General features: G+C 36.9%; 4 protein-coding genes across 14 annotated transcripts; all 4 read right to left on the reverse strand.

The window, feature by feature from the left end:
- Window positions 1-12,336: 12,336 nt before the first annotated feature.
- On the reverse strand, window positions 12,337-73,515 carry LOC127791361 (protein ENHANCED DOWNY MILDEW 2-like). Of its 7 annotated transcripts, none has more exons than XM_052321181.1 (20): window positions 72,944-73,515; window positions 69,869-70,300; window positions 69,685-69,781; window positions 68,322-68,393; window positions 68,064-68,239; window positions 66,133-66,229; window positions 65,928-66,026; window positions 51,149-51,396; window positions 50,950-51,039; window positions 50,367-50,864; window positions 50,100-50,244; window positions 49,916-50,017; window positions 35,191-35,283; window positions 24,142-24,183; window positions 17,924-18,034; window positions 14,655-14,726; window positions 14,436-14,554; window positions 14,295-14,358; window positions 13,636-14,201; window positions 12,337-13,605 (listed from the first exon to the last, which is right to left on the reverse strand). In XM_052321181.1, the coding sequence occupies exons 2-20, from the start codon at window positions 70,276-70,278 to the stop codon at window positions 12,681-12,683; spliced, it is 4,026 nt and encodes a 1,341-aa protein (XP_052177141.1). In that variant the 5' UTR covers window positions 70,279-70,300; window positions 72,944-73,515; the 3' UTR covers window positions 12,337-12,680. The 7 variants fall into 7 exon arrangements, with proteins under 7 accessions (XP_052177141.1, XP_052177145.1, XP_052177144.1 ...); XM_052321185.1 differs by having other exon boundaries at window positions 12,337-13,185; window positions 13,339-14,201; XM_052321184.1 differs by having other exon boundaries at window positions 12,337-13,239; window positions 13,339-14,201.
- A 13,977-nt stretch (window positions 73,516-87,492) lies between these two features.
- LOC127792426 (protein ENHANCED DOWNY MILDEW 2-like) lies at window positions 87,493-221,582 on the reverse strand. Its single transcript, XM_052322910.1, has 18 exons — window positions 221,477-221,582; window positions 218,828-219,261; window positions 218,641-218,737; window positions 202,342-202,398; window positions 202,136-202,251; window positions 186,917-187,013; window positions 186,711-186,809; window positions 184,778-185,025; window positions 184,580-184,666; window positions 184,009-184,500; window positions 183,721-183,868; window positions 183,518-183,619; window positions 137,461-137,502; window positions 92,819-92,929; window positions 88,983-89,054; window positions 88,760-88,878; window positions 88,627-88,690; window positions 87,493-88,525 (listed from the first exon to the last, which is right to left on the reverse strand). Exons 2-18 carry the CDS (start codon window positions 219,235-219,237, stop codon window positions 87,710-87,712), a joined length of 3,177 nt encoding a protein of 1,058 aa, XP_052178870.1. The 5' UTR covers window positions 219,238-219,261; window positions 221,477-221,582; the 3' UTR covers window positions 87,493-87,709.
- A 3,871-nt stretch (window positions 221,583-225,453) lies between these two features.
- LOC127791784 (fimbrin-1-like) lies at window positions 225,454-234,895 on the reverse strand. Of its 5 annotated transcripts, XM_052321830.1 has the most exons (16): window positions 234,736-234,895; window positions 234,586-234,670; window positions 234,313-234,490; window positions 233,989-234,159; window positions 233,331-233,569; window positions 233,062-233,233; window positions 232,928-232,966; window positions 232,664-232,732; window positions 232,449-232,565; window positions 231,843-232,054; window positions 231,250-231,405; window positions 229,131-229,330; window positions 227,585-227,742; window positions 227,405-227,501; window positions 226,734-226,825; window positions 225,454-226,305 (listed from the first exon to the last, which is right to left on the reverse strand). In XM_052321830.1, exons 3-16 carry the CDS (start codon window positions 234,397-234,399, stop codon window positions 225,847-225,849), a joined length of 2,268 nt encoding a protein of 755 aa, XP_052177790.1. In that variant the 5' UTR covers window positions 234,400-234,490; window positions 234,586-234,670; window positions 234,736-234,895; the 3' UTR covers window positions 225,454-225,846. The 5 variants fall into 5 exon arrangements, with proteins under 5 accessions (XP_052177790.1, XP_052177789.1, XP_052177791.1 ...); XM_052321829.1 differs by lacking the exon at window positions 234,586-234,670; XM_052321831.1 differs by lacking the exon at window positions 234,586-234,670 and having other exon boundaries at window positions 234,313-234,585.
- Window positions 234,896-250,661: 15,766 nt separating this feature from the next.
- On the reverse strand, window positions 250,662-253,224 carry LOC127792295 (rho GDP-dissociation inhibitor 1-like). Its single transcript, XM_052322747.1, has 5 exons — window positions 253,033-253,224; window positions 252,880-252,946; window positions 251,536-251,754; window positions 251,330-251,454; window positions 250,662-250,736 (listed from the first exon to the last, which is right to left on the reverse strand). The coding sequence occupies exons 1-5, from the start codon at window positions 253,204-253,206 to the stop codon at window positions 250,662-250,664; spliced, it is 660 nt and encodes a 219-aa protein (XP_052178707.1). The 5' UTR covers window positions 253,207-253,224.
- Window positions 253,225-281,174: the final 27,950 nt, after the last annotated feature.

Below are 281,174 nucleotides of genomic sequence, written 5' to 3' on the forward strand. Positions count from 1 at the left end.
AGTCATGCTCTTCGTCATGTCTGGCGGCTTTTGAGAGACCAGATTGTTTCTCCCCATTGAGTGTTTGCTTGTTTGCTTCTGGATGCTGGTTATTGTATTGCTCGAGTCTTATGTTGGTTTATGCTTTTGTGTCTAGAAGCTGATTTTGTTTTTTCTTGTCACTGATATTTATATCTTTTGTCTTTTCCTTCTTTTGTTGTTATTTTTGTTAAAATATAAAAATAATAGAAGAAGAAAATCAGAACTTGAAGAAAGATAATTCTTCTTATTGAAATGAAAGCTTGCATTAAAGCTCACACTACACTAAATGATAGAAATGAAGTCCTATTTATATAGGACTTGAATACATAGCATTAACCAAATAAATTTGAAAAGCTATAAATAAAACTTTAAATACAGGATGTTTTGCATTCCAAAAATGAATGCCAAACTTCAGTTACAAATGGAAAATATAATAGAAAATATAATAATGGAGACATAAATAAAAAAAATAGAAAATTAAACCAACTTTAATTAAAGAAAAATATCACAAATCTCAACACTCCTTCTTGAGATTTTTCTTTATTAAGCCCAACTTATAGCGTAAAAATTCAAATTGACCACACGGTAAAGCTTTTGTGAGGATGTCAGCAAGCTGAAATTCTGAATTGCAATGAGTGAGCTTGATCTTGCCTTCTTTCTCTGCTTCCCTCAACAAATGAAATTTGAATTTAATGTGTTTCGTTTTACCATGTTGTACTGGATTGGAAGCGATAGCAATAGCATATTTGTTATCACAAAACAATTATGTAGGCTCTTTTTGTTCATATCCTAAATCACCAAGCAATTTGCGAAGCCATATTGTTTGATTTGCAGCACCTGCTACTGAAATATATTCAGCTTCAGCGGTGGATTGAGCCATAACTTCTTGCTTCTTTGAGTTCCAAGAAAAAAAACCCAATGCCAAGAGAAAAAATATAACTAGAAGTGCTTTTAGAGTCATCAACACAACCAACCCAATCACTATCAGCATATCCAATCAATTTCAAGTCACCAATGGACTCAAACCAAATTCCAAAATCAAGAGTACCCTTTAAGTATCTAAGCACCCTTTTAGCAATACCAAAATGAACTTCACTAGGAGAATTCTTGTATCTTGAGAGCATACTTGCAGCAAACATTAAATCCAGCCTGGATGCCGTCAAATATAGCAAACTTCCTACCAAACTTCTAAAAATTGTAGGATTTGAGAGTTTCTCACCATCATTCTTAGAGACTTTTAAATTCAAGGCTAGAGGAGTGGAAACTGCTTTGCATGTGTCCATCTTGAATTTCTTCAAAATGTCTTGGGCATACTTCTTTTGAGAAATGAAAATACCCTTTTCTTCTTGATGAATCTCCATGCCAAGAAAATAGTGCATGTAACCTAGATCTAACATCTCAAACATCTTTTCCATCTCAACTTTAAATTTTTGTAGCATTTGATGATCATTCCCAGTTACAAGCATATCATCAACATAAAGAGAAAGAATGAGTTGCTTAGAATTATCACCAACCTTCACATAGAGAGTAGTTTCACTTATACTCCTCCTGAATCCTTGATGAATCAAGTAAGCATCAATTTTACTGTACCAAGCTCGTGGTGCTTGCTTCAGACCATAGAGAGCTTTTTTCAAACGATACACTTTGTCTTCTTTGTTGGAAATAACGGGGTTAATATATCAAAAATTCAATACTCCAAGGCACGTAACGACGCTATCTTTTAAGAGATGTTTCTCCTTGTGTCTATATTGTCACGAATGGGTTTAGAGAAAATCTCTCTCAGGATAAAATGGAGTTCTACGTTTGATTCAAACCGTGACAAGTTTGATCAAGCCAAAGAGAAATTTGGTTATAGGAAATCTGATGATGCCGAATGAATGAATGGGATATGAGACGTTCTCTAAAAAATTGTAATGACAGAAGTAAACAGATTATATATAGAGGATAGATGTCTGTTTTGAAGAGGTGTATCTCTCCAATCATAAAAATAAATGTGTTTGGTTAATTCGAAACATCACAACCTTTAAACATAACCTATTAGTAATTAATTAATTACTAACCAATCCTCATATTTAAATTTTGTTTACCTTTCAGGGGCATTGCCCCTGAGCCCCAACGGACTGCAAGTCATATACAAACACAAACATGGAAATAAATATGAAAAAATATCTAACATATCTCCCCTATTTTTTCAGTATTTATTTTAGAAAAAGAATGACGAGTGTGCAACGGCTGCGTCACCTAAGTGATTGCCTATGTACCCTTTCGGGATCAAGCCACCGTAGTTCGTGCAATGCAAATGTAGAGGCATCATCCCAGGAAATCGTACATAAATGAAAGTAGCTTTTGACTTTGAACTTTCACTTAATGTAAGCAACTCAAAGTTTAGTCCAGGTGCTATGGTGAACGAACCTTGAACCAAGGACCCTTACATGACTTAACCGGAGTCACCACACATACTATTCCCCTAATAAGTTTCTCTTTATTCCAACGCATTAATGGCCTTGCGTAATATCCCAATTTTCATGAGTGCTTTAGAGACGGTCTAAATCTCATAGAAAGCGGCCTGACTTTCTCACTCAAATAGGTAAGTTCGTATAAAGTGTTTCTACTATTCACTTTTTCTAACAAATGAACTTATTAAGGAATAAAATCCAACCTCTATCATGCAGAACTTCATACACTAGAGATTTTATGAATGGGACCTAACTAAGACTCTAGCATCTCACCTAAGTTAGACTTTAACTTGTTTGTACCCTTTGAACTTTGTTTATATTTTCAAAACATATGTAGGGTTCCCATTAAAACTAACTCCATTTACATAGACCTTAGTCCCATTCCTTTCAATGTTTTCGCAATCATATCTCGAGTTGTCCTTTCGTCAAAGGATCTGCTAGGTTATTCTTTAACTCTACATAGTCAATTGTAACCACTCCTTGCTTGAGCAATCCTCGTAGTGACTGATGTTTAAGACTTAAATGTCTTTTTTTACCATTATAAGTCTTGCTTGCTGCTTTGTATAAAGTAGCTTTACTATCACAATAAATCATCATAGCTGGAGATGGTTTTATCCATAGAGGAATATCAATCAATAAGTCTCTTAACCATTCAACTTCCTTAGATGCATCAGTCGAGGCAATAAATTTTGCCAACATAGTCGAATCTAAAGCACAACTTTGTTTCTTAGAACACCTCCTAAGGTAAATATCCATCCTATTGTGGATTTAGAGTTCGACTCTATATTATTCCAACTAGCATCACTGTATCCTTCGAGTATAGCAGGGTATCCTCTATAGTGTAACCCATAGTCTATTGTCCCTTTCAAGTATCTTAGAACCCTTGAAATTGCACTCTAATGTTCTTTACCTGGATTACTAGTCAATTGGCACAAAATTCCAACTGCGTATGCAATATCTGGTCTTGTGCAATGTATAGCATACATAAGACTTCCTATTACACTAGCATATTGCAGTTGATCATAACATCTGTCAGTATTTTTCATTAGCTTGATACTAGGATCTACTGGAGTAGAGACGAGCTTATAATCCATATGACCATATCTTTTAAGAATCTTTTCAATATAATGAGATTGATTCAGTGATATAATTCCACCTTATCTCATTATTTTGATCCCTAAGATTACATTTGCTTCGCTCATATCCTTCATATCAAAGTTAGCCTCTAACAATTTCTTAGATTCACTTATAGATTCTAGGTTAGGACCGAATATAAGCATGTCATCCACATACAAGCAAATAAGGACGCATGCTCCATTCTTATAGGTAAAATAAATACACTTATCTGCCTCATTAACATTGAATCCATTAGACAATATAACGTTGTTGAACTTTTCGTGCCATTGCATTGGGGCTTGTTTTAGACCATAAAGAGATTTGACTAATTTGCAAACCTTATTTTCTTGTCCACGTAATATAAAACCCTCTGGTTGCTCCATATATATCTCTTCTTCTAAATCACCATTTAGGAAAACTGTTTTTACATCCATTTGATGAATAATCAAATTGTGAATAGAAGCTAGAGACAACAACACATGGATAGATGATATCCTAGCTACTGGAGCATAAGTGTCAAAGTAATCTATGACATGACGTTGTTTGTATCATTTCGCTACTAACCGAGCTTTATACTTATTTATAGAACCATCTGCATTTAATTTCTTCTTGAAAATCCATTTCGAACCTATTGGTTTGGAACCTCTAGGTAAGTCAACCAACTCCCATGTTTGGTTTGACATAATAGATCTCATTTCATCATTGATTGCGTCTTTCCAAAAAATAGCATCTTGAGAAGAAATGGCCTCTGAGTATGTGACAGGATCAGTACTATTATCATTAATAGTTAACTTAGTTTTGTGTGTAATGGTTTGTACTTTACCTTCCAATAAATATGTCACAAAATCAAGACCAAAAGATTTCTCTTTCCTTTGTCTCTTACTTCGTCTAGGTTCTATTTCTGAAATTGATTAATCAAGAGGTTTTTTGAGGACTCTCTTGGAAGGACTAGAGACAATAGCATCTTTTTTATGCACGGAGGAAGATTTATACAAATATTAAAAAAATTCTGCATCAATAGATTCAATAATGTCATAGGAATCTAATTTTAGAAACCTATATGCAGAACTATTCCTTGCATACCCTGTAAACACACATTTATAAGTTTTATTTCCTAACTTAGTAATCTCAGGATTTGGTTTTCTCACATATGCGAAACATCCCCATACCTTAAGATGACTTAGATTAGTCTTCCGATTATACCAAAATTCAAATGGGGTTTTACTAAATCTTTTCATAACAACTCTGTTTAGAATATTACAGGCACTTTAGAGCGCCTCACCCCACCAAAAATCTGGTAATCCAGAACTAATAAGCATGCAATTCGCCATCTCAATTAAAGTCCTATTTTTCCTTTCTGCTACTCCGTTCAATTCTGGAGAATATGACTGAGTAAATTTGTGAATTATACCGTTTTCTTCACAAAATTTTGATAATTCTGCCACTTGGTATTCACCTCCTCTGTCAGAACGTAGGACTTTAATTTTTCGATTTAGTTGATTTTCCCCTTCTGCTTTATGGATTAAAAATTTGCTCAACACTTCATCCTTACTTTTCAGTAAGTATACATAGAAAAATTTTGAGAAATCATCTATAAAGGTTACAAAATATTTATTTCCTCCACGTGAAACTTTACTATGTAGATCAGATACATCCAAATGTATAAGACCAAGTAATTCAGATGTCCTCACAACAGATTTGTGTGGTTTACACGAGATCTTCCCTTGTGCACATATTTCACATTTTTTAACATCTTCCAAATTACATTTAGAGATAATTCCTAAGTTGTGCATGTTCCTTATAGACTTATAATTTATATGTCCTAATCTAGCATGCCATAAAGGTAAAGAGTCAACAACAGATTCAAAGTTATATTTTATTATATTTATCTTGAACATGCCATTACAAGAGTAGCCTTTTCCAACAAATACATTATTTTTAGACAGAATAAGGTTATCTGATTCAATAACAAGTTTGAAGCCGGCCTTATTAAGGCGATCCCTAGAAATCAGATTCTTGGTCATTTCTGGTATATGAAGAACTTTTTCTAATGTTAAGTTCTTTCTTGAAGTGAACTTCAATTCCATTGTTCCAATACCAATCCCTTTGGCACGTACATTATTACCCATTTTGACCTATCTTCCATCACTGCATTCTTGGTAAGTTTTGAATTGAGTTTTATCATTGCTTACATGAACTGTTGCACCCGTATCTAACCACCACCCTTCTTCAACCCCAATTGAGTTGGCATCTTCCACCACAGCAACAAAGTTTGGATCATTATTGTTAGTCACATTAACATGATCCAACTTTCCCTTTCCTTTCTTTTTCTCATCTTTAATTCAATGACGACAATCTCGAGCGAAATGACCAGGTTTCTTGCAATAGAAGCATTCGCCTTTAAACCTTTTCTTATTAGAAGTTTCTGCATGATCTTCCTTTTGAAAAGAGCCCTTTGGTTTTTTCCCAACCTTCTGGTTTCCATGAACTAGGTTTGCTTTTCCTGCTTCCTGATCATTTTTTTCCCTTTTACGAGAGTCTTCCTCAATACGCAGATGACGCATGAGGGATTCCACAGTGTGATGGGTTTCATCATGTTTCAGTTTCTTTTTATATCCATTCCAAGAATAAGGCAGTTTATCACTTATGGCTCCAACTTGAAATGCTTCAGGCAACACAATCTCAGCATTTTTCATATTAGTAACAATAAGTTGTAATTCATGGACTTGAGTAAGAATAGATTTACCATATGTCATTTTGAAGTCGAGATAATTACCGATCAAGAACCTCTGGTTACTTGTCTCGTCAATGCGATACTTGTTTTCTAATGCCACCCATAGTTCTTTAGCCGTGTCTATTGTTCTATGTGCGCTATAAACACTATTTGAAAGCCCATTAAGGATGTGACCGCGACACAGGAAATCATCATCTTTTCATTTCTTCCTTTGCTCCTGTAATTCCTGTTTGTATTCATCTGAATCTTCATCTCCATCTTTTGGAATCGATGTGAGATCTTCACTCAATATGTAGGACAATTTTATGGCTGTCAAGAAAAACAAAACTTTCTCTTACCAGTGTGTGAAGTTATATCCATCAAAGTGATCGAGGCGAATCAAGTCCTGATTCATGACTTGAATGGAAGGTGCCACGGATTCATTCAATGTTAAATCTCTGAACGAAGACATCTCTTAAAACTATTGGAAATAATAGGGTTAATATATCAAAGATTCAATGACTCCAAGGCACGTAACGACGCTATCTTTTAAGAGATGTTTCTCCCCGTGTCTATATTGTTACTAATGGGTTTAGAGAAAATCTCTCTCAAGATACAATGGAGTTCTACGTTTGATTCAAACTGTGACAAGTTTGATCAAGCCGAAGAGAAATTTGGTTATAGGAAATCTGATGATGCCAAATGAATGAATGGGATATGAGATGTTCTCTAAAAAATTGTAATGGCAGAAGTAAACAGATTATATACAGAGGATAGATGTCTGTTTGGAAGAGGTGTATCTCTCCAATCATAAAAATAAAGGTGTGTCTGGTTAATTCGAAACATCACAACCTTTAGACATAATTTGTTAGAAATTAATTAATTACTAACCAATCCTCATATTTAAATTTTTTTTACCTTTCGGGGGCATTGCCCCCGAGCCCTAACAGATTGCAAGTCATATACAAACACAAACATGGAAATAAATATGAAAAAATATTTAACATTCTTTGCCTTCTTCTATGAACCCTTCAGGTTGGCTTACATAGATCTCCTCTTCAAGATCACCATTCAAAAAGGCTGATTTGACATCCAAGTGGAATATTTTCCACCCCAACTGTGCAGCTAAAGCAATAATCAACCTTATGGTGTCATGTCGTGCAACCGGCGCAAATGTGTCTCCATAATCAACTCCAGGATGTTGTGCATACCCTTTTACCACCAATCTCGCTTTGTATTATCAGGGCTCGAATACGAAACCTGGGAGTTCAAAGAGAAATACCTCAGCACATTCTTCCTTTGCCAGTTGATCTATGCCCTGGGGACTTGTTTTGTAAATTTTGGCCCTTCTAGACATACACTTGAACTGGATGCCGACTTGTAGATTTTGAATAGGACCTGCCACGTGAGTCCGTTTAATATCCAAATTATCTGTTATTTACAGTGCATATCAATTAACAAAATTTAAACTCATGACATTTTAATAATAACTAATTCTCGATACAACTTTACCACTATAAAACTCATTTTATTTGAACTTTGCCTAAAACATTAAAAAGGAAATTGTGATTGTCGCACGCTACAAAATGAACTTTTATTTAATATTTTTCTTTTATTTTTTGTGTATGTGTGTAGGACATGATACCCATCTAGTATTATATATCAATGTTCCATTTTAACCATTAAATTTTATTTGATAATAATAAAAATTGTAAACCATCGCAGTGCCAACTCATAGTGGCCTATGCTTAGGGCCCCAAAAAATGTGGGCCCCCCACAAATGAGAAAAGCAGACAAGCAAGAAAAATTTAGTTTAATTTGGTAAAAATTGTATCAAACAATGTATTTCTCACATCGATAGAAGTTGCATCAAATAGTGCTGGCGCTCCTAGCGCGCGAATGGCATTCGCGAGACTTCAAAAGTCATGATTAGTTAAAATATATGCAATTACAATAGGAAATTATTTTAGCGTTTATATAAAAAGATTAGATGATACTTGATATGCTCGCAAAAATCAATAAAGAGACTATGGGTCTAGTCCATAAATAAGAATTAAAATCGCCCAAAAAAATGAAAGCAAAAAAAAACCTCCTTCCAACGTCAAATTGAGAGGCTCTCGGTTGTGGGAGCCATGATGGTGCAACCGAGAGGCTCTCGGTTCTCTTGCTTAGGCCCCCCTCTTTGTTTAAGCTTAGGTAGCTGAGACGCTCCCGGCCTCTCTTGCAAAAATCAAGAGCTTCTTGGTTTATTTTCTAAGGGTGGCCACTTTGGTGACCACCACCAAGACTTTCTTGGTTTTGAATTGAGAGACTCTCAGTTCAAGGGGTGGCCAAAGTGGCAATATCAAGAGGCACTCGTTTTTACCAAGATACTCTTGGTTTAAGTTTTCTTCAAAATCTCGAGTGGAATATGCTGAGAATATTCCATCCAGAAAACCTCAGATGGCTGTCATGTGTTTTTCACTCTCTCCTCTATAAATAGGCGGCTTGCCTCTTCATTAGAAAGATTCATTTTTGGACAATGACTCTATTTTGCTCTCAAGAATTCCAAGGTCCAGTTGATTTTTTAGGCCCAGTTAGTTCTCAAGGGCTAATCAATTCTTTAGCCCAGTCGGTTCTTAAGGCCTAGTGGATTTTTAAGGCCCAATCGATTCTTAAGGGTCGGCTAGTTCTTTAGGCCTAGTCAGTTCTCAGGGCCAGTCGATTTTCAGGGCCACTCAATTATTGGGACCTAATCGGTTATTTCAACAGTACTATTCAAGAGAGAGTTACTATTCACCAACAACTATTCATCAGCATAAACATAAGCATCTATGCACATATCGATAATGTCCTGCATATTATCTGCGACATGCATTGGACGTATTTATTGGAACATTGTCTGAATTGGCTGTCGGAGGGCCCGCGTGGGGGTTTCCCCTGCGTGGCCTTCTAATTGTCGTTGTGCCTGTAGGTTAAATCCTGGACTGCTTGTCTTTAGCTTTGGAATACCAACCTATTGAATACCTTCTCAGGGTCCCACATCACCTGTCGCTTGAAAACCCTTACAAGCACCTTGTATAAGAGATTCTGGAGACAATCACAGGCCCGTGTCTTATTGAATTCCAACTTTGACCCAATCCAGATCCGTTGAACCCTCATTGATGATATCCTGAACCCTTGACATCGGTGGATGCTTTTACTCCAGAGAGGCTTATGATTTTTTTCGTCCGAAAAGGCATAATGTGCGATGGGCCTCGGTGGTTTGGAACACTTGCCTTGTTCCTAAACAGGCTTTATTTTGTGGCTGTGTGCCAAAAAAAAGATGTTAACAAGGTTAACTATATTTTCTGGATATTGATCGTCACTATCCTCTTTGTAATGTTGTAGAGGAATCAATTGGCCATCTCTTCTTTCAATGTCCCATAAGCTCTATGATATGGAGCCATGTTCGTGCTTGACTGGGTATACCCTGGGTTATGTCGTCAATTTCCAGCGGCATCAAGTGGATAAATCGAGAAGCTAGAGGAAAGTCCTGACATAGTGCAGTTAAGCGTATAGGTTTGGCTGCTACGGTTTACCATATTTGGACTGCTAGGAACCGAATGGTTTTTGAAGATTTGAAGCCGAATGCTGAATCAATTATTCACAGGATTAAAACATTTGTATACAGGACTATTTTTTCTATGTATCCTTATGTTCTAGTCCAGTAGGATTCTCTTGCTCAAGGCCATTTGATTGGGTCTTATCCCTTGTTTCTCGGGTATGCCCGGTGTATATTATATATTTTGATCTTTATACATATTTATATTTTGATCGGAAAAAAAAATTGCACTTACCCCTTCTCAAGTTTGCTAAAATTATATATAGGCTATAATATTTGAAAAACTTTTCAAAATTGCCCATCTCAAAGTTTGCACACATTACACATAGCTATAATATTTGATTTTTTTAAAAGAAAAATTTGTCCTCTATTAGTATATATTATATATTGGTTAATTATACGAAAGAACAAATGTTATGAGTAACTAAAAAGAGAAAACGAAATGAATAATTAATGATCTTTGAATTATATATATATTGTAATATTTATTTTCAATTAAAGTTAATCAAACTCATCTTGAAACTTTTTCCGTTGGTTGATGTAGGCCTCGAAGATTAGGTTTAGCTAATCTTTTGCACTCTCACGCAGAGGGATTAATTTGTCCCGCTCATCCCATTGGGGTGGAACAAATTAATAAGTAAAGGGTATTATAATAGCTTTAAAGTTGAGGTTGAGAGCAATTGAACTATTGAAACATAAAAATAATACCCTTAACAACTCTAATTACACCCAAACTCAAACTCAAACTCAAACTCAAGTCCAAATCGAATCGACAATTGTAATTATACCTTTGCATTATACAGATCCTAACTCACACGTGATGTGATTGAAATTATAATTCAAGTCTGATTTTAAAATTAGGGTTTAATTTGGGGTAAACTTAAACTCTTTTAATAATACATAAAAAAACCCTAATACTTCATCTCCAATTTTAATTTTCTATACAAAATTTTGAAAAATGCATTTGTTCCTTCCTGACCAGAGGAGGACGATCGGAGGCAGGGTGCAAGATCCAGCGACAGGTCCGTTCGAGGTATGGCTGGCACCCGCAAACACTTCGACAGTCGAGTGAGTAAGCGTAAAATGAGGTAGTGTATTAGTAGGTCAGAGATGAGAATATACCTTGATTCTGAAGAGAGGTAGTTAATATAGAATGAGGATATGTCCTCTTGCATGCATGAGTTGTGCGTTTGCAAGTGATGGGATTGGTTATTCGACGCCGATGGAGGTTCCCAAGTGATAGCATGGTGACGAAGGGACCCTTATTAATGTACATGTGATCTGTCATTAATGAGAAAGGGATCTAAAACCCCTACACGGATATCTAGTGAGAGTCGCAATGATGCCGTGGCAGACTGGCGCTAGGCTAAGGTTGGATCCAGAATGGATACCATATTGAACCTAAGGAGAGAGCCGAGATTAGATCTGAAGAGAGGGTCAAGATTGGGTCTCAGGAGAGGCCTGAGATTGGGCCTAAGAAGAAGACCGGGATTGGGCCTGGATGGTCTAACATTCAATTACTAAATATGAAAAACTACTCTCCTAACTTTAGAATTAAAATAAACAAAAAAAATATTTCAGGTGATATGTGAATGTGTTTTCAATGTTAATAGCATTTAAAATATGAATAATAATAATATTATTATTATAATAAAATTAAAATACTGTTAATATTCAATTTCCTAAATGGGAAAACAAAAAATCCAATTTTTCAAACTTTTATGTTTGAATTAAATTTGAAAAATTATTCAAAGTTGTTTTTCAATTTTTTCTCACTAATTTTAACCCAATTAAAATGGGGTCTTTCAAATTCTTCCTCACTTAAAGTAAAAATATGAATTTTAAAATTTATTAATAGTAATATTATAGTCTAAAAATATCAATAAAAACTAAATTCTATTAATTTTTGTAATATCAAAATATTAATATTATAAATATCAAAAATATTGATAAATTGTAAATTCATCAATAAGAAATAGTTAACAATATTAATATTATTAAACTTCTAAAACTTAGCAATGGTTACACAAATCCAAGACCTTAAAAAGAATCAACATCCTCTTCTAAATATTTAGGGTTAGGGATGTTTAATTAGTCCTGTCCAGATTAGATCGAAATCAAAATTAATAAAAAATTCAAACTGAATAAAGGTAATAGACCAAATTGATCTAATTAATATATAACAATGTATGTATTTACATATATTTCTCTATTTATTTAGTCTTTGATCCAAAAAGGAAGACTGAACTAAAATCAAATGGAAAGTTGAACACCCCTATGAATATCTATCCAAACTCAATTAAGAATCTACACTATCATCTTCAGCTTTATTTTTCAAGAACTCAAAAGTTAAAATAGATTTCATTTTTCTTTTGTGGTTGTTTTGCAACTATTTCACTTTTAAATCTTCACATGGGGAGTCATTATTGGTTGATTCATTGTCAACTTGAATGAAAAGTAAAAAATTCTTACATTCACCACACAAAGAATAGACTATAGAATAGAGATACCCTTTTTGAGTATGGTGAGGACAATTCAAATCCTCATATTTAACTTCTCAAACAAAGGGTTTTTACTTTTAGTAATGCCATCTCAAAAACCCTAATTGACCAAATTCAAGATGGATATACAAAAGCTGATCAAAAACCCTAATTGACCAAAAAAAGTTGCCAGCCATGTAATTACATTACATTACATTATGGTCTTCCAGGAGAAAATAAAATGGCAGAAGAAAGGGTCATCAAGAGCCACCCACCATTCACTATCCCATGCAATCTCTCCACTAACTAATTTACTCGTTAAGCCAGCCTGATGAGTTGTGCGGTGAGAAGTGGCGATAAGGAGCAGGCGCAAAGCTGAATGGAGGCGGAAGAGGATCGACCATAAGATTTCTACCAGCTGGAGGCGGCTCATGCCCTGAAGTGTTCATCCTTGCATGGTTAAGCTCATCCAGTCGTGGTGCATATCGCTGAATAGCAGATGTGCTGGTCCGGTTGTAAGATGAGTCCACTGTTGAACCCGGTAACTGAAGACTTTGGCCTGCCACGAAGCTGCTTCTTCGACTGTAGGTCTCAGGAGTTTGTTGCCCATAAAGTCGAACTTGTGATCTTTCCCTGTCTTCCATTTCACCAAGATATGACCTATAGCCATAGCCATGATTGCTTGCTTCCCCCTTCTGGGGGCTGGCAAACTGTTCCTCTGAGTTCTTGACCCCAAAACTAGAACCAGGAGTTACTGCCCTTGACCATCTCTCGGTAAAACCTGAATATGGCACCTCACTGTTCAATCCATACCTCCTTGATATATCATCATCGCCCGAATATGGCTTCTCACTGTTCAATCCATACCTCCTTGCTATATCACTGCCTGAATATGGCTTCTCACTGTTCAATCCATACCTCCTTGCTATATCACTGCCTGAATATGGCTCCTCACTGTTCAATCCATACCTCGATATATCATCGCCTGAGTATGGTTCCTCACTGTTCAATCCGTATCTCCTTGCTAAATCATCACCTTGAACTCCGCCATATCCTGCTGTTTCGTAATGTGAACGCGACCCAGCTACAGACTTGTCAAAACGTTGATTCTGTTCCTTGGCAACCTCCTTATGTGAGGATACCTCTACACGTTTGGATGAATGATCACCTGATCTGCTATCCTCCTTGTGTGAGGAAATCTCTAGAGGCTTGGATGAACGAACATCAACTGATTTGCCCTTCAGAGGGGAACCATCAACTGATTTTCCCTTCAGAGGGGAACCAGTTACCTCGGAAGGGGATGGGTGAGGCATTCCCTCATGCGTCTCAATCATCCATGAACCTCGCCTCTTCTCTTTCCTTTTTTGTGATTTCTCATTCAATCTTATCCCGTGTTCCCCTTTCCCTTCACCTCGCTGCCTCTTCTTCAAACCCACATTCAATTGATTTGCCCCAAGGCTATGGTTTTCTTGGACTTGTCTGACACCATTATCATGAGAGGGACGTAAATCTTGTCCTCCAGAGACACGTGCTCTTTCTTGGAGCTGTTTACATACTTCATCTTGAACTGGAGGATGATCATCAATTGACATGGAAGTTTGACCCTTAGGATCATGATCTTTCACTCCACAATCAGAAACCAGCAGTTGGTTGTTATGATCTTCCGAATGTGACCGTTCTCTTACCTTGGACAAGTGTCCATGCTTTTGAGCAATTGTCCTGTGTTTATCAGTCCAATCAGGCCGACTCCAAAGGTAGACCGGTGGTGGATTTACATTCCAATCCTCCATTTGGTTGTCATTTACATCAACAGATCCAGGTAAATAGAAGGACTGAATGAATAAAAAAAGTGTGTAAGCTAACAATCCTCACTTTGCAACACACAATTCCTAATGCACTAGTAAACACAGAACAAAGCTACATACCTTTCCAGAAAGCAACTCATCATCCTCCCAAAGCAGATCATAAGGATTCCTTTTTTTATCCAACCTGGTACACGGGGAGGGAGCATGTTAGAGAGCGAGAGAGGGAGAGAGATGAAAGTAGCACGTATACAAGAAGAGTACCTTTCTGTCTCTTTCGGAACGATTAAGATAAGGAGCTTTGGCTTAAACTTTAATGCCCTGTCAATGAACTTATTTGCAAGGGAAGCATTTACTCCGAAAGGAGGATTTAGTCCCATGATCTACACAGCATACACTAATAAAGGTTAGGCCGAGAGGACTTTTGTAGTTTTAGGACATTAAGTATCACGAATAACAATAAAAAGTACATATTGTTCTCACCAATTGTGATCCGGCCGGCAATTCTTTTGGATCTACAGTCATCCAATCCCTCTTCTCAAAATTAAAGTCATTCTGTCAAGAAAGAATGGCACCAACACCAAAATCAATAGAAAACCAGGGGGTGGAAGGACTACAGCAACATACATTAAAAAAAGATTAACCAACCCTAGAAATCCCCAAATCTACTTACTTAAGGTTAAAAGGATTTGCATCAGCCATCATATTATACCAACATTTGGAGAAGAAAGGAACTGGAGTATTTATATACAAGTTATTAAGGATTTGTATCATCAATCAAACACGTATGTTAGAACTTGAGGAGATATTGGGACTTTCGAATTACAATTGGATCACAACTAGGTATACCCCACTTCTCTTGTGATAGATGAACTCATAAAGCATGTCGAAGAAGTGCCTTATTGTAAACTATTCTCTTAGTGGATGAGACAAAAGAAGCGAATAACAAACTTAAATTATGGAAAAATGCCTTAGTATCCAAAGGCCCTAGGTTAAATAGGGCAAAAACTCAATAAGAAATCTGAGAGAGCTGTTAAGTTTCAGTTTTTTTTATGTTCAATTTTCATTCTCTGTTAAAAACATAAAAACTGAGCATATTGTTTGATAAGACATTGCTTAATGTATTTCTTGTTGGATTAGCCTGGTCCATTAAGTTACGGGTTGGTCTAAATTGGGCTAAGCGAGCCCATTTGACATCTCTGGTGAGGAGCAAATCATTAGTAGTTGTTAAGCATCCATATCAGTGAAACATTGAGTGAAATTGAAAACTGAAAATGAAAGCAAGTTTTTGTTCAAAATTTTGAAAACTTTTGAACAAAAATAGGTAACCAAACAGAATTTTCTGTTTTTATTTACAGAATTTTAGAAACAAAAACAAAAAACTGAAAACAAAAGTGCAATCAAACAGACCTGAAGAATGTCAGTTCAGTAAAATTAGAGCTCTAGTTGTGTAGATGATATCATTGTGAGTAGGAGATCAAGTTATCCCAATAAAAGATTAATTTTAAAATATTGGATTAATTATTTAAACATTGCCAGCTTGCACAGTCATCAATAAAAATTTATTTAAAAACATAAAACTAAATTCTTGAAAGTGATTTTTTTTTTTTGGGGGGGGGGGGGGTAGACAAATGCAGTTTTCATTTGAAATTTTCTATTGCTTTTTACTTGCATGTCCATAGCATAGGTCAGCCCTCCAGTTTAACATGTAGAAATACATGTACTTAGAGATCAAGTAAAAAGTATGGTCCTTAGATCATACATTTTAAAAGTTGCTACGTTGCCACAAACATATCCATATCAAGATTCAAAAGAGGCATTTGCTTTTATGAATACAACAACAACAACATACCCAGCCTTTATCTCATTATGTGGGGTCGGCTACATGAATTCTAGACTTCTATGTATTTCTGTCTTTTGTCATATCTTCATTTAGATCCATACACTTCATATCAAACTTTAATGTCTTTTCCAAAGTCTTCTTGAGTCTGCCTCTATCTTTTTTTTTGACTAATTGTTCAATTTCATCAACTCTCCTCACAGGAGCGTCTCTTAGTTTCCTTCTCACATGACCAAACCATCTTAGTCTATTCTCTCTCATCTTCTCCTTGATTGTCAGTACTCCTACCTTATTACGAATAACTTCATTCTTAATTTTATCCTTTCTTGTATGGCCGCACATCCATCTTAACATCCTCATCTCCGCTACACTCGTCTTTTGCTCATGCTGGTATTTGACTGCCCAATATTCTGAGCCATACAACAAGACTAGTCTTATAACTGTCCTATAGAATTTTCCTTTCAGTTTTAATGGAATTTTACCATCATATAACACTCCCGATACATTTTTCCATTTTAGCCCGTCTACCTTAATTCTATGTGCGACATCCTCGTGAATTTCTCCATCTTTTTGAATCATTGATCCCAAATATCGAAAATGGTCTTTTCTTTGTAAGATTTGATCTTCCAATTTTATTATAATATCATCTACTCTTGCATTCTTACTAAATTTATATTCCATATATTATGTTTTCTTTCTACTTAATTTAAATCCCTTAGATTCTAAATTGTTTCTCCACAACTCAAGCTTAGTGTTCACTCATTCTTTTGTTCAAACTTAGTGTTCACTCATTCTTTTGTTTCATCCACCAATATTATGTCGTCTGCAAATAGCATACATCATGGCGCCTCTATCTGAATATCTTTAGTGAGTTCATCCATTACTAGAGCAAATAAGTATGGACTTAGTGCAGAACCTTGATGCAGTCTTATTCTAGTTGTAAACGGTTCAATATACCCTCTGCATGTTCTGACCCTTGTCTCTACACCGTGATACATGTCCTTAAGAGCTTGTATATAGGCTATTCTAACTCATTTCTTCTCTAAAACCCTCCATAAAACTTCTCTAGGGACCCTATCATAGGCCTTTTCTAGATTTATAAACACCATATGTAGGTCCTTTTGATGATCCTGATACCTTTCCATTAGGCGCCTCAATAGGTATATAGCTTCCATTGTTGACCTACCAGGCATGAAACCAAACTGATTTTCCGAGACCTTTGTTTCTTTTCTGAGCTTCTGCTCTATTACTCTCTCCCAGAGTTTCATGGTATAGCTCATTAACTTAATTCCTTTGTAATTTTCACAGTTTTAAACATCTCCTTTGTTCTTGTATATAGGAACCAAAGTACTCTTTCTCCACTCATCTGGCATCCTTTTTGATTTAAGGATCACGTTAAATAATTGCGTTAGCCAGGAGATGCCCTTTTCTCCCATGCATTTCCATGCTTCTATTAGTATATTATCTGGTCCCACCGCCTTATGATTTTTCATCTTTTTTAATGCTTGCCTTATTTCATTTAAACTTATGCGTCGATAAAATGTATAGCTCACGTTCCCTTCGGAGTTACTAAGATGTCCCAACCTAACTCTTGTGTCGCCACCATCATTGAATAATTTTGTGAAATACTCATTCCATCTCTCTTTAATCGCTCCCTCATTCACTAATACATTTTGATTTTCATCTTTTATGCATTTCACTTGATTTAAATCTCGTGTTTTTCTTTCTCTTGCTTTAGCTAATTTATATATATCCCTTTCTCCATCTTTTGTATTAAGTCGTTTATAAAAAATGTGAATAAACAACATAAGAAAATAAAAATTAAAAGAGAAGGAAAAAAAAAGAACCAAAAGCAACAAAACCTTGTGTGCTTATACTGAAGACCTGAATGACTAGACAAGCTGTACTTTACCTTTGGTTGTAAGATATCATAGTTCTTAAATGAGCACGTCTTCCCTGTATCATCAAGCTTTTTCTTCATGAGCCAACTGAAATCATTAGCTCCACAACAGAAGTCAACTATCTGTTCAAAAGCAAACAATTAGATATCCAAATTCAGAAGTTACAATGGGAGTGGGAAAAACTACTAATACAACCCATTGTTTTCTCATCATCAACAGTTTAAGCCAACATATTCTACAGAAGACTCCTGCAGTACTATTTCTGAATTTAAAGTAGAATTCTACAGTACCATGTACGAAATTCTCTTGATGATTTTCATTGTTGACTAAACCCATTCTCTCCCAAGAAGAAAAAGAAAGGAATACAAATTCACCACAGCAGTCCAATATATATAATGGAAATCAGTGCGGAGTGCAATAATAGACTGCAACTTGTCAAGAGCCAACTCAACTAACAAATCCAAACATCTGATTTTGATATTTTCAATAAATATTACTTCATCCAAATACCAAACATATAAGAATAAGCAATTCAAAAAATAAAATAAAATAAAAAAGAACCTACCATGCATATAAAAAAATTGCATTAAAGCAGAGAAGAAAAGTTTTGGACAGTGGCCCCCTTGGGTTACATATATTTTCATTTATGGATGGGGTATCCAGATATGATGCGATGACCTGAAGCTTGGGGTAAGAAATCTGGCCCCTGCAGAAGGTGACGCCAGGGCGATGGGTGACTGGCCTAAGTATGGACCTTAGGCATGGAAATTGATATAGGACTCAAGAAATCCTGGGAAGGCCAAGGGTGAAGGCCCGTTTGAAATTCATTGTTCATTCCAACAAAATGAATGATGTTTGACAGCCCACTTTCCATTTCAAAACCGAAAACACATTCCTCCAAAAAATGAAAAAAGTGCAAAAGGTTTTAACCTGTTTTCACTTCCAGAAATTTTCATTTCATTAGAAACAACCAAAACTGAAAAAGTAGAGAGAGAAAGGAGAATTGAGAGAAAACTGAAAGAAAGACTGTTCTATTGATCGTGAAATCAGATCTCAACTGATACAAGGAGGTTTGTTGAGTTTAATACTACTTAAAAGAAACTCTAATCAACTGTCTCTAACAGCTGGCAGTAACAAACTAAGCAAGTGGATGTTGTTTGTTATAACAGAGAAAACAAATTAATCTAACGGAGAGCTGAGAACAAAACTGTTGAAAAACAACACTACACTATTTTCTCTTCTTTTCTTCTCCTCTTATTTGTACATAGCAAGAACTAGGATTATCCTTAACAAAAACATCCAACCCCCTCCCTCCCATCTTCCTCTCATTGGCCGCTCTCCACTGTTGGCCACCGAAGTGATCGTCCTCTAGTCAGTCAGCACCATCCAGCACTGTCCATTATTGTGACTTGTCATTGTCGTCGTCATCCTCTCTCTCTCTCGCTCTCTCTCTCTACACACACACACACACACTGTTGGGTACAACACCACTAGATCTGCCCCCGCCTCCCCCCTCTCTCTCTCTCTGCAAAGAAAGAACATGATGAAGAAAATGAATCACAACGGGATTTCTGATTTATTTTTTATTTTTTCAAATTTCCAGAATATTTGCTAATCTATTTTTTGGATTTTTGTGCATACTATCATATTTTTTGAGAAAAAAATTGAACACAGATTTTGAAAATCAAACAGCATGTTCAGTTTTTCTTTTCATTTTCTTGACAACTGATAACAAAATCAAAGATCATCTTTAGCTTCTACTTTTCCTAACTGAAATGAAAATTTCCCACAGCATTTTCAAACAGCCGCTACAGGCCAGTTTGATACACGGATTAAATGGTGGTAAGAATCTATTTTTTTGATTTTTGGAATTTTGCTCTTTTTATTTTATTTTATTTTTTGAATCATCTGAAACTTCCGAATTCTGTTGAGTTTATTTTATTTTATTTTTAAATTTCTGATATTTTTTTTAATTTTCTTTGAAATTTTATCCAAAATTTCAGTACTTTTTGTGGGTCTAAAATAATTAAAGATTTAATTCTATCATATTTTTTAATTCTATCATTACTCCGCTAGGGGATATTATCCACTGCCGGTCCCAAGCCCGGATAAAGGAGGAGGGTTGCGTTAGGTAGCCGACAGCCAGCGTAAAACCTAGTCGGATCCAAATATGAATTCTAGACAAACTATCTGTTGGGATGTAACCCACATAGAAGTCTAGAATTCATGTAGCCAACCCCACATAGTGGGATAACGGCCGGATATGTTGTATATTTTTTAAGAAAAAAGTGTGCACAGATTCTGAAAATCAAACATCATTTTCAGTACTTCTTTTCATTTTCAGTTTCTATTTTTCCTAACTGAAATGAAAAATTAAACAAATGAATGGAACAAAAAGCAAGAAATGAAAATTTCCCATGACATTTTCAAAACAGCTCCTAATGGCCCATTTGGGACACAGATTAAATGGTGGTATTTATCACCTAACAAGGTTATACCTTGTCTGGGAAAACATATCAGGTGGTATTACACAAGGCTGGAATAATTTTATCCCAATCCCACCTCCCCCATGGGATAAATTAATCCCACTTCAATGGGATTAATTTTTGCCAAGATGGAATTTTGCCCCTCAAGTATATGAGCTCTCCCTCTATCATTTCCTCTTTTCCAAAACCCTTGCCAGCCTCTCTCCCTTTCATATTCAGTCTCTCTGTCTACTCTTTGCCATCCCCTTGCTCCGGTTCCAAGATCCCTGCTGGACTGAGAATAACGCATCTCTCAGGTAGCCATTGTGCATGTATTCATAAGCAATCCATTTGAGAAGAATCGAGCATGGCAATGAGATAAGGATACTGAGTAGCTTCACCTTTCCTTCAAAAACTTCTTGAGGAAGTTGACAGGTTGAATTACAGAATTGATCGCACAGATTTTCAAACTTTTGAGAGCATTATGCCTGCATCTATTCTCTTCAAAAACTTTCTTTGTTTTCAAACATTTCAGGACTGCCTTGCAGTTCCTGTTCTTTGTTTCTTTCTTTTCCTGAAGAGTATTATTTTCTTGTATCACTGTTTGGTAGAGATGTCGTTCTAATCATGTAATGGTATCTGGTAATGTTCGTTCTTTTGATTAGGCTCAACCACTGTGGTGTGATTGATCCTTCCTCTAGTACACATCTGCCAATTTCATTCTCAGCCACTTGAAGAATTCATTGGTCTCTGAACTTTTACTTTGCCCCAAATACCTGTCCAATTTTGGGGTCTCTGGTACCTTCTTTGTTGCTGGAAATCAATGCCGATCCTTCTGTGTTATACTCATTTAGCATAGCCCCCCTTTCAATTTTCTTCACTTCTCACAATGGCAAACACTTCATTTAAAGTAGGAAGCTTATCCCTTCCAAGAACCTGTATTCTAACCTGATCAAACTCAGGATTTAGACCTGCCAGAAACTCAACTATGCGGTCTCTTTCAACAAATTCATCTAAGGTAGCAGCATCCTCTTTACATACCATTTTTATGGCTTGGTAATGATCAAGCTCTAGCCACAATCCCCTCATTTTATTATAGTATTCAGTAACTGTGGACTGACCTAGTTTAATGGAGCTGATCTTTGTTTTAATCTCAAAGATCACCGAGGCATCTTTCACCTTGGAGTAGGTTTGTCTCACCGTCCCCTATATTTCCTTTGTTGTTCCAAGAAACATATAATTCTTGCTGACTTCCAGCTGCATTGCATTCCAAAGCCAAGACATGATGAGGGAATCCTCAACATCCCAGGCTGCAAAATTCAGATCTGAGTCCTGAGGAGCAGTCCCCGTTAGGTGACTGATCTTACCTCTTCCTTTAAGAAAGGTCTTGATGAGTTGTTCCCACTGGAGGTAATTCCTACCATCTAGCCAGTAGGATTGATGCAAGTTAGGCAGGTCCCCAGTTCTGATAGGGTGATCAATAGGTAGAGATTCGCCTATTGTCACGGTTGGTATTGCCTCAGAAGTCTGTCATCGTGACTGATTTAATGATAATGGGCAATGAAGGCTCTCTTGACTGCAGAAGAAGAAATAGTGCATGGACTGCAATTTAAGGGCTAGGATTGAATCAGGCCAGAATCAATGGCTCTGATGCCATGTAGAAACATAATATTTCTTCATTTATTATTCATCCGTGAGGTATGAATATAAAATATACAAGAACTCCAAAAAAATCTCCTAAACTTTAGGACTAGATTACACCCCTACTCTCTAGGATTTTGATTACATTTACTCTTATCCAGTAGATTACAACAACAAATAAGAGTATATATCTATCTACTTATCTTGACTTATCTTCTTGGCTTGGAGTTTGAATGGCTCCTTATCTCACAGCACTATGCACATGTACTTGCACACGTACTTCAATAGTCCTATGCACACTTAAACACTTCAACAATTCTAGACATAGGGTAAGCAATCTCACAAGTACACTAGTTTGGAGGTGGAAGTGACAAATCCAGGCAACATTGTTCCCCTGGTCGACAAACATAATGTATGGGTATGTGGCCAACTACCTGCTCAGAAAGGTGTAGCTTTTGGCATGTCTTCAACCTATGAAGCCACAACTCCACTACATGGGCTATATGGTGTCTCCAAAGATTGCAGACAGATTGTAGGACATAAACCAATCAACACTGAATTTTGGGGAAGAAACATCTCTTTTTATCTTGTAGTACCTCTCTCACAATGACTAGCCTAGGCAATGGGTGTAGGTCACCCCCCCCCCCCCCCCCCCAACATCTCTTTAAAGAGGTGATTGGGGTCCTCAACTGAACTCTTGATTCCAGACTCCACTCCATAAATCCTTGACAGGCCCTAGCAGATGAGACGGTCTATGGGCTTTGTCTAGGACATGGGCACTCTAGGTACAATGGCCAAAGCAGATCACCACGGAACTCCACTGGGTATGTCAAATGGGTTGGGCAGCCCATGGATGGCCTGCACTTGGCATGGCCTGTCACACTAATGGTGGTCAGGCCTAGCCTGGTATGTGGGTCGTGCCATACCCAGGGACCTTGGCCTGTGGCCCGATCAAGGGCTCGACCCAAGCCCAACATGTTTAATTTATTTTTATAAATTTATTGATATTTTTAAATTTTTTGAGCCCAAATTTTTAAAGAATGTCTAAATGTGTAATTGAATTTTATTCAAAGTTCAAACGGATCAAACTGAATAATTATTTGAAAATTTTAAATATTTACATAAATACTAAATGTTTAATGCATAATATAAATATTTTAAAATAGAAATATTTTATTCAAAGTTCAATGCATAATATTAATATAAATATTTTAGGGATGCATATTTGAAAATTTTAAATATATACATAAATACTAAATATATATAAATATTTAAATCTCAAATAAGATAAAAATGTGAAAGTTTAACATATAAGAGATGAAATTTTGAAATAGAAATAAATGTTTAATGCATAATATAAAAATGAATAGGAATGACCTTTAAAATTTTAAATTTGAATATCTAAAAAATAAAAAAGGGGCCACCTTGGTCCAGCACAGACAGTGCTAGGCCAGCCGCCGAGCTGACTCATTTGACATCCCTAGTCTCAAATGAGGGGAAATACCAAGGAGGTATTCCAAGGAGAAATATAAATTATAGGAGAACTATCAATGAAATGTTGAGAGTACCTCTAGAGAGCTAAGGAGATATGCTCAAGCCAAGATTGAGGTACCGTGGCATTCCTCATGGCTAATGCAATCCCATTGGAGAGAGTCTTGAAGAAGGAAGTGCAAGTGCAAGTACCTTGTGAATCAACTCACATAGCTAACTTGTTAAATGCAGGCAAAAGGTAGGAGATTCAGCCATGCCGCATGGAGGATCAATTATTGTATCCAGAGCAGCGTGGAGCCACATAGGACCTCCCTTGGCTTACCATTTTGTGTATCCACATGCTATTATTAAAGAGTACAAAATACTGATCATAAATAATTTCTTTCAAGCTTTCACGTTTGTATTTTTTTTTTATGAAAAAACGGCATCTGACGTACTCATATCAGAAAGGATGGGTCAGACCACATTCCATCATAAAAGCCCCACAAACCACAAGGGTCAATTAAGTGGTCTTTCAAATATGGGTGACTAAAATAGATGGGAGTTATAATGACATCTAATATTAAGAGAATAAAGTAATCAATTGCAGAGGGGGGAGAGAGAGAGAGAGAGAGGAGAGCCAAAAATCTTACCGTATCACCATCCCGTACATAGAAATGGAGCACATCGACAATCTGCACATTAGAAAATTACATTTCCAAGTTTTCAGAATTCATGTGATCACTCATAAAAATCATCTACACTCAGCATGCCAATGATCATCCACAACAGGCAGAATTTAGACACGGATACAAGGAAACATGTAAATATCACATGGGAAGTGAAGCAATAATTCATCACCACGTGCTTCAAGACAATAACCCAAAATAACTAACAAACCGAGATCTCAGAAGTTTCTGTTCCTAACATTATGATGTTTTCTCACTTATGCTAAAAGCTTAATTTCAATAAGGGAAAAGAAAAGTCATTAAAACAGATTTTCATATTTTCCATTAAAAATTACAACTTTCAATACCCCTCAAATTTAACTGATGATGTTTTCAGGCCTCTTCAGAAGCAAAATACTTACAAGGTTAGAATTGATACATAGTGATACATGCTAAAGGGACGAAACTATGGGTCCATTTGGTTATGTCCCCAGAAAATATTTTCTAGTTCAGAAACCAAAAGCATTTGAAGACACATCTAATTAACTACAATTAGACCTGTTTAAGAAAATTGTTCTGAAAGCACACTATTTAGGGGAAATGTTATTTGTGGACCTAAAAAGTGTTATGACTCAAAAATTGAAAACTCATGCAAAACATCTTAGATGTTTTTCATATTTTCAGTTTTTGAAACAAAAAAAAATCAGATTTGTTCGCTCCACTTGGAGTTATAATTAAAATTTTAAAAATTGCAAGGGCCAAGTCTCAGATGTGACGATTAAATGGCCTCAACATACATCATAAAGGTACTAAAGAACAGGGAAATGAAATCAAGAAAGAAAAAAAAGAGTAACAAAATTTGTGTTGCTCCCAAGCCATCTTCCGCACTGGCATCTAGCGACTAGAAAGAAACATTCTGATAACTTGATTCCACAAGTCAACCAGTATATCAGGAACAAAATACTAAGGTTTTAAGTAAGCTATTGAGCATTACTTTTCATGTTCAAAGGTTTTAACTTTCATGCCACCTGGAAATACAACAGAGTTGCATTGTGTCATGCTAACTGTTTTGAACAGCCCACATACTAAAGAAACAACGTGAATGGTGATTGCCATGGCAAAGTAGGGTTCAATCATCTTTAGTGTATGATGGAGACAAGTTATAAGTATATATTAGAATTTCACTTAATTAGGAATTTTGTAGAATTGCAAAATTTCTTCATGTTCTGATTGAAGTTCCCTCCAATTCTGATTTCCATATTATACCATTATGTAGATATACAAATAACAGGTAAAGTAGAATGTTTTTGAGGAATTTTTCTCTCTACTTCTTCCTTTATATTCTCCCATCAGAATTCCTTTCACTTGTATCTCTTCCTGTTTTCTTCTCTAGAAATCTCTGCTCTCAGCTAATGCTCCCTTCTCTCTACTTTCTCTATTCTTCTGGCTCTGCATCAATTTTGCCTATTCTTTCTAGCTTTTTTCTTCTCTTTTCAGGTCCTATATCAATATTGTAGCCTCAGATGCTACTGAAATGAATAAGCCACATGGTTTAATTAATCTAGCCATATTTTCTTCTCTATTCTCCCTCCCTCCCTCCCTCCCTCACTGAGTTCAACTCCCCACATCGATCAAGACCTCAAAGACAAGGAAGAACTCAATGTCAATGAGGATGAACACATTGCTGCCACCACACAGACACACACACCCCTTCAACCCAGCAGCATTGTTGTTGGGCTCCAGTTCAAAAACCCAGCATTGCCACTGGGTTCCAAAAGGAAACCTGGTAATGGCAATGCCTCTAGGTTTCTGTTCGGAACCCAACCATTTGCGGTTGGGTTATGTGTGTGTGTGTGAGCATGCCTGCGCGAGCATGTGTGAGAGAGTATTTTTGACGCAGCATGTAGCGCGTGTGTGAAAAAACACATCAAAATTAACCTTTGAAAGAACAAACCTCAATGGCCGAAGCTTGGCTTTCAAGAAAATACAAAAACAAGACTGTTTTGCTAAGAAAACCCAAATAGGTTGCTGAAATTTGTATTAAGAAAACTTGATTACAACTCCTAACTTCTAGGTATATTTATAGTGTTTGGCTAATCCAAATCCATCTAATATTTGTAATTAAAATCTAACTAAAATCTTAATAAAAATAAATTCTAAATAAAAGTCAATTAAAATCCTAATAGAAATAAATCCTAAATAAAATTTAACTAGAATCCTAATAAAAATAAAACCCTAATCAAACATGAAGTAGAATTCTAAATCAAGTAGAAACATGAAGTAGAATCCTAAATCAAGTAGAATCCTAAAACATATGAAGTATTAAAATATTATTCTGGTGCTACTGTTCTGATTTGGTTGGGTCGGGTCTTAATTGGTGACCGCATCAATTTTGGTCATTTTAAGAAATATAATGGTGTTAATCAAATGATGGGGGAAAATGTTACACTATTAGGTCTCTGTTATTTCTCAAAATACATGGGTGGTTAGTGCCTTTTTTCCAAACTTGAAGGGGGTTGCATGAAATTTACTTTATTTTTGTTGAAGAATATTGAGAACGAAGAATGAGGATTCAAAAGTCAAAAATGATGGTCTCTTATCCTATGGCCAAAATTAAGAAATTAGGATAAAGAGATAAGAAGGAGATTAGAATAAAGAGATAAGAATCAAGAGATGAAGTTAGTTGGAGATTAAAATCAAGTGATAAACTTTGTTGAACCTACTGTAACAGATGTACCCTATCTTCTTGTTTTTCCAAAAAATTCTTTCCTATCTTTTAGGAGATATTGTAGGGTATTTCTTGTATAAATACCCCATTTGAGAGATCAAAAAATCAAGTTTCAAGCTTGCCTTCATCAAGTAGGTCTCTTCCTAATCTAGTAAACTATTTCAAAGTTTCTCAAATAAAGGTTTTTTTCTGTTTGTTCATGGTATCAGAGCAATAGCTGAATTCAAGTTAGTCTCTCCTCCATTGCTCTTCCATCATGTCTGATATTGCAACTGAGTCCAACCCCACCTCCCAAACCTCTCGGCCACCTGCAGACAATCACCCTATCCAAATCACTACCATTCGACTCAATGGTGATAATTTCCTGCGGTGGTCACAATCAGTTCGGATGTATATCTGGGGGTAGGGAAAGAGAGGATATATCACGGGAGATATCCAGAAACCTGATGAGAAGAGTCCTACTTTCTCTACTTGGGATGCTGAAAATTCAATGGTCATGACCTAGCTAGTGAATTCAATGGTTGAAGATATTAGTGCTAATTATATGTGGTATTCAATGAAGGAGCTATGGGATAATGTCACACAGATGTACTCCGATCTAGGTAATCAATCACAGGTCTATAAGTTGGCATTGAACCTTGCAGACATTTGTCAAGGTGAGGATACGGTTACAAAATATTTTGATTCTCTTAAACGGATTTGGCAAGATTTTGATCTATTCAATGATTATGAATGACAAATAGTATCAGAGCGGTCGTTCTTCGGCTGTGGTTCATGCAATTTTGGTTGTTGATTCCGACAACTCTAGCCGAAATTGATTGAGCTAAGATTTGTGGACTCCAACAAATTCGACAAAGACAGTGATTTCAATGGTGAATTTTGGTGTGAGTGAGATTCAGATTTGAAGCAGAGTTGGTAGATCGCGACAGAGGTAGACGATTATAGAAGTGATCCTTGTGTCGAAATCCGGGTGACTTGAAAGCTGCGAAATCAATGGCAAGCCAGCTAATTTCCACAAATCGCAGCGGTGAGTCGCAAAGTAGATCCGAGTTTTGAAGATGAAGCGGCTGTTGATTATTGGTTGTGAAATTTAGCAAGCGAGGGTTGCGCCCAAGTCGATTAACATGTTAGTGTCAGAGCAGAAGGTGATTCCGTTCAGAGTTCTGTGGGTGTGGCTGCTTGATCGAAAGGCACGATGGTGCTGCAATTTTGGGTTAAGAAGCAATTTTGATCGTACGGGTGAAGCGAGTTGCCCACCTTGATCGGAAAGGGATTCCGACCATTCTAGAAGAGTTAACCTAGAGAGAACCGGGCCCATAACCGGCGACTGAAGCAACGAGAATCAGTTCTCATCAATCGACTTTCTAGGAGGGTGAAGCAGTCCGACGATATAAGTCGCAATTGTCGTGGACTTAGGCGACTCAAGCAGGAGAGTTTAAAGGAAGTACGCAATTGAGGCAGCGAGACTTGAGGCGATTCCATTGGTCCAATGGTTGATGATTGGGTAGCAGCTACACCGGTGATCTTGAATTCACTTTTAGTGAGAAGGAAGGCGTGCATGTGAACAAGGAAGCCGATCAATCTCGGTCGTCATGATTTTGAGGGTGAAATACGACCTGTGATTTCGATTGGGCTTCCAGATCTGGTCGTTGCATAGGCAGTCAGAACGGAAGGTGATTCCAGTGTGCAATTCTGACTATTCTGGTGAAGTTTGGCGTTCAAGACAGAGAAGCAACTAGGTGATTTTCGGTTGAATCTTGGAATTAATTCTAACGCAAGAGGAGGAGAGTGTCGGCTGAAATAGAGGGTGAGAAATTGAAGGCAGTGGAGTCTTGAGAGGCAATCATTTATCCTAGGTGCTTGCTTAGAAGCAGATAGTGAAGGAAGATGAGGGATTCAATGTACAAGACTTTTACTCCTTGGTCTTTGCAATGTTCTGTTGGTGAGAAGTCGAACATGGGGAGCAATTCATACATGAGACAAATGGAGTCTCAATGGCAACAGAAGAAGGCTACATTTTCAACTGGAAACAACAGAAAACATGAGAAGGGGATCAACCAATTGGACAAGGAAACAAAAAGTGTGGTACATGATACGAGCGAGGAATTTGGTGGGATGTTGCAGGAGTTTGCAATGATACTAACTAAGAAATATCATTACAGCTTTCCTGTAGACTATTTCGAGGATTATCACGGAAGTTTTAACAAAGAGGAATTTCTTAAAATAGAGCAGCCGAAAGAGAAGTCGAGATGGCGGGAAACGACTTCATTGCCTATCTCTAATATGGAGTGGAAGAAGTATACCAGTTTTAGTAGAACTATCAAGGAGGAATGCAACATCAGTGATGAAATTGGTGTTGAATGGCATTATTCAAAGAGAATTTGTGATGAACAGATTGATAGGGCAGCAAAGGCAAAGGGACAACCTAAAATTGTTGAAAGAGAAGTTCACAAAGAGGGAAATTCCAGCAAACACAAGGAAGGAGTTGCCGAATTATTTTCATGTAATCAGGAGATTTCAACTGAAACTTCAGCCAATATTAAGGAAGTTAGTGCTGTAAATGAAGCGAACAAGTCAATGAAAACCTAGGATTCCGAAGATAAAAAAGATTGGACGAGGAGATTGGGGTAGACCACACTTTACAAAAGCAAGAAACTGATGATCCCAGTGATGCACAGCCTAATCTAGCTATAAATCATGTTAGGGAAGAAGGTCGAGATGGAGGCCAGGTGTCAATCATTGAGAAATTATTGGCTGGAATTGAAGTTGCAGCAGCTCCTAATGCTAATGCTCATAGACAGCCTTGGTATGAGCATCCAAGGCAAGCCTACAATCCTCCATTACTGCATTTTGAGGATGTTGTTGATATTTTTGCAACAAAGCATGGCTGTGGGTTGAATGGGAATATAGTAAAGGCAACTAAGGATGAAGGTCTGCCACTCTTACTTGTATTGGAAGGTAAAGAACTACTAACGGCAGTCACGAACATGGTCAGTCCTTTCTTTAGACTCAAAGTTTCAGCTGCTAATTATATCGGTCTGAGTGTGGCTGATTATGTTCTTAAAGTGGAGACCAATCTTGATTGGACAGCTATTGTAAAAGGTGATTGTAGTGGGCTTGAACTCGATTAGATTGCTTCTATTGAAGCTCTGGGCCAAATTATGCTTTGAATTGATCTTGGAAACCTAAGAATGAAGAAGAAGAGGCCTAGAAGGAGAAATAAAGAAAGAGGAATTAAACAGATACAGAAAGTGGGCATTGGATGAAGAAACAATAGCTCGGTTGTAATAAGTTTCTTGAGGACAATAAACCTTTCAAGGTGGAGAAATTGTCATGACCCTAAAAGCAATAAATGGGGATTATTATAATAAGATATAATAGTTTGTTAGGGATATTTTGCAATTTGTTAGGAGCACATGGGTGCTGTTAGAAATTAGTTAAACAGCTAGCTATGCCTACAAAAAGGCCAATTGTAAGAGGAGAGGATGATGTTGTGAATTGATAATTGAATAGTATGATTTTCCTTCCTCTAAATTCTCTCTCTCTCTCTCTCGATCTTTCCCTCCCTCACTTTCTGTTCTTCCCTATTCTTCTTCTAAATTCTCCCTTCATTCTTCCAATTTCCAATCCAAACCTAGGCTAAACCCTAGGTTCATGACAGGTGTGACAGACTCGTAACCTTCTTTCTCAAATCTGATGCATGCAACCACTAGTCTTCTCTCTCAAATCCAACCCGACCTAATAGCATTCTCAGATTTGATGCAACGTGCTTGCGCATGACTCTCAATCTTCTCCTTGGTTGCAATGTTGTTGTGTTCACCTCTCAGTATTCTTTCTAGTTGTGGTATTGCACTCTCAGTTCATTTTTTAGGGTTTCTTTGAGTTGCTTCTTTTGCTATTTGGTTTTGTCCTATTGTTATTCTCCTCCTAGTCAAAACTCTATCCAATCTACTTGTTATCTGACATCATGTTTACAACTAGAATACCTCTAGTGTTGTCACTGCTCCTATATCAAATAGCTCCAATATTTCTAATCTTGCTTTTTTAGGAACCTCGGTTGAAAAATTGACTAGTGTCGAAGTTCAAAAATTATGTCTTGGTCTGCATTTATTGGATTAAGTTTTATGGGATAGGTCCAAGAAATGCATGTAACCTAAAAAGTTTGATACATCCTGCTGTTGATTAGGCTCCATGGAAGAAAATTGATGCGCAGCTTTGTAGTATATTTCAATAGCCTGTTGATCATAAACGAATTAATATTTTTCAGCCCTACAAAACTTGAAATACTTTTTTTGGCACAGAAAGGAAAACTCTACACCAATCGTATCTCTTGTTTCTATATTGTGGTTGATAACATTGTGAATTTGAAGACTCTTAAACAGATTCAGGTCTTTATGAAAGAATTCAAGGAAGCAATGCCTATTACTACTATGTCTGATGAACAATAGGACTCAATGAGACAAATTCTTTATTGTACTTGTGCTATCAACACTTGGATCTTAAGCCCTTTTGCCAACAAATTTTGGCTAGAGAGACTATTCCTTCTATGGATGATGTCTTATCTTGATTGTTGCAAGTGTCCTCAACCTTCACTACCCTAGTTGAGTCTGTTTCCATTGCTTATTTTGTATTGACTTCTCAAACTAGGGGCAGAAAAAGTCGATGGGTAATTGCAATGGTGAAGGGTGTGGTTCCCACCCACAATGCAACTATTAGGGCTAGCCCTAAGATTTTAGGGGCCCTAAGCGAAAGTTTATGTGGGGCCCTCTACATTTAAAAATAAAATTACATGTAACGAATACGAATAAAAGTTTTTTACTATATAAAAGCATTCAAAGTTAACACAATAATAATAGTTTAAAATTCACAATATTTCACTTTAAATTTACTCTTTTAGCATTTTTAGATGAAAAATCAACAATTACAATCAATTTGTTCCAACATATGTTTTTCATAGACACCATTGCCAATCCATTCAACCTTTCTTGTGACATTGTTGACCAAAGGTAAGATTTTATCAATTTCAACTTTGAGAAACTTCGTTCTACAGAGGCAATTATAATTGGGTATGGTCAAAAGTATTATATACGTTGTCCACACATTTGGAAAACAACAATCCATCGTCTTCATGTAGTCTAACACTTCAATTGCCTTCTTGGTCTCTTCTTGCAAACATCTCACAACTTCAAGCTCAGAGAATACCCTAAACCCTAAAACAACAATCCATCGTCTTCATGTAGTCTAACACTTCAATTGCCTTCTTGGTTTCTTCTAGCAAACATCTCACAACTTCAAGCTCAGAGAATAACTCTTGTCCATCAGTATCCGTTTTGTGCCTCAATTTATGATAATGGTTCTAATATGAAAGGAAAGCATAAAGGTGTACAGAAAAGAGTATTAGAAGTAAATCCAAGGGCTTTTTACACTCCGTGTGGTTGTCATACTCTTAATCTTGCACTATGTGATATGGCAAATTCCTGCATAAAGGTCAAATCTTTTTTTTGGAATTGTGCAATGCTTATATATATTGTTTTCATCTTCTACAAAGCGATGGAAAGTTTTGCAAGATAATGTGGAAGGCCTAACACTTAAGCCACTATCACAAGCACGTTGGGAAAGTCGAGTTGAAATTATTAAAGCAATAAGATTCCAAACTTCACAAATAAAAGTAGCTTTAACTCACTTGATGGAAGCATGTGATGACCCTAAGGCATTTCGAGATGCTAAAAGTCTATTACATGACATTATGGATTTTGAGTTCTTGTTTGACATGGTTATTTGGTATAATATATTGTCTGCTATTAATAGAGTAAGCAAAATATTGCAAAGTAACAATATGGTCATTGATATTGCTATAAGTCACTTGAAAGCACTCATTTCTTTTGTTGAAACCTAAAGAGAAACTGAATCTGACATGATTATTGCTATTCAAATGGAAATTGAACCTACTTTTCAAGAAAAACGTATTATTTATAGAAAGAAGCAATTTGATGAAAATGTCAATGATGAGATAACACATTCAGCTGAAGAATCTTTTAGAGTTGATTATTTCTTATATGTAGTTAATCAAGCTCTTTCTTTGCTTAAGTGTAGGTTTGAACAACTTCAAGAATATGAAAATGTTTTTGGATTTCTATTTGATTTGAAAAAATTATATTCTACAGATGATAATTGTTTAAAGAGATCATGTGATAAGCTAGAAGAATTTTTGAGGCACAAAACGGATACTGATGGACAAGAGTTATTCTCTGAGCTTGAAGTTGTGAGATGTTTGCCAGAAGAGACCAAGAAGGCAATTGAAGTGTTAAGACTACATGAAGACGATGGATTGTTGTTTTCCAAATGTGTGGACAACATATAGAATACTTTTGACCATACCCAATTACAATTGCCTCTACAGAACGAAGTTTCTCAAAGTTGAAATTGATAAAATCTTACCTTTGGTCAACAATGTCACAAGAAATGTTGAATGGATTGGCAATGGTGTCTATGAAAAGCATATGTTGGAACAAATCGATTGTGAGATAGAAGTTGTGAGATGTTTGCCACAAGAGACCAAGAAGGCAATTGAAGTGTTAGACTACATGAAGACGATGGATTGTTGTTTTTCGAATGTGTGGATCGCATATAGAATACTTCTAACCATATCAGTTATAGTTGCCTCTGCAGAACGAAGTTTCTCAAAGTTGAAGTTGATTAAATCTTACCTTCGGTCAACAATTTTATAAGAAAGGTTGAATGGATTGGCAATGATGTCTATTGAAAAACATATGTTGGAACAAATTGATTGTAATAGTTTAAGTGTTGATTTTTCATCTAAATATGCTAGAAGAGTAAATTTAAAGTGAAATATTGTGAATTTTAAACTATTATTGTGGTAACTTTGAATGTTTTTATATAGTAAAAAAAATTTATTCGTATTCGTTACATGTAATTTTATTTTTAAATATAGAGGACTCCATATAAACTTTCGCTTAGGGCCCCTAAAATCTCAGGGCCAACCCTACTTGGTCACAACAAACCTCTTATGAATGGTGATTTTCAAGAGGAAGTGTACATGGAGCAATCATCTAAATTTGTTGCTCAAGGGTAGTTTAGTTTAGTGTGTTGTTTATGCAAGTCACTATACCGTTTGAAACTGTCTTCACATGCTTGGTTTGAAACAGATGTTTTCCATCATCATACTTCAAAACATTATTGTATCTATTTGATTAAATATGTGGATTACATAGCCATTATTGGGGATAATCAGGGGAAATTGATTAATCAAAACATCTGTTTCATCATTTTTCAACCAAGAATTAGGGCAGATTGAAATACTTTCTGTGAATAGAAGTAACTAAGTCAAAGGAGTATTTCATAGGGGAAATATGCTTTAGTCAGACTACAAGAAAATAGAATGTTAGGATCCAAACCTATTGATACTCCTATGGATCCCAACATCAAACTTCTACTAAGATAGGGGGAGTTGTTATCAAATCCTGGCAGATATCAGAAACTTGTTGGAAAATTAAACTACCTCACGGTAACTTGACTTGATATTTCCACTTGTGCGAGAGTTGTTAGCCAGTTTCTAGATTCACCATGTGATAGTCATTGGGATGCTATGGTTTGGAAATGGAGCACCAAGCAAAGGTCTATTATATACTGACAAAGGACATTCTCAAATTGTTGGCTACACAGATGTGGCAGGCTGCAGGCTTTCCTTCAACAAGCACTTAAACTTATGGATGTTGTATTCTTGCCAGTGTAATCTAATCTCTTGGAAAAATAAGAAGCGTAGTGTAATTGCAAGGTCAAGTGCAGAAGCTGAATAATAGCTCTAGCTTTAGCATTTGTGATGCAACTCATGTGAAAACCAGGTAGCCTCACACATTTCTTCTAATCCACTCTTTCATGAGGGTACCGAACACACAGAAATTGGCCATCACTATTTTAGAGAAAAGATACTTTAAAGGAAATATAACTACTACTTTTGTTAACTCAAATGATTAGTTAGCTGACACGTTTACCAAATCAATAAGCTTCAAGCATATTATAAATATGCTCCAGCTTGAGCATGAGTGTTAGCATATAGTGGATATAATTGTATTAGTATGTGGATGTTTATGTAAATTTATGTACTCATGTATTCTTCTAGATATATAACATATTCAGTAGCGTATAGTCATATGGACTTGCACTTTCTACAAGAATCTCAGATTAATGAGTTGTTGGAAACAATTCTTAGTTAGCTCTACTGTACGAGAAGAGTTATCTATCAGCATGTAAATGTTTGCACAAAAGGATCAAACGCAATGACTAACCTCTTTCAACTTGTCCACTTTTGTAAAATGTCGTCCAAAGGACGTATAACGCATGCCATAGAGAAATGGTGCAAGGTACACTTTTAGCTTGCTCTGTGACAAATTAACAAAATAAAATCCATATAAGATATCAAATATCAATAAGCATATGCCAAAGATGATATGGCTTATTTAGAACCTTGTGCATGCTGATGCAAATAACTATAGTGCAGGAAATACGCCAGGGAAGTCTTTTGCAGCTATTAACACTCATGAAAGTTGGGAGAGTTTCAATAATCTACTTCCATAAACTAGTGCAACAAATGTAATACTTACAACATATGAGGACCTGTTCTCTCAAAAATTTGCATCCAGTCACAACACTTGAACTATGTTCTAGGAAGGGTAGCCAACAAATAGAGAGGTTGCTTTCATGATTTGGGACCGCAAACTCCATTATATTCCCAAATGTATGCATGCCAGATAGGACATGCACTTTACATGTTTGATCAAAACGTTCGCATACATCTTACACTTTGGGAAAAAAGTTTGAAATCGACATGTCTAAGTCTACTATTACATTTGTTTAGCTTTATGAGTGGAATCATATCTCATTAATATTATATCCAAGCAATACTTGTTTCACCATCTCATTGCATAATATTCTGGAATAAGATGATAGTATTGTCTAGCAATGTACTCAAATTAATGAAAATTTGAGAAAATATGATATTTTTATATCTTATCCATGTTAAGAGGTTTGAAAACTTCTTTAGTATTAAAGGGGAGCTTATCCAAGTATATAATATGGGTACAGGTGTCAGGCGTCTCATACTGTTAGCCTTGTCATTTGAAGTGGACTATTAGATCTCTGATCTGACATTGAATTCTCACAAATCAGGTGTGATAAGAGAGAATTCAGTAAGGAAATGGAAGAAACAGAAAGGGAAATGAGAGAGAGACATAGGGAGAGAGGGAGAGAGAGAACAGTGAGGGAGAAATCCAAATTAATTCGATTGAATTTCTAGATGCCTCTGGGCGGATGGGATCAGCCCTTTATATACTGAATTCCCGCGCCTGAAATCCAGCCAAAACTGAAAAGAGTACAATTGCATATAGCCTTCTCTAGGTACAAGTCACATCATCTATAACTACCCTCATGTGTAAGTCACCCAAGCCGTTATAACATGACAAATTCCCCTGTGCTTGAAAATTTTCTTGTTCTCAAGAAATGCTTAGTAGGTTGGTAGCTTGTGGAAATTGCCTGAGTAGATCAGGCAAATATTCCTAGGTATAATTATCATGGTGAAGATCGGACCACTATACCAATATGTGTATGATAGGGGCTCCCTGTTTGTATATGACCCTCCAGTCCAATATAGTGCTCGGCACTGCAATAACATCTTCTTCCTTAGTGATTTGGGGTAAAATAGGGTTCACCAACTGTGTTTCCACTGATCTCTTGAGCAAAGAGACATGGAAGACAGGATGAATCTATGAATCATCTGGTAACTGAAGTTTATAAGCCACAATTCCCACCTTAGCTAGTATAGGAAACAATTTGTAGTACCTTGGACTCAACTTGGGGTCCTGCCCTTGTGCGATAGCCTTAAGATGGGCTGGCCAGTTTTTCAGATAGACTTCCTCCCCTACAGTGAACTCCCTTTCACTTCTTCTTCGTTCTGCAAATTGCTTCATGCAATTTTGAGCCATGGCCAACTCTTTCTTTAGTTGATGTAGGACTCATTGCCTCTGCTCTAGGTAAGACTCCACTGTAGCTATTGTAGTATCCTCTCCCACTACGGGAAGTAGTGGGGGTTTGTAGCTAGATAAAGCTTCAAATAGGGACCTTCTGAGCAAACTATGGTGGCTGGAATTATACCACCATTATGCAAGTGATATATACTTGTGCCAACTCTTGGGGTCCAAGAAGCATAGGCATCGTAGGTAATTCTCTAGTCTCTACACACTGGTTCACCCTCTCTATCTGCCCATCCGTTTGGGGATGATAGGCTATGGACATTTTGAGTTTAACTCCCAGTGATCACATCACCTCCTGCTAAAACAAGCAGGTAAATCTCTATCAGAGATTATAGATTGGGGAATCCCATGTAACTTCACCACTTGATCCAAAAAAATTCTTGCCACTGGGCAAGTGAGGCTTAAGAAATGTGCAAACTTTGTGAATCGATCTATCACAACCATGATACAATCCTTGCCCTCAAATCTAGGCAGCCCATCTATAAAATCCATTGTCATGCTATCGCACACCTGTGCAGGTAAAGCCAGGGGTTGCAACAAACTCGGGGAAGCCACAATCTCATATTTGCACCTCCTACATGTGTCACAAGCCATTACAAAGTCTATCAATAACTTCTTGAGTTGGGGCCAATAGAAAAATTGTTTCACCTTATAATATGTGTTTTGGATTCCCGAGTGTTCCCCCAAGGGGGATTCATGGAGTGAGTGCAGTATTTTCTTCTTAAGTGGCTCACAGTTCCCAATCATCAACCTTCCATGATATCGAATCACCCCTTTGGTGAGTGTGTACCCTGGCTTCCCATTGGAGTCCAATATCAGTTGTTCCAATAACTCCTTAATTTTCTCATCTCCTTTATAACTAGTCACCACCTCTTGATACCAATCAAGAGTTATGACTGTAATAGCGGCTAAGGATCCTTCTTCATGGCATTTGGACAGAGCATCAACTGTCATATTCTCTCTTCCCTTCTTATATTGTATGATGTAATCCAAGCCAATTAGTTTAGCCATTCCTTTCCTTTGTAAGTGGGTATGAAGCCTCTGTTGTAACAAGAATTTTAGACTCTCATGATTCGTTCTAATTATGAATTAACTCCCCTCCAGGTAGTGCCCCCTTTTCTCCACAGCCATTAAGACAACCAATATCTCTTTCTTATAGATACTCAATCCCAAGTGTATGGGGGATAAGGCTTGGCTAAGGTATGCCAAAGGCCTTCCCTCTTGCATCAGAATCGCCCCAACCCAATGCTACAAACATCGATCTCCAAGATGAAGGGTTTACCAAAATCCGGCAATCCCATCACTGGTGCCTTGCTCATAGCCTCCTTTAATTGTATAAAAGTTGTTTTTGCTTCAGGACGCCATTTAAACCCATCCTTCTTCAACAATTCCGTCAAAGGCTTGCTTATGATTCCATAATGTTTCACAAACCTCTTGTAGTATCCAGTCAGCCCCAAAAATCCTCTCAATGCCTTTATGTTAGTAGGTCTCGGCTATGCCACTATTGCTGCCACTTTCCTTGGGTTGGTGCTCACCCCTGCACCAGAAATAACATGCCCAAGGTATTCCACTTGCCCTTGATTGAAGGCACATTTCGACCTCTTAATATACAATTGGTTAGACATGAGAATCTCGAATGTAGCCCTTTGGTGATCTAGGTGTTGGTTAAAGGTTCGACAGTATGTGAGTATGTCATCAAAGAAAACCAAGATAAATTAGCGTAGGAATGGCTCAAAGACTCGGTTCATTAAGGATTGAAATGTGGCAAGGGCATTGGTGAGCCCGAATGGCATCACCAAGAACTCGTAATGGCCATGATGGGTTCTGAAAGCAGTTTTGGGGATGTCATCTAATTTCATTTGAATCTGATGATAGCTTGAACGTAGGTCTAGCTCGGAGAAAATTGTAGCATTCGTTAGCTCATCTTGCAAATCTTCAATGATTGGTATGGGAAACTTGTCTTTGATGGTCAAGGCGTTGAGTTAACGATAGTCAATGCAGAAACGCCATGATGTGTTCTTTTTCTTGACAAGTAGGACAGGGGATGCATAGGGGCTTTGACTGGTGTCACAACCCAAGGGCACCATTGTAATTAGTAGTTGGGTATGATTGTAATTAAGAGTTCGATATGATGGTAATTAGGACCCAAGTTATACATGGCCACTTGGGTACTAATAGCAGAGAGTTAGTTACTTAGAAGAACTCTCTACATTGTAATCGAGCAACCTATAAAATCTCGAGATGATGGGGATCATGCGAGGATTATTCCACATTTTTTCACTCTCTTTTACAAATTTCTCTCTCTCTCTCTCAAATTCTCTCGGTTCTTCTCTTTTGCCAATTCTAATTGCTCTTCCTCCATTTCAGAAGAGTCCACTGTCAAATCTCATATTTGATAACTGAGTCTATTTAAGGATTTGGCAGCATTTCCTTAACCATCTTTTCAATCTTTGTCTTTCGGTTTGAGGATAACGGTAAGATCTAACGTTAATGGGCTCTGAGTTGGGTTTAAGGTAGATGGAATGATTGAAAGATCGCTTAGGTGGTAGGGAGTTAGGTTCTTCAAAGTGATCCTCAAATTTAGCCAAGAGTATATTAAGCAGGTGTAATTGGTGTACCTCCAAGTTGTTCCAAGTTTGAGTGTTGATGGCTAGTTGTAACTTCCCTTCCTGCCCCATACTCTCCTCTATCACCTCCATAATAGTTTGAATGGAGAATAGTTGGGTAACTTGGGCCCATTTTGTCACGACCCTAAGGGTAGTTAGGGAATAAAGCTTACATTGTATGTTAGTTAGGAGCTATAAGGCGGGAAGTTGGCCATAACCAACTATGGTTATTCTATTAGGAATTGATTGTATAACTACTGTTCGTGTAGAGCAGAAGGTATCGAATAGAAGAAGTATTTTCAGTATTCCCTCTCTCTTGTTCTCTCTCTTTGTTGTTAATTACCAACCGAGTCAAGCCCAATCCTCAGGTCCTGACATTATGGTATCAGAGCCGGTCGAACCGACTGTGGGTGATTGGAGGCCTGCGACGGGCGAAGGCAGACAGATTGGAACGAATGGCCGAAGGAACACGAACACGACAGATGGAAGCGCGGATGGAGGCGATGGAGTTCGAGGTGCACCAGACTCAAGAGGCGATGACTCAAACGCGAGAGGAATTGGTCGCGATGAAGGACGAGATAAAAGGGGATTCAGAAAGAACCCGTGAGGCTTTGGAACAATACGAGCAGAGACCGAACAACGTCTTGGGCATCTTATCGTCCTTGACGCAATTCCGATTGTCACCGAAGTTTCCTCCTAGGGGAAATTCAGAACCTTTACTGTCAACCCAGGATCATGCACCTAATCGAGACCAGCTAAGGGCTGAGGAGTCGAGGTCAAATCAAGAAACTCAGGTGCGAACCCCTCCATATAATTCTCATAACCATACCCCTAGCCCACGATTAGAAATCCCTATGTTTGAAGGAACTAAGCCTAGGTGGTGGGTGAGGCGTTGTGAGAGATTCTTCTAGTTGTATAAGGTATCAGAGGAGCAAAAGGTTACGAAGGCCACAGCCTATCTAAACGATACGGCTGATTGTTGGTACCAAGGGTGGGCCCAAGATCACGATCAGGAAGGGAATTGGGGTGTTTTTGTGGAAAAGCTATGCACAAGATTTGGGGAAAGAAGTATGGGGGATGTAATTGAAGAGTTCAGTAAACTAAGACAAGAAGGGTCAGTGGTGGAATACCAAACAAGGTTTGAGGAATTGAGAGCCATTCCGTGCTTGGCTCAACTGGGGTTAACGGAGCAATACCTAGTCTCGACCTTTATTAGAGGATTGAGGGATGAGCTTCACCCAATGGTGAAGATGATGATGCCAGCGACTGTAAGTCAAGCAGTGGAAAAAGCGAGGCTCCAGGAGTTAACATTGGAAGCAATTTTCAAGAAACACAAGGTGCCCCTGAGACCAGGATTGGGAAATGGCCAATCGGGTGGGGGTAATTTCAAGACCATGACTCCCTTAGTGACTTAAGGAACACCTAAAGGGGCCTACAATCCTCATGGGCCTAAGAATACGGTTATGGAACAAAGGCGATAGCTAGGGCTCTACTTCAAGCGTGGGGACAAGTATAGCTTTGAGCACCAATGTAAGAAACAGATAATGCAAATGGAAGGGGATCAAGAAGAAGAAGAAGCAGTGATGGAGGAAGAAGAGGGGAGTCCAGAGGAATTACAAGATGAGGAAGGGGGCAAGATTTCGTTTCATGCCTTAAAAGGCAGCCCCATGGGGCAAATTATTAAAGTAAAAGGTCATGTGGGGAAAACAAGACTAATGGTGTTGATTGACAGTAGGAGCACCCACAATTTTATTAGTGAAACTACAGCCAAAAGTTTGAAATGGCCCTTAACAGCAACTACTCCCTTATCTGTAACAGTGGCTAATGGTAGTAGGATATTCAGCCATTACAAATGCAGAGGGTTCAAATGGGTGATGCAGGATCAAGATTTTGTGGCTGACCTCAGAGTTTTGGAGCTGGGAGGATGCGATATAGTCCTCGGGGTTGACTGGATGAAGACGGTTAGTCCCTTAACTTTAGATTTCAATAAGTTGGAGGTGACTGGGGAGGTGGAAGGTAGGAGGCTTACCTTGTTGGGCAGCCTGGAGCAAGGTGAATGCAGACTGATTAAGGGCAGCAAGCTACACAAGATGATGCTCACTAAAACAAGACAGATAGCACAACTATACTCTATACAAGTTGTGGCAGTGCAAGAGGACGACAAGCCCATAATGGTCAACAGCTAGCGAATCAGACCATTGAAGCTCAAATGTCTAAGAAGGTACATAATTCAGATACCTTGGGCCTACTTTTGATGGATTTTAAGGACTTATTTGATGAGCCCCATTCCTTACCACCCCAATGTTCTTTGGATCATTCCATTCCTTTGAAACCACATTCAGACCCTATTAATATTAGACCTTACAGATACTCTCCCATCCAAAAAATCTGAAATAGAAAAACAAGTCAATTCTATGTTGAAAACCTCTATAATTCGTCCCAGCCAAAGCCCATATGCCTCTCCTGTACTTCTTGTTAAGAAGAAAGATGGTACATGGAGATTTTGTATTGATTATAGGCAACTTAACTCTCACACTGTCAAAAATAAGTTCCCTATACCCTTAATTGAAGATTTACTAGATGAACTCTATGGGACCAAGGTCTTTTCCAAACTGGATCTCAAATCTGGTTACCACCAAATCCGAATGGAACCTAATGACATCCACAAAATTGCTTTAAGGACACACCAAGGGCTGTACGAATTTACTGTCATGCCCTTTGGGTTAACTAATGCACCCACTACTTTCCAATCTTTAATGAACCAACTCTTCTAGCCCTATTTGAGGAAGTTCATCCTTGTTTTTTTCGATGACATCCTCATTTATAGCCCTGATTTGACACAACATGTTGCTCACCTTAACCTTACTTTTGAAATCCTTAGGATTCATCAATTGTATGTCAAGTTATCTAAATGTGCCTTTGCTGAAACTGAATGTTGGAATAATCCCCAGCTCCGAATCACTCAATCACACTCTAAAATCACAACCGAAACACTCCCTGAATCACTCACTCGAAACACACACAAGATTTTCGGTAAATCAGAGAACAGATCAACAACTATACAATCAAGAACACCAAGAATTTTATCCTGGTTCGGCCTTTTGCAAGACCTACATCCAGACTACCCTTAGGCGCTTTTATCTTCACTATCTTGAATGAACTTGGAAAGGATTACACGCACTAATCTATCTCTCCAGCCTTATACACAGAACTGCTGAGAGTTTTCCCTACCAAACTACAAAGATATACCCTCTAAGTATTTCGGTATAAACCAACGCATACTCCTCTCTTTCTCTCTTCCCAAGACAGAATAAAAGCATACATCTAAAGCTAACACCCGACCTCTATTTATACAACATAGAGGCAGTAACAGAATGCTATCAAAAACAATCTATCGGCAGTTACAACTAACTGACCGATTAACAAACTTGCTAACTAACCATTCTAGAAACAAACCTTCTAGAATAAAACAAGTGATATACAAAAACCTTAACAGCAGAAAGACAAAACCGACTCCCTCAAGATATACAAGCTAATCTAATACAAGTGATTTACAACACTGAAGTGGAGTATTTGGGCCATATTGTGTCGAAAAAGGGAGTAAGGACAGATCCAGCTAAAGTGGCTACCATGGTGGAGTGGCCAAGACCAACAACTGTAAAAGAATTGAGGGGATTCTTAGGGTTGACAGGGTATTACAGAAAGTTTATTCGGAACTATGGGATAATAAGCAAACCCCTAACTGAATTACTTAAGAAATATGCTTTTCGATGGAACCCTAAAGTTGAAACTGCTTTTGTTCAGCTTAAAAGGGCTATGACTAAGGCCCCAGTGCTGGCATTGCCAGATTTTACTACAGGTTTTGCAGTGGAGACGGATGCTTGTGACAAGGGAATAGGAGCTGTACTGATGCAAGGAGAGCGACCAGTGGCATTCATTAGCCACGCTTTAGCTCCAAAACACCTAGGATTGAGTGTCTATGATAAAGAACTACTAGCGGTATTGGCAGCAGTAGAGAGATGGCAACATTACTTGGAAGGGTTTCTGTTTGTGATAAAAACAGACCAACAAAGCCTTAAATTTTTGTCACAGCAACGATTGCACGCACAATTACAGCGAAAAGGCATCTCCAAACTGATGGGGTTAGATTTTACAATTCAATATCGGAAGGGTAGAGAAAACGTGGTGGTGGATGCATTGTCAAGGAGGGATGAGAAGGGCACTTGTCATGCAATATCTATTGTTCTGCCTATGTGGATTCAAGAGTTGATACGAAGTTATGACACCACATAATGGATTAAGGAGAGGGTGGCCCAATTAGCAGTGCAACTAGTAGGACAGCAAGGAAATCCTAAGGGATATACTTTAACTAAGGGGGTGCTTCGTTACAAAGGCAGATTGGTGGTTGGAGAGGACCAAACGCTTAAAGAGCAGATTATGAAGGCCTTACATTGCTCACCAATAGGGGGACATTTGAGAGTAAGGGTCACCTATCAAAAGGTGAAGCAGCTCTTCTTTTGGTCAAGATTGAAACGAGATGTGTTACAATTAGTGCTGTCATATGAGATCTGTCAGTAGTGTAAACATGAACAGGTCCCTTACCCTGGGTTGTTGTAGCCCTTAGCAATTCCGAAGCAAGCATGGGAGGAAATATCAATGGATTTCGTGGAGGGCTTACCTAGATCAGAGGGGAAGGATGTGATACTAGTGATAGTAGACCGGCTGACTAAATTCGGCCATTTTATCAGCTTAGCTCACCCATTTACAGCAGCAAAGGTGTCGCGAGTCTTCCTAGATTCGGTGGTCAAGATCCATGGGGTGCCCAAATCCATCGTATATGACCAGGATACCATTTTTACCAGTCGCTTTGGCAGGAATTATTCAAAAAATTGGGTGCCAGGTTGCATATGTCAACTGCATACCATCCCCAAACAGACGGACAAATGGAGCGGGTAAATCAGTGTGTCAAAGCCTATTTGCGTTGCATGTGTTTCACAAAACCTAGGAGCTGGAATAAGTGGTTAGGCCTAGCTCAATGGTGGTACAATTCTAGTTACCATAGTACCATTAAGAGGAGTCCTTTTGAGGCCATGTTTGGGTACAAACCATCCCTCCTACCTGCAATTTTAGGCCCTAATCCTACTATGGCAGCAGTGGGCGAGTATTTCTCAAAAAGGCAGTCGCTAATAACTATTCTAAGGAAGGAGTTAGCCACTGCCCAGAATCATATGAAGCATTGTATAAAGCAGGTGGCAGATAAAAGAAGGACTGAAAGATCGTTTGAAGTGGGAGAGCAGGTCTATCTGAAGGTCAAACGTTTCCTCCAATAGCCTTACACCACAATTCTAGCTTCCAAGCTGAGCCCTAAGTATTTTGGACCATTTCCTATTGTGGCCAAGGTGGGAACAGTGGCTTACCAGTTGCAGCTTCCAAAAGGAGTGCAAGTTCATCCTATTATCCATGTTTCATTACTCAAGCCAGTTAAAGGGCCCCTAGCCAATGTCAGCACAGAATTACCTCCAATAGCCTAGCAGCTGGAAGAGGAGGTGGAGCCTCGCGCCATTGTTGAGAGACGGATCATATACCGAGGCAGTTTACCTATTACACAAGTACTAGTTCAGTGGACTAATCGGCCACCAGAGCATACTACTTGGGAAAATTTACTAGAATTGTTGCAGCAGTTTCCTAGGGCTGCCGAACTATTATAATTCTTGAGGACTAGAATTGATTGAAGGGAAGGGCAATTGTCACGACCCTAAGGGTAGTTAGGGAATAAAGCTTACATTGTATGTTAGTTAGGAGCTATACGGCGGGAAGCTGGCCATAACCAATTATGGTTATTCTGTTAGGGATTGATTGTATAACTACTGTTCGTGTAGAGCAGAAGGTATCGAATAGAAGAAGTTTTTTCAGTATTCCCTCTCTTGTTCTCTCTCTTTGCTATTAATTACCAACCGAGTTGGGCCCAATCCTCGGGTCCTAACACATTTGTTCTTGACCATTTTTTGAAGTTTCTTCCCCATGAACATCTTACAAGTTCCGATCTCCCTGTTGCCAGTAAGTGTCAGCTTCTTACCTTCCTTCTCAAAAGTCACTTCTATCCTGTTGAAATCAAAACTTATTGGACTCATGTGTTTCATCCAATCCACCCCCCAGCACTACATCACAACCCCCTAGTTTAAGAAGCCTTAGGTAGCCTCAAACAACTCCCCTTGCATCTCCCCGCAAAAACTTGCACAAGCTGAATTACTCAACACCCTATTGCCATTAGCCACAGTGATTGTCAATGGTTGGGTTCTCATGAGTCTACAATTTAATTTCTTAGCCATATTTTCATCCAAGAAACTGTGGGTACTCTCACTATCAATCAAAATTATAAGGCTACAATCTTGTACCTTCCCTTCAACCTTGGCAAATTTATTGTTGGCTAACCCTTTGAGAGCATGTAGGGAGATCTCCCCATTGTCCTCCCCCTCCAATTCCATCGATTCTTCTATTTCCTCCTCCTCTACCACAATTCCATCCTCCCCTTCAAGCAAGAGCAATTGCCTCTTGCATTGGTGTCCAGGGAAGTACCGGTCTCCAAATTTGAAACACAGCTCTGCCTGTTGTTCGATCATCCTTCCACCCTGCACTATTGTAGGGTTAGCAAGGGTGGGAATCATCACCGTTTTTATCCTTGGTTCACCCTGATCATTTCCTTCCATACCCCTTATTCGCTTGTGACGTAGTACCAATGATCATTCCCCTCGACTGCTATCTCAGCTGCTTGTTCCACCGTTCCAAGTTGTAGCATCTTCACCATGGGTCTAAGTTCCTCACTCAATCCGCTCACGAAGCTGGAAACAAAGTATGCTTCAGAGAGGTGTGGGTTAAGATTGAGCATAAGGAACTTTAGCTCCTCAAACCGAACTTGGTATGATTGTACTCCCCCTTCTTGCTTAAGTTTGTTAAATTCTTCTACTACATCCATCCTATTTCTGTCCCCAAATCTTTCTCACAACTTATTTGCAAATTCTTCCCATGGACACTCCCCCTTTACCTTCGACCAACCTTGATACTAGGCATCCCCGGTATCATTAAAATAAGCAGCTGCCAGAGCCAACCAGTGTGTTTCTGGCACATTATACCAATTAAACATCCGTCCACACCTCCTCACCCACCATCATGGATTAACCCCATCAAACATAAGGATCTCTAATTTAGGAATCAAAAACCTCGGCTGATTTGGAATAGCCAGTCCCTTATGCCATCGTTCCACCACATTCTCCTCTACTTCTGCTAGATCCACCTCAATTTCTGAGGAGCGAGCATTCGCATTACCTACCCCATGTCTGGTTAAGATTGGTTATGCCCTCTCTCTAGGAGGAAAATCAAGGGAGATTCTTACTTAATTCTGTCGAGTAAACATCACTATGAAACTCTGGAGCTGATCTCAAATCTGGGTTCCTACCTCCTCTTTGATATGTGAGATCGCTCCATCCAATCTTCTTTCCAAGCCTTCCATGGAATTATCCATTTTCCTATCCATCGCCATGATTGCCACATGGTTCCTAGTTGATCTGATCTCCAACAATTCCACTTGAGCTTGTAGATTCGAGATAGTTGAATTGAACTGTTGTAATTGTGACTCCAAATTCTTCATTTGTGTCCCCTCCGCCATGGAAATTCCACCAAATTCTCATTAGCTAGGGTCGAGCTCTAATACTAATTTGTCAAATCTTTGATCTGACACTGAATTCTCACTGATCGAGTGTGAATCGAGAGAATTTAGTAAGGAAAAGGGAGAAACAAAGAGGGAAATGGGGGGGGGGGAATCTAGATTAATTTGATTGAATTTCCAAATGCCTCTAGGCAGATGGGATCATCCCTTTATATACTGAATCCCTACATCCCAAATCCTGCCAAAACTAAAAAGAGTACAATTGCATAAGCCTTCTCTAGGTACAAGTCACATCATTTATAACTACCCTCACTAGTAAGTCACCCAAGCCGTTATGACGTGACATGGACATGGGTGCATAAGGGGAAACAATAGAGTCCATATAACATAGGAATGGGTCCAAGGGTCCAATAGTTCCAAGGATTAAGGTTGATCTTCAAGATCATTAATCACAACATTTCTATTTTTTCCTAGATAAGGCCAAGATCTAATTGTGTTCATCGTTATCCTAGACAAAGCAAAATCCCAAGACCCTCCCACTTTTGTGACCTATAAATTCTTCGTTTAAGCTCTTATTATATAGATCATCAAAATAGAAGCAGATTCACAATGCACAAACAGCATTCTACCACAAGTTTTTCCCTACCCATCTCTCTCTACATTGCTTCATTCTTTCACCCAATCTGTATCATCCTCTCTACTGCTTAGTATATCTTTGATCACCTTCCTAACAATCCACGCAGGTAGTTTTAATTATGCAATTGTAAAGTCTCTTGAAAATTAAAAGAAGTTTTCTTGGATGGCTACAAGATCAACTTTGTTGTAAGGCTATACAAGAAAAAGGCAGGAAAAAAAAAAGAGATCATCCACAATAATGTGATGCCTATGAAGATATTATGTAAGAGATGCAATTAAAATGATATTAAACATATGAAAAGAAAACCAAGAGACACCTATGTCTAGAGTGGATGGAGGGAAAGAAAACTGTGACAAAAGAGATAGAAAGATAATTTTTCTTTTTAAAAAAAAAAAGGAGAAAAACCCTTAGACGACATGGGAAATAATGGCCTTACAAACTATTTTGGCCATGTATAGAGATGATTTAAGAGCTAGGCTCTATATGGCCAACCCCACCAAGTGAGATTAAGGCATGTGTGATGGTGGTGGTGATTATGTTTCAGTTAGTTTAAAACTGAAAATATTTCACAAATGTTTTGGAAACATGAGAAAAATGGTTAAAAATTTTGAAGAAAGTACAAAATGAATTAGAAACAAAAACTGATATTTGCATCAGATTAGCAATTCAATATTTGAAGATTTTTATGGTATATACATCTTTCTACATATAGGTTACAATTAAATAATTTGAAAGTAACTTTAACTCGAGATAAATTAACTAAATGAACCACAGAACCTAGATATTTAAATAGGAATAAGATTCCAACAAAAAAGAAATCACAAAGATAAGAATACTGAAGAAATCATTTGAAAACAAATGCTATAAAATTTCAATGTTGGGGAGGTACTTAGTGAATGGCTAATTTTTTTCCTTCTACACCACCAACATTAAGAATAAAATTCAACAACAATCTCAAGCATTAATCCCACTAGGTGGGATCAGCTAATAATAAAATTCAATGGAGGATAAAGAATATTAAAAACTTGAAGTCAAAAGTTACACTATTAATTATGCAAAGAGTTCAACCAAAAAAACCCTAGATGGTAAATAATAGCGGGGAGGGAAATAAAAGGAAAGAAAATTTGATGATAACATTTATATAGAAAAGGTACCTAACAAAGAATGAGCATATATAATTCCAAAATCTATGTATTTAATATTTCCTCTATTTACATATCTTCAAACTTTCTAATACTTATCTTAAATTTTTTATTGATTATTAAATATATTATCTTAATGAAAATAAATAAATAAAAGTAATTGTCCTCAAATAATGGAAACATGTCATGGAATCAATGATTCATAATGTTCTTTTGATGTGTTTCAAAATGTTTCACTGGGAACATTGGAATTTCAATAGTTTTGTGCTCTTACAAAAGAAAACCTTTTTGGTGAAAACAACATAAAATTATTCCTTACAATCTACAAGCCTCAGATAGCAACGGAGCTTGCTCCAAGGCCAATCTTTAATAATAAAATAATCCACTAAAATATAATATAGGTGTGGACTCCATAATTAATAGTCTTCCATACATAAAATATAAGATTATCACATGGAAGATCATTGATGGCATTCATTACAACTACCAAGGAAAAAGACCAACAGCATATAGAAGATAGTTCTATGTTCTCTACTACAGAATAAACTAGGAAGACATTCCAGCCACAGGAGGCAGTGCAATGGACTGTCAAACACCCATCATTTCCTTATATAGGACCTGAAATAGAGGTATCAACATTCCATTTACAACATGATTTCATGCAGAACTGTACGTAGACACTAAAAAGATGGGTTCAATGTAAAACATAGAATCTTTGTCAAATAACAAATCAACACAACTTTGAATGGGCAAAAAGGGGAAAACTTGGCCCTAAAAAAGACAGGAACGGTCAAAACAGAGGTAAAATTTAAATGAGTGATAAGAACTTTGACCGCAGTAATAAGATATCCACACTACATTCCATGCCTAAGTTAACAGTAAATTCGAAAAGGACTGGTTTAAAATCAAGGAGGACAAAAGAACAAATGGTAATCACCTTCCACCTAGTTATTTGGTGCAGAACCCTAGGTTCACACACGACTCTTGCGTCTTCAACACTTCCGCCTCCTTCTAGCTTCTGTAAAGCTGCGCGAAGAGCCTACACATGCACAAAGGAATTTTCATAAAAAAATGCCACCATAACCACCATATAGAATAGCCACACACAAAAAAGAGGATACCTCAACAGAGCCCTCCACTTTTCCCAAGGTCAACTTTTCAAACATATACTTCAATGAGTAACTATGAGTTGTTGGTACTTTGTGCCCTTTCATTATTGCCTCCAGTGATATTGAGGATGTAGCATCTTTCATCAAATGTAATATTCTGCATATTATGAAATAAATGTCACAAACAAAAGAATCACAATTGCATTTCCATTTCCAATCAAGCAACGAAACTAACAAACACCTACTATTAAATCCCAGATAGACAACTGTATCAGTTACCTCTTTTTAGAAACATCATCTAGCTGTAGTGAAGTACTTATCTCCTTTGCCGCAGGTTTACCAGTGCTGGTTTGCTTATTTTCAATATCTGAAGCATCCTCATTCCTAGAATTTATCAAGGCAAATAACCTATCTCCCAAAGAGGTCCTACTCTCATCTTTGGTGGATTTAAAGACTTTTTTAGAGGCAATGTTATTCAAAGGCTTTCTAGTTGCATCGACCAATTTTTGTTTTTTTGAAGAATTAGATCCTGTCAATCTTTTCAGTTTCGTGTTGGAAGAATCACCCACTTCAGTAGTTGGAGATGAATCAACCCCTTTCTGTAATTTCACGAGACCTCTCTTCCTGGGGATGTCTTCTGGGAGCAGACTCCTATCCTTTTGAAGAACTTTCTCCAAGCTTTGCTGTGATTTTTGTTTCTTCTTTTTTTGTCCATCATATGGGAATTTTATATGGTTTCTGATTGGAGTTCCAATTTCATCATCAATCTCATGCTCTCTGGTAAAAGCAAAAAGCACAATGAATCGTTTGGAAAGGTAATGACTAGAAAATCAATCACAGCTGGTAGTGTAAGAACACCTACAAGCAGTATATTAATATACGATCAGGAATAAGATCTTCCCAAGCCCTTTGTATGATGTCCTCGTCTTCGTGATCTTCAAAAGCAATCTCTCTTGCTCAAAGTAAACCAAACATCAACAACAAGACACCAATAGTTAAATTTAGTAGCACAGTCTCATGAAAACAACAAACAGCAAAATGAGGACACAAATAAAAGGTACCTAGGCAAGCATTTTTTATGGTATGACTTGGGACAACGCCTGCATACAGCAAATTGGAACTCAGCATCCTCCTTATTTTCACCCTGTTTGCAGACAATGCATTTGTGGATAGGGCAAGCAAAAGATTCCCCAGCAACAATCTTCTTCTGAAGCACTTCTGCCTCAGCAGGATTCTCACGATGGAGCAGTTTTGCAACACAATGTGGATGGTAAAAACGGCCACAGGTTGCAGAAACACATTGAAAGACCTAACAAGGATTTAGGAAGTAAAAATTCAAGCAGCTACAATAGAAAGATAATAATTATTCAAACTAGAGAGGGCATACCAACCAACAGAATTGGCTCTAGAAATATAAAGCACCTACACTATAAAATTGACAGTTCTTCAGTTAAAAAAAAGCATCAAGTATGCAGCCTGCATGCATCAATGTAGCAAATAAAGCTATGGAAGCTTTGGAATTCAAGGTACTCACAAGCTAAATAAAAAAGAGAAGACATTGATGGGATACAAATCCCATATGCCATCTGCATAGAGATTCAGAAAATAACATTTCAAACCAAGGACACTATTACCCCAACAAAAGAACTAAGGTTTTGCCACACAAAGAATCTACATTAAGAACAACAGAACTACCAAAAGCCCACGGTCCATTTCATATTTCATCAATTCTAGCACCACTACAGCAATGCATTAGCTGAACCACCTTAACAAGAAAACATTAACTGAACAACAGGAACACCCAACATGCAAGTAGGCAACTCAGCAGCCAACAAACAACAGACTAGGTTAGCAAAGGAAAAAAAAAAAAACAAGTAAACACTGGACTAGAGGATAACTAGTATCCTACTATCTCCTCATCCCATGAGGTCGAACATAACTATTTTTTCATGAGGTGGAGTTCAAACAAGAAAACAAGGGTTCAGTTACAATGAAATGATTAGCAGGGTGGGATAAACACATAATTCTCCAGATTAAACAAAACCAGATACATGCTTCGTTACTGTTTGATGTTGGATAGGAGCAACCAAAATTTAAGTCACCATAGATGGCAGATGAGATTGGACTGTAGGAGAGGCTAACTGAATGCGGATTGAAATGGCTATGTCTATTAGGAATATGACAAAATGGTTCCAAGAGAAAGGTTCCATTAGGTAGCAAACAGCTACCATAAAACTTGATAGATCAAGCAAACATGAATTTTAACCAAATTAAAAAGCGTTGGGGTATAGCTTTCATTGTGACACGCTACACTACCCGTATAGTGACAAATGAGCTAGAGTCAATTCATCAATGCTCAGATATAGTGTTAAATATGCAAGGGTTCTCACATTTTCAAGAACAGATGTAAATAAAGAAATTAGTCAAAGATCAAAGGATTTAAAAATTGGATCATGAAATATTTAGACCTTAATAGAAAATTCTAAGGAAGTGGTGGGCGTGATGATTAGGAGAAAAAAGTAATGTTATGTGCCTCCAAAAGATGAGATGTGTTGGACAGAAGGCTAAAATATTGACAAAATCTAGATATAAACTTTGGCACTCAACAAAGGATTGAGCAAATAATGAAGTGAGGATTATTATGGATAAGACTTTAAATGATGGGATAGCAGATGTGAGCAGAATAGAAAATAGGATTATAGTAAAGTTGTTCAACGAGAAGTGACATAGGACAAAGAAGTAGATGATTATGGGAAATACTAAATTAGATTGGAAAAATAAGATTTACGAATTAGCATTATTTATTTTGTTTCATTTTTTTTTTTTTTTTTGAAATATGTGAGCTCAATTATATTAATGAAAGTATAGAAGATGTACATCAAAACTCGAAACAAGAGAGTTCCTAACAAAGTTAAGCCGACCAACCCCCCCCCCCAACACACACACACACACAAGCCATTAGGGGACAACGACAACCCAAACTTGACACTAAGCCAACAAGCCGAGGAGAGGGAGAAGAACCTAGCGGCCCAAAGCAGAGGCTGACATGATAACCTGATCCACTGAGTAAGGGAAAGAAGGCTCCACAGCCTTCATAATTTCTTTTGTTTATCTTTTAGTTAATCCTTTAGTTATCAAGTTCCATTAGAATCCTAATTAGATTGGGATTACATCTATTGGAATCCTAATTAAAGTAGGATTATATCTGTTAGTAGCTTATATTAGTTGTTCTAGATTGTAACTAAGAGAAGACTCTGATAATATTGATTTGAGAATTGAGCTGAGTTTTTTTTTTTTTTGTTCTGGCGTTCTTCATCTTGGTCCTGCATCAATTGGTATCAAAGCTATCTTTCTATTAATCGGGCTATTGGTTGAGTGTAAGATTTAACCCTTTTTGTAAATTTAATATTCACATGGTGAATTTTGTTCCTCCTCCAGTGGATGTAGGCAATTTGCTGAATCCCGTTATTTCTTTGTGTTTCTAATAGTGATCCTGTTAAGGCGTGTTACACAATTTATTCCGCATTAAATGGTAACAGATCTGATTAAGTCGTATCAGAGCTAATGTACCTAACAATTGGTATAAGAGCTTGTTCCATGACAGAGCTCGCTCCATTACACAGAATTTTGTATTCAAAATTTTTTTCTATTTGTTGGAGAATCTTTTGGGTTTTGATTCATCAAAAAATATTTTCTAATTTCACCGACCTGTTCTCACCCATCTCCCATTCCATTTGATCAAGTTTGAGCAAACTCTCACAGATAAGCTCTCAAATTGCTTTTGTTTATTGCATTAGAATTGATTTACATGATTGATTTCTCCACGAGTAATTCAATTTGAATTGATCATCAATTTGAATGCCATGTGCGTACCAATCAACTTGAAGCAAGCCACTCAACCAGAAATCAAGAAAGTTTGTGCAACACCATGCAGCAAGCAAACTCCAACACAGTCGGCGCTGGTTTTGAAGAAGGGAGGGAGATTGACATCCATGGCGGAGAATTCCCTTTGACTGCAAGCCTCACACCACCTCTGCCACTGTTGTTCTCCATTGAAGAACGTAACCATCTCTCTCAACCATAGGTCATGGACTGCCACTCTGCTTGTTGGAGGAGCTTGCCGCAGATTAAGGGTGAAGGAGGTTTGACTTTTTTTTTTTTTTTCTGGGAGGGGGGGTGTGGCAGAGTTTTATTTTGGGTGACTTTGGTAGAAATTTGGGAGATCTAAGTCTGCAAGCAGCACTTAACTTTGCAAGAAAAATTGAGGACAAACCTGGCTACACCACTATGAAGAAGCTCAACACAAAGCTCACAGTTCAGGTTGAAGATGAACACAATGTCACAACCTGATTTGTGACAAGCTGGTTTTAGCTCCAAAGAAGAATAGGAACAGAACAAGAAGGATAGAAGAACGAATTGTAGAGGGAAAATAGAGAGAAATAGGGAGGAAATGAGATGTAGAAGGAAATTCAGATTCTATTGCTTGGTGCCTTCTCCAAAGAACCTTGGAGAGATATATACTAGCCGGAGGTAGGGTAAGTCTGCCATAGCAGATTCCTTCCCTCATGCAGTTACAACCAACCTTTTTGTCCTATTCGCTCCTTGCATGTGGGGCCTAAAACTAACTCATAACAGAAAAATACAGCTAGATACTAAGTGTTACAGCAATAAGAAATAATAGGATATTCGGCTACTAAAAAATTTAAAAAAACCTCCGAGCAAGCTGGTTCATCTCGTGACAATTCTCCCCCCCTTAACAGATTTCTTGTTCTCAAGAGAACAAGAAATCTTGAGTAAGCTGGCAGATCTAGGGAACTTCTTAAGCAAATCTGGGAAATATTCCCATGAGTTGTTTTCTGTTGAGCCTCCCTTCCATTTGATTAACACTTGAATGAGTGGCACTCCTTGGTGGTAAATTACTCTGCTGTCCAGCACAGCCTCTGGCTCTTCCACCTTATTTCCTTCCTTTGGCAATGCGGGCAGTGTTGGGTTCACCCGTTCAGTACCCACTGCCCTGTGGGTGTATGTGTATCTTACTGTGGGTGTATGTGAGATTCTTCAGGGAGTTGTAACCAATAGGCCAGCTTACCCACCTTAGCCAATACAGTGAAGAGCCCATAGTATCAGGGGCTAAGCTTAGACACTTGCGCCCGCGTGATTGACTTCAAGTGGGCATGCTTCAGCCTCAAATAAACTTCTCCCCCACAGTAAGTTCTCTCTTGCTTCTCTTTCGATCAGCCACCTGCTTCATTCTGTTTTGTGCGGACGCCAATTCTTGTTTTAGCTGTCGTAGGACTTCTCTCCTTCGTTGTAAATATTCCTCGACCGAGGCTGTAGTGGTGTGATCTCCCATAGCTAGTAGGAGGGGTGGTTTATATCCAAAGAGGGCTTCAAACGGAGACATTTTGAGTGAAGAGTGGTGGTTAGAGTTATACCACCACTATGCTAAGGCTAGCCACCTATGCCATTCCTTAGGTTGTAGGATACACATACATCTCAAGTATGTTTCCAAACTCTGGTTTACTCTTTCAATTTGCCCACATGATTGAGGGTGGTAAGCTGTTAACATACCCAATTTAATTCCCATAGCCTTCATTAGCTCCTACCACAAGAGGCATGTAAAAATCTTGTCTCGGTCCGAAATTATCGTCTTAGGAACACTATGCAATGCCACCACCTGGTCTAAGAAAACCCTGGCCACTTCCTTGGCCACGTAAGGATGAGCAAGGCCTATAAAATGGGCAACCTTGGTTAGCCTATCAACGATTACCAGAATGCTATCCCTCCCTTCTGACCTCGGAAACCCCTCCACGAAATCCATTGAGATGCTCGACCAAGCCTATTCAGGTATGGGTAGCGGTTGCAGTAGTCCCGAGTAAGCTACATTTTCATACTTGCATCTCTTGCAAGTGTCACAGGCCATCACAAACTCCTTCACTTCTGACTTTAGTCTCGGCCAATGGAAGAGTTGTTTCACTCGAAAGTATGTGTTTTGAATTCCCGAGTGTCCCCCTATCGGTGATTCATGTAGTGCTTGTAGAATCTTTCTCTTGAGGCTAGCACTATTGCCAATAACAATTCTACCTTGATACCTTAGTAATCCGTCCACTAAGGTGTACCCTTCTTGTTCCTGGGAGCCTACTGCCAATCTTTCTAACACCTATGCCACAATGTCATCCCCTTCAAAACTGCTTATCACTTCCATGCACCAATCTGGAATTACAGCTATCATAGCTGCATTGCTTCCTTCCTCATGACACCTTGAAAGCGCATCAGCTGTCTTGTTATCCTTACCCTTCATGTACTGAATTGAGTAGTCCAAACCCATTAACTTGGCCATCCCTTTCTTCTGTAGCTAAGTTTGGAGCTTCTGTTGTAATAAAAATTTCAAACTTTCATGATCGGTTTTGATCACAAATCTACCTCCTTCTAGGTAGTGCCTCCACCGATCCACCACCATCAGCACAGCTATGAACTCCTTCTCATATATACTGAGCCCTTGATGTTTAGGGCTCAAGACCTGACTTAGGAATGCCAATGGCCTTCCTTCCTGCACCAGCATCGCCCCAACTCCAGTCCCACTAGCATCCGTTTCTAGCACAAAAGATTTTGTGAAATCTGGCAGTCCCAATACCGGCACCCTACTCATGGCCTCCTTTAGCCTCTAAAAGGCCTCTTCTGCCTTAGTATCCCAACCGAATCCCCCCTTCTTCAATAAATCAGTTAGGGGTTTGCTAATGTTTCCATAGTTTTGCACAAACCGGCGGTAGTACCCGGTTAAACCTAGGAATCCCCTCAGGGCCCTAACCGAGGCCGGCCTTAGCCAATTTATCATAGCTTCTATCTCCCTCGGATCAGTGCTAACTCCTTCCTTTGATATAATATGCCCCAATACTCTATTTGTCTTTGACCAAATGCACACTTAGATTTCTTAATGAAGAGTTGATTAAATCTGAGAATATTAAGGGTAGTTCTAAGATGGTTCAAGTGTTGCTCAAAGATAGGACTATAGACAAGTATATCATCAAAGAATACAAGTATAAATTTTCGAAGATGTGGTCCAAAAATTCTGTTTATGAGGGATTGAAAAGTAGCTGGGGCATTAATGAGCCTAAATGGCATCACCAAGAATTCAAAGTGCCCATGGTGGGTCCTAAAGGCTGTTTTATAGACATCTTTGGGATTCATCCTAATTTGGTGATATCCCGAACGCAAATCCAGTTTAGAAAAGTATTGGGCATGATGAAGTTCGTCCAAGAGGTGCTCTATCAAGGCTATGGGGAATTTATCTTTGATGGTCATGGCATTAAGTTGGCAGTAGTCTACACAAAATCGCTATGATTCATCCTTTTTTTTAACTAAGAGTATGGGTGAGGCAAATGGACTTTAGCTAGGTCGAATCATGGCTTGTTGAAGCATGTCCCTAACCATCTTTTCTATCTCATTTTTTTGAATTGGGGGGTATCAATAGGACCTAGTGTTGACGGGTTCCACGTTAGGTTTAAGGTGGATGGAATAGTCAAATAATCTGGTTGGGGGCAGAGATTTGGGTTCCACAAAAAGATTCCCATATTCTATCAACAGTTCATTAATAGTTTCTAAGTAATGTACCTGGTCTGGACCTCCCTGTGGTGTGCTGACAGACAGGCCAATCTCGTTTTGATCCTCCAACCCCCTCCTCTATGGCCATCATCGAGAAGAATGGTGCCAGTTGATTCCATCTTCCTTTGAACACTCTTTGTAGCCGTTTTCCCGAAATCATTTTGCAAGTTCCAGCATCCTTTTCACCCAATAAGGTCATCCTCCTTCCCTCCTTCTCGAAGGATACTTCCATTTTGTTAAAATCGAAACTGATGGGGCTCACCCCCTTCATCCAATCTATCCCAAGAACTACATCGCAACTTCCCAGCTGCAGCAATCTTAAATCTGCCTCAAACTTTTCTCCTTGCATTTCCCAACAAAAACCGTTACACGATGACCTACTCAACACCTTTTGGTCGTTTGCTACTGTTACACTCAAGGGAAGTGTCCCTGCCAACTAACAATTCAACCTTCTGGCCGTGCTTTCATCAAGAAAGTTGTGGGTACTCCCACTATCAATCAAGATCATGAGGTTACCCTATTTGGCTTGTCCCTCCACCTTGATGATTTTGTTGTTAACCACTCCTTTCAAGGCGTAAATGGAAATCTCCCCATTATCTTCCTCTTCAAGGTCCTCGCAACCTCCATCACCCCTTCTTCCTAGTTATCATCCCCTTCTAGTAGTAGGATCTGTCTTTTACATTAGTGCCCAGCGTGGTATTTATCCCCACAACGGAAGCAGAGGCCAGCTAATCCCCTATGTTCTCTCAATTGATCTCCATATGGCGGTGAGCCGGTGCCTACTCCACCTCTACTCCCATGGCTTACCTTCACTGGCTCTCTAGCGTAACCCCTTCCCCCCGAGTTAGAGGCCCCCGCAACCATTCCTCTTGTTTGTTGCCTCTATTTTTTTAATAGCGCCTCCACTGCTAACTCCTGTAGGCGGGCACTCTCTGCTGCTTGTTCCACCGTTTGAGGCCTCAATACTTTGACAATCGGTCTCAGCTCCTCGTTGAGCGCACTTAGATAGCTGGACACAAAGTATGTCTCGGATAGGTGGGGGTTATGCTAAATCATGAGAGACCTTAGCTCCTCGAATCGCACCTGATATGACTCCACACTTCCGGTCTGTTTGAGTTTGTTGAATTCCTCTATGACATCCACCGTGCTCCTCTCTCCGAACCTTTCACACATTTTCTCCGAGAATTCCACCCAAGTACAATCCCTTCTCTGCCTTATGTACCCTTGATATCAGGCATCAACCACCTCATTGAAGTAAGCAGATGCCAGTGACAATCTCTGCTCGATGGGAATGTTATACTAATCGAACATTCTCTCACATTTTTGTAGCCACCATCTGGGATTCACTCCGTCGAATGTGGGAATGTCTACCCGAGGCATGGGAAATCCTAGTTAGTGGATGTTACCCAGGCCATTCTGTTCCCTGTGGAGTAATCTTTCCAGCTCGTCCTCAGGTTCAACCCCTATCTCCACAGCACCTTGTCCACTAGCTTCTCGATTCCCTTGAAGAATTGGTTCTGTTCTCTCCCTAGGAGGAAATTCGGGAGATATACTTAGTTGATTCTGGCGACCGAACATTAACATAAAATGCTGCATTTAGGCAACCAGATCCTCTCGCACTCGTATTATGGAGCCTTCAAGTCTACGCTCCAGTCCTTCCATGGAACTCTCTACCTTCCGATCCATTGCCACAATCACTTCGTGACTCTAGTTAGCTCCTAACTCCAATTGCTCTATCTGGTTATGGGTGTCGAACATAGTCGAGCTGAACTATTGTACTTGTGACTCCAATGCCTTCATTCGAGTACCTTCCGCCATCGTCTTAATCCTAACTCGGCCGAGGATGGTGGCTCTGATACCAATTTGTCACAACCTAATTTGTGACAAGCTGGTTTTAGCTCCGAAGAAGAATAGGAACAGTACAAGAAGGATAGAAGAACGAATTGAAGAGGGAGAATAGAGAGAAATAGGGAGAAAATGAGATGTATAAGGAAATTCAGATTCTATTGCTTGATGCCTTCTCCAGAGAACCTTGGAGAAGATATATACTAGCCGGAGGTAGGGTAAGTTTGCCATAGCAGATTCCTTCCCTCATGCGGTTACAACCAACCTTTTTGTCCTATTCGCCCCTTGCATGTGGGGCCTAAAACTAACTCATAACAAAAAAATACAGCTAGATACTAAGTGTTACAGCAATAAGAAATAATAGGATATTCGGCTACTAAGGAATTAAAAAAAACCTCCGAGCAAGCTGGTTCATCTCGTGGCACACAATTACTCTTTGTCAACTTAAGTTAGCTGAGGGCAAATGGAGGTCCAGGGAACTATTGCAAGTTAGCAGAAAAGCTGTCGAATCAACGACGACCATTGTAACTGTAAATGTTGGTCCTTAGCCCCACCGCCACCAATGGGACCACGGCCGCCAAGAGACTACCTTGAAATGTTGTTGAGCAATGTTTGAAGGCTTTCCACAAAGCACTATCAACCAGGCAATTGACTCATGTTGGAGTCCCAGAACCAACTGATTTCGCGCATTGTCAGATCATTGATCTGACCGAGGGAATTCTCGTCTGTTTAGAGGAGAATTAGTTAGGAATTATAGATGGGAGAAAGGGAATTGAAGAATTAGGAAGGAAGAACGAAGAGGGAGAGGGAAAGTGAGAGAGAAATTAAGAGGGAAATTGAGAGAAAAGGCAATTCAAATGTTATTCAATGCCTTTCAAATGAGCCAGGACTCTGCTTTTAAAGAGTTCCACAGCTTAAAAAAGAAACGCCACAAACAGTTACAAGCATTACAACTTGCTTCGCCTAACTACCTCCCCAATTACTATCTTACCCTTACAATATCCTCCTTATTACAGTCTAGTAGTTTAATTACATGACAATTACCCCCCCCCCCCCCCCGAATGATTTCTTGTCCTCAAGAAATAGGCAATAGGTTGGTCGAGCTGGGGAACTACCTTAGAAGATTTGGAAGATACTCCCAAATGGTGTTATCCGGATGAAGGGTGGACCATTGCACCAACACTTAGGTTAAGGGGATTCCTTGTTGATAGAGGATCGCTTATCCAAGATGGCTATTGGGGATACTGCAGGTTCTTTATCTTCTGTCATAGGGAAGGCTTGGCTTGTCACATTATTTCCGACAAATTTTTTGAGTAATGAGACATGGAACACTGGGTGTATATGTGTTCCCTCAGGTAGTTGTAGCCAGTAGGCGACCTTCCCTATCCTGGCAGTGATTGGATAGGGCCCATAGAACTTAGGACTTAGCTTGGAAACCGGTTGCCTCAATAATGACTTGAGGTGAGCAAGGTTGAGTTTCAAGTACACATGTTCTCCTTGTTCAAACTCCCAATCAATTCGTCTTCGATCTGCCAGTTGTTTCATTCAATTATGAGTTTTGGCTAGCTCAGTTTTGAGAGCCTACAGGTTGTGTTGTCGATGGTGTAGGTAATCATCCACTGCTACCACTACAACCAGTCCCTTAACTGCCAGTAGCAAGTTAGGTTTGTACCCATATAATGCTTCAAAAGGGGTCATGTTGATAGAGCTATGGTGGCTTGAGTTATACCACCATTGGGCCAATGCAAGCCATTTGTGCCATTCCTTGGGCCTTAGGAAATAGAAACATCTCAGGTACATTTCTAGGCATTGGTTAACTCTTTTTGATTGGCCATCCGTTTCCGGATGGTAGGCCGTAGACATTTGGAGCTTGGACCCTAAGGATTTCATAAGTGTTTGTCAAAAAAGACTGGTGAACACCTTATCTCTGTCGGATATAATGGAGTATGGCATGGAACTGACCATTGTCATGACCCCAAGGATATGATTGTAATTGGGGGAAATCCATAGTGTATAAGTTGTAGAGCTAATTGAAGAAGTTTAGAGCTTAGGTGGGAATAATTAACTCTTGTATAAACAGTTAGCAAGACTGTTAGAGTAGTTAGTTGGTTGTATTTTCTGTTATTTCCTTCAATTGTAAGCCTATAAAGAGGCTGGCATAGTTAGAGAAAGATATGATTTGAATAACAATTGAATTCCATTTCCCTCTCTCAATTCTCCTAGCTTTCCCTCGGTTTTCTCTCTTCTCCCACCATTCTTTCTGTTCTCCTCTTCTTTACCTCCTTTTCTACTCTTTCTTCCTCTAATTCTTACCAATTTACTTCCTAAACCCTAGCCAAACCCTAGGGTCGTAACAACCACTTTATCCACAAAGAGTCTGGCTACTTCTTGGGCAAAAAATGGATAGGAAAAGGCCTAAGAAATGGCTAAATTTCATGAGCCGCTCCATCACTAACAAAATACAATCTTTACCTTCAGACCTAGGTAAGCCCTCTACAAAGTCCATGGTAATGTCAGCACATGCTTGAGTGGGTACTCCAAGGGGTTGCAGGAGTCTAGGGCGTGCAATAGTTTTGTGTTTGCATTGTTTGAATATATCACAATTAAGGACAAACTCCATGACAAATTCCTTCAAGTTAGGCCAGTAGAATACCTACTTCACATTCCTGTAGGTATTCTGGATGCCCGAGTGCCCCCCAATAGGTGACTCATGTAAAGTTTGGAGTATTCTCTTCCTTAGTGGTTCACACTCTCTAATCACCAACCGGCCCTGGTGTCTAAGTAGTCCACTGGTCATAGTATACCTTGGTCTGATGTTTCCATCTATATTCTATACTCAGTTGCTCCACTAGTTGTCTTATCCACTCCCCCATTTCATAACTAACAACCACTTCTTGACACTAGTCTAGTACCACTGTAGTGATGGCTACGTTTGATCCTTCTTCAAAGCATCGTGAGAGGGCATCAGCTGCCACGTTTTCCTTTTCCCTCCTAAATTGGATCACATAATTGAGACCCATCAACTTGGCCATCCCTTTTCTTTGAAGGTGTGTATGCAGCCGTTGTTGAAGGAGGAACTTAAGGCTCTCATGATCCATTTTAATTATAAATTGGCCTCCTTCTAAGTAGTGCCTCCACTTCTCAATTGCCATAAGTACTGCTAATAACTCTTTGTCGTAGATGCTGGGGCCTTGGTGTCTTGGGGCTAATGCTTGACTTAGAAAGGCTAATGGCCTGCCATCTTGAACTAGGACCACTCCTACCCTTGTGCTACTAGCACCTGTCTCCAAAATAAACAACTTGTTAAAATCAAGAAGTCCTAAGATAGAGACCTCACTTACTGCCTACTTCAGCTGTTCAAAAGCTCTATCAGCCTTCTCATCCCATTTGAACCCATCTTTCTTCAACAATTCGGTGAGGGGCTTGCTTATTACTCTGTAATTCCTCACAAAACGTTTGTAGTATCCGGTTAAACCCAAGAAGCCTCTCAGGGCCTTGACATTAGTGGGTCTCAACCAAGCAGTCATTGTAGCTATTTTCTTTGGATCGGTGCTGACTCCAGCATTCGAAATGATATGCCCCAAGTACTCTATTTGTTGTTGGGCAAAGGCACATTTGGATCTCTTGATGTGATTGAATTGAAGGACTTGAAATGCAGCCCTAAGGTGGTCTAGGTGTTTAGAAAATGTAGGGCTATAGATCAAAATATCATCAAAAAAATACCAGCACAAACTTTCTGTGATATGGTTCAAATATGTGGTTCATTAAGGCTTGGAATGTGCTGGAGCATTGGTCAATCTGAAGGGTATGACTGTGAATTCATAGTGGCCATGGTGGGTTTTGAAGGTCATTTTTTGGATGTCATTTGGATTCATCCGGATCTGATGATAACCGGATCTTAAATCAAGTTTGGAAAAGATTGTGGCATATTTAAGTTCGTCTAATAGATCTTCAATAATGGGGATGGGAAATTTATCTTTGATAGTGATGGTATTAAGCTGACAGTAATCAACTATGTTGCACGAAAATGGCTCATAGGAGCTGTTTCACCGTTTCGAAAACGTTTCTTATTCATGTTTTGGACCCTATTTATGCTTATTGTTTTAGAAGAATGTCTATTTCCACATTTCCGTTTTCTATCGGAAAAGTTTCCCGTTTTTGTTTCCATGCAACCTAGGTAATCAATGCAAAAGCGTCAGATACCATCTTTCCTTTTAACTAAAAGGGCAGGTGATGCAAAAGGCCTCTTGCTGGGTCTAATGATAGAATTGGCTAGCATATCTTTCACCATTTTCTCAATTTCGAATTTGAGTTTTGGTGGGTATCGATAGGATCTAATATTAATAGGTGCTGAGTTGGGTTGAAGGTTTATAGAATGATCAAAGGGTCTGGTAGGAGGTAGTTCCCTAGGTTCTGCAAATAAGTCCTGGAATTCAATCAACAATATATCTAATAATTACAATTCATGTACCTGCCATGGTGATGGCTTCTAACTGTTGTTAGTCATTATGCATTGTCCTCCTAACCCTTCCTGGTTTTCTTCTTCTTTGCGGGCCTCAATCGAGAATAGCTAGGCTAGTTGGGCTATTTTGTACTTGAACAACTTCTAAAGTTTCTTGCCCTTAATCATCTTACAGATTCCATTCTCCACATTTCCCTACAAGGTTACTCTCCAGCCTTCCTTCTCCAATTTCACCTCCATTTTGTTGAAATCAAAACTAATTGGACTCACTCCTTTCATCCAATCGACCCCCAGAACCATGTGGCACCCCCCCAAGTTTTAGCAATCTCAAATTAGCCATAAAGGCTCCCCCTGCATCATCCAACAAAACCCCAAGCAGGCCAACCGACTTAGGACCTTACTTCCGTTAGCAACTATCACCGAGAGGGGTTGAGTGTTGGATAGTTCACAATTCAACTTCCTGGCGATTCCCTCATCAATGAAACTGTGGGTACTCCCACTATCAACTAGCACCATGAGAGTGCTATCTTGAGACTTTCCCTCCACCTTAATGATCGTGTTGCCTGCCATTCCCTTAATTGCATGTAGCGAAATAACCCTATTGTCTTCTTCTTCTAACTCCCCAACTATGGCTATTGTGTCTCTTTCTGCATCTTCATCAATCTCCCCACCTTCCAACAAGAGAAGTTGTCTCTTGCACTGGTATCCCAGAATGTATTTATCTCCACACCAGTAGCATAATCCTACTGGCCTCCGATGTTCCCACTGCCTAACTCCTTGCTGCCCTGGGAGAGGGTTTGCTAGAAATTTAGATCTCATCTCAGAATATAGGTTTTATTTTTGGTTGCCTGTGACAGCACACCAAAAGGATAGTCGTCGGATGGGGTTTGCCTTCCTCCAACACCACTACTGGTGAAAAGTAGGTCATCAGTGCGTGACAAGTTCAGCAAACCTCCGGCTACCATCTTCTAGGCTCACCTCTCTCTGATTTACGCGATTATGCTTTCATAATGGAAAAAATACAGATTCTCCAATGACAAATCAAGCTAAAACCTTTTGAAAACTTAAAAAAAAAAAAAAATTTACAAAGGCATGCACCTTTCTCCTCATGGAGAGTGCCTCGCCTTAGCTATAATACAAATGTAGGGGTGAAAGAGAAGCAAGGGCAAACAAGCAGACAGAGTCTCCAAGCAATGAAGAGGCTTCTAAGATATCTGGACCGAAATAAGAGTTGCATATTAGTTGTGACAACTCGCGTATAGACAAGGTGATAGTTAGCAACTTTAATACTCTCCTGGTTAATTCCTCTGCTTACTTCGCCTTCTTAATCTCTACCTCCCTTCTCTAATCAAGCTCGACTAATCAAATAGATGCTGATCACTGGCCTTATCAGTGAGAACCACACGTATCATTGGCGTTCTCATTGAAAGAACATAGGGCTGTGATCTATACCAATTGTTCACTTTTGATCACACAATTTCATATCTACAGAATGGAAGAAGCTATCAGATCTAAGGTTGCTGAAATAGTAAACAAATGAACAAAATTATCATGTACAAAAGGAACAAGGTAGAAAATCTAGAATATACTAACTCATGCAAACAGATTAGGGTCATCATTAGAAAGCCAACAGGGTAAGGCACCATGGAAATGAACTTACTTATTACAAATCCTCGCCCTTAATTACCTTACTGGAAATGGCAGGAAAATGTGACATAGCATAACTACTAAACATGTTGATAAGGTACATTTCTCTATGTCAGAATACCTATTGAAAATTGTCTAAGAAAATTCTTTGGAATGTTACTCCTAAGAAACTAACTCTCGTTGAATGTAGGTCTTTTACAAAACTAAATTAACTAATATTAACCAACTGCATTCTTTTAAACTCACAACGGGAAACAAACAAACACTTTTCAGAAAATTCTTACCTCTGCACCAGATAATTTATCAGAAGAGCCTAGTTCCCCACAAGCAAAGCACTGGTGCTGCTTGTATTGACAATTCTGACAGAAAAAGCTCTGTATAGCCTGCAAAACACATGCATGAACTTAAAAACTACCTCAGAGACTATCATACAGAAAAAAACAACCAGAACCATTTAATTCATCAGGTAGAAATGAAAGAATAACATACCTCCACTTGTTCATCAGAAAAACCAAGAGATTCACATGCGGAATCTGAACCAGCTTCGACAGTAGCATGAAATGACCTCATGCACCTTCCTTCACAGCTGTAAGATCCACAATAGTGCAATAATTTTTTATTTTTTTTTCGTTACTTTCTCAAACAAATGAAGCTATTAAACAGGATTCAACCAAATAACATATGTATGCACGAGCTCAATAAGATGATAAGCATGTCCTAGAGTTGATTCATTCTAAATGTTGTACAGAAGAAATATGAAGATAAAAGATAGTAATCAATTTATTCATCTTGCAACCTATGAACTGAACAAGGGTAGTCAGCAGTATGGCAAAAGGCACCACATTACAAACAGCATGCAAATTCTTTATGTTCATAAATCCTAGAAAATCCCATTTCCAGCAATATCTAAATAATGAAAGCCAAGTGAAAGAGGCTTATGTGTTCTGATCATAGGTGTCAAAGGCACGCCTAGGCTCAAGGCCCAGCTGAGGGTGCCTCACTCTATTAGGCGCACACCTGGGCTCTCAAGCACACCTCACCTAAGGCACGCCTTATGTATCTATGTCATTTCTTTTTTGTCTTTGATTGTTAAAATCTAACCAGTAATAACCAGGAAAAGAAAAGTTCAAAGACATTTGAGAAAACAATAAAACACCTCATCCGCTATCTAACATAAAAACCCTAACATTTAAACAAAACCTCTTAAGCCTCAATAGTTATTTAATATAAAAACCCTAAAGTGAGAAAGGAGAAAGGATTGGAAGTGATCCAATATCAGATTTGACCATCAAATCTCACTATTAAACTTCTGATTTATTATGTTTGCAAATTGTAAGTCATTCTACTTGCTTGTCATTTTATGAATTTATCTTTTGTGTTGAAACTTGAATTTGAAACAATGCTTCATGTTGATGTTTTAGACTTCTAGTACTTTTTTTAAATAATGTTAGTTGTTATCAACATATTATAGTGGTTAAAATAATACTAGTTGTTATTATAGTAATATAATATAGTGTTAATTATTTGTTATTTATGGTTTTATGAGTTTGCATTTACCTCATTGTAGGTATATATTGAAAATAATATGTTTTAATAAATGTGTGCCTTGCATCCAAAAGGCTCGCACCTAGGCTCCAAGCACTCTTGCGCCTTGAGCCTTTGAAAACTATGAGCAACACAGTTGTTATGATAGAAGGTTGGGCTGATTTAACCATCCTTGCATGGTCATTCCTCTAGGTGCTAATTTAACCACAAAAAACTCGAGGAAAAGGAGGCAAATAGTAATAGATTGGTGCTTATGTCCAAAAGGAGCATTGACAAACCATCTTCATCTCCACTATGAGGTTGCTCATGATGTTCAAGTTTTATTTTATTTTCTCAATCTTTGGTGTTCAAAGGATGAGATTTTCTTCATTTTGGGAGTAAAGGGTGTTCAACCTATCAATTACATAAGACTTGGTATGTCATTCCCTTGTGTAAAGCAGTCCATTTGCAAGGAATGTAATATAGGGCTTTTAAGGGTCTACAGGATTCAATGATTGTTTTCAAAGGAAACATTCTCATTCCCCATTCTTTTTTAAGTATGTTTTCTTTTTTCCAAATGAGTTGTGTGCCAATAAATAAAGGCTCTTTGCACTGGGCCTCGCTTGACCTTCTACCTTTTTGTATAGGGCCCACCCCATCAAGGCAATTTTTTCTTCTATATTTATTGAATTTGAAGCCAAAAAAAAAAACAATTGGTAAAAAGAAGAGAACTTAAAAATGCACACTAATGATCATAGAGCAAGTCTAATCTTAAACTACCACAACTTACAAAGCAGTCAAACTGAACATATTGAAGCAATCGATAAGAGGGGAAACAAAACAGAAATTGCATGGGGAACATCCCTAGAAACAAAAGCAAAAGATGGAATGCATACCACAAAAGTTCTCCACCATTATCGCAAATTGAACAAACAGAATCAAACAGGTCCCTTTCTTCATGAGAACCATCATCATCTTCACTTGCATCTTCATGAGAACCATCATCATCTTCAGTCGGATCTGCCATATCATCATCAACAATAAACTTAGCCATTGGTGTAGGTCCAATATCCTGCCAAACCAGTAAAACCTTATTAGAACCAAATCGTTAATCGTGTATATAGGTAGAGGGTGGGGAACAACTAGATCATAACCTCATCAGAAGCTTTCTTCCTTCGGGGTTTCTCCTCGAGATATGTAATCAAAAACTGGATAAATGCATTAACCTTCATCAATGATGATCTTATAAATAAAGTAGCTATAAAGGACCATAGATGAATCCTTATATAATTTTTTGATGGAAAATTACGAAATTGAAAAGTACTTTAAACAAAATGCCTAACAAACATGGAAGTAGCGAAAAGCCGAAAACAACTACACTAGCAGAAAAAGAGACCCATAAATGATTGGCACAATGTACAAATCTAAGCCAAACACAGGCAAGAAATATAGAAAACTTACGAAGCTTACGGCCTATTTAATTTGGTCGTTAACTTCCATTTGTTTGTCTTTAATTTTCACTTTCATACTTACGTGTACAGATTTTTTCTGTTAGAAAACAAATGCTGAACATATCATTTGGCAAATTTGTTTTGTGTTTATTTAAATATAATGATTAAATGTATATTAAATTGACTTGCTAAAATCATAAAATACAACTCCAAACATAATAATATAACTTTATAAATAAGGTATAGAATATTATTAGTTTAATTTTAAAAAATTAATTAAATATAATAAAAACATTGCCATAAATATTAATGCAATATAATGTATTAAAATATACTAAAAATACAAAATTATAATTGAGTTTTTATCAATATTAACTTTTAATCCACTCCCAAAACTTCCCAAACCTTTGTACAGAAACTACTAATCCATATGCAGAAAACTCTAACAATTACAAAAATTAGATAAACTTGGCCTATGAAAAATGGTACATGAAATTGAGAGAAAAAGAAGATAGGAAAAGAGAGATTGGAGGAAAAAGAACAATTCAATTCTATTAAGCTAGGGTTACAAGTATTTATATCAAAACATTATAACTGCTATGTGCAATCTACCTAAGCTAGGTACAAGGTACAACTAATATATACAGCACACCTAGTACAACCAAGCCAATACGAATTCTCATCGCTCCCTCTCAAGCAGGAGCATACATATCATATGTGCCTAGCTTGTTAAAAATGTACTCAATCCTCAGACCTCAAAGAACTTTCCAGTTACGAAAGAGTAGTCTCACCATTAATGTTGCTACAGAACCTCAGAAAACTATTTCCTTAAAATGGTAGTTAATTTCTTTGCATCTCATTGGGGATGGTTCACTTTAGGGTGCAACAACTGTATTGTTCATGACACCTCTTTGTCAATGTCAGACAAGATCTGATGCAAAGGACACCTTCTAATTTTGTTAAAAATGTGCATGCACCACTGAAAAAAGTCAAAAGGATTTTCAAACATGGTTACTAGCAACCAACAAAAAGGTTACCCCTTTGATAACAGGAAAATAAAACAAACCTTGGATTTTGCTAACATTTCATCCCTTTTGACAGCTTCACTGATTAAACTCATATGATCTATCAGATCATTCTCTGAAGGTCTGACCTCATACGAGCTGTACATAGAATAAAACTGTAAGAATACATGCTTATAACAGCACAACAGATGAGATAGCATGAGGATTTAAGTTCTGGCTGCAAACCTGAAAACCTTTGATAAGTGATCCCACAAAGATCTGCCAGATGAATCAGGGTTTTTCTTCAAAAAATGTAGGCAGTTCACAGTAATCAAGATTGTCCTAATTGTGTCCTCAAAACTCTTTCTAGGTTTTTGAAGCTTAATCCAGTTGTTCTCCTTAGAAAGCACAGATATTTCTGGCTTGAAGTCAGAAAGATTAAACTTCCATGCTGTGACCTGCTTATATATTTTCTGAAGGCCATTGTCAGTAGTCCCATGTAAGAACATCTGCCTTCTCTTGCCTTGCAGCTCCTCACTCTCACTCCATCGAACTGGTAACTCTGAGAATGCAATAATCTCCTCCTTGTCATCAACAAAATGGTAGTTTGAGACAGTCCGTGGAACAACCCCACCTTCCTCATCTGAAGATGCCATTTTCTTCTTACAATCACACGAACTGTCAATCAAACCAAGACATACATGCGAGATACGTATTAATAGATAACCATTCAACATACCAAAAAAACCTGCAACTAGAAGTCTGCAACCAAAAATCATAAACAAAAAAATAAGAGAACAAAATAACGGTTGGCCAGGAACCTCCAAACAACTTGTCAACTTGGAATCATTGAGCATGGTTTTTCTCAAATTTTCTTTGATTGATTTTCTCCGGAAAACAAATAGGGTTAAACTCCAATATTGGCCTACAAGAATTCCGATATAATAATTGGGCAAACCCTAAATGAGTTTCCCAATCCCTATTGAAAAAATAATGGGGACAAAAACTAGAAGGCAAAAACTTCATCCAAAATAGCCCTGACTGCCAAAAATCAGAAAGAATCTAAGAACTTCTGTCCTAAAAAATATGTCAAAGGGAATTTTCTAAAAGTGCATTCGTGCATACTTGATTGGAAGCGACCAGAGAGGTGTTCTTATTAGCCAAAACCCTTATTCTGCTACAGTAAGCTCTACAGGCTGGCAAAATCGACCTCAAAGTTGAAGTTTGTGAATCTCTCACTTTGACTAGATTTATATGTCTCCGGCTATTAGTGGTGAATGATGAGCAAGATTTCAAGTTTAACACTTTTTTATTTTATTTTTTCTTATAATATCTACATTAAGGGTTTAGCAAAATTGTAGAAAATACTCTTGGTGTTCTGAAAATAGCAAACACTGCTCCCGTTAGTCTAAATTGGCCCGTGTGTGAAATGAATTGATGTGAATTTTTCATGCATCTATTATGCATATCATTACGGGTCTGGACAAAAATCATAATTGAGATGTTTCGTTCAGACTGATCCTTTGCGCAGAAGAGAGATAGAAAGATCGAGAGACAGAGAACATTAACAAAAAGATGGTGGAAACTGCTAGCAATATCAAAAGGGAAGAGAACCAGAGACCAAGAGAGGTACATCGCTACAGTTTTTCTGTGTTTTTTTTTTTTTTTTATGATGGCACAGTTTAGACATGGTTGAACCATAATTATCCTCTCTCTCTCTCTCTCTCTCACACACACACAATGTATCTGTCTCCTCAAACCTTCTTTAGAAAAGGTACCCTATCATCAAAAACACTAGTCATCATTATACCTTTGCGCTCCCCCCTCTTGCAAGAAACCCAGAGTTTTTCAAAACCTTGAAATTTCCAAAAATTCTAAATGGATTTGGAAACCCTAAGGGTTGTTTAATTGTGGAAAATTTCCCCAGTTTCCAGAAAATTACTCCATGAAAAATAGAAAACTAAAAAACTTTTCCAGATACAAAAATTTCTCAAATGGAAAACAGAGATTTGGAAAACACAGTTTTCCAGAATTGAACTAAACTTGGAAAACTACTAAAATGAGTTTCCTAAGTTTTCCTTGTTAATTTGGAGATTTGAAAATGCAATTTTTCAAAATTTTCCACAAATCATCTTCACCTCATTCTCTAACAAAAGCTATATAAAAAAAAATTGAAACATCTTTCTTTATTTGAACATGTATTCTAATTTTCTAGAGTGAAAATTAGTTTATGCACTTTTAACATTTGAACTCGTTCTTCGAATTTTAAATAAAAAATGAGAACTAGAGATTTAATAGAAAATTGGAAATCATTTTCCACAACTAGACCAGTAAAATTTTCAAAAAGCATCAACTCACTGAAAACCTTAATTTCACCTGGAACCATGAGAAACCGTAAATTTTTCAGAAGTCTTAATTAAAGAAAAAACCTAATTTCACTTATAACCTTCACTTTTCAAAAAAAAAAAAAAGGAACCCTAAATATTTCAAAAGCCTTAAGTCATCATAAACCCTAATTTCACCTAAAGCCCTAATTTTTTGGAAACCCTTATTTTGGGTTGATTTCTAGAATTAGAGGAAACCCTATATTCAAGAAAGCCCCAATTTCATATTGCCCTAATTTTTTGATAGACCCTAATTTTTGGGCACTTCATAAAACTAGGGAAAACACTAATTTCGAGGAGCCCTAACTTCGTTCGAAAACCCTTATTTTTGGGAAACCGTATTTTTTAGGGGACCAATTTTGGGCAATTTTTGAAATTAGAAGAAACCCTAATTTCTGAAATGAATATTCTTGAAACCCTAATTTTTCGGGAAACCCCTAAATCAAGAAATCCTAGCTTAACTAGACACCTTAATTTCATCAAAGAACCATAATTTCATTTGAGCACCCAGCAGGGAGCCTGGCACTCAATGGTTTATCATCTTCCGAATCCTCAGAATCACTATGAAGTTCACCAGCAGATTTCATCAACTGTTTCTCCCCCTTAACAGCTTTTGTATTCGGTTGTGATGAAGAAGTAAATTTAACTTCAATCCCTTCATATTTTGTTCCTACCTCTCACTTTTCCTCCAAAATCCTACTTACTGAATGAACCTTTAAGAATATCAAACAATGCACATATCGAAAACGCGGAGAGCCACCTTAATCAGTCAGCGACAGCGTAACTGTTAACATTAGATTGAATTTCTTCGATGCGAAGAGGATAAGGAATGATTCTATAAATGGCTAACCCTTTTTTTTTTAAACTTAAACTGACAGAAGGAATATCAAATAGAACGAGTAAAGAACGAGTAAAGACCAATATACCAGTGCCGTACCTGAGTTTTTGGGGCCCTGAGGCGAAATGTAAAAATGGGCCACCGAAATGTAACCGCTGAAAGTTGAAGCAAATCTGAAAGACTGAATCTAATGAGCCAATCGGCAATCGAGAGGCAGCGAGCCACCAGCGACAGCGAGCGACGGAGCAAGAGGCAGCGAGCCACCGGCCACAACCCACAAGGGCGAGCGACGGAGGGCGAGCGACCGAGCAGAGCAGCGAATGCTTGCTGGGCGAGCGACTGAGCAGCGAGCCACCCGGCCACGAGGGGGAGGCGAGCCGGTGAGGGCGAGGCGAGCCGGTGAGGACGAGCGACCGCCGACCGAGCAGCGAGAGGCGAGAGAGCGAGAGGGCGAGGTCGAGGGCGAAGGACGACGGATCAGCAAGAGGAGAGAGAGGCAGCGAGCGACCGGCGACGGAGCAGCAGCGACAGGCGAGAGCGAGGGCGAGGCGCGACGGAGCGAGAGAGGTAGGGGCCGTAGGGCTCGGGCAGCGAGCGAAAGAGAGGGAGGGAGAAGGGTCGTGAACTTTGCAGACGGGGAGGGGGTGGGCGGCGCGGCTCGGCTGGGGTCGGGTGGGGTGGGCTGGGCAATGGCCCTCACAAATGGGGATGTTTCCAATTTATGGGCCGGAATTTTCATAAAATTTCTATGCACCCTGAGGCAGCTGCCTCATGGAATGTCTGGCCCTCCGAATACCCAATCGAATTTAATCGCAGATTCAACGTAAACATGTGCACATATCCAACAACTAGCATTCACGGCGAAATTCGGGAAACAGCAATGAGTCTCACAATATTCACAATTAAGAAGCAAGAAAAATTAAAGGTTGTGTTCTCTTTACTGTTTTTAAGTCATTTTTAATTTTTAATTTTTTAAAATAATGAAAACGCGTTCTCTTTACTATTTTTAAAAATATATTTTTGAAAACAAAAAAAAATATTTGTAAAGAAAACTCAAAACAACAAAAAGTTGTTTCGAGTGTTTTCATTCAAAACAAACTCAAAATTCAAAACACATTTATTTATTTATTTATTCATATTTTATTATTATAATGAAAAAAAATATTACAAAATTCATTAACTTTAAAATGTAGAATTTTTTTAATAACTTATAAACATTAAATATTTTTAATTTACTAAATAATCAAATTTATTGAATAAAATATCATTAAAAATTTATTTTCAAAATTTCAAAAAAAACGCGTTTTCTAATTTTCTGTTTTGAGAAATAGTTTTTCAAAATTATAAAGAGAACGCATTTTTCATTTTCTAAAAACAGATTACCAAAACAGAAAAGTGAAAATGAATTCAAAACTCAAAACTAAAAATTAAAAAGTAAAGAGAACGCAGCCTAATATTCCGCCGGATGCTTCGACACCTCATTTTAAACTAGCAATAAACCCTAGAATCCTAGCAAAATGCAAATTTCTAGAATTAATGAAAAAGGCGGGTAAAAAGAAAAGACAGATGATGGCGATACGTATCGAAGGAAGAAGAACGAGAACTGACAGGAAGATAGGTCCCGGATCCGTGAGAACGTGATCTGAAAATCGAAGAGACAATTCTCGACAGCGACAAGAGAGAAAATAAGGGCTCAGGGCGAGAGGTGCTAGAGCCCATGAGAGACGAACCGAAACCACCACCACCACTTATGAGATGATATAAAAAGGAAATGGAAAATGCCGAACACGAATCCAAACACGCACATCTGTTGCTTTCTATCTGTGTTGTCTCTTTACACATGTCGCCACGCGCCCAACCAGCAAGGAGACAGTGAAATCTTTAAAAATATTATTATTTTTAAAATTATTTAAAAATTTTATTTCTTTCAATTATTTTAACATCATATTTCAAACATGTTACATCATTCCCTCGTGTGTCAAAATCTATTTTTATCTTTATATTTTTATATTTTGTTTTATGTGTTTATTCAAATATTTTGTTATTTTAATTATATCTATAAATTTAATTTTTAAATTAATTTAGTTCTTATATTTTAACTTTTTTTTTCGTGTGACAATTTGAATTTTTTGTCAAGACACAGAGATTACTCTATTTACGTCAAAATATAAAAATAAAATGACTCGTAAATTTAAGTCTAATGATATAATTAAAACAATGAAAAGTTTAAATTATCATGAAAAAAAGAGAGTTAAAGTTCAAGGATTAAAATTAACTTTAAAATGTAAGTCCAAATATATAATTAAAATCATAAAAAATTCAAATGATCATATGAACAAAAAAAAAATAAAAGTATAAATATCAAAATATAAATTTTGTCATATGGAGTTGGGTGAATAAAACTAAGGAGTAGCAAGTTTGATTGAACCATTAAATACAGCATACTAAATAACTCAATTGTGAGTAATGAGTTTTGTTTAATCATTAAATAAAACTAGTATTAAACCCGTGATATACGGGAGATATAATTAAAATAGATTTATAAATTTAAAAATAAAAAATTAAATTCGTTATTTTAAATAATTCTAACAAAATCAATAATTATAGTTTTTTTTTCTTTTAATATTCAACATTTTATCAAGATTTAAGTTTAATTAATTATTCACTATTTAATGTGCTAATAGAGAACACCCTTAATTCAATATACCGTCACTTAATGTGGTAAAGAATAATTAACATATTAAGTAAGTTGTTATTTTTTCTCGCTTATCCTTCCACAAGATTCTTGCACTTAGTATTGTCTTTACCAATGATTTCTGAAATTATATCTTTAATAAAAATTATTAGTTATAAAAACATAAATAATTACATAATCAACTTTGTATTTTCCAAACAATTCATATTCGTCAAGTTCATCTACACTCAAAATATTAGCAAATGACTTAAAGATAAAATTTTGTATCGTAAAATTTTGTATTGGAAAATTTTGTCTTAAAAGTTAATTTCTGTAATGATAACAACACATCGAAAATATGAATTTTGACTTATTTTTCTTTCACAATAAATTAATTTTTTTCTATGGTCTTGAAAATATAATATATTAAATCTTAATTAGTATTGTAAAACCCATGCATTAGTCTTGAAAATGTGATATCTTAAATTTTAATTGGCATTGAAAAACTCATGCATTAGTCTTGCATTAAATTAAAGGTAATGATTAATTAATTATTAAGGTAAAATTATTTATTATATTATATATTTATTTATAAATATATAATAAATATAAATATAAATTAAAACTCCTAAACGTAAGGAAGCATGAGTTTTTCAATGCTAATTAAAAATTGTAAGAGAATTCTCTTACAATTTTTAATTTTTGATCTTGAAATTAAATTTCTGCAATAATAACAAAACTTTAAAAATATGGATTTTAACTTCTTCTTTTTTTCACCATGCATTAATTTTTTTCCATAGTTTTGAAAATGTGATATCTTAAATTTTAATTAGTATTGAAAAACTCATACATAGTCTTGCATTAAATTAAAAATAGTGATTAATTGATTATAAAAGTAAAACTATTTATTATATTATATATTTAATTATAAATTATAAATATAATATAAATTAAAACTCAAAAATGTGGGGAAGTATGGATTTTTCAATGCTAATTAAAAATTCTCTTAAATTTTTAATTTTTGATATTGAAATTTAATTTCTGTAATGATAACAAAACTTTGAGAATAGGGCAAAAAAGAGTTTGGAAGATTAATTTTTGGAGGGAAAAAATATTTACAAACTATTTTAGTTTATTTAATATATTATATAAAGAAAAGATAAGATTTTATACAAATGGATGATTTTTTATGACTTAATTAATAGTTTAAGTTATTAATTTATATTTCTCAAAAATAATATTTATTTTTAATTGATTGAGGGATTAATTGATGAGAAGATATGATAAAAAAATATTTATTTTTGATTAGTTAATAGTATTGAAAAACCCATACAAATTTAATGCAAATTTTAGAGGCAAAGAACAGTTTGGCAAATTTAATACAAATTTTATTAATTTCACGAATCTTTAGGCGGGAAACTGTGTGGGTTAATTTTGTGCAATGATTTTCTTATTTTTATATATATAGAAAAATATGTTAAAGAACTCGTTATTAGAAACAATGAGTTTACTCTAATCTACCAATTTATTTAGACTAGTAATCTTGTATAAACATCATATTCACAATCAATAATTCTACCAAATTCTTATTTGTTTCTAGAAAAGCATTATGATATGTGCATGGAAATGATCACAAACACATAAATCTAAGAAAATAAAAATATCAGGGTAAATCATATAAAAAATTATTAAATTTTGGTGTATTTTTTTATTTTGGTTACTAAACTTTAATTATTTGCAATGTGATCACAAAAATTTAAAAAAATTTACAATGTGGTCACATATAAGATTTTCTGGACACTCTATAGTCGGAGTAGGTAATGTGACACTGATATGACAAACAATAAAAAATACATACTGATTGTGTAAGAACAACCACTTAGAACATGCCATGTGTCAAACCCATTCTCATTCTCTATGTTCTCACCGCTTGTCGTGTCTGCTATCTTCACGGTTCGTTGCCTTCGCACCAATCAGAGGCAGTGGATATATTTGTAAGTTTGGTCTATGAATTACTATGAATGTTAAATTTTTACAAATTTCAGTTTGTATGCTAACACACAAGCAAAACAAACATATCCATCAACATTAATTCCTATTTCCTATAAACTCAAAAATTTAAATAAAAAATGTTGGATTTGCATATTTGCTCTTTATAGCTTTATTGAAAATGTTGTTACAAGTGTGCTCTAAAATTTCTTCAAATCCTATAAACAATTTATAAGAAATTACAATAATAAAATTATGATGTCAACATGTACAAATTATTAAGAAAAACTAATTACATTTTATCAGAAATTTCAAATAAAGTTAACATCATTTTATCTTATTAATTTATTTAAATAAAAATTCAACTATTTTATTTTAATTAGTTAGTGTCATCAATGCATCAATTGATGACACACTACAACAAAGCATGCCTTTTTGCTACAAAAAAATATATCAATTGGTGATTCAGACATGCTTCATCAACACTTAAAAGAGAAAATTCTGACCCTTCTTGATTCGACTCAACATACGTCAATCCAATTTGTGCTTTCCCTTTTTATGATCATATCTATGTTCAAATTTCTCTCTTTTGGTTTTACCCTTATGTTTTATAATCTACAAAAAAAAAAAGAGGCATTAACTATAAAAGTTTAATGACGACATTAATTTTGGTCATTAATGTAGTATTATTAATAATTAAATATAAATTATGTCGTTATAAAATAAATTTTAATGACAAGATAAATAAATCATCGTTAATATACCACTTTCCCGTTGATATTGACTAAAATTTTTAATTCTAACCATAATATAATTGAAAAAATTATTAAAATATAAATAACACTTATATAAGTAATTCTTAATATAATTATATTTTTCTATAAATGCACGAATATAATTATTAAAATAATATAATTGAGCATTAATTATTTATTGATAATACAATATATTAAAAAATTATGAACATATTAAAAAGAATACAATATATTAAAATAATTTATTATAATTATTATATAATTAAATTTCTAAATAAATATTAATTTGATGCAATAATTTAAATTATTTTATTATCATATTTTAGATTATTATCATAAATTATTATTTAATAATTGTCATAATTTAAATTATTCGATCAATTATCATAATCATAAATTATTTTATTTTTATCAATCAAATAATTATTAATATTATTTTCATAAATTACTTTATTTTTTATTTAACAATTAAATGTTTCAAAAAAAATAAAAAAAAATTGCAAGAGATGCCCCGCATTTTTCTCTCAAAAAAATCCCAAAATTCCCAAGAATCATGCTATTTGTACATCAAGAGTTACACCTTAAGCTACACACACGCTCACAAATGATCAAAATATCTCACGCGCCTTATCATGTCTCACTGTGAAATGCGAGGGGTATTTTAATCATGTACACGCGTATCTGTAGCCCAAGGTGTGTAGCCATTGATGTACATGAAGCATTTTCCAATCCCCAAACCCTAACTTGGTCAGCCGGAACAACTGAGCAAGCAGGCGAGAATGAGAGAGATTGGTGTCGACTTTTGAGCATAACTTCTCTGGCGGTTAGCATCTTTTTCGGTGCCTCAGGTTCGAGCCGTTTCTCTTTTTTTGTTCTTGCAATTTGATGCTCTTTTATGAAAATTCCTACTTCATTTTTTTATTTTACTTCTTCTGCTGTGTCTTTTTGTTCCCCCCTTACAGTGAGAGAGAGATAAATTTGATTTATCAATAATATTATGTTTTTATTGATTTGTCATATTAGCTTCTTGAGGTTTTTGTCATGCATCAATTTACTTGATTGTTCTTGGGAAGCATATGCCGATAGTTTTTGATATTTTGAATATAAATTGTGTCAATTTTTTTCTCTGTCGTACAAGGTTCACTGCCTTATGGTGGTTTCTTTTTTATGTATACTCTTACTTATCAAATAAAAATAAGAAAGGAATAAGTAGACTAATAAAACAAAGAAAGATAAGAGATTCTAAGTTCTCTAATAGAAAAAAAAATTGGTCTGTGGAATCCATTGCAAACATTGATTAATTTGATCAATAGACAGTGTGATTGGTAAATGTCAAATGCATTTTATAGATTTGAATTTATTCATAGAATGCAATCACAACTGCAATTATCTATTATTGATAATATGAGCAATAGTAAATAAATTTAGTTTCTGGCACTGGTAGGGGTTATACATGTGATTATCTCTCACCATAGAGATTTGGAGCCAAAAGAACATGGTGATGATTGTAGTTTCTAGTAAAAGAACCATGTACATCCATGCTCTATGTTTACCATGAATTGACTTTTGCACTAAAATGTTGCCAGCTTGCTGCTTGCTTTATATAGATTGATGTCATCCATTAGTTTCCAGACTTCATGCATCTTGCTCACAATAAACTAATGTCTATGTCTGGATTTACAAATTATTCTGAGTAATCTAGACACATATATAGTATGCTTGGCTGAACCATTGTGGTACAAGCACACCATATGTTTGATAAAATGCCTAAACCAAGTGGATTGCAAATAACGGCATCATTTTGAATACTATATACATTGATCAGATGAACTTTTACAGAATATTATTATTTTTGGATTTTTTTGGTGACATTTTAAAGTTTTTTGTGGATGGGTTTTAATTTAGAGTCACCCATTTAGCTGGTGAATTTGGGATTCATGATTTCACCTTTTGTATCCGTCTTTGGTTAGAATTGATTATGACCCAATTGATATTTTTTACCCCAAGAAGACGATACGACTTAACTGATAATGAAGACGATCATGATATATATGTTCCATATTTAAATTTTATATTTATGTATAATATATAAATTGATTTTATATCCAGAAGCAAAAGTAGAAAGCAGAACCCTTTTGAGAGGAATTAGGAGCTCCAAAAACGTAGAAAAACCCACCAAATTTGATATTTTTGGGTTCAAATTAATGACTTTTTGGTTGTTTTTTTAGAAATAAGGCAAAAGAGAGAATCGGGAATTTGTTATTACACATGTAATAATAATAATAATAACAATAACAACAAATACAACTGAATGGAATTACGGTAAATAAATAAAGAGCACATAGAGAATATAGAGAGCGCCACCAAGGTTGGTGGTGGGTGGCTTCACACACACACATATTGATTTGGCGAGGAGGCCATGGTGGTGGAGTGGGGGGTTGGTTTTGGTTTTGGGTTGATGGAAATTAAGTCGATGCTGTAGGTTTTCAAAAGGAAAAGAGTAAGAAATTTTTTCCTCCACTTGTTCTTTTTCTGCTATTGTGGATCCATTTTTTTTAACTATATCAAAGGAGAAAAAACAATCTAAGCTTAAAAAAGTTTATATGATGTGCATTTATGCTTTTGTCACCATTAAGATTCTATATAAAATTTTCTTTTCTTCCAATTTTATGTAATGCATTTTTCAACAATTATTTATTTTAGAAAATTACATGAACGTGTATTGAGAGTTTCAAAACTTTTATACTAAAGTTGAACTCTTTATTTACTTTAGTGTCCGTCACTTATTTTATTTTATATGTTTTTATTAGGTTTTCTACACGAGCTACTTCTCAGAATTTGTTATTACTTGTAAAAGTAACAAGTGATAATCTTCCTAATCTCTAATTTATGTACCGTGTCATTATTAATTATTCTCTTATTATTGAGTTTATTTCCTTGAGAAACATAGTTCATTGGAGCCAATCAATTAGAGAATGATATTGCATTTTAGTTTGGGGACTTGAACGCAGCTGTGGAGCCTTCTGCAAAGGCCATTGCGAGTCGCCTAATACCTTGTCAGTTGTGCAAGAAGTGAGAAGCAGCCTCATTCTTTATCGCCACATACATTGTGGTTTGCGTTGATTTGTTTATTCTAATTGTTCATTATGTTTGAATTCTAGGGATGCTTTGGCAAAGAGAGTTGCACAATCAATGCCTTTAAGTGGACTTTCCAGCCTAGTGGTTGCAAGACCCTCACCAGGAAACTTGTTGTCAAGCTCATTTAGTTTATGTGAGTTAATTTTAGTTTGTGCAAGGAGACTATTAGTTTTTGTTTAAATTGTTCAACATCATCAATACTTATCCAAAATAATTATCAATTATAAAGTAATATTAGTTCCAATATTTGTCATAAGTTATGTCGCTCTTATTTGAGCTGTCATTTCCTCTTCCTTTGCTTGGATTATTTCATTGCTAATTATTATAGGGGCACAATTCCTAAAAATATCAAACAATATTAGATTATTGAAAAATATTTCAATTTTGACTAGATTATTTTTTTTTTCACTTTTTACGATTTTGTGAAAAAATAATTTCATCATTGTTGTTATTTTTTCTTACTAAAAAAATTTGTCACTTATACAAATTATTGACACAAATATTTTTGTGACTATTGGGATATTGACAAAAATATTTTATCACTATTGAATAATTTTGAAAAATTTATTTTGTCAAAAAAATATTTGTCATAATATTAAATGATTGAAAAAATTATTTGTTATTATAAAATGTGCAACAAAAAATTATTCTCAAATTAGCTAATAAGTGACAATTTATTTTATCAAATTAAAAATTATGTCAAATAAGTTTTTGTCACTATTCAAATTGTGACAAAAACTTTTTGTCACAAGAAAAACTGTCACAATAAAACATATGATTTGTATTTAAAATTTAGATGTATTGTGACTGAATAACACTTATTGTGATAAAAATATTTTATTTTACAACAAAATAATTTGTCAAGTAGTTTAAGTGGCAAATATCTTTGTTACAATAAAACTAATGATATTATCACAAAACTCACTTATTGAGACAAGCTTGTTGTGACTAATGTGATGACAAACTAATTTCGTCACAATAAATATGTTGTGACAATTTTCATAATTATTGTGACAAATTAATTTATCACAACAAGTCTAAATTCTTGTTGTGAAGGAGAGAGAAAGAGGTGGTGGCATATCTCACATCAACGAGGAGAGAGATTTGGTGATCAATATTATATTGACAAGGGAGATGGTGGTTTTGGCTTCCAGCTAGTGGTGGTTTTGTGATGGAGTTGCGACGATCAAAGGGTGGAGGTTTTAGATGATTGGAGATGGCAATAACGATGGTGCTTAATGACGTCTAATAAAGATGCAATGATGACTCTTGATTGAGAGAGAGGAAGAACGGAGGACAAATTAAGGAGAGGGAAAGATGTGGGCGAACTATATCTAGCTATGGAATCATGAGAATGTGAGTGCGAGAGCGTTACACATGAGGAAAAGATAAAATAATGATCGTAATTTGAATTTTACATAAAATAAATATATAAATAAATAAAAATTTCTTTTATTTATTTATTTTATCAATTTGGCCCTTCTGATATAAATTTTAAATTTTAAGTTAACTTGAAACTTTGGGCTTTCACAAGTTATAAGACCAATTTTGTTATATGAAAAATATTGGACAATAATGCACTAACATGTGCAAAATATGAGCACAACATAGATAAGAATGTTAAGATGAATATGCAATCATATAATAAAAGATAAGGATAAGGTCATAATGGCTTCAATTGGATATAAGATGTATAAAACACAATTAAGATGGTTTTGTTATGTAAAAAGAATACCACACAAGATAATAGATGAAATAGAACAAGTATTTAGTAAAAGAAATAAAAGGATACCAAGAACAACTTGGTGGAATAAGATCCTTACAAGGGCTTTATTGAAAATAAGATCATATATAAAAATAAGTAGCAAACTAAAATTCATGTAGATAACCCAACATAGTGGGATTAATGCACACAAGCACTACAATGTGTTGCTAAGAGAATAATTCCCCTACGATTACTCATTTATCTAGAATTCATAATATTTAATTTGATGAGTTCTACACTAGTTATTGATTATTTGACACCACCCTCCTCCTTTATCTAGGCTTACTTCCAATACTAAAAGTTGAATGGATTACTCAATTCACAAGCAAATCTTTATCCTACCAACGCGGGTGTTCAATATGATGTTGATCCAATGATGCATAAAATATTTTCATAAGCTTAGAGCTTTGGAACATGATGAAATATTATATTATGTACAATTGCAAGTTTACATTGTTGTCAACAGGTAATATTCTTCTCCCTTCCAACTCAACTAAGATGGTGGTCATTATTGACGTGACGATAATGCTCCTTTTAGTTTGTGGAGGTCCTTCAAGGTTCCTATATCAAGTATCAATCTCCGAGTTGTTGCATTATGGGTTTTAGCTCTATCTTTTTACCTTTGAACTTAATGATTAACTTACTTTCTTAAAGCTAATCAACTACCTCTGGTTGTGATTATTTTCTGGATAACTTTTCTGAAGGCAGTGTTGTTTTCATATGCATGTATTCTTGGATGTCAAATTTGATACGGACATGATTGCTGACAGGGGCGGATGCAAAGGCCTTACTGGGACTGGGCTGTGCTTGAGATTTTATATATTTATATATATATATATTACTATTTATTATATATATATTTTTACTATTTAGTTGGGGCTGGCACGGGCTGAAGCCCGTGCCAGCCCTCCCTTACATCCGCCCCTGATTGCTTAGCCCGTGCCAGCCCTCCCTTACATCCGTCCCTGATTGCTGATGCATACCCTTCTTGTATATCTAGTTTGTCCTTAACTTACGGGGATTCCTTGTGTTCATTAATCTATTTTTTAATGTTTGTTGCTGTACTCTTCTCCTCAACACCCCACCCCCCGGTTTCCTATTGTTATTTTGGTGTGGTGCCATTCCTTCTTGACAGAATGACTTTAACTTTGAGAAGAGGGATTGAATGACTGTAGATCCAATTAAAAGAATTGCCAGCCGGATCACAGTTGGTGAGAACAGTATTTATTTTTTATTGATATATATGCAAGATATGTAACGTCCTAGAGCTACAAAAGTCATCTTGACCTAACCTTTATTATCGTTTGTTCAGTAGATCATGGGACTAAATCCTCCTTTTGGAGTAAATGCTTCCCTTGCAAATAAGTTCATTGACAAGGCACTTGAGTTTGAGCCAAAGCTCCTTATCTTAATTGTTCCCAAAGAGACAGAAAGGTACTCTTCTCGTATGCATGCTACTTTCATCTCTCTCTCTCTCTAACATGCTCCCTCCCTGCGTACCAGGTTGGATGAAAAAATGAATCCTTATGATCTGGTATATGGGAGAATGATGAGTTGCTTTCGGGGAAGGTTCTGCTCCATTTACTAGTGGATTAGGAATTGTGTGTTGCAAAGCATATTGGTGGCTTATACTAGTAGTGACTTAGACAAATTTATCAATCTATACATGGTTTAAAGAAAATTATACTTTTATTGGTATTTTTAATTTTTTGATCAAATTCTTTGTTTTTGTCAATAATATCATAAATTTATTTACTTTCAATTATGGATTATCAATTATTCCCATTAGATGTTCACATTAAAATATAATGAACATGCATGATGTATAACGCTTTCACTATGCTTCACCAAGAAGTGAAGGCCCACAAACATCCATTTTTTAACTACTCACTTCTTTGTTATTCTCCATAAGGTAAGTAATCTTATTCTCTTTTTTACCTCATTCTCTTTAATTTTTTGTTTTCCCTCCATCCGTATTGCATGTCACGATCATTGCACTAACTTAAGTATCGAAATAACTTTTGAAAATCCCTTGGGGGCAAGTTTTTTTTTTTTTTTTTTTTTTTTCTGGTTGGGCTCAAAATTAACCTTTAATTATATATTTTTAGTTTTGTATTTCTTTGAAGTGCAATATTAAAAGCAAATTAGCATATTTTCTTGAAATTTTAATATGTTAGTGGATTTGAAAAAAAAAATTACAAAATATTTCATCAAAACATAAAAAAATTGATACATATATTCTACTTTTAAAATAAGGGGATCTCTCTCGCTAAGCAAAAAGTATCATAAGCTCATCTGATGATTTGAACTAGAGGTGTCAATGTTGGATCATGTAAAAAAAGAAAAAAAAAAAAGAGTTGAGTTTGCCTTAATGGATTCCCAAAACAGTCAATTTGATACTTAAGTTAGCGTGATGGTCGTGACATGCAATATGGAAGGAGGGGAAACAAGAAATTAAAGAGAGAGATAAATAAGATAATAAAATTATTTATTTTATCGAAAATAACAAAGAAGTAAATGAGTAATTAAAGAGTAGATGCTTGTGGATCTTACTTAGTGAAGCTTGGTGAGAGCTTTATACATGAGCATCACCACCTAATGTCTACATGTGAACTGCAATGATAAATATCATGTTGATTGTCGGTGTAGATAAGACACTTGAAATGTCAAACCAAATTTCTATGGTGGCTAAAGTAGGGACATTGACTAATCTGTAGGTGTTAAGGCATCAAACGGTTGGCTTATAGTTGGCAAGGCTGGTTGCATGTAGTCGGTCTGCTCTCCATAAGTAGTAATGGGTTATGAAAAAGTCACCATATTCTTTTATTAATGGCCTTTGGCATTGTTGCTTGTCAAAACCCTTCTTGTTGATGAGGATTTTTCCCCGAACTTAGTGTCACATGGCGAGTGTTTTTTTAATAAGAATAAATAAAACAAAAACAATGTTAGAACGACACCAAATCAAGGCTAGGGTAAACCCCGAACCACCAAAGCAAAGTAAGGGCTAAGGCACAACAACCATCACCCTCTGGGTCAAGAGAAAAAAAAAGAACTAAATATATATATATATATATATCAACAAATAGAAAAACGAAATTAGCATCCAGAAACGAAAATTAAAACCAGCATGAGACTTTAGGATTACAATAACCAACCTCCAACAGCAAACAAACGAATGCTCAATTGGGAGAAATAGTTTGGTCTCTCGAAAGCTATCAGACATAACGAAGAGCATAAGTTTGAAGAGACGACCTAAAATAGATAGTCGTCAACAGGTCCACATTGCGAACAGAATCTGGCGAGCCAACTGAGGAGTAGATCTCCCCTGATCTCGAAAGCATCTGTTGTTATGCTCTTCCAGATAAAATACACTAAAGCATGAAGCATCAACCTATTCAAGAACTATATCATACTCAACTATATCAAAACTTTAGCAAAATTTTAACTTCAAGCTAAGCTTTAATCTTTTAATTAGTAGCATCATACTTTTTATTTAGATTCAATTATAGATCACTGTGTACCTTGTAAAATGTTGTGGTAAAAATTTGACATAACAAGCTTGATGTATAATAAATTTGAATAACGATATGTAATAAGCTTGACATAACATCATGCATATTGCATTATATTTTAATGTGAATATCTAATGGGAATAATTGATAATTCATAATTAAAAGTACACAAATTTATGATGTTATTATTGAAAAAATAAAGAATTGATCAAAAAATTAAAAAAAACTGATAAAGTACAATTTTCTTTAAATCATGTATAGGTTAATAAAGTTGTCTAAGTCACTATTATTAAAAGTATATTTTGAGCAAACAATTTTGCGTGATAATATAACAATAGTCCAAATCAATATAATAATATGGTGGACAAACTATGTTCCAGACGTCTTTTAATTTGAAACTTCAAATCTTGGGTTTAGTATCTTTTGATCAATTGGACAATTATTCACTTTATAAGTCATATATTTAAGTAAGGCAAAGCAAGGAAGTTGTAAAACTAACTGAGTAAAACTATATGGCCAAAACTATCACTACAAAAAGAGGTATTTCTTGACATTTCTTAAACATGGTAAAAGTGAAAAAAGAGGACAAAATTTAAGAAAAACCTTAGAATAATTACACAGTGCCACGTATTTATAATAAATAAATTTATAAATAAACCCTATAAAATATATTTATTATCCTCATCATAAAAACGTGACAATATATAATTAACTTGAGATATAACTAGCGCGATGCCTTAGGCACAAAATACCTTTCAGGGAATGTGGCATATCATATATGATATAATTGGACAGAGAAGAGTGACATGCGAGTCTAGAGCACAACTATTCTTTTTAAAATCGATTCTTAACAACACCACACTAACGACAAATTAAATCACAACCTAAAGTTGTTTTCTAGATACTGTCCTAATATATCCACAACTAAAGCTGATCAAAAGCCACCTAACCGTTTCATATGATCTCAACTGGAATATAGGAAACACAGACACATACCAAAAAAGGGAAAAGAAAAGAAGACTAATTTACTGTTTACTCGTTAAGCCAGCCTGCTGAGTTGTGAGGTGAGGTGCTGCGAGAAAGAGCAGGAGCAAAGCCCGACAGATGAGGATGATATTGAGGGCGAGGAGGAAGAGGATCAGGCATGGAATTTCTACTAGCTGGAGGTGGCTCATGCCCGTTTAATTCATCCAATTGCGGTGCATGTCGCTGCCCAACAGATGTGTTCTTCATCTGGCTGTAAGACGAGTTCACTGTCGAACCCACGTGGTCGCGAGGAGAAGAAAACTTAAGTCTTTCAGCTGCTGCCAGAAGGCTGCTTCTTCGACTGTCAGTACCCGGAGTTGGTTGGCCAAGATATGACCCATAACCATGGCTGCTTGCATCCCCTCTCCGGGGGCCCGCAAACCGTTCCTCTGATGTGTTCTTCACCCCAAAACCACAATCAGGAGTTGCTTGATTTATCCCATGGCCATGGTTCTCCTGGACTTGTCCAATAACATTACCATGAGGGGGGCAGTCATAATTGTCTTCAGAGGCACGCGTTCTTTCTTGGAGCTGTTCGCGTGATTCATTTTGAACAGGAGGATGATCATCAATTGGCATGGAAGTTTGACCCTTGGGAGCATGATCTCTCTCTCCATAACCAGCTGAAACCAGTGGTTGGTTCGGATGATCTCCAAAATATGAGCATTCTCCTACCCTGGACGTGTGTCCGTGCTTTTGAGCAATTTTCATGTGTTCATCAGTCCAATCAGGACGACTCCATAGATAGAGCAGTGGTGGTTTTACATTCCAATCCTCAATTTGGTTGCCATTTACATCAACAGATCCAGGTAAATAGAAGGACTGGATGAACAAATAAACATAGTATAAGCCACCAATGTGCTTTGCAACACACAGTTCCTAATCCACTAGTAAATGCAGCAGAAACTTGGTACTTATTTTACCTTCCCCGAAAGCAACTCATCATTCTCCCATACCAGATCATAAGGATTCATTTTTTCATCCAACCTGGTATGCAGGGAGGGAGCATGTTAGAGAGAGAGAGATGAAAGTAGTGTTTTGCATACGAAAGAGTACCTTTCTGTCTCTTTAGGAACAACTAAGATAAGGAGCTTTGGCTCAAACTCAAGTGCCTTGTCAATGAACTTATTTGCAAGGGAAGCATTTACTCCAAAAGGAGGATTTAGTCCCATGATCTACTCAACAGACGATAATAAAGGTTAGGTCAAGAGGACTTTTGTAGCTCTAGGACATTATATATCTTGCACATATATCAATAAAAAATAAATACTGTTCTCACCAACTGTGACCCGGCTGGCAATTCTTTTGGATCTACAGTCATCCAATCCCTCTTCTCAAAGTTAAAGTCATTCTGTCAAGAAGGAATGGCACCACACCAAAATAACAATAGGAAACCGAGGGGGGGGGGGAGTTGAGAAGAGTACAGCAACATTAAAAAATAGATTAATGAACACAAGGAATCCCCGAAAGTTACAGTCACACTAGAAATACAAGAAGGGTTTGCATCAGCAATCATATCCGTATCAAATTTGACATCCAAGAATACATGCATATGAAAATAACACTTCCTTTAGAAAAGTTATCCAGAAAATAAGCACAACCAGAGGTAGTTGACTATCTTTAAGAAAGTAAGTTAATCATTAAGTTCAAAGGTAAAAAGACAGAGCTAAAACCCATAATGCAACAACTCGGAGATTGATACTTGATAGAAACATTGAAGGACCTCCACAAACTAAAAGGAGCATTATCATCACGTCAATAATGACCACCATCTTAGTTGAGTGGGATGGGAGAAGAATATTACCTGTTGACAACAAGGTAAACATGCAACTGTACTTAATACAATATTTCATCATGTTCTAGAGCTCTAAGCTTATGAAAATATTTTATGTATCATCAGATCAACATCATATTGAATGCCCGATAAAGACTTGATATGATGTTGTATATTGGATCAAACTCATAAGTTTGCTTGTGAATTGAGTAATCTATTCAACTTTTAGTATTGACAGTAATCCTCCTATTTACAATCGATCCCAAGCCCAGATAAAGGAAGAGGGTGGTGTCAAATAATCGATAGCTAGTGTAGAACTCATCAAATTAAATATTATGAATTCTAGACAAATGAGTAATCGTTAGGCCATTATTCTTTTAGCAACACAGTGTAGTGCTTGTGTGCATTAATCCCACTATGTTGGGTTAACTACATGAATTTTAGTTTGTTACTCATTTTTATATATGGCTTATCTTCTATAAGGCCCTCGTAAGGGTCTCCCACCACGCTGTTCTTTGTCTTTCTCTACTTTTTTTTGCTAAATACTTGTTCTATTTCATCCATTATCTCTCGTGGTATTCTTTTCACATGACAAAACCATCTTAATTGTGTCTTATACATCTTATCTTCAATAGAAGCGATTCTGATCTTATCTTATCTTTAATTTTATCTTTTATTATATGGTTGCACATCTATCTTAACATCCTTATCTCTACTATGCTCTTATTTTGTGCATTATTGCCTAATATTTTTCATATAGCAAAATTGGTCTTATAACTTGTGAAAGCCCAAAGTTTCAGGGAAACTTAAATTTAAAATTTAAATGAGAAGGGCCAAGTTGATAAAATAAATAAATAAAATAATTATTTATTTATTTACTTTATGTAAAATTCAAATTACGATCATTATTTTATCTTTCCCTCATGTGTGATGCTCTCCCACTTCCCTTGTCATGATTCCATAGCTAGATGTAGTGCCACCTCCCACCATCTTTCCCTCCCCGTCGTCCTCCCCTCTTCCTCTCTCTCAATCAAGAGCCATCTTTGCATCTCCATTGGACGTTACTAAGCACCATCGTTATCGCCATCTCCAACCACCTAAACCACCAACTTTTGATTGTCACAACTCCATCACAAAGCCACCACTACAAGCCAAAAACACCATCTCCCTTGTCACTACCATGTTGATCACCAAATCTCTATCCCAACTGATGTGAGATATGCCACCAACTCTCTCTCTCTCCCCTTGTTACTTCATTTCTTTGAGCCACAAACACTCTTCTTGTTGGTTGGCACCATCCCCAATCTTAGATTGCCAAACCCACTAAGAACCATGACCTTCTCGTTCTCCATGGCTTTTAGCCATTATTGCTTTCACCACCATTTAATGACTCCCCTTGACTACCATTGTGATTGCTACTATTGTTGCCTCAATCAACTGTCAATTGCATTGAACTCCATACTTGAGATTGGGGTATAATTGTAGTTTATGTTGTATGTTAGGATTGTGAGGATGCCAATGCACCTTGTCAGGTTATACACAAAATGAAAACTTTGATTTAGGGATACCCAAACACATGAAATTCATCTTCAAGCTCTTGCTTAGTGACGCAAAGGTCTAAGTTTCCAACATAGACACGACACATCTTCTAGTGTTCCTGAAACCTTCTAAAACAACAATACCACACAATTAGAATGGTTGTGACGTAATGCAACTAGAAGGGAACAATGTTAGATTTGAGTTTTTGGAAGGATGTGAATGTAATGCATTGCTATTGGCAACTGTGATGTTGATTGAGTTGCGTGAGAAGACAATTGTAACTAAGAGTCATGCATCCAAATAGAGATGCGTGAAGGGGATGTCAAATCTAGTGCACTTACTATGGCACATCAAATAGAAATGATGGATATAAAGCACATCCAATTTTCTCTATCCTTGTTTTGAAGGAACATGGCTAGGACCCCACACATAGAAATGAACAATTGAAAAGGGAGAACTGACACACCTATTGACTTTACTTAGGAATGAACTACGACAATGTTTTCCAAGTTGACATAACTCACTTGAAGGTACAAAGGTTGGACAAACTAGAAACCATCTTCTTTAGACTAGATAGAGATGGGTGCCCAAACCAACAATGTGCTGGTAGGGGTGAAACAATAGTAGTGCAAGCCACCATGGAGCAGATGGAGATAGATATTATATCCCCAAGACTCATGCCTCGTGTCAATCATCTACCTAGTCTATCGATCTAGAACAAGGACAAAATTAGACAAAAAGGTTATGGAAAAATTAAAATTGCGAGTGAGTTTACTAATAGAAAGTAAATTAAAGGGAGTTGTGGTACATGTAGAACAAATGACAACAACAAAGTAGAAAATGGTTTAACACTCCCGATACCCTTGATTGATGCTTGAGAACCATCAGCCAGTGTAATAATAGGTAAAGACCTTGAACTTTGGATATGAGAGAATAGAGAATTGTTACTAGACATGTGATTAGTAGCATCAAAGTCAAAAATCAATAGATTGAGGGAAGAGAATTGTGAAAATTGAGGAGTACCTGTGCGAGCAAAAGATACCATAGATGAAGATTCATGTTGTGTTGCTTGGAACTAAAGGAACTACGCATACTCTTCCCTTAAGATAGTCACTAAAGAGGATATACTAAGTTGTATAGTTTCTTGAGGATGACCACGTCCGTTGCCACAACAACCACTACTACCTCTAGGGTTGTTAGACATCTCAACTCTTTAGGAATTCTCTTACCATCCAGTTCACAAACTGCATTGTGTGCATCCCTATGGCCATTCTAGTTCACGAATTGGCAACCTTTTTGCAAGCCAAATACTACAGATAACTCCAAACACACAGAATTCTTCTTCAAGCTCTCGCTTAGTGATGCATGGGTCTTAGTTTCTAATGTAAACACATGACATCATCTAGTATTTTTGAAATCTTGGACCTGAGCAACAAAGATACAACGCAAGCAGATGACAAATGCGTAAGCCTGTTGGGCAGTGTATCGACTATTTATATGAAATTTTTCTTCATGAAAGTTTAGACATTGGGCAGGTTTTTGCTTAATTAAAAACAGTTTAGGTATGTTTCTGTAAGATTAATATAAAGTTTAATAAAAAAATGTATACTATAACAAACCTCAGGTAGTTTTTATAATTATCCCTTTTACAAACTGTTGGTGTCCCTTTAGATGTCATCACGATGTTAAGATTCAAGAGAGGCACTGGCATTTATATATACCAAAATAAAAATTAAAGACAATAAAAAAATGGAGCAAAATACAAAAGAAAGTTAAAATAACATAGAAAGGGTGTAGTTTACCTTTGCTTGTACAATGCCATAGTTTTTATATGAGCACTTCTTGCCTGTCTTCTCGAGCTTTTTCTTCATGAGAGAGTTGAAATCATTAGCTCCACAGCAGAAATCAACTATCTGTTTAAAAGCAATAAGCACTTAGATAAGCCACGTCGAGAAGTTACATTGGAACTGGGACAAACCATTACTACATCCCTGTTTTTACTCATACCACAGTTTTCTTTTGATAAGGAAATTAAATTTCATCCCATTTTTTCACTCACTCCAAAACCAAGCAACTTCTGGCCACTTCACCTCATGCTGTAGTGAGTGCAATAGAACCTAGCTCAGTTAGTGATGCTCTCTTGGATCCTAGGTGGATTAAAGTTATGCAAGAAGAGTTTAATACCATGCAGCATAATGGTACATGGGGGCTTGTTCCTTACTCTCCTGACATTAATTTGATTGGCTGTAAATGGGTGTTTCATATCAAGTATAATTCAGCTGGGTCAGTTTTAAAGTCTAAAGTCGGTGAGTGGCTAAGGGGTTCCATCAAAATCCTAGTATAGACTATGATGAAACCTTCAGTCCAATGGTTAAGGCACCTACTATACGTATTTTTATTACCCTCGTGGTGACATTTGGTTGGGATATTTAATAGGTTGATGTGAGTAATGCCTTTCCTAATGGAGATTTGTCAGAAATAGTTTACATGTCCCACCCTGAAGGCTTTGTTAACTCAAGAGTATCCTTCTTACGTTTTTCAACTAACAAAGTCTCTATATAGCCTTAAACAAGCCCCTTGTGCTTCGTACACAAAGCTTAGGACAACATTGCAAAAATGGGGATTTGTTAGAGCAATTTCTTATGCTTCCCTTTTTATTAAGAAACAACAGGAATCTGTTCTGTTCATTCTTCTGTATGTTGATACTCTTACCATTGGTTCAGATCCTAACACACTTTAGTCATTTATTCGCGATTTGGACACTCATATTGCTCTCAAAACTCTGGGTTCTATGAGCTATTTTCTAGGTTTTGAAGCTTATAGGGACAACAAAGGTAGTCAGTCCAAATATACTGTTGATTTGTTGAGAAGGCTAGTATACAAGAATGCAAGCCATGTTCTACACCAGTTAATCTGGAAACTCCTATGACAGATGATGGAGAACTGTTTTCAGATCCATCTTTATAAACTCCTATAGCACTAGTTCAGTGTGAACCTAGGTAGCGAACTAAACAGAGAGGAGGAATGGGGAGGGAATTATAGAAGAGACGTGAGGGAGAAAGAGAGAAATAAGAGAGGATAACAGATTCTTTGATTGAATTTCTGAATTGCTTTTACAGAAGAGAGTATAGGCTTATATAGCTTAGCCAAGAGTGCTGCCACAAAGAATCACTCCACCTCTAACAAACTATTTTGTCCTATTCTAACATTTGGACACCTGGCAGATTCTGCCATAATAATCTTCCTAGCTGGAAAGTAAATCATAACCAACTATCTAGCTGGAAAGTAAACATATGCAAGGAAATAAAATACTGGGAAATACATATAGGAAATAACTGATCTTTAGCTTGAAATTTTAACCACAACCATAGCCTTTTTTGATCTCATGACATTACCCCTTCTATCAAAATTTCTTATCCTCAAGAAATACTCAAGAGGCCGGCCGTCCTGCTACATCAACGTAGGTAGGTACTCCCAGGTGTCCTCCTCGGGTGGTTTTCCCTGCCACCTGACCCTGACTTGAATGAGGGGGGCCCCTTGATGGTGGATTACCCTCCTTTCTATTATGGCCTCTGGTTCCCTCAAGCCCTCCTTCTCCTCCGATAGAGTTGGTAGCTCTTGGCTAGCTCTCTCATTTCCAGTGGACTTTTTTAGCAAGGAGACATGAAAGACTGGATGGATCTTGGTTCCCTCTGGCAGCTGCAACCGGTAGGCTACCTTGCCTATTCGGGCTGTGATAAGGAATGAGCCAAAGTACTTGGGGCTAAGTTTAGATACCTGCCCTTGAGTGGTGGTCTTCAGATGTGGGTATCTTAGCCTCAAGTAGACTCTTTTCCCTACTTTAAATTCCCGATCACTTCTCCGTTTATCGGCATTTTGCTTCATCCTATTTTGGGCTGCTGCCAACTCTTGTTTCAGTTGTCCCAGCACCTCCCTTCTCTGTCGTAGGTATTCTTCTACGGCAGTGGCTGTTGTTTGCCCTCCGGTGGCTGGTAGGGGAGGTGGTTTATACCCATAGACAGCCTCAAACGGAGTCATTTTAGTAGAAACATGGTGGCAGGAGTTGTACCACCACTGTGTCATGGCCAGCCACCTACGCCAACTCTTGGGCTGTCTCATACACATGCACCTTAGATAAGTTCCTAAGCTTTGGTTAACCCTTTCGGTCTGGCCGTCAATTTGTGGGTGGTATGTTGTTGATAGGCTGAGTTCGGTACCCACATTTTTCATCAATTCCTTCCAAAAATGGCTCGTAAACACCTTATCCCTATCTGAAATGATGGTTTTGGAGACCTCGTGTAAAGCCACCACCTGATCCATAAACACCCTGGCCACCTCTTGGATCGTGTAAGGATGAGATAATCCTGCAAAGTGTGCGAATTTAGTTAGTTGATCCACTACCACCAGCACACAATCCTTCCCTTCTGATCTTGGTAGGCCCTCTATGAAATCCATGGACAAAGCCACGGTTGCTCTGGAATCTGCAAGGGCTGCAATAACCCCGGGTAGGTTACATTTTCATGCTTGCACTTTCGACATATGTCACAACCCAGCACATGTTCCTTCACAGTTCCCTTAAGTTGAGGCCAATAAAATAATTGTTTAACCCTCAAATAAGTATTTTGGATACCTGAATGTCCCCCCATGGGAGATTCGTGTAACGACTGCAAGATGCTCCTCTTAAGCTCAGCCTTATCGCCCACGACTATCCGGCCCTTGTATCTCAACAATCCATCCTTGAGAACATATCCTTCCACCTCACTACCCCCCATTGCTACCTTCTCTAGAATTTACTTGATGTGTTCATCCCCATCATAGTTGCTCACCACTTCACTGCACCACTCGGGTATAACCATAGTGATGGCAGCGGCTTCCCTTTCTTCGTGACACCTTGATAGAGCATCTGCTGCCTGATTTTCCTTGCCCTTCTTGCATTGTACAGAGTAGTCAAGTCCCATTAGCTTGGCCATTCCTTTCTTTTGTAACTGAGTTTGTAGGTTCTGTTGCAACAAAAATTTGAGAGACTCATGGTCAGTCTTAATTACAAACCTTCCCATCTCCAAACAATGCCTCCACTTCTCCACTTCCATGACAACAACTAAAAACTCCTTCTTGCAAATGCTTAGGTTCAGGTGTCTTGGGCTTAGAGCTTGGCTGAGGAACGAGAGGGGCTGGCCATCCTGCATAAGTACTGCCCCAATACCTACACCGCTAGCATTCGTTTCTAGCACAAACGGCCTACTGAAGTCTGGCAGTCCCAAGGTTGGGACCCTACTCATTGCGACCTTCAACTTACCGAAGGCTGCATCAGCCTCAGGACCCCAATGGAAGTTTCCCTTCTTCAACAACTCGGTGAGGGGCTTACTTATGACTCCATGACCCTTCACAAACCTGCGATAATATCCTGTCAAGCCCAGGAATCCTCGGAGCGCTCTTAAGGTATTGGGTTTGGGCCAATTCAGCATGACCTCCACTTTCTTTGGGTTGGTACTAACCCCCTTTCCTGAAATTAGGTGTCCCAAGTACTCCACTTGGGGTTGGGCGAATGCACACTTAGACGACCTCGAAGGTGGTTTTTAGGTGGGCTATGTGTTGGTCTAAGGTAGGACTGTAAACTAGAATGTCATCGAAGAAAAAAAGTATGAATTTTCGTAGGTAAGGCTCAAATATTTGGTTCATTAAGGATTGGAAAGTTGCCGGGCATTGGTGAGCCCAAATGACATCACCAAGAACTCAAAATAGCCATGATGGGTTTGGAAGGCAATCTTATGTATATCCTCGGGCTTCATCCGGATTTGATGGTAGCCCGACCTTAGATCCAGTTTTGAAAAGAATTCAACTTGGTGTAATTCGTCCATTAGGTCTTCTACAAGGGGTATGGGAAATTTATCCTTGATGATCAGGGCGTTGAGTTGACGGTAGTTCACACAAAAACGCCAAGAAGCATCTTTTTTCTTTACCAAGAGGACCGATGAGGCAAATGGGCTCTGGTTGGGTCGGATGAAGGATCGGTTCAACATTTCCCTCACCATTTTTTCAATTTCAGTCTTTTGGGTAGGCGCATAACGGTAGGCTCTCATGTTGATAGGTTCGGCATTGGCTTTGAGGTTAATTGCGTGGTCTAGGGTGCAGTTAGGAGGTAGGACATTTGGTTCTTCGAATAAGTCCTTAAATTCCATCAATAATTCATTAATAAGGGTCAGTGTGCTTACCTGATCGGAATTACCTGGTGGGTGACTGATCGAGAGTTGCAACTCTCCATAATCTTCCCCTCTTCGTCGTTCTTCCACTTCTATGATCGAGAACAGCTGCGAAAGCTGACTCCATTTGCTCTGCAGGACCCTCTTAAGCCTCTTCCCGATGATCATTTTGCATGCAACAGCCTCCTTCCCACTGGTGAGAGTCATCCTTTTGCCCTCATTTTCGGATGACACTTCCATCCTGTTGAAATCAAAGCATATGGGGCTCACCCCTTTCATCCAATCACACCCAAGACTACATCACACCCTCCTAGTTGTAGCGACCTGAGGTTTGCCTTGAATTTCTCTTCTTGCATTTCCCAAATGAACCCCAAGCAGGCTAAGTTACTCACCACCCGATTTCCATTAGCAACCGTCACGCTCAAAGGTAGTGTACCTGTGAGTTGACACTTGAGCTTTTTGGCAGTGTTATCATCGAGGAAGCTATGTGTGCTTCCGCTGTCAATTAGGATGGGCAAGCTACATTCCTTAACCTTCCCTTCAACCTTAATTATCTTGTTATTAGTGACTCCCTTGAGTGCATGGAGGGATATCTCTCCGCTGTCCTCTATTCCCTCTTCATCGGTTTCGTCCACCTCCTCTCCTTCTCGTCTATTTCTCCTCCTCGGCCTTCTAATAACAGGAGCTGGCGATTGCATTGGTGGCTGGGAAAGTACCTATCTGCACATCTATAACAGGCTCTAGGTTGCCTTTTAGGATCATTGGGTCTCCCACCAAAATTGGAATTGACAAAATTCCTACCCCCTACATTACCTCTTACCATCTCCCTGTTGACCCCCTTGCTGTTCCCTTCTTGTAGCCAGTTTCCTGAGTGTCCCATCCTTTGTTGTTGCACCCTCTGCTTCTTTAACAAGGCCTCCACCACCATCTCTTGTAACTTGGTGCTTTTAGCTGCCTGCTCCACCGTTCTTGGCCTGATCATTTTCACCATAGGCCTCAAGTCTTCTCCCAGACCACTGAGGAAGCTAGAGACAAAGTATGCCTCCGTTAGGTGCGGGTCATGGCTACTCATTAAGGACCTCAACTCCTAAAACCTCCTTAAGTAGGTCCCCACATCACCCACCTGTTTTAGTTTATTAAACTCCTCAATGGTGTCCGACATGCTCCTCTCCCCGAACCTCTCACACAACCTTTTAGAGAACTCCCTCCAGGTATAGTTCTCTTGCCCTCGAGTCCAACCTTGAAACCATTTGTCCACTCCATCATCAAAGTAAGCTGTCACTAGAGTAACCCTTCATTCCATCGGTACATTGTACCACTCGAACAACCTCTCACACTTTCTAATCCACCACCTAGGATTAATCCCTTCAAACACTGGTATCTCCATCCGGGGCATGGGAAATGCTGGTGGTGGGGGGATATTCTGGTCCACCTGTCCCCCCTCCTAACAAGGTCTCCATGTCATCACCTTGCTCCATAACAATCTCATGGGCTACATTTTCTTGATTCACCCTCTCATTTTGTAAAATGGGGTCATTCCTATCCCTTTGAGGAAAATCGAGAGACAACCTTACCTGATTTTGAAGGGTAAACATCAACATAAACTGTTGAAGTTGATTACCCATCTCCTCCCGCATTTGATTGATATCTTCCCTCATTCGGTTAAGTCCTCCTTCCATTTTTCAATCAACTGTCATGATCGCACCATGATTTTGTTGATTGCTGACTTCCAGTTGGTCCATCCGATCCTAAAATTCTCCCACTGTGGAGCTGAGTTGTTGGAGCTGCGACTCCATGTTCTTCATGCGTGTTCCTTTGGCCATCTCTCACGCTCATTGGGTCTCTTTGCCGGAATCGTGCTTTGATACCAAATGTCACGGCAATGTTGTGACAACTAACAGCTTCCTTGGTTCAGTGTGAACCTAGGTAGCGAATTAACAGAGAGGAGGAATGGGGAGGGAATTATAGAAGAGACGTGAGGGAGAAAGAGAGAAATAAGAGAGAGGATAACATATTCTTTGATTGAATTTCTAAATTGCTTTTACAGAAGAGAGTATAGGCTTATATAGCTTAGTCGAGAGCGCTGCCACAAAGAATCACTCCACCTCTAACAAACTATTTTGTCCTATTCTAACATTTGGACACCTGGCAGATTTTGCCATAACAATCTTCCTAGTTGGAAAGTAAACCATAACCAACTATCTAGCTGGAAAGTAAACATATGCAAGGAAATAAAATACTGGGAAATACATATAGGAAATAACTGATCTTTAGCTCGAAATTTTAACCACAACCATAGCCTTTTCTGGTCTTGTGACATATTGTTGGCTCACAACAAAATTTGACTTACACTCGAACTGACATTGCTTTTGTGGTAAATAAACTTGGTTAATTTTTGTCTTCTCCTAAACAACAACATTGGCTGGCTTGCAAAAGATTCCTTAGATACTTGAAGGGGATTGGTGGATTAGGACTATTGTTTATTCCCGTCTTCTAATCTATCTTTTGAAGTTTATATAGATGCATATCATGCTGGGTGTAGAGTTCACAAGTGGATCGTGTGTGTTTCTCGATCATAATCTCCTAATTTGGAGTTCCAAGAAACAGTAGGTGGTTGCAATGTTAGTTGGGGAAGCTGAATATAGAGCTCTAGCACAAGGAGTTATTGAAGTTTTGTGGCTAAAGTCTCTATTCACTGAACTAGGCTGAATATAAAGCCTAGCACAAGGAGTTATTGAAGTTTTGTGGCTAAAGTCTCTATTCGCAGAACTAGGCTATTCCTCCTCTTAAGACTCCTATGATCTGGTGTGACAATATGGCGGCCAAAAGCATTGATGAGAATCCTGTCTTTCACTCATGCACCAAACATATTGAAATTGATGTTCACTTTGTCAGAGAGAATGTTGAAAACAAAGAGGTGGAGATTAGATACATTCCCACATCGTATCAAACAGTTGATACTCTCACCAAAGGTCTGCCTAGAGACAGGTTCCTTTTTATATGTAACAAACTCTAACACTGTCCCCTAAATGTGCTGTCCAAGATGAGCTACAGCTGGACTACTCAGAGGAATGATTCAAAGAATGACACTCTAGTGCAGCAAACAGAAGAACTCAAATCTGCAAAGGTTCTTGAATCTAAATTGAGGGGGAATGTTAAGGGAAGTAGTGTTATTTGTTCTGTATAAAAGAAATACTATCTACAGTACAATTGCTTGGAGTTAGTAACCAATCAGTTAAGTTGGTCAGTTAGTCAGGGCTAGTCCTGTCATGGTTAAGTTTGTTAGTCAGTTACCACTTGTCCAATCATTTTTGTACAGCTGTCAAGTATAGTTTTTGTCTCAGAGTTGGTTGAGCAAACACACACACACACACACACACACTCAATTGCTCTTCTAATTTGGTCACTGAGAAAAAATTTCCAGCAAAGTTTCATCACGCTCTCTCTTTTCCATTTATTTTCTTTCGTTCTCCTTCATAGAAGCTCTCACTTATAAGCCAAATATTTTGGTGAGAAGAAAATAATGTATTCCTCCATTAAGTGTGTAATACAAGGAATATATATATAAGAATTTTAAGCTATTTATACTAATACCCTTTATTTAACAATTCCCCTTAAGCTGGAGCATATATATTGAGCATGCGTAGCTTGGTACAAATGTAATTCACACGAGAACCACTAAACAACTTGGTGAGTAAATCAACTAATTGATCATTGGAACCCACATATGTTGTAACTACATCCCCAGAGAATACATTTTCTCTAACAAAGTGATAAATCAATTTAAATATGCTTGGTTCTCTCATGAAACACAAGATTAGAAACAATATGCATTGTAGATTGATTGTCACAAATCAATTGTATAGACTTAGCCTACGTAACTCCTAACTACTCAATTAATTGTTTCAACTACATTAGTTTGCATGTTACAACCATTGCCCTATATTCAACTTTCGCACTGGACTTAGCGACAATAATTTATTTCTTACTTTTCCAAGAGACTAGATTTCCCCCCACAAATATACAATATCCAGATATGAATCGTTTATCACTAGGTGATCCTGCCCAATCATCATTTATATATCCCACAATTTGACTGTATCCATGATTCTGATACAATACACCCCCACTAGGGGTAGCCTTAATATATTGAAGAATACGAATCATTGTATTCCAATGACTGTCACAATGCGAATCCAAGAACTGACTTACCACACTCATAGCAAATGAAATATCAGGACGTGTGATTGTGAGGTAGTTAAGTTTCCTAACCAGTGTGTGATTGTGAGATAGTTAAGTTTCCCAACTAGTCGACGATAGCGCCTAGGGTCAAAAAGAGGCTCCTGACGAGTGGCAAAAGGCACAAAAATTCATGGGTGGACTGCAAGTAGGATTGCAGCAGGCTCTTAGCTCATCTGCCATTGACACTTACATCGAGGTGCTGAATAAGGCGCTAACTACAGAAACAAATCTTCTATGTGTAAGATTGATAAGATTAGAAGAAAAGAAATGAGATTCGAAAAGCATGGAGTAGAAGTCAGGAGGAAAGAATTTCAAAAACGGCGAGCCGTGTCCATGATGTGACAAGGTACACCCAGGGAAACAATGTTTCCTGAGACATGTTCGTTGTTATGCATGCGGCGAAAACAAACATAAGAACAAGGATTACCCTAAGAATAAAGAGGCACCTCCGACCATGAATCGAATAGGGATCACATGTTTCACGTGCAATCAACCCGGTCATTACGCGAATGAGTGTCCAAAAAGGCAGAAGGTGGAGTAACTGGGAAAAGAGAATGAGGCACAAAAACCTCGCAGAGGACGAAGAGATTTACCTGACAATGGAGAAAGGTACGCCAAGTTAGTTCAATTAGATGTTGATAACTTTTGTGATCATGGCATATGCATTAGCATAGGAGTGAGTTTGGGAGGATTAGGAGTCATATGAAATGTGTCGAAGAACTTTTAAGGATCTCCCGATGGCACAATTAGAAATGATATCAAGTGTTATAGATCATTTTGGGATATGTGTGACCACCTGTGAAGAGCTACAACAGGAAATTCTGTGAAAAAAAAAAATGGCATGCCTCGTAAGTATGGATCGTGTGATTATGCGAATTATGAAACTTGTCAAAGATTAGGGAATTGCCAAAGAATAGGAATATTATGTGATTAGGGTTGGCAATGGTTTGGTTTGGTTTTGGTTTTTGCCAAAACCATAACCAAATCAAACTTAAACTACTAAAACCAAAACCAAAACCAAACCATTACCCATTGGTTTTAAAAATTAAAAACCATAACCAAACCATTCGGTTTCGGTTTTAACCATGGTTTTTTTAGTTTGATCCATACCAACAAACAAAGACAAACTCTTGCAAATAACATTCATAAAAATTTTTGATAACTCCACAACAAACAAAGACAAACTCTAATAAAGTTACCTTTTCTTGCATAAAGTTACAAATTAACTTCAAACTTCTTGGATATAATTATTTGATTGATAAAAATAAAATAATTTAAGATTAGGTTTTATTTTTATTTGTTAATTACTTTATAAATATTAAATATTTTATATATTTGTAATGCATTAGTTAAAATACTTGTAAAAAAATGCATTAGTCAATATATATATTATGTGTATATATAATATATTAAATAAATAAATATCTATTATATATATATGTATATTCGGTTTGGTTTGGTTCGGTTACCCACACATTCGATTCGGCTTTTGATTTGGATTTAGTGAAAACCATACTGATTGAAATAGTGTTCGATTTTTCCCCAAATCAAACCATTACCCAGTCAAACGGTTTTTAACCGTGTTGACTGGTTTGGTTCCCTACGATTTCGGTTGGAATTGCCATCCCTATATGTGATTGAGGTAATTAGGTCATTTCAATTGAGAGATGTTGTCAACATCAGTAAGATTGATTTGGGCTGTCTAAAAATTTCTAGGACGAAATTTATTAAGGGGGCGAGGATGTAATACCCGAGAAATTCTTAAGATTATAAAAGGAATTTTACGTAGGGTATAAGTAGAATTTTCAGAAGAATGGGGCTATAAGGTACACTATCACAGTTTTGAGTGACCGAATCGACGTAAAAGACTTCCGGAAGGTCAATGGAACATTTTGAGGACCTAGATTTTATATATGGAACAACCCTTAACTGGTTTCGGGTTGAAATGAAAGGACTTAGGGTCAAATCGATCAATTAGGCCCAAGTGTAATTTGCCAATTTTGCCCGAGGGAGGTCAAAAAGATAGTTTTCCGAAATTTTGGAGGATGAAATGGAGAGTATAAAACTTGTGGGGCTTAGTGGTATTATCAGAAAGATCAAGGGCTTCAAGGAAAGAGACAAACTGAGATTGGAAATTAGTTGGGGGCTAAAGTGTAATAAACAAAAAACAGGTGGGAAACCTACAAGTTGGTAGCCGACTTTCTTGCTATCGTTTCCGGTGATGGGATGGCCTAGGGTGGCTTGGGGAAGGTCGTATACATCAAGGGGAAGCTTTAAGGCGAAGCCTTGGCCTCTGATTGGCTGAGTCATGGTCGGTTTTTGCTATAAAAATGGGGCTGAGGGTTTTGAATTTTTGCACACAAATTGGCCAAGCCTTGGCCTCTGTTCTTTCTCTCTCTCCCTTTCTGCTCTTTCTTTCCTGCATTCTTACCAAATTCCTTTCTAAACCCTAGGGTTGCAACAATTCCTAGCACTAATGAGGGCTAATGAGGGAGCAGTTGTTGATGATTTGGATTTACCTGTCGCTCTTCGAAAAGGGGTAAGATCATGTACGAAATATTTGATTTCTAACTACTTGGCTTACTAAAAATTGTCTCCACAATTTGCTACATTCACCACTAAGGTTGATAGTGTTGAGATACCCAACAATATCTATGAAGCACTCAAAGAACCCCAGTGGAAGGAGGCAATTTTGGAAGAAATGAGAGCATTACACATGAATGGCACTTGGGAAGTTGTAGACCTGCTAGAGAACTGAAAAGTTGTTGGGAGTAAATGGGTATTCACAATTAAGTATAAGGCCAATGGAGAGATTGAAAGGTATAAGGCACGACTAGTTGCTCAAGGCTTCACTCAAACCTACAGGATTAACTATGAGGAAACATTTGCACCGATGGCAAAGTTGAACACAATTTGAGTTCTTTAATCTTGGCAACTAACTTAGATTGGGAACTCCATCAGCTTGATGTAAAAAACTCATTCCAAAATGGTGACTTAGAGGAGGAAGTATGCATGAGAATTCCTCCTAGATTTGAATCTGAAGAAGAAAAAGGGAAAGTATGTAAATTAAAAAAATCTTTGTACGGTCTCAAGCAGTCACCTCGAGCATGGTTTAAAAAATTTAGTACGACACTCTTGGTTCGAATACAGGCAAGGGCAAGTGGACCATATGGTCTTCATCAAGATGGGAGGAGAAGGAGAAAGATCCATATTGATCATACATGTAGACGACATTATCATCATTAGTGATGACACATACCAACTTTGGCAACTCAAGTAGCAGTTGAAAACAAAATTTGAGGTTAAAGATCTAGGGGACTTGAGATATTTTCTCGGTATGGAAATTGCAAGAAACCAGAATGGTATTTTCATCTCTCAACGGAAATATACTCTTGATTTACTAGGAGAAACTAGGAAATTAGGTTGCAAACCAGTTGTGACTCCTCTGCAACAAGGCTAGAAGTGGAAGCTAGATGAAAATGATCCTCCTTTAGATAAGGGAAGGTACCAACAACTAGCCGGAAGACTCATCTACCTATCTCTCACAAGGCCTGACATTGCCTTTGCAATCAGTATTGTTAGCCAGTTTATACATTCCCCAACTCAACAACATGTAGATGCCGTGGAACACATCCTCAAATATCTCAAGGGAACTCTAGGTAGAGGACTGATGTTTTGAAAACATGAAAAGAGGAATATTGAAGCCTTTGCAAATGCAAATTGGACTTGTAACATGGAAGATAGCAAGTTAACTTTGGGGTTTTGCACAAAGCTGTGGGCAAATTTAAGTCACGTGAAGAAGCAAGAAGCAGACAGTGGAGACTAGGAGTAATGCTGAAGCAGAATTTAGAGCCATTGCACAAGGCATATGTGAAGTTATTTGGCTAGAGAGACTAATGGATGATCTGCAAATATCTATTTCAGCCCCTACAAAGCTCTACAGTGATACCAAGTCTGGCATAAGCACTATGAATAATCCAATACAACACGATCAAATGAAACATGTTAGAATTGACAAGAGTTTTATCAAACACGAGCAAGAAGAAGGCAGGATTGAATTATGTCACATTTCCACTCAAATGCAAGAAGCACATGTTTTCACAAAGACACTTCCCAAGCCTAACTTTGAATTTATTCTTGGTAAGTTGGGAATGAGGGGGAGTGTTAGAGATTTATGATTTGGTAGATATTTATCTCTTTTATTTTTTGTATTTTTGTATTCAAGTGATTATATTAGGTTTGTTAGAGGAGAAGATAAGAAGATAAGATAGGTTTGTTAGAAGAAGATAAGAAATAAGAATCTCCTTGATTATAGGAGATAGATTTTTCCTTGTTTTGAATTCTTAGGAGATAGCTGTCAAACCTATATATATACATGTGATCAGCTCAAATGAAGAAATCAAGAGAAAAGAATTCATTCTTGAATCTCTCTTGTTTCAGTATCTTTTAATTTCATGCTGAACCTGCTACATGATATAAATATAGCATATTATTCAGAACTTGAGCTACATGATCTTTTGAATATTGGATTTAGTAGGGGTTTTGGTATTTGATTATTAGTGCTTCCAAGCTTCTAAACAAAAACACACAGAACGTAATAGAGAAAAATAAAGATAGAAGACTCGATAGTTGGTCAGAAGTTGACAGTCTATGTGAAACACCAGAAGAAATAGTCGAAAATTTCAGCTAGAAAGGGATAACAGTTGACAACCATTGTAAATGGTCAATCAGTTGCGAGGATTTGGAGAAACCAAGAGGAGGCTTTTAGACTGTCCACAAATTACTGCAGATTGTTGACAGTTCCCTGATGCTTTTGACAGATTGTTCTAGAACTGAGGTTTAAATGAAGTTAAGGACACAAGTCATTCAAGCATGGCGGATTATTCTGCTGTTGACCCTAGCATCCTAAGAAAACTACTGGAAATGAAAACTAGAGATTTTAAAGAAAATTAGAGATAGAAAACTAGAAATCATTTTCCACAACTAATCTGTGTTCTCTTTACTTTTTAATTTTCAGTTTTCTGTTTTGGTAGTCTGTATTTAAAAAATTGAAAATGCGTTCTCTTTGTCAGTTTGAAAACTATTTCTCAAAAAAGAAAATTAAAAAACGCATTCTCTTTAAAATTTTGAAAATAATTTTTTAATGATATTTTATTCAATAAATTTGATTATTCAGTAAATTAGAAATATTTAATGTTAATATATTATTAAAAAAATATATACATTTTAAGGTTAATGAATTTCGTAATATTTTTTTCCATTAAAATAATAAAATATGAATAAATAAATAAATAAATGTGTTTTGAGTTTAGAGTTTGTTTTGGATAAAAACATTCAAAACAACTTTTTGTTGTTTTGAGTTTTCTTTATAATTTCTTTTTTTGTTTTCAAAAATATATTTTTAAAAACAGTAAAGAGAACGCGTTTTCATTATTTTAGAAAATCAAAAACTACAAATGACTTGAAAACAACAAACAGAACACAGCCTAAACATCCCCTAAAACTGTTCAAAAATATTTACCTTTTGCAAAGCAAGAAAATATATAAAAATGACCTCTCCCAACCCTATGAGGAGGGAAACCTAGTGCACTGTGAACATCCCCATTTTTTTTTGATACATTAATCTGATACTATTTAAAATTAACAATAAAGTCTACTAAAATTCAACATACAGAAAATCCTAATCCTCTAAAATTTCTAAATATATAAAATCTGAATGCAACTAGAACTACGAAATCCTAAATTAAATATAATCTCCATTGGGAGCCCTTATATAGGCTAAGCAGTCTTGCAAATACACTTGCTCAAGCTAAGGTGGAAATGTCACATACAGGTACATCATTCCTTGGTTGACAAATATGATGCAAGTCTATGCAGTTGACTGCCTTCTGTTCAAAAAGGTGCTACCTTAGGCAGGTTTGGAATCTACGAAGCCATAACTCAACCAGGGGGACTATGAAGAGGAAGAAGAAAAGAGGAGAGCAGAAAGGGAAGATTGATGAAATTAAGCAAAAAAGTAGTCCAGGAAGAAGAAGAGGAGGAAGGTGGAGAGAGGAAGACCATAGTGGAGACGAGAAGAAAAAGATTAGGAGACAATGGGGTAATCAATAATATTCTAATATTGACACATATTTTGTTCACATCAATAATCCCCATTTGTGCTCTAAAACCCCCAACTATAACTCTTTTAAACTAATTTTATCACAAAATCATCAAAATAAGGTTAGAATGATGTCTAACATGAGATGCATTAAAATGGTTTGGACAAGTGAGAAGAAGACCAATAGACACACTTGTTTGGCGAGTAAATGAAATAGAAGAAGTTTGAAGAAGAAGAGGTAGAGAAAGATTAAAAAAAAAAAAAAAAAAAAACCTTAAAAGGAAAACTCTTAAGCATAACATAGGATATAATGGTCTTACAGAAAATATGACTATAACATGGTTGTAAAATTAGAATTCACATAGCCAATCAGACCTTACCTAGTGGGATTAAGGCTTATGGTGCCCTAATATTGTAAAGGGCATAAATGAAAATTTTAAAAATAAGAACTTAAAAAAACTTACCAAATAAAAATTGAAAAATAATATCTTAACTGCATTAATCCCCCCCCCCCCCCCCCCGTTTGAAGAAAATCAAACCTTTGCCATTTTTCACCATTCAAAAGACTCCTGACACAGGATCTTTCCCTGTCATCCCAAACTGCCGCAGCTTCAAGAGTTACAAGCAATCTGCAGTACAGAGGATTGGAAGGAAAATAGATATAAAAGATAAAGAGGGTGCAACATGCAGAAAACCAGAGAAGATACGCAGCAAAGGGAAGAAGAGTGGCACAAGGGCATTCCAACAAAGAGGCAGAATAGTGGAAAGACAGAACAAGAAAGAGAAAACGGAGATAGGGAAAGAAACTGCAGATAAACAGAAACAGAAGGAAATTCCAGCAGGAGAAGAAAGGATATAGGGAGGAAGGAGAAGAGGATGAGAAGAAAAAAAGGGTAAATTGCACAGAGACCTCCTGTGGTTTGGACCATTTGCGTGGAGACCCCTTATCATTTATTTTTGTCTTTGGAGGTCTTTGTGTGTTCATTTTTTGCGAGGACACAAACCTCCATTAATTTTTGGCATGGTGTTAGTTTAACCAAAACCATATTAGAGTTTAGGTTTAAAAATTTTTATTACAAAAAGAAAAGAATTTACAAGTCGAGGCTAGCGAGGGAAGGAGGGAGGCCACTGGGGTGGCCATCAAGAACCCAACACTACCATTGTTGTTGTGGAAAGAGAGAGTAAGTGTGTGTGAGAGAGAGAGAGAGGGGGGGAGAGTTGCAAATAGACAATCTTGGTGGCAAGGAGATAACTATTGCTTGATTCTGACAATTGTACATGCCATCTTCTAATCACCCTAGTGGAACCAAATCGGTGGTAAGTTGGTGAGTGAAGGCAATGATGAAGTCAACCTGAAACACAATGTTCCCTAGAATCAAAGAAACTCTTTTCTTTTTGAAGTTAAGTGGTTGCTTCTCTCTCTCTATCTCTCTCGATAAGGACAAAGGTGTATTTTGTGATCTCAATGGTGAACAGGGAAAGATCCCAGTGCACCGAAATGTGATATTAGGGTAAATTGCTCCTAGGGTTGCAACTAAACAAAGCAGCTCATGAATGGCTCAAAGCTCAATCCAATTAGGCCCGTTCAGACTTGTTCATTTAGTTGTATAAACAAGCTTGAGCTCAATTTTTAAGCTTGTTTAGTAAACGAGTTGGGCTTGAGCTTTAAGGTACTGATAGAAGACTCATACAATTTCGTTACCAAAGACGGAATAAGCAAGGGTAGAATAGTAATAAAGGAAAGGGAGAAAACAACAAAGGTGGTTAAAGGGTAATATGGGTAGAGCAAAGCAGGTGGCATGTGCGGACAACATAATTGGTTAGAGGAGGTGTTACAACACTTGAGTAGAACTCACCCTCAAAAACTAGCTGTTAAGGGGAGGGTTCTCAAGAGGTTATAAACCCCACACCAGAAGCCTGAACTTCTAATGTGGGACAAGTCTCATACCTTACAGTGAACCATAACATATCACCACGCTCTGCAGCTTGGCGCCCACGACGGCAGGCTGTGCACTAGCCACTGCTAGTCTCGGGCGAACATTGCAATGCCGATGTCACCTCCGTCGCCGCTCGCTTGCACTGGGAGCCCTTGGGCCGGCTCTGATACCATTGTTACAACCCTCGAGTAGAACTCACCCTCAAAAGCTAACTTTTGAGGGTGAGTTCTACTCGAGGGTTGTAACAGGAGGATAGCTGGAACAACATATAAATAGGAAAGATGGTAGAATAGGGAGGGGATATATTTTGGAGTAGTGAAGATATTGGGAGAGTGTGGACCTCTCGAAAGTCCACTTTCTTTTCATTTACTTAATTTTCCAGTTGTATTCTTCTCCATTTTCAGTAAATCAAGATAGAGTATCTTCAATAATCCATCATTTGGTATCAAAGTAGCAAAATCGATTCCCATGGTGAACCTTACTGAGTAAGTAGGAGACCTAGAAGGGCAGATAGATGGGTTGTACAGGGGGCTAGACTTGCTGAAGTTGGAAGTGCAGAAGGTGAGTGGAATCGAGAAAAATATGGCCACGATGATGGATCAGTTCTCTCTCTTGATGGCACAATAGGATGAATAGGAGCGAGGGAGAAAAGGGAAACGAGGAGGGATAGATCTGCCACTGGGTTCCTCTTCGTTCATAGAGAGAACGTCGAGAGTATGGGAAGAGGCGAAGGGGATGATGGAGTCGAACGGGCAAGAAGGTTTGATTACAAGGGGAGGCGCTTGGAAATGCCGATCTTTGAGGGAGAGGATCTAGATGGTTCGATTTTCAGGGCTAAAAGGTATTTCATCGTCAACTAGTTGACAGAACTGGAGAAGTTGGAATCAGTAACCCTTTGTTTTGATGGGCCAGCGAGCACATGGTTTCAATGGGAATAGACACGATGTCAGGTGCAGAGTTGGGAAGAACTGAAAATGATGCTAACAAGCCGATCTAGATCCATGCATGAGGGGACCCTGGAGGAGAGATTCCTTACCCTTAGGCAGTGGGGCTCCGTTAAAGAGTACCACCTTTGCTTTGAGACATTGGCTTCACCTCTCGAAGGCATGCCAAAGGCCTTGCTAGAGGGTCAATTCATTAATGGGTTGAAGTCAGAAATTAGAGCGGAACTAAGAGTGCTAAGGCCGAATTGATTGGATTAGCTAATGGAAGTGGCCTAGCAAATTGAGGAAAGAAACATGGTCGTCAAAGGAGACTCTTTAGGAAGTGGTCAAAACAGGGGATCGACTCACTTCAACCCATTTTCGAACCACCACCGATTGGTGAGTACGGTTGCCCAATTAGCGGCGCCAAAGTCAGCAACAATTAATGCAGTTGTGCTGCACCGGAATCTGGTTGTCGGTAAGGGGAGTAATCCGCCTTTCAAGAGACTTAGTGAGGCATACTTGAAGGCCAAAAGGGAGAAGGGGCTGTGCTTTAGATGTGATGAGAAATATTCTATTGGGCATCACTGCAAAAACTGGGAGTTACAAGTTATGATGATTTATGATGAAAAGAAGAAAGAGCTGGGGGAAGAAGAGGAGACGAAAGGGTGTGAATGGGAGGTGTAGGAGGCTAAGGGAGAGGTGATAGAATTGTCTATGAATTCGGTGGTGGGACTTACCCCACCCCAAACCATGAAGGTGCCAGGGCAAATTGCTCGTGGTACTTATAGACAGTGGGGCTACTCATAACTTCATTGCAGCAGAGCTGGTACAAACACTAGGACTGCCAAGGTTAGAGACAAGCTATAGAGTGATCATGGGTATGGGGATTGTTGTGCAAGGCGCCGGAATCTGTAAGGGGTACTTTTTTCTCTTCAAAACTTAGAGATAACCAAGGACTTTCTTCCCTTGGAGCTGGGCAGCTCAAATGTCATCCTAGGAATCAAATGGTTGGCAACCTTGGGCAAGGTACAGGTTGATTGGAAATCCGTAACTATGAGATTCAATGCAGGAGGAATGATGGTTACATTGCAAGGGGATCCAAGTTTAAGCAAAACCCTTCACATTAAAAACCATGATGAAAGTGCTAAAGGACAGCGACGAGGGTGTGCTTCATGAATTAGGGTGTTTGTCGGCAGACTGTGGGGAGTTTAATGCCGTCACACAGGGTGGTATCCAGCAGGTGTTGGTCGAGTTCAGTGAAGTATTTAATGACCCAGAAAGGCTGCCACCAAGAAGGACACGAGAACATGCTATCAACTTACAATTGGGAGTTGCCTCGATAAGCGTAAGGCCCTATCACTACCCCTATGTTAAAAAAAATGAAATTGAGAGGCTAGTATGAGAGATGCTAGCTGCAGGGATTATTAGACCTAGTACTAGTCCCTTTTCCAGCCCTATTTTGTTGGTTAAAAAGAAGGACGGGGGATAGAGATTTTGCGTAGATTACTGAGCCTTGAATAAAGTAACGGTGTCGAATAAATTTCCTATTCCAGTGATTGATGAGTTCTTAGATGAACTGCATGGGGCCACGGTGTTTTCAAAACTAGACTTGAAGGTCAGATACCATTAGATTAGAGTTAAGGAAGAAGATGTGCCGAAGATGACATTTCGTACTCATGAGGGGCACTACAAGTTTTTGGTCATGCCCTTCGGATTGACCAATGCACTGGCAACATTTCAGTCCCTCATGAATGAGATCTTCAAAGGTCAGTTGCGATGATCCATGTTGGTTTTTTTTATGATATTTTGGTATTTAGCAGTGACTTGGAGGCACATGAGTTGCATTTGAAGGAGGTGTTGAAGGTGCTGGCTAAAAACCAACTCTACACAAATAGAAAAAAATGCCAGTTTGGACAGCAGGAAGTGGAGTACCTGGGGCATGTCATATCATGCAAAGGGGTGGTCGTTGACCAGTCCAAAGTTAAAGCCATGCTTGAGTGGGGTCGATAAAGAAATTACGGGGGTTTTTGGGGCTGACAGGGTACTATAGACGGTTTGTGAAAAATTATGGGAAGTTGGCTTGGCCTCTCACAGAAAAACTATGAAAAAACGGGTTCGGTTGGGATGAAACAGCTAAGAAGGCTTTCCAGAAATTGAAGGAAGCTATGACTTCCTTACCAGTGCTGGCATTACTTGATTTCACTAAACAGTTTGTGGTGGAAATGGATGCGTCCGAATCAAGTTTAGGGGTTGTTTTAATACAAGAGCATTGCCCCATTGCCTTTTACAGCCATGCACTTAATCCTAACGGCTGCAACAAGTCGGTGTATGAGCAGGAGTTGATGGCAATAGTGTTCGCTATCCAAAAATGGAGGCATTATTTATTGGGCCAGAAGTTCATCATATGCACAGATCAGAGGAGCTTGAAGTTTCTAATGGAGCAAAGATTAGTGAGTCCTGAACACGAAAAATGGTTGCTGAAACTGATGGGCTATCAGTTTGACATCCAATATCGGCCCGGGTGGAAAAACAAGGCAGCAGATTCCCTCTTTAGGATCAATCACTCAGCCGGTCTTTTTGCGATAACAGTTCTGAAAGTTATTCAACTTGGCTAAGGAAGTGGAGGCAGATGTGGATTTGCAGAAATTGATCCAGGAAATACAGCGCGATCCTTCTGCCAAACCCGACTATCAGTGGGCTAATAATCAGCTCTTATTCAAGGGCAGATTATACTTGCCTAAGGGATCGACTTTGATTCCTATATTGCTCTAAGAGGGGCATGATGGGAGTTCGGGCAGGCATTCAGGGTTCTTGAAGACATACAAGAGGATAGCAGCGAATGTGTACTGGGTTGGAATGAAAAGGGATATCCATCGCCATGTGAACCAATGTGCCATCTACCAGCAGCACAAATACCAAGCCTTATCATCGGGAGGCCTTTTGCAGCCACTTCGTATTCCGGGTCAGGTATAGGAAGATATAGCTATGGATTTTATTGAAGGGTTGCCTAGATTTGGAAATATGGACACGATATTGGTTGTGGTGGATAAATTGAGCAAATATGGACATTTCATAGGACTCAAACACCCTTTTACTGCTGGCAGTGTGGTTGCAATTTTTGTGAAGGAGGTGATACGCTTACACAGGGTGCCTTGATCTATTGTGTCTAACAGGGACAAAGTCTTCATGAGCCATTTTTGGGAAGAGTTATTTTGCCTCTAGGGCACAAAGCTATGCAGAAGTACGGCTTACCACCCCCAATCGGATGGGCAAACGGAAGTACTAAACAAGACACTAGAAACCTACCTACGTTGCTTTGTGTCAAGAAAACCAAAGGCTTGGTTCAGCTAGCTACCATGGGCAAAGTTATGGTATAACACTTCTTACCACATGGCTTCCAAACTTACTCCCTTCCAGGTGGTTTATGGACGGGAGCCGCCGGGGTTATTGAGGTTCAATAAGGGTTCTACCCCAGTATCAGCAGTGGAGCAGCAACTAGTTGCAAGGGATTAGATGTTGGAGGAATTAAAGGCTCAATTGCTGCGGGCTCAAGCTTAGATGAAGGAAGGGGCATATGGGAAAATGTGAGATGTTCAGTTTGAAGTTGGAGACATGGTTTACTTGAAGATCAAGGCCTATCGCTGCAAGTCACTGGTTGCACGTCCTCATGAGAAGCTAGCATGTAACATCCCGCATCAAGCGATATGAAGAATCGGAACAACTTATCCTAATGGGCCTACACGAACTTTCTAGGGGGTCACTTATCTTTGAACTCCCCCTGCTTAAACACGCTTAATCTGAGAGTTCTTTGTCTACATTTAGCCCAAAAGATATCTAGCTAGTGTTGTTTCCTTTCTTACTTATTCTAAATATATACTACTCATCTCTGAGCTCTTGGGGTATTACATTTTCCCCCCTTGAGCACATGACATCCTCGTCATGCGACCTTACAACTGATCCCAGATTTTTTCTCTTTCGGGGGTTGTCATCCTAAAAGCCTGTCAGAAGCCGCTCCCTATACAGGCATTCGAGCCCTGACGCCACTCTCCGCCCTCATCGGACTGCCTTCACTAAGGGTCGGCTCTGATACCAATTGTAATGACCTAAAAATACATACCTGACTTATGGTCATATACTTGCAAATATAAACATGAAACATTAAATTATGGACTGAAGTCATTTCTCTAGTCAGACTTATGTCTACCGAGCTTTCGAGCTGAAGCTCCCTCCAGTCAGGCTTTTGCCTACCGAGCTTAAGAGTATACCCCGTAGACATTGTCTACCGTACGCCTTATAATAATCATATACACATATAGACAATCCATAAACATATAAATAAATTCATGCATGACCACATGTTACTCATATCATTGTGTTATGGATGCATCTTTTCAGCATATATAGCCTCAATGACGTTCAATCATAACATAAATTTTATTTAATTTATACATGAACCATCAACACAATTTATGAAGCATCGTGACATTTGGTTCAATATATTGCAACATCATTTATTATGCATATCTTAATTTGATAATACATGTGTGGAAGAAAAGAACTGAATGGAGAAGAAGGCACTACATACATAACATATTATTTATATATTCTAGACACATCTCATTGCCCATCTTCCTATATATATATATTTTTTATTAACATATTATATATATATATATATCTAAGCCATGCAGTGCACGTCACCCTCCTTCATAACTTCTTTGATATAATTATAATGAATATAATACATATTTAATTTAAATATATACTACACATTTATATGTACATATATATGTATTTGTAACTAGACCTTGGAGATAAAATGTACAATTTGATGTCCCCAAACAAAATCATGCGCCTCTGCATTCTTGTCTCCTCTACTAAATTTTTAATTATTATATATAATACTATATATTATTTATATGTAAATATAATACATATATATATATATATATAGAACAAATTATGCACGACTACTCTATTCTTAGACTGTCTTTTATTTATTTTTTATTTTATTATTATTTATCTTTTTAATACAACACATGATACGTATTTAGTATTATAATAATATTTTATTATTCTTAAATACTCAATCGAGACATTACAAGAACAGTAGTGCTTCAATAATATTAATAAATTAAATAATTAGACGTATATGTATTATGAAATTATACATACTGTTTGAATAGGATATCATGAAATAATTATGACTCCTCAAAGATCCATCAGATACAAAAGCATGGATCATTGAAAGAATAACATCATTCTCTTAAAAATATAGGGCTGACCGAAACCCTACTTAGGCTTTCAAACAAAATTCATCAAATATTCAAGTAAAACCAACAAGATTAAACTGATAAGGTAAGCAGAATTATATTATCAAATTTATTCGAAAATAAAAATTTGAATAACAGAAATTTAGCAAAGACTGGAATAAATTTATTGAAATAGAAAAGAAATATAAGAACTTGCCTCAAAATAAAAGAGACAAGAACTTGCAAGGGATTAGGAACTTGCTTTAATATTTTTCCTTTAGTATTTTGAAATGAGCCTAAAAGAGGATTTCAGAGAACCAAACAAACAAAACAGAAGAAAGGAATTACAATGGAAAAGAACGCATCAATGCTCAGCAATTCTAGAAAGAGAGAAAGAGTCGGGCCAATGCAATCCAATTTAAAAGAAAGTGTTGATTGTCTTTTTATTATTATTATAATATTATATATTATATGTACCATATACATATATGTATATATGTGTGTGTGGCCACATGGGAAGGAGTAACACCATGGAGGAGATGGCATAACCTTCCTTTTTCTTATACCTTTCTTTTTCTTATTATTTATATTATATTATATATATTTAAATTGATATGAGAAAAAGAGTGGAGGAGGGGGCATGGACGCACATGCTGCCATGCTTTTCTTTTCTCTTAAATAATATATAAATTATATCATAATATATAATATATACATAAATGCACGTGAACCATTGTCCATTCTTCTCCATTGTCTCCCATTTAAAAATTTTTCCTGCCAAAATGTCTTCCACTTTCTGTCACTAGCCACCACTTGTCACTACTTAATTTTAATTATTTCACTTCTTTTCTTTTTATTTAATTTAACCTTTATCTCCCACCTTCTAGGAACCCATTCTTCTCCATCATTTCCTCCACTTCCACTCGTTAGATTAAATTTCATCTTCAAAAAAAATCTTATATTACATTAAAATTTTATGTAACAAAAATTTAATTTTCACTACCTAGCCAGTGACTCAAACACGAGACCTCTTGTTCCTTATGCGTGCATGTGATATCTTGATCTACAAAGATTTCCATTACACATAAGTGCATCGATAATTTATATACTAATCTCACCTTCACCAAAAAATAAAATTTAGCATTTTACTCCTAAGATTTGAATGCTCAACCTATCATAACCTATCATTTTCCTTATACACTCATAACCACCCAATTACACAGCTCCTTTAAATATATGTAATGATTAAATTTATGCTAAAGGAACTCTCACAAATAACCAATAAATCATAAATAGGTTATTAATTTCTCCAAAATATTGGGATGTTACAATGGGATGTAATACTCCAAGAACCCAGAGAAGAGTAGTATATATCGAGAATAAGGAAAGAAACAACGTCAGTTAGATACCTTTTGGGCTGAAGGTAGGTAAAGAACCCTCAGGTTAAGCGTGTTTGAGCTAGGGAAGCTCAAAAATGGGTGACCCTCTGGGAAGTTCGCGTAGGCACATTAGGATAAGTTGTTCTGCTCCTTCTTATCGCTGGATACAGGATGTTACAGGTGGTATCAGAGCAAGGTCGGGATGCGTCTTTGCACACAAATTTTCATCCCAACTGCCATGAAAATCTAGCACGCAAGCCCTCAACATATCCTCTAGAGTTTGAATCATCTGCTTTGTTTGCCTGTCAGTTTGTGGATGAAATGTTGTACTAAACTTCAACTTAGTTCTTAAGGCATCATGCAAAGCCTCCCAAAAATGAGAAGTGAACTTGGGATCACGATCAGATACTGTGCTGGATGAGACTCCATGTAATCTCAAGATTTCTTTAATATACATCTTAGCTAAGTGGTTTAAAGGAAAGGTCTTCCTAATCGACAAAAAGTGCGCTGATTTCGTCAGCCTATCAACTATAACCCATATTGCATTATAACCCTTTGATGATCTAGGCAAACTCGTAACAAAATCCATGAATATGTTATCCCATTTCCATTCTGGGATCGACAACGATTGCAATAAGCCTACTGGGTTCTGATGTTCTGCCTTAACCTGTTGGCACACTAAACAACGTGAGACAAACTTTGCCACATCCTTTTTCATACCATCCCACCAAAATTGGCGTCGTAGATCCTAATTCATTTTTGTTGTACCTGTATGAATTATGTAGTGTGCCTTATGAGACTCAGATAGGATTTCTTGTCTTATCTCCTCATCATCTGGAACACAAATTTGACCATGATATAACAATAAGCCATCACCTCTTTGACTATACCCTAAAGAGATGAACTTTTCTACCTCTGCTAAGACCTTTGTCAGGTTCACGTCATTTTGCTGTTGGACTCAAATCTGATCAATCAAGTCTGATTGCACCTTCATATAAGCACAATACACAACGGGTCTTTCCTTGGACATAGAGATAGTTAATTCACTCATCTGCTTCAATAGCATCCATTCTTATACCATCATTGCTGCAACTGATGCTCCACGTTGACTCAAAGTATCGGCCACCACATTGGCTTTTCCTAGGTGATATAGGATTTCACAATCGTAGCCTTTAAACAATTTGACCCATCGCCGTTGTTTCATATTCAACTCATTTTGTGAGAAAAGGTACTTCAAACTCTTATGATCGGTATAAATCTCCATCTTCTCGCCATACAAGTAGTGTCTCCAAATCTTAAGTGCAAACACAACTACTACCAATTCCAAATCATGTGTAGGGTAATTCATCTCGTGTTTCTTTAATTGTGAAGAGGCATAGGCATTTACGTGTCCATCCTGCATCAATACACATCCCAAACTTGTATAAGAAGCATCACTGTATAACGTGAACTTCTCTCCACTCCTTGGAATAGCCAAAACAGGAGTTGTGGTCAATCTCTGCTTTAATTCTTCAAAACAATTTTCACATGCTTCGTTTCAATCAAACTTTACTCCTTTCTTCGTCAGCTTGGTCATGGGCAAAGATAGACAAGCAAAACCTTTTATGAATCTTCGATAATAGCCAGTAAGCCCAAGAAAACTTCGGATCTCGGTCACTGTAGTAGGCCTCGACCAATTAACTACGGCCTCAACCTTTTCAGGATCTATTGAAATGCCCTTTCTAGATACTACGTGTCCAAGAAATCCCACTTGTCTCATCCAAAACTCGAACTTACGGAATGTTGCATATAATTGTTCTTCTCTCAGTCTCTGCAAAACTGTCTTGAGATGTGTCTCGTGCTCCTCTGGACTTGGCAAGTAGATCAAGATGTCATCGATGAATACAATGACGAAACAATCTAAATATGCCCTGAAGACTCGGTTCATCAAATCCATGAAAATTATCGAGATATTTGTTAATCTAAATGGCATAACTACAAACTCAAAGTGTCCATAGTGGGTACGAAAAGCTATTTTTTGAACATCCTTTTCCCTAACTCGTACTTGATGATAGCCCGACTTCAAATCGATCTTGGAAAAGATCGAAGCTCCCCGAAGTTGATCTAATAAGTCATCCACACGCGGAAGTGGATATTTGTTCTTTAATGTCGCCTGATTTAGTTGATGGTAGTCAATGCACAATCTCATTGATCCGTCCTTCTTCCGCACAAATAATACCGGAGCACCCCAGGGTGATGCACTGGGTCGAATAAAGCCCTTATCGATTAATTCTTGCAACTATGTCTTCAATTCCTTTAGTTCATTTGGGGCCATCCTATATGGAGCCTTAGAGATAGGTTGGGTACCTAGCATTAATTCGATTGAGAACTCAATCTCACTTTGAGGCGGTAATCCTGGTAGTTCATCTGGTAATACATCAGAAAAATCTCGAACCATAGGGATCTTTGATAAGTCTATCTTATTTTCTATATTAGTTATCACAAAAGTGAGATACACCTCACAACCATGACTTATCAGTCTCTCGGCCTTTATTACTAAGATCATGGGAGTCGAAGTCATCGGCTTCACACCCCAATATACAATAACCGACTGCTGGGGTAGTTCAAAAGAAATCACCTTCCGTCGATAGTCGACCTTGGCATAATGTCGAGACAACCAATCCATACCTAAGATTATATCAAAATCCTTTATGTAGAGCACCACTAGGTCGACAGGTAATTTCTTATCGTGCACCCTAATCTCGAAATCTTTGAATACCTCACTACCCATCAATACCATGTCTCTCAGTGTAGTCACAAACAAATAATATGGCAATGTAGTCTTAGAAATAGGAACATGACATACAACATGTGGTGAAATAAAGGAATGCGTAGAACCCGTATTGAAGAGTACACGAACATCAATACTATACAGGGAGAAAATACCTTGGATAGTGTCATTTCCTTCCTCTGCATTGGTTGTTGTCAGAGCAAACACCTTCCCTTGAACATGTGGTTTGTCAACGTCGGTAGGGAATTGTGTTGATGGCATTGCTAACTGTGGGGCTCCCTATATCTTGGGTATTGTTGGCCTCTGATTAGGTCTTTGGGCACCATATTGCGGAGACTGTGTACAATTATTTGCCTTGTGGCCCTTTTGACCACATCAAAAACACGTTGCCTCCTGAGGAAAGTCCTTCCGAACATGTCCCCTCTGACCACAGAGATAACAAACCCCTTTACCAAAAAGACATGGCTCTCTATGCTTCTTACCACGTGTTACATGTCGAGATTTCTATTGTGTTCCTGCCTGGACCTGCTTCCCAATTCCTTTTCTTATTGTTGTTGTGAACTAGAGAGGTACCTGTCCCTTTTTGAGTTCCTTGCCCAACCTTCAACTCATTCTTGTCCCGCTCAATTGCATATGCCCTCTGCACTATGGTTGGGTAATCCATGATCCTAGCACCAACCACTGCATGTCGGATGTCCACATGTAGGCCCCTCTAAAATTTTGCGGCTTTCTTAGCCTCTATGGATACAAACTCCAGTGCAAACTGAGCTAAAGAAATAAATTTTGTTTCATATTGAGCTACTGTCTTGATCCCTTGTACCACCTCAATAAACTCATAAGTCTTCTACTCTCGAATCCATTCAAGAAAGTAATTCTCATTGAATGCCTCTTGAAATTTCACCCATGATGGTTATCTGCCAGCATACCTCTGTCGAGCAATTTCTCACCATTTCTCCGCATCTCCCCTCAAAAGAATGGTAGCAAGTTGCACTCTTTGTGCATCATTACATCCCATAGACCAAAGGTGCTTTTCCACATATAGCATCCAATTCTCCGCAACTGAAACATCTATCCCTCCAGAAAATTCAGGGGGTCGAAGTACCATGAAATTCTTCAATAGCAAGCTTCCGATATTACCATCAGTTCCTTAAGTTGCAGAATTAGATGCCTGACCATTATTGTTTCCGATTGGATTCCCATCCATTCTCGACTGTGTTTGATATTGTCTTGACTGGTGGGCAGTTAGCATGTCCACTGCCCACAGTATTCCAACTAGGGTTTCTTGTATCCCAGGTACTTCCTATTGTATGTTTCTGTTAGGCTCTCCCGGTGAGTTTGGTATAGGTATAGATGCTGTGTGGCAGGTATTGGTACAGTCTGAGCACAGCCTTAGCCTCATCCTAGGCCTCGGATTTGCGGTCGTCCTCGACGGGTACTCATTTTCCTACACGACCGAAGCATTTAGAATACAAGTTCCTATTAAAACTCACGATTGACTATTAGACGTCACCCTAACTCTACCTGATGTTCCTATGTGTACATAGATGCAACCTGACCTTACTCTGATAACACCTGTAACATCCAGCATCGAGAGATAAGAAGGACCAGAACAACTTACCCTAATGGGCCTACTCGAACTTCCCGGGGGTCACCCAACCTTAAGTTTCCCAAGCTCAATCACACTTAACCCGGGAGTTCTTTGCTTACACTCAACCCAAAGTGCACTTATGTGTAATGGAAATCTTTGCAGATCAGGTTGTCACATGCACACCCAAGGAACAAGAGGTCTCGTGTTTGAGTCACTGGCTTGGCAGTGAAAATTAAATTTTTGATACATAAAATTTTAATGTAATATAAGAATTTTTTTTGAAGATGAAATTTAATCTAACGAGTGGAAGTGGAGGGAATAATGGAGAAGAATGGGTCCCAGAAGGTGAGAGACAAATGTTAAATTAAATAAAAAAAAGAGTAAAATAATTAAAATTAAGTAGTGACAAGTGGTAGCTAGTGACAGAAGGTAGAAGACATTTGGCAGGAAAGAATTTTAAATGGGAGACAATGAAGAAGAGTGGAAGAATGGACAATAGTTTACTTGCAGATATGTATAAATTATACATTATGATATAATTTATATATTATTTAAGAGAAAAGAAAAGCATGGTAGCATGTGCATCGATGCTCCCTCCTCCACTCTTTTTCTCATATCAATTTAAATATATATAATATAATATAAATAATAAGAGAAAGAAAGGTATAAGAAAAAGGAAGGCTGTGCCATTTCCTCCATTGTGTTACTCCCTCCCATGTGGCCACACACACATATATACATATATAAATATATGGTACATATAATAATAATAATAATAATAATAATAATAATAATAAGAAGAAGAAGAAGAAGAAGAAGAAGAAGAAGAAGAAGAAGAAGACAATCAACACTTTCTTTTAAATTGTAGTGCATTGGCACGGCTGGCTCTCTCCCCTTCTAGAATTGCTGAGCATTGATGCGTTTTGTTCCATTGTAATTCCTTTCTTCTGTTTTGTTTGTTTGGTTATTTGAAATCCTCTTCCAGGCTCATTTCAAAATACTAAAGGAAAAATATTAAGGCAAGTTCCCATGTCTCTTTTATTTTGAAGCTAGTTCTTAAGTTTCTTTTCTATTTCAGTAAATTTATTCTAGTCATTGCAAAATTTCTGTTCTTCAAATTTTTATTTTCGAATAAATTTGATATTATAATTCTGATTACCTTATGAGTTTAATTTTGTTGGTCTTACTTGAATATTTGATTAATTTTATTTAAAAGCCTAAGTAGTGTTTCGGTTAGCCCTATATTTTTAAGAGAATGATGTTATTCTTTCAATGATCCGTGCTTTTGTATCTGATGGATCTTGAGGAATGATAATTATTTCATGATATCCTATTCAAATGGTATGTATAACTTCATAATACATATACGTCGAATTATTTAATTTATTAATATTATTGAAGCACTAGTATTCTTGTAACATCTCGATTGGGTATTTAAGAATAATAAAATATTATTATAATACTAAATATGAATCATGTGTTATATTAAAAAGAGAAATAATAAGAAAAAAAAAAAAAAGACAGCGTAAGAATAGAGTGGTTGTGCATAGTTTGTTTTATATATATATAGATAAGTAATATATGTATTATATTTACATATAAATAATATATAGTATTTGTAGAAATAGAAATATTTTGAATATAAAATATTCTTTGTATATCTTAGAAGTTATATATATTCTGTATATATTCCTCTTTCCTTTTTTGTTTTTTTTCCTTTTGTATTATTCACTTCCTCTATAAAGAGACAAGGGAAATCATCGTACAATGTTAAGAAATAGAGAAATATATTTTCTCAACCTTGTTTAGATGGTATCAGAGCAGGAATTAGGGATTAAATCATAGCCGTTCACTATGAAATCCTAATTTCTTCTATTCCTCTACTATACCTGAGAACTGTCACCGCCCTTTCACCGACCGCTTGTCACCACTGCATCCTCTGGCTGCCGCCGCCCTTACATTGGTTGCCACCTCTGAGATCCGGCCATCCCAACTGCTGCCGCCTCTACAATCGTCGTCATTCTCTAGTGGGTTCCCACCTCTTGAAAGGCTGTGGCCTTCTAGCGTCTCGCGAAGGTTTATTTCCATCAGTCGCACTTGTCACTATCCTTAGTCGCGAAGGTCAGCTCTACATCGCACACCAGAGCCACCCTTATTCGTCGTTCGTGCTGCTTCTACATCGCACATCAGATGTTCGCACTTGTCGCTGTTGCGAAGGTCAGCTCTGCATCGCACACCAGAATCGCCCCTATCTGTAGTTCGTGCTGCTTCTACATTGCGCATCAGACGTCCTTGGTCTCCGTTTGTGTTGCTATTGGTGCTGCCGTTCGTTGCCTCTGTCACCCATATAAGGTCTGACCTTTTATTGTTCAGATTGGGCAACTGGGTACCCAGATCCAAGTATCCAGATCTGTGGGTCACCGCTAGAGTGCCCAGATCTGGCCACTGTGTACAGATCTAGATCCAGATCCAATTGCTTGTGGGTCCTTGCTTCTGCTGCCCTGATCTGGTTGTTCAACCACCATGACTGATTCTGTATCTTCAGTCACTTTGATCCAGCAATCCCAATCTTCTCAAGACCAGTTTCAAGTTCCCCAAAACTCCTTTGACTCACATCCGGTTCAGATTACGACCATTCATCTCAATGGTACCAATTTCCTACGTTGATCGCAATCTATTCATATGTACATTCGAGGTCGGGGAAAGATTGACTATTTGACTGGCGCCATATCAACCCCAAACAGTAAAGACTCGTTGTATGACATTTGGGATTACCGAGAATTCAATGGTGATGACGTGACTTGTTAACTCCATGGAGGAAGAGATAAGTTTGAACTATATGTGCTTCTCTACAGCAAAAGAACTATGGGATGAAGTCGCTGCCATGTATTCCGATTTGGGTGCTTCATGGCAAGCCAACCAATTGGAAGCCTAGATTGAAGCGGTGCCATACTCGGGAGACCTATTGGGTGCTTCATGGCAAGCCAGCCAACTGGTAGCCTAGATTGAAGCGATCCCAGCCTACTGCCCATGGAGCTGATGCAAGACCATTCAACAAAGAGCAACTTGATCAACTTCTACAACTGCTAAAGCCTAATCTATCCCATGGTACACCCAATTGTTCATTGGCCTATTTAGGTAGAAATTCCTATGCCCTATCTAGCTCTTTTCAATCTGTTCCATGGATCATTGATTAAAGAGCATTTGATCATATGATTGGTTTATCGCATCTATTCAACTCATATATTCCTTGTTCTGGTAGTGAAAAAATAAGAATAGCCGATGGTAGTCTTTCACCTATTGCAGGTAAAGGTCTCATTAAACTTTCTGACAATATTGATCTTCAATCAGTACTCTATGTTCCTAAACTTGCCTGCAATCTTCTTTCTGTTGGTAAACTCTCCAAAGACTCTAACTGTCGTGTTATCTTTTTTGATTCCTATTGCATTTTTCAGGCCCAGAACTCGGGGAAGACGATTGGTAGTGCTAGAGAAATAAACGGGCTCTACTATTTGGATGGGGATGTCTTGCGTAATAAAAAAACTCATGGCCTGAGTGGTACTAGTTCTACTTCTGTTTCTAATCAAATAATGCAATGGCATCTTAGGCTAGGCCATCATAGTTTTTCTTACTTGAAATATTTATTTCCTACATTGTTTAAAGGAGTGGATCGTTCTATCTTTCAATGCGAGAGTTGCCATTTATCCAAAGATCATCGTGTTAAATTTTTTCCAAAACCCTATTATCCTTCAAAACCATTCTATTTAATACATAGTGATGTTTGGGGCCCTTCTAAGGTCTCCACTTTGTCTGGCAAAAAGTGGTTTGTTACGTTTATTGATGATCATACTCGAGTTTGTTGGGTTTACTTATTTGCAAAGAAATCAGATGTGTCTAGAACTTTCAAGAATTTTTTCCATATGATTGAAGCTCAATTTAACACAAAAATATGTATTCTTTGATTTAATAATGGCACTGAATATTTTAATGAATCTTTGGGGGGGGGGGGGGGGGGGGGTTTAAAAGAAAAATGAATTTTACATCAATCCACTTGCAGTGAAACTCCCCAACAAAATGGTATTGTTGAACGGAAAAATCGACACTTACACGAGGTTGCCAAGGCCATCATGTTTTCTATGAATGTCCCTAAATATCTTTGGGGTGATGCAATTTTAACCGCTTCCTATCTCATCAATCGTATGCCCACTCATGTTCTTCATTTTTAAACTCCCTTAATACTCTTTAAAACAACTCTTCCCTCTCTGTCATATATATTATGAGTTACCCTTAAAAGTTTTTGGATGCACTTGCTTTGTTTACGTTCCTCAAATATTTCGTTCCAAATTGGATCCCACAGCTGAAAAATGTGTCTTTCTAGGCTATGCACCAAATAAAAAAGGGTATGAATGCTTTAATCCTGTCACCAAAAAAGCTTATATTAGTATAGATGTGTTTTTCCTCGAAACTCAACCCTACTTTCCTAAAAATCATCTTCAGGGGGAGCATATTGAGAAAGACGATAATTTTTTGAATTCTAATGTTGAGGAGGATAATTACTTAAAACTCTATGATCCTCGTCCTACCATGATTGATGCTCCCCTCCACTCTGATAAACAACTCAAGGATATAAATGTTCCAAACATTGTGGAACAGGGTGTGTTTGGTTCATAGGTGCCTAGCGTGATGGGATTGGAACCAGGGGGAGAATTACCACAAACAGATCAAAATATTCCAAAACCGGAGCTTCAGTTTTATACAAGAAGGCAAACCCTGAAGAATACTATCGATCTGAATATTCCTCTAACAATTGAACAATCGACGTCTTCGAATGACAGGTATTTAGCAATTGTACCAAACACCCAATTGCTAAATACTTGTCATACCAAAAATTGTCCAATCATCATAAGGTATTTCTTTCAAATATTTCTAACCTGCATGTCCCAAGAACAATTCAAGATGCCCTTGGTGACCCAGATTAGAAGTTAGCTGTCCAGGAGGAAATGAGTGCTCTTAGAAAGAATGGAACTTGGGAGATTGTTAACAAACCAGAAGGCAAAACAACAGTAGGTTGTAAGTGGGTATTTACTATAAAATGTAAGGCAGATGAGAGCATAGAAAGATACAAAGGCTAGTTGCTAAGGGTTTCACCCAAACATACAGCATTGACTGTCAAGAAACATTTGCTCTAGTAGCAAAAATAAATTCCATTTGAGTTCTCCTCTCCCTTGCAGTGAATTTTGATAGACCACTCCACCAATCTGATGTAAAGAATGCCTTCCTAAATGGTGATTTAGAAGAAGAAGTGTTTATGGATCTTCCACCAGGGTTTCAAAAGAGCCTCAGTACAAACAAGATATGTCGTTTAAAAAAATCCTTGTATGGTCTAAAATAGTCTCCGAGAGCATAGTTTAAAAGATTTGGAAAGGCGGTAAAAAGTTATGGTTACATTCAGAGCCAAGCAGATCACACATTGTTTTCCAAGCACGCCGGTGATGGCAAGAAATCAATCTTAATTGTCTATGTGGATGATATAATAATAACTGGTGATGACAAGAGAGAGATTGAAGAGCTTAAGAGGAGATTAGCTCATGAGTTTGAGATCAAGGACTTGGATCCTTCTAAAGTACTTTCTTGGAATGGAATTTGCAAGATCTAAGGAGGGGATCTCTGTCAACCAACGTAAGTATATTTTGGATTTACTCAGTGAAACAAGAATGCTTAAGTGTAAGGTTTCTGAAACTCCCATTGAACCCAACTTAAAACTTCAACCTGTCGAGGCCAAGAATGTGGTAGAAAGGGAGAAATATCAAAGACTTGTGGGTAGACTTATCTATCTATCCCATACTCGACAAGACATAACATTCCTAGTTCACAACATTTTGAAGCTACTTACAGAATTTTGCGATACCTAAAGGGAACCGGAAAGGTCTACTTTTTAGAAAACGTGGACATCTTCATGTAGAGGCTTATTCAGATACAGACTGGGCAGGCAGTATAACTGACAGAAGATCTATATCAGGATATTGCACCTTTGTGGGAGGCAATCTTGTTACTTGGAAAAGTAAGAAACAAAATGTGATGGCCAGAAGTAGTGCTGAAGTCGAATTTCGTGCAGTTGCCCATGGTATTTATGAGGTCATGTGGATAAAAAGGCTTCTATCAGACTTGAGGGTCTCCACTTCCCTTCCAGCTAAAGTTTACTGTGATAATAAAACTGTAATATTTATTGCTTGTAATCCAGTTCTCCATAATAGGACGAAGCATGTAGAGGTGGATAAACACATTATTAAAGAAAAAATTGATAACGGAGTAATTTGTATGCCCTACATTCCAATAGTTGACCAAGTGGCTGACATTCTTACAAAAGGAGTAAACAAAACTCAGTTTGAGAAACTTGTGAGCAAGCTTGCCATGGAAGATATCTTCAAGCCAGCTTGAGGGGGAATGTAGAAATAAAAGTATTTTGAATATAGAATATTCTTTGTATATCTTAGAAGCTATGTATATTCTGTGTATATTTTTCTTTCCTTTTTTGTGTTTTTCCTTTTGTATTATTCTCTTCCTCTATAAAGAGAAAAGGGAAATCATCGTATAATCTTAAGAAATAGAAAAATATATTTTCTCAACCTTGTTTAGAGTATTACATATAATAATTAAAAAATTAGTAGAGGAGACAAGGATGTAAAGGCGCATGATTTTGTTTGGGGACATCAAATTATACATTTTATCTCCAAGGTCCAGTTGCAAATACATATATATACATATAAATGTGAAGTATATATTTAAATTATGTAATATATATTATATTCATTATAATTATATCAAAGAAGTTATGAAGAAGGATGACGTGCATTGCATGGCTTAGATATACATATATAAAATGTTAGTAAAAAAAATATATATATATATATAGGAAGATGGGCAATGAGATGTGTTTGGAATATATAAATAATATGTTATGTACATAGTGCCTTCTTCTCCATTCAATTCTTTTTTGCCACACATGTATTGTCAAATTAAGATGAGCATAATAAGTGATGTTGCAATATATCAAACCAAATGTCACGATGCTTCATAAATTGTGTTGATGTTCATGTATAAATTAAATAAAATTTATGTTATGATTGAACGTCATTGAGGCTATATATGCTGAAAAGATGCATCCATGACACAATGATATGAGTAATATGTGGTCATGCATGAATTTATTTATATGTTTATGGATTGTCTATATGTGTGCATGATAATTATTTTGTCATTATTATAACGCGCACGGCAGACAATGTCTGCGGGGCATACCCTTAAGCTCGGTAGGCGAAAGCTTGATTGGAGGGAGCTTCGGCTCAAAAGCTCGGTAGACGTAAGTTTGACTGGAGGAAGGACTTCAGTCCATAATTTAATGTTTCATGTTTATATTTGCAGGTATATGACCATAAGTCAGGTATGTATTTTTAGGCCATAGTGCTAGTATGACTTATGTGGGACCAAGGGCCATATGTGTGCATTCATGAATGTTTATATTTTTATAAGATATGGTGAAGCATAGCGTGGGTGTGTTTAATGTAAATAAGTAAATCCATCGCTTGCTTCGATTTGTATTGATTTTCGTTCGTTTTAAAATTATATTTGTTGAGCCTTGCGGCTCATACTTGTTCTCGCATCATTCCAGGTAAAGGGAAAGCAAAGGTCGAGAGTGAGTCGAGTGGAGCTTGAACCTCGTTGGGTAGACTTATGTACGGAGCACTCTCGACTGAAAAAGTCTTTGAGAGTATTTCAGGTGTAGGGACAAAATTGTCACATTATTTTATTATGTTGCACTTAATTGAACTTTCTTGGGAATTGTGGATGAATAAGCCCCTAATAATTGTATTAAATGAACTTACGGTTTTAATATTTATTTTGTTTCCGCTATGTAAAAAACAAAATGAGGAAAATTTTTGACTCGTTACATAGCACTTAGATTTTATGGCCCATTTGTTGTAGAGAAGAAGGTTGGGCAAGTCACAAGTCACGTCCTTGCCTACGAATTACAGCATTCATCCCATTTTCATGTGTCCCAATTACGCAAGGCCAACAATATACTCACCGCCCTAACTAATATACCTAGCCAGCTCAGTGAAGAACTAGAGATGTTAGTGGAACCAAAGGCAGTTATTGGAGTAAGGCCGGGGACAGGTAAGAACCTAAGAGGCTTGGATGTACTCATTCAGTGGAAAGGGTTGCCACCTATGGAAGCCATTTGGGAACCCTATGACATGCTCCGGCAACAATTCCCTAATTTCCACCTTGAGGACAAGGTGAGTTCTATGGGGGGAGGCATTGATAGAAGACCCATACAATTCCATTACCAAAGACGGAATAAGCAGGGGCAGAATAGTGATAGGGGAAAGGGAGAAAACAACAAAGGTGGTTAAAGGGTAATATGGGTAGAGCAAAGTAGGTGGCATGTGCGGACAACATAATTGATTAGAGGAGGATAGCTGGAATAACATATAAATAGGAAAGAGAGTAGAATAGGGAAGGGATATATTTTGGAGTAGTGAAGATATTGGGAGAGAGTGGACCTCTCAAAAGTCCACCTTCTTTTCATTTACTTAATTTTCCAGTTGTATTCCTCTCCATTTTTAGTAAATCAAGATAGATTATCTTTAATAATCTATCAGGTACTTAGCTCGTTCATGCTCATAAACAAGCTCGTTTGTAGTTTGTTTATAGGCTTGTTTAGAGCATGTTTCAAAATAATGAAGTTTTCTATAATTGGAAAATTTTTTGCCATATTTTTATGTTATTTAAGATATTTAATTGAAATACACTAATTTGATATGTTCTACACAAATGAACCTTAAATAAGCTTATAATGACCATTAATTTAAAAACTTATGAAAAGGCTCGTATGAAACTTGCTTAAGTTTGTTTAAAGCTTGTTTACTATAAATGAATTGAGCTCGACTCAAGCTCGACAAGCTTATAAATAAACAAGCTTGAACTTTATTTTATAGCTCAACTCAAGCTCTCGAGCCTAATAAAATTCTAAATAAACAAGTTTGAGCTTTTATGGGCTCACCTCCTTTGGCCTCATTTGCAATCCTAATTACACCCAAAACCCCTTATGATTTAAACCATTAACAAGGAGACCCCTTCTAGTTTAAAAATGTCTTTGAAAGTCGTCACTATGATTTTTCCTTTTAAGTCAAAAGTCCTCATGGCTCCCTATGGTTTTACTTTATATTCCACCTCGACTAGCTATGGTTTTGACCATTTTCACATAAACCCCTATGAGAGACTTTGATTTTTCATAATTCAAAGACAACATGTGAAAATTCAAGTACAACAACAAATATAGAGGGGGGTTTGTGTACAAAGAGAAAACCATGGGAACCTTCAAAGACATTTTTAAACCCTAGGGGATCTCCTTGCAAATGACTCAAACCACAAGGATGTAAGTATAATATCATTAAAGAGTACAAATGCCTAGCCTCTTTTTATCTTTTTATTCTTTATGAAATACAAAATATTTAATATTAAACTTTCTATTAGATAATGTTTATACTAATGTTGTCTATAGTATTTAATATAAGGATATAACACTTAATTCTTTTTTACATGCCAAGGCTTATTTTGTGTATATTTGCACTAGATTGATTCAAATATAACTGTTACTTCTTTTTTCTTTGCTTTTGTTAAATTGTTAACCACCATTTCATTTAAAAGCTTAAGTTAGAAGATAGAGGGTTAACTTATATTTTATATTATTATTTTAACTCTCAACACTCCCCTTCACGTTGTAAAGTACGTTAGGGCACAAGAGAGAAGAAGAAAGCGATCTCTAAACTTTACTTCTCAGAAATGAATAAAATGATTCTCAACAACATACAATAAAAGCTCATCGAGCTTATATACAATTGTGCCTAACCACTATTACAAACCACATCACCACATATAATAACATTTTAACAGCTGCATATTATAACATACTAACAACATACACTAAGTAAATACATAACAGAAAACAATCTCAAGAATTATAACAGAAACAAGATCAAGTAATCTCTCCAACATTCCCCCTCAAAGAGGACTTCCCTTCGTGCATTCATCTAGCAGTGAATCCTCATGAATCAGCAACCATGGGAGACTCTTGCATATGCAACTTGTCAATCAAAAACTTAGTAATCCTTTAGTAAACACATTTGCTATCTGATGAGTGGTAGGCACATATCTGATCTCAATTTCATTCTTCTCCACCTTCTCACGAACAAAGTGAATATCTATCTCAATATGTTTTGTATAAGCATGAAAAACTGGATTCTCAGCAATACTTTTGGCTGCTTGATTATCACTCCAAATTATTGTAGTATGCACACACGAAAAACCCAACTCACCAAATAAGGATTTCAACCAGAACACTTCAGTCACACCTTGATCAATAGCTCTATATTCAACCTCCCCAACAGACCGAGCAACCACTGATTGTTTCTTTGAGCTCCAAACTATTAGATTATCACCAAGAAATACACACACCCCACTAGTGGATCACCTAGACACCTTACAACTAGCATGATTGGCATTCATGAAAACAGTAAGCGGTAAATCTGTTGAAGAAGGTGAAAAGAAGAGGCCTAAACCAATTGTACCCTTAAGATACCTCAACAACCTTTTACAAGTCAACTAGTGTTGTTGCTTAGGATTAGTCAAAAATTGACTAAGCTTATTCACTCCAAAAGCTATGTCTGGCTGTGTATAAGTAAGGTATTGCAGTGACCCGACCAGTGCCCGATACAAGGATGGATTAACAAACAATTCACCTTCATCAGTTAAATATGCAACAGGATCAACTGGGGTGTCACACGAATTACAATCTGACATAGCAACCTTCTTTAATAGGTTTAACACATACTTTGACTGAGTAAGATAGAGACCATTGCTATCTCTATATGCTCCAAACCCTAGGAAGTAATTAACTGAACCTTGGATCTTTAGTGCAAAATGAGTGTCAAGATCATGAATACAAGCCTGTAAAGCAACAGAATCCAAGCCGGTAATCAATATATCGTCCACATACACCAAAATGAAAATGACAAAAGTAGATGTTCGTTTGATAAACAATGAAGCATCTGAAACAGCCCTTAAGAAACCCCAAGATTGAAGAGCATTCCTTAACTTTGTATACCAAGCTTTAGGAGCTTGCTTTAGTCCATAAAGGGACTTTTCCAGCCTACATACATGAGAAGGATGTGTAGAACTAATAAATCCTTCAGGCTGAGACATGAACACTTCTTCTTCTTCAAGATCACCATTTAGGAATGCATTGTTTACATCAACCTGTTGTATATCCCATCCGAAGGTCACTGCCAAAGAGAATAGCACTCTAATAGTAGGTGCCTTAACAACAGGGCTAAATGGTTCAGCATAATCAATGCCCGAAGAAAACCTTTTGCAACTAGGCAAGCCTTATATTATAGAATAGTTCCATCAGAGTTATACTTAATTCGGTATACCCATTTACACCCAATCAGATTCATATTATCAGAAAATGGAACAAGCTCCCATGTGTTATTTTTTTGCAAAGCTGTCAACTCTTCTTCCATAGCTCTAACCCATCGTGAGTCTAATAAGGCCTCATGTACTGTGTTAGGTACTAAGGAACTCACCAAGGCTTGAGGAGAGGTGGTTAAGAGATGTTTGGTCTTTTAGACCTAGTGATCATAGGATGAAGTGAGGGAACTGGAGCAGTTTTGTATTTAGGAATAGAAACTAATAGTCTGGGAGTAAAAGACTGCACAGGCAGACGAGAAGAGGTACAAGAGACTTCCTGAGATGAGGAATGATCGGAACTTGCAGCAGTGCGTGGAGACTCAGGAGCAATAGAAGACTGTGCTACTCGAGGACTAAAAGAGGTGGAAGAAAAAGAAGGAAGAGATTGGAAAACCAAAGTAGAAGAACTCTCTAGAATAGGCACAAATGAAGCAAATGAAGAAGAGAAGAGAACTGGAAATGGAAACTCCTTGAGTATGGCTATATCCAAGAAATATGCACTTGTGAGTATGAAAGTCAAACTTATGCTTGTTATATGGTCTCAAGTAAGCAAAAGCAAGCACATCCAAAGGGTTGTAATAATAGATAATTAGGTAATTTATCACAGAGAAGTTCAAAGGGGGTACGAAACTGTAATGAAGAGGATGGCAACATGTTAATAACAAAAATTGCAGTTTGAAATACCTCTTCCCAGAACCTTAAAGGCATGTGAGCATGAGCAAGTAATGTAAGACCCATCTCAACTACATATCTATGTTTCCTTTCAGCTACATCATTTTGTTGATGAGTTACGGATATAAAAATCTAGGTTGTATCCCATGACTTTGTAGATACGGTAAAAAGGCTCAAATTCCCCCCCCCCCCCCCCCCCCCCCCCAAATTATCAGTTTGGATAGCTTTAAGTTTGGTTTGTTATTGATGTTCAGAAAGTTTATGAAAACTGGTAAAGGTAGATAAGGCATCTGATTTTAATTTCAATGGATATAGCCATGTGAATCTTGAATAGGCATTAACAAAGATAATATAATATCTGAATCCTTTAACAGAAATAATAGGAGAAGGATCCCATGCATCAGAGTATATCAACTCTAAAGGTCACTTTGTTGTAATATCATGAGAGACAAATGGAAGTTGATGATATTTGCCAAGTTTACAAGAATCACATAATGGAAGAGCTGAAGATGAACATGGAATTCTAGTTTTATTAAGAATCAATTTCAATACATTGTATGTAGAATGACCCAACCGAGCATGCCATTGCTGGCATGTCTTATTGTATTGGGCTAAACAAACACTAGGAGACATTCCATGACTAAATGGAAGCTGTCTTTCACAACATTAAAAAAAAAAAAAATCAGTACATTTATTCAAAGAGGATGAAGAAACATGAAAAGACACAGGACGAGTAGACTTAACAGATTGCTCAGGGATGCTAGTAGCTTGATCAAAAGCAAGAACCGGCTGATAAAGACTATCCTTGAGATATCCTCGAAGCAGCACCAACCCTATATTCTTGTCCTTAATCAAACACACATTTGAATGAAATTCAGCAATCACGTTATGGTCATTAGTAAGTTGTGATACACTAATTAAACTTTTCTTTATATGAGGAACATGAACAACTCTAGGTAAGGTAATAACAAAAATAGGTTCGTTGTGAGTATATAATTGTCCAAGACCAACATTAGATATAGACAATTGCTCAGTGTTCGAAAATGCGGCCTAGGCGGCCGCCTAGGCGTTCAGCATCCACTAGCCGCAAAAATTGAGGGTTGCTCGACACCCTAGGTGCTGGGCCCGATTAATTGGGCCAAGGCGGCGCCTAGGTGGCCTAGGCAGCGCCTAGCTGCCTAGGTCGTGTGCAGCCTTTCCCTTCTCTATTTCCCTTTACCCTTTCTCTCTCTGGTTATTCGTCTTAGGTTGTTTCTCTCTCTCCCGTCGCCGCCACCGATCTTGTCTATTGGTTGTTCTCTCTCATCACCGCCAATCTCATCTCTTGGCCGTTCTCTCTCGTCGCCGTCGATCTCATCTCTCGGTCATTCTTCCGCTGCACTTGTTTGTCTCGGGTCGATTTCTCTCTCTGCTTGCGTTGCTGCAACATGCAGCAAGGAGCAGCAAGCTTGCATTGCTGCTTGCTGCTTGCAACATGCAATTTCAGTTCTTAGTTGTTTGTTTTAAATTTTTAATTTAATTTCAATGTCAATTATCCAATACTCAAGATAAAAAAATAGAAGAAAACAGAAAGTCAAATTATTTCACTTGTGCTTTCAACTTTGATTTACCTAAAAATAATATCAAATTACATCAAAATGTTTTTTTTTTTTTTTTAAAAAATCATTTTTTCTAGGCCTTGCCTAGGTGCCCAACTAGCACCTAACGCGTTTTAGAACACTGCAATTGCTTACCATTACCAACGGAGACCTTATCACCTCCATTGTAGGGTGTATGCAATGACAAGTTGTTGAGATTTGAAGTGATATGGTTTGTTGCTTCAGAATCAACAAACCATGAGTGATCAAGCAAAGTTGCGGGAGACAAATTTTCTGAAGGCTAAGAAAAATGGCCATACGAGGTGACTCCTTGTGAAGAACCTATATCAGTCATGTAGGACTCATTAGAATCAGTGAAGGTAGCTACATATGCCCTAGAATCAACCGAGGGAAACCTTTGAAAATTCTAAGAACTTTGCAAATGATGAGAATTCTAAAAATTCTGACCACCAGTATTCCTTTGAAAATTTCTGTCAAACCTATGATAGCATTTATCAACAAGGTGCCCTAGTTTTCCACATAATTGACAATATACTCACCTATTTGATGCCCTACCTCTTCCCCATCTTCCACCTCTATATCCTTCTCCTCTTTGTACAAAACCTCCTATAGTATTGCTACCATTATGTGATGCACCAGAAGTCATATTCACATTAATAGGAGTATGCATGATAGATTCAAAATTCACCATAGAATGTGCAGTATTTTTAGAGTTCAATCGCTACTCATGCATTAACAATAGATATTGCACCTTTTCTAAATCGATCTCGTCCATTTGATAAGTGATTAAACTTACTCCAGTTTCATATTCATGATCTAATCTATTTAGAATTGCAAGTAATAGATCCTTATCACTCAAAGATTCACCGATAGCTGTTAGAGAATGACCAATTGTCTTAATTTTTAGAATATAATCATTAACGTTTTTAACAGACCTTAGCTACTGCTTTAATTGAAAAGATTTTGCTATGATATGACAAGAATACAAGCTCTTAAGGGCAGACCATACCTCAACAGATGATTCACTTTGAATCACCTATGCAAGAACCCTCTTGTCAATGGTAGAAAACAACCAGCCAAGCAGCAATTGGTTCGATCTCATCCAATTCATATACTCCACATTAACAACTGGTGTTTCATCATCACCAGTCGAATTCGACACATATTTAGGAGGAGGAGGTGACTTGTTTAGAAAAGGCAACAAGTCGAAGGCACGAATTGTAGCAAGAATCTGTGCTTTCCAAAAGATGTAGTTACTCGAGTCTAATTTGATTGGTATAAAACTAAACGCCTTCGCCACAGCTCTGAGAAATCAGATTGCGAGGCTGAGGATAGTGAAGGGGAAGAAGGTATTGGAAGTGAAGAAGAGTTCCGATCAAGATTCGAGGCCATTAACGCAAGTCGCAGGCTCTGATACCATGTAAAGTAGGTTAGGGCAATAGAAAGTTAGGGCACAAGAGAGAAGAATAAAGCGATCTCTAAACTTTACTTCTTAGAAATGAATAAAATGATTCTCAACAACATACAATGAAAGCCCATCAAGCTTATATACAATTGTGCCTAACCATTATAACAAACCACATCACCACATATAACAACATATTAACAACCGCATATAACAACATACTAACAGCATACACTAAGTAAATACATAACAGAAAACAATCTCAAGAATTCTAACAGAAACAAGATTAAGTAATCTCTCCAACACACGTGTGGCTAGGCTTCATTACAAAATTGGTCCAAACATGTGCAAATTCTTAAATATTAGGTTTAATGTTGAGATTTTAACTCAAGACCTTTGTCTGCTTTGATACCATGTTAAATTGTTAACCATCTCATCTAAAAACTTAAGTTGATAAATAAAGGGTAAACTTATTTTTATATTATTATACTCTCAACAACATTTAAACAAATATAAAACCTAACAAGCAAATGTAATGATGATTTTAACAGCCCTGAAAAAAGTCCAATAACAAGTTAACAATGGACCTTAATACTAAAAATGACATCTGACATGCTCGTAATAGAAAAATTGTAAGAGACCATACTCCACCATAAGAACCACAAGCCATAAGGTTCATTTAAGTTGTCTTCGAAATATAGGACAATAATTATTCAGCTTACTACATCCTCATGGTCAAACCCACACTCCACAACGTGTTAGTAGTAGATGAGGGTTATAATAGAAAAATACAACAAAGTAATCAACTTAAGGAGATAAAGAAAGGTGAACCAAAATTCTTACCATATCACCATCTTGTACATAGCAATGGAGCACGTCAACAATCTGCACATTGGAGAATTACATTTGAAGTTTTCAGCTCCCATGTATAACCACCTCAAACAGTCATATATAACAGGAGACACCAATATTTATTACCCAAAAGGCAGAATTTAGATGCGGACATAGATAAAACATGTACAAATCACACTGGAGAAAAGCCATCCCCAGTCCACAACATTCCCTACTTTTTAAGGGTCAAGGGAGAGTTGTATTTTTATGCAGCTTTCCCTTCGTTGTTTTTCTTTTTTTTTTTTTTTTTTGGGGGGGGGGGGGGTGGTGGGGGCAAAGAAATTGTTTCCACTAAGGAGCACCCTTACTGTTACTACAAGGCTCACCCTCCAAGATAACAATGGAAATGCAATAAGTCATCATTGTGGGCTTCAAGACAGCAACTCCAAAGTACCCAAGAAACCAAGATATCAAAAGTTTGTGGCCAATATGATGATCTTTTCTCATTTGTTGAAACAAAAGATAAATATAAATAATACAATAGGGAAAAAACTCATTACAGGTCTTCATCTTTTTCATTCAATAACATTCCTCAAATTTAATTAAAGGTGCTTTCAAGCTCTCCGCAGGAAAAATATTTATAAAGTTAGAATCAATACATAGTCATCCATGTGCTAAAGGAGGAAACCTGGGGCCCATTTGGCCATACAACAACACACCAAGTGTTGGACCCCAGCCTCCTAATGCTCAATCTTGTGACCCTTTTACAAGAAGTCACATGGGATTCTAACGCATAGCTAGTTGGTGTCTGGATTCTTCAGACATATGCAATTAAATAAATTCCACCCACATTTCAAACACCTAGGCTCATGTGAAGGACCCATATAATCTTTTGTAAGGTCCCAGTTAACTGCATGAATGATTGATCAACTTATTCTCCTTGACCATACATACCTAACCTAACTCCAGCCACAAGCCACTAACTGCCAACACTTAAATCATTAACTGTAGACCACTTAAGGTCTATTGATAGTTTTATCTTTTTGATTGTCAGCTCACCGACAGGATCTTTGTTTCTCCTTGCACTTCCAACCACTTGACAATTGTGCTTGTAAAGCTATTGATAGTTCAAGCCCTTCGATCAATAGATCAACTTGGGGCTCCTAGTTTTCACCAATTTTTCCCAAAACAACTGACCATCCTTCAGGGGTTATCAATAAATTTCTTTATTAGGGTTCAATTCTTCCATATTTAATAGTTGTTGACCGTCCCCAGCACTAGTTGACAGTTTCCTTCAAGAAACCCACTACCCTACTCACTACATCTTTCCTCTTCTCCTTGGTTTGTGTTCATTATGTAGCCTACCTTTAAACCATACCACTATCATGGACATATTCCCGTATCATCAGAATATCATACATGCAATGTAATCAGTGTTAATTCAAGTCAAACACCATGTGCTTCCCAAACACTATGGTTAGCCTAACTATCAATCTTTTGGTTTGGTCCCTATTGTAAAGGCATGGCCAAGAAGAGACCCTTGCTGTAAGGTCAACTCTCTCATCATATTGTATTTAAGAAGAAACCCTACCATAGGGTTATCTCTAGGGTTAGAAATGAGTAAAACACGATACACTCGTGACTTGACTCGTTAACTAGTTCAATACGTTGGATTCATGCACCAAATGAGCTAAAGACAAGTTAAAAAATATGGCTCATTTAATAAATGAGTCGAGCACAATTCACGATGCTTTGACTCATTTGGTTCATGAGCCAACTCGTTTGAATTACATATAATAAAATATGTATATATATATAATACATACTATATGTTATCATATATATTAATAATATTATTAGAGTAAAATAGATTAAAAGAATTTTCAATCTTAGAATTTTAAGTATTATAAAATACTTTTTTTGTGACTAGAAATTTAATTTTTCCTAATGAATATCCTATTGTAAATTTAATTTGCACAAATAAATAATTTATTATGGTAAATTTATTAATTCAAAATGATTGCATTTTCTTTTCCAAGTGATTAATTTTTGTGTGCTTAAGTAGGAGTTGTTTGATTTTTTATTTTTTTTTTGGGAGGGGGGGTTGTATTTATGCTAAATTGAGTAAAACAAGTTGAGCTAATGAGTAGTTATCGAATTGCTTGGCTCAAGTTGGTTCATTTGGATATCACTTAAGCCTATCGACTCAAGTTGAATGACTTTGTGAGCTTCATCCAAGTTGACCTCCAGCTAAAAAATTTGGTTCATATTGAACTCAAGCTTAGCCACAAGTAGAACTAATTTAATTAAATCGAGTTGAGATGAGGTTTAGCTTGGCTCAACTCAACACATTTCCAATGCTACATACCCATGCCATAAGATAAAATGTTAAGTCCATACCCTTCCCCAAGCAGATTGGATTTGTTGGATATCCATCAAATTGGACAGAAATTGCCTTCCCAACCAACTAGCAAATCATGGAGAAAAAATACAAGGGCCTTTTACTAAGCTATTTGAACCTCGCTTTCCATGGTTATAGGTTTTGCCTTACATGCCACCCAAAAATATGATGGAAAGTTACATGGTGTCACATTAAGTGTTTTATATAGCCCTTTCATAGAAGAAATGGCCATAAATAGTGGTCATCATGCCAAAGGAGAATTTCAATCATCTAAGTGTATACGTGATGCAGATGAAGAGTTACAAAATTCTAGAATTTCACTTATTTATAGGAATCGTGTAGTAAATTTTATCATGTTCTGAATATGTTTCCTCTTCTTTTGTTTCCTACTTTGATTGGATTATGTGGGTATATAAATACCAGATAATGACTTTATAGAAAATCAACAAATTTCTCTCTTGTAGTTTCTTTCTATTCTCCTCTCTCACATTCTATTAGATTCCACAAATGGATCCGGAAATCCTGAGAAATAATCAGGATATTTCTAAAAATCAATCTCTGATTTTAAGGACAGACTGTCAGCTCTTAATAACCAGATTTGTTTCGTATTTTAGTCCTAGATTCTGTGTATATATTGTGTCCTATTATTGTATATATCTAATATTTTTTCCTGTTTTAGAAAAGAGCTGTTAGGACCTCCTAATACTAAAAATAGGGCGGTATCAATCATGTTTATATATAAAAAGAATTCTACTATTCTTCTCAAATACTCTCTGCACATTGTATCAGAGCCTTAGGCCTTCTTTTCCTAGGAATCAAAATCTGTTTGTGGCCTTAATTGCCCTTTCTTTGAGTCGCCTTCATTGCCCCCTTTCTTTGTGTGACCTTCATCGCCAAATACCTTAAGACAGTTTATTCCTTTGTCACGATGTCAGAAGTTTCTAAGACTGCTCCTACACCTGGGACTGTTGCTACCCCAGTTGAATAGTCTACAAATAATGCTTCCAATGACTTACAAGGAATGCATCATTCTTATTGTTTGGATGGGCAAAGTTACCTCCAATGGTCTCAGTTAGTAAGGACGTTTTTGAAAGGCCAAGGAAAGATCGCCCATCTGACTGGACCAACACCACTGACTAATGATCTGGCATTTTCTACCTGGGACACTGAAGATTCAACGCTGATGTCGGGGCTCTGGAGTTCTATGCAATGTGAGGTGAGAAAAAATTATATGTTTTTGTCTACAACCAAAGACATTTGCGAGAAATAGCTGGCTTCTCTCCTGCCAAGAATTATATGTTTTTGTCTACAACAAAAAATTGTATGTTCAATCCTGCCAAGAAGACAAATAGCCAGCTTCTCTCTATCTTCTTTTTGTACCGAGCACTGTCATTCGAACTTTCCCATGCTTCATCTTCAAATAAATCCAACTCCTGCCAAACAGCCATCATCTCATTATAATATGCTGTTACTTCACGTTCTTCTTGCTGCATCTTCCACATCCGGGTGTTCAGTTCAAACAGTTGCGAGTGATTGTCTAGATCAGAATAGGTTTCCCTTACTGCTTCCCACACGTCGCGAGCTGTCGGTAGGAACACGAAAGGTTTTCCAACCACTAAATCCATAGCGTTGATCAACCAAGCAGTAACCATTGAGTTTTCAGAATGCCACTGCTTGTATTTTGGATCTGTGGTGGCTGGTGGTTTGACTTCACCGTTCAAATAGCCAAGTTTCCCCTTGCTGTCGATCACCAAACGCATGGACTGAGACCACTCAAGGTAATTCTTTCCATTCAATTTATGAACGGCAATGTGCAGAGAGTTCTCAGACATAGAAACTGCCACTGACTGATTTCCTCCAAAGTCATCATGCCACTGCTAGCATCTGAAGAGATCGAACCGGGGCCAACCATGGTGGCCTTAAAGTTCATGGTCGGGACCTTAAAGCTCTGATATCATGTAGAGATATATGGAGGAACAAGAAGAGGAGAAGAAACGCTCTCATTCTCCTTTTTTCATTCTTACTAAAACAATGTGACAGAGCCCACATAAATAGGAAGAGAAGAACAAAAAAGTCAAATCCTAGAATCACATAAAATCAGGGATTGATTTTTTCTCCCCTTAATCCTAGGAAATCTGACTTCCTAAATTATTCAGAATTCTAACACCCAAATCTTAGCTTTCCTGATTTATTGACAGCTATCAAATGTCAATAAGCATATGCTAAAAGACAATATGGTTTATTTTAGATGGCTGTGCATGCTGATACAAATAACTAATGCTGGAGGAAATAACAGCAAGGGAAAGCTTTTGCAGCCAAGAAACAATCTGATGAAAGTTGTGAGAGTATACATAATATACTTCCATAAATTAGTGCTCCCACAAACCAAATACACATGTGCCAGATTGGACATACACTTTGTATGTCTGATGAAAAATGATTACATATGTCTTATTGATGCAGAAGCCAAATCAAAGAAGCAAGAGTAATCCCGATTACTCGAAACTAATTATAATATTCAATATTATTCATCAAAGTATGTCTTTCAATACTTCACTAGAGGATTATTTAAAGACAACTAATAAATAGAAACCTATTCTAACTAGGTTTCTGTAGAGAAATGGAAGATTCAGCTGGGATATTGCCGAATTCTTAGCGATTTGCTAGCTGTTTCTTTCTGTAAATATAGTTCTAGTCAACTTCTGTAAATTAGGAAAGCTTGGCTGTAGGTTAGCTAGAGTATTTATTTAATTCTGCTGAGTTGTATATAGAGATGGTTACCATGATGTCATGGCTTATGTCATGATAGTTGTGTATACATATATATATATATATGTTCCATCTTTTAGTTTGTAACTAATAGAGATACTCTTTAAACCATCTCTCTTTCTCTCTCTCTCTAAATTCTCACATGATATCAAAGCTACCGGTGAGAAAATCATAAGCCACAGCTGTGTACCCTTTTCTAGTGACCTGCAAACCTTAAACTTACTTCTTTTCTCTCTCCTCACTGCCTTTGTCAAAGATCAAACCTCCACTGTCCGGCCATCATTTGCCAGCACCACTGCCACCATAGTGTTCGTTGTCGTCGCTGCCACGCGGCATCACAAGTTTTTTGCCCATCTTCCACGCCCCACCCATTAGCCCACTTTTCAGCCACAAGCTGCTCGTGCCACCACCGTCATTGCATCGCTGACCTCAGATCTGCCCAATCTCGGAGCCGCACTGTTGCATTTGCTACCACGCGCCACCCATCAGATCTGCTAGATCTGAACCGTCGATGTGCGCACCCACTTTCCGACTGTCGAACCCACTTTCCCCGACTGTCGTTGCATTGCTAGCCTCAGATCGGCCTAGCCCCAAAGCCCTACCATCGTTGACCCCGCCACATGCCGCCCAACAAATTTGTGCGTTCAAACGTTTGTGCCCCGATCTCTCTCTCCAATGCTCCAATCGCGACGCTGTCAGCACCATTGGACTCGTCTCTCTAAGTCCATCCAAATCCCGGTGATTTCGTCGCCAACCATTGTCCACCACCGACATCTGCTCGCCACCATCCATCTTCGTCAGTGCTCCAACAAACTTCTGTAACTGCTCATTATTCCTTCCATCTTGTTTCAGATCTAATTTGCAGTCCTCGACATGTCTGATCGCAGTCACATCACTCTTACACGTGGTGAGTCCGTTTCAACATTTGCTGCCTCTCAACCCTTTACCCTTTCCAACATAGGGACCCATGTTATCACCTTTGACAAGTTCATAGGGTTTGCCAACTATCTCTCATGGGCAGCCTCTATCAAGCTATGGTTCAAGGGGCAGGGACAAGCATGCCATCTCACCGTGAAGGCAGAGGATGTCGACATAGCCAACAAAGCTAGATGGGAACAACTTGATGCTCAGTTGTGTAATATCTTGTGCAATTCCATTGATCGCTCTGTTTTGCAGTTCTTTTGGCTGTTTGAAACCTGTTATGAGGTTTGGACAAAAGTTGTTGAATGTTATACCAACGACATTCAGCGTCTCTACACAGTTATCCACACTATCAAGAGCATCCAACAAAGTCACTCTATGGAATCCTATCTAGGCCAAATGAGTTCTCTCATGCAGGAGTTTTAAGCTCTTCTTCCATACAATGATTCCAAAGACACTCATGATTCTCAGTGGGAAAAACTATTCCTGGTCGTTACTTTACCTGGTCTCAAGCCTGAGTTCGAGCCCATCCGCCATTAGATCTTGACTGGGTCCACTAATCCTACTATGAAAGATACATACAAAAGATTGCTTAATATAGCTGGCAATTCTTCCTCTATTGATACTTCTACAGGTACCCCTCTCGATACCTCTGCTCTTGTGTCTCGGACTTTAGGTGGGAATCAAGAACGGTTCGAAAGCCACTCTCGCCCTCACAACAACTTTTGCAAAAAGAAGAGGCATGAGGAAGATAAGTGTTGGAAGAAGCATGGTCGACCAACTGCCCCTCCTGCATCTTAGACATCCCGTGCAACCCATATTACCCAGAGTGCCCCTAGTCCAACATTAGGCCAACATTAGGGCCTCTGATGGTAACCCTACCTACTACTGACTATGAGGCTTTCTTGAATTCCACGCATCTCAGCCATCTACTAGTCATTTCATGGCTTGTGTTACTCAAAGCCCTTCTATTGGGCATTGGATTTTGGACTCTAGCGCCACCAATCACATGTGGTAATAAGGATCTTTTCTCTACCCTTACCTTTTCTAAACATTTACCAACCACCACTCTTGCAGATGGCACCAAAACACCAATTAAAGGGATAGTCAAGTCAACTCTACTTTAGGTTTTTCATATTTCATTACTTTTATTGATAACTTTTCTTGTTGCACTTCTTTGTTTCTCATGAAAAGTAGGTCCGGATTATTTTGTCTTTCAAACATTTACTGTTGAAATAAAAACAAAATTTTGAGTTTCTATACGTGCTTTCTGTAGTGATAATGCCCCCTGAGTACTTTTCCTCTCAGTTTACTACCTTCATGACTGCTAATAACATCTTACATCAATCTTCCTGCCACCTCAACAAAATGACATTGCTTAGCATAAAAATCGTCATCTCATTGAAATTGCAAGAACACTACTTTTACATGCCAATCTTCCCACCAAAATTTGGGGTGATGCTATTCTTACTGCTTGTTATTTGATCAATCACATGCCATCTTCCGTGCTACAAGACCAAATTCCTCATTCTCTTTTGTTCTCTACACAACCACTTTATTTTGTTCCATTTCGTGTATTTGGATGTATCTATTTCATGCCTTCTTTTTCACCTAGACATGATAAACTTACTGCCAAATCTCTCAAGTGTATCTTTCTAGGCTACGCCCAGTTGTAAAAAGGCTATAAGTGTTACTCTCTTGAATTGAACCACTATCTTATATTTGTTGATGTCACCTTCTTTGAACAACAGTATTTCTTTTCGGTTGCTCAGTCTGATTCACAAGGTCTTGACCAGGTATTGCCTATTCTTTTTTCTTCTCTTTTGTTGCCATCTTCAGGTTTGTCAATGGTTCCTCTTGGCATGAATCTTGCGCTAACTAGCCTTCCTGTTGCTCCCCGCAAGGTACACGGTCCACTCGTAATCCACACCCTCTTTATAATTTTTTATACTATAAGCATTTGTCACCTGCTTTTAGTGCCTTTGTTTCGAATTTTTCCTCTGTTTATGTTCCTAAAACCACAAGTGAAGCCTTGTCGCATCCAAGTTGGTGTCAGGCTATGTTCAATAAGATTGAAGCCTTACACTCAAATGGCACTTAGGATTTGGTGTCTCTACTACTAGGAAAGACTCCCGTTGGTTTCCGGTGAGTGTTCACCCCAAAAGTAGGCCCCGATGGACAAGTGGATTGTCTTAAGGCTCGCTTGGTTGCCAAAGGCTTTACACAGATCTATGAGTTAGATTACAGTGATACTTTCTCTCAAGTTGCCAAAATGGCTTCTGTTCGCCTATTTCTCTCTGTGGCTACTATGCGTCATTAGCCGCTGTATCAGTTGGATATTAAAAGCGCATTCCTACACAATGATCTACAATAGGAGATTTATATGGAGCAACCACCTAGTTTTGTTGCTCAAGAGGAATTCAATGTAGTCTGCAAACTCAAGAAGTCTCTATATTGTCCAAAACAATCTCCACGAGCATGATTCGAAAAGTTTAGCATTGTGGTTGAAGTCTTTGGTCTCACTCGGAGTGAAATTGATCATTCGATTTTCTATCGACACTCTTCTTTATTCATTTACCTCGTTGTTTATGTGAATGACATTGTTATCACAGGGAGTGATCAAGTTGGCATACAAAAGCTGAAGGAACATCTACATCAACACTTTCAGACCAAAAACCTAGGCAGACTCTAGTATTTCTTGGGTATTGAGATTGCACAATCAAGAAATGGTATCTCAATTTCTCATAGGAAGTATGCCCTTGACATCTTAGAAGAAACTGGCATGGTGAATTGCAAACCGGCTAACACTCCAATGGACTCGAATATCAAACTCTTGCTGAGATATAGGGGGAGCCCTTTTCAGATCTTGAAAGGTATCGAAGACTGGTAGACAAGCTAAACTATCTCACTGTCACTCGTCCTGACATTGTGTTTGTTGGGAGTGTAGTTAGTCAGTTCCTCAGTTCTCCATGTGATTCTCACTGGGATGCTATTATCTGGATTTTGAGATACATCAAAAGAGCATCAGGTAAAGGGCTACTTTATGAGGATAAGAGATACATAGATATTTGTTGTTACGTAGATGTGGATTGGGCAAGATCTCCTTCTGATTATAGGTCAACCTCTGGGTATTGTGTTTTTATGGGAGGAAATCTAGTTTCTTGAAAAAATAAGAAACTGTAGGAAAAAGGAGAAAGGGAAGCGGTATTCCTGTATGATTTTATTGATATGAGCAAAAATATTTATACAAGAGATACCCTAAGAATTCTCCTAGATTACATCCCTATTATCTAGATTTCCTCATATCTAGGATTAGATTACAACACTATTTAAACTTACAACAAAGAGATAAAATAGATAAATAAAACGCTAAACAAATAAAATACTAAACTCTAATTATCTAATTATCTCAAAGTCTTCTTATCTTGAAAGAATCCTGGGCTTGAAAGACTTCTTTATTCTTCAACACTCTCCCTCAAGCTGGTGAATGAATATCTACCATTCCTAGCTTACTTATTAGCTCCTTAAAGCGCTTAATGGGCAATCCTTTAATAAGGATGTCTACCACCCGTTGATTAGATGAAACATAGGAGATGTGTAGCAATCTAGATTCCAATTTTTCTTTAATAAAATGCTTGTTAATCTCAATGTGTTTGGTTCGGTCATGTTGTACCGAGTTATGGGCAATATTTATTGCTGATTGGTTATCACATAATAGCTCAATGGGAGTGTTGTATTTGAATCTTCAAGTCTTCAAGAATTATCTTTAGCCACAAAAGTTCACACACACCAAGGGCCATAACCCTGAATTCAGCCTCAGCACTTGATCTTGCTACCACCTCTTGGTTTTTACTCCTCCAAGACACCAAATTACCCCTTAAGGACACGCAATATCTAGTTGTGGACCATCTACCCACTAGAGAGCTTCCATAATCTGCATCTGTGCAACCTTGAACCTTTAGATTAGCTCCTGGTGCAAACAGTATACCTTTTCCTGGTATAGCCTTTAGATAATGAAGAATTCGTCTTACTGCTTGCATGTGTTCCTCATTGGGGCTATGCATGAATTGACTTACTAGGCTAACTTCAAATGCTATGTCTGGCCTAGTATGTGAGAGGTATATCAACTTATTTACCAATCTTTGGAACTACCTTTTATCTATTGCTTCTCCAAATTGATTTTCCAACAACTTGATGTTTGGATCTACTGGAATCTGTGCTCCTTTTCCTCTTAGCAGACTGGTCTCAGCTAATATATCAAGTGTATACTTCCGTTGAGATAGGAATATCCCTGTTTTGGAGTAGGCTACCTCAATCCCTAACAAGTATTTTAGTCTTCCAAGGTCCATAATTTCGAATTCCTTAGCAAGCTTTTGTTTTAGGCTTTCTTGTTCAGCTTCATCATTACCTGTCACAACAATATCATCAACATAAACCAATAAAGCGGTTACCTTATTTCTTGTATGTTTGATGAAGAGAGTGTGGTCCCCTCGGCTTTAATGGTACCCCGTAGTATTCATTGCTGTAGAAAATCGCCCAAAGCAGGCTCGTGGGACAGCTTGACTCCATATAATGCCTTCTTCAACCTGCACGCCTGCCCTGCTTTGTTCTGTGAAAAAACTAGAGGTAATTCCATGAACACCTCTTCCTTTAAATCCCCATATAAAAATGCATTTTTAACACCCAATTGTTGCAACTTCCACCCTAGATTAGCTGCTAACGATACGAGTACTCGAATAGTTGTCATCTTGGCTACTAGGGTAAAGGTCACAAAGTAATCAATCCCATAGAATTGAGTGTAGCCTTGGCAACTAACCTTGTCTTGTATCTTTCAAGGGTACCATCAACTTTATACTTTAGATTGAAGATCCACCTGCAACCTACAGGTCTAACTCCATTGGGTTGAGATACTAATTCCCACGTTTGGTTCTTATGCAAAGCCCTCATCTCTTCTAACATGGCTTCCTTCCAATTTGGATCCTTTAGTGCCTCCTTCACTAATTTTGGAATAACAATAGAATCTAGGGATGTTAAGGAGCTTCTGTGGGTAGGAGAAAGACGATGATAGGATAGGAAATTAGCTAAGGGATGTTTAGGGTAATTTCTGACTCCTTTTCGGTTTGCAATTGGAAGCTCCAAATCAGTAAATTCTAGTTCTGGCTGGTTTGTATTTGTTTCTCTAGGTATGTGTTCTTCCATGCTTGAATCAGGGGTTACAATTGGTGTGGGTTGTGGACCATCACTAGGTTGTCTTCTCTTGTACACATAGGGGGATCCTTTGTACCTATCAGAAGAATACAGCTGCTGGTTTGTTGGTTCAGGCTCTGTTGGATGAAGAGAAAAGGTTGATGGAGTGAACTAAGGAGAGCAAAGCTGGGATGGCTTCGAGAGTTGATGGATAGCATCGGTAGTTGTTTTTGGAAGGGAGAACAAGCTGTCCAGATTGGTTTCAGATTGATTATCCTCCCCCTTAGGCTAAGAGTCAAAGAAGGATTGAAACTCAATGAAGGTTACATCTTTAGAAACATAGATTTTTCGTGAAGCAAGGTTGTAACACTTATAGCCCTTTTGGGTTGGAGAATATCCGATGAACACACACCTTTTTGCTCTAGGGTCTAGTTTATCCCGAAGAATCTTAGGTATGTGAACAAAGCATACACATCCAAAAGCTTTGAGAGGCAAAGGAGAATGCAACTTTGGGTCCGGGTAAAAATCAGTTAAGACATTGAAATGGACTTTGATCATTAAAAACCTCGGATAGGACCCTATTAATTACATAAGTGGTTGTCGAAACAGCCTCCCCCCATAGATATTTAGGAACTGTGTGATAATGAAGAAGGGCTCGAGTGACATTAAGGAGATGTCTCATCTCCCTTTCAGCCACTCCATTTTGTTGTGGAGTGTCTATGCATGAAAATTCATGGACTGTCCCCACATTTTGGAAAAAATAATGTAAGTGAGCATTGAAATAATCCTTTGCATTATCTGTCCTAAATTTTTTAATTGGAGTTTCAAATTGAATGTGGATCATTTTGCAAAAATAGGGCAGAACAGTCCCAATGCTAGCCTTATCTTTTAAAAGAAAAATCCAACACATTCGGGTGCAATCATTTGTAAAAGAAACAAACCACTTTGCCCCTGAATAGTTTGGTATTTTTGAAGGACCCCAAACATTTGAATGAATTAAGGAAAATGGCTTTGATGAAAGTTTAATGCTAATGGGATAAGAAGATCTATGATGTCTTACCATAACACACACATCACATTGAAAGTTACTAGAATCAAGAGTTTTAAATAAAATAGGGAACATTCCCTTCAATAGACTAAAAAGAGGATGACCTAGACGGAGATGGTGAAACCAAATTGTAGCTTGATTAGATGATGAATTTTGGGTTGAGTAGGCTACCTGTAGGTTGTCTTCTTTAGGCAAAGAACTCCTCCCTTGTAGGATGTAAAACCCGTGTTGCTCTTTAGCCACACCAATCATACTCCCCGTGTTCATGGCCTGAAATTTACACCCATATGGAGAGAAAACAACATTGCAATTGAGATCTTTTGTGAGTTGTTTTATGGAGATAAAGGCTTAGGGTTAAATTTGGTACATAGAGTACCTGATTTATTGATAAATATGGGCCAAAACTCACTTTGCCTTTTCCTTTAATGGGAATGGAGGTCCCATTGGCAATAGTGATTCGTTTGGTTGTTTCAAAAGGCTCATAGGTCACAAAAACATGGAAATTAGGTGTCATATGGTCAGTAGCTCCTGAATCCAAAATCCATGTGTTATTCCTATAAATATTGGAGGCTAAAAAAGGAGTAAAATACACTTGTCTACCTTCTTGTGCAATAGAGCAGGATGCACCTCCATCTTGGATGGTCTTTAGGAACTCTTTCAACTTGTTTATCTCCTCTTTATTGAGCTGGTTGAGATTTGCTCCAGAAATGGCTATTTCTTCATTTTTTGATTCTTTCTCTTGCTCCTTGTTTGAAAGATAGCTTAGTGGATAGTTTTGTGGATTACCTTGATTTCTCATATTCTGAAACCCACCAATTCAGCTGAGAACCGCCACCTTCCCATGTAACTTGAAGCATGTCTCTCTAGTGTGTTGGGCTTGTTGCAGTAAGTGCACCACTGTCCTTCACGCCTGAAAGCCTTGGTTCGAGTTGCCGGTGGTTTCTATGTTTTTCCTCCTACGCCTTCCTTAGTATTGGATAGGAGTGCTAACCATTCCATGTTAGATCCACTAAGCATAGCACCTCTCCTATTTTCTTCACTCCTCACAGTAGCAAACACCTCATTTAAATTAGACAGATTATCTTTACCAATAACTTGTATACGAACCTAATCAAACTCGAGATTTAGGCCTGCTAGGAACTCCACTATCCGGTCTCTTTCAAGGATTCGGTTGAGGGTGGCAGTGTCTTCTTTGCATTCCATCTTAATAACTTGATATTAGTCAAGTTCTAACCATAGGCCTCTCATCAAATTGTAATACTTGGTGACAGACAATTGGCCTTGTTTTGCAGCATTAATCTTTGTTTTAACATCAAAGATCACTAAGGCATCTTGACCTTTGAGTAAGTTTGCTGAATAGTATCCCAAATCTCTCAAGCAGTGCTAAGGAACATAAAGTTCCGGCTAATTTCAAGCTGCATCACACTCCACAACCATGACATGATGCGTGAATCTTCAACATCCCAAGCATTAAAGCTGGAATCTTCTTCTGCTAGGGAATTGTCAGTGAGATGACCGTCTTTCCCTTGTCCTTTGAGTAGAGTCTTGATCAACTGAGACCTTTAAAGGAAATTCCGACCATCCAATCGATAAGACTGATGAACTCTTGGTAAGTCACTAGGAAAGGAGGACTGATCCACTAAAATTCCTTCCCCAGTGGTGATAGTTGGAGTGGAGGAGTGTTTGTTTGAGGTTTTTGACATGGCTGCTAGGGAGAAGCGACACAAAGTAGGTTGTAGGGGTTTGGCGATAACAGGAACAAGGAAGAACAATTGTGGCGAAAGAGAACCTTGTGCAATAAAGGCACCAGGGATGGGCTAAACAGATGTCGGAGGTGCAATCTGGAGCAGTTGGAGGTGAAATGGTGGCGGATGCGCCGGCGCGTGAGGTCAGAGGCGAGTTGGACGATGGTGCGTGAGGGCTCTATTGATGGCGGGTCTCCGGTGGTCAGCCGATCTAATGATGACGAGCTTGATGGTAGGGGCGGTGCAAGTAGACAATGGTCGAACAATGGTGTTCTGAGACTTGGACAAAAGCGGTGATGAGAAGAAAAAAAGGGTTTTTAAGGTTCTTCTCAGTGGTGCAATGAAGGCACTCGAACAGAGCAATGAAGACCCTAAGGTTTACTGTATCAGCCTATTAACGAGGCTCTGATACCATGTAGAAAAAAGGAGAAAAGGAAGTGGTATTCCCGTATGATTTTATTGATATGAGCAAATATATTTATACAAGAGATACCCTAAGAATTCTCCTAGATTACATCCCTATCATCTAGATTTCCTTATATCTAGAACTAGATTACAACACTATTTAAACTTACAACAAAGAGATAAAACAAAACGATAAAATAAAAGATAAAACAAATAAATAAAACACTAAACTTTACTTATCTAATTATCTCCAAGTCTTCTTGTCTTGAAAGACTCCTTGACTTGAAAGATTTCTTTATTCTTCAACAGAAACAAAATGTAATAGCTAGATTAAGTGAGAGGCAGAGTATCAAGCTATGACTAATGTCCCCTATGAAGCTTGTTTGTGATTCCTCCTGCAAGAACTTAAGTTTTGTGAAGTGTCCCTTATGAAGTTTGTTTGTGATAATCAGACTGCCTTGCACATTGCTTCCAATCCAGTGTTTCATAAATGGACCAAGCATATTGAAATCGATTGTCACTTTATTAGAGAAAAGTTGGTTGAATGTGTTATTGTTATAGAGTTTGTTAACCCCAATAATCAACTTGCAGATGTCTTCACTAAGTCTCTAACGAGTCCTCGGGTAAAATATATTTATAACAAGCTTGGTGCATATGATATCTATACTCCAGCTTGAGGGGGAGTATTGAGTTGTATATAGAGATAGTTAGCATGATGCCATGGCTTATGTCATGAGGTAGCATAATGTCATGGCTTATGTCATGATAGTTGTATATATATGTGTTCCATCTCTTAGTTTGTAACTAATGGAGATACTTTTTAAACCATTTCTCTCTCTCTCTCTCTCTAAATTCTCACAAATTCCTTTTTAGTGCCTAGTATTTTCCTATAAAAGGGAAACATGTAAAGCATTTCATAGAGAGCCAATCCACAGAAATTATTCTTTCTTCTTGGTATCAGAGCAGTAATTTGATCACTGACTCGGTCTAAAAGAAACCCTAGGACTTATTCCACAAAAACCTCTTTAGACGACCTTTGTTTTTGTCATGGCTGAAAGTTTCATCTGAGTCCAACATTGAAACCAAAACCTCCAACTCTGATTTGCACTATGTCCAGATCACCACTATCCATTTGAATGGTGATAATTTTCTGTGATAGTCTCATTCCATTCGAATGTATATTTGAGGGTGAGGGAAGATTGGATATTTATCTGGCAATATGAAGGAACTAGAGAAAAATGAACCCGATGTATGCTACCTGGGACGCAAAAAATTACATGGTCATGACATGCCTCATGAATTCCAAGGATGAAGAAATTATCTCCAACTATATGTGCTATCCGATGGCTAAGGAACTCTGGGTCAATATCAACCAAATGTACTCAAATTTGGGTAATCAGTCCCAAGTTTATGATTTGACATTGAAACTTGGTGAGATGACAAGGAAAAGGTAGTGTCACTAAGTATTTCAAATTGCTGACACAGTTGTGGCAAGACCTGGATCTATTTAATGAGTATGAATGGAAATCTACAAAAGACTGCAATCACAACAAAAAATTGGTGGAAGACAATTGCATCTTTAAGTTTCTTGCTAGACTCAACATTGAATTTGATGAAGTAAGGGGAAGAATAATTGGTAGACAACCTCTTCCCCCAATTGGAGAAGTATTTTCTGAAGTAAGAAGAGAGGAGAACTGTAGGAGTGTTAATGCTTGGAAAAAAGGCTGTTGGTGTCTCTACCAAGAACTCAGCATTGGCTGCTTCTGATGCCAATGCTCACAGGACCATTATCAATTAGTAGAGGACAAATGAAAAACCTCGAGTGTGGTGCGACCACTGCAGCAAACCCCACCATGCTAGGGAAACTTGATGGAAGATTCATGGCAAACCAACAAATTGGAAAAAGAACAAACTTGGTGACAAATCCACTCGTGTGTATCCTTTGGCAAATGAAGCTGAAGCGAGTCCCTTAGTAAAGAGCAGATGGCCCATCTTCTTAAACTGTTAAAGTCCAATTCCTCATATGGTATTCCTAATGTTTCCCTAGCTCAAACAGGTACTGACCTTAATGCTCTACTCTATCTTCTTGTTCAAATTTTTCTCCTTGGATCATTGATTAAGGAGCTTCTAACCACATGACCAGTCTTTCTCATCTATTTAGTACTTATTCCCCTTGTTCTAGTAATGAAAAAATTAGAATTGCCAATGGTAGTTTCTCACATATTACAAGAAAAGGCTTAATAAAAATCTCAGAGAATATAGATCTTAAATCTATTCGTGCCCCTAAATTTGCCTGCAATCTTTTGTCTATGAGTAATGTTGGAATAATCCCCCAGCTTTGTAACTCTCAATCACACTCTTATTCACGGCGAAAACACTCTCAGAATCACTCACCCTAAGACACACACAAGATTGACAATAAAACAGTAAACAAAACACAAACCGAAAGAACAAGAACACCAAGAAATTTATCCTGGTTTAGTCTTTTATCAAGACCTATATCCAGACTACCCTAGGCACTTTATCTTCACTATCTTGAATGAACCTTAAAAGGATTACATGCACTAATAACCTCTCCAGCCTTGTACACAGAACTGCCGAGAGTTTCCCTACCCAAAATACAAAGATATACCCTCTTAGTAATCAAGTAGAACCTGTGCATACTCCTCTCTTCCCAAGACAGACTAAAGTTCACTCCAAAAGACTAACATTCGACCTCTATTTATACAGCATAGAGGCGGAAACAAAAAGCTATTAAAAAACTATCGAAAATTACAACTAACTAACCGATTTAACAAATCTGCCAACTAACCATTCTAGAAACAAACCTTCTAGAATAAAACAAGTGATATACAAATGCTAACAGCTAAAGAAACAACTCTCTCGAGTTAAACAAGCTAATCTAATACAAGTGATTTCAACAAATTCTCCACCCACTTGATTTGACTTGCTTCCTCAAGAGTTCTTCTCCTGCTACCTGAATCTTCACATGTTGTTTTGATTCTGCTGCCAATTTGACGGAATCAATTTCAAAATATCCAAGCAATGCTTTAACTTTGAAACTGGAACAGCCTTTGTAAAAATATCTGCTGCATTTTCCTCACCTGAAACTTTGGTTAGAATAACAGTTTTATTTTCAATAACTTGTCTGATAAAATGATATCTTATGTCTATATGCTTTGTTCTTTCATGATGAGCTTGGTTTTTAGATAAGTGGGTTGCACTTTGACTATCACACATCAATGTAGTCTTAACATCTACACCTAGAATCTCTCCTACTAATCCTTTTAGCCACAAAGCCTCTTTAAATGCATCCGAAAGGGCTATATATTCTGCTTCGATAGTTGATAGTGCTACCACATGTAGGAGACTTGATTTCCAACTGATAGTAGAGTTCCATAACCTAAACACATAGCCTGTTGTGGACCTTTTTTTATCAATATCAGCAGCATAATCTGCATCAACATACCCTAGGATTATAGGATGATCTTCTAGACTTTCACCACTATAGGACAAAGCATAATTAATTGATCCTCTAAGATATCTACACATCCATTTAACAGCTAACTAGTGGGGCTTTCCTGGGTTAGCCATAAACCGACTTATAACACTCATTCCATGAGCCAAGTCGAGTCTTGTACAAACCATTACATACATTAAGCTGCCTACTGCACTTGAGTATGGGATATTGGCCATCTCCTTCCTACTCTTCTCATTCTTTGGGGATTGTTCTGAAGACAATTTAAAATGAGATGCAAAAGGCACTTTAATAGCCTTTGCAGTTGACATTCCAAATCTTGATAACAGTTTTGCTAAGTATGCTCTTTGAGATAGATAAATTTTTCTATGATGCTTATCCCTAGGATTTTCTTTGCCTCACCTAATTCCTTCATCTCAAATTCAGCTTTCAGCCTTTGCTTGAGAAGCTGTTAGTGGATTGACTTGCAATAAGCATGTCATCCACATATAGCAATAGGTAGATAGAAATACTAGGTGTGACATGTTTAAAATATATGCAACAATCATAGGAACTCCTTAGATAACCTTGATTTATCATAACCGAATCAAATTTTCAGTACCATTGTCTTGGGGACTGTTTAAGTCCATACAATGACTTTCTAAGGAGGCACACTTTCTCCACCTCTCCCTTAGCTTCAAACCCCTTAGGTTGGTCCATGAAAATTCTCTCTTCAAGGTCTCCATGAAGGAAGGCAATTGTAACATCCAACTGCTCTAAATGAAGGTTCAATTTAGCTGTGATAGCTAGCAAATACCCTTACAAAAGAGTGCCTTATTACAGGGGAAAAAACTTCATTAAAATCTATTCCTGGACTTGGGTAAAACCTCTAGCAACTAGCCTAGCTTTGAACCTTGGCTTAGGATTATCTCCAGCCCCTTCCTTGATTTTAAACAGCCATTTGCAGCCAACTACTCTCTGCCCTTTAGGCCTCTCCACCAGCTTCCAAGTCTGGTTTTTCTTAAGGGAATTTATCTCAGACTGCATAGCTTCTATCCACTTATCAGCATCCTTAGAAGACACTGCTTGCTCATATGACAAAGGTTCTTCACTTGCTATTTCAGATGCACTAATTAGGGCATAGGCTACTAAATCTGAGTAGCCATATCTTTGAGGTGGCCTACGGGCTCTAGGCTGCCAGTCCCTAGCCACACTATACCTATCTTGGTTAGGTTGATCTGCTATGATTGAGTCTACCTCACTATCATCCTCATCTCCTTCAAATTGAGATGATTCATGGTTATGGTTATCTTCAGGATCTGGAATAGGGCTAGGATTAGAAAAATCAAACTCAGCTTCAGAGAAATTTCGGGGCAAATCTGGGGAGTTTTCTGAGAACTCCACCGAAACTGATTCTCTATTTTGACTTTCATCTAGATGAGTTTTATCTTCATTTACATTCATAGCAGAATCCTCATCGAATGTTACATCCCTAGTTATTATAATCCTTTGTCCTTTAGATTCCAAATTCCATAGTTTATAACCTTTGACTCTAGATGGATATCCTATAAACAAGCATTTCTTGGCCCTAGGCTCTAGTTTTCCATGTTTCACATGGGCATAGGCAAGGCATCCGAACATTCTAAGGTGGTCAAGGTTTGGCTTATGCCCTGTCCACCTTTCATATGGGGTTAAGAATTTTATAGTTGTAGATGGGGATCGATTTATAACATGGGCTACTATTGAGACAGCTTCCCCCCAAAATTTTTAAGACAAATATGCATAGTTTAACATGCATCTAGCCCTTACACATTTGATTGAAATCCTTATTACAAAATTCTAACCCGTTATCCGTTCTTATAACTTTGATTTTCTTGCCTTTCTGGTTTTCCACCATAGCCTTCCATAACCTAAATGTTTCAAATGTGTTATCTTTTGACTTTAGGACATATACCCATAGCATCCTAGAAAAATCGTCTATTATTGATAGGAAAAATTTTGAGCCACCATGGGATTCAGTTTGAGCTAGACCCCATAAATCTGAGTGGATATAGTCTAGGGGTTCTTTTGATGAATGTATAGCATTTTTACTGAATTTTACTTTTGCTACCTTACAATATATACAAGACTCACACTTGCCTATAGCTATGGTCTGACCTAAATCCAATATACCTTGCTTAGAAAGCTCTTTAAGGCCTTGCTCACTGATATGAGCCATCCGTAAATGCCATAGAGTTTCCTTAGATTTGGCTTTAGGACTTATGGCTGCAGCTTCCCCACATAATGTGGTAGCCTGCAAAAAATAAATTCCATTTCTTAGTTCAGCCTTCATACAAACTAAGGACCCTTTAGTTATTTTAACTACTCCTCCTTCACCTTTAAACTTTAAGCCATTTCTATCCAGCTCCACAAGAGAAACCAAGTTTCTCTTTAATTTTGGAATATACCTAACGGCTGTGAGGGTTTTAAGAGAGCCATCATGCAGCTTTAGACTAATGTCTCCTATCCCTTTTACCTCAGATTCATGGTCATTACCTAGTAAGACCTTACCTCCATTAAAGTTCTTAAAGTTTTGCAGCCAGTGACGTTTAGGAGTCATGTGAAAAGAGCAGCCAGAATCTAAAACCCATTCATGGCTTTCAGCACTTTCACTTACAACTAAAGCTTCAGAACTATCATAGCCATTATCACAAAAGTTTGCCCCTCCTCCTGAACTCTCCTTCTCGGCTAAATCCTTTTTCCTCTTAGGACACAACCTCTTAATATGGCCTTCTTGCTGACAGTAGTAACACTTTATTGGTCCTTTCCCATTCCTAGATTTAGACCTTGACTTTCCCTTATTTTTTTGATCTTTTTTAGAGCTTCTTGATCTTACTGTTAAGGCCTCACCGGAGTTAGGTTTACTATCCATCCTGATCCTTAATTCTTTAGAATTTAGAGCCCCTATAACATCTTCTAAAGAAAGTTTGTCTCTACCGTGTTGGAGAATATCCACAAAATTTTCATAGGACTTTGGCAATGAATATAGAAGAACTAGGGCGTTGTCTTCATCATCATATTTCACATCTATGTTTTCTAGATCTAAACATAGTTTAAAGTCATCTAAATGCTCCTGCAATTTTTGATTGTCATGCATTTTAAGATTAAAGAACCTAGTTTTTAGGAATAATCGACTGGATAGAGTCTTCTTAAGGTAGAGATCTTCCAACCTTTTCCAGATTTCCGCCGCCGACTTTAACTTCGATACCTCCCTTAAAACTTTGTCTCCAAGACTCAGAATCAAAAGGCTATATGCCTTTTTCTTGATCTCTGCCTGAGCCTCCTTCTGCGTGGCAATTAGAACTGGTGTCGCACTTTCAGTTGATGTCTCAATTACCTCTGATTCCAGCGCTCCTTCTAAGCCTTAACTGCAGAGGAAAGCTTCCATCTTGATCCTCCATAGGCCGAAGTCGTTGGTCCCATCGAATTTGTCGATGTCGTATCTTGATGCGATTGGCGCCATCACGATTTGAGTATCTGATTCTGCCTCCTGAGGTTTCTTGAAGAATCTTGAATGCCACTGAGATTGAAGGTTCTGATACCACGTTGTTAGAATAATCCCCCAACTTTGTAACTCTCAATCACACTCTTATTCACAGCGAAAACACTCTCAGAATCACTCACCCAAAGACACACACAAGATTGACGATAAAACAGTAAACAAAACACAAATCGAAAGAACAAGAACACCAACAAATTTATCCTGGTTCGGTCTTTTATAAGGACCTACATCCAAACTGCGCTAGGCACTTTATCTTCACTATCTTGAATGAACCTTGAAAGGATTACATGCACTAATAACCTCTCCAACCTTATACACAGAACTGCTGAGAATTTCCCTACCCAAAATACAAAGATATACCCTCTTAGTAATCAAGTAAAACCTGCGCATACTCCTCTCTTCCCAAGACAGAATAAAGCTCACTCCAAAAGACTAACATCCGACCTCTATTTATACAGCACAGAGGCGGAAACAAAAAGCTATTAAAAAACTATCAGAAGTTACAACTAACTAACCGATTTAACAAATCTGCTAACTAACCATTCTAGAAACAAACCTTCTAGAATAAAACAAGTGATATACAAATGCTAACAGCTAAAGAAACAACTCTCTCGAGTTAAACAAGCTAATCTAATACAAGTGATTTCAACAAGTAAATTATCTAAAGATTCTAATTATAGTATTACTTTCTTTGATTCTCACTGCGAGTTTCAGGACCAAAGCTTGAGGAGGATGATTAGTAATGCTAGGATGATAGATAGTCTTTACTATTTTGATGACAACCTCTTCAGTAATAAAAAAGCTCAAGGCTTTAGTAGTATTAGTTCATTTCATGTTCATGAACAAATAATTCTTTGGCATCTTAGACTAGGACATTGTAGTTTCCCTTATCTTAAACATTTATTTCCTACTTTATTTAAAAATTTGGATTGTTCATATTTTCAATGTGAGAGTTGTCATTTATCAAAAAGCCATTATGCTACTTATATCTCAAAACCTTATCGTACTTCAAAACCATTTTATTTAATTCATAGTGATGTTTGGGTTCCTTCAAAGGTTCTCACTTTATCTAAAAAAAAAAATGGTTTGTGATATTCATTGATGATCACACACGATTGTGTTGGGTATATTTGATGAGTGAAAAATCTAAAGTAGAAAAATTGTTCAAAGTGTTTTACAATATGGTTGAAAATCAATTTCAAACAAAAATCAATACACTTAGCTCTAATAATGGAGCATAATATTTTAAGGAATGCTTGGGACATTCTTTGAAAGAGAAAAGTATCCTACATCAGTCGACATGTCGTGATACTCCTAACCAACATGGGATTGTTGAGAGAAAAAATAGACATTTACTTGAAGTGGCTAGCGCCATCATGTTTTCTATGCATATTCCAAAGTATTTATGGGATAAAGCTATTTTAACAAGATCCTATTTGATTAATACGATGCCTACCCGAGTTTTAAAATATATCACAACTTTAGGGTGCCTCAAAAACACTTTTCCAAAACCTAGAATATAGCCTGACTTGCCATTAAGAGTTTTCGACTCTGCACTATATTTGTTCACATACCCAGCAAAGTTAGATCCAAACTTGATCCTAGAGCTGAAAAATGTGTTTTCATAGGTTATGCACCAGATAAAAAGGGACACAAGTGTTATAACCCTCAAACTAGAAAAATCCATGTAAGTATGGATGTTTCTTTTTTGGAAAATCAACCTTACTTTAGCAAAAATTATCTTCAAGGGGAGAAAAAGAGAGAAGAAGACAATTTTTGGAACATTTCTGCTCCTCTACCTAATACAATTGTTTCTGATTCCACTTATCCTATTTTTTTCTCCCATTCTTTCCACAAAACAAACTTAGGAAAAAACTATGCAAGATGTAGGAAATTCTAGTCAACCACTGCCAAGTATAGATGTATCACAAATAGGGGGAGAAATACTACAGAAGGATCAAAACAATCTGAATTCTAAGCTTCTAGTGTATACTAGAAGAAGAACTCATGAAACGGGTCTACCTACTACTCTAGCACAAAATCAACCAAAATCTTTGAGAGATGGTCCTTCGAATATTCTAGGTAATCCTATTCCTAGTTCATCTCCAATTCCAATTCCTTCTTCTATTGTGCCTTCTAACAATGAGTCCTCATATCTTAATGTTCCTATAGCTATAAGGAAAGAAAACCGAACATGTACCAACCATCCTATTGCCAAATATTTATCTTATCATAAACTTTCTAATAACCATCGAGCATTTACCTCTAAAATTCTCACGTGTTTGTTCCAACAAACATTCAGGAAGCTCTATGTTGGAATTTTAGAGACATTGGTAGCTATGAAGTTAACGAACAAAAGCGGAAAAAAAACATGAAGGTGAAAGGTTGTAACCTCATTATTTTTATTCATATCATCATGCCTTTAAATAGGCAATACATGTCAACTGAATAACAAGAAAATAGGATTTATTATTGGACTTAAATTTAAAAAAAAATGAAATTATCTCAACTCACTAAATCAGTAAACAGAATTTTGACCCAATCAACCCCTTAAATCAGCAACTTTAAATCAATATTCAACATTCCTCCTTGATTCAAAGTTGCAAAACTTCAACTTTTTATGGAGCACTTCTCTTCAAATTTCTTCCCAATTGTGAAGCACTTCTCTTCACTTCTTGATGCACTTCTCATCACAATCAATACTTCCTTCAAATGTTGAAAAAAAAAAAATAATAATTCAATTTCATAGAGCACTTCTCTCCAAAAAAATTCTTCTTGGTGCACTTCTCACCAACTATAAGAGTTTTTCCCCTTCAATTGCCCCTTCAATCGCCTTCATTGTACTTGCTTGTTCTTTCAAGTTAAATTTGCAATCCTTTTTCAAATGCCCAAATCTTTTACACTGGAAGCATTGAGGCTTCCCCTCGTGCCAACAATCTTTCTCTTCATGACCAAGTTTTTTGCAATGGTCACATTCTGGAATTTTTCCTTTTTTCTTTGACGATGAAGTCTTGGCAAGATAAGCTCCCTCCATCATCTTTTCACTTTCTTCATTTCTCATAATCCTTCTTTGCTCCTGAGCTTGCAAGGCTCTGATTAATTCTGCCAATGTAATTTGGCTAATGTCCCTTGAATCTTCAAGGGAGGAGATTTTTGCCTCAAACCTCTCAAGTAGGCTTATCAAGACTTTCTCTACGATCCTGCTGTCAGGTAGCTCTTCTTCCATAAGTCTGATTTTATTTACCACTGTCATTAGTTTTTCAGAGAACTCTTGAATTGTATCATTTTCATTCATTCTAAGAATCTCAAAATTTCTTTTGAGATTCAACACTTGTATTCTCTTCGTTCTAGCATTCCCTTGATATAGCTCTTTCAATACATCCCATGCTTCCTTAACTGTTTCACACGCCATGATTCTTGAAAAAATTGATTCGGAGACAGCAGCGTGTATTTGAGATAAAGCCCTCGGAGCTTTAGCTTCTGCTTCTTCATGAGCTCTGATTTGATTGAGCATAGGATTGTTGCCAAGCAGAGGTATCTCCCTTTCACTTTCGACCCACTGCCATAAACTGAGACCTCTCAAATGAGCTTTCATGTTGACAGCCCATACTTGATAATTTTCTCCATAAAAAACTGGTGGTGAAAGAGATGATGTGTTGGTGGAAGCCATAGAAATAAAGAAGGCGTTGATGGGTTCTCTCTCACAGGCCCCTTAAGATCATTGAATGCTCTGATACCACTGTTGGAATTTTAGAAACATTGGTAGCTATGAAGTTAACGAACAAAAGCTGAAAAAAAACATGAATGTGAAAGGCTGTAACCTCATTATTTTTATTCATATCATTATGCCTTTAAATAGGCAATACATGTCAACTGAATAACAAGAAAATAGGATTTATTGCTGGACTTAAATTTAAAAAAAAAAAGGAAATTATCTCAACCCACTAAATCAGTAAACAAAATTTTGACCCAATCAACCCACTAAATCAGCAACTTTAAATGAATATTCAACACTCTAGATGATCCAAATTGGAAGCAGAGATGAATGCTCTTAGGAAAAGTGGCACTTCGGAGGTAGTTGACTTGCAAAGGATAAAAAGAAAGTAGGGAAAATGGGTATTTACGACAAAGTGCAAGGCTGATGGTAGCATAGAAAGGTGCTGTTGGAATAATCCCCCAGCTTCGTATCTCTCAATCACACTCAAATTCACATTTGAAACACTCCTCGAATCACTCACACGAAGACACACACAAGATTGGCAATAAACCAGAAAACAGAACACAAACCAAACGATTAAGAACACCAAGAATTTTATCCTGGTTCGGTCTTTTGCAAGACCTACATCCAGACTACCCTAGACTCTTTATCTTCACTATCTTGAATGAATCTTGAAAGGATTATATGCACTAAATGATCTCTCCAGCCTTATACACAGAACTGCTGAGAGTTTCCCTACCCAAATACAAAGATATACCCTCTAAGTACTCAAGTAGAACCAGCGCATACTCCTCACTTCCTCTCTTCCCAAGACAGAATAAAGCTCTCCTAAAAAGCTAACACTCGACCTTTATTTATACAGCATAGAGGCGGAAACAGAAAGTTATCAAAAAACTATCAGAAGTTACAACTAACTAACTGATTTAACAAATCTGCTAACTAACCATTCTAGAAACAAACCTTCTAGAATAAAACAAGTGATATACAAATGCAATCAGCAAAAGAAAACAACTCTCTCAAGACATACAAGCTAATCTAATATAAGTGATTATAACAGGTACAAAGCAAGACTCACGGCAAAAGGGTATACACAGACCTATGGGATTGATTACCAAGAAACGTTCACTCCAATAGCCAAAATAAACTCAATCTAAGTTTTATTATCTTTAGCTGTAAATTTCAACTGGCCTTTGCATCAGTGGGATGTAAAGAAACGCCTTCCTAAATGAAGATTTGGAAGAGGAAGGTTTTATGAGCATACCACCTGGCTTCGAGGAAAGGTCTGGTAAAGATAAAAGTTTTTAAATTAAAGAAGTCTTTGTATAGCTTCAAACAATCCCCTAGAACATGGTTTGAACACTTTAGGAACACTGTAAGAAGTAATGGTTACTGTCAAAGCCAAGCAAATCATATTATGTTTTATAAACATTCAAGAGATGGAAAAATTGCTATCTTGATTGTTTTTGTGGACAATATAATATTGACAAGTGGCGATAATGCTAAACTAGAAAGATTGAAGAAGAGACTTGCTGATGATTTTGAGATCAAAGACTTGGGTATGTTAAAGTATTTTCTTGGAATGGAGTTCTCTAGGTCTAAGGAAGGTATCTTTGTCAATCAACACAAATATGTACTTGATTTGCTTGGCGAGACAGGTTTGCTTGATTGCAAAGTGGTTGAAACACCGATTAAACCCAACTCAAAGCTACAATCTTCCAAAATTGAAGATGCGATGAACAGGGAGCAGTACAAAAGGCTCGTTAAAAGGCTGATTTATTAGTCCTATACACATCGAGATATAGCTTTTGCAGTTAGCATGATGAGTCAATGTTACAACCCCAAGGGTAGATTAGACATTTGGGAGGGAAAGCTTAAAACCAATTGTAACACACAGGAGGTTTGAGTAATTGTGTGCAATTAGGCAGGTGCTTGAGTGATTGTAACTCCTTGAGTTGACAATTACTTCTCAACAGAAAGACAATTACTTCTCAACAGAAAGGAGAAGCCTTTAAGAAGGCTATTGTAGGAAGTTTGGATCAGTTTTTGTAATAATAACGGAATCTCTTCCATTCTTGCCCTCTCTCAAATTTCTCTCTCTATTCTTTCTCTCTCTTTTGCTCTTTCTCTCCCTCTTTCGATCTATTCCTATCCCAACTTCTATTCTTTCTTCTTGGAATTCTCCATGCATTCCTAGATTGCCCAACCCTCAACCCGAGGTTGTGACAATTTGGTATCAGAGCCAGCAATCCCCAACCATGTAAGGTGCGATTCAAAGGCAAGGACAAGAATTGGCGGACGGCAACAACCCCAAGCAAGGAAGACAATCAAGACTAGATTTTTTATTCAATCAAAGAATAGCTGAAGGGACCCAAATGAAGTAATTAGAATCAAGGATGGAGGCATTGGAATTTGGCTTGTCCCAGACCTAAGAGGCCATGATTTAGAGCCGAAGGGAAAGTGTGCAAGAACTGGAAAAGAACAAGGAGATGGTAGAACAATATGGTCAAAAGATCAACATCATGTTCAACACGCTAGCAGCATTACCCCAGTTCCATCTACCACTAGATTTTCCCCCAAGAACAGGCTCTAACCAAATCTTAGCTCGTGATGGCATCCTTCCTAAACCTGATGAAGGGCTACAAGCAGGAGATCAACCTACTTTGGAGCAAGGCAATCAGGTAAAAAGAACTCCTTCCTGTCATATGACCCTAAGGGTATAGTTGTAATTGGTGTGGAATTTACCTTGTACAAGCCGTTGGGGTCTAACTAAAGGGGGTTAGGCGGGAATCTGTTGTATAACAGCTAGTTGTTGGGCTATTATGTAGTTAGAAGGATGAATAACCGTTGAATTGGCTAGAGGTCCTCTATATAGAGACCTACGGCTGTATGGAAAGGATTATCGAATGAATGAAACGATCATCTCTTTCCCCTCTCTCTCTCTCTCTCTCTCTCGGATTCCATGTATAATTCCGAATTACCCAGCTCTAATTCAAGGGCTTGACAATTGTGGTATTAGAGCCAGACAATCCATGGTGGGAATTTTCAATAGGACCATCACAACAAAGAAAGCATCATGAAAAGCTGGGAACGGCTGTTTCGATACAATCCGGGAAGAATAGCCAATTGCGGGTTATAGTGCGATTGAGTAGCAAGGCGATATGGCCAAAGGTACAAGATTGAAGCAATTGGAGATCAGATTGGAGGTGATGGAATTCGAGATGTCCCATACTCAAGAAAGGATGCTCCAAACGAGGGAGGACATGGTGGAATGGAGGGAAACCATGCGTGGAGCGTCAAAAAAACAAGAAAAAGCCAATGAGCGATGCCAAGAAACGATGGAGCAGCAAGAGCAGATGATCAATAGCGCGCTCAGCATGTGATACCCGAAACCATCGTTAGGGACCAAAATGAAAAGTTTAGATAGTCCAGATTTTAGCCCTATAACAACACAAGAAGTTCTAGAATATTCTTGAGGATTCTTTGAATTTTATGGATATAAATAAATTAAGTTCTCTAGATATGACATGAATAAGCTGATTTCTCTAAGTGTGTTGTTATGATTTAAATCTTTAAGAGAAAAGGTAAGGTTTGAATTCATATGGGAGAGCGATTGAAAGCTTATAGAATTTATTGGATTGTAAATATAAATTGGAAAATGGGTTTAAATGAATGTATTAGAAATAAGAAAAAGGTAAAGGGCAAATGTGGAATTTAAAGGTTGTGGATTTCAAATCTTATTCCAATTTAGTTTTGGATTCCAAATCTTAATCCAATTTAGTTTTGGATTGAATCTCAAATCCATGGCTATATATGTGTTCTTCTTCCTTCCATTTACTCCTCCAATTTCTTCTTCTTCTTGGATTGGAGCTACAAGATGGGATAGATTTTTCAGCATTTGGGCCAACCTCTTCCCTCTCTTTTCTTTGTTTCTCCCTTATTTCTTTCATGCTACAACCTAGACAACAAGGTGTGAGGGTTGTGTTAGGAGAAAAGCATTAAGATATATTCTTCTTCCAACTAAGTTTGACGATAAGTACATTATAAACTATTTACGTGTTTTCATGAAATCAAGTTATGGTCCCTCATGTCATGTTTACAAGCAAGTTTCAGAACTGGAGTTTAGTAGCTACACACGAAGGTTCTTACCCCACAAGTTGGTAGAATCCATCATATCTCCTCGTGATGCAAGTTCAAGTTATCTCGTGGTTAAATACGATTAATAGTTCATTTACACTTACTGAGATCTACCCCCCCCCCCCCCCTGTTTTTCCCTCTTAGGTGAATATGAATAAGGAGTTTGGAGCATGGATGTGGCGTGTGGTGATTTTAAGAATTTAAGTTTTAGTTTTTTTCATGGATGTCTAATAGATAAACCTATTTAAGTTTCTCCTTTCTTTCTGTTGAAACAAAATTTTCCAGTGTTAAACTCTTGTTTTTTTATATGAATGTTATAAAACATGTTTTGGAATTTTATATAAGTTAAAGAAAGTCTTAATTCTCGTTATTAAGTTACAGGTGTCACAGCATGTCCTCCCTACGCCAATTTCGGCTATCGCCTGAATTTTTGCCCAAGTAGGTCTATGATCCCATTTTGCCACAGTAAGGCAATCGATCAAGAATGCAAGGGGTTCTTGAAGAAGAAGATCAGCCTGCCATTCAAGAAACCCATGTTAGGCATCTATAGCCCCTAACTCATGTCCATACCCCTATGCCAAGATTGGAGATTCCAATGCTTGAGGGAAAGAAACCAAGGTGGTGGACAAGAAGATGCGAGAGATTTTTTTAGTTCTACAGAATTCCAAAAGATCATTTTAGTTGCGGCTTACTTGAACAATGTGACAAATTCTTGGTATCGAGGGTGGATCCAGGATGAACGAATTCAAGGTAGCTGGACTGATTTTGCTAAAGGATTGTGTCAGCGATTTGGGGAGTATGGCAGATGTAATAGAAGAATTCAGTAAATTGAAGCAAGAGGGGTCAATAGTGGAATACCAAGCTAAGTTTAAGGAATTAAGATCCATGGTGTGAACTGTGCAGCCGGGACTTACTAAAGAATACCTAGTGTCCAGCTTCATTAGCGGACTAAGAGAGGAAATGTGGCCCATAGTAAAGATGATGATGCCCACATCAGTGAGGCAAACGGCAAAAAAAGCTAGACTGCAAGAGCTTACCCTAGAGACCGTCTTTAAAAAACATAAAGTTCCCCACAAGCCAAGTCTGTTGGCAGGGCAGTACCGGGGGGGGGGGGGGGGGTGGAAGCTCTAGGCCCTAGTGTAAAGATCTGGAAAAAAATAAAAATATAATATAATATAATAATAATAATAAATAATAATAGTAATAATAATTCAATTCAAAAAAATAATAAATTAAAAAAAGAATATATATAAATAAATAAATAAAATAAAGTAATATATATAAAAAACAAAAAATATAAAAAGAAAAGGGGGAGGCACGCGGGCAACCCCCCCCCCCAACAGAAAACATCTCTCTCTCTCTCTCGTGCTTTCTCTCGGATCTTGGTGGTTCTTGCGATCCGACCGTTCGATCGCCCATCCGACTTCATTTTCGCCGTTTAAGAGCCCCCGATCTACAAGGAGGTAAATACTTTGGTGTGATTTTCTTTGGTTTTTGTCGTTGTTTTGCAAGAGGCATGCATATAGGCGTAGTTGGATTTGCTTGGTTTTGGGATGTGTTGGTCGAAATACTCGAGGGTGTCGGATGGTGGTCTCAAATCGCCGGAAATCACCGACCACAGTGGCTGGAGGCAACTGGCAGTGAGTTTTTATTTTTGGCCGAAAATTAAACTCTAGATCTACTAAAAGCTAACCGTCCGATCTTTGTCATTTTTGGGTATGATGGTCGCCTTAGTGCAGCGCACCTCGTGGTGGCCTCCGATTGTCGGCAAAATGGCCAACAGTCAATGGTCGACGATGGTCAGAATTCGTCCCTATGTTGGCCGAAAATTAATTTTTAGATCTATAAAAATCTAACCGTCTGATGGCACTCATTTTGAGATATGTCAATGTTCATGGCGAGGGCTTCGATTCGGTATGCAGGTTGGCCATATTTCACCCGCCGGCAACGGTAGATCGTCGAGAAGAAAAAAAAAAGAAAAAAAAATAAAAGAAGGCTTTTGGGGTTGGGCAGGTTGGGTAAGGTTTTGGCCTAGGATGGCGGGGCCCAATTGGGTTATAAAATGGTCCAATGTGTTGGGCATGGCTTGACCCAGTTGTGGCAGCCCTTGGGTTGCCCACTCGACTTGCTTTCCCTTCTCGTCGCTTGTCCGTAAACCTAAGATAACTTGGTTAGGTTGGTCCTACTTAGGATATTGACGTCAGTCTAATTTGGGTTCTCTTTAGGTCTCTTGGAATTGGCGATATGACTAACGAGTCATTTTGTTGATCAGAGTTCTAAGGACGAAGCCCTATTAGATGACATGAGGCCGAGCAAGACTAGCCCCGAGTGTATTCTAGGCTAGCCTATGATAATGATTTGGGTTTATCCCAAATCCTGATTTCTGATGGATTCATTTTATTCTAAGGCTAACACATTCCAAATCTTTTTTTTTAAGCCATCTATTAAATCACTAATTAATTAATTATTATGTTCTTAAAAAATTTACCAATTGAGTTATAAATATAAATATATATGTATTATTCTTATTGTAGCCTATAAGTGGGTGTAGTTCCACTATACACTTACACGTAGCGTGCAAGGCGAGGCATGATGACGTAGTCGATGGCTAAGCTCGACGAATTCCATGGCGCCAAATTCAAATATTATGCAGGCTAAGGTATAAAATAATCGATTAATGGTGTTAGGCAATGGTTAGGATTTTCGATAATTTTTATTACGTCGCTACTTTTATTACCAAAATGTGACCACCCCATTCTATTTATTGTAAGCTTGGATTCCCAGGATTTTGCTCGATCTTCTCCCCAGGTTCGGACTTGAGTCATCCTTTTTCAGGCAAGTAGACAGAATATGTTATGTTTACTTTATTTTGTGCACGTACATACTGTTCATGGATAACTTGTATATAATTTTTATATGCGGATCATAGAAAAACACTTTTAAATGTTTCTAAAATGCATGAAATATTTTCATCCTACTGGGAGGGACAAACATAAAGATACCCTAACTGATTCTTGTTTTTGAGTATGTGAAATATTGAATGATATGGTGCATTTTGGGCACCACATGAAATGAGAAATGGTTATGACTTGTGCATTAAGTAGGGTATCATTTGCATTATTATTAGAGAACTATCTAGTAGATTCCCTAGTGACTCACAGCAAGAAAAGATCATGATACTGTGAGGCTTGGCATGCCAAGGCCATGAGAGACACTGATAGTATGTTTCAGCACTACTATCACGTGGGCTATTATGGTATTATAGTGTGATGATGATGTGTGTGCCAGTATATGTACTTGTGTGCATGTGTGTATAGGCACTAGGCCTGTTTTTACTAGTGTGTCCTCAGACTTGGTACGTGTATCACATATAAAAAGTATAGGAGACTTAGGTGGTTAAGTGAACAACTTATGGGGGTTGTCTCTAGGCACCTATTTTTCCTACATTATGTTTTCCTTTGAATCTCAAATTATTTAAACTTATGGTATATATTCTCGTTGTTCATATTACTATTATGTTATTGTATCCATGATGTTCATCCTAGCATTTTTATTGCATACTTTCCTAGTGGGCATGACATACCTTATACTCGCGAGTCCACAAGACTCACCTTTTTTTAAAAAAATATTTTTCGGAGATTCTTCTTTTGAATATTGGTCCAACAGATCTTCTGGTATGATATCAGACCTCTTCTGATTCTTGATGTGATATAGGATACTCTGTGGAGATGTACACGTACTATTGAGTTTGTTCTTTTATACCTTATTTTTGTGGTACATAATTGTGCCAAAAGACCGAGATATGAAACTGTATATGTATTTATGGCAGCAAGATGATGGAAATTCATTTTTTTTTGTATAGCTGTTGTATATGAGATATTGAAATATTTTGCGAAAAGTTGATATAGTATTTTATTCCATGTCTCTACATTTTGTCAGTAGTATTAATGTTTTTTTAGCAATTCGAGCTAGAGAAAAGGCTTACTAATCCACGATGGGGTTGCTGGGCCTAAAGATTAGTGCCGGTCATGACTTATTAGAAATTGAGTCGTGACACCTAGCTTACATGGCCTAACCAAGCGGCAACTGAGGCATTACCCAATAACAGCGGCAGTAAGGGAAATCTGATGGAGCAGAGGAGACAATTAGGGTTATGCTTTAAGTGTGGAGATAAGTATAGCCTTGGCCATCAATGTAAGAGACAGCTAATGAATATGAAGGGTTCTGATGGGGAAAAGGAAGAAGAAGAAGGGCTGCAAGAGGAAGTGCAAGGAGAGGAAAGAGGGAAAATTTCCTTCCATGCATTGAAGGGAACCCCTATGGGGCAGATTATCAAGGTGAGGGGCCATGTGGGAAAACGGAAGTTAATGGTGCTCATTGACAATGGAAGCACCCACAACTTCCTTAGTGAGGCCACAGCTACAAATCTTAAATGTCCTTTGACAGCCACGACTCCCTTATCAGTAACTGCAGCAAATGGGAGTAGGATGTACAACCACTAAATGTATGGAATTTAAATGGATCATGCAGGAGTAGGAATTTGTGGCTAACTCCCAAATTCTAGAATTGGGTGGCTGTGATGTGGTTCTTAATGTAGACTGGATGAGGACTATGAGTCCTTTGACTTTTGACTTTAAAAAGTTAGAAGTCACAGTGGTGATTGATGGGAAGAAGCTGACCTTAATGGCCAATCTTGAGCAAGGAGAATGCAAGCTAATAAAAGGGAAAAAGTTGCAAAAGATGATGTTAAAGAAGAGGGGGGGGGGGGGGGTGTTCAGATAGCACAACTTTATTCCATAAATCCTGTGGAAATGGAAGTGGACAAAAACTCTCCAAGGAGGCGCCTCAACCTACAGCTGCTTGTATTAACTCTCAATTCTAAAATCAGGTACAATTTTCAAATGACTTGCATTCACTTTTGGTAGAGTTTAAGGATCTATTTGCATAACCAAATTCTTTGCCACCCCAAAGACTTTTGGACCACTCTATCCATCTTAAACCAAATTCAGCCCCCATCAATGTTAGAGCTCATAGGTATTCTCCAATTCAAAAAACAGAGATTGAGAAACAAGTCAAAACAATGTTAAACCCATCCATCGTCCAACCCAGCTAAAGTCCCCATGCATCTCCAGTCCTCCTTGTCAAAAAGAAGGATGGAACATGGAGGTTTTGCATAGATTACCGACAACTTAACTCCAATGCCATCAAAAATAAATTCCCTATACCTTTGATTGATAACCTATTGGATGAGCTATTTGGTGCAAAAATCTTCTCTAAGCTGGATCTTAGGTCCAGCTATCATCAAATTTGCATAACACCATCTGATATTCATAAGACAGCTTTTAGACCCCACCAAAGGCTATACGAATTCACTGTTATGCTCTTTGGATTAACTAATGCACCAGCTACTTTTTAAGCCCTGATGAACCAGATTTTTCTACCCTATTTGGGGAAGTTCATCCTCATTATAGCCCCAATTTTGAACAGCACCTAATACACCACATTTGGGATCCTTTAAGTCTCACCAAATGTGATGCAGCGTGTAGCGCGAGTGTGAAAAAAAACACACCAAAATAAACCCTTGAAAGAACAAACTTCAATAGCCGAATCTTGGCTTTCAAGAAGACACAAAAACAAGACTGTTTAGCTAAGAAAACCCAAATAGGTTGTTGAAATTTGATTAAGAAAATTTTGATTACAAACTCTAGATCCTAGGTATATTTATAATGTTTGGCTAATCCAAATCCATCTAATATTTGTAAACAAAATCCAACTAAAATTCTAATAGAAATAAATCCTAAATAAAAGTCAACTAGAATCCTAATAAAAATAAAACCCTAATCAAACATGAAGTAGAATCCTAAATCAAGTAGAAACATGAAATAGAATCCTAAATCAAGTAGAATTCTAAAACTTAAGAAGTATTAAAATAACATTATGGCACTATTATTTTGGTGATACTATTTTGATTTGGTTGGGTCGGCCTTGGGCCGAGTCTTGATTGGTGACCGCATCATTCACCTTCACTTGAGAAAAAATTCAACCTCGAATTTTGATCCTGTTTGGACAAATCCACATCCAATAAGTACGAAGAGAGATTAGCCACATTAAATGTTTGAAAATACTCATATGATTAGGCAAATCCACAACATAAGCATTATCATTTATCTTCTTTGTAATCTTGTAAGGATCATACTTTTTTGACTTGAGTTTATTCTGCTGTCTTGCTGGAATCCATTCCTTCTTTAAGAATATCATGACTTCATCTCCAATCTCAAATACCTTGCGTTTTCTATGCTTGTCAGTTGTCGCCTTGTACTTCTTATTTGTGCAACTTTTGTTTGACATCTTCCTGAACCGTTTGAACTTTTCTGCTAAGGGAACATGAGCAAAGACATTCCTCCCCTTCTTAGCCATATCTGTGTTGGCATGGGTCCAGTCATTGCCACGTTTGTTGACCTCTGCCTCCACTGTATTATTAATAGACTTACCAATGAAATGGCGTAATACTTGGTTCATTAGTCTCATGAAAGTGCTTGGTTCATTGGTTAGTCCAAAGGGCATGACTAACCACTCAAACAACCCATCTCTCGTCTTGAAAGCTGTCTTCCACTCATCTCTAGGTCGAATTCTGATTTAATGATAACCACTTCTAAGATCAATTTTGGTAAAAATCACAGCCCCATCAAGTTGATCAAACATGTCGTCGAGCCTAGGAATTGGAAATTTGTACCCAATAGTAATTTTGTTGATGGCTCTACTGTCAACACACATCCTCCAACTCCCATCTTTCTTTGGTGTCAATAATGTTGGCACTGCACATGGACTCATGCTAGTCTGAATGTGCCATTTTCACAACAATTCCTCTACTTGCTCACGCAAAATCTCATTCTCCCTAGGACTCATCCTGTAGTGTGGTAGGTTAGGCAAGCCAGCACCAGGAACCAAGTCAATGTGGTGTTGAATATCTCTCATAGGAGGTAGCTCATTAGGCAACTCCTCAAGAACCACATCATGAAATTCCTCCAACAATCCCCGCACCTCTACTGGAATTTGATTCAACTTCAGTGGCTCACTCACACTCTCTCCCTTGATAACCAATAAGTGAACCTCTCGAGTATCCTTACACTCCCTCACAAACTCAGTGTGTTTATGTGTAATGGTAAGAAAATTTCGCCCCTCCACTTTAGAAGTTTTGGTTTGATTCTTTTCCACTATGGGTAACAAAATATAACGCACACCTTCTTTCTCAAGCTGATATGTGTTCTTCCTACCCGAGTGCTTAGCATCCACATCAAATTGCCAAGGCCTCCCAAATAAAATATGGCAAGCATCTATATCAACAATATCACAATAGACTTCGTCGAAGTACTTACCAACAGAGAAAGGCACCCTGCAACGTTCATCCACATGTATGCCATCAACTTCTTTGATCCATCCAATCATGTAAGGGCACCCTGCAATATCACAATAGACTTCGTCGGAGTACTTACTAATAGAGAAAGGCACCCTGCAACGTTCATCAACATGTATGCCATCAACTTCTTTGATTCATCCAATCATGTAAGGGCTTGGATGTTTTTCAGGAGTTAACTGCATCTTTGCCACAATGTCTCTTCCTATGATGTTCTCCTGACTTCCACTATCAATAATTAACTCAAAGATTTTTCCTTTCACCGTACACCTCATGCAAAAAAACTTATGCCGTTGAGTAGTATCTTCATTCTTTTGAGATAGCATTAACTTCCTCACTACACAGGTATATTCCCCATGTCCATAATCTTCTTCGTCATCCTCCCCATCAGGCCCGCAATATACTTCTTCTTCAGCAACATCTTCCTCTTCCTTTTCTACAATGTTAACTGTTTTCCTTCTCGGACAATCACTAGATCAATGCCCAACCTCATTGCACTTGAAACATTTCAAAAGAATAGGCTTTGCATAAGGATTAGGGGATTTTGGAAGATTAGAAGTAGTACCTCGAATGTTTCCCCCTGTTGTAGCCTTATTAGGGTTGACTGTATGGGGTGGATTGGAGGGTTGCGCTCCTTGAACCGACTTGCCTTTACCAAAAGCTGCTTGTTTATTTTCATTCCCACTATACCGACGATAGTTGTCATTACGAGATCTCTCACTCAACATTAACTCAGCCTTTAAAGCTAAGTTCATTGCTTCTTGCACACTCAGAACCATCTGAACCCCAATTTTATCACGAATAGCAGGCTTCAATCCATTCAAGTAACGAGTTGCTTGTTGATTGTCAGTTTCTGACAATTGGTTTCTCTCCGCCAATCGCAGAAACTCAAAGGTATATTCATTCACTCTTCATTCCCTGTGCACATCTTTGATAAGTTTCAAACATATATTGTTCATAGTCAAGAGGCAAAAACCTACCTCTTAACAGCTGCTTCATTCGTCTCCATATCTGAACTGGCTGTCGGCCTTCCCTCAATCTCGTTTCTCTTAATCGCTCCCACCAAACAGATGCACCCCCCTTCAACCTGTAAGCGACTAACTTTACTTGTCGTTCATCTGAGATCTCCATGTATTCGAAAAAACGGTCAACCTCAGTGATCCAATCCAGGAACCCCTCAATATCAAGATCTCCACTAAAGGTAGGAATATCAACTTTTAGTTTATACTCATTGTTGCCCCACTGGTTGTGTTGATGCGCATTCCTCCTAACCCCTCTACCACCAGGGTTAGCTATTGCTCAATCAAAATCATCCTCTTCATCGCTATCTTCAATTACTAGTCTTCTAGGATTAACAAGGACATGATTAATGGGTGGTCTTCCCGCTCTGGCTTGATTCACCCCATTATTCAGGTTCCTATCATCATCAACTCGTAGTAAGGTGCCCAATTGGTTGCTATGTTGCTCCAATCGCTGCTGGATAGTACGAGTTACTTCCCAGTGTTCTTCGATTGTTCTCTAAACTGCGGACAACCCCTGATTACCGTCACGAGGCTGGTTGCTACCGTTACCTTCAAGATTGGCCATCTGATCGGTTGATTAACCGCTCTGATACCATCTGACACAGCGTGTAGCGCGAGTATGAAAAAAAACACACCAAAATAAACCCTTGAAAGAACAAACTTCAATGGCCGAAGCTTGGCTTTCAAGAAAACGCAAAAACAAAACTATTTTGCTAAGAAAACCCAAATAGGTTGCTGAAATTTGATTAAGAAAAATTTGATTACAAACTCTAGATCCTAGATATATTTATAGTGTTTGGCTAATCCAAATCCATCTAATATTTGTAAACAAAATCCAACTAGAATTCTAATAGAAATAAATCCTAAATAAAAGTCAACTAGAATCCTAATAAAAATAAAACCCTAATCAAATATGAAGTAGAATCTTAAATCAAGTAGAAACATGAAATAGAATCCTAAATCAAGTAGAAATATAAAATAGAATCCTAAATCAAGTAGAATTCTAAAACTTAAGTATTAAAATAACATTATGGCACTACTATTTTGGTGATACTGTTCTGATTTGGTTGGGTCGGCCTTCGGCCGAGTCTTGATTGGTGACTGCATCAAAATGTATGTCAAGCTCTCAAAATGTACCTTTGGTGAGGGAGGTCAAGTATTTGGGTCATATAATTTGTGGAGAAGGTGTGAGGATTGATCCAAAGAAGGTTGAAGCAATGGTGGAATGGCCTAGGCCAAAAATAGTAGAGGAATTAAGGGGTTTCTTGGGGTTGAACAGTTACTATCAAAAATTTATTCAACATTAGGGGTTGATCAGCAAACCCCTCACGGAGTTGCTGAAAAATGAGGGATTTCAATGGAACCCTGGGGCAAAAGCAGCTTTCTGAGCCCTAAAGAAATCCATATCCGTGGCCCCGGTATTGGCCCTACCTGATTCTTCTAAACCTCTTACTGTGGAAATAGATGCATGTGAGACAAGTATTGGAGTAGTTCTTGTGCAGGAGGGTCGGCCATTGGCCTTTATAAGTCAAGCCTTGTCTCAAAAACACTTGGGACTAAGTGTTTATGACAAGGAATAGTTAGCAGTGCTAGGGGCAGTTGACAAGTGGCGCCATTACTCGGAGGGCAACCCATTTGTGATCAAAATAGACCATGAAAGCTTACAATTCTTATCCCAATAGCGGATGCATATGCAGTTACAGCAAAAGGGTGTATCCAAGCTCATGGGATCGGATTACACCATTCAGTACCGGAGAGGAAAGGAGAACGTGGTGGCTGATGCTCTATCTAGAAGGGATGAAAAAGGAGACTGCCAAACCATCACAGCTATAATTCCCGAATGGAAGGAGTTAGAGGCTAGCTATGAGCATTCTGAGTGGCTTAAGGAGATATCGGCACAATTGACAATGCAACCTATTGGAGCTGCAAGTTACACATTGTCTAACGATCTGGTCAAGTACAAGGGTAGATTGGTGGTGGGTGATGACACAACCCTAAAGGAGAAAATTCTCAAGGCCCTTCATTGCACTCCATTGGTGGCCATTTAGGAGTCCATGCTACGTATCAAAAGGTAAAAGAGCTATTTTTTTGGCCTAAACAAAAGACAGAAGTGGTGGAATTTGTGTTGTTGTGTGCAGTGTGTCAACGGTGTAAACACGAACACGTGGCTTACCCAGGGTTGCTGCAGCCTTTGGCAATCCATCAGCAAGCATGGGAGGGAATTTCCATGGACTTCGTGGAGGGTTTACCAAAGTCTGAAGGCAAAGATGTCATCATGGTGGTAGTTGGTCGCCTTACTAAGTTTGGGCACTTCATCAGTTTGTCTCATCCATTTATAGCACAAGAAGTGGCAAGAACATTTCTGGATAGAGTGGCCAGCATCCATGCTATTCCTAAAACAATTGTATCGGATAGGGACAAAGTCTTCACAAGTTCATTTTGGCAAGAGTTGCTCAGAACAATGGGGTAGGATTATGTATATCCACTGCATACCACCCACAAACGGATGGCAAAACGAAACGAGTCTGTTGGTTTACATAGATCTCATCACGCATAGCAGAATAAAATCAAATTTTTACAGGTATTACGTTTTTCGAAAAATATGATTTACATAAATCAAAGGCTAGATGGAAGTATACCTCTCGAGGAAATTCGATTTCACTATTAGGTTCTCCGCCATATAATTCTCCAAGTGTAGAATGCCGAGTCGGTCTACCTGAAATCACTTAAATCCAAGAGATTTAAGAGAAGAAGCAAAAATTTTCTCAAAATTTCTAACTCACTTTGGATTCACACACACACTTATCCAAGAGTTCTCTCAACTCTCAAGTGTTCCAAGAAGGTATGTCTGGTGGATAGATGGGGCTATTTATAGAGCTCCATCATAACCCTAAAGTCTTATTGAGCTTGGGCTTTACAAACCCAATCCAATAATGTTCTATTGGGTTAAGTCCAATTCAATTGGGTTAAGCCCAATCCAAATAATGCTATTGGGCCAAGCTTAATGTGCTAGCAAAAAGCCCAACGCAATTAATAATTAAATATTATATTCACAATATAATCATTTAATTATTCTTATTTATCCAATAAATAAATGCACTATTATTAGTAATTCCAAAATTAATAATTTATCATTCTTCTCTTTGAAAGTGATTTCTTTTGGATGAGACTTTTTAGATTCACAATTAAATTAACGACAAAAATAATCAACTATTAATTCTCGTAAATCATGAGTGACATCTAGCAATATGTCATGATTACCCAATTTATTGTGAAACGGGTATTATGAATCTTTTACTACGATACCATGCAATACAATTCTACTATCATCCTATATCCCGACAAGACATGAAATCATGGTCAACAGGTCAAATCTCTTAATCTCGTCATATGACCAAAAAATCTAAAATCAATCTTGACTAATTATGACACAACCTTATGGAACACATTCTATCATCATATTACCTCGGCCAAGGACTTAACGACAAATGATTATTGGATCGCATAAGATATCCTCATAAATCTCGAGATAATAGATTCCATGTCTGATGCACACATACCTCATGTATCACTAAAACTAGGCACATAAATACGTATGATTATTCCTGATTAAAATAACCACATAATATCGCTTATATCCTAATCCACTAATACATAGATATCCACATAATATCGCTTTTGAAGTAGGTGATGTGCTCTATCTCAAAGTTAGAAGATTTCTACAGCATCCCTATACTTCTCTATCAGCTTTTGAGATGAGTCCAAAATATTTTGGACCCTATCCTATTGTGCCCAAGGTTAGGCCAATAGCATATCGGTTGTAGCTACCAGAAGGTGTGACCAACCACCCAATGTTCCATGTTTCTTTGTTGAAGAAAGTTAAAGGACCTGTTGTTCTTGTCAGCTCAGACCTACCCTCTAATGCAGAAGAGGTGGAAGAGGTAATTGAACCACGAGCTATTGTGGAGAAAAGGGTGTTGTATCATGGGAAGCTACCCCTAACTAAAGTGTTGGTGCAGTGGTCTCATCTTCATCTAGATCACACTACTTGGGAATACCTCCCAAATCTTTTGAAGTAGTTTTCTCGGGCTATGGGCCTTCTCTAAATTCTTGAGGATAAGAATAGTTTGAAGGGGCGGGGATTGTCACGACCCTAAGGGTATAGCTGTAATTGGTGTGGAATTAACCTTGTATGAGCTATTGGGGTCTAACTAAAAGGGGTTACGTGGTTAGGCAGTAATCTGTTGTATAACAGCTAGTTGTTGGGTTGTTATGTTGTTAGAATGATGAATAACCGTTGAATTGGCTAGAGGTTTTCTATATAAAGACCTACGGCAGTATGGAAAGGATCATCAAATGAATGAAACGATCATCTCTCTCTCTCTCTCTCTCTCTCTCTCTCTCTCTCTCTCTCTCTCGTTCTTACTTTATGTGTATAATTCCGAATTGCTTAGCCCTAATTCAAGGGCTAACACTTCCCAAACTACTGTTCATACGCCTATGCCTCGTTTTGAAATTCCAGTGTTTGAGGGTGTGAAACCACAGTGGTGGATCCATCGTTGTGAAAGATTTTTTCAGTTTTATCGTATTATTGAGGAGCAGAAGATTACCTTGGCAGTGGCCTATCTCAACGATATGGTTGACTCATGCTACAAGGGTGGACCCAAACCAAGGGAAATGAGGCTAGTTGGACAGAGTTTGTTGAGGAATTGTGTGATCGATTTGGTGAAAAAAATATGGCGGATGTAGTTGAGGAATTCAACAAATTAAGACAAGAAGGTTTGGTGATGGAATATCAAATGAAATTCAAAGAACTAAGGTCTCTATTGTGGACCTCACAGCCCAACCTAACTAAACTATAATTCGTATCACATTTCATTAGTGGGTTAAAAGATGAATTGAGACCTGTGGTTAAGATGATGATGCCTACAATAGTGAAATAGGCAGCTAAGAAGGCAAAGCTACAGGAGCTTACTGTCAAGTACTTAGGTTACTGAGCCTTTATTTTTGTAGCTATGCTTTTATTTCATAGAGGGAATTAGCTTGTTGGAGGAATGTTCTAGCAATGCAAGTTGTTATTCAAGTTGATAGGCAAGTTGTACTAATTCTAGAAGGATTTGGCAACTGTTTTGGCGCCAAATCCAAGCTGAGGCAGCATAAAAGAACTGACCCAACCATTTGAAACTCACGGAATTGATAATCGAATCAGTCCTTTCCCTCCTCAATTCTCTCTCTCTCTCCTCTCTAATTTCCCCCTCAAGTCTCTAATTCATACCCTTCCCTCTCAAATTCCAACATAATTCTCTCTCAAACAGGAGAGAATTTCCCCATCAAACCTAGGATCTTACATCTTGGTATCAGAGCAAGTTCTTGGCAGGCATTCTTGAAGAGAACAAACCACAGCTGACGGTACTAGAATGAGACAGATGGAGACACAACTGCAACAAGTGACAACATCAATGGTGGAAATTCAAAACTATGTGGAGATGATGAAGGAAAAGATTGGATCAGTGGTGGATCGAAAGTTGGAGATGGTTGCGGAGAAGTTTCGTGGGGATATGCGCGAACAGATCAGGGAGGAGATGTAGGGTCAGGGTAATTTGATGCGTGATCAACTGCAACAATTCATGCTCATGTTCTACAGTTAACATCAGGTGAGAATCTCACCTGATTTCCCTCCTAAGGATTGTCTAGAACCAATTCTACTGAGAATTGGAACCAGTAACCAGAATGTCAAATCATCGGAGTTCGAAGTAGATTCGGCTACGGTGGGAGAGAATGTGTTGGAAAGAAGGCAGGAGATTCCTACTCTCCCACACCATTCTGGTTTTCCAATGCCTAAACTGGAATTGCCTGTGTTTGAGGGACAGAAGCCTCGATGGTGGATCAGTCGTTGTGAAAAATTGTTTGGAATCCACCAAGGGGCACACAATCAGAGGGTGGCCTTGGCATCAGCCTACCTCAATGATGTTGGGGATGTATGGTTTGAGGGACAGAAGCCTTGGCATCAGCCTACCTCATATTATCAATTTGGTTTGATCGATTCCCTTAGTAGTCAAGGTTGAAGTCAATGACCAAGAAAGGGAGAGCCCCCGCGATAACGTTTGACATGAAGAATGAGTAGTCATGGATGATGGCTTAGATTCTTCTCAAACGATATCAATTTAGTGCAAGATTCCTTTGACTCATGATTCAAACTATCACCCTTTAGACTAAATGACTATGCCAGCAGTTTGAAGGTGTATCATTTATGCCCTAGCTTTCTATCAACCTCATCTCCTAAATCTGACTGCGATCTATTTATTTCTTGAAGCACCTGGCGAGTTTCCGCAAGGTTGTGCCAAGTCTAAAAATATTCTTGTTGAAGCACCTTGATGATGCTGAGAGGTGTATCATAAAGCTAGAGTGTTGGAATGGAAGCCGCCCCTCGACTGAATTGAGGCCTAGTTGTAGCAAGGTATCAAAGTTAAAGGTAGGAATAAAGGAGGTAGAGGATTCTCTACATGGCACTCAATGCTCCTTATGCAAGGCAAAGCAAAGGGAGCAAGACCCACGGACAAAACTCCATGAGTCCAAGGCAAATGAGTCGAGGCTAAACACAAAGATTGTCAAGCTAGAGAAGGTTCAGGAACAATTGCTAGGTAGCATCAAGAGAGCAAATGAGGCCAAATGAAAGGCCTAGGAAGGGCTCAAGGTGTTAACCTCTATTTACCATCAACTTTGTAACATTTACAAGAAAATGGAGGAGGAAGACTCCAAGCTAAAAAAGTAATCCTGCCTGTTTAGTCAAAAAGGGACCAGGTGAAGGCAGATGCAAAGGAGGCTTTAGCTCATTGAAAGATTTAAAGAAGAAGGCTATTGCAATTGGCTCATTTAGAGTATCAACAAGGCTTTACTAATTTTCGCAAGTTAACGCTAGTGCCACCAATGTGGAGCAGGTTATTAAAGGTGAGTTCCATTTCTTAGCTCAAAAGATCTAAGGGTGGTTTCTTGAGATAGATGTGGATTCTATTCCCTCTTACCTCATAGTTGTTTTCCAGTTTTTTCCCTGGTATCTATGTACCTTGGTTTATTACTGCATAGCTGATAAAATCTTATTAGTCCTCTTGTGTTTTGCATGTTGTTTCTTTTATTATTCATAGTATTATAGTCTAAGGCAGTCAGACCTAGTAAATGAAGGTTCAAAAACCTTTCGAGCAGTCAGTTCTTGGGTTTGACAAGGTGAAGCCTGGTAATCTGAGGGTGTTAAATGCCCTACTTCTTGTTGGCCATCATTTGTTGAGGCATTCTTATCACTGGGATTTGTCAAGGTTTACTTGTCATCTCACTTCAGTGGTTATTCCTTCGACCTAAGCTTTATTTCATTACTTGGGCAAAGCTTGATCTCATTGGCCACGCTTGGCCTCAGCTTCCTATTTGGATCCAGCTCACTCCAATGGGATTTCTCACCAACCCAAACATAAACAAATCTTGATCAAGATTGGCTTACCTAAATCAACTGGGATTCTCTCCTGGAATTAAGGGATAAAACTGAGTCATCTTAGGATTCATTCCTATATCTTCGAAGCTAATATCTTCTCCTAGAACTTAAGAGGTTGTTCAACGAGGATAAGGCTCCTCGGAATTGACCTAGACTCGTAGTCCTAACCAGCAATGATCACTAATCCTAATCCTATATGAAGGATTTAGGTGAACCAGTATAAATAACAAAGGATCGCTCCTTTGAGGTAACACAATCTCAATTACAGCTCAGAGCTATTCCGTTCACCTTGCCATTGCTCCACATCTAACTTAAGCATTGAAATGGCTTTCCTGGCAAACCCAGGGGCAATCTCATGATAAGACCTTAGGATCAGTCTCTGACCCGAGCTAGGTGTCGTCTTCTCCAAACAAAATATATTAGTGATCAGATTTCTCCATCATCTAGATTGCAGACACAGCAGACAGTATATTGCATGGTCAAACACTCATATTTTCCTTTTATATGACTCGCAATAGGGGTGTCAACATTCCATTTAGTTCTGCAACATTATTGAATGCTGTAAGTGTAGGTATAGAAACAGAAAAGGCATGTTTCATGCAAAATATAGCATATTAACTAAATACTGGGTCAATACAAGTTTCATTGAGAAAAAATATGGGAATGGCTCAGAAAAGAAGGATAGCAATCATAGAGCTACGAGAACTATGAGTCTATGACCACAACCAGAAAATACCAAGACTATCTACATCCAAATCTATGCTAACACTAAGTTTGAGACTCAATGGTGAATGATTTATGAGAACAAGAGAACAAATGGCAATCACCTTCCACCGATTTATTTGGTGCAGAACACCAGGTTCACACACAGCTTTTGCGTTTTCCACACTGCAACCTCCTTCTAGATTCTTTAAAGCTGCACGAAGAGCCTGCATTCTATGTCAGATCCACGCAGCATATCTACAAAGGATTTTGCCATAGAAAAATGCTTCCATAACCACTATAAAGAACAGCCACTAAAAATGGATACCTGAACATAACCCTCCACTTTTCCCAAGGTACAGGCCTTATCAGGCATATACTTCGATGAGTAGCTATGAGTTGTTGGCCCTTTCTGCTTGTCCATTTCTGCTTCCAGAGTTGTTGAAGACATGGCATCTTTCATTAAATTCAATACTCTGCATTGCATGAACTAGCATCAGAAACAAAGGAATTTTAATGCATTGTCATGTCCAATCAAGCAATGCATCTAGGGAACACCATGCTATTAAGCCCAAATAGATAACTGGAAAGAAAAAAGTCACTGAATTACAGTTACCTCTGTTTAGAAACATCATCTAGCTGCAGCAAAATACTCATATCCTTTGCAACAGGCTCATCAGTTTGGGCTTGCTTATTTTCAGTAACAGAAGTGTCCTCATTCATAGAGTTCATCAAGGCATATAACCCATCTCCCGAGGAAGGCCTACTTCCATCAGTGGTGGATTTAAAGACTTCAGTAGAAGCAATGTTATTCCAAGCCTTTCTACTTGAGCCCTCTGCTTTCTGTTTCTTTGAAGAACTGGATCCAATCAGTCTTTTTAGATTCATTTTGGAAGGATCACCCCCTCTAACGGTTGAAGACAACTGTAATTTCCCAAGACTTCTCTTCCTGGAAGTGTCTTCTGAGAATAGACTTCTCTCCTTTTGTGGAACTTTCTCTTTGCTTAAGTGTTGCCAGGATGTTTCTTTCTTCTTGTTTTGTCCATCAACTGGGAATTTTATATGGTTTCTAATTGGAGTATTAATTCTTGTATCAATCTCGTGTTCTCTGGTAAAGCAAAAAGAATAGTGAATAATTTGAAGCTAATGTCTAGAAAATGAACAGCTGGGAACATGATAGCACCTACAAGCAAAATATTAAAATATGATTAGGAAAATCATCCCATGCCCTTCGCACGATGCCCTCATCTTCCTTATTTTCAAAAGCAATCTCCCTGCTCAAAGAAAACAAAACATCAACCACTAGAACACAGTAGTTAACAATTTAGATGGCAGGTTCTCCTGAAAATAACATGCAGCAAATAGTAGACACAAGTAAATTGTACCGAGGCAAGCATTTTCTATGATATGACTTGGGACAACGCCTGCATACAGCAAATTTGAAATCAGCATCCTCCTTATTTTCACCCTGTTTGCAGACAATGCATTTGTGGACAGGACATATGAAAGATTCCCCAGCAAGAATCTTCTTCCGAAGGTCTTCTGCCTCAGCAGGACTCTTGTGATGGAGCAATTTGGCAACACAATGTGGATGGTAAAAATGACCACAGGTTGCAGAAACACATTGGAAGACCTAAAAAGAATTTTAATGAAAATTCAAGCAATTCCAAAGGAAAGATGGTAATTATCCACAATGGAGTGGAGAACACCAAGCAACAGAATTTCTTCCAGAGATATTAATTGCCTAAAGCATAAGATTAAATGCTTGATCTTTAGTAAGAAAAAAAACATACAAAAATCAAAAAAGGAGCATCAAGGGGATGCAGACAGCGTACACAAATCATAAAGAAACTATGCAATCTTCAGCATTCAGGGTACTCAAAACACCAAAAAAGTGTCATTGATTGGAAACGAATTCCATGCGACATCTATATAAATATTCAGAAAACTAAAATTTCAATCTAAAGATTTGGTAATACTGAAAAGAACAAGGCTTTGCCTCCCAAACAATCTATAATGAGCACAACAGAACCACCACTTCATAATGTTTCCTATTTTATCCAATTGCTGCACCACTCCAACACAGCATTAGCTGAACCACCTTAACTAGAAAACACTATCTGAACATGAGGAACACCCAACATAAAGGTAGACAACTCAGTAGCCAACACACAATAGATAACATAAGGATGCTCGATAACTACTATCAGCTCATCCAACAACTGTGCTACACAACAATTTTTCACGAGTCCAGTCCAAACAGGGTGAAGGTGAACAGGGTCATAATTTTGCAGATAAAACAAAACCAGATATATGCCAACAGAAATTGGCAACCAAATGAATATTCACTTGACATCAAGCAAGGGCAGCAAGCAAATCTGCCACATTGACATCAGGCAAGGGCAGTGGTCATTAGTTGAACCTATAACCCCATGTCATGTGTTAAAGTACTTACCAAGGTTACCAGTTATGCCAGGCAATACCTTCAAAGGTATCATAATGGAAGATTTCAGAAGAGAATAAGTGTCAGCATTAGAAGTAAGTTGACCAAACATAATTAAGGGCATCCCTAGAGCATGAAGCTCCCTGCTTTGCGAGGATTAGGGGAGGGCTGAATTTTTATGCAGCCTTCCCCTTGATTTTTGGCAAAAAGGTTGTTTCCACAACTTAGACCCATGACCTTCTAATCACTAATGAGCAACCTTACTATTGCTACCAAGGCACACCTTGACCAAAAATAATTAAGGAAAACAAGAAAAGAAAAAGTAAAAGAAGAGGAAGAGAAAGAATAGAGAGAACGGGAATTTCTTAGTAAGTTTAAATAAATGCGAAGAAACAGCAAGGCCTGTGCAAAGCAAAAACCATTAACAGAAAAAATTCTAAAATATAAGGGCAATCGGAGCTAAATAAGAAACCATCAATGCTTCATAATAGAACTTTAGATAATGACCTGGAGAACCCCTGATAAAGTCAACAGGGAAAGGCACAACTGAATTTAATGTAGTGCAAGCCCTCGACCCTTAATTACCTTACTGAAATTAACAAAGAAATGGGACACATCATAGCTACAGAATCATTTCCAAGGATCATTGAGTCATCTCAAAGGTAGAATTACTTTTCTGTTTCAGGCTACCAGTTAAAAAATTTCTTAGAAGATTCTTTTGATTGTTAATCTTAAAAATGCTAGCGCATGATGTATGCCCTTCATTTAAATAATTCAAACTAGCTAATCTTGACCAACTAGCATGCTTGGCAATTCACATGCATAAATATACAAACATTAGCACAGTAGTTTAATTTTCCAGAAAAATGCATTACCTCTGCACCAGATAATCTATCAGAAGAGCCTAGTTCCCCACAAGCAAAGCACTGGTGCTGTTTGTATTGACAATTCTTACAGAAAAAGATATTTATACACTGCAAAATACACGCACAAATTTAGACACTAAGCTAAAAATCTTACATAAGCCATAAACCAACCTGAACTATTAAAACAATCAGGTAGAAATGAAAGAATCACATACTTCTGCTTGTTCCTTAGAAAAACCAAGAGATTTACAGTTGGATTTGAAACCTTCTTCTACAGTAGCATGAAATGACCTCATGCAGCTCCCATCACAACTGCAGGACCCACAATAATGCCAATTCTCAAACAAAAGAAGCTACTTAAAAATGAGCCAATCAAATAAGAAATAAGCTCTACAAGATTACACATCCATACAATACAAGAGTTGATTCATTCTAAATGTTGTACATAAGAAATGAAAGATTTTGACAACTTTTCTTGGAGAATCAATCGAGCGAGATTCATCCCAATCAAACTCCTGTGATTGTGGGATTGGCTGTGGGATCTTTCCATGTTTATTGTTTGACTTTTTTGTACAGAATTGATTATGTTTCCTTTCCTCATAGTTTCCTTAATGTAATCTTTCCTGCTTTGCAAAGCTGTGTGTGTATATATAGGGTGATTGGCCCTACTGTATGACTACAAAAAAACTATTACAGCTTTTCACATGGCATCAAAGTGAAGCAAGAGCTTCAAGGCGCTAACAGAAAAAAACACGTGAGAAAGAGAAGAAAGAAAATATTCTTGCTGAAAAGAAAAAATTTATTGAATGAACAAAGAATACAGAAATAAAGGTATAGCTGAATATTTATACTCAGCTATCCTTAATAACAAACTGTTGCAACTTGCAACAACAAATTGTAACTACAGCCTAATTAATCCGCCTAACATAATAGCATAACAGTAATCAGCATAACAACTTACAACCAATACAACAGTAACACAATATAAAGAAATACACATAACAAGATTAATCAACATTATTTCCTTCTACATTCCCCCTCAAATCAGACTCCATGGCAGAAGAAGATGCTGGAATTATGCTCAATTAAGGCTGATCTTTAGGATCAGTGTTTTATGTAAATATTATGTAAATATAGAAAGACAATAATGTAAATTAGGATGACAGGATGTTGTTTATTATTTCTTTCCTTCTTTGCTAATAATCCTCTCCTTAAAAGAAGATAGTGTACACATTCATTTTTATTCAATCAAGACATTGTCTTTGATAATTTCTAAGTTGGTATTAGAGCAAGATTAAATCACAGTCATATACTGTGAAAAACCCTCGACACCCTTTTAATCACAACCTTCCATTTCCTGTGAAACCCTAAGCTGCCTCTTCATCCATCAGATCCAGTACCCATCAGCCTACAGCCGCCATCGGCCCTCCTAACCGTCGCTTCCATCGGCCACCCTAGCCGCTGCCGATCTCAGGTCCAATACCCATCAACACAACCGCTAGAGAGCCATTGGACACAGCCTCTTTAGAGCCCGTCAACGGGGCTGGTTCAAACGTCGTTGACCGCTGTCGACTGCCACACCCTACGCGGCCGTTTCAGACGCCATCCAACCACCAGCCACCACAACCCAAAGTCGCCGCTGTATCCTAGAGTTGTTGTTGTCCTTACACCAATAGCCACCTCCCAGGTTTTATTAAACGTGTTTCTCTTCCTATTCTTCCGCTTCCAACTAGTTCAATTATGTCAGAAGTTACATCTGAATCCATCCCAAATCTTGTCGCTACCATCCAAACAAGAATTCCAGCGACCCATTCCAGTACCCATTCTGTTCAAATCACCACCATTCGTTTAAATGGTGAGAATTTTCTTCGCTGGTCTCAATCTGCCCAGATGTAAATTCGTGGGCAAGGAAAAATTGGCTACATAATAGGGGAGAAGAAGGAACCTGCAGCAAATGATCCATTGTACTCATTTGGGATGTTGAAAACTCTATGGTAATGACATGGCTAGTCAATTCCATGGATGAAGATATCAGTTCCAATTAAATGTGCTATCCTACTGCAAAGGAATTATGGGATAATGTAAATTAAATGTACTCAAACCTAGGGAACCAATCTCAGGTTTTTGAATTGACTCTGAAGTTGGGAGAGGTCCGACAAGGAGATGATTCTGTCACTAAGTACTTCCATTCTTTGAAGCGATTGTGGCAAGATCTTGATCTCTTCAACACGTATGAGTGGAAATCTACAGATGATTGCAACCACCACAAAAAACTGGTTGAAAATGGTCGTATTTACAAGTTTCTTGCTGGTCTCAATGTTGAATTTGATGAAGTGCGAGGAAGGATCATTGGTCGGTCTCCCCTTCCTCCTACTGGTGATGCATTTGCTGAAGTTAGAAGAGAAGAAAGCCGAAGGAGTGTCATGCTAGGAAAAAAGACCACTGGTGAGTCCCTTGAAAATTCTGCCCTAATTACTGCCTATAAGGCTGAAAATTATCAGCGTAGGAACGATGAGCGACCTCGGGTCTGGTGTGACCATTGCAACAAGCCACGCCATACTCGTGAGACTTGCTGGAAACTTTATAGCAAACCGGCTAATTAGAAGAGCAATAAGCAAGGAAAAAAGAACCACTGTGGGGTAGGGTCCCTACTGCCAATGGCGATGATACTGGTCCCTTCAACAAAGAGCAAATTGATCAACTTTTGCAGCTGTTAAGATCCAATTCCTCATCTGGTATTCCTAGTGTTTCCTTGGCACACACAGGTAGAAAACCTAACGCCCTTTCTTGTCTTCATTTCTCCATGGGTTATAGATTTCAAAGCCTCCGATCATATGACTAGTTCTTCTCATTTCTTTAATACCTATTCTCCTTGCTCTGGCAATGAAAAAATTAGAATCGCTGATGGTAGTTTTTCACCCATTGCAGGCAAAGGGCTTATTAAACTGACTGAGAATATTAATCTCACTTTTGTCCTTCATGTTCCTAACTTATCCTGCAATCTTTTGTCTATTAGTAAAATGTACAAAGATTCTAATTGTCGTGTTACTTTCTTTGACTCTCATTGTGAATTTCAGGACCAGAGTTGGGGACGATGATTGGGCGTGCTAGGATGATTGAAGGTCTTTACTACTTTAATGATATCTCTGTTGGAAATAAAAAAGCTCAGGGCTTTAGTAGTACTAATTCAATTCCTGTTCCAGACACAATTATGCTATGGCATCTTAGACTTGGCCATCCTAGTTTTGCCTATTTTAAACATTTATTTCCTGATTTGTTTAAAGGAATAGATTATTCATTTTTCAATGTGTTAGTTGCATCTTGACAAAAAATCATCGTTCTACATATTTACCAACACCTTACCAAGCGTCACGTCCAAACCTTTTTATATAATTCATAATGATGTTTGGAGTCCATCTACAATTTCTACTATTTCTGGAAAATGATGGTATGTTACATTTATTGATAATCATACACATTTGTGTTGGATTTATTTTATGCAAAAAAAATCTGAAGTGGAATACTTATTCAAAAATTTTTACACTATGATTGAAAATCAATTTCAAACCAAAATTGGTATTTTACACTTTGACAATAACACCCAATATTTTAACGAGCACTTGGGAGATTTTTTGAAAACAAAAGGTATTCACCACACATCTATTTGTCGGAATACTCCTCAACAGAATGGCATTGCTAAACGTAAAAACAAATATTTACTCGAAGTTGCAAGTGCCATAATGTTTTCTATGCATATTTCAAAATATTTATGAGGTGAAGCTATCTTGATAGCGTCCTATTTGATAAACAGGATGCCCACTAAAGTATTGAAGTACAAAACACCTCTTGAGTGCTTGAAAGAAGTTTTTCCCAACACTTGGTTACATTCGAAACTTCCTATCACAATTTTTGGATGTACTGTGTATGTTCATATACCTAATCAATTTCATTCCAAACTTGATCCTAGGGTAGTCAAATGCGTTTTTTTGGGTTATGCCTCACATCAAAAAGGCTATAAGTGCTATGATCCTCACACAAAAAAATTCTTTATCAGTATGGATGTTTCATTTTTTGAAAAACAACTCTATTTTACCCAAAATTCTCTTCAGGGGGAGAAACATGGAGTTGAAGATAATTTTTGGGATGTTTCTGTCCCACTTCCAAGCGCAACTTGTCCTACTCAAGAACCACATGGTTCTAATAATGGTCACTTAGGAGATTCTGATTCTAGTTCTTTGGTGCCCAATGAAAGAGTTTCTCGTGCAGGGGGAGAAGTACTACAGACTAATCATCATGATCTGAATTCTGAACTTCAGGTTTATACTAGGCAAAGATTTCATCAAAGGAACAAAGACCTGAATATCAACTCTGCACAAAATCAATTTGAAAACCCGAGCAATGGCACTGTAAGTTCAAGAAATCCCATATCAACTTCTAGTTTACTTCCTTCAACTATGCCCGATAGTTCCCCAGTTGATTCTTCAACTATTATCAATTATTTACCTACTATTCCTAATCTTGATGTTCCTATAGCCATTAGGAAAGGTGTCAGAAGCTGCACTAAACATCCTATTGCTAAATATCTCTCTTACCATAGACTATCAAAAAATCATAAAGCTTTCACATCAAGGATTTCACACTTGTTTGTTCCAAGGAATATACAGGAAGCTTTGGATGATCCGAATTGGAAATTAGCAGTCATAGAGGAGATGAATGCTCTAAGGCAAAGTGGCACTTGGGAGATAGTTTATTTGCCCAAAGGCAAGAAAATAGTATGGTGTAAATGGTGTTTACAATAAAGTGTAAAGCTGATGGGAGTGTTGAGAGGTACAAAGCCAAACTTGTGGCTAAGGGCTTCACCCAGACTTATGGAATTGACTACCAAGAGACCTTTCCTCCTATTGCTAAAATAAACTCTATCAGAATCCTATTGTCTCTTGCAATAAATTCAAATTGGTCTCTACACCAGCTTGATGTCAAAAATGTGTTTCTTAATGGTGATCTTGAAGAGGAGGTCTTCATGAGTTTGCCTCCGGGATTCGAAAAGAAACTTGGGAGTGACAAAGTATGTAGGCTAAAGAAATCCTTGTACGGTCTCAAACAGTCACCAAGAGCATGGTTTGAACATTTTGGAAAGGCAGATACCAATTATAGCTTCCTTCAGAGTCAGACAGATCACACTATATTTTATAAACACTCAAAAGATGGTAAAATTTCAATTTTGATTGTTTATGTTGATGAAATTATTTTAACCGGTGATGATGAGACAGAGTTAGCAGCCCTTAAGCAGAAACTTACGAAGGAGTTCCAAATTAAGGACCTGAAAATTTTAAAATACTTTCTTGGAATGGAGTTTGCAAGATCCAAAGAAAGTATTTTTGTCAATCAGAGAAAATATGTTCTTGATCTTCATGGAGAAACAGGTTTACTCGGTTGCAGGATGTCAGAGACTCCCATTGAGCCTAATGTGAAACTACAGGAAAGAGAACAATATCAGAGACTTGTGGGCAGGTTAATCTACTTGTCTCATACGCGACCTGATATTGCTTTTGCAATTAGTATGCCAAGTCAGTTTATGCACTCACCAGGGCCAGAGCATTTCGAGGTGGTCTATAGAATCCTAAGATATCGAAAAAGGACACCTGGCAAAGGGTTACTGTTCAAGAAACATGATCACTTGCAAGTTGAGATCTACACTGATGCAAATTGGGCAGAAAGTGTTAATGATAAGAGATCTACTTCAGGCTACTGTTCTTTTGTTGGGGGTAACCTAGTCACCTGGCGAAGCAAAAAACAAAATGTAGTGGCTAGAAGTAGTGCAAAGGCAGAGTTTAGTGTTGTTGCCCATGAATTTTGTGAGGGAATGTGGATCAAACAAATACTTGAAGAGCTGAAGTTTTCTCATTCAGTACCTATAAAAGTCTACTGTGACAACAAGACTGCCATCTCTATAGCTCATAATCCAGTGTTGCATGACCGTACAAAACATATAGAGGTGGACAAACATTTCATCAAGGAGAAGATCGATGCTGGAGTAATATACATGCCATACCTTCCAATAACTGAACAAATTGTTGATATTCTAACTAAGGGTCTTCACAAAAAGCAGTTTGACAAACTTATTGGCAAGCTAACTATGGAAGATATCTACAAACTAGCTTGAAGGGGAGTGCTGGAATTATGTTCAATTAAGGCTGATCTCTAAGATCAATGTTTTATGTAAATATTATGTAAATAAAGAAAGACAATAATGTAAATTAGGATGATAGGATGTTGTTTATTATTTCTTTCTTTCTTTGCTAATAATCCTCTCCTTAAAAGAGGATAGTGTACACATTCATTTTTATTCAATCAAGACATTGTCTTTGATAATTTCTAAGTGAAGAAGACTTGGGCTTCAGCTTATCTAGAGTGGCAGTAGGGCTATGATCCACAGGTGATAGCTTGAGACCGAGTTTGTCACATACAAATAGAAACCTATCTCTCAGTAAGCCCTTAGTGAAAATATCAGCCACTTGATAAAGAGTAGGGACATACCTGATCTCAACTTCACCATTCTCCACCTTCTCTCAAACAAAATGAACATCAATCTCAATAAGCTTAGTGCGTGAATGAAACATAGGGTTTTCATCTATACTTTTTGTTGCTAGGTTGTCACTCCATATAACTGGAATTTTAGCACATGGATAACCTAATTCAAAACACACTGACTTTAGCCTTAAAATCTCAGTAACACCCTATGCAACAGCCCTATATTCGGCTTCTCTAACAAACCTAGCTACCACAAATTGTTTCCTTGAGCTCCAAAACCAACAAATTCTTGCCAAGGAATACACACAACCCACTGGTAAACCTTCTAGTAACTTTACAACCAGCATGATTAGTATCAGTGTAAACAGTTAGAGACAAATCACTAGGAGGAGCAAACAATAAACCCAGACCAACTGTTCCCTTAAGATAACGAAGTAGTCTTTTACAAGCTAGCCAATGTTGCTGTTTTGGGGAAGATAGAAACTAACTTAGTTTATTCAGCACAAAAGCAATATTCAGTCTGGTATATGTCAAATATTGGAGAGAACCAATGATGGATCTATAAAGGGATGGATTAGAAAATGGTTCACCCTCATCAATCAAAGAGACTCCTAGACTTACTAGTGTAGCACAAGGCTTGCAGGCTTGCATTGCTGCCTTTTTCAATAGATCTAAAGTATACATTGACTGATTAAGATATATCCCACTGCTATCTCTATAAGCTTCAAACCCTAGGAAGTAGTTCACTGATCCTAGTGTTTTGAGAGCAAAATGGGTATCTAAATCTCTAATACAAGACTGAAGAGCTGTAGAATCAAACCTGATAACAAGAACATCATCAACATAGACAAGAATGAACAAAACATATTGAGAGGTCTTCTTGATAAAGAGAGAAGCATCAGAAACAGCTCTTGTAAAACCCCAACCTTGTAAGGCAGTCCTTAATTTTGTATACCAAGCTCGAGGAGCTTGTTTAAGACCATATATAAACTTTTTCAATCTACAAACATGAGAAGGGAACTGTGCTTACAAAAGCCTCAAGCTATGACATATAAATTGTTTCAATTAAGTCTCCATTAAGAAAGGCGTTATTGACATCCACTTGCTAAATATCCCAACCAAAAGTAACAGCCAAAGAGAATAAAACCCAAATAGTGGGTGACTTAATCACAGGACTAAAGGTTTCAGCATAATCAATCCCGAGAGTTTGAAGAAATCCCTTAGCCACTAACCGGGCCTTATACTTGAGAATAGAACCATTAAGATTATAATTGACTCAAAACACCCATTTGCAATCAATGAGGTTCATATCAAAGGAGAAGGGAACTAGATCCCATGTGTCATCATGATGTAATACAGAGAACTCCTCTTACATAGCTCTAACCCAATGAGAATCTAAGAGAGCCTCATGAACTGAAATAGGCTCTAGGGTACTCACTAAAGCATGAGGGGAAGTGGTAACAAGCTGTTTGGATTTAGATCTTGTAATCATAGGATGGATAGAAGGGGATGGAGAAGCTTTAGGTTTGGGTAAAACAAGTTAAACAGGCTACTAAGCAACCAAGTGACAATTAGAAGAAGTGTCAGCAAAAAAAGGAGTGGAATGAAGAAATAGGGTGGAAAAACCACCAAAAGATGACTTAGAGGAAGAAAAAGGGCAAGAAGAAGATGGAAATAGTATAGACAAGGGATACTCATCAAGATTAAATTACACATGTCGAGAGACAAACTCTGCCCGATGGATGTAAACATTTGTAACCGACCTGAACATGACTATATCCAAGAAACACACCTTTGGTTGAATGAAAATCAAATTTGTGCTTGTTATAGGGTCTAAGATAAGGAAAACAAGTATAGCCAAAGGGTTAGAGAAGCAAGTAATTGGGTTGTTTGTGGTAAACCAATTCAAAGGGAGAGTGAAAATGGAAAGGAGAAGCTGGTAATAGGTTTATAGTGTAGATAGCAATTTGAAATGTTTCTACCCAAAATTGCAAGGGCATATGAGCATGGGCTAATAATGTAAGACCCATCTCGACTATATATCTATGCTTTTTTTCAGCCACGCCATTATGTTGGTGTGTATGAGGACATTGTCACAAACCTAGGGTTCGTGATAGGTTAGAAGAGGAATTGGGGAAGAAACTGAGAAGAAATGAAGAGAGAGATTGAATAGAATTAGGGAGAGAAGGAATGTAACAGTGAAGAACGAGAGAGAGAGAGAGAGAGAGAGAGAGAGAGAGAAATTGTAGAGAGAATCAGATATTCATTTCAATAATTTTCAGCATATCATCCCCTCCATTTACATCAGCCTTATATAGGCATATTTGTCCCCTAACAGCCTTGCACATGCAGCCATGTGCATCTAACTAATTGCTAGAATATCTCTAACAAACTATTCTACCCTATTACAATAATACCCTTTTATTACTCATAGGGTCATGACAATTCCCCCCTCCATAAGAGAGTTCTTGTCCCCAAGAACTTACCGCAAGTAGCTATTGCTCTTCATCCAATTCCAACCTTCTCTATGCAGATAATCCTCTTTTCTTTCTTTCTACTTCTAGGTCTCTTCTTCTTCATTCTTAGGTTTTCAAGATCAATTCCAAGTATGAATTGACCCAGAATTTCAATAGGGAAAACTTCATTACCATCCAAAACAAGTAAGAAGGGCAGATCTTCAGCCATTGTTGCTGTTACTCTATCCCCATTCAACCCACAGCCATGTTTTGCTGCAGAAATATCAACAGCAGCCTCAAAATGCAGCAATGGAGGTTTGTATTCTTTCCTTGAATACTCATACCAAGGCTGTTTGTGAGCATTAACATTAGGAGATGTTGCAACTTCACTTCCAGCCAACGATTGCTCAATAATTGACACCTGGCCAAGTGTTTCAGCACTAGTAAGAGTGCTTGAGAGGTTGTCAATTGATTGAGTGTCATCCTCCAATCCCTTTTCCTCACTTTTTTCTTCCTCCTCCTCTTCCCCTTCTTCCTTAAAGTTGGACTGCTCTTGTTGCAGAATCCCAAAAACATCACCATCGAGAACTTCTTTTCCAAATGAATCGGTGTGTTCCTTTAATTCTACTTTTGCCCACACACCTTGTACCGAACCCCCGCAAAGTCTGATATTGCTGCCAGCATTGTCATTATCGTCACCTTTCTTGTCCATTCCACCTAGGCCAATATACTTCTTCCACTCCGTATTGGAGGTAGGCAGTGAATCTGCTTCTCGCCTCCTAAATTTCTCCTTCAGCTGCTCCATTTTAAGGAATTCATCTTTGTTAAAATTTTCGTGATAATCATCAAAGTATTCCACCGGAAAGTTGTAATGATACTTCTTAATTAGTATCATTGCAAACTCTTGCAGCTTCTCGCGGAACATTTGACCGAATTCCTTGCACTCTGCTTGTATTACACTTCTTGTTTCTTTGTCAACTTGGCTAATCCCCTTCTTTTGTTCCCTGTTGCTGCCAACTGGAATTGCAGCCTTCTTTGGCTGCCATTGAGATTCCATTCCCGCTGAAAGTGAAGCATTCTGCTTCATGTATGCACTGCCTCCCCTAACTTCACGCGTAAAACACCCAACTGGAAATGCAACCTTCTTTGGCTGCCATTGAGGTTCCATTCCAGCTGAAGGTGAAGCATTCTGCTTCATGTATGCACTGCTTTCCATGACTGATTTTTCACCAACAGTATACTTCGAAGTCCAAGGAGCTATATACATACTGCTCTTCTTCACCTCTCCAATTCAAACAAAGTTAACCAATTCAAAGTTGAAATTACCCTTTGTTTACCTTACTAACAGCCTAGGATTTGATTGGAATTACCACCTGCGGAATTCCTGTTCACTGATTCGCTGCTCAATCCCTTCACCGGAGCCACAGACAAGTTGCCTTAACCTTCTCGATCTGGGCCAGAACTGTTCGTCCACCTCCTACCACCCAAGCAATCTTGCAATCTTGAACTTTAGCCTCTTATATTTGGCTGAGACCCCACAAAATTTAGCGGCAGTAAGAGGGATTGGAAGCTGGGCAGTGGCTGAGATCTGTTGCTAAAAAGCAACAGCCAAGATCGCCTGGGTTTGCTTGCTTCTATCACACACAGCGACTTGGATCCAGCCACTAGAACAGCTGTAATTTACACAAGCCGCTGGAATTGAATGCTAAGGATGTTCACGGAATTGGCCGGGGCTCTTCGCTTTTCCTGTTCAAACAACCACGTCTGCAACAATATCCAAAAATCAGATCATCAGCTCAACCCATCTGCTGTCAATCCAGATTTGCAACGGCCCTTGACACCACTGTTGTCCTTTCTTTAGAATCACACCTTAAGATCGCATGGAATCGAATAACCCAATCACCGACTAATGGTTGGAGGACCCCCCGCACTCCTCGAGTTCACCTTTCAAATCCGTCTCACTCTTCACCCTCCGATGGACTCCGATCCCCTCGAAACGTCCACCATTTGGATTGGATTTGCTTGCTTGTGCTCGCCTCACCCAATCACCATCCGTTTGGATTGGACCACTGGCTCGGTCACATAATTTATCGGAATTTCGCTGGGTTTGCTTCGCGTTCCACTTTCAGCCTCAAATAGCAGCCAACGTTCCACCCTGTGCTTCAGAATCAATTTTTGAGGGTCACCCGTAGCGACTGTGGATCAGATGCTAAGAATTTCCAAACTCCAGCAAACTGAACAGCTAAGCAACGGATCTGATTCTGCCTTCTGGCTCGTTTGTTGCAAAGTCTCTTACACTCGCCTCACCTTCTTGATCAACTACAGCAACTCGGAAAATAGCAACAAGTCACCCTGCTGTTACACCTTCAAGTCAACAACCTAATTTGAAGCAATTCATGCTTCCACCTTCAAGGTTGCTCCGATTCCGATCCCATACCTGCTGCGCCACTTGGATTTTTACTTCAAATTCAACTCGTATCACTGTCGAAACTTAAATCAATACCACAGCCAAGGATGGACTGCTCTAATACCATTTGTCACGAACCTAGGGTTCATGATAGGTTAGAAGAGGAATTGGGGAAGAAACTGAGAAGAAATGAAGAGGGAGATTGAATAGAATTAGGGAGAGAAGGAATGTAACAGTGAAGAACGAGAGAGAGAGAGAGAGAGAAAGAGAGAGAAATTGTAGAGAGAATCATATATTCATTTCAATAATTTTCAGCATATCATCCCCTCCATTTACATCAGCCTTATATAGGCATATTTGTCCCCTAACAGCCTTGCACATGCAGCCATGTGCATCTAACTAATTGCTAGAATATCCCTAACAAACTATTCTACCATATTACAATAATACCCTTTTATTACTCATAGGGTCATGACAGACATGTAAACCAATGCTGAATGCCATGATCACAAAGGTAGGGAAAAAAGGTTTTAAACTCTCCACCATTATCAATTTGTACAAATCTTAAGTTTGGATAGATATTTTAATTCAACAAACTTGTGAAAGGTTATAAAGGTGGCCAAGGCATCAGTTTTTTGTTTCAATGGATATAGCCATGTATATCTAGTATAGGCATTAACAAAAATGATATAATACCTATAACCTTCTACCTTCTGTGGAGATAACAAGAGATGGACCCCACAGATCAGAGTAAACCAATTCCAAAGGATTCTTTGCTGCAATTTTACAATTGGAGAAGGGAAACTAACGTAATTTTCCAATTCTACAAGAGTCACAAAAGGAAAGGGAAGAACTTGAACAAGGAATGAATTTTATTCAAAACAAACTGCAATACACTAAAAGAAGGATGCCCCAATCTTGTATGCCACTGTTGTCATACATTATTATTTTGAGCTACATTTATAGTAGAAGACAGTCCATGAAAAAATGAAAGTTGTCGTTTACATTTATTTAAAGAAGAAACACTTGTGGTAAAAGCTTTAGGCTTGACAGATGAACAAGACTTGGACACAGCATGATCAAATGCTAAGCCAGCTGATAAAATCCATCTTTAAGGAGTCCTCGAAATAGCACCAGCCATGTATCCTTGTCCTTAACCAAACAAGAATCAAAATGAAATTCAACATTATTATCTCTTGTAAGCTGAGAGACACTAATACAGTTTTTCTTCATATGAGGAACATGAAGAACATTGGACAAAGAAATGATAGAAGTAGGATTTGTTTGAGAATATAATTGACTAAGACCAACATGGGAAATAGGAAGTCTCTTACCATTTCCAACAACAACTTTATCAACATCATTATATGGAGAATGTAGAGACAGATTGTTAAGGCTTGAAGTAATGTGATTTGTTGCTCCAGAATCAACAAACCATGAAGGTTCTCCATGATAGATAGGCAAAGAGGACTAAGATTGAGTTTCTGAAGTATAAGGCAAATTACCATAGTGTGTCCCTTGTACAGAACCTACTTCACTCAAAAAGACCTCATTAGAATCACTAGGTATAGCTAGATAGGCTCACGGATCAGACTATGCCACATTACCAGGTCTTCCAAAATCTTGGCTAGGAGTCCTTTGAAAATTTCTATCAAACCTATGGTAACACTTATCAACGAAGTGACTAGGTTTTCCACATAACTGGCAGTATAATCTCATAGCATTAGACCCGCCATGACCTCTTCCCCCTCTATTCATGTAACCACCTCCTCTTGGAATAAAACCTCCTCTATTATGTACAGATCCACTTCCATTTTTAGACCAATAAGAGGCAACATTGGCATGCATAGTGATGATGATGCAGCAGTATCAAAATTAAGAGTAGAAGACATTGAAACATTCTTAGCAACCAGCCTTTGCTCATGCATCAACAAAAGATAGTGAACCTTTTTTAAGTTTATGTCATCTATTTAATAAGTAATGAGACTAACCACAGTCTCGTAGTCAACCAGATGCCATCTACTATTTTGAATGAGGCCATTCCACATACTTTACTTTTTCCTCGTGATCCCGTCTATCCTATCCCCCTTCGTGTCTTCGAATCAAGTGTGTGTTCCTAGGCTGCTCTCGTCATCAAAAGGGATATAAGTGCTACTCCCCCGAACTTGGTAGATATTTTCTCTCTTTTGATGTCACATTCTTTGAGTCTACACCTTTTTCCTCTTCTTCGTTTGATGGGTCTTCTTCCTCCATTCATGAGGTCCTACCTATCCCTTTTTTTCCTTCTCTGGTCCCAATACCTATTTATGTTCCTCCTGTTCCTCTCCAAACTTATCAGCGTCGTTCTAAGCCTCCACCAGTGCCTTTAGCTCCCACTCCTCCAATTGCAGATGATGGTATTTCTCCAAACTCATGTCTTCCTCCAAATGGTGACATTATTCTATCTCCCTCTGACTTTGCCCAAGCTCCCGTTCACCGTGGTACACGTTCCACTTGTAATCCTTGTCTGATTTATACATTTGTGAGCTATCATCATTTATCACCTGTTTATTCTACTTTTGTCTCTACTCTTTCGTTTGTTTCTATCCCTAAGACAGATGTTGAAGCTCTTTCTCACCCCGGGTGGAGACATGCTATGGATGAGGAGATGTCTGCCTTGTTAGCTAATGAGACATGGGATCTAGTTCCTCTCCCTCCGGGGAAGTCTGTTGTTGGTTGTCGGTGGGTGTTTACAGTTAAGGTTAGACCGAATGGTTTTATTGATCATCTGAAGGCTCGGTTGGTTATTAAGGGCTATACTCAAATTTTTGACCTGGATTATGGTGATACATTTTCTTATGTGGCTAAGATTGCTTATGTTCGTGTTTTTCTTGCTATAGCTGCTATTCAACAACAGCCTCTTTATCAGCTGAATGTTAAAAATGTTTTTCTTCACGATGACCTTCAAGAGGAAGTGTATATGGAGCAACCTCCTAGTTTTGTTGCTCAGGGGGAGTCTTGACTGATATGTTGCCTGAAGAAGTCCTTATATGGTCTGAACCAATCTCCTCGCTGTTGATTTGGTCGCTTCAGTTCGTTCATCCAATCTTTTGGTATGAGTAGAAGTAAAGCTGATCATTCTATTTTCTATCGCCATTCTCTTGGTGGAGTCATATTATTGGTGGTGTATGGTGGTAAGACAAAAATTGATTTCTAAAGAGATTAGTACGTCATTTGTTGGCTCTGATGACTAACTGATTGATCTTTTTGCCAAGCCGTTACAGGGTCCACGACTTATCTATATTTGTACCAAGCTAGGCACGTATGATATATATGTGTCCACTTGAGGGAGAGTATTAGAATAAGTATATTATATACAGTATTATATATATGTATGTGTGTGTAATATATATATATATATATAAAAGAGATAGGGTTGTACCTTGTGCTTAACCTAGTTGTACCTTATTGGTATATATAGATATACTACATTGTGAATAATAGAACACAACATTTTCCTCTCTCAAAACTTCACGATTGAAATGGAGTGCACCCCTCCCCCCCCCCCCCCATCCACCTCCTTCTATATCAAATATTGTCTTCATGTACAAGTGCACCCCTCCCCCCCCCCCCCCATCCACCTCCTTCTATATCAAATATTGTCTTCATGTACAAAACGAAGGAGTGAATAATAATTTCAAATTTGGAGGAACACCATAGTACCATAAAATCCACAACTTTTATGTTGAACATGTCCAAAATGGAATACATGGAATGTATTTTCAACAAAAATAAAAGCATGGATAATGATGTCATGGAAGACTTGAAAATCAAGCCACTGCTGAAAAAGATCAGTTTAGATATTTTAAGACGTATTGTTCACAAACAGTGAGAGATTACTGAGGATGTTATTGCCAATATTTTAAGCAATTTAAAAATCCCCTTAGGCTAAAAATGAAGCATTATCAGATGGGTACAAAACCATGTTTAATGTATGACATAGAATGTTGGAAAACTAATAAAACATCTATAAAAAAGAAAACTTAAGATTGAATGCGTACTACAGTTCCGTTCCACCATCATCACAAATTGCACAAATAGGATCAAACGGGTCACTTTGTTCAACAGAACCATCATCTTCTTCATTTGCATCTGCCATATAATCATCTTCAATGTCCTGCCAAATCAGCAATCTCTTATTACTACCTCATCATAAATCATGTACACTGGGGGTGGGGTTGGGTAGGGTTGGGGGGAAGGTTACAACCTCGTTAAAAGCTTCCTTTTTCCTCTGAGGCATCTCCTTGAGAAATGTAACCAAGAACTGTACAAAGTAAACATTCATCAATGATGACCTTACAAACAACAAAGTCATAAAGGACCACAGGCAAACAAAAATATATAATTTTTTTATGGATAATATGAAATGGAAAATTTTAAATAAACCTAATACAGATAGGACTAAAAAAACAATTGCACAAGCAATGCAAAACATACACAACTGCTAGGAAAAGAAAAAGAAGTTAAGCTAAACACGGACAAGAAAATGATAGCACATTTAAGAGCTCATACCCACAATAGCCAATGACCATATAGATTAAAGACGATGAAGATTGAAGAATCTTCTACCAACGAAGTAAGGTGCAACCACAAAAAAAAAAAAAAAAATAGAAAAGCTTCTACCCATAATGTAAGGTGCAAGCATCCTGATACAAAAGTGCGAAGACAGGCTAATATGGTTCTACATGTGCACTGATTATTCTAAAAACAAACTAAGTAAATACAAATACAATAAACAAAACATGGTCAATCACTTCCGATGTAAGAGAAAGCCTAAATAAGCTGACAAAGCACGGTTAAGCCTTATGAACCAAGCTTATATAGAATTAACCAAAGGGCATAGCCTTCTTAATTCATTCACAAAATGCCTCAAATGCATTAAGGTTTTTTTTTAAGATAATTCAAGCACATTAAGTTAATATAAAAATAAAGCAAAAAACATTTTTAAAAAAAGTATATTACCCAAAGAAAAAACAATCTTAAACCATATTCCTGCTTAAGTGGGATCAATTACATGAATTCTAGCTTTACCACCATCAATATCCATAGATGTATCTTCTATGAGGCTAGAGTTGGCAAATGGGCGGGCCGGCCTGGCATGGCTTGACCCCTGCTTGGCCCACCCATTTCGTGGGCCGGGCCGAATTTGGCCCCCAAGGGTGGTGGACAGGGCCGGGCGATGAAAATTGGGGGCCCGACACTGCCCTATGGCCCTTAATATATGGGCCAAGGTAGGCCGGGCCAAGCTATGGGCCATGCTAGGCCGGCCTGTCTCGGCCCAGCACGTTTTGAGGAATCGTGCTGAGGAAACTATAATGATTCTCTCTCTTTGGTAATTATATCATTTTGCCTTTGAAGTCATTAGCACATTTTGAGGAAACTTTGTACACAAAAATACACACACACACACACATATATATATATATATATATATATTTACATGAAACAAATACAAAATAGAAACACAAATCTAGGGGCTGCTATATCTCAATCCTGTGGGACAAAGTCTTAGAGTTAGATCACAGTTTCGAAACTTTAAAAATGATGATAAGTCTATTGAAGGTGCTACTTAGAAACTGTTGGCTTCATCATGTTTGCCTTCAGGATGTAACCAAAGTATTAACATATAAGGGTAAATTTTATGCACTAAGCATAAAATAAAAGATAAGAGAGAAATGAAAGATAAAATAATTTTTTATTTCTTATCTCTCAAACATGTCAAGATGTCCCTAATTAATTCTTAATTTTAATTAAAGAGTAATGTTAATAATTAAGTTTGACGTTGCCGAACATTCATTAGTTCATAGGGACACATTTGATATTGCGTCTTGAGTGTTGATTTGAATGGGCCGAGATGGGCTATGGGTCGTGCTGATGGGCAGGGTCGTGCCGGTGTGGAGGATCGTGCCTTTTTGGTGGGCCGGGCTAGGCCTTGGGCCACAAAGTTGCCCGACATAGCCCTGCATTCTTGGGTCCGGGCCAGCCCGGCCCAGCTGCTATAGTACCGAGCCGGGCTAGGAGGCATGGGCCCGCCCGGCCCATTTGCCAACTCAAGATGAGGCCTTTATATCCTATATCATATTTTAAAGTTTCCCACTGTTGTAATTATAGTAAGTAAATGTATTTACCTAACTGTATAGCCTGATTGTATCTTGATTCTAGGATCTAGATTAATCCTAAACTTGTATAGATTAGCTTGATTCTAGGATCTAGATTGGTCTTAGAATTGTATATACATTGACCTCCTATACTTCTGAATAGAAGGGGGGGGGGGGGGGGGGGGGGGGAAACATTTTTTTCCCCTCAAAACATGGTACCATCGCGAGGTTGTTTATTTTTTGAGGTATCCCTGTTGAGTTACTCTTTTTGAAGCAGTGCCCACTGAGTCATAATGGTTGACAACACAAATATGAACATAGTGGCTAACGACACAGACAAGAACACAATGGCTAAGAACACAGACAGGAAGGTTGGAATTCGATAATCTCAACCAAAAGCTAGACGAACTTCTGATTCTAATTTCAAAGAGATTTCAAGTCAGAATACTAGTGGAATGTTTGTCAAGATCCACTCCAGAATCAATTCCAACGCAAGCTGGAATCCTACTTGTTACCTCTAGTTTGCAGTAAGAAGTGTCACGACCCTTGGGGTATTTTAGGGTTAAAGCTGTAATTGGTTACATTGTTGGATAGGAAATGCTATTAGTTCTATTGTAGTGCACATGGTGTTGTTCCTAGACTCTACTTCTAGTTAAACAGCCTATAAATAGGCCATAGTATGTAGAGAAAGGTATGCTGAAAGAATATAATGAATTCATATTTTCCCTCCCTATTTTCTCTCTCTGGTTCTTTCCTTTCTCTCCCTCATTTCTCTTGATTTTTGCACTATATCTCCCTCCAATTTCTTCTCCATTCCTCTCCTGAATTCTTCCCATTCCCTTCCTAAACCCTAGCTAAACCCTAGGGTCGTGACATTTGGTATCAGAGCCGTCGTTCCTCGATTGTGATTTCAAACAATCTAGACGTGAAGACAAGGCAGAGGCGATTACGAAAACTAGTAATTCAGGTGAATTCGAGCAACAATTTTGTCTGCATTTCAGATCTAAGTAGGAAGGAAACAAGGATTGATTGAAACTGAGATCCACTGGTGAATTCCGATCGACTATTGGCTGTAATTCTAGTTCGGGATTTGAAGGCGAAGAAGGCTGATCAATCCTTAGCTGTGAATTTCCAGCGATACAGTCGAACTTTCAAGGAGCTTCAACGGATCAGATCGGCCAACATTTCCGATCCGATTCCGAAAGAACCAAGGGCCAATTGTAACCAAGCAAGCAAGCAACTATCGGTCGATCTTGGAAGGCGAAGCAAGAGAAGGACGTCCGGCCGCGAATTTCGGTAAGTCTTGCTCAAGGTGGAAGGGCGAATTGTGGCCAGGCGATCTCTGACTTGATTCAGTCGAGAGCTGTAATCTGGAAGCGAAGTGCTGCGATTTTGAGCCAAGGCAAAGATAACGAATTCTAGTGGTTACGGAGCTTTGGTCGGTGATTGGGTGGCGATAGTGACTCCAAGAAGATTGCAGCAAAGTTAGTGGTTCTCCCGGCCTTGGACGGTGATCAGGTGAGAGAAGAAGGCACAGAATCCAACGAGAAGGAAGTCGACTCGAAGGTAGAAGAGATGAACCAAAATTGAGCGGGCTAGGCACTCCAACCCAGCGACTAGTTGCAAGGCAGAATTGAACACAGATTGGAAGGCGTAGTTGAGCAAAGCAAGTTCGGATTTGAAAAGCGAAGCCGAGCAAAGCAACTTCAGCCCGGGAGTGAAGACAACGCAGGCCAAAAGAATTCCAACGGGATATCGAGTGGAATTAGGAGGCAAATCAAGAGCAGCAAATTCCGGGAATTTCGGAGATAGTGGCCGATTCAAGAATTCAGGGGAATCCTAAGCAGCGGTCGGTGAATGGGTGAGACGGAGGTGATCCTTGAATCACTTCGATTTCGGCAAACTTGCTGCATGTGGTTGAGGCTCGGAATTGGATGGAGAATACAAGAAATGATTGCAGCAAGTAGCGCGAGAGGTGTTATTCAAGTTGATTCCTCAAAGGACTGCAACAGAGCAACTCCAGGACTTCCGGCCTCTCTTGTCCCGATCGTAAGAGGTTCCCAATTGAAGGCGAGGGCTGGGTCTATCACCAAGCAATTCATTTCGATCGGAAATTAGAGGCAGGTGGCTAGCTGGTGTAGTGAGTTTTGGCAGCAAGCAAGGCCAAGCTATTCAGGCAATAGGACTCAGATTTAAGGCGTTGCGATTCAGATCTAGGTGCGCTGCGGTGGCTGCCACTTCGGTGAGGTGAATCTGATCGGGTACCAGGTAATCAACCATGGCAGAGGGGATGGGAATGAAATGATTGGAAACCAAGACAGACAATCTAGTAATTGGTGTCAAGCAGCTCCAAGTGGAGGCAAGTTGCTATCGATCGGAGTGTGCGGCCCATTTGGATCGAGCCTTTAGCGGACTCCGAGAGGAAATTGCTAGATTAAGCCAGCAAATCAACCAACAGTTGCATGTCGCCTTGAGCAAGTTAGTTCAACAACCTAATGCCAGTCTTCCGATAAATTTCACTCCCAAGGCTTCATCAGTGCTAATTCTAACGACACCAAGATCTCAGCAAGGGCCTAATGATGCTATGGAAGCAGGGAAGAGGTTGGAGGCAGAGGAGGGAGATGTGGTCAGAAGAGTTAGAGGAAGCCCTTCCACATCCCCAGCACCGCAGATGGCAATACCTGTGTTTGAAAGAGATAGACCTAAATAGTGGATTAGGAGGTGCGAGAGGGTGTTCTACCAATACCGAGTAGCTGAAAGGGAGAAAGTGCACATGGTTGCAGTTTATTTAAATGGCGTTACAGATGCTTGGTTTAAGAATTGGAGCTACGGTAGGGTGGAATTGAGCTGGCCACAGTTTGTGATCGACTTGTATAACCGGTTTGGAGAAAAGACCAAAACCTATGTTATTAACGGAGCTTCTAAGACTGCTAATCAGGTAGTGCAAGAAGCTGATAAAGTAGTAGTGGAAAAGGAAGATGATGTACATTCAGTTGAGGCGGAGTATAAGATTAACAAGGTCATAACAATGGGAATAGTAGCTACAAAGAATAAGGAAAAACCTGAACTGAATAAGGCAATTCTGAATGACAAGAGAGAAAAGGCAGTTGTGGAAGAAGAGACTGAGATTCTACAGGAGGAAGAGAGAAAAGGCAGTTGTGGAAGAAGAGACTGAGATTCTACAAGAGGAAATACTTGCTGAAAGTGTGCCTAGGGTATACTTCAGCAATCAGCAAGTAGGAGGTTAGGGCAAACCTCTTGCTGATGAATATGGTAGTCCGCTCGATAGTGATGTTTCTAGGGTTCTGCGACAAGACCAACCCAACTATGAGGAAGAATCAGTTAATAAGACCAAACGTTGGGGTGATCTAGAGGAAGAAGAAGAGGTGGAAGAAGAGAGGATTGTACCGGGCAACTTGCTTGGAATATCTCATACAAATGTCATTGGCATGGGCACACAAGACAAGACAAAGGTGACATTGCAGCCAGAAGAATTGGAAGTATTGTACAGATTTTTGCACATAGAGAGCTTTGCAATTATCTCTATGATTGGAAAAGATAGGGTTGCAGGACTGACAGCTCATTCAAAACCATTTTTAATGGCAATAAGAAAGAAGTCAATGGCTGAGATTGGTGTTGCAGCAAATCATAATACTGTTATTGTTGAGAAAGAGGAAAAGAGAAAGCAACAGCAAAGAGAAATACTAGAGAAGAACAAGAAAAGACGAAGAAGAAACCAATTGGTAAAGAGAGGCATTGGATGAAGTAAATCCGGCTAGGTTGTAATAAGTTTCTTAGGGACAAGAAACCTTTCAAGGAGGGGGAATTGTGACGACCCTTGGGGTATTTTAGGGTTAAAGCTGTAATTGGTTACATTGTTGGTTAGGAAATGCTATTAGTTCTGTTGTAGTGCACATGGTGTTGTTCCTAGACTCTACTTCTAGTTGAACAACCTATAAATAGGCCATAGTATGTAGAGGAAGGTATGCTGAAAAAATATAATGAATTCATATTTTCCCTCCCTATTTTCTCTCTCTGGTTCTTTCCTTGCTCTCCCTCATTTCTCTTGATTTTTGCACTATATCTCCCTCCAATTTCTTCTCCATTCCTCTCCCAAATTCTTCTCATTCCCTTCCTAGACCCTAGCTAAACCCTAGGGTCGTGACAAGAAGCTAATGAAGTAGCATTGGAACAAAACATTGATTCAATGAATATGCCAACTAAAAATCAGATTGGAGATGAGAGTTGCAAACTTGCAACGAAGAGTTCAATAAATTAAAACAAGAAGGCTCTATTATGAATTATTAAGTCAAGTTTGAGGAATTGAAAGCAATGACGTTCAATTACCGTCCGACCATGAATGAGTCTTACTTTGTATCAAGATTCATTAATGGTCTAAACAATGAGCTGAGCATCTTGCCACAGTTAAACAAGCGGCTAAGAAGGCTAGGCTGCAAGAATTGGCACTAGAAGCCATTTTCAGAAAGCATGGGTTGCAGCCTAAAAGTTATTCTATGAGAAGCCAACATATTGGAGGTACTTTTAAGACTACCAATCAAGTTTGTGACAATCTGCATGCAGTTAAAGAAGTTTTGATGGAGCAATCCAAACTAGAGCAATCTTATATTGGCTCTAAAGAAATTGATCCTAAGGTTGATGAGTGTGGATAGGCATTCAACAAGGACTTGGACCAAAGGAAGAAGCTGGAGGTTGAGAAAAGGCTTTCTTTTGCTGGAACTTCTGTTGGGAGAAATGGTGTTGTGTTTGCCTCAAGATAGATGATAGGAGATCAGTGCAAGCTTTAAAGATTTATTGACTGGATTTATTTTAGACAGTTAGAGTTTTATTTCTCAGAGTGTAATTGTTGTATCTTTGGGGTCTAACTATAATATCTCATATTTGATTAGTTATATGGGGGGTTCCGCCTCTTCTATAAATAAGAGGGCAAGGCCGCAGTCGAGAGAGATCTAATATTCTTTCAACCTCTCGGTTGCTATTGTGAATACATATTGTTCTAGAGAAAGTGAGACTGCGTATGAGTTCTTGGGCTTTCTTAGAGTGAATAAGGGATTGTACTTGAGCGATAGGATTGTATAAGAGCTTGGGTTTTGTACTGATCAATTTCTACTGAATAAAGGCTGCTCGATTAAGGGTGTTGGACTATTGGATGTAGAGCCAATTCAATTGGCTTGAACCAGGATAAAAGGTTGCATCTCATGTGGTTTGATGTTTCTTTCTTGTTCTATTTTGTGCCTTTAAATTATGTTCTTTATTATCTGATGTGTTGTGGTTTGTTGGCCGGTGAGTTGTGAGTGTGTTAAAGTGGTGTTTGATTGGTTTCTTGGGTGTGTTTAAAGGCCGTCAATGCTCCCAATTTATAACAAATGGTTTTAAGAAAGAAGGTCCCAAGGATATTGTTCCATTACCTTTGGTTCCAGAGAAGGCTGAGGGGTCCATGGTTTGGGTTAAAGCAGACATCAAATAGTTTTTGGCGCTGGTTTTGGCAAAGAAGGAACAATTGAAGCGGACTGAACATAAGAATTGCCATAAGCTTTGGAAGATGATGGACGAGGAGGTTGCTACCAGACTACTTATTGCTACAACTCACTGGCATAATTCTTGTATGAAGATCTTCGAGGAATACATTTTATATATGCAGGAAAGGCAAAAGGAAAGGAAGGCAGGAATTGGATGAAGAAAATAGTGATTGTTGCTATAAGTTCTTGGGGGCAAGCACTCTCTCAAGGAGTGGGGAATTGTCACGACTCCAAGTATAGGGTAGTAACTATGTATCATATGTAATTCTTTTGGTTATTGTACTTGTTGTTATAGTAGTTGTACCTTTCAGTTGTATTGTAACTAAAAGGATAGGAAAGCCTATAAATAGGCCAAATTAGTGAGAGAATGACATAGTTGAATGATAATTGACTTCTGTTTCTCTCTCAACATTTCTAATCTCTCTCCCAATCCCTCTTATTCTCTCTCTTTCTCTGTTATGTCTGCATTTCTCCTTGTATTCTTGCTATTATCTCCCACTCTTTCAGTCTAATTCTCCCTCCAATTCTCTTTATTTTGATTGTCTTCCCGATTCCTTTCAATTTTCCAATTCAAACCCTAGGCAAACACTAGGAACATGATAGTAGTCAATGAAGATAATTGATATGATCATGTTCCATCACATAGTTGACATTATGAAACCAACATGTACATGGAAACACAACTTAAGGATTTAGATATAGCATGAGTAAAATTCTCCATCAAAACAAAGCCTGGAAGGCGGGGATTCTATCCATGGTTGGCCAGTTATCATTAATAAAATCGGTTCTTAACCATTTGTCAATTTATTACATGTCTCTTTTCAAAATTCCTCTCAGAGTGGCTAAACAGATTGCTAAACTACAGAGAAAGTTTTTATGGTCCGAAAATGAGGGGGTGGCAAAAATGGCTTATACTAGGTGGGAATTGGTTGAGTTGCCTAAGAAGTTGGGCAGGCTAGGGGTGGGCTCCTTGTTGGCAAAAAACAAAGCCTTGCTCTTCAAATGGCTTTGGAGGATGATTAGTGGGAGGGATCAGCTTTGGTGTAAAATTGTTGGGGCACGATATAATGGCATTTTTTTTGGAATCCAAGATGTGGAGGTTAAGCGAAGTTTTAGTTCTTGGTGGCGGGGCATTGTTGGTTCTTTTACCAATAGCAATGAGGCTCGATCAGTGGCCATGGAAGGGATAAAAATCTGTCTGGATAGGGGTGACTTGACTCTGTTTTGGGAAGACATTTGGGTGGGTATCTCTTCTCTTTCAGATTTGTTCCCATGACTTTATGCGGTGTCTTTGGATAAAGGGAAAAGGGTGGCAGAGTTGGGGTTTTAGGTGAATAACAAGTGGTTTTGGTGCCTTAGCTGGAGGAGGTTGCTTCTTGAAAGAGAAGAGTCTGTCTGGGCTGAGCTACTAAGGGTTATTTCCCAAGTTCATTTAGTAAGTGGAAGGGGAGATCGGGTTTTTTGGTCATTTGAAGGGGTTGGTTCTTTTTCGACGCGCTCTTTTAATGAGAGACTTTGTTCATTATGGTTGGATCCAATGTTCCCCCAATTAATTCTATGGCAGCTTGTGTTTGGGGCAATTTGGCTCCTCCAAAGGTGGAGTTGTTTGTGTGGCTGGGCATTTGTGGGAAAATTAACACAAAGGGAAATCTGGGTAGGAAAGGGATTCTATAGCGGGATAATTTGCTTTATGTGTTTTGCGATTTTGTTCCGGAGTCTATGGGCCACCTCTTCATTCACTATGAGATAGTCTTGTGCTTGTAGCGGCAGATTTTTAGATGGTGGGGTTATGAGTGAGTCTATCCGATCTCGGTTGGGGGTCTATCTGATCAGGGGAATTATTTTTCTTGGGGTAAAGTGCAAAGGACGGTGTGGCTAGAGCGTAACAAGTTAGTCTTCAAGGATCGGGGGTCTAGTGCGGTTGATATCTTTAACTTAATGCTAACCAGGTTAGTGGCTTGGGTTAGGGCTGTAGAACCATCTTTTCCTTAGTCTGTGGACCAAGTCATCATGTCTGTTTCAGCACTTGGCCGATAAGTTCTTCTCTCTCTACTAGGCTAGTTGGTTATGAAGGCAATCCAGGTCTCCCTAATTGGCTTTTTTTTTTTTTTTTTTTTTTTTGGGGGGGGGGGTGTTCTAAAAAATTGTTGTAGTTCTCTTTTGGCTTCATCAATGTTATTAGGCGCACTACGGGTGCTTGGAATGCTTGCAAGTGACCGCAGACCATCAAGGCGCACCTAGGCCAAAGGTGCCCTGGGCTTAGACGCGCCTGGGCTTTTTTAACTGGTTTATAGGGTTTTTATGTTTATTACTTTATTTAACTTTTAACTGTTTAGCCTTTAAATTTATTGCTTCAACTATAAATTTGACAATAAGTAAAAAGGCTACTACTTCAAATGCTCCAATTGAATTTGAACTAGATGAAGATGGAGATGGAGATGACGTGGAAGAAGATATTAGAGATGATGCTTCTAATAATGAAAATATGAAAATATTTGATCTTGACGATGAGGATGATTTTTAGATTATTTAAAATGTACAATTAGTTAATCCTGATTAAGATTTAAAACTTATAAATTGTTTCAAGAATTAATTTAAGTTAACTTAAATACTTTTAAATTGCATCTTTTGGCATTTTTTATTGTTCTTTTCATTAGTATATGTTGAATTTTTTAATTTCCTTGATAACATGCTTGTGAATATATTATTAGGAGTTATGAACTATTTTATATCTTATTCTTTAACTATGATATATATTTTTCTTTTTTTTAAGTTACCATACGCCTAGTTCCATTAGGCGCATGCCTCACCTTGCGCCTTGCGCCTTAGGCTCCAACACCCTTTTGTGCCTTAGTGCATCTTGGGCTTTTAATAACACTAGGTTTCATTAATATATGTTGTAATCACTTGTATTAGATTAACTTAAGATTGTCTCGGGAGGATTTTCTGTTGTAATATTAGTAGGTTGCATTTGTATATCACTTGTGTTATTCTAGAAGGCGTGTTTCTAGAATGGTTGGTTAGTGATATAGGCCGGTTAGTTGGTTGTAACTATCGGATAAGTCTTTTATTTCTACCGCCTCTATACTTTATAAATAGAGGTCGGGTGAGGGGGCATTAGCATTCTATTCTAATTTCCTGTCTTGTGAGAGGAGTTTGCGCAAGGGTAACTTGAGAGTAAAGAGAGGATTTCTTTGTAATCTTGGGTTGGGAAACTCTATACAGTTCTGTGTATAAGGCTATGGGAGAGTTGTAGTGCATGTAATCCTCAAGTTTTTTGTTCAAGATAGTGGAGAATAGTGTCTCGAGCAGTCTGGATGTAGGTCTTCTTTAGAAGACTAAACCAAGATAATTCTTGTCGTGTCCTTCATTTCTATGTTTTGCTATCTCTTGTTGTTGTGAGGATTTGAGAATCTACTCTAACAACTTGGTATCAGAGCCTATAATCTCTGTGGCATTCAAGATTCTTCAAGAATCCTAAGGAGAAAGAATCTAAGACTCAAATCGGTATGGCGCCAACTACATCAAGGTATGACATCGATAAATTTGATGGGTCTAACGACTTCAACCTATGGAGGATCAAGATGGAAGCTTTCCTTTGCAATCAAGGCCTAAAAGGGGCACTGGAACAAGAGGCAATAGGGACATCAATTGAGAACGAGACATCATTTTTAACGGCTGCGCAAAAGGAGTCTCAGGCAGAGATCAAGAAGAAGGCTTATAGCCTTCTGATTCTGAGCCTCGGAGACAAAGTTCTTAGGGAGATATCAAAGTTAAAGTTTGCAGCAAAAATCTGGAAAAGATTAGAAGATTTGTACCTCAAGAAGACTCTCTCCAGTTGGTTATTTCTTAAGGCCAGGTTTTTTAATCTTAAAATGCATGATCATCAGAAACTTCAGAAACATTTAGATGACTTTAACAAGTTATGTTTAGATTTAGAAAACATAGATGTTAAATATGAGGATGAAGACAAAGCCTTAGTTCTTCTCTATTCATTACCTAAGTCCTATGAAAACTTTGTGGATATTCTCCAACATGGTAGAGATAAACTTTTCTTAGATGATGTAATAAGAGCATTAAACTCTAAAGAATTAAGAATTAAAATGGATAGCAAATCCAACCCAGGTGATGCATTAACAGCAAGATCAAGAAGCTCTAAAAGAGACCAGAAAAATAGGCATAAAAATCAAGGTCCAAGTCTAGGAATGGAGAAGGCCCAATAAAATGCTATTACTGTCAGCAAGAAGGCCATAAGAGATTGTGTCCAAAGAGAAAGAAGAACCTAGCCGAGAAGGATTGTTCTGGCTGCTCCTTTCATGTGACTCCAAAAAGACACTGGCTGCAAAACTTTAAGGACATTAATGGAAGTAAGGTTTTACTAGGCAATAACCATGAATGTGAGGTAAAAGGGATAGGAGACATTAGACTAAAATTGCATGATGGCTCCCATAGGACCCTCACTACTGTTAGGTATATTTTAGAATTAAAGAGAAATTTGATTCCTCCTGGGGAGCTAGACAGAAACGGCTTAAAGTTTAAGGGTGAGAGAGGAGTTGTTAAAATAACTAAAGGGTTTTTAGTGTGCATGAAGACTATATTAAGAAATGGAATTTGCCTTTTACAGGTTACCACATTATGTGGTGAAGCTACATCAATAAGTACTAACCCTAAATCTAAGGTAACCCTATGGCATTTAAGAATGTCTCATATTAGTGAGCAGGCCTGCCTTAAAGAGCTCACTAATCAAGGTATATTGGATTTAGGACAAACCATAGGTTTAGGCAAGTGTGAATCTTGTATATATGGTAAAGCAACAAAAGTAAAATTTAGTAAAACAACCATACACTCATAAAAAGAACCTCTAGACTACATTCACTTAGATTTATGGGGTCCAGCTCAAAATATATCTCATGGAGGCTCTAGATATTTTCTATCTATAATAGATGATTTCTCTAGAATGCTGTGGGTTTATGTCCTAAAGTCAAAAGATAACACATTTGAAACTTTTAGAGCATAGAAGACTATGGTAGAAAACCAGAAAGGCCGAAAAATCAAGGCTATAAGAACTGATAACATGCTAGAATTTTGTAATAAGGATTTCAACCAAATGTGTAAAGATGGAGGGACTATAAGACACCTAACTACACCCGGAAATCCGAGACAAAATGGTGTTGTAAAAAGGATGAACAGAACCCTCTTAGAGCAAGTTAGATGCATGTTGTCCTACACAAATTTGTCCAAATCCTTTTGGGGGGAAGCTGTCACGACAGCAGCCCATGTAATAAACAGATCTCCCTCCACAACAATAAATTTACTAACCCCATATGAAAGGTGGACAGGGCACAAACCAAGCCTAGACCACCTTAGGGTGTTCGGATGCTTTGACTATGCTCATGTGAAGCAAGGCAAATTAGAGCCTAGGGCCAAGAAATGCCTATTTATAGGTTATCCATCTGCTGTCAAATAATATAAACTATGGAATTTAGATCCAGAAGGATCGAGAACTATAGTTACAAGGGATGTGACATTTGATGATGATTCTACCATAAAAGTAGAAAATGATAAATCACAGCATGATGATGATCAAAATAGAGAGTCGGTCCAAGTGGAGATCACTGAAATCAGCCCTCATTTACCCCAAAATACTCATGAAACTGAGCTTGACTCTCCTGAACCAGAACCAGCAAATGACCATGACCAGGACCATGAATATTCCCAATTTGAAAGGGATGAGGATGACAGTGATGTAGACTCTAGCTTAGTAGATCAACCAAATTCAGACAAATATAGTGTAGCTAGGGACAGACAGACAGCCTAGAAACCATAGGCCACCTCAAAGATACGGTTACTCTGACCTAGTTGCATATGCTCTATCTAGTGCAACTAAAACTATAGGTGAAGAACCCCTCACCTATGAAGAAGCAGTGTCCTCTAAGAATGCTAATAAATGGTTGGAAGTCATGAGGTCAGAAATAGCTTCCCTTAAGAAAAACAATACCTAAAAATTGGTTGAAAGGCCGAGAGGGCAGCGAATTGTAGACTGCAAATGGCTCTTCAAGATTAAAGAAGGAGCTGGAAATAATGTTAAACCTAGGTCCAAGGCTAGGTTGGTGGCTAGGGGGTTCACTCAAGTTCTGGGCATAGACTATAATGAGGTGTTATCTCCAGTTGTGAGACACACCTCAATAAGGATTTTGATAGCCATCACTACCCAATTGGATTTAAAATTGGAGTAGATGGATGTCACAACTGCCTTCCTTCATGGGGACCTTGAAGAGAGGATTTATATGGACCAACCAAAGGGTTTTGAAGCTAAGGGTGAGGTGGAGAAAGTATGTCTTCTTAGGAAGTCACTATATGGACTTAAACAGTCCCTAAGACAGTGGTACCAAAAATTTGATTCGGTTATGATAAACCAAGGATACCTAAGAAGCTCCTATGATTGTCGTATATATTTTAAACATGTCACACCTAGTATTTCTATCTATATATTATTATTATATATGGATGACATGCTTATTGCAAGTCAATCCACCAATGAAATTCAGCTTCTTAAGCAAAGGCTAAAGCTGAGTTTGAAATGAAGGAATTAGGTGAGGCAAAGAAAATTCTAGGAATGGAGATTTCTGGGGATAAGCAACATAAGAAAATCTACCTATCTCAAAAATCATACTTAGCAAAGTTGTTGTCCAAATTTGGAATGACAAATGCAAAGGCAGTTAGTGTGCCTTTTGCATCCCATTTCAAACTGTCCTCAGATCAGTCTCCAAAGAATGAGAAAGAGAGAAAAGAGATGGTCAATGTACCATACTCAAGTGCAATAGGCAACTTAATGTATGGTATGGTCTGCACAAGACCCGACTTGGCACATGGAATGAATGTCATAAGTCGGTTTATGGTTAACCCAAGTAAGCCACACTAGTTAGCAGTTAAGTGGATGTGCAGATATTTGAAAAGTTCCATAGATTATGCTTTGTCTTATAGTGGTGAAAGTTCAGAAAATCAGCCTATAATCCTAGGATATTCGGATGTTGATTATGCTATCGATATTGACAAACGTTGGTCAACAACCAATTATGTTTTTAGGTTATAGAACTCTACTATTAGTTGGAAATCAAGTCTCCAACATGTGGTAGCATTATCAACTACCGAGGCAGAGTACATAGCTCTTTCAGATGCTATTAAAGAGGCTATGTGGTTAAAGGGATTAGTAAGTGAGATTCTAGGTGTAGAGGTTAAAACCACCTTGATGTGTGATAGTCAAAATGCCATTCATTTGTCTAAAAATCAAGCACACCATGAAAGGACTAAGCACATAGATATAAGACATCACTTCATCAGGGAAATTATTGAAAAGAATACTATTATTCTAACCAAAGTTTCAGGTGAGGAAAATGCAGAAAATATTTTTACAAAGACTGTACCGGTTTCAAAGATCATTACTCCACCAGGGGATGTTATCCACTGCCAGTCCCAAGCCCGGATAAAGAAGGAGGGTTGCATTAGGTAGCCGACAGCCAGCGTAAAACCTAGTTAGATCCAAATATGAATTCTAGACAAACTATCTGTTTGGGGCGTAATCCACATAGAAGTCTAGAATTCATGTAGCCGACCCCATATAGTGGGATAAAGGCTGGATATGTTGTTGTTGTATTATTGTACCAGCTTCAAAGTTAAAGCATTGCTTGAAGATATTACAAATGGTTCCAAGTCAAGACTGAAGATGAATCATGGCAGTATGTGAAGGTGTAGGTAGCAGAAAAATATCCTATGGAAGCAAATTAAATCAAGTGGGTGGAGAATTTGTTGTAATCACTTGTATTAGATTAGCTTAAGATTGTCTGGGCAGGATTTTCTGTTGTCATATTAGTAGGTTGCATTTGTATATCATTTGTGTTATTCTAGAAGGCATGTTTCTAGAATGGTTGGTTAGTGATATAGGTCAGTCAATTGGTTGTAACTACCGGATAAGTCTTTTATTTCTACCACCTTTATACTTCATAAATAGAGGTCGGGTGAGCGGGCATTAGCATTCTATTCTAATTTCCTGTCTTGTGATAAGAAAGAGAGAGGAGTATGCGCAAAGGTAACTTGAGAGTAAAGAGAGGATATCTTTGTAATCTTGGGTTGGGAAACTCTATACAATTCTGTGTATAAGACTGTGGGAGAGTTGTAGTGCATGTAATCCTCAAGTTTTTCGTTCAAGATAGTGGAGAATAGTGCCTCAGGCAGTCTGGATGTAGGTCTTCTTTAGAAGACTGAACCAGGATAATTCTTGTTGTGTTCTTCATTTCTATGTTTTGCTATTTCTTGTTGCTGTGAGGATTTGAGAGATTCTATTTGTGTCTTGGTGAGTGCGAAGTGCTGCGAAACTACTCTAACAATATCATATTTGTGCTCACTTCTTTCAAAAAAAAATTCTCCATCAAATAAAAAAATTTAAAAAATAAACTAGCCAAATCCATGTAGATTATTTATGTTCATAAATCACATATCCACCTCCATAAAATCAAAAGTAAGAACAAAATAATAGAAATTTAAAAAATAAAAATATCCTTTTTCAAGGAACTGGGGTTGAAGATTTAGAAATCATGAAATCATGTTACTTCATGCGATACAAGATCCAATGCAAAGAAGCCCTTCTAATTTTTAGTAAGAAGTTCTGTCCATTTGCATTTGAAAAGGTAATACAACTAGTCTGCTCATCTTGACTCGCTGACCACTGACGTCGCACATTAATGTTTTGAATTAGCAGAAAAATAAATGAAAAGGTAATAAATGATTTTTAAACATAGTTACTAATTGCAAGATTGAATTGCATAATGAATCACAAGAAGATTACTTCAGTTATAATGGGAAAGGAATACAAACCTTGGATTTTGCTAACCTTTCGTCCCTTTTGACAGCTTCATTGATTAAATTCAAGTGACCTATGAGATCCTTCCCAGATGGTCTATCCTTGTATAAGCTGTACACAGAATAGAACTTCGAGAATACACTGTCATAACAATACCATGGAAGATGAAATAGTCTGAGCATGTAAGATTAGGCTGCAAACCTGAAAACCTCAAACATATGATTCCACAAAGATCGGCCAGATAAGTTGGGGTTTTTTTTTAAAAAGTGCAGGCAGTACACAGTAATCAAGATTGTCCTAATTGTGTCCTCAAAACTCTTTCTAGGTTTCTGAAGCCTAATCCAATTGTTTTCCTTAGACAGCACAGATATTTCTGGCTTGAAATCAGAAAGATCAAACTTCCACGCTGTGACCTGCTTGTATATTTTCTGAAGGCCATTGTCAGCAGCCCCACTTAAGAATATCTGTCTTCTCTCACCCAGCAGCTCCTCACTGTCACTCCATTGAATTGGTAATTCAGAGAATGCAACAAGCTCGTTCTTGCTGTCAACAAAATGGTAGTCTGAGACAATCTGTGGAATAGCCCAGTCCTCATCATCTGAAGATGCCATTTTCTTCTTCCAATCAAACACTACCTTGAAATCTAAATAAGACAGGGTTAGTAGAGAAATGGAATGAAAAAGAGTTGAATATAAAGTGAAATATTTTCTCCATGTCCGGGAGAGTAAGGAATGATGTAGAATGCTTTTTCCTTGTTTGAGAGGGGAGTGGAAATGGGTGAAAAGAAAATATTAAACGACAAATAAAAATTATACTCTGTTAATATCTATACAATTAAATGAAATTAGCTTATCTTTTAATTTATCCAATCTCTTTCAACCTCTGCTTCAACAAGCAGCATGCACTGATTTACTAATAAATAAAGTGTCAATTTTTTTATCCAATTAATGAGATGGAAAACGTAAGCATTAGAGAAGAGGGAATAATGTTAAGGGTGTAATTAAAAGGGCAAATAGTAAATACAACAACAATCCCAAGCCTTAACCCACCAGTGGAGGCCACCAAATTTTATTTGGTCATAATCTCCTTCTTTTGCACAAATTTCCTCCATTTCATCAACTCACCTCACAAGAGCTTTCATCAATCTTCTTCTCACATGTACAAACCATCTTAATTGTGACTCTTGTGTCACGGGTTTAATGTTCAAGCACCCATGCAACACCTAAGCTTCTCAATTCCTTTACTAGACAACACCTAAGTTCAGCCTTACTCCCTCAATATGTAGTGTTAGATCAAACGTAGGAAAAAGAGAATGGCAAAGGAAACACTAGTGTTTTGAAAAATGACTCTCATATTGCACTCTCAAAATGTTACACCTTTCTTGGATGCCCCAAGAAACGAAGCCCTCTCCTATTTACACATGGGAAGAACGTGTGGTTAGAATTATGCCAGATAGTGATCTATTGGGACATCTTGAGATATTTACACAACCTCCTAGAGAAGTCTGTAAGTGTCTGCAATATCATGCACTTCCCTAGAATCTTCTAAAGAACCTTAGTAATCTCATGAATTTCCCAAGTGTTCTAGTCATCTAGAGTACTCTAGATACTTCTAGAAGGTTCTAGAATACTCTGGCATCTAAAGTTTCACATTCTTGTAGAAATTCTTGCACTCGTGGTGTGACCTCCATCATAAGTAGCAGAAATCGGCACCTATTTGTGCAACTCATGACACCTGTATCTTATAACACCACTCCAACTTTATGTTGTGTCTAACCTTATTTCTTATTTTGTCTTTTCTTATAAGACCACACATCCATCATAATATTCTCATCTGAATTATACCCATATTTACATTAGTAAATAAATGGATCGAATCCTGTCAAGGACAAAATTGGATTTTCATAAAATTATTAACATTAATGTTGTCATTAGAGATGGAAAATGGGTCGGGCAGCCCATGGGCCCGCCCAACCGACCCGCCTCCCAGCCCGGCCCGGTACTGTAGCAAACTAGCCGGGTCAGGCCAGTGCTTTGTGGCAAACGGCTCAGCCCTACCCCCAAAAAATAGGGGTGGCTTACCAAAAAATCCACCAAAATGGGGGTGGCCCACCAAAATGGCCCGGCCTAGCCCGTGTTGGCTCGTTTATTAAGGGCCATAGGGCCGTGTGGGGCCCCCAATTCCCATTGCCCGGCCTGGCCTGCCTCTCTCATGGGCCAAATTCGGCCCGGCCCACCAAATGGGTGGGCTTTGCCATCTCTAGTTGTCATCACACAAAATATAACTTTTTACGCATTTACAAATTTCCCTCCATTCAGCCCTCGAGCCCCAACTAGAGGGCGAATAAAAGTAGGGCTTTGGAAGATAATAGATGTAAGCATTTAAATGCACTTTCATTCCATTTCCGTAAACCCATTCCACCCACTTACACTACATCTCCGTTCATTCCACTCAGACATTGTCACGAACAAGACAAACAGCCCTAATTTTAAATACCATCAAGACTCTCGGCATATTAGTGGTAAAGAAACAACATCTTGAACCAGGGGGAACTATAATTTCAAGAGAACAGGGCATTATTCGACGGAAATTCAATACCAACTAGGGTTTAAATCCGATCCTGGTCTACAAGAACGTAACAACACAACAAGAACCTAAGATCGAAGTCAACTCTCCAATTCCTATAGATTGAAGACGATGGCCAGAAATGCTAAAAGGTAAAATCTTCCCAAAATCATTCTGACCTTCGACAAGCATAAAGAATTCCCGGTTTCAAAACAGAGCAAGGAAATTTGCGAAAAGCGCACTTTGATTAGAAGAAGCAAGCGGAGAAATGTAGAGTGTACTGACATGCAGAAACCCTAGTCCGCGATCGGCAAAATCAACCGCCAGGGTGAAGTTTCTCAGTGAATCCCTCTTCCTCTTGTATGAATATGGCGGCTTGGCGCAAGTTTTAAGTTCGGTGCAAACGAAGTTATAAAGTGAAAAATAAAACATTTTTGGAAAATATTAAAAAATAACATTTTTAGAAAATTTTATAATGCAATATACGTTATATATGTATTAATGCATGCTGTCCCTGATTTTTAAATGTCGACAACAAAGGAAAGAGTAAAAGTTTCGTTCATCTGAACTAATCAAATTGATCTAATTGAATTTGTCGATTCAATTTGTGTAATACCTCAGGAGCTCAGAGGAGAATAGTATATATTGAGAATAAGTAAGGAAAGAAACAACACCAACTGGATACCTTTTGGGCTAGATGCAGGTAAAGAATTTTAGGGTTAAACGTGCTTGACCTAGGAAAATTCAATGATGGGTGATCTCCTGGAAAGTTCGTGTAAGCCCATCAGGGTAAGTTGTTCGGTCCTTTATATCGCTTAATGCAGGATGTTACAGGTGGTATCAGAGCCGACCCTTAGAAAAGGCGGTCCAATGAGGGCGGGAAGTGGCGCTGGGGCGCGAGGCCTAATCAAGGAGCGACTCCTGACAGACTTCTAGGATGGCAGCCTCCAAATAGGAGAAAATCTGGGACTAGTTGTAAAATCGCATGACGAGAATGTCATGTGCTCAAGGAGGGAGAATGTAATACCCTGGGAGCCTAGAGGAGAATAGTATATATCAAGAATAAGTAAAGAAGGAAACAACACCAGCTGGATACCTTTTAGGCTGAATGCAGATAAAGAATTCCAGGATTAAGCGTACTTGACCTAAGGAAATCCAATGATGAATGACCCCTTTTTTGGTCTTGATTTGATTAATTTTTCTTAAAAAATTAATTTTTAATTTTTGATTCGATTTTTTGGTTGGAATAATCGAGCTTTAAAATGATGTTGTTTTAATATTTATAAAATGACATCGTTTTCTTCAATTTCGTATGTTTTCTATTAGTTACTTTAATTTTTTTTTTTACGTTTTTTCGGTTTATATGATTTGTGTTCAATTTTGTTGACTATCAGTTAATTTAATTTTTTAGATTAATCGGTTAGTTCAATTCAATTTTTCTATTTAGTTTAGTTTAACTAATTAGTGTATTTCAAGCGATTCAGTAACCGAACCAACTATTTGCACACGTTTATTAATTAGTTATGAGTATTTTTCAAATTATGAAAATTTATTGATCAAATAGTTATGAATCCACGAGTTCTTTTGTCTAGATATCTCATTAAAAGAGTCATATGCTTATCGTTAAAAAAAAAATGCTAATCTCACATGGGCATATGAGATGCGCATGCACTATGACCGTGACAATGTAGTTAAAATATAATTGCATCTTATACGAGGTATTATTAAATTTTAACTAAAAGGTGTGCCCAAACAATATAAATAATATATTTATATATTATATATATTGATCAGTTTGAATCGAGTTCATAGACTCAAAAAATTAGACACAAAACCAAATCAATCTTAATCTATCAACCCAAACCAACCATATTGATTTAGTTCGAATTTCAAATTTATCATATTCATATACACTATTACCTCGTATAAGTCACCACGACCCCACCAAATTTATCATATTCATATACACTATTACCTCGTATAAGTCACCACGACCCCACCAACGTACCGTCCTACCATGGTGGTGGAGTCATTTTTAACACATTGTTAAAGATTTTGTATACATTAATAGGGGAAGATAACATTCTATTAATTGAAATGATTTAATTCTATTGAAAAACTTTAAAAGTCAATATTAATTCAAAACTTGATTAGTGTTCACCATGTTATCATGCCATTCAATATATATATATATTTATGTGTATATGTATATACAGGGCGAGTTTTGTTTTTAACTTAAATGATATGAAAACATTGTAATGAGAACAGAGTTTCAAACTTTTTTTAAAATTTCAAAAACTATTGATACCGTATTATGATTATATGAAACAATGATATTATTTTGTTTTCAATTGAAATGAAATGAAATTTACGAAAACAATATTTTTCAAATGGAGGTTTTCCATTAATTTCCATTCTATCAAATTTCTCTCAATTTGAGGGAGACGAAAAATGAAAAGAATGGATGAAATGTGTTTTATTTCATTTGATTTTTTTCTTATTACCTCTGCCAGACAAGAACAATCATCTTTTCATACACAGTATAAGAGAAATGGATTAGCACATTAATTATTTAATGTAATTATTTTTATTCACTATATTATACATTTCATTCCTCTAAACACTCTTATACTCATAGTTCAATAAAATGTATACTACAATGATATTAAGTGTACAAATTCCATATACAAATAGCATTTTCTTAAAAATATTAAAATTGAAAATTTTGAACAATCTCATAAAATAATGGTGGAAACTTTGTGCAAGGACAAGTACAAGTAATTAATATTTTTTAATAATATAATGTAAATAACAAATATAATAAACGCATATCCAAAGTGATAGATTAGATAATAAATTAAGATATATCTTACTCACATAAGTCTTATATTCAAATTTCGTGAGAGCAACCATTTTCTTTTTATGAACCCCTTAAGATAGCGCACATAGTCGACTGTTCGGGATCTTGATGTTGAGTATGTCAAGATTGCGTATTTGAATCCTAGACAGTGCGGTAGATATCGCCATAATTATACAAAAGGCCATAAGCCCGGGCCATTGACCTGACCTTACTTGATTTAGTTGATTGTCCAATTCAGTCGGTTGTCTGTAAGTTATAAGGAAAAGGTGACGATCACGTCGAAGGCACTGTATCAAAGCTTCCTCAATTCCTTTGTTAAAAAAAAAAAAATTACTTTACATTTGCCGTATAATGCCGTTACAAAATAGAACCATGGATTGAACAAAATAGGGTCGTATAATGCCGTTACAAAAGCCTTGGCATGAAGTTATACTCAAGACAATGCATGGTCAAGTGCGCAGTATGAATTCCCATGTAAACGAACATATAGGCATGTCTCCAAGGCAGCAAATGTATTTATATTATTATTGGACAACAATTGATAAGTCTCACCAAATTACCTCCATTCCCTAAATTTCTCCCATTTTTACCAGAGAACAACGCAATTTCCCAATGTGGTATCCCCTTTGAGTGTCAAGCTCGAGCATAGACAAAATTCTCAAATTCAAGTATTATGCCTCCCATGCAATTTAGTTAAGTTGGCCACTCCCTAAAACCATTTTTTTTTTTTTTTTGTATTGCAAAAATTGAGGGATCCCCAATATATAATCAACCTTCAGTTCCGAATCGTCACACATTTCTTATAAATCACGATTCGTCTGTTCGAGCAAACAAGTAAGACATGCAAGTTCAGATCGAAATCCAAACCTTGTCCCATTTGATAGACATAGATAATACATTATATACACGATCCAGATTCGAATTCACAATCTTGTTGTACCCAAATTTTTGAATATGTGCAAATGACTCTCATGACAGGAGAAGATACACAATTATTTGTTATTTGGATGGGTTGGGCACCCATGACAGGTTGCCTTGACCCGGATCCATTTTTGTTAAAAATTATATATATAATATAATATAAGGTACAACTATTGAAAACGGTTGTATTATATTGAATTATAAGGTGCAACTGTTGAAAACGATTGCACCATTTTAAATCATAAGGTATATCTGTTGGGCAGCCACATATATAGCCATGCAAAGGTCCATTAATAGTGTGCTTTCATTAGTGATTTACACCAAGATTTGGCATTAAATCAATCGCTACTCTTGTGAAATCATCAAGTTAAGTGTTCTTAGTTTTATTCTATATTTATGCATTTTAACAAAAACTGAAGTCTTTCCTATAATCACATTATATCTCATATCACATTCAAAGAGCAACCACGGCAAATCCGACTAGCTTGGAAAATAAGCATTTTTTTTTATTTTATTTCAAGGAATCAATTTAGCTATCATGAACAATACACAAATGTTCATATCAAATCAAAAAAACAAAAAAATCTAATAAGAGCATAACCTAATACAAAAGAGGGAAACACCATAGCGAAGGGGCACAAGCCAAAATCTGAAAGAAAAATGCAATAAGCTATACAATGTACTTGGATAATAAGCACTATGTTTTCAGGTGGCGTATTTTTTCTCTTTGTTCTATTATTGAGCAAGAAAGCTTATTCATCATCATCTTACTGATAACAAATGAAAGTATAATTACTATTCTTTCTCATTTTCCTATACCCCAATTTTCTCCAGTTGCTAACTACATTGTTGAGAAAAACCTGCAATTTGCAGCTCATTCTTTGATCGGTGTGCCCTCACTTTCGAGCTGTGGCAAAGGTTCGGCATCAGAGGGGACAGAGGTGCCCTCATTTTCAGCCTGTGTGGGGACTCTCAAGTCTGAGTCGACAGATGTGTCCTCACTTTCAACCTGCCAGGAAATACTAGCATCAGAGGCAACTGGGTCTTCGCCGTTTTCAACCTGAGAGGAGACTGTATCATTGGAAGCAATAGGGCTATCCCCATTTTCAAACTGCAGGGAGACTGTTGGGTCAGACACCCCATTGTCAACAGTCGAGTTTGAGAGTTCAACCAGCGAGCTTTCATCTTCACCAGTGATGGATGGTGCCGGGGACGCCTCAGGTGTTGAAGGTGCAGTGGCAGGGGAAGGAGATGAATCAGATTCTTCCACTGGTTGCTGAAGGCTCCAGTACATGATGCTGGCTGTCAGTGTGAGAATCATCTTCTGGTTTACCTGCCATTACATTGCCAGAATGTCAGTCAACAAAGATGGCACTATGTTTTCCCCTTGCATATCCATTTCATGAACATTTCGTTCAAATGCACGATTCTTAAACAAATTTGATTGTTCCCAAGACACAGAATGAACCAATACTGGACCACTTGGTAGGGATAAGTACTGCCATTTTTTAGGTCTCAGCCATTTGTTGAATGTATCTAAAGTAAACTTTCAGGTTTTGGTCCTATACTATCTTTCTTTAATTCATTTCTCATCAGCATGTGCTGCCAGTTAGAATGAAAGCTTTAAGTTTCTTGTGAAACATAAATGAGACAATTTAATCTCATTCAATGCAGTAGCCTGTCAAAAGTAGGAAATCTTTGGATTCAAACATGAAATAAATGTACGATCAAATTTAAAATTTCACCACAAACCATTTTTACCTCAATGATGTCCTCGGGCAACAAGAAAATTGAACATCCAAGCTTTCGTGCAACACTGATTATGTATGTAGCATTCAGTTTCTTCTCCTCGTCTATCACAATAATGAAAACAAGTCACCCTATTGGCTCAACTAAGATGAAGACAACAAAATCTAGTGTGTTATTGCATTGCTAGAGGTGAGCAGGAAAGCTTTTTATTTTTCTTCCCGAGGGGATGAGGGCAGGGTAGGGGTTGGGAGAGAGGAAGCATTATACATGGAACATACCTCTCCCTGCTGCCCCCGGTGCCGCCACCCCCCGCCCCCCCCCCCCAAAAAAAAAATGATAATAACAATATATCAAGCATTTATGCCACTATGTGGTTTGGCAAAGTGGTTTGAATGGAAGTAAAAGTAAAATTTTAACACTGAAAGATTTCCTTTTGGGGAAGACTGAACATTTTCTTTATCTCTAATGCTTCCAGAAAATGTAAAACCTAGTTAAACTTGGTTGAATCCTTCTATAGGCTTTTAATCATCCTGGATTTGGGCAAATTTTACAAAAGGAGTTAGTGGTCTCTTTTCTTTAAATGAAACTCAATCTGATGACGAGGTTAAAATAAACAACTAAATCCAAGCAAATAAAAAACTAGAAGATTTCATGCAAAAATTGACACTTGCAAAAGAGCATACCACTTTCACCCTTGGTGACAAGGTTCCAATTGACAACCCTAGGCTCAACAGCACTGAGAAGTTCAAGGAAGAATAATCCACTTGAAAGGCTCTTATCCTGATTACAGTCCACAGCAGCACCAGCTAGTCAGATTCAGCTATAAATGAGAAGGATTTAGAAACATATGTAAATCTACCAACCTTAAAACTCTCTATATTAGAAGTTCGGCCTGTGCTTTTCACTTTTTTGTTTGCCCAAATTAGGATATCAGCATCAGTAATCTCCTTACCTTGGGAGTGGGATCTCAAGTTTTTCAAAAGTTGAAGCACATTGAACCGCATCAACTGCCACAGAAAAGCTGGAAAAAGGAAACATATATATAAAATTTTGAGCATCTTGGACCACAAGTTTCTAGCAAGGAATTCTGTTTTGATGTTTAAAGCAGTCAACCCGATTTGGGAAACAGAAAAGTTCCTTGAGTAATGGAAATGAAGCAGAATATACAGATGCACTGGCAACCAAAGTGAAAACACTTCAGAGAGATATATCTCCAAATAAATGACTGATATTGCCTCTAAGCAATAATGTTTATTTTTTCTTGGCAAAGTCATGAACAAATAGAGTCGCAGGATTAAAATACTCTGTCCAGCCCCTAAAATGGGCTGGAGTTGAATCGGAATTTATGGGAAATTCCGTTAGAACAGAGTTTAGGAAAAGAGAAGAGAGAGATAGATAGAGACGAGAGAAGAGACTTGAGAAAGAAGAGAGTTGTTATTCATTCCAAAACTGCCTTTCTGTTTCATCCTTCCCCTATTTATTCATAGGTAGGTAGGTTAGTTAGTTCTAACCCCCTCTCTCGCCTTCCATTCTCCTTCTACTTATTACAAAAATACCCCTCAAGTCCTAACATACTCACATTTTGATGCAAAATAACAAGAATTAGACTTGCATAGCAATGCACTCTATTATTAACCAATAAATGCTGCAGCTCAGCTTTTATCTTGGCATCCATCTTTTCAGTTTTACGCATGCATTTAACAGTAATTTCATCTGAGGGAGGATATTATGGCTAATGGACACTTTCCACTAAAAGATGAAATTGCTGGAGAATAGGATGCCAGCAACAGTGATCTCATTTGTAATCAGCTAGTAAACAAACAAACAAGATGGGCCTTCTTTTCCACAGCATACAATATACGTATTCAATAATACAGAAACACAATTAATTCAGACAAATAATTGGCATCTGCTTCCAATGTGCATTTTTGGAACTGTAAGTTTAAGAAAAAATTCTCAGAAGTTTCTTTCAGAAAATCAAAATGAAATCATTGTTTAACTCAATCAAAAGAGACAACATTACAACAAAACCAGAATGAAAAAGGAAACCAGCAGCACAGCAATGCCAATCAAACTCAACTGCCAAAATTGGGCCTTGTTAGCTGATGGTGCAATCAACAACATTATTAATTCAAGCAATAGACCATAAGTGCAGCCTGAGAACTCAGAATGGCCTAAGATATGAAATTAATTAAGAGCAAGTTCTGAAATGAATCTGACAATTGGAGATGTAATACAGTACTTGGACCATCAATGCACAAAAGAGAACAATGTCAATATGGAATACTCAGTTTTAGTGGTGCGAAAACAATTAAAGCATGAGAAATAATGACTCAAACATCAAGCAGTAAACCATACAACCTTACAATTTCTTGGCTGTAGTGATAGCTTTAAGATGGGATATATTACCAACTATGAGCTTCTTATTCCCTTGTACAATATCATTTCCTGCAACATTCACCAGCGAAAGTTTTAACTGCTTTCCTATTCGAATAACTTGGTTGCAGTTCTCCACTTTCCTAAATGGCATTTTAATGGGAGGTTTTGTTGCCTGTTTCCAAATAACTGATCCTGGAGAAATTTTTTCTAGCACTTCCAAAAGTATCCATCTGCATACATGGGAAAAGACGAACTGTTATGAGAGAAACATCGTTTTTGCAAGATGAGATGAATGTAAATGTGTAACAAATAAAAAAGTAATCAGAGATGTCAAATTTATATATGATAATTCTTATGCCAGTAAGAAACAAAGATGGGGAAAGAATATATAGAAACTATCATAGTTGAGGGAGAGGAAAGCTAAAGATTCTAATAATATTGAAAGCATCAGATATCGAGATTCACTACTCATGAGTACCAGTAAAAACATGAGGAAACAAAGGTTATTTTGAAAAATTATTAAATGAAAATCATTTAGAGAACTTCATTTTTGGAAAAGAAAATACAATAGTAGGGAATTACATGGAGTAGATCTTTTCATAAAATTGGAGTTTCTGAAATGAACTTAATGTTAAAGATGATAAATTTAGACAAAGCCTTAGGGCTATGTGGCATCTCATAGAGGTACTGAAGTGCCTATAAGATGTAAGTTTATCATCATCATAGCTAACAAAACAATTCAATAGAAGTTTTGCTAACTAAGACAAGTTGAATGGGCAAGAAAAAGAAATATAGTAACCGTGAGTAAACTAAGGAATATGTTTTGAAGTTGTGGAGACTAAGATGCCAAGCTTGCAATAATGAAGTTATAGGAAGAGTAACAAAGCAAATTTGAGACTTTAAAAACAGTATCACATAATCAATTTAGGTTTATCATTTAAAGGTAAAGCAAACAATTGGAGAGCTATCTCTCAAGGAGTATAGGTACAGAATAAAGATATAGACACGGTTTCTATAGATTTGGAGAGAATGCATGATAAGATACACGACACGATGAGCTTTGAAAAAGAAAGGCATCAACCAATATATATATTGGAGTGTGCCAATAAATGGATATATTGGAGTGAGAAATGCATGCGAGAGGCAGGACCATAGCGAAAACAACCACAAAAGAAACTACCAATCTCCTATTGCAGTAGATTTACATCAAGGATATGCTTGAAGTCCTTATCATTTTGCATTAATAGTGGATAAATTGGCTAGATGAGTGCATGATGAAATACCATGATGTATGTCAGCAAATATTGTTCAATAATTAAATAAAAGAAAGGTAAAGTTCTAAACAGGAACTCTGAGGGTAACTTTACAAGCAGGATATTCTAAAAGTGACTAAACTGGAATATGTGAAATGCAAACTTCAATAAAAACGAAGTGAGAACAAAAAGATACTCAATGTTGAAGGCCAATATGTACCTAACTACAACACATCAACCCTTAAATTCTAGGTGCATTTGGCCACATGGATTGTAGCTTAGCCAATCATCTCTATCTATGGTCATATCCTTTGTAACCAAGGAGTACCTAAGAGTGAAGAATTTTTAGTAGGCTCAATTAGGATGAAGAGATTGATGTTAATGTTATTCATAGATGAAGATGAAAGCATCAGACTTAGTGAAGGAATGATTTAAGGTTAGTGTGACCAACTATGTATGAAATTTAGAAATAACAAAAATCCCTATGCTATAACTTTATGGAACTAACAATATTAGAAAGTTGACGAATGCAGCTAGACGAGAATGGTAACAGGGATGCATGGAAACACTTGGAGAGTTAGGTTAGGAAGAAACAAATCCCAAAGATGATCAAGATGTTGCTGATGACAAATTAGAGAAATTCAGTTCAGATGGTTTAGGCATGTAAAACAAAGACCAGGAGATATGGCAATCTGGATATATAAGTATATTCATATTACAGGTAAAGATGGGTTTGAAAGATCAAACTTAACTTAGGCAGAGACACAAAATTGAAGACATGACATATTGTGGTTTAATAAGACTTACAACCCTTGGTAGAGCAGAATGGAGGGAAAATTCCATGAAACCAGACGCAAAAGGTTGAAGCATAATAACAGGTACTGAATTAAATTTACCCATTTCTGACATCCTCAAATAAATTATTAACATAAGTAGCAATCCCAAGACTATTGATCCATAGTCGAAAGCATCTTTCCTCTCTAGACATTTGCTCATCATCAGTCATCATCTCCGCAAAAGAAACCTTTTTGCTGTCCGTAGAGAGTCCATTCCTACAAGAGAGAAACAAAATTTTTGAGATGAAAATATGAAGTGAAAACCATGATGCTAACACCCTAATGACGGCATGGATCTTGAGTAGGACTGAAGGAAAAATCTCCAACAAAAAATGTATCTTCCAACAGTAATTCCATTAACAAGAAAGCACACAAGAAATCAACAAATCAACTGATCCATTAATCAATCATAAGAAGTGCTGCATCTTGCTTCTGTGAAGAGCATTCTCACCTCAAGATACGAGTAAACATTTCATGTCCCAACATAAAACTCTAATTGCAGGTCACAAACTCAAAGTCCATTTAATAAGATGAAATTTCATATTCTAACAAGTAATTCTATAAAATTGAACGAGAAAAATGAACAAAAAAATTTGTAAGATGCTATATCAACCAAATATATAAAAAATAAAATAAAAGCAATAATTTGGTACCTTTGATGGAATATCTGTGCAACAAATGCAAGATTCAAATTTGTGGAGCCTTCAACTATGTCCTTGGGGGTTAAGTATCTTTTGCAATCCATTTTCTCTGCATGGTCAAGCACCAAATTGGCCCTTTCAGCAGGTTCTTTTGCATCTAGAGTGGCCGGACTGCAATGTTCTGGTGCAAGAACATTAAGGAGATAAGCATATGCTTCTCCATCCTGCCATCCAAAAGCATATGATATTGGCATGTCAAATGAAAAGCATTAGAAGAGTTCCACAGAAGAGAAGTAAAACTAATGGTTCATAAATGGGAGCTTCATTAAGCTAAGATAATTTATTTTTTCCAGGGAAAACAGAAGGGGGTCATGTTGGTAAATAGAAATAAAAAGCAACAGTAATGCTCAGGGGCAAGAATAATTTCTTAACGCTATGCACCACTTAAATAAGTATCCACACCAGGTCCATATTTTGCTACAGTATGACACTGCAAACACCATAGAATTAACAAATGGGTAAAATATTCCTTTTATTTAAACAATGAATAATGAAATATACAATTCTTTGAGCTTAATAAAAATCCCATTATTACTAGACAGATAGGATTGCTGATACCTTCAAGTCAGAAGAAAAATTTGTCACTGTTTTCTTATAACCAGCTTTCTTCAGATGAAAATTCATCCACTTCAACAAGACCTTTTCAGGGGCTAAACCCATAAGCTCCTCAACATCCTGAAAAATATTGAAGAATAATGATATCAGAATGCCATAGAGTAAAATAAAAAATTACCAACTCGAATTGTAAAGCATGAACAAGTATAGTTGATTACATTATTGTCGTCCACCAGTTCCACAAGCTGTGGTGTCTTCCTAAGGTTGAGATCTGCCAAGAGTTGGATCTGAAGGCACAGTAGTTACAGTAATGAAGTAAATCAAAATATATTTACATATATAAGCAAGCAAAAGCTATTCAAAACTAGAAGCTCAGTGACAGTGATTACAACCACTTTTCTTATAAATTTCTTATTTTGGTGCTAAAAGAACTCAATCTAAAGGAAAGAGAACGTATTGTAAAGGAAAGAGTCTAAGCATACCTTTATAATTTGACTAATCAAGCCAAGCACCAGATGAGGCTGCAAGATGAACCAAAAGAAAAAAAAAAATTAAGCGTGAAGCTCTCAATCTAAATCAGTGTGACTTCTATGAGTTCTGAAAAAGTTGAACTCACTCGTCCTTCAACCAGGTCCTGGGTACCAATGTTAACTACTGTACAACCAATAGCCTTAGCAGAGTTGAGACAAAGGGTATGATTTTCATTCCTTTCCCAGGGGTTGAGTACCCGTTTTGTGTTGATAGCCCGTTCATCTATTGTGCCCGGTACAGCAACATTGATAAGCTTGCTGCATCAACAATAAAATCCATCAAATCAGCCCCATACTATTAGCCTTTCACAAAATAACATAGTAAAATGCAAATAAAAAGACCCTGCTTAAGTACCATAGAAGAACTCCATCTTTTGCAAGATCAAATAAAGCATTTGAAGAGGGGTCTATAGGAAGAAATTGCTTCAAAAATGGATCATCCCTCAGATAGCTGTTGATGTGAGCAACGTAAGATGATTTCTCTGATTCACTTATTGTATGAAGAAGAGTGGTTGTAGTAGCCTTAAGGAATGACGAGGAATTCTTTTGACCACCCAGTTTTGCTGTAGCTCGTGATTGCAAATTCAAGTATGACTGCCCATAAAGTGCAATTAATACACATGTAATTTACCATCTTTTAATTCCAGTATGAGCAAGATGAAGCTTACTAGTTCCAGAAAGACAACAAATAACGACAAACACCATGCTGCCTGAAGATACTCAAATAGAATTAAAGGTTTAAACATGTTGTTCTCATTATTCTTTTCACACAGCTACATCCCATTCACCAAATGTGTAAATCCTAAAATGCCATAAACTGACATATAAGCTTATTAATTCCCCAGAGACACAACAGACACTGTAAAACCCCTTGCTAACTGTGCGAAAATAGAAGTAAATACCAAAACCTCTTACTGCGATTCTTCTTTTCATATTACCTTCATTAACCAAGTATGTAAATAGTGAAATATAAAACAATATTAGAATATGGAAAAGCCAAAACAGTGACTCACCTTGAGGAAGCCTTCAAAATCAATCTCATCATCCATAGCATAACCTGATTCTCCCAATATTGCCCTAATCTCCTCCACCTTAAATATCTGACTGAAAGCTTTCAAGTTTACCATTAAAGGTGGCAAATCCCCCATTGTAACTTTACCATTCTGATTCCTCAGTGAAATAAACTACAAATTAACCACAACAAAAACAAAAACATAGCAAGTACATCACTGCCCAGCCAACCAGTCTTCCACAATTCAACTCAAACAACAGAATTCGAAGCATAGCATACGAATCCAAACAAAACACAACACGAGGAAAGGAACAGAGATATTAACCTTGGACTTCAGGCTGCGAAGTTCAACTTGCGTGAACTGGCTTTGCAGCCATTGATCAGAAACAAGAACACCCATAAAACTAGACATCTCCTTCTGCACAAATCACAAAATTGGGGACGAAAAACGGATCACCCTCTCACTTGCTTCCCCAAATTTTTCACTTCGCTCCAGAAAACCCCTACAAGATTCCAATAAACCAGAATTCAGCCAGTTGAAACCACACCCAAGAACGGATATCCAGGTCAAAACAACCTCCAATTTCTCACTCTGTACCTGACAAAACATTTGAAGCCACAAAAAGAACACCAATAACCAGATGACTACCATTCACACGCAACGTTTCGCGGGGGTCAACGAACTGAATGGAGTGAAAATGAATCAAAACTCATTGAAGATTGAAAATTATCTACAAAGCATATGTACCTCCGGCAGTTAGTGATCTGGCGTCTCGTTACAATGGGATTCTTGGTTTGTTCAAGATTTGAGTGGCGATGCTGCTGCGAGTACTCAATAGAGGATCGATCTTTGCTTCGCTTGGAGGGCAAAGCCACAGCCACAAAGAAAGAGAGAGGAGAGAGAGAGTCCCCGGGGGGGGGGGGGGGGGGGGGGGGGTAGGTTTATGGGTTTGGACGCGCTGAGACCGACCACGAGAAGAGGAGGAGGCCAGTTATGAAGGCAAGGTGCTGAGGCGGACAAATTAATCCTACGCGCGAGTGTACAGTAAACCCATGGAAGCGCTTCCTATCCTGTACGCGTCACCGCCTCAGCTACAACGTGGGCGCCACCTCAGCAACTGCTATGTCCTCTTTTGCAACTACCACACGCAACAAAATAAACCAAAAGTAGAAAAGAAATAAAATTTTAAACTCTGAGTGCTAAGGGTGAGAGGATTTTTTTTATTTAAAAAATATTTAATGTAATTATAATATTAAGTTTTGAGATTTTCATCATCTCGAAGATTTTATTATGCGATATGTCATAGGTAAAAGTATAATAAAAAATTAAAAAACTAAAGTTTAAAATAACTGGTTAGACTAAAAATGTGTAATTTTTTCCGAATTAGAAGTGTCGAACAAAGTACAAATAATATAATTTTGACATTCAAAAATTCTTCTAAGAGTTGTACGAAAATGATAAATATTTTTCATAAAAATCTTAATTCTAATAGATTCCGTAATAAAATGCTATACATGAAAATCATAATTTTAGTAGACCTCAAAATATTATGATAAATATTATTTGTAAAAATGCTAATTCAAAGGAATTTGGGAAACCTCCGTGCTCTTCTATAAATAGTATTGTTGTTGTAATACAACAATTGAAACTTGTTTCTTTTGGGGAAGCTCGGTAAAAAGTCGGCAAGATTAAGTGGAAAAGCAAAGTCTACTCGAAAGAGGTCATTCGAAGGGGTCTTGCGGAAGGGTCTTTCGAGGGAGTTGTGGAAAGGTCTTAGGAAGAGTTTCGGATCTTCCGATTTGCAAGCCAATAGATAGTCAGAAGACACGCATGGATCTCTTCCATGTGGGCCCTCCGATGCCCAAGTTAGATATACTCATGGTGCGAAGCGATTATGCAGATGCAATGCAATATAGATGGTGCCTTTGAAAAGGTAGAGATTCTTCGAAAGAGATATGCTCAGAAGAGTCAGAAGGTGGTCTTCGAATTTGGGCATAAGGCCCTAGAAAATGAATGGTTGAAGGTATTTATACATCTCGAAGAATTGGGACACATGACAAGCCTGGACATATGGCACACATGTATGAGTGCACGTGGTACAACCCTTCGGGCGGGGGCATCTGGTTATCACTAGGTTAAGCTTCGGGAGGACTAGCCTTCAAGGAAATTAGCCCCAAAAGGTTTTTAGAAGACTGGTTGGATCTTCGAGGAAGTAGTCCTCAAAGGGTCTTCAAAAGGGTATTTGGGTCTTTGAGGAGCAAGGCCCTCAAGAAAGAACCTTTCTAGGAAAAGGTACTTTCTTGGGCCTAAGCTAACGTCTTTGGGGGAACTCCCCTCGGAAGCCCTTTAGAGGAAACCTTATAGAGGGTATGTTACAACAAATAGTTGAGCCATCATTCTAAAAAAAAATAATAATAATAAGTTTCTAATACTGGTTTCAATACAACATTCAAGTTTTTAATATATGATTTAAGTATCAGAGTGTTTAAGTGAAAACTTTCATTTGGCTTCTGATCATTCTCTTTTTTGCAAATTTCAAGTAACTTTGACGATGACCTTTTTACTTGATAAATTTATTGTGAAATCATATTAGACAAATCAAGTGTAAAATCGAATTTGTTTGAAGGAGTGGATGACTTTGGCTATAATTATTTTTTGTGATATATACAAGTTTTTGAGAAAAAATAAATAAATTGACCCATTAATTTTTTTTTTAATTTTGATCCATTAGCTTCTACATATTTTGAAGTAATTGTTTCCTTTATTCTTGGAATGCTTGTCCTTTTCCTTTTTTCTTACTCAAATTCACTATTAAATTAAATTATTCAAATGGTTCGATATGAATTTGAAAAAAAAAATCAAGAAATAAATTGACTAAAACTAAAAAAAAATAAGGTTTGAAATGAGTTATTTCCCCCCTAAATAATAAACTTTTTTGATATAATTTTATTTTAAAGACCTAATAGCAGCAAAAAATTCAATTTTTTTTTGCCTTTTTGCAATTTAATCCACATGTTTTAATTTAATTTTAACAATTGTATCCCAATTGGTTTGATTGGGTATAATTTTATATAACACCCAAAATCAATTTGAGATACATGTGTTATTGTTAACATGGCACGCCACCTGTCATTAAAAAATATTTGAGTAAACCCTACGTTGATCTCATCTCACTCAAGAGTAAGAAAGGTTATCTCATTGTAGTTTGTGATTCCTAAACTCGCTAAAGCTTGCGTAATTGCACACTATATGGTCTATAAATTTGAGTAATTAAGGGAGTAGTAAAATTGTTAACAAGATCCTTATATAATATGAGAATAACAAAAAAGAAAACACATGACGAGGGGCAAAATAAAATGTTTTTTAGTTCTTTTAGTTTTAAATTTCCAATGAGGTGGACTTGAGTTAGAGATTTAACCACAAAAATATATGGATTAATTAAAAAACAATTATTCTATCTAGGTCCACCATTATCTCCCTTGATTTTCTCTTATTTAGATCCACATTTTTCTCTCTTACATGGGTCAATCCTAATGTCATAATATGAGGAAAATTTCTTCAAATATCTCTAAAACAATATGATATTAGAACTTTTTAATCCTACTTAGTTTAGTCATCGCTAACCCATCTCGTATGGCTGTCGCTGCCACTATCTTAGACATTGCTAAAACACACTACCAACAATTGTTGCTTTGCTATAAACCACTACTACCACCTAAAAACTCTTAATCACTACTTGTTGTTTACTATTGTCATAGTTTCACTGTTGTTGTTCCACCATTATTCACAAGTCTTTTTGGTAACAACCTATTGGAGTTCTCGTCATGACTAATTCACAAACTACTTTGTCAAAATTAGTCCAATCAAGTTGAATGATCTTTCTAGATATCTAGCTTGGTCCTTAGACTTGAGATCGCCATAGTACCTTGTATGTGGATTACTATACTTTGATGCTATTTTTGGTTGTCCTAGGCATGGGTCACTCATAAGGTAGTACTTGGGTATAACATGAAGGTAGTACTTGGGTATAACATGAAGCATATGGAGGTAGATAAGTAGTCAATATAGGATTCATCACTTTTGACTATAAAGAGTACATCCCTATGGCCGCTTGATAAATTGGTAACTCGAAATTCCTTGGGTAGGATGGAAAGAAAATTTGAAATGAGTTTTAAATTTCATTTGTCATTAGCGTTGATTAGTTCGGTATCAAGAAAAACTATCATTAAGAAAATATAGGGTTGACACTAATTCCATACTCTATGCTTAATGGGGATATAATATGATGAAATGATTGAATTATACCGTAACCGTTTATGGAAACGTCTAATTAAATCAATTGACATTCTTACCAATTGGGTGATCATGGTACATTGTTAGTTGTCAATCATGATTTGTAAGTATAAATTGATTAATTAGAGAATTAATGATAAATTAAAGTGTTTACTTTATTGAATCCTAACTTTAATTAGGATTGTATTTTGTACTTATTGCCAACTTGGTGAGAACCTAATTAAGTGGAGACTTGATTTATTAAATATGAGATTTTTAAAAAAAGGTAAAAATTATTATTTAAATAGTGGAATAACTTGAGAAATAATTTTTTTATTTAAATATGTATTAAATGTGATATTTAAATAAATAAGGCTAATGGTGTAAATTAAATACATCACAAAACATATTTAAGTCAAAGGGTGGACTAACCCTAATTAGGTTAGGATTGTGACCTAACCCTAGACTTAAGCATATAAATACCCCATTATGCCTCTGCTAGGGTTGAGGAAAATCGATTCAACACCATATAATTTCCCAGGCTTTTAATCTCAAATGAAGAACTAACATTCTTCGAGATTGAAAATTCACTCCAAGATTGAAGAGTTCGAGATTGGAGATCTACTGTTAGTTTCTGTGTGGATCACCATTAGAGACCATACGTTTATGCAGTTCGATTTGACAAGATCTTGGATCTATGAAAGCTTTGAACGAGGTAATATTATTATTTGCATTCTTAATTATTTTAATTGCACAATGAATATAACAATCGAAGATTCAATGAATGGGAATAGTTGTTTTAATTTTTTGTTTTTCCACTGCTTTATGTGTATGTGATATACGGCTATTCACAACACACTACTCTCTATTTTTGTAAGAATGAGTTTCTATATTTCTTGTTAGAGATCATTCTTTATTTATTAAAAATATGTTGAAGGGATACTTTAATAACATGATTTCTTAAATGTCCATGGTCTTTAGATTTTTCTTATGGGGACTTTGATTAATCAATTATAGACCAACTCAAATAAGTTTACTACATTGATTAGTATAAGATACTAATGATAAAGGATGATGAGTTACATACCCAAGAGCATGTGATGCTCATAGTAAACTTATGGGTGGTTGTTGGTTGAACAACACATTGGACGTGATGTTGATAGGAAAATTCTTGGCCAAGGCAGTATGAATGATAGATAAAGAGTTTCTCAATGTGTTATCTAGTTATACTGATGAGATTGAACACATATTTACTGAGTTTGTGAGTTTTTCACTCCATGACTTTCTCTCAGTTAGGACATTAGATAATGAAAGGATTGTATTACACGATAATTATTAACTGTAATAGGTTCACATATGAATAGATCTCATTATCTTTTAGATTGTCCTGAAATGTTGTTGGGTGTCACTTAAGATCATTAGAGTCTTAGGAAGATTGAGAGATTCTTGAGATGGGTCAAAGTGTTTGATGTTATCGAATCGCTACTTGACGGTGAACCTAAAGGGTCACACACCGTAAAGTATGGTGTCCAAAATCAAATTTGTGCACCTATAATGTTCTCAACACCATTAATGGTTAATGGTGGGTCTTGACATGTCATTAAGAGTTAATGATGGGATACGTTAAGTGTTAACGAATCATATATAGCTAAATGAATGACCATGCAGCATGTGGGCAAAATTACCGACTGCCTTCTTCAATTGGTCGATTGATTTTCCAAAAGTAGGGAAAATGGTTGACCGCTCAATGAGAACGATCAACTGATTTTGTATATCAGATAGTGTGTGGAAGGTTAAAGAGAAATCGATTCTCCCTTATAGTGGATCACATGTGGTGCGGTTTGAGGGCATGTTGGTGGGAGCTATTATGCTTTTATTGGACCTTCCTAATGGCATATGAGAAGAAGGATTAAAAGAGAATTGTTACTTATGCATGGGTTATGCTTAGTCTTCTACCACTGTCATTTGTGAGCTGTTTCTTTTTCTTCTTCTTCTTTTCTCTTTTGTCACTTCTTGGTGGTTGTTTCTAGCTTAAGTGTCAAGTCGAGATTTGAAAGACCAAGAGAACTAAATGGGTCTAATAGTTTGAAACTCTCTGCCTAGCAACTTGACGGGAGCTACAAGTTGGTTTTGGAAAGCTTGATTGGTGTGGACAAAGTAAGCCCCCCACAACTTGTGGATGATACAATTTTTGTGTAGAAATAATTTCTATACCCACTTGGTTCCAATCAACTAGGTACGTATTCATTTAGTTACATATGATGTAATATTACTTTGTTTAAATATCCAAGTTGTATATGGTTTATATATAATTCCGTTGAACTTTCATGTAATGATTTTTTTTTTAAACATACACACATTCATATGGGAATCCCAATAGATCTAAGCTAATGAGAGAGAGTGGGGGGGAAGGGGAGAACCTTTATGTTTATTATTGCCATCATCATGTTGTTCGTCATAATCATCATGTTGTTGTTCTCTCTCTTTGTCTCACGCACGCGCACACACACACTGGCTTAACCTTTCCAAAGGATCATGAGAGGATTTTTTTTTTTTCTTACTTGCGAAGCTTGTCAACAATAAGGATGAGAAGGAGATGGATATAAGCCATCGACAAGATTTAATAGGAGCGATAGAAAGATAGATAATAAGGGAGAGATTGAGAATGTTTTAGGCAATTGAAAAAATTTAATAGCTGAGAGGCAAATTGACTTGAGGTTTTAAAAATCAAAGGAGATTGATATTATTTTAAAAAATACAAGGTGGTCACTTTGATTTTAGGAAAGTCTTAGAGATGGACCAGATGGTGTGAAATTTACTAAAATAATCTAAACTACCCATTTTTGCTGCCAAAAAAAAATATATCTATTAATTAGTCTTTATATCCATATGTCAACTTAAACCAACATGGTGAGTATTATGAATATATCTATTAATTATTTAGAAATTAAAAATAAAATGCACTAACAGAATCTTATCTTAAAATAAAATATATTTATTATTATTTAACTATTACAATAAAAATAACGAGTTTTGCTAACCAATGCCACTGGCACTCGTTAATGTTCATTAAATGAATGTCAACTCACTTAGAATTAATTAAACTTCTTTGTCATTTAGATTTGACATTAAGCACAGAGATTATATTATTCTTAAACATTCATCATACATATTCTCTGTATTTAAGGGTAGTATAATTTTTGTGTTTAATGTCAAATATAAATAACAAAAGAATTTAATTGATGAGATGAATTAACATTCATTTAATAAAACTTAACAAGGTCGTGGATACGTCTTATCAAAAATTTAAAAAATTAATTAACATTATTTATTTAATAATGACGTTTATCAATCAAGAATGGTTAGGATAAGAATTTCATTGGTTCGATTCTCGAATTGATTGAAATACTAAAATCAAATAGATCGAAATTATATAAAAAATCAAATCGAATTGACCGAACAAACATAAAATCAAACAAACTGAAAAATTAAAAAAATCAAATAAATACAAAAAAACTAATTGAAAAAATCAAAAAAAATTTGTTTAGCTTGTTATAACCCTAACATAACCATGAGAGATTTTTCTCATCAGGGGATGTTTAGCTTGAGCAATAGTTACTATTAGAAAAACGAACTCGTCATCCTAACCCTCATTGTAGTGCATAAAGTTGGTCTTTATATCCATATGTCAACTTGTTATACGCATTTTTCGCATCACTCCTTATGGGTCAGACTCAGTTCAATGGGTCAGCCCAATCGCCCAGAGTCTAGAAGGTCTAGACGACCTCGTCGAAGAAAGCCCATACACCATCGAAATTAGAAATTTATACAGCGAGCTCCTTGCAAACTTTCGTTGAAGCCCCTAACGAGCTCTCAGCGATCGACTAACGAGCTTCCAGTAAAACTCTCAGTTCGTTGGACCATCCAGATCGCTGGCCTAAAAATCTCCGGATTGCATAAATGACAAAGTTGCTGAGAAGTCAGAGGTAGGGTCCATTTGCTTTATCTGCAACAACCCATGCCCCTCGTAATGAGGATCTCACTTCCGATTTTTGTACAGATGATAAGGATTGTTTGTCGCTTGTTATATCATCTTTATAATTCTATATGTTATCCAAATTGTAAAAGCCCCTCATTATAAATAGGAATCAAAGATATCATGAGGGGTATAAGGAGAATAATCAGACACCGCCATTCTGAAAGAATAATCAGAGTGCGGTCGTGGAGTAGGCATCGTTCTGATCGAATCACGTAAAAATTGCTTGTGTTGACTCATATCTGAGATCTTTGTCTTCTTCTTCTTAACATTTTGAACTCACTCACCGCGACTCAAAATGAATCACGGTCAGTTGAAATTGAACGTCGATACAACTTAAACCAACACGACGAGTATTATGATATATATGTTAATTATTAAGAAATTAAAAATAAAATATATTTATTATTATTTAACTATTACAATAAAAATAACGAGTTTTGCTAACCAATGCCACTGGCACTCGTTAAGGTTCATTAAATGAATGTCAACTCACCCAGTAACTTAGAATTAATTAAATTTCTTTGTCATTTAGATTTGTCATTAAACACAAAGATTATATATTATCCTTAAACATTCATCATACATATTCTTTGTATTTAAGGGTAGAAGAATTTTTGTGTTTAATGTCAAATATAAATAACAAAAGAATTTAATTGATGAGATGAATTAACATTCATTTAATAAAACTTAACAAGGTCGTGGGATATGCCTTATCAAAATTTTAAAAAATTAATTAATATTATTTATTTAATAATAACGTTTATTAATCAAGAACGATTAGGGTAATAATTTCATTGGTTCGATTATCGAATTGACTGAAATACTAAAATCAAATAGATCGAAATTGTATAAAAAAATCAAATCGAATTGACCCAACAAACAAAAAATCAAACAAATTGAAAAATTAAAAAAATCAAATAAATACGAAAAAATCAACTGAAAAAATCAGAAAAAAAACCCAAAAAATAGAAAAAACTGAACAAATTGAAAAAATCAAAACACAGAAAAAAATTCAACCAATTTAGTTATTTCAAATCCTTTAATATAAAAATTAAATCAAATTAAAATAATTCAAAATATAAAATTTAATAGGACCAATTCTTAGCTAAAACCAAACAGAATCCAACAGAACGAATAATATCAAATCAGCTGGATTCAATTATTTCGATCAACTCGTAGGAACGGCTAATTATTTGAGAACCTCAATGTCACGGGTAGTGAATGAAAGGACGGAAGAAACGAAGGACGAATTTTGCCATTATAGCTCCAATCCCAATGCCACCGGCCATGCTTTATTCCCTTCCCATGTGCCCCCCACGACTCTTTTCATGTTCAATTTGTCACTTCATTAAGGTTAAATTAATCATTATTTTGAAGACAATAATTAAGTAATAATATATATATATATATATCATTCGAATAATTTTATTTTATTAATAATGTGAATCATGTTTAATTATTAATATATGATTATATAATAAATAGAGTAAATTATATGAAACTCCTTTGCATTTAGGGTCATGTATAATTTATTTCATGTGCTTTCGATTGTATCAAAAAACCCCGTACACTTTCAAAATGTTGCAATCAACCATAATCTATTCTTATTTTATATAATTTTGTGCAATCTATTAGTTGATTAATGTAAAATTATGTATTTTTTTGATATATCAAAATTATCTATGTAGAATTATGAATTTTATATGTAGATTATTGTACAAAATTATGTAAAATAATAATAGATTGTGGCTGATTGTATCATTTTGAAAGTGTAAGGGGATTTTTTGATGCAATCGAAAGTACAGAGGGCTAAGTTGCACATAGCCCTAAGTACATGGGAGTTTCATATAATTTACCCTAATAAATATATATTATCTAAAAATAATTTGTATATATTGTCTTAAGAGAACAGAGAGTATTACCCTTATTTAAATTATTTTTAAAGACTATTTTAATTTTCCATGTTTGAGTAATTGTTGACCCATTAACATTTGTAAATTTTAAGATATGGCTTTGTTTAAATGGTCTATTATTGTTTAGATAAAATAATAAAATTTGTAATTTAGAAATCGTCTTCAAGCCATCAAGAATCTGTAAAAAAAAAAAAAAATGATTTGAAGACGCAATATATTTTTCACGTAAACACTCCGATATTTAAATAAAATTTTCGTATTTAAAAGACATAGCAAAGCTCTTTTGTGGGGGTAGAAGTGACTTACATTTAAAATGAGGATCTGTCTATTTATAGTTGAGTTAAGGGATTTGTAATGAATATCCTTAATATTTTGAGATTAATTAAAATTAGAATTTTTATAAATAATCCTTATTATTTGTGAGGTTTCTTGGAAATTTTTTAAAGTCATCCGTTTGTGTTTTTTTCACTAAGAATACCCAGTATGAGACTTCTCTAAAAGAGCTCATAATTCTCTCGAAACTTCTTTTGCGAGAGTATGTCCAGACTCTCTCAAAAACTTTTCAAGCAAGAGTCTTATGAGACTCTCCCATAGACCTTTCGATCAAAAGGGTCTCCTAAGATTAAGATCTTATGGCCTGAAACTTTTTTTTTGGACCTTTATGCCTTATATCTAATTTTTGGACTTATTCTTTATAGGCTTTGTCACTAGGTAGATTTTTTTTTGTCTCAAATCTTTTTCTCTTTTCAGTCTATTAACTAGGCATTTTTTTCTATCTCTTTACTAGCATAAACTTTAATGATCGTGATGATTGACAATTTACATGGTGTCCCATCCCTTGAGATAAGGTGTATACTTGGATATGGTAAGATGTAGTTGTGGGATCTCTTTGTCTATGTTAGTACTTACATATACGTACTCTTAAAATTATTTTGTTTAACCTCATCTCTATATAGGTATCCATACATCTAATGTTTTTATTTTAACAAATTTATATTTATAGTTTAAATAATTTTACAACAATTTGATAACAAAAGAATCTAATATTAATGTATGTAAAAAGCTAAAAACCAAAAATTGCAATATTTTAGATTGTTTTAAAATATTAATTAATAAAAAAAAAATACTATTTTGGTATGGTGTTGAAGTGACGGACAAAGAGAGACCATAATTAGATTAAAATTTAAATTTGTAAGAATATCTCTAATTTAAGTTTTTTTTATTCTGTGAATTATAATATATAGTTAGATAAATTAATATATAAATATATATAATTATATCAAAGTATGATATGGGTAGGTAACCCTATCCCCTGCCAACTCTACCCATATTCAACAGGTCTTTTAAGTACCTCACTCCTAATAAGTATTTTTGATACCTAAATTCTCTCCATCAAAAAAAGAAACAATTACAAAAAAAGAATTCATCGGAGAAATATTGAGAACTCATCGGTGTCCATCAATGATGAAAGGCTAGAAAGAGAAGCTAGTGATAGCTGCGATCGTCCATCTTCTCTGACAAAGTGTGTGACACCATGCCTGTGACCATCCGTCTTTTCTGGTGAGGGCAACTGCCTGAAGTTGCGACCATTCGTCTCTCTAACCGAAATGATACTCGCAATCATTACGCCTTCTTTGTCGCCTACATTTATCTGCAACCATTCACCTTTTTCAATCGTCTGCATTTGCCACTCACACTATCGCCACTTTACACCACTATCGCCACTATTAGCATACACTCAAGCTTAAGCCTAAAAACTAGCTTGCCGAGCCGAGTTTGACCTCAACAAAGTAGCTTCTCTTGATTTGATTACAACCTTAAATATCCATAAAATAAAATACCTATTTGCATTTTGGCCCCATGTCTAATTCTTGTTATCTTGAGTTTTAGCTTTGTCAGATAACATAAATGCAAGATAATGCTAAATATGAATTTACCTCTGTCGACGTTCGATTTCAGTCGACCGTGATTCGTTTTGGGCCGCGGCGAATAAGTTCGAAATGCCAAGAAGAAGAAAACAAAAATCCCAGATGTGAGTAAACACGTGTAATTTTCATGTGGTTCGGCCAGAACGATGTCTACTTCACAATCGTACTTTGATTATTCTTTCAGAATAGCGATGTCTAATTATTCTCCTTGCCCCCTTATGATGTATTTGACTCTTATTTATAATGAGGGGCCTTTATAATTTGGATAACATATAGAAATATAAAGATGATATAATGAGGGACAAACAGTCCTTATCATCTGTACAAAATCGGGAGTGAGATCCTCATTACAAGGAGCATGGGCTGTTGAAAAATAAAGTAAATGGACCCTACCTCTGGCCTTTTAGTAGCTTTGCCATTTATGCGAACTGGAGGTTTTAGGCCAGCGATCTGGATGGTCCAACGAACTGAGGGTTTTATTGAGGGCTTATTAGGTCGATTGCTGAGAGCTCGCTAGGAGCTTTATTGGAAGCTCGCAAGGAGCTCGCTTTATGAGCTTCAGATTTTAGCGGTGTATGAGCTCCCTTTGATGAGTTCGCTTGGATCTCTTGGGTTTTTAGGTGTTTGGGCTGGCCCATAAGAAATGGTGCGAAAAATACACATAACAACCTCTATCATCATTCTATTTAGGGTGTCTATGAATCAGATAAATTTAGTTTGATTCTCGATTTTAATTATCTATAATAATTTATTAAGTTTAAATTTTTATTATATAACTTTAAAAAATTAATATTAATGGCCAATAACCAATTTACCCTTAAATACACAAAGTGTTGTTATGTTTTTTATATTATTTTGATGATAAAAAACTTCATTGTGTTTTATTTATGGAAAATGTTTTCATAGCTTTTGATTTTCAAATGTATAAACATAAGCTTGCCAATTGAAAGTGATGCATATCCTTGGAAGTTCAAATTGGCTTAAGGATGTTAATTTTTCCAATTTCTTTGTCAAGCCATATATAATTCAATTTTTGGCAAGTGTCTTATCTTTGGAACTCATCTCTTTGCCATTTAAGAAATATGGCTTGAAAATAAATAAACACATGTATAAATCTTGCCTAAGTTGTTTTTCAAAAATCATATGTACATATTTCATATGATGAAGGCAAATCTATCAATTTTCCTATGTAGATTGTCGACTGATTTTTGCCTTTGTCATTTGGGGTGTCTTAAAGATAAAAAATGTTGACTTCTTGTTTTTAAAATGTTGACCATTTTAAGCCTAAGAGGTAAAATAGTCGACAATCTCTAAAAATTGTCGATAGGCATTTTTCAAGCTCTTGCACTTGTTTGATTTTATGTTCAAAAATAGTCAACAATGACTATTTGAAATTATCGCCTTTATGCCCAAAATAGTCGACAATTTGTCTATCCAAGTCAACTTCTTTTTCTTAATGTCAAAAGTTCTTGAAATCTTATTTCAAATTTCAAATGTTTCGAAAGAAATAGTCGATCAATTTTATCATATGTCAATGGTTTATTTTTGACATATTAAAACGAGTAGTTTTTTAGGTATTTAATGCAGGGCAATAGTCATTAATTTCAAGTTCCTTATTTGGCTTACTAGAAAGCTATAAATAGAGTATAAAGGAGTATGTGGAGAAGCTAATAAATAAATGCAAGTGCTCAACCTAATATTTCATCTTACAAGTGTCCTTAAGCTTTCATTTTTCACATTCAAAGGCAAAGTGTATTAGTTGTAATATTTGTTGCAGCCTTTGATTCTTATATTTGAGTTTCATTGTAACTAAGAGAGCTATTTCTTAAATTCCCTATTTGATAGTAAAATTATTATTATATTACCTATCTTGTGAGCTAATGGGCCTACCGAGTTTTTGATATCTAGCATTCAAGTTAGAGGCCTACTAGTTTTGGTAGAAGGATAGTGAATATAAATCTCTAACAAGTCAGTTGGAAGAGTGGTTGTAGGATGGTGCTGAATCAGTATATATTATGTCATTCTTTTACATTTGTTGGTGTTTTATCTTATATATTTTATTCCCTCATCTATACTTTAAGTTTTAAAATCTCATTTTTTTTAAAAACACTCAATTCATCCTCCTCTTAGGTGTATGGTGATACAAATGGATTTCAACTCAACACAAAGCACACTAAACAACAACGAGTTAAACTCAAAGTCTCTTAACAGTTTGCAACAACCAACAAACAAAGTTGGGTGTGAGCATAAAAACACTCAATTCATCTTCCTCTTGGGTGTACTGTGATACAAATGTATTTCAACTCAACACAAAGCAAACTACACAACAACGAGTTAAACTCAAAGTCTATTAATAGTTTGCAACAACCAACAACAAAGTTGGGTGTGAGTGTGTAGAGAAGATGAAACCTTGTGACTTTAGCTTTTGTTTCACACTTAAGGTTAGAGTACAGTATATATGATATATATTTCTATCTTTTATCTTTAATGTTTTCGAATTTATATTATTTAATTTTAATTTATATATATGTCAATTGATTTGAGTCAAGTTACGAACTAGAAGAATTAGATACAAAATCAAACCAATCCCTATTGGGGTGCTTGGACCAAAGATTTTTATTTTTTACCAAATCAACTTTGATCTTTGTAGAAAAGTTTAAGGATTGATTTGGCAAAAAATAAAAATTTAGGGGATGCTTGGAGCAAAAACCTAAAATTTAAGGGTATAAGGTCGATTCACATAACATTGTTAATAATAGATGGAGCGCCATAGTTAATTTTTAAGAAGCTTAGGGACCAATTGAGCAAATTTTAAAATTCAGGGGATGTATATGCTAAATAGCCAAAGGTTAAGGGATATGTAATGTAGTCAATTTTCCATTTAGATGATATTTCAATATATTAGATTTTGTTTACAAATTATTACTCACATAGAAAATATAAATGCCCCCATGTTGCAAGTTGTGACTCTGCGTAAGTCAAGCTTGAACGGGGTTTAGAAGTCCAAGTTCAAGTGTCATGTTAAGCGATTTTGGAATTTAGTAACTCTTGAAAAAAAAATCACATAACTTTTTATTTGAATTTTTTCTAGATAAATTTATTCTTCCCCGTCCGAATAAATTTATCTTATTTCTTACAGATAAGAATAAATGATGTATGTGTCATCCAATACATTTCAAAAAATTTAACAAATAATTTGATAAAGATCTTAAGATTCTTGTCAGTCTTATCTTGATTATTTCATATCTTGATTCGAAAAATATTTTGATATTATCTTGATACAATCTTGTTCTACTCATTTTAACAAACATTACCTAAAGTTTTATACATTACAGGGATATTACTTGGAGAGCCCATTGGTTTAAAAAACGTAGTGAAATGGCAAGTAATGGGGTAACTTGTGATCCATTCAAATAAATTTTAAATATTACCTTTAAATATTATAATTTACTAAAAACACTAAAAATTTATTAGACCCTTACGAGGTTTCCCAAATTTTTTCAGATCACATTAGCTTAGAGTTCTTGCATGCGACATTAAGGCTAGTTTCACAAGCAAGATAGAAGCTGCATGGCCAGTCCTGTGGGTAGGTGACTCTATCTTGCATGGCCGGTCTTGTGGGTAGGTGACCAAGGCAGTCGCCTAGGCCCCCAATCATAGAAGTCCCTTCAAAAATTAAGTTTAGGTTTTAAATATATAATAAATATGTACTAAAATATATAATTTTTATCAATTCTATTTGACTTTAGTTGGTAGAGTGGTGGGTTGTAAATCTAAAGTTTTTTGAATTACTTGTTCTAGTCACTCCACTAGCATGCTTGATTTTTTTATATTTTAATATTTTTTAAACAATAAATACTAATTCCATATGTTTTGTAAGTAAAATTAATGTCTTAGTGAATTTTTCTACATTTTAATATTTTTTTAAACAATAAATACCATTCTTGTATCGAAATTTTGTAAGAAAAATTAATACTTTATTTATTGGACTTTTGAAAGTTTTCAGTTAAATTTTTTAAACTTGAAAGTCAATCATGTAAACCGTTAATATTAGATTTGATCTAAAATCTTGAAAGTCTAAGGCTTTAATAAAATTTTGGTTTATAAGTTTACTTTGCCCCTCCAAAATCTTAGGGCTACCTTGAGAGATTGGCAAGGCTTATTCTATACACGAGATTCCTTTTAACACTAGCTAAACTCTTTAAAAAAATCTACTTGTATATCTTTTAAAAACAATTAGCAAGGAGAATACATGAGCAAATCAACGTGAATAGGAGGCAAGAATGGAGAATGATCACAAGCACCTCATCAATATATAGAGAAAAAAAAAACGAATTGAAAGCATGAGTGGCTAGGTGTCCGAAGTAGTCTTCTTTATTGTGTAGTCTTCTTCTATGTATTTTGAACTTTGATCCTCAATAATGAACCTTCTTCCTCCTTTATGTTGTTTAGCTCCATCAATGGCCATGGTGAGTGAGTTAGAGAGAAAGAGAGAGACTTCAAGATATGAAAGTTAGTGTGTTACTGTGGCCAATCCTTCTGAATATTAAATGTGTAGTTGATTTCCAAGTGGCATTTGTTGTCATCATCGATGAACTATGACGAAGAAAATGAGCCAAAAATGAGAAAATTCACCCAATCGAACGTCGAAAAAAATCAATTGATCAATTGAATTAACCTTTTATAGGGTTCAGAGTTTAGGACTTTACACATACACTAACATTTTCATAAATAAATTAAAATTCTAGGGGTATTTTTGTAAAATAAGTGCATATTCCAACTTATCTAGCTAAAGAGGTAGAATAGTACTATTGTTAAAATTGAACTCAGAAAGAAAAAAAATTGAAATAACCAATATTAATCAGTTAATTTTAAAAAGATTCAATTTTAACTAAATAGTTGTAATTACCCCTTTAAGAAAATGTTATATTGCTCGCGTCCGTCAACATAACATTTGCCAAATTCGGACAAATGTGAGAGGGAGAGCATCCCCCCCTCCCTCCGTGGTCACTAGCCCGATGCGGGCAACAAAATAGATCTCTATCCCTTTACACACACGCGTGCGCCAACCAATGCCCACCCTTTTATGAAATAATTTGTTTGAAAATTCGTTTTTAGCCAAATAATGCCCCCAACTAGTTTAAATTCACTAAAAAAGAAAACAAAAATAGGAGAGGAAAAGATGTGACCTTTGATTTGGCTGAATAAGATCCTCTTGCAAACATTCCAGAGGGAGTAGTTTCTTCTGTCATCTCATGTGTGTAAGGCTCTGCCTGCGGGCTGAAGGTTCCAAGCATCTCCTTGGAGCTGTCCACTGCATTGCAATCGGTTCGATTATCCTTTCATGATTCTAAAGTCATGAACTGAGAGGAGAGGAGAGGAGAAGAGCACTTACCCTTGAGACCAGTTTTCCAAACAGTATTAGTATACCTCAAGCCAGAGACAATGTTGTTGTTGACCTGAATGGTGAATCTGAGGCGATAATGGGTGCCTTCTTTGAGTGTAAACCACACTCCCTTTGGGTCCCCATTCTCAGGAATGTCAAGAACAAGATTAGCTCTTTCAGGGCACAAGATTGTTAGGCTCAAAATCTTCACATCTGCTTCTAGGGTTTCTGCATTATATATATATATATATATGTATAATTCAAATGCAAATTAAAAACCACAAAAAAGATTACATTCCTCTTAATTCGCTATAGTTGAATTAAAAAGGGAGTATCCAAAGGTAATTCTCTTCAAAAGTCACTAGTTTGAATTATGGAAAAAAAATTTCGTATAAAATATATATAATAGGGAGTCTCGTATATATAACGAGACATCATTTTATTTATGTACCAAATTCTAGATTTTGTAGTCTAAAATGGCATCATTTTTCATGTTTAACAATCAATTTAGGTTTAGGATTTGCAATCACGATGACTTGTTTATTTGTTTTTCAAATAACTTTTTCTTTTAATTTAGAGTTTTAATAAGCCATAAAAATCTAAATCACAAGAGGCTTGATTAAAACTAATTGAAATTGTGGGTTACAAATATGATTATTCACGACATTAGAAAACAAACCACGTAGCCCGAAAAATACCAAATTTAAAACTGAATCTGCATAAAAATAACTCGAATATCTTAAATCAATGGAATTTGAGTGAAATCTAGCCAAATTATATAGAGTTTCCAAGAAGAAAGATCAAACAAATTAAGCACCACACAAATTCACATTCCTCCTCTTAATTGGCTATAGTTGAGTTAAAAAGGGAGTCTCGAATGGTAATTCTTCTCGAAAATCACTAGTTCGAATTACAGAAAAATTTTCCTTGGCTACAAATTTTATTTGAGTAAATTTAACTTGTCTTCCATGTGGTTCGAGTCATTTTTTAAAATCGGTTTAGGTTTAAGATTTGTGGTCACTATGATTTGTTTGTTCTTCAAACAACCTTATTTGTTAATTTAGAGTTTAAGGGCTTAGCAAACTTAATTATCGGAGTGAAATCGGTTTTAATAAGTCTCAAAAACTAAATCTAAATCATGAAAGGCTTTTTGTAAAACTGAACCGAAATGGTGATCATATAAATGACTGTTCACAACGTTAAAAAACAAACCATGCATCCTTAAGATACTAAGTTTAAACCGAATCTGCATAAAGATAACCTAAATGTCCTTAAACCACACAAAATTTAGTGAAATTTAACTGAATTATTTAGAGCTTCCAAGAAGAAAGATAATGCATGGAAGCAACATACCTGCAGCCGAATCGACGTCGACACTGCCCAGAAGCTGTTCTTTCCACCTTCTCAAGCTCTCATCATCCTGACCACCAACCAACACAGGAGCAGAATATATAAAGCAATTTTCTCGGATGGTTTCCTGAGAAACAAACAACACAGCAGATTAACCTTGTCCTTCTCGAGGTGTTCTTTAATGGTGCAATTGGGACCCAACTGAGGGCGGGAGTCATCTTCCTCCTCCTCCGTAGCATAACAGGAGGCCGCGCCGGAGCCGTCATCTGGGGCCGCCGTCGAAGTCGCTGTTTCCGTCTGGTTGTTGTTGTTGTCTCCGTCCAAACCCATCAATGGAGCGATCAGCAAAGCAAGCACGCACGAACGCCAGGCGAAGCCCACAAAATGAAACAATATTCCGATCGATCCCAATGGGGAGAGACTTCCATTGATGAAGAGAAATGCAAGGGCGTGTGTGGCTCTCGTTCATGCCTTGCCGCTTTCTGTGATTTCCTATTTTGGGATTCCCAATAATTTTTACGATTTAGTGCAAAGATTTTCCATGGAGAAAGATAATTTTTACGATTTAGTACAAAAGGTGTCTCTGAGTTTTGGGAGATAGATTTTAGAATCTTTTGTCAATTTGGTTCGAAGTGAATATCTAACTGAAAAATATTTAGGTGCACTCGATGTATGAGTCCACCTAGATATCGGATGGTTATGGCTTAATTATTCAAATCTGAAATCATTAGATGATACGAGCCAATCTTAACCATTGGTTATATGAATTTATTCACATACCTGGTGTACCAAAAGATTTTGGCCGCATTCTTTTTATTTTTTAATTTTTAGTTTTGAATTTTGAATTTATTTTTAATTTTTTGTTTTGATAATCTGTTTCTAGAAAATTAAAAACGCGTTCTTTTTGTCATTTTAAAAATTATTTCTTCAAACAGAAAATTAGAAAATAAGTTTTCTTTGAAATTTTAAAAATAAAATTTTAATAAAATTTTATTCAATAAATTTGATTATCCAGTAAATTATAAATATTTAATATTAATGTATTATTAAAAAATATATACATTTTAAAGTTAATGAATTTTTTAATATTGTTTCCTCTTACAATAATAAAATATGAATAAATAAATAAATAAATGTGTTTTGAGTTTAGAGTTTGTTTTGAATGAAAACACTCAAAACAACTTTTTGTTATTTTAAGTTTTCTTTATAATTTTTTTTTGTTTTCAAAAATATATTTTTAAAAACAATAAAGAGAACGCGTTTTCATTATTTTAGAAAATTAAAAACTAAAAACGACTCGAAAACATCAAAAAGAACGCAACATTTATTATTTAACTTGGATTACTTTTGTTTCTTTTTTCTTTAATTGATATTTGATTGGTTGAGGGCTAGCTTAAGAGTTGGTGAAACTCTAGGTGACAAGATAACTCCATTCCTCTCTCTCCCATTGTCTTGAGTGACCGCCTAACCGACAATAGGACTACGTTTACCTCTGTCGTGATCAATGATAGTCTTTAAAGACGCCATCGTTCCAGGTCTTTGACGATGCCATGGCTCTCTCCATCGTCTTTAAAGACGTCGACCGGACCGTGTGACAGTCTATTGTGACCAGGGATCACGTCTTTTGGTCTTCAATGGTCAGCTTCTTCTGGTCTCATTTCGGCTTCCATCATTGTCTCATTTCATTGTCATCGGCGTCTCCTAATAGTAGTCGATCTCTTCTCATGTCTCTAATGTTTCTCTTTCTCATTGGCATCTTCAGTTCAATGTCTTTTCTCTCTTTCTCCAGCATCTGATGTCTTTCTCTTTCTCCAACATCTCCTGTCATTTGCCTCTCTTCCTGGTATTTTCATTTTTTTTGTTCCTCATTTTTGGGGGCCCTAAGGCATAGGGCATATGTCTTGAGCCAACCCTGGATTGGTCTAATCCATATTTTTCGTAAGAAGGGTAATTAGAACAACTTGGTCCAAATATCTTTTACTTTAGTTATTTTAACTCAATTGAATCAGGTTTATATAAATAATATCAAAGTCTTGTTGTTTTTTTTTTTTTTATAATGATAAACTCGCAATCACTATCCTTGAGGTGCCTAATGGATAAACCTTAAATGGATGTAACAATCTACAAACTAAGTCAACTAAAGATTGAGAGGCTTCTAATGTCAACGTCTATATTCATCCATGCTTCATCTCAATTTTGTTTATGTTTACTAGTCTTTTAGAACTTAAATTAATATAGATTTTACAAATTTTAATATTTTGGTGTAAGAAAGGTCTTTGATTATAAAATATTGATAATATTGTATAGATTTTAAATTGAGGGTCAAACACAATCAAATCTTAATTTAATTAATTAGCTTGAGTTGGTATATTTTTTCTTTATAATTAGGTCAGTTTTGAGTCTAAAATTCCAATTCAACCAAGATTGATTCATGTTCAAATTTAATATAAATATTAATTAGATTGATTCTACAACTCTTGAATTCTTTTTATTTATTGGAAGGCTATTACATTCACGTCAAACATCTCCCATTCTATTCACATTTCGAGTATTTTTGTATTATCTTTAATAAATATTATTATCAAAATATAATAATAAATTTATTTAATTAAAAATATCGTTATTAAGCCGCCTAAATCTACAGGAAAGAAAACAGTTAGAGAGCATGGGGAAGTTTCTGCACAAATACTTTGATACTTAAATCAGATACTGAATATGATAAAAACTGTATTGAAACCAGTATTAGATGTGTCTTTTTTCAAAAATAAGTGTTCACTTATTTGTAGAGAGATGTTAATTAATTTTAAGTAATTTGAAATTATGATTCTCGTGGATAATATTTATCTTAATATTTAAAAAAAATTAAAATTATATTTTTTATGAATAATGCTTATTTTTTTCTTAAAATATTCAGAGGAATGTTAGTAATTGTTTTGGTCTTTCTTGTTTGTTATTTTTTATTTTTTAAATAGAGAGCGAAACTAAGAGAAGGTTGTTAGTGTAATTTAATTATAAGTAATTCCATTTTTTTTTTTTGCAAAAATTAACGAAAATGGCATTCTAGTAAAAATAGAAAACCACAAGGATTTGTACGGGAAAACACAAATCATAAGGGATCTTTGAACAAATGACCAAACTACAGCGAGCCTGAAAATTTTTTCCATGGATAAATTAATAGAGAAGGTTGTTAGTGTAATTTAACTATAAGTGACTTTTCTCTCTTTGAGACAATGCGAAGAACCATGAGACAATTGGTATTTTTTTTTTTGCTCGTTTTGGTATTTGAGATAGACAGCGAGCAATGGTTCTTCCTCTTTGGAAGAACCTATCAACCCAATGGTTAGAGAAAAAAAAAAGAGAAAAAAAAAAAGATAAAAGAGGGAGAAATAAAATTAGATAGAGAAAGAGTGACTATTAATAATAACCTACAAAGAAATAAAGATATTCTTAATGTATTAACTCTGTTTTAATTTGTCAAATCAATCAAAAACAAGCATAAAATCGATAAAAGTAAAGAACACAAGAACACAAAGATTTTACGTGTTTGGATCAATAGATCCTACTCACGGTAGAGGTTCTGCCTCTAGTCAATCCATTAATAGTTTTGATTACAATCGGATTACAAGATCACAACAAGAATAAAAACGTATTGCAAATACATCAACTGAAATCAGAAACAAAATACAAGAACAAGTATAGGATCTGTTCTACCAATCTCAAGATCGTGTTAAGAATCTGATCTATTAGTTACACCAAATCTCTCACGCCTCAGGCGATTCAACAACAGAGATTTAAAGCAATACAACCTTACCGAGTGATCTTACCAACAAACTGAAGCCAATCAAATGAGAGAAGGATTTACAAGCGAGAGAGAGTCTTACTTTGATTACGCCGAACTTAGGGTTTCAAGAATGAGAGCAATAGCAAATCTGAACAAATTAGGGCAAGAAACTGCATTTATATAGCAGCAGGCAACCGGCTGGGCTGAGGCAAATCACATGGGCCATATGAAAATGGACTTGGCTCATAAGAACTGATCTCGGCCCAATGACTGTTTGGCTCACAAAATAATCAGCAGATCAATCATATATATACATTTAAATATTAGCTAAATGAACATAAGATGAAACCCAAATATATAAAAAAATGCATACAAACAACACATATCAATTATATGAAAAATACATTTTGAATCATAAATCCTAACAGATATGAAGTCAAGATATAATAATATATTTATTTGATTAGAAACACTATCGTCAATCTACTTAAATTTGTAAAAAAAAAAGAAAGAAAGAAAATCAGAGAGTATGAAAAAATTCTTGTACAAACACTTCGATACTTAAATTAGACATTAAAAACGATGAAAAGCTGTATTGATTTATGATCTTAACTCTGTAATTTCCATATATCGTGTTGGTGACAACTCAAGTTGGTGTTGTCTTCCAGGATAGTCCCTGTAAAGCCAATCTCCCTACATCGATCAAGGAAAATGTCCTATGTGTCCTCGGAGCACATGTCAAGTAGTTGGATCATGATAAGGTGAGATTCATACTAGTAGGTCATAAGTTTGACTCAATGTCTTATGCAGTAAGGTAAAATCTTAATTTGTGATTTACCTCTTTTACCGAAATTGAGAATACGGACAGCAAGAGATCGCCCAATAACACTAATTCTAAGGAGAATGTCCCATGAGGAATATCAAATTTTAAATTAATTTATATAAAATAATATACCAGTTATACATATATTATAAATAATATATAGATTATTAAAAAATTGATATATTAACATTCCCGATGTGGACCCCACCCACACACACCACTTTCTTGTTGCACGCGTCGCCCCAACTTCCCTTGCACCCTCCCTCCCATGCAATCCTCTGGTTCCTTGGGATCCGCATCAGGCAAGATATTAGTCCCCAACTATACTTTAAAAACCATATTTTGGGTTATCTGTTGCATGGCCTACAGTATCATCACTACTAGCCAGACATAGGTGAATGCCATGTGTAAGAATCGTAAGCGTTTTCTTGGCACTAATAATGATGGTCGGTAAGTTCGAGTCCACGTATGGCCCAGAATTCTTATAAATAACATTTATTTTGATTTTTTCTAGACTTAGTAGGACTAGATAATATCTATCTTGACTAGTCCTAATCTTGTTGGGATTAGAATTCTTTCAAATAACGTTAATCCCTTATAGATGAGATTTATCTTCTAGAAGAAAATTTTGAATGTCGAGTTATCTAATTTGTGCGTTGTGCAGGACCCCCGATATATGAAAAAAATTACACCTTTTAACTCAAAAAGTTATTTTGGGCTTTTAATAGGTTTTTGCCTAGCTATGACACAACATAGAAAAAAATGTAAAAAGAAAAGGAGTGAGTCTACGATAAGGTTTCTTTCCCACTGCTAACATTTCCTAAAAACCCATCATTTGTGATGTATGGAGACAGATAAATGAGAGAACGTTGAATGACCATTGATATTCGCACAATAGAGTGAGATGATGAAAAGAGTCGATTCACATGATTAGGTTATGTCAAAGATGAGAAAGGAAAATAAGATCATAATATATATATATATATATATATAAAGAGAAAATGTGTGAGAAAGAGAAATGATTGATGTATATATATATGTGTTTGTGTGTGTGTATATATAGTGAAAATGAAAGATAGTCGACGACGAGGAAGAAACCCCATCCATAATGAATGCACATTAATGGGTTCCTCCTACTTATGTGGAACCAGATGAACCTATTTTTGGGTTCATTTTGAGAGAGATGAAGATGAATTGTATTATAGATCATACCATATGTCATACCATCAGTGATGATTGCGAAGCGAAGGGGGATAGAAAGAGGGAAGAGGAAAGAGAGAAAGGAAAGAGATAGATGAGATATATACAACCAAGGGTAAAATGGTCATTTTTTGTGCTTTGCTGACAACAAGGGAGGTTGGTGCTGGTTTTTAAACAAGGAAGAAACCTCAAGGATGGTTAGTTAACTTTATCCTATATAAAAACATAATTTATATATAATAGTATAACATTTTAATATAAAATATATTTACATATAAATATTAGAGATATAATGTTTGAAAAATATCTTAAAATAAATTTTATCGAATTTAATTTTTTTCTATAAATATAGCATATTTTCTACATTTCCCTAGTTATATATTTTTATTGAAATATATCTTTAGTTAGAATTAGCTTTTTCTAAAATTTTTTTATCAAATGAAATTTATGTATATATTTAGTTAAAATATAACTTATGTAATTAAAATATGAGAGAAGAGAGAAAGTGAAAAGGAGAAAGGAAAGAGGGAGAGGAGAGAGAGTGTGTAAGAATTGAAAGACAAATTTTCTTACTCTTGAAGACTCTTTGAATAAATCAATTTGAATTTTTCAAACTAAAGTTTTGAATATATCCTTTATAGAAAATTATATGAAATAAGTGTAAGATGAAATCAATACAAGAAAACTTATCATTTTTAAGATTTAGAAAATTTTTGATGAAATAATAAAACTGATCTCAAATTTTGCTGAAAACTTACTTTTGCTTAAAGAATATTAACAGTGCTGAAATAAAAAAAAGTAAATAATGCAACAAAGAAATTTTATAGTGATTCGGCTTAACTAGTCTACTCCACTCCCTTGACTGACTCCTCACTAAAAATTTAACAATTTGTTATGGTTTTTCCAATCTCCGCTATAACCTCAACTTTTCAAAGGTGTAATTATAATATCTATTTTTCACAGCCTTAGTAGTAACCAAATACACATATTTTAAAGGCTCAGTTGCAACCTCTTCACACAATGCTTTTTAATGGGCTCAAGCGCTAATCACAACAAGATCAGTGATGAAAAATAAATCAACCATTTTGAGAAGCTATTATAAGATTTAGATCAAATAAGAAAGATAGCTTCTCACAAAGAAAAGAAAGATAGAAATAATGTAAAGAATATAAACGCTCCTTCTCTCTTTTTCTAATTGAAGATGAAAGTTCGAAAAATTTTTTTAACTGAAATTAGTGGTAGAAAGTGTTAAGAGCAGCAGCCTTGATTTTCTTCTTCATCTCTTTTTATAGTTGTTGTCAAAAGAATGAAACTTGCAAGGACAACTATCTTTTTCATAAAAATAATCATTAAAATAATCAAATATCTTGTTTAATGATTTATGAAAAATTTAGAGCTATTTTAAAGTCTAAATGAAAAAATCCGTGCATTAAAAGCACTTGCCGCTAGTTCAATGATTAGTTTAACGGCTATATTTTTAAGTTTTAGCACAAAATTAATCGACTACTTTTTGTTCTCACTCTAGTGAATTTCTTGTTAGTCGACTATAAGAGTTTATTAATCGACTAAGTTTTGATTGCATTCTATTTATACTCAACAGTTACTCGATTATGTTTATCAACTACTTGATTGAATAGAGACATTAATTAAATACTTGACTATTACTCACAAATAATCGATTATATACCATTTTTTACTCGATTGTTTATGAAAAATACTCAATTAAAAGATAATAGAATTTCATAATCAATCCTCAAATAAAAATACTCGACTACGAGATCAACATACTCGACTAATACAAGAATATACTATATTATGCTTAATTCTTAGCCGATTAACAAGATATATTACTCGATTATAAGTTTGATCATTCGATTGTTTTTGATATAGCCGAAACTTGCAATAAATACTTGATTATTCAGAGAATTTACTCGAGTGATATTCAATCATAATTGATTTACTCGACTATTATTCAAACAACATATATTCTAAAGACTATAAATTTTCACCTCGATATTTATTTACAACAGCGGAAGCAAACTGATAAAATTTCATATTTTAGGGGCTTTTACTTATAAATCATAGCATCAGCTACACAAAGCTAACAAAACACCCCATCTGAGCCCCTGTCCACACTCACCTCCAAGGATCTTTTAGGTCGGGAGAGCCCCGTACACATGGTTATCTGCAAAGATCTGATACCACTAAGCTTGACCTCGAACTTTCCATTCCTTAACCTGGAATGATGTTAAAAATAACGTGAGCTACAAGACTCAACAGTGTTATTTGAAACAAATGGGCATCATAGGAATTTACATCGCGATAGAATCACAAGTCTAGCATTGCCAATGCCTCCCATATTTATTCCCACGTCATGACAAAAGTTATTGCATATATTCATTATACTTTATGTCACATGCCCATGCAAGGTTACATATCATAATGTTACACATGCACATGCACATCTAATATCATAGCCTTTAATACTCATTAACCATACGTCACCCTCTTTGCATGACAGCACACGCACATCCTGCCTGGACGTTACCAGCACAACGATAGTAGTGCCCTCGCTCAGAGGCCAATGGGACGAATATTCATCATAAACTGCACTTGACAAACATATTTAATGTCATGCATATGTAACTCACACCACTATGTATGTGCAAGGGTCTTTACACAGCTATTATGGGAATATTTACTTGAGTAGTTTAAGGGCAAAAGCTCACATATTTCACGTTATGCAAATCACGTCATTGAACCCATATTGGTACGTTCCCAACCTATTTATGGCATAAGATATTAGCCCCAATATTTGCAGGCAGACATATTGATATCGCATACGATTCCGGGGTTAAGGTATGAACCCCTATACAACGTAAGTATTTGTACCACTTTACTTTCGAGATTACGGGTAACGCCCTTTGTTAGTCACATTATTGGCTGATCCCGCATATTTGATAATATTAAATATTAGATGGAAGCTGGTCAGTTGACTGTCACAATTTTATTGAGTCTCCCTAACTCTCTAAGAACTAGCCCCAACGGGTTCGACATCATTCCCAAGAAAAGTAGGGGCGATACAAAATCCCGTGACGATTAGAAATAAATATCTGCAGGAGTTACGTATATAATTTCAACAATAACTCGCATATTATAAAATGATTACCACGCGTGTTTGCATAATTAATGTATGAAACCGAATCATGGTAAGGGAGAGAATAAATTATGGAAAACAACGGAGACTTGCGCAAGAATTAAAGAACATAAAGAGAGGGTTAGAAGCTTGCCTTCAAATGACCAATTCTTGCCTTCTTTACCTTCCCGGTACGAAGTAAAACATTAATAAGAAGATAATGTGATTATAATCTTTAATAATCAGATTTGATAGCGTAAAATATATAATCTAACCGTGAAAAATCTATAATCTAAATATATAATATTTTCAATAATTTTACCTACTTACCTCATAATCTAAACACTAAACACTACGTAACTCCAAAATTTCTTCTATTTTTCTCTTCCTTCCTTGCTGGCCGAATTTCTTACTTATAGGCTTTTCATGCCTTGGCAACCAAGCTACAATCCAAAAATTAAATCAATGGGAGGCTCAAGTCCGCCTACGCTACTGCTTCCCATTTCCTCTATGTTTATATAACTTATATATATATATATAACTGGAGATGGCAGCACTGGGAGCTTCTCCACCACACACCATATTTATATATAAATAAAACTTGGGCACTAGCCCATTGATTCCCACTGATTTCAAGTTACCATTTGCCCACAGATTCTGGTTCACGCCCACAGAATGCATACACGCATACAAATGTGTATTATATCTATATAGATTATATTATAGTTGCTTTTCAGTCTGCTTTTCATGTGTTTCAAATTGCTTGAAATTTCAATGTGCACCCACAGACTTCACGCCCACAACTTATATACATATATATATATATATATATTTAAACTTATAATTTATTATATAATTAAAATTATGAAAATTATATATATAAATTCATAAATTATACTCTTAATCTTATTCCAACCTTTCTACTTTACAATTACACCATCAAATAACAATTTTATTTAGATTAAACTATTAAAACCTAAAATTAATAATCTAAGGTTGCTCGATAAAATTGATTTTGTCCCTGCGCCCTCGCGAGACCCTAGTTTCATCCTAAAATCATCTCAAGGTTGATTGTCATGAAAAATCGAAGCCCCTTAGGGTTCCGTGGACTTCTCGGAAGTCCCCTACAATCATTCAATTTTTCAACCTAAATCATAGCTGTACCGAAAATTGTCTTGATTCCAATTTCTTTCAATACCATAAATCTTGATTCAGGACGCTCGTCAATACCATATCATTATTCTTAGACATCTAGGCTTTAGGGCACTCCTTACAGTCGATTCGGTACTAAAAATTGTAAGAAAATTATATAATTCCAATTTAATAATTTCATAAATATTCTAAAGTAAGATAATTAATTACCTCAAACACCAGAATTAATAATTACTATTTGTCTCCAAAATTTTGGAATGTTACATATATTGTTTTGAAAAACAAATTTCTCCTCAATATCAACATCTAAATATCATAAACATTAAGCTCAACATATAAAACACATTTTTGTCATAAACAACTATAAACCTGAAGCTTAAAATAAACATAAGTGTTATTTGTAAGAGTTGGTTAAGACTAACTTTCCAATCACATTCACTTAGTTATATAGAAAATCTTAAAGGATTAATGAGATATATTTTTAAAGCACGTGGCTTTGAGAACTAGTTGAGAATAATATATGATTCTCAACTAAAAACTTCTTTTTTTCTAGATTCAAAAAAGAATCATTTTACTAGGCTCATACATTATTACACAGCATGACATATTCTTTACAAATACCATTACCAAATAATTTCTTATTCACATATGCTTTATCAAATCTACACATAAGTTAAATAGCTTATTTGCTACTCAATTGAGACAAAACATATAATATATTGAGCACATTATATGTTACACAACTTTTAGCACAAAGATTCATCATACATATTCACAATCACTTTATGATATATTCACATAAAATATTCATAAGTCAAGTATCTCACTATTACTTGACTAAAAAGAAACTTTCAAATATGATGAGTACTAAATATGTTACTCAACAAGGCACATCATGTAACACAAGTCTCATTTTATAGAGTTGTAAACTAGGAGCCAATTATAAAAGTTGTGAGTTGGTTGTATCTCTTATTAATATTGAACATATTTTGATTAATAAAAGTATTTTTGTTTTTGATACTTGGCAATATGGGATCCAGTAAGATGGATCTCTAATAGGGTGGTTATTAGGTATGATTCGAATCATACGAATGTAGGTAAGTGTACAAGATGGAATCTATCGACCTTAGTAAGAATCTTAAAAAATATATGCCCTATGTGAATGATGAAGTCACAATTCAAGAAGTCGTTAGCCAATGCAGATAGTTGAAAATTAATAAGAGTTATTAATTCAACTATAAGAGTTGTGGACTTAGTATTCGTACACATAGTGTTGGTTATTAGAGGTTTGACATTTCACCATACTTTTAGACCATACCGAGGCATTATGATAGAGGGATCGAATACTCGTTGCAGAAATATTCATCTGAAGTGTCATTTGCATTTTATTATAATATGTGGGCTATGATACGTTGTTAGACGTCAAACTTGGTCTAAGGGCAAGATGATAATTTTTATCATGTAATAACATAAATTAAGAATTATAATCAAAGAGTTTGATTAAGAGTATGATTCTTTAAATTGTCATTTGCCATCTTCATAGTGAACCTATAAGGTCACACACAAACAAAGAGAAGTTTTATGGTAAATGCAATTAGATCGAAAAGTATTTTGGGACCAAATGAATTCGTGAGTTTTTTAGGAGAGTTAGCACTCGCGAAAAGTCCACAGGATGTCAAAAGTTGAGCAAAAATGAGAAACAGGAAAAAAATGACAATGGACCGCATTTAGCATAGCCTAGGGCCTGCTTGCGCGCGGCCTGCCTATTGCTGGCCCTAACATGTTCAAAATGTGCTAAGACTTTATTTTAACCCTAGTTTGACTAGGGTTTTGCCTTCCTCTCCTATATAAGGCCTCATATAGCCTTTGCCTCTTAAGAGAAAAAATAACTTTTGAGAAAAGTTAGAGAAAAATACCTAATTTTTATGAAAGATTGGGTTGGATCTTGCATTATTGGTGCAAGAAGATCGAGGAGTTGTGCTCATTGACATCGATTAAAGATCTTCTTTGGTGTAGATCACTTATAGAGGATGGGTGATACCTCGCGGCACAAAGATTTAACTTTTCTCACCTCTATAACCAAAAGGTTGGTTTTTCGTTTTTGTTTTTTATTCTTGAAAATATTATATATTTGCAAACTAGATCCGTTATTTTTGGGTTTCATGATCGACCAAAGATTTTAGTTAATCGAAAAATTTTAAAATTTTGGCTGCGTTCTGTTCTTAGAAACCTAACATCATTTATATTGATCAAGACAAAAGCACACATAAGACACATAAATCAAATAAACTGTAAAGTACCATACTTACCAAACAAGAACACATATAAATTGAACAAAGCATATATAAATTCTATTCTTTAAGATCTAAGCCATCATACACATATACTACTAATGCATACTTTAAGTAATTCTTGAAAGATAGAAATGTTAGAATTATATTATTCAAATGTATTGAATCTAAACATGAGCAACACTAGAAAGTATTGCTTGGAACACATACATCATTTTAAATTTTTTCAAGATATATACTGACTACATTTAGATGCTTTAAAATAATATCACTTAATTGCATCTACATTCTTATTCGAGTGATTAATCCATCACTCGATTATCATCCTGAGAAACAACTTAACAAAATGATGCTTATAACTACATAAATCAAGGCAACAAACTTTCAATTGATAAAATCTTTAAATGTTCTTTTATTAAATTTTAGAATATTGAGAGCCTTAAAAATATGATATTATATATCAAATAAATAATTATTTAGGCTATATGAAATAGAACTTAAAATGACTTGCTTAAGAATATATACATTTACTTAAGACCAAGGATGATTAAAATCAAATAAAACACATTGCTTATTGAGAAAATGCTTCCACATAATTTGAATATTTAAGATATTTTTCAACCTTAAACTTACTCTAAGTGTCATGAAAATATATGACATTAATGCATTAGGATACTTAAGATATCCCTTGAAATCTTAGAACAAGCAACTTATTAGCATATTAAACACATAAGTATGAGCAAGATTAATCACATATATACTAAGGTTGTTAACACAACCTTATCATGAATAATAAGACAATATAAATCCTATGAATCAAAGCTCAAGAGTGCATTATCACTTACTTAAACATTAGACATAAAATATAGAACACATTATTTCCTAAACTTTGAGTAATGCTGCCACATAAATCATTTAGCATATCACGAGCTCCACAAACCACTCATGCATTATCTTTAGGATGACCCTAAAGAGGTATATTAAAAATATATCAATAAAGCATATGACTAAAATAAACTTAATACATATAAGAACATTAATACATAAATCATACTAAAAGATAAACCTATTAACGTTTATTGACTTAGTCAACCTCAACATATATTCTATCAAGATAGGCTTAATATATCATTTGCCAATATTCATAATAAGAATACAAAATATAATAAACTTGCGAGAATATAATATAAGAGGACGTTAAAGTTTTGACATAATGCAATGATCATCAAAACATTCATAACATAAAACTCAACCTGCTGTCTCTTGTGCTTATGTTGTGTATGAAACACATAAAGTAAAACAACCCATTTTCTTTTATATCAGGATCTTTAGTAAACTAAAGTTTTCCGGAACACCCATCCAATTTTTTCTATTTTCAATCAATTGTGGCCCTATCTTTAGTTAATTACACTTTTCTAGTGGCCTATTTCCCATGTTTCTACTTAGTGAGCTCCGCCTCAATCACTTGATTAACCCTTTAACCAAGTGATTAAATTCCTAAATGAATGTTAAAATTCCAAGCTATATACCAATCACGTATTTCCAAAAAGTCTCATAAAACTTGGGGTGTTACATTAGGTTTAAGAGCTATAACCAACATCCCCAAGTTAGACAAGAATGGATACAATAAAGCATAGAATTAAAACAATAAAGATTATATTTCATATATATATTTGTGAAATATAATCACTCATAAAATATACATCCAATATACAATCTAAAAATATACCCATTTGTTCAATGGGTATAAAAGGTATTTTCAATGTATGAAAATATAATTATAGGGCACATGGGCTGTTTAGTCATTTGCGAATACCCATTTGTTATTTAATACCAAGTAATACTTCATTCACATTTTCACACACCAACCATGGTATAAATATAACTTCAACTGATACCTTTTTTACCAGACATATGTAAGACAACATTCTACAGTCCTATCAATATTTTATCATATTGTTAACTTTATCTCATCATTATTTAATTCGAGTGCCGAACGAAATGTAAGTGAAAAATAAAATTATAATCTAATAAATATACATATCTATATTGATATGTTGGAACACGTATACTACATATGATTTGAAACATAAAAATAACAATTAGGGCTAATCATGAAAATAATTCAATCATTTTCGTGAATTTGCAATTTTATCAAATCATTTCAATTTTGGCAATTTGGTTCAATTGAGGGTAATTTTATCTAATATATAAAATCAATTTAGATAGAGTGTGTTAATGCTGATTTAGTATGATAGATGTTACATAATAATAATATTTATAGGACCCATGTGTACACAAGAAAAAAAAAATAAAAAATGCAAACATATACATTTTTTCTTTTTTTTTTCTTTTTCTTTTTACAGGTTGCATTTTTTTTTTCTTTTCTTACTTATGTGTATATGTAGGTCCTACAAATACTATTATTGTATGACACTTGGCATGCCAAATCAGTATGAACGCACTCCTTCTAAATTGATTTTATATGTTGGATAAAATTTCACTCAATTGAGCAAATTTGGACCTAATTACTAAAATTGAAAAGATGGGAAAAAATTGTAAATTCACGAAAAAGATTGGATTATTTTCATGATTAACCCTAACAATTATAAGTCTTATCTCACTAAGTGGGGTTGACTATATTAAATTTTAGAGCTCCAAACATCTTTGATATACGAGTTAGCTTAAGAGGGAAGTGAATTAAACTTTTTCACCTTTTTTGAAAAATAAACTTGAATAAATGGAAATAAAATAAGAATGCTATAAATAAAGAATAACAAAAGTAAAACTGTAAGGCCCGCTTCTGAATATTTTCGCTTAGCATAGGATATTTGAAGGAAGGTCATTACAGAAATGATATAGAACAAAACTGATCTAAAATGACAACTTATTTCATTTCTAGCAGCCGAAATTAAATAAGATTTAATTGCACTCTCAAAATCTCATGAGTTTAGGCTTGATGGCCATACAATATAATAAAAGGCTCAAATGCCAATAAACATAACAAATCCTCATCGCTATAAACCTCACCAAATCACTAATTAGGATCTTTGAAACTATGACATGTCTTTGTACACCACTATCCCTGGGCTGCAGTCCTACTGGACTCGCCCCAATAACCGTATTTTCTTTACCTGGAATGACAAAGAAGATCAAGTGAGTCACAAGGTTCAACAAGTTAGAGAAACAAAGAACAATATATAAGATCCAAGAACATGATGACAGCAAGAAGAGCAATCAAGGACTCCACAATTATATACAAGATTCATAATTTATGAATATTTCATTTCAACTTAATATATCATGTCACCATGTATCACTATGCAAATGTGCTTAAAATTTCAATGTCATTATCAATTCTCATAAGCTTGCAAGCCATCAATCAATACATGCAAGAGTGTATTATTTCATTATCAATATCAATTTTTTCGGCTCTCAAGCCATAAATCGATGCATGCAAAAAATGCATAAGTTCCATAAAACCTCATAATAAATATGGAGCCAACCTGCTGGGCTATGGCCACCTCGTCCCGTGTCAAGTGCTCTAGGGTACCCTTTCTCCCTCTGAGCAAAATAATAGATACGCAAAACATATATATATGTAACATGTACATGTATGCATTTGTCAACCACATGTATTTAAATTCTTGTTTCCGCAATATTCATACTTTCAACATCACTTACCCGTACCGAGTATTTTTTCCATCATTAGATAAATTCAGCATATCTTATTTCATAACGTTACCACATTCAAGATGTAATCTATGACACGGAAAGTGTAATACCCCATGTGTAGAGAAGATTGACATGTAATTTTAATGAGTTTAGAACACCGAAAAGTTAGTTTTATAGCAATTTCAAGTATCGAACCAACTGCAGGGAATACCTCGGAGTGAAATTGTCTAAAGAAAATTATATAGTCTCGACGAGCGTATTGAGTTGGGATTTATGGTATCGAAAGAAATCGGATCGGGAATAGTTTTCGGTACAGCTAAAATACAACTGTTAATTAGGTTATAAAACCGAATTGTTGTAGGGGACTTCCGAAAAATCAACGGAACCTTAGGGGGGCTCCGGTTTTGCTTAACGGGCAACCCTTCAGTGGTTTCGGGATGAAACAACAGCCCAATAAGGACACTGGGGCAAAATCGTCGTTTTCAGGTAAGAATTAGATTATTAATTTTATGTTTAGAGTATTGTAATGCAAATAAATTCGATATTTAAGGGCTTAGTTGTAATTAGATAATTATTTAAGTGAAATGAAAATGAATTTTTAGAATTTAAATATATAATTTTGCAATATAATATAGAATTATATATATATATATAAACATGCTGTGTGTGGCTTCGCGAAGCTTCTGTGAAGCTTTAATGGCCGAAATTTGAAGTGAGGAAAGAATTTGTCAGAGGTATGGAATGAGTAATGAAGCAATTAATGTGGAGTAGCGGCCAAGGCAGGGAATTCTATAAATTGGGATACGTTGGCCGTGCGAGAAGCATCAAGGGAGAGAGATTAGATGGAAGGAAGTGAGAAGTAGCCGCGGCAACGAGCATTTGGCCGAGAGTTTGTGAGAGAGAGAGAGAGCCCAAAAGAGAGAGATCGCGAGAGGGAGAGAGGCTGGTCGGAGAGCAGCAGCTGGTTCAGTCGGCCATGGCCGACGCGCAGCAAGTAGCAGTGAGGGCGGCAGCAGCCGCGACGGAGGGCGGCGAGGCGTGATGGCAGCAGCGGAGGCCGGCGAGGGAGGCTGGGAGGAGGCAGGAAGCTGCAAGCCGCGGCCATGGCAGCCATGGCCGCGAGCTCCAGCTGCGGCAGGGCTGCACTAGCCGCGGCTAGTAGTGGCCGCGAGCAGCTCCAAGCGACGGCGGCGACCGGGGGCGGCCGGTGATGGCGCAGCAGGCCACCGAAGCGGTCGACGAAAGAGGCGGGTGGGGTGGGCGGCGGATCTCGCGGCAGTTGCAGGCGGGTGCGGGAGGAAGAAACAGAGGAAGAGGAAGAAGAAGAGAGGGAGAAAGAAAAAAAAAAGAAAGAAAAGAAAAGAAAATAGAAAAAATGATGGGAAAATTCTAGAAAAAATCCTGAAAAATAGGAAATTATGTTTCGGTGATATCCCGGAGATTTTGGTGAGAAAAAACGGCTCTGGCATGCTTTTCGAATATTGCACGCAAATCGAGGAAATCGAAGATGCTAAGTTAAGGTGAGTAAAATTCTCTAGAAAATTTTAGAAATTTTACAATATTATTTTATGAATTTTCGTAGTGAAATATTTGAGAAAATATTCCTAGAAATATTTAATTTGGAATTATTGAGGAAAAATAGGAAGAAATAGAGAGAAAATTAAAGAAAATGCCAGAAATTATGAAAAAATAGGATTTAATATTTATTCAAATACTTATGGTGATTAGGATGCTTTGAGGTCAAAGTTGAGGTGTCTGGTGCGAATTTTGAGGTTAGCACGCAAATCGAGGCGAGGCATGAATTTCGAGGTAGCCCGATAAACTTTAAAAGGTAAGTGGTACTTTCTCAAAAATGTTTTCATCATATTGACATGCCCTGATATGTATCCATCACGTTGAATGCATATATGACTATGAAATGCATAAATACACGTTGATATCATCGATCACACGCATATGAGGCCGTAGGGAGTACGAACTGGCACCGCTGCCTTACCAAGGGTGCACCCATACAGCCCGGCTTCGAAAGAGGTGGTCGCTAAAATGGTAGGTAGCATGAGGGGTGCAGTTGACACCTACGATGAAAGACATTGCATACACTTGTGACATAGCATTATGTACCCTTACTTAGATGGTTCATCATCTAACTTGGGTTCGCCCCTGGAACATTCAACGTTCCAGTCGGGACTTGCAGAGATGATTCCAAGATTGGTGATATGTAGTGACGCAAGACGTCAAGAAGCGAGTAAATATACCATGTTATGTTGTAATATGAGTAGTTTAAGAATTATGTACATTATATTTATTGTCAGACGCGTATGAATCAACTTTGTAATGAATGTCATGTCTAGTTATTATATGAGCAGGTTCGATTCAGCTTTCGCTTTGTATTTATTTTCTAGTGTAGATAACTCGCACTAGATAAGGTCTTAGGGAATTTCGGGATAATGTAAAGATAAAAAAAAAAAAAAAAATAGACCAAATTTCCTAAGGCATAACACGCCCTGAAGAAGTGGGCTGTTACAGAAAGGCTTGATGTAATTTATAACACATGAATAATTTTTGAGAGATGCTGTTTAATATTAAATCTCGATTCACCAGCTGAGGAGTATTATAAATTTAATAACTAATTTTTCCATCATATGATTGCTGTGATTTCATTTAACCAGTGATAGTATGCATTTACTTGCATTTGTGCTCATAACTCAAATTCATGATTAGTCCCCATGCAATCAGAATGACCACACCATGCGAAATTGTTGATCAAACATAAACCTGAAATTTTTCTAAGGCAAAGGACTAATTAGAACATATTTTTGAAAATGTCTTCATTTTGAAAAACTAACTCCTGGTATTTTGATAACTAACATTCATTGTTGTAAGAATGATTTTTAATGAATTTTTCAAGAAACGAAATCTATGTATTTTGAGGGTGCTAAAATCACAAATTCGTAAATTTGTACTAAAACCAAAATTTTATCTTTTTGTTGTTATGGATTTTGATTTTTTTTGACATTTTTATTGAATCCAAATAAGGGGTAATTTCTTATTTACATTTATATATTAAAATAAATTAAAGGTAAAATATAAATTAAAGAAAATGTAAACATTTACTTAAGTTAAGGAAATGTAAATAGATATGGTGTGAGCAGGTAACTCCCATTCAAAGGCTTATGGGAAGAGCTCGGGATGAGCTTAAGGTCAAGGCTTATGGATGAGCTCAATGTCATGAGTTCGTGGCTTATGGAGAGAGAACTCGAGAAAGCTCGCGGAAAGGACAAGCGAAAAGAGCTTGGAACGACCTTGACGTCATGAGGTGAACAAGAGTCCATCGAACGAGCTCGCGGTTAAGGGGTTGGGAAAGAGCTTGCTAGATAAGCTCGCTCGAGGTCAAGGGCGCGACAAGAGCTCGCAACCAAGAACTTGAGAAATGAGCTCGCGAAAAAGACAAGCGGAAAAAGCTCAGAACGAGCTCGCTGAAATATCAATGAAGCTGAACGTGTATATAGATATATAACTGGGTTTGCCGAACAGAACATGGGCATTCGAATGACTGTTTAAGCATGAGTATATGGTGGATTGACTAGGCAGGGCATGGCTCAGGTAAGCTTTTCAAATCAATGAGGGGTATCAGCTCATTACGCATGTATGTATATATGTATTTATAAGTGGGTCTCATATATGGGCGAACAATATATATATTTTCAGTTGAGCTTTTGCTATTTGATGCGAGACATCCGAATACCTCAATGAAATCATTTGAATAAGTGGCAGATGACTTAGCATTTTACATTCCGACATAGCACATACAACTATAAGAGGCATTTGGAACAACTAGCTCATTCAGATGTGATATACACGCAAATATATATATATATATATATATACATTTAACATTACTTCTTTGGACGGAGAATAAGCAGAGGTTTTCATCCTTACCTAGCTATATAAAATGCCATTCACGAAGAAAGCTTGGGGTGAAAACAAACCCCATTTCGAGACCGCAAGAAGACCCATAAAGAGATACAAAAACAAAAGATTGAACACAATGAGATAAAATGAACATAGTGAGCTAAAATGAATACAACAAGCCAACGTGTACGCATCAATCATATTGGCAGAAAGAGATATATGAAGGAACTTGCACTGAAAATCAAAAGGGAGTGCAAGAAGAACTTGCCTGATAACTTCGCTATGCAAAAAAATCCTCTCTTCCTGAAGCTGCTATCAACCCAGACGAAAATACCAGCAGCCAGGAGGGAAATGAGAGATAAGAAGAAGAAGTCTCAGATGGGAAAGGAGACTACGCGCAAGAGAAATGTCACTGATGCAAGCATAACACGAAGAGGGAAATGCACAATCTACACCTGCAACTTGGTCAAAATGACCTGATTGCCCTTCACTTTTACAATGGTCAAAAGGAAGACCAAGGACACCATTGACATTTGGTAGCCAATTTAATTTATTATGATTTTCTTTTAAAGATTTCAAATTTCATTTGTCAATTGGGCTTAGCCCATGCCTCACTAACTAACCCAAATAAATTTTCATCATCCAAGCCCATTCATAATGTAATTAAAAATTTTGAACACATCTTAATGGCCTAATTTATTTGGATTTTTTCCACATTTTTGGATCTCATTTAGATGGACTACTAAATTCTCATTTCCACTTACTCTTCATTCCAAAATATTTTCAACCCTCAATTAATTAAAGCAAAAATTTTTGAACCTAAAATAAAATACCCGAAAACGTCTAGACCCTCTAACGGGTCATTACAAAAACACAATATATATAGTGGTTCAACCTCAACTGCCTAGTCTACTATCTTGGTTCACAACCAAAGATTTTGCAAACATACACATAGATGTATTATATTACTTTGTAGTATTTACAAGCTTAACTATAAACCTTTACAGTTTGCTTTTTCAAACAAGCTAAGCCAAAACCATTACATTTTACAAGACCAGCATAACCTTTACGAGATGCATTTTACAACTAGGCTAAGCCACAACCACTATTTTTTAAAGGATCAAACGTAGCCTTTTACAAGTTCACAAAAAGTTGTGAAAATATTTCTCAAGAGAAAAATATGAATGAAACAGTTAAGCACAAAGGTTTTTCTTTTGATAAAAAGTTAAAAGATTTTGAATAAAACACTCTCTAAGAATTCTCACATAAAAATTTTCAAGAAGAAAGTTCATGAGAAGTAGGAATAAAATGAAGGATGATTCCTTGAAGCTCTAGAAGATGTGTATTGAATGTGTGAATAGCTCAGTCTTACTTGGCTGTATCATTTTTCAAGCAGTTTCATCTCCTATTTATAGATTTCTTGTATTGAATGTTAGCTGGCATGACAGAATTCAAATTGAATGTTTTAATTGTCTCACAACTATCACTTTTCGTTTCAATGAACATTAAATAACACATATTAATTCATTCAAAAAAGCTCATGTAGTCTGAAATATATTAAATGATTTGAAAAGTTGAAATTGTCAAACATTTAATGTGTCTAATGTATTACAAAAAAATTGATTTTTCGCTGTGATTTTTTTGCTGTGGTTTTTTTAACATTTAGTGGCAATTTTGAGAAATCGTCGCAAAATATTATTTTTTAATCAATTTAGTGACGATTTTTAGAAATTGTAGTTAAATTAAAAAAATAATTAAATAATAAAAAATAATTAAAAACATATTTTGTTGTGATTTTGAAAAACTGTCGCAAAATTCAAAAAATAATTAAATAATTAAAAATAAAAATTAAATTAATATTTGTAAAAAATAATTAAATAATTAAAAATAAAAATTCATTAAAAAATTTAATTTTAAAAAAAATATAAAAACATTCAGCAAAATTTTTATAAATAAAATTTTAATAATTTTAAAATGAAAATTTTAAAAATATATAAAATCTTCTTTTTATTTTTTAATCAATTAATTTATTTAATTTAATCCAATTAATTTATTTAAAATTTATTCCATTATCCTTTTAAAAAATAATCCATTAATCTATGTTTTTAAATTTATTTTTAATTTATATTAAAAAAATATAGAATATAATTATAGAAAATGATATTGGTTTAGTATATAATTTATATGCGCAAATATATAATAAGGAGGCTTTACAGATCAGATGGTTTTGCGCGCGCGCGTGCGTATGTGGGGGGTAGCAGGTTCGAATTCAGGAAAGGGACAGAAGCTGGAAAATCAAATTTCCAGCATGGCCACGTGGCGCGCGAACATGCGGCCACATGGCACCTAGGGGCCAAGCGCACGGGCATGTAGGCCTCGCTCGGGCGCGCGGCTTAGCCGCTTACTTGTGCGCTGGTGCAGTAAAACCACCAAAAAAATTCTGAATTTTTTGCAAATTCAATATTTTGCTGTTTTTTTGAAGCAATTTCGAAATCGCCGCTAAATCACTTAATTTGCAGCGGTTTCTAAACCATTGCAAAAAATAGCATTTAGCGGCGGTTACTCCAGTGGTTGCTGAAAATCATCGCTAAATGCTTCGCGACGCCTGATATAGCGGCAATTTTCAAAATCGCTGCTAAATTACTTTAATCGTCGCAAAATGCAAAAAAAATAACCTGTAAATGCCAATTTTTTTGTAGTGACAATTACTTGACTGAATTATAGAGATACTCGACTAATATAACACTTCAATCGATTGGACAAAACAAGTAATCGATGATGCAAAAACCTTACTCGAGTATGACTAAGTCATTACTCGACTAACTCATAAGCCATAGAGACTGTAATAATCACTCGACTAATTCAAACAATCACTTGAGTACAAATACTTGATACTCGATTAACTTTGAAGTCCAGAAAGTTAGTTAGAGACACCCCAATCTTCACTCGATTAACACATATATTTACTCGATTGACAGAAACACATTAGTCAATTGACAACAAGCTAGCTTTACTCAATTAATTTTAAAGAAAACAAAGAGATGTGTAAAGTACTTGACTAACATATACAGTTACTCAATTTATTCAAGTACATTAGTCAATTGGAACATATGCTTTACTCGATTTAATATATACCAAGATTTCAATGTTATAGAGATATTCGATTAATCTCCAAAGCTTACTTGAGTGGTGAATGATCAATACTCGATTATAGAAAGTGTCATACTTGATTATAGCTTTTAAGAAACATAAAATTTTGCAATACACACTCAAGTAGGAACTTATGATAATCTAGGGGTGTCCATTCGGTTATAACTGAACCGAACTGTTCAAAAATCAATAACCGAACTGAACCAAACCGACCGCCAACAACGGTATAACCGAACTAACCGAAACCGAAATAACTGAAGTCTAAAATATCCTAACCGAACTGAAACTATAATTGAAGTTTTGCCTAAACTACTAACTAAACAGAGAACCAACCACTATATAACAGAACTGAGAACCAACCATTATATAACCGAACCGAACTGACCACTATATAACTAATGTTTCTAGTGTTAAGAATTAGAGTTTAAACAATTTAGACAGCAAGAGCCAAAATATGCAGGTGAAGAAAAGGAAGCAGTGAAACAGCATCTCAATGTTGAACTTTATTAAAGTTATACCATTAGAAAACTGTTACATGCGCACACACAGATATATCTCCATGAGCCCATAAAACAATAGCAATTCCACTTCCTTGAACATAGCCATCTCACTAGTATTAAAATATGATAATATCTAGTCTAATAGAGGGCAAAGGAAGACCAACTCACTTGTGGGTAAGGATCGGATGATGCCCAATTCCTTTACTGCCAAAAGTAATCTCTCTCCATCAGTAACTTGAGATGAAAAAGGAACAATGAATTTCAATGTCACATTAAGCAGAAATTATTGTAATTTATTACATTCAGGTATAGACGAGAAGCAACTGAATCAAACCTCATAATCTGCTCCAACACTCTTAATGTTAACAGTTTGTATTTCATTATGCTTAGCCCTTATGATTTTTTCACTATTGTTCATACCTATATTTCATTATGCTACAGGTACTTCTCGACTAATTTTTACCATAATGGTTCCTTCATCATAACCAATTACAACCATGTCAAGAAAGTACAACAGACAGAAAATAAAGCTGTAGTTAGACAAGTGTTAAACACCCTCAAGGATAAGGGCATCAAATTTAGCACGAGTACTTAAAACTTTTATATCCTAATTATTTGCTTGAAATTGCAATATACTATTTAATAAAAGGAGTAACACAATTAAGATTCTGAATGAAACAAACTCATAGATGTACCAGTAAGACAATTTCACTAAATTTTAAATTTGTAACATATCACAATTACAATGACCCCCCCAAACATGTGGATGTGGGTAGGAAAAGAAAAAGAGAGGGAAGCTTACCTGCCAAACTCTTTCAAGACCATAATTTAGAGTGTTCTCAAGGCTTCAAATCAATAAAACAATTTAGAAACATTAGAAACAGCAACAAACATTCCAAATACTTATAGTTATAGAGTGATAGAAATTAAAAACAAATTTTCAGAACAGGTTATGGCATAGAGTGCTGACTGCTGGTAATTAAAAAAAACCTCAAACACAGTCAACCAAAGTAAACCAAATAACCAATAGATATTGAAATACTGAGAGGTTCAAATTTTCTTACTTACAAATACACGAGTCTTCAAAATCTAAATTTCCATAGGTGCGGGGTTGCCAACAATAACCTTTGCCAATTCTAAAACAATATACAAAAATAATTAAATAATTTAAAAGTAATAAGTATTGAACTAAAATTTAAAAAAAAGAAAAGAGTAACAATGAGTTTACCTTAACATGATCCAAATCTTCTTCAACACTCATTGGGGTGGTAGATGACCGAAGCCAATCTTGCATACAAATCAGACTTTCAACCACTTTAGGAGAAAGAGAACTCCTAAATTGATCAAGTACTCGACCCCCTGTACTGAAGGCAGACTCGGATGCAACTGTAGAAATTGGAATTGCCAACATATCCCGAGCCATAGAAGATAGAATAGGAAACCGATGACAATTAACTTTTCACCAATTCAAAATCTTAAAGTCATTAGTTTCCTCCTCACACACTTCACTTAAATACTTATCTCATTCTGAAGGCACAATTGTAGACCCACTACCACTGGCATACTTATACTTTTTGAAACGAGAACTAAGAAAATTTGGTCTGCCAGATTTTCCCTTCTCGACATTCTCCACAACAGGTGGAGTAGACACTTGAGACTGTTCTCCTACTTCACCTTGAGGTGCTAATTTTTTCTTATATTCTTCATACAAAGCATATACGACATTTTTTAAGGACAAAATTGCAACAACCCCTTTCTCACCTAGATACATCTCCTGAAGTGCATACTCCATAAACTCTTACTTGTGCCTAGGATCGCCACAGCAATGTAAAGCAGGTGATTTATTTTTTCTGGATCCCCCCAATATTTATCAAACTTTTCTTTCATTTTTTCGGTCATTTCACTCAACTCAAGATCATCACCCTCCTGCCATTCATGTAAGAGACAATGAGTAGTACTAATCTCATGGAAAAAAGTATTGGAGGTGAGATACGAAGTACCCGAAACCCACAAAGTAAGCTCATAAAATTGTTGCAACACTTTAACAAACATCTGACCCTTATCCAATCCTCAGGCTTGGGTCTCCCATCAATAGTAATAACCTGTTGTAGGTCATTATTCCAACTACTTGTAACAAGATCAAGCATAAAACATTACTCTTTCTCATCAAATCTCTCAAAAGCCCTCTCAAACTTTTAAGCAGTCTCTAATATCAAGTATGTGGAGTTCCATCTAGTTGCAACATCCAAAGACAATAGACCCTTAGATTCGATTTTTTCAACTTCCACACATTCTTTGAATTTTCTTAGTCTTGTTGGAGATTGTCTAATATATCTGACTGCATCCCTAACTCTTGTTATTGATTCATTTAACTCTTTCAATCCATGTTGCACAACTAGATTTATTATATGAGCCACACACCTAATATGTAAATAATTGCCACTCATAATGCTAGCATCCCATTTTGCCATTTTTTTCTTGAAGTTACCCACAACAACATCATTTGAACTAGCATTATCTACTGTCAAAGTCAAAACTCTATCAAGTTTCCATCCTATTAGACACTTCTCAATTGCCATAGCAAGGGCATCACCCTTGTGACTATATATTGGACAAAAATTTAATTTTTTTTTCTTCAATGTCCAATTATTATCAATATAATGCGCCGTCAAGCACATATAATTAATCCTTTGAACGGAGGTCCATGTATCAGTGGTTAAACAAATTCATTGACATGAATTTTTTACCTCATTCATCAATTTCAACCTCTCTTCATTGAATTATTCAAAACTATCACGAGAAATTGTCCAACGTGAAGGAATTCAAAATTTTGGATAAATCACATTAATGAAGTGCCTAAACCCCTCACGCTCGACAAATTTGAAAGGTATCTCATCTACCATCACCATACGAGCTAAAGCCTTTCTAGCAAACACTTCATCAAATTTCCAATTCACCAATCCCATACTCTCCCCTTCTCTCTCACCTAATGTTGAAGATTGTTGCAAGTTTAATTGCATTTGGTGGGTTTCCAAAGCATGAGGGTGTTTTTTACATGTTCCCATATGATTCCTTAAAGCCGTAGTCCCATTTTTTTTGGGATCACAATGAAACTCCCTAGAACAATAGTTGCATCTCCCTTTAATCTGACCCTCTGAATTTGTAAACTTGGTAAGATGATCCCACACATCTAACCTAGCTCTTATTGTTTTTCTCTTTGCCTTTCCTAGTGATGTTTCACCTCTATCATGTTGAGATTGACTACCTTGGCTTGGTGCCATTGGTATTGGTGTAGGCATTGAACTATCATCGATATTAGGGATGTTTGTGGTGTGACTCATGTCTTCTTCTCTTGTCATCTAAAATTGATACAATTATAATTAATATTAATATGTATTGCATTTAAAGAGTGGGAAAATGACCACTTCCTATAGAACCAAAACAAAAAATTCTATCCCTGTCCTAGACTCTTAGTATTAGCACTAGAACATGAGAAAATGACCATTTCCTATTGAACCATATAATAACATAACAGAAAGGAAAAGGACCAAACCAAAATCTGAAAACAAGGAATGCATAATAAAGGAATTTGCAGGTCATTATTCCATAAGGCATAATCAATAGCAAATGATCACATAACAGATCAATAAGTCCCATGCCTCTAAAACTAAGACAACATTTTAGGTGAAAAATATCTCATGCAAGTTTACACTTTTATATACACATCCATAACTTCAATATCAAATAGATGAAAGCAATTGCAAACTACCCCGCAATCATAGTTATAAAGAGTCTTAAATTGATAAATTGAACCAAAACTGAAGGCACAAAATAAACTCTATTTCCTTCCATGAAGAATACTACTAGTCATAAAGGGTTTTAAAACTAAGGGTTGTAATTAAAATTCAATAGAAGACAAAGTCATAGAAGAGGTAATATATAGACTATAGTAAAGATAAAGTATGACATAAACCCTAAAACATGACAGAATAATATATAGACTAAACATGACAGAATAATATATAACCACTCAAGCCAACCCACATATAGCTAACAACTCTAAAACTATATAGACTAAAAAATTTTTAAAAATGAACTAACTTGGACAACAATAGCAGTAGTAGCACGAAATAGATTTGAACAAACAAATTAAACCTAAACAAATAAGTCAACAGCAGCAATGAAGAAGAATGGCAACAAGAAGAAACGATAAAGAGAACGAGAGACCCCTTACAGACAACAATGCTTTCGTAACTAAAAGGTCACCAAATTTGAGAAACCCTAAACCCTAACATAAAAATAAATGAATAAATAAATAACCGAAACTAACCTATGTCGATAGTCGGTGTATCACGTGTGTTGATCGTTGAAGCACATAAGGGAAGGAAGTCTGTCGGTCGTCGGTGGGGTATGGGTTGATATCGTCTAAAGAATCAAAACTAAGGGATTAGGATTTAGGATTAGGGTTCGGTTAGAAGTAAGACGAAATGACCAAGGAAGCAAAGAGCTTACCGACGGGCGATGGTGATGAACCGACGGTCGGATTTCTCTAGCGATGGTGAGGGTTAGGGTTTCTGTTGATCTCTCTCTCTCTCGGCTCGTTGAATAGGGTGTGAAGTGTGAGTGATTGTGTGTGAAGAAGCCTCGTTCGCTCGGGAATACACAGGTGGGTATTCAT

Source organism: Diospyros lotus, chromosome 15, assembly GCF_014633365.1.
Source record: "Diospyros lotus cultivar Yz01 chromosome 15, ASM1463336v1, whole genome shotgun sequence".
In the NCBI taxonomy this organism is placed as follows: domain Eukaryota; kingdom Viridiplantae; phylum Streptophyta; class Magnoliopsida; order Ericales; family Ebenaceae; genus Diospyros; species Diospyros lotus.

Bases quoted from the DNA above. Each gene is read 5' to 3' on its own strand.
- LOC127792295 (XM_052322747.1), bottom strand. From the start codon at position 253,206: ATGGGTTTGGACGGAGACAACAACAACAACCAGACGGAAACAGCGACT. The intron at 252,947-253,032 runs GTTAATCTGCTG...GTTGGTGGTCAG, and splicing joins AACACCTCGAGAAGGACAAG to GATGATGAGAGCTTGAGAAG. The intron at 250,737-251,329 runs GTCACATCTTTT...TCTTCGTCATAG, and splicing joins CTTATTCAGCCAAATCAAAG to TTCATCGATGATGACAACAA.
- LOC127791784 (XM_052321829.1), bottom strand. From the start codon at position 234,399: ATGTCTAGTTTTATGGGTGTTCTTGTTTCTGATCAATGGCTGCAAAGC. The intron at 232,055-232,448 runs GTATCAGCAATC...TTTGGATGGCAG, and splicing joins ATTTTTCTTCTGACTTGAAG to GATGGAGAAGCATATGCTTA. The intron at 229,331-231,249 runs GTAAATTTAATT...CCATGTATGCAG, and splicing joins TTTGAGGATGTCAGAAATGG to ATGGATACTTTTGGAAGTGC.
- LOC127791361 (XM_052321179.1), bottom strand. From the start codon at position 70,278: ATGGCATCTTCAGATGAGGAAGGTGGGGTTGTTCCACGGACTGTCTCA. The intron at 69,782-69,868 runs GTTTGCAGCCAG...TTCTATGTACAG, and splicing joins CACTTATCAAAGGTTTTCAG to CTCGTATGAGGTCAGACCTT. The intron at 51,040-51,148 runs GTACCTTTTATT...ACTTTGAGCAAG, and splicing joins CATAAAAAATGCTTGCCTAG to AGAGATTGCTTTTGAAGATC.
- LOC127792426 (XM_052322910.1), bottom strand. From the start codon at position 219,237: ATGGCATCTTCAGATGATGAGGACTGGGCTATTCCACAGATTGTCTCA. The intron at 184,667-184,777 runs GTACAATTTACT...TTCTTTGAGCAG, and splicing joins CATAGAAAATGCTTGCCTCG to GGAGATTGCTTTTGAAAATA. The intron at 89,055-92,818 runs GTAAACTACACC...CCTTCTTGACAG, and splicing joins ATGGCATTGTACAAGCAAAG to AATGACTTTAACTTTGAGAA.